Consider the following 288,358-nt stretch of genomic DNA (forward strand, 5'->3'; position numbering starts at 1 on the left):
CATGAATTATGAATAAAGGGAGGTGTGTGGTATACTAGTGCACTGCAATGAGACAACAGTAACAACAACCAATACTAATTACCTAAAACTGTATCAATAGAGGTCAACATAAGTTCATCATCAATAGACACGTGTCTTTGCAGTTCGTCATGCTAATACTCGTCACGAATCTAAAAAAAAAACTGTGAATAGATTAAATAAAAATCGTAAAACAAAAATCAACGCCAAACTCTACAATAACAAAATCACTATGATATGCATGTAAGACAACGTCTGACCAGGTTTTTGACTAGATACTGGTACATGAATATGTAGCGAGGTTAAACAAGTGTGTTTAGATCTCAATCATGACCAAGCATCCCTTTTTATCTTGATCATTGGACTAGGGTACATAACCAACATGCGAGTACTCTTAGCATTGATCGTCAAATAAAGGGGGGTTCCAACCCCCGGAAACACCCCCTGGTTCTGCCACTGCTTAGATCTCCTAATTTTTTTATATACAATACAAGTCTTAAATAACGGTATAATAAAGAAAAAGCTAGACTGAATTAATTTCCCCTTAATGGCATGAATTTGATTTTTTCTTCGTCTAACCTATATGAAATATGACGGCATATGCAAACCAATGTGCTGATATCAGCAAAAGTCTAAAAAAGTAATAAATGCATTGATATCATGGTATCCCAGAGTGAAATTCCAAAGACTTAAAAAATGTAAACATATTTACGCATACATTTATTTCAAACGGGCTTTTCTTTCTATTCGTTAAAATCAAGATTATCAAATGTTTCCAAATAATTCGTGATCACATCCCATGGATGATTTACTTCATTAAGTTCAGATCAGCCTACCAAGTATGCTATTTTTAATTTAATATAAATATAAAGTAAAAGTGATCACACAAAATTAACTTCAAATGCATCCTGAACTTCTAATTAACTTTCAACATCAGACATTAAATTGATATAGGTCGGATATCTTCGGCCATCTTGGATTGTAAAATAGATAAAACAATCGGTCTAGATTCTTAATAAAATACACAAGTTTTGAGAGAGTAATGTAATTAAATTGTATTACTTCACACACAAATGAAGAAAATTATGTATGTGTTTTACTTTACTACTACGACTGCTTTAAAACAAAATATGGAACAGTTTTGTATGATTCAATTCTTTTTGATTTTGCCATATAAGGGAGGTAACTCAGATAACCTTACTTTTATAAAAAAAATTTGGATGCAGGGAATTTACCTATTTTGTTTTTTAGCAATAAAACTTAATCAGTGACCCCATTTTTTTTATTTTTATTTGATAAATAAACAGTATAAGATTATTTTCTAATATTTTATCCTTTAATTCTATCGTTTAGTTGTCTTTCTTTCGCACAAAATCGGTTTCTCAATGTATAATCTATACAAAATCTGACAAATTTGCATAACCTTGAAAAAAAGCTACGTGACCCATACTTATTATATTTAAAAAAAACAATATGATAAAAACAACATTTTGTCAAAATTTTAACAAATTCTATCTATTTAAAGTTAGACCTCTGTTCTACCATTACCAATATCTTAAGCATTTACATAAGGGCTAGTGATACAATGTATTTATGATATGAATATGTCTCGATTTACCTTTGATGTGTAAGGTTAAATGATAGGAAAGATATATATGTAGGTGAGGTGAATGTCTCCGAATCATATCATGTTCACAAAACGACAGAGAATACTTCAATATAAGCCCCTAGTTCTGTTAGAGTTACAACTGTTGACTTAGTAGGTATTGTAATGTATCTTTTACCATTTCTTTGTCAGATCAAATTATATTAATAGGCAATTTGCTATTTTAATTTTAATATTTTAATCCTGGTACCTATAATAAGTTTAATTAAAATTTCAATTTTTTTTTATTATTTTCTTTTCATTTGTTGATATGACATTTGGAACTTTACCGTGAACAACTATAGTTCGTTCTGTTTTAACTGTATCATCTTCTATGCGATATTTCACATACATAAGTATCTATACATACGTAGAGGCCGCATGAAATGAAATTTTCCGACAGGAAAGGATATAATCTGTATAAAAATAAGAAGATGACAACTAAACACCAGAGTTCAAATGACGAAGATAGAATCAATCATATATTAGGTCACCGTACGGCCTTCAACAATGAGAAAACCCCATTCCGTATGGTAAGCTAAAAAAAGATCCAAAGGACAAATGTGAAACAATTCAAACGAGAAAACTAACGGCCTAATATATGCAATACAATTTACGAAAAACAAATACGACAGACATGAACGACAACCACTGAATTACAGGCTCCTAACTTGGCACAGGCACATAAAGAATGTGGTTGGGATTAAAAATGTGTGTGAGCGCTCTACCCTTCCCTAACCTGGGACAGTGGTGTAACAACACAACATAAGACCAAACTATAAAAATCAGTTGCAAATGGCTTAACCAATAAATCGGCTTGAAGCACAAATAAACCAACTATCATAAATACAATAGACACAAAGCACCAAATAAGATTAGTCGTACTTACTGAAAGCTAGTCCAAAGCCACTTACAACGAATCATGTTTCAGACTACAGTATCAATCAGTACACATGCAACGGATTTAGTGGAAGGACGTCATAAAAAGTGTGATAAACACATGACCTTGTTCAAAGCAAAAATATAAGTAAACGGTATCAACATGATGTTGATTCATGAGTTCTCATGGCTGTAAATATAAAGCAATCTATATATAGTTATGTTTTAATTCATAAAAACAAAATCAATGTTAGTACAAAACAAGATTACAAGATTTTACTACTATGTTAATTTGATAACCTTTAAGAATAAGTTTATTCCAAGGACCATGTCTTCATGGATCGTATCTAAATTTACGGAATTCCTGACTGAATAATTTATCAGTTCTGCATGAATTACGTTCATTGAAATACAAAACGCAACTACAGAGACTGGCATCGCGAACCAGTTGTGAAATATACACACCGTAAGAAGGGATCAAAGGAACATCACCGTCTAAAAAAAGGGAGACGAAAAAACATCTCTTTTGTCGTAAATTCTTGTACATGTATATAGTTTCCCATGTGAAACTGAAATATCTAGAAAAAGACAATTTTGATGTTTATATTAGATTTATTCAAAGTAAGTTACCTTGGGTACATTTCCACACTAAAAAAATCATGATTATTTAGAGTAAAAGTATCATGAAGGTTTTTAACGGTATGTGTTTTTAAATTTATCAATTACGGTGGATAGGGGTCTTAATTAAAATCCATAGAATTTTTTAATAATTTGTCAAAATGTAGTTTTTATCAAGCTTTTTTCAAAAATATAATAAAAAGTATGGGTCACCGGACTTTTTTTCACGCTACAGGTTGTGCAAAATTGTCAGATTTTGTGTAAATTATGCATGGAAAATCCAATTTTGTGTGATAAAAAATAAACTACACCATAGAATTTGAAGATAAAATGTGAGAAGAGAACTCTTATAACATGCTTTCAGATAAGAAAAAGAAAGAAATAGGGTCACCAGACTTGTTTTCTTGCTACATATTAGAATAAGTAAATTCAGGGCACTTTCTATTATAAAAATTAATTTATCTGAGTTATCTCCCCTACTATTTGAGTTATCTCCCCTTATTTGGCAAAGTTGAGGAAAAAAATGAATCAAAACAAAAATATTGTTTTTTTTTAGAAAATACAGCCGTAAATATGATAAAACACATCATTTTCTATATTAACATGAAAAATGAAAAGTCTTACACATGAATTACATACTACTCTCAAAATTTGCACATTTCATTAAAGATCTAGTCATCTAGACCAATTGTTATCTGCTACTTCAAAATCCAAGATGGAGGAAGACACCAATATAGCCAGTCAATGTCGTTAAAAACTCCCATCATCATCAGCCACCGACCGTGCGAGGGCTGTATAGCCAGTCAAGGTCGTTAAAAACTCCCATATCAGCCACCTTAAATGCAATTTTAGGCGGATCTTTACTGAGTTTTGCCATAAACTGTGATTCTTAACAATACAGACACAAGTCTTCTATTTAAGGTGGGTAACCGAAAGAAGTTTTCTGTTTTTTTATTGATTGTTCTTTACAGTATAGATATTTTATTTCGCAGTTATTGAACATATTTTTTCTCACTTTTGCTAACATAAACCCTAACAATGTTTACTACATTGTAACAGTAAGCAATTTTGAAACTTTATTGTGTATCTGTAGTGTTGTTTATAAATTTGATTAATGTTTGAACACATATTTTATATCCATTAGACTTAGACGGTGTGTATACTTTTTTTCAATTAAATACAAAAAATACTTATGTCTATGGTTAGAAGATGTCTCCGTCTATCCTGAAGTTAAATGTTGTCATATGACATGACACAATGACATACATTGCAATAACAAAAAACACCAATTTAACCGCACTACAGTTTTGTCATATTAACAATGTAAACGTTTATATTGAACACTTCACTGTGTAACTCATTTTTCTAAATGTTGATCGATTGAATATATAAAGTTGTAAGCTCCAGATCTAAAATATGATACTGAGCAATAGAGTATAAAGAGTTCTAATATGGAATCAAATTCATTTTTAAAAAGCAACTCTTTGTTCACTTGTATTTTGAATAAACAAGCACATAAAAAGAAAATCCTTTTTCCTGAGATAGAACATTTCAACACAAATCAAATATCTCTGTTTTTTGAAATGATGTCACATTATGATTTTATTGGTGTTAAACCATATAATTTGGAATATTTAAATAGGGGGAGTTGGAAGATACCAGTTGGACATTCAAAACTCTTATGTCGAAGAGAAAGTGACAACGTCATGAAAAAAACGAAAAGTCAAACAACAAGCTACAAAAAACTACATAGAGAACTAAAGACGAGCAACACGAACTCCACCGATATCTGGGGTAAGCTGACTTTCTGCTGACTACTACACTTACGAGTCTGAGCGTTGTGTAAATACAAGCGGATTCTTGTTTATATCTGCATGGGGAAGATCTCGGTTAATTCTGCAATGCATGATTTGTCTTAAAAATTTCTCCTAGATTGAGATCAAATCATGCACAAAAGGAGGAGGTGTGATAAACATATTGAATATTTGAACAATGGCCGTTTGAGGTGATGTGTATCAATATAAAGACATTGTGTTTATACACATCGAATGTTATAACAATGGCCGTTTGAGGTGATGTGTATCAATATGAAGACATTGTGTTTATACACATGTATCAGTCTGAAGACAATTGTTTTATACACATTGAATGTTAGAACAATGGCCGTTTGAAGAGATGTGTATCAATATAAAGACATTGTGTTTATACACATCGAATGTTATAACAATGGTCGTTTGAAGAATTGTGTATCAATATGAAGACATTGTGTTTATACACATGTATCAGTCTGAAGACAATTGTTTTATACACATCGAATGTTATAACAATGGTCGTTTGAAGAATTGTGTATCAATATGAAGACATTGTGTTTATACACATGTATCAGTCTGAAGACATTGTGTTCATACACATGTAGCAGTCTGAAGACATTGTGTTTATACACATTGAATGTTAGAACAATGGCCGTTTAAAGAGATGTGTACCAGTATGAAGAGAGGGGCGTAAAGGGGGGTATCTGCACGGAAGAACGCAACGAACAATTAAAAATTTCTTGCACGTTGATCTGTTTACCAATTTCACGAAACACAGTGAATAACGAACCTTTTTCACGGCTGCACGTGAAATAAAAATGGCAAAACACGTTGCACGAAAATAACCCTTTACCACCCTCTGAAGACATTGTGTTTATACACATTGAATGTTAGAACAATGGAAAGAGATGTGTAAATAACACATAACTGAGAAGGTGACAGAGCAGATTGTTACCCCGAGGAAACATTGTCAATCGAGGAGAAGCCAAGGTTGACAATGTCTTTTCAAGGGGTATCAATCTGCTCTATCACCCTCTCAGATATGTGTTATTTAATTGATTATGCTGAATGTTCTTTTATAACTGTCTATTTCATTCCAAATTCAAAGTTATAAACTACTAGTATGACGTCTTGTACATAACAACCATCCGTTTTTGATAAAGCGCACATGTGATCAAGCGTCTCCGTGAAGGATGTTAGATTATTTGCCATGGGATAGAGTAAATTATCTCCCTCGTATCAACCTATCAAAATCTTGCTTTTTGACATGAAATATAATAATGTTTTATACACATTGAATGTTAGAATAATGGTCGTTTGAAGAGATGTGTATCTGTATCTAGACATTGTTTTATACACATTGAATGCTAGAAAATGGACGTTTGAAGATATTGGTATCAGTATGAAGACATTGTGTTTATACACATAGAATGTTAGAACAATAGCCGTTTGAAGAGATGTGTATTTGTATGAAGAAATTGTGTTTATACACATTGAATGTTAGAACAATGACCGTTTATAGATATTTGTTTCAGTATGAAGATATTGTGTTTATACACATTGAATGTTAGAACAATGACCGTTTATAGGTATTTGTTTCAGTATGAAGACATTGTGTTTATACACATTGAATGTTAGAACAATGACCGTTTATAGATTTTTGTTTCAGTATGAAGACGTAGTGTTTATACACATTGAATGTTCGAACAATGACCGTTTATAGATATTTGTTTCAGTATGAAGACATTGTGTTTATACACATTGAATGTTAGAACAATGACACTTTAAAGATATTTGTTTCAGTTTGAAGATATTGTGTTTATACACATTGAATGTAACAACGATGACCGTTTAAAAATAAATATTTGTTTCAGTATGAAGACATTGTGTTTATGCACATTGCATGCGCGTAGCTACGTTTACGTCAAAACGCCCGGGCGTGCACATAAATTTTGAAGAAAAAATATTTGAACCCAAATTAATTATAAGAGAACTGATTAAAAGTACACGAGCATTGTTTTTTTTTTCTTCAATGACTTGTAATTGGAGATAAAAGACAAAGTGACGAAATACACTTTTTAATCAAATGGTATCATATTATTTATAAGGTACTTTTAGGTCATATACATGTAGCACTGTAACTGTTTCGGTTCTTATACATCCTCGGCTTTAAAATATTCGGCTTTGAGCGTTCCTGGTGAAGGTAAATCCAGAAAAGCGCTTCAAACTCATGAAATTAATAACGTGTTGTTTTCATATTTTATATTATATATTTTTTCATTTTCTGTCAAAGTCTCAATCTACTGTGAATTCTACTCAGTTTACTATTATTTAAAGCAATTCATTTTCTGGTCAGATTCGATGTGGCTTGCATTTTTATGTTACAGTTCAATATTTATTTTTACGTTACACCTGCCATTAACAAAATTTGAGTGTAAAAAGGTGAGTAAACTAGATAAGGTCAAAAGAATTAATAGAACGACAACATTGAAATGGAGACTTGCTTTTTGACTATCTCTATATAAAGTTTTGATTTTTTGTCGATTGATTGTTTACCCCACATCTCCTTTTAAACCAATCTAATTAAAATATATATCTCTGATTTCGTTATACTCATAAGATACGAGCATGCGAGTAAATATAGATATAAATTTTAATTAGATTGCTTTTAAACATATATTTAAGCAACTGTTTTGGGCATTTTTTCTCTTAAATACATTCACATTATATTCCAAATCAATACAATGAATAGATTTAACACTATGAAAAGGCAAACAACAGTATACAAAACACAACATAGAAAAATAAGATTTAACAACACGGACCCCACCAAAGACTGGGGGTGATCTCAGGTGCTCCGGAATGGTAAGCAAACTCTACTCCACGTATGCAAACCCAGTGATAAGTCTAACTCGGTAGATCACATTAGAGGAAAAGAGGACGGGATTGTGGTAATATCAACAATTGGAATATATCCGTCGTCATTAACCTACTCGTTATGTCGAACGTAAAATTTTCGAAGGGATGATTTCAACTTCACCACTTGGAACTCTTGGTTCAGTAGCTTCCTTATAAGCATCAACTATCTATCAAGGAAATGATGATAGGAAATGCAAGCTCTGGAATATCTTATCAACTGGCATGTATATACTCCATATGCAGGTCCTCTAATGTGATCTACCGAGTTAGACTTATCACTGGGTTTGCATACGTGGAGTAGAGTTTGCTTACCATTCCGGAGCACCTGAGATCACCCCCAGTCTTTGGTGGGGTCCGTGTTGTTAAATCTTATTTTTCTATGTTGTGTTTTGTATGTAGACATAGTGTTTATACACATTGAATGTAAGAACAATGACTGTTTATAGATATTGGTTTTAGTATGAAGACATAGTGTTTATACACATTAAATGTTAGAACAATGACCGTTTATAGATATTTATTTCAGTATGAAGACATTGTGTTAATACACATTATATGTTAGAACAATGACCGTTTATAGATATTTGTTTTAGTATGAAGATATTGTGTTTATACACATTGATTGTTATAACAATGATCGTTTAAAGATATTTGCTTCAGTATGAAGACATTGTGTTTATACACATTGAATGTTAGAACAATGACACTTGAAAGATATTTGTTTTAGTATGAAGACATTGTGTTTATACACATTGAATGTTAGAACAATGGCCGTTTAAAGATATTTGTTTTAGTATGAAGATATTGTGTTTATACACATTGAATGTTAGAACAATGACCGTTTAAAGATATTTGTTTTAGTATGAAGATATTGTGTTTATACACATTGAATGTTAGAACAATGACCGTTTATAGATATTTGTTTTAGTATGAAGATATTGTGTTTATACACATTGATTGTTAGAACAATGATTGTGTATAGGTATTTGTTTCATAATGAAGACATTGTGTTTATACAAATTGAATTAGAACAATGACCGTTTAAAGCTTTTTGTTTCAATATGAAGACATAGCGTTTATACACATTGAATGTTAGAACAATAACCGTTTAAAGATATTTGGTTCAGTATAAAGAAGTAGTGTTTATACACATTGAATGTTAGAACAATGACCGTTTATAGGTATTTGTTTTAGTATGAAGACATTGTGTTTATACACATTGAATGTTTGAACAATGGCCGTTTAAAAATATTTGGTTCAGTATAAAGACATAGTGTTTATACGCATTGAATGTTAGAACAATGACCGTTTATAGATATTTGTTTTAGTATGAAGATATTGTGTTTATACACATTGAACGTTTGAACAATGGACGTTTGAAGATATTTGTATCAATATGAAGACATTGTTTTGTACACATTGAATGTAAGAACAATGGTTATTCTCTATTGTTGGAATTTATCAAAAGTTATGTTACGTTGGAGATTCTAATAAGTAATTGTAGTGACCCAACATAACAAAAGATAATAAAAAGAAAAGCAAAGAAGGTGTAAAATTATAAATAGAGCAGTGTAAAAGTTTGAAGTGATATGCTAGAGCATATTGTTTATGTAATTATACATTACATTTGAAGTGACATGCTAGAGCATATTGTTTGTGTTATTATGCATTACATTTGAAGTGATATGCTAGAGCATATTGTTTATGTTATTATACATTACATTTGGAGTGATATGCTAGAGCATATTGTTTATGTAATTATACATTACATTTGAAGTGATATGCTAGAGCATATTGTTTATGTTATTATACATTACATTTGGAGTGATATGCTAGAGCATATTGTTTATGTAATTATACATTACATTTGAAGTGATATGCCAGAGCATATTGTTTATGTTATTTTACATTACATTTGAAGTGATATGCCAGAGCATATTGTTTATGTTATTATACATTACAAAAGTTACCTTAAATATATAGGACAGTACAACAGATCCACAAAACACCCGATTCTACCGAAAAAAAATGACGTCTAAAGAAAAACAAATTAAAGTCAAATAGCACATGGCCCATGTAGCCTAAGTAGATATTCGACTTATATAGACTAGCATATAACCATCATATATGCATGTATTTGCTATTGGACTTTAAGCAAAGAAAAAAATCCATAAATCAGATTCATTGACCAATGTTTGCACGTGAGTGATGGCTAGAACTAAAGGGCTGCAATGTAACTTTATCTTTTATTTAAATATGTGGTCTCAATTGGGAAAGGCTTAAAGTAGTGCTATAACTGCGTATATAAATTGATATTTAAAATATAGATTGCGCTTAATGATTTATGAAACCAGCCCATGGTGACTAATAACGTCTTCAAATACAGCAGATATCACACAACAATCTGATACAATTTAGTTGACGCCTTAACAATTAAACTGATTCAATATTGAAAAAAAAATGAATGATAGATTGTATCGACACGATGACTGTCTGTCAATTACGTTATTTTTTTTTCGAATCTTTTTCAATTATTCAAAAAAAAAGAATTTTACTTTGTTTTTGTTTTGTATTTCTCTTTTATTTCCCTCAATGTTTTATATTGCATGACAGAAGTGTTGTGTTAGTAAAAAGTAATTAAGATGTCATCCACGAAATAGTGCACAGAGCTAATGCGCCCGGTTGTTATTTACTATCCTTTCAGGAATGGCACGTTAGTCAAACATCCTTGTATTTATACATCCTTGGCTTTCAAATGTTTTGATGTATCATGTGACTGAGCGTTCCTGGTGAAGGTACATTCAGTAAAGCGCTTTGGACGCACAAGATATTATTCTATCATGTGAAAAAGATTTATAACAATGTGACTACAGAAATATAAACATTGAGCAGTATAAAGCCCACGAAAACCCGGGCTGAACACGGGTGTTCCGGAAAGTAAGCAGTTCAGTTAATTACAGAGTCACTTGAGACTCGGTCTGATTAGTCAGACGGGACACGTCACAATGGTATAAATCTGTTAAGGTATTCTCATTGGTGAATATTAGCTTATTCCGGAAGAACATAGGCTGAAGTAAAGGCTTTCTTACCGTCTGATTGGTTATTTATTGTGCTGCATCTATTATATGTAAGCGTATCCGTAAGTGAGGTCGGAAAAGAATCATGAAAGTATGTCGTCCTGAAATGACAGTAAATTGTTCATTCAAGTTGATTGTAAAGTGTTGAATGATCAATCAGTATTTAACGAAGCAAGGTCATATCAAAAAGTGATTCAAATTTATTGAGTTTTGTTCTGTCTTTATTTATTAATAATGTTTGCAGCACTGAGATATTAATATTATTCTAACTTTCGTATTCATAACTAATTTGTGTTTTAAATCAGTTTCTGAGTTACAAATACAGCTAACCACTCATGCGTATCGTTATACAGAAAATCCTATTACGCACTTATCTATAAAAAGCCGAAATATCTATTTTGTTTTAATGTGTATAAAATGCACATATCGTTATTTAAGTAACAAACGCTATATCAAGTATACCACACAGTCGCTGTCGTGATTGTGCAGAGCCATTTACAAATGTTACGTTCATAAAAACATGTACATATATGAAGAATTAAGTATGCTTGTCTGAATTCCGAAGTAAACACAAATTAAAGATAGGCAGGAACATATATATACTGTTAACGGAAATAAGCACCTATTAACTGATCTTCTCAAAAGCATGAACAAAATTCTGAAAACAGGTTATTCAAATAGACTTATTTTCTATTAATTATAATGTTCTTTTATCCGGGGTCAATAGCTAGCTAGGACAGTATAGAAGAGGGGTTGATTAATGTATAGACATGCGTCGAGTTACTTGTCATGCTACCGTCCAGCACGGTACAATAAAATTCTGATGACAAAAAAAATAACCCTCCCTTCCCGAAAAAAAATACCTGCATTTATCGTATCAAGCTTTTTTTTCTCCTTTGGAAATTGACATTAGAATTCTACTTCTAGTTGACCTTAGAATTCAGTATATATATATATACTACTAAGGTCGACTCCCAAAGAGCAACATAATAAGAATTGATATAAACAATACTGGTAAATTTTTCGAATAGGGAGGGATATATTAAACACAAATGCGTCGGTAACATGAGGTCCGGTGGCTTGTTTTTCTCAATCCCGTAAGGTGTTTTGAAAGCACGAATAAATATATAAACATGTATAAAAAAAATTAAAGCTTTGCCAGGGTTATTTGTGCAAATAAAAGGTGTATTATGAAAAAGACAGCAACCAAATTAACAAAGACTTCCAAAAATATGCAATCAACGCAAAATCCCTTCAATAGCGAAATCACAATACACAAATTTAGGAGTCTTTAAGGCAATGAACAGGAACAAACTCCGTTTGCTAACATCGTAGAAAACAATAATCACAGCTTCATGTACATGTTTGTATTATAATGTTTTGACAACAAATGGTATATAGTTAAACTTTGATCGATGTATTTGCCAAGGTCAAGAAAATTAGACAGTCGTATATGTATAACAAAAAATAAGATGTGGTTTGATAACCAATGAGATAGATATCAACCAGAGACACAATGACGTAGATGTTATAAATATACGTCAACCTACGACATTCAACAATGAGAAAAACTCATACTGCATTGCAATCTATATAAGGATCCGACATGACAAATGCAAAAAATGTCAAACAACAAAACCAACGGCATGTCAGTGATTTATGTACTAACAATTAAAAAAGCAAATATAATACACTACAACAAACGACAACCAATGAATGAAATATATGCTTATGATTTTGCCACAGCCACACTTCCTACATGGCGGGGTTAATATAAAAATAAGAAGATGTGGTATGATTGCCAATGAGATAACTTTCTACAAGAGACCAAATGACTCAGAAATTTAGAACTATAGGTCACTGTACGGCCAATTTCGCATAGTAAGCTACAAAAGACACCGAAATGACAAATGTGAAACAATTCAAACGAGAACACTAATTTTATGTACAAAATAATGAACGGAAAACAAATATTTTACAGAGCAACAAACAACAACAACTGAATTACCTGCTCCTGACTTGGGACAGGCACATACAGAATGTGGCACATACATAACCATGTTTGCGGTTGCCCAATCTGGGACTATGGTATCAAAGCGGAACACACATCAATAAAAGCGCTGTCCCTTTGCTTTTTTTTATGTTTTTCATGACTGTGCATGAACTGACTTTGTGTCATTGATGAATATCCCTTATCATTTCTTTTCTATTATGTAAGAACTTATTTTAAAAATCAGTTCAAAAGGGGTTGACTCATCAGATTGATACAGAGCTAAAAAAAAAATAAGAAGAAAACCTACATAATCGACATTAAACCGATTCACTCTATAAACATTATTCGCAGGCACTACGTACCCTTACCAACTAATGGAACCTGCTCAAGTAGGATATAGGGACAATACGTTCCGGTATAATACAGATTTAGTGGTGTCACAGAATAGAAGCTCCGTCAAAATATTAGTTCCAAATGGAAAATAATATTCTGGAATATTATTTCCACTGGAATAAATATTACAGTATATGTTCCTAACGGAATGAATGGTATAGAATATTTGTTCCAACAGGAACATATATTATGACATTGTTTAAAACAAAGATTCCAGTGGAACTTCTGTTAGGCGGAACAAATATACGTTGACCCTCGACTCTAAACCGTGTTTGGTTGATTTATCTCACGGGACAATTAATGAAAGATATTTTTTCACACTTTTCTTTATCAAACACACACAAATAAACAAAGAGTAAATAACTGACATGTCTTTCAAAAAACAAATAGTCATAAAAAAGTTTACCGAAATCAGTACAGGCAAAAACGCAAGTGAAATAGAAATTAGGCTTTTTCCACGGGTAAAAATTGCCACGCACAAAAAGAAAATTTTAACTCTTAAAAAAACATATTGGCCTTTCCAATGTTCTACCTTTTTTCACCCCAATACAATTTATATGCAGAGTAATATTTTGAATTGATGATACTACAAATTTAAAATCATTTTACAACATAATAAGCTAAAAAAAACGGCAAGCTTTTTAGAAAAGCTATTACTTGTGTAAAACTCCGATCATAAGTCGCATTCGGAATGATCATAAACGAGTACAAGATAACGGAATTGTGCCTGCAAGTGATGGGACATATCAGTGGTCATTTGTGACTTTCAACAACGGTCAACAGGATCCTGAGGGTGTTTGTCGTTTCGAAGAGGTAGCTAATACTTTACTATTTATGCCCTTTAGTTTATAAACTTTTTTGTAGGCAGTAACCTATATACAATTTTGATTTTGCTGAATAAATCGCGTTAACAGTCAATAAATATCACATGAGCACACTGTCAATAAATACCACATAAGCACACTGTCAATAAACACCACATTAGCACACTGTCAATAAATACCACATTAGCACACTGTCAATAAATACCACATTAGCACACTGTCAATAAACACCACATTAGCACACTGTCAATAAATACCACATTAGCACACTGTCGATAAACACAATGTTGTATTTTGCATATAAGTGTCTGACCATGGAAGTATTATGTTAATTTTACTTCAATTGTCTGACTCAAAAATTTGATAATAAAGTATTGTTTATTAAACATATGAAAACAACAATTGATCGTTTATACTATGTCTGACTGTACGAAACAATGGATATACTACAGATACATACACTGTTTCATTTACAGTAATTGATAAATAAAAGATTTTTGTACGATCCTGTGGAATATGTTTTTTCTTCCATTTACGTGTTTTTATCCTCGCAACAATGACAATGCTGTTCAGACAATGAAAAGGTCAAATCAATATAATAATGTCTCTGTTTGTCGCGATTTAGTTTTGTTCAGTGAATGGATGTAGTTCAAGGGTACTTATACTTTCAAATAATACAAAAAACATACTATAAATTTTAAAAAAGGCCATTACATATTGTAAATGAAATAGTATAACTTTCGTAAATCATAGATAAAACAAGAAACAGATCAATAAACAGCACAACATTAATTAAGATAGAAACTTATGACGCCTAGCCACATTCTTTGAGCTTGATATCATTCATAAAATTGATATTTTTTACATGTAAATTACTAATTAGTTTTTTCGTACTATTCTGTAACTGTAAATATAACTTTTTTATTACGAATTATCAATCATATAAATACGGACGTGATACCAGAATCCATGGCAAGAATTTTAAGCAATATGGTATACACATCCTTTAATGTTCAGCTGGCAAAACACTAAAACACTATGCGGTATACCGGGGTAGTACATAAATAAAAATAAGAAGATGTGGTATGATTGCCAATGAGACAATTCTCCACAAGAGACCAAATGACACAGAAATTAACAACTATAGGTCACCGTACGGCCTTCAACAATGAGTAAACCCATACCGAATAGTCAGAAAAGGCCCAGAAAAGACAAATGTAAAACAATTCAAACGAGAAAACTAACGGCCTGATTTATGTACAAAATAATGAACGAAAACAAATATGATATACAGCAACAAACGACAACCACTGAATTACAGGCTCCTGACTTGGTACAGGCACATACAGAATGAGGCGGGTTTAAACTAGTTTGAAAGCGCGTCAACCCTCATGCATCTAAGACTAAAATATCAATCAGTACACATGCAACATCCAATGGGTTTAGTGTAAAGACGTCGTTAACAGTCAGAGAAAAACATGACCTTGTTTAATGCCAAGATACAGGCATCGACAGATTGTAGAGCCATGAATGTGCATATGTATATAACAATAATATTAAGTTTGATCTTAATTTACTGATAACAAAATCAATATTAATACCAATACAAACAATATTCAAAGATCTAATTATAGTGTTGAATTGGTAACCTTTTAGTACATGTATATTGAGATATTGCAGTAACTTTCAATGACCTGGGCATTAATTCTTTTATCTAATTTTTGTTGGGATTTTTTTTATCTTTTCTTTTCGTTTTCTTTCTCTCCCTTTTTTGTTCCCAAGCAGCCCAAAAACAGTATTACCAAAAATACCGAACTCCAAGGTAAATTCAAAAATGGGAAGCTCATAAAACCTGACATAATCAAACGTTAGACTATATCAACAAACGGAACAAATGGTAAACAACTGTCACATTCCTGACTTGGTAAAGACATCACATTCCTGACTTGGAAAAGACATCACATTCCTGACTTGGTAAAGACATTGTTCGAAGTAAATGGTGGGTTAAATCTGGCTAGCTAAGCTACCAACTTGTATGACAGTCGTAGGAATATTTCTCATTTTCATTTTATACAAACTAGTCTCTGCGTTATATTTGTTCATCAAATTGAAAAGTAATACCACAAAATTACATGTAACGGTTACATATTGTTTTAACATGTTTAAATTGATCCAACAGTATGTAATAAATCTTGCCATTTTATTTTAGGCACTGGATTTAAATCGGATTACACTTTAAATATATATAAGGGCTATTGGTCTTCCCAATAAATGCGATTTCATTTATGTTTATCGGGATTTTGAAAATTATATGCGATACACAGTAGTTAATAAAATAATATGCAAATCATTAAAAGTATCTCATTTACAATTGAGTAAAATAAAACCACTTAATTATTTTATATAAATTTAAAAATCAGATACCACGCATTATACAAATGTATCCAATTCCAAAAAATCAAGAAAACTAAAATTAAGATATATTATACAAAAACAGATGTCGTATGCTTGGCAAATTTTATCCCAAATTGACTAGATGCTTTCTCCTTAAAATGATATTTAAACCTTCTAAAGACTTTTTTACACATCTTAAATGTGAAAAAAGCTTGAACAATTGTTTTTGAAACACAATTTCAAAATTTCTTGAAACTTAGGTACTTTTAACAGCCTTTGGTGCAGTTAAACGTAGATAGTAAATATTACCTGATGCTATGAGTTATGTTATATGCCTTTATAAAATGTACCTTCTCGTTGGTGCCACTATATATATTTTTTTCTATTAATCTGCCCAAAGTCATTTTAAAAGATATTTTAAAACCTTGATGTGTCGGTTACTTCAAGGAAGAGTTCGCTGATATGATATGAGGTATGATTGGTTCGCTCTATGAGCAAGCTTTCGTTTGAAATATTTACAACTGCTGAACTCATTTAGTAGTCAAAGCGTAGTTTTTGTCATTTTTAAAGGTTAAATGGATCTTAATATTAATATAATACCAAACAGAAAACAAAAAACTTGTGGAAAAGATGGTATAACACAAGCATTTTTGCGCATTTTTGCGCCTGTCCCAAGTCAGGAGCCTCTGGCCTTTGTTATTCTTGTATCATTTTTAATTTTAGTTTCTTGTGTATAATTTGGAGTTTAAAATGACGTCCATTATCACTGAACTAGTATACATATTTGTTTAGGGGCCAGCTGAAGGACGCCTCCGGGTGCGGGAGTTTCTCGCTGCATTGAAGACCCATTGGTGGCCTTCGGCTGTTGTCTGATCTATGGTCGGGTTGTTGTCTCTTTGACACATTCCCCATTTCCATTCTCAATTTTAGTAATATATATATACGAAAGTCAATTTGGAATATGCGTCAATATGACAGCAACCAACAAAAACAATAAACAATATATTATAATCATCAGAAGAATTCAACTATTATCATAGACAATTGTAATTTTCTATTCAGTCTCATCAAATTACTGCATTACTGGGCTTGCTTTAGAAATATACCGATCTACTACGCTGCTGTTTAGTAAAACAATTTGAAAGTATCTGTATATAGAAATGATGAGATGTGGTATGATTTCCAATGACACAACTATGCATAGACCAAATGACAAACAATGAACAATTACAGGTCATCGTACGGCCTTCAATAATGAACAAAACCATTAATCTATAAAAGGTTTTACAACATGTGAAACAATTCGAAACATGTATATCTTCTATGCTATTTAAAGCAGTAGTCCAGTTTAGGTCAGTAGAAAGTATGCATGATCCTTCTCTTTATGTAGAATTATTTAGAAACCATAAGTACCAAGCAGTTGTGAGATAAGTGCAAGCATAATAACGATATATCTTTATAAAAGTTATCACTATCGTATGTACTACCTCTAAATCTTGTCAAGGATGCATCTGACGGCATTTGTTTACATAATTACATTGCGCATTCTGTTGGGATTGAACCATTTCAAGGTCTATTGATTTTACAAATAGTTGTTTGTGTGACTTGAATAGCGTCATGATGTCTTAGAGTGCTATATACACAATAAATGTAACAAAAAAAGTGAAATAGTTATCACAGACTACACTGTATATCTCAGGAATGTCTATTTATTTACATTGTAACCTCAATTTTGAAACAACTAGTCCGGATGTAGTTATAAAGAGGCATAATGTTATTGCACATTTTGTGAGCTTTTTATTCTGGCTCAAGTTTTATGTTTCAGCTCCCTCAGGAAAAGTTGACCTTAGATGGATTTCGCTATAATTATTTATTTGACTGTATATATAGCTATTCAATTGTTTCGGTTCTTACATATCCTTGGCTTTCAAAAATTAGGCTAAAAATGTTCCTGGTGAAAGTATATCCAACAAGAGCTCTTCGGACGCATAAAATGTATAAAATTTATAAAATATTGTTTTCAATTTTTTAGCAAGTCTATTTTTTTCAAGACTTAATCAGCTGATCGGAAATACTCATGTTGTTTCCATACCAAAACACCTTTCATGTTAATTTGACAACTTCTAATTTTAGAATCCATTTGTTTTGTCACCTCTTTTGTCGTTTCCTTGCAATTTAAAGACAATAATATCACATGGTTATATTCTAAAAATAAGCAAGACATAAACGGTACTGCACTAGATGTGTGTTTCGACTCCTTGTTGATATGTTCAAGGCCAAATATTTGTAGTCAGTTTGTTTTATAAAATACGAAGACACCATATGATTAATGACACTTGGTTTTTTGGTAAATTACAAAAATGTTAGATATAAAGTTCTTTTACATATATTTGTGAAGATTTGATTAAAATAACAAGAACAGCTGCATTGCATCAATATGTATTTTGTTGTTTATCTATTCTGAATTTAACACAATTAGCATAGCATTCAAAACAAACGAACTTTTGCCTAACGAATGATAAAGATGTTTCTAAACAAAAAGTTCTATCATTTCAATAAAATCTGCTTCTCTGTTGGTCTCCAGTCAAATTTAAGGATTTACTAACAACTTGTGTCGAAATATATTTTTTCAACCGAATTTTAATTGCCTTCAGACCTATGGAAAAGTTTAACAACGCAAACTATTCCACAGTTTGTATAAAATTAAATCGAAATACAAAAGTATTAAACATATATATCTAGATCTGATAGAGCGAGATCTCAGATATAAGACAAACGATTACTTTTACAAATTCCAATGCTAAACAGATGCCTGTAACCAGTAACCGTGTTCAAATTGTCATATATGAGTATCAAAATTATGATATAAAACTGACGTGCAGTATTAGCCATTATCTATGTTATCCACCAAGCAAGCTATCGATACAGAATGACAACTGGCTTGTAGCTAGTGTTAACCATTACCTATGTTATCCACCAGACAAGTTATCAATACAGAATGACATCCGACGAGTAGTATTAACCATTACATTAATATTATGTTATCCACCGGACATTTTATTGATGCAGAATGACAACTTGCTTGTATTATTACCCATTACATATGTTATCTACCAGGCAAGTTATCGATACAGAATGACAACTAACGTGTAGTTTAACCCATTACCTATGTTATCCTACAGACATGTTATCGATATAGCATGACAACTGACGTGTAGTATTGACCATTACCTATGTTATACACCAGACAAGTTATTGATACAGAATGACAACTTACAAGAAGTATTACCCATTACCTATATAATCCACCAGACAAGTTATTGATTCAGGATGACAACTTACGTGTAGTATCAACCATTACCTAGCTGTTATCAACCAGACAAGTTATTGATACAGGATGACAAGTGACGTGTAGTATTACCCATTACCTAGCTGTTATCCATCAGACAAGTTATTGATACTGGATGACAACTGATGTGTAGTATTACCCATTACCTATGTTATCCTACAGGCAGGTTATTGATACAGAATGACAACTGACGTGTATGTTATCCTACAGGCAAGTTATTGATACAGAATGATAACTGAAGTGTAGTATAACCCATTACCAATGTTACCCTACAAGCAAGTTATTGTTACAGAATGACATCTGACGTGTAGTACAACCCGATACCTATGTTATCCTCCAGGCAAGTTATTGATACAGATTGACAAGTGATGTGTAGTATTACCCATTACCTATGTTATCCCCCAGAGAAGTTATTGATACAGAATGACAACTGACGTGTAGTATTAACCATTACCTATCTTATCATACAGGCAAGTTATTGATACAGGATGACAACTGACGTGTAGTATTTCCCATTACCTAGCTGTTATCCACCAGACAAGTTATTGATACAGGATGACAACTGACGTGTAGTATTAACCATTACCTAGCTGTTATCCACCAGACAAATTATTGATACAGGATGACAACTGACGTGTAGTATTACCCATTACCTAGCTGTTATTAATACAGAATGACAACTGACGTTTAGTATTACCCATTACCTAGCTGTTATCCACCAGACAAGTTATTGATACAGGAAGACAACTGACGTGTAGTATAACCTATGTTATCCTACAGGCAAGTTATTGATACAGGATGACAACTGACGTGTAGTATTACCCATTACCTATATAATCATACAGACAAGTTATTGATACAGAATGACAACTGACAAGTAGTATGTATTAACTATTACTTATGTTATCTATCAGGCAAGTTATGATGCAGAATGACAACTGACAAGTAGTATTAACTATTACCTTTGTTATCTACCAGGCAAGTTATTCATACAGAATGACAACTGACGTGTAGTATAACCGATTACATTTGTTATCCTACAGGAAAGTTATTGATACAGGATGACAACTGACGTGTAGTATTGGCCATTACCTAGCTGTTATCCACCAGACAAGTTATTAATACAGGATGACAACTGACGTGTAGTATTAACCATTTCCTAGCTGTTATCCACCAGACAAGTTATTAATACAGGATGACAACTGACGTGTAGTATTAACCATTTCCTAGCTGTTATCCACCAGACAAGTTATTGATACAGGATGACAACTGACGTGTAGTATTACCCATTACCTAGCTGTTATCCACCAGGCAAGTTATTGATACAGAATGACAACTGACGTGTAGTATTACCCATTACCTAGCTGTTATCCACCAGACAAGTTATTGATACAGGATGACAACTGACGTGTAGTATAACCTATTACCCATGTTATCCTACAGGCAAGTTATTGATACAGAATGACAACTGACGTGTAGTACAACCAAATACCTATGTTATCCTACAGGCAAGTTATTGATACAGAATGACAACTGACAAGTTGTATAACCCATTTCATTTGTTATCCTACAGGCAAGTTATTTATACAGATTGACAAGTGATGTGTAGTATTACCCATTACCTATGTTATCCCCCAGACAAGTCTTTGATACAGAATGACAACTGAAGTGTAGTATTAACCATTACCTATGTTATCCTACAGGCAAGTAATTGATAGAGAATTACAACTGACGTGTAGTATTACCCATTACCCATGCTATCCCCTAGACAAGTTGTCGATACAGAATGATAACTGACAAATAGTATTAACTATTACCTATGTTATCTACCAGGCAATTTATGATGCAGAATGACAACTGATTTGTAGTATTAACCATTACCTATGTTATCCTTCAGGCAAGATATTGATACAGGATGACAACTGGCGTGTAGTATTACCAATTACCTATGTTATTCATCAGGCAAGTTATTGATGCAGAATGACAACTGACAAATAGTATTACCCATTACTCATGTTATTCCCCAGACAAGTTGTCGCTACAAAATGACAACTGGCGTGTAGTATTAACTATTACCCATGTTAACTACCAGGCAAGTTATGATGCAGAATGACAACTGACAAGTAGTATTAACTATTGCCTATGTTATCTACCAGGCAAGTTATAATGCAGAATGACAACTGACAAGTAGTGTTAACTATTACCTATGTTATCTACCAGGCAAGTTATGATGCAGAATGACAACCCACGTGAAGTATTAACTATTACCTATGTTATCTACCAGGCAAGTTATTCATACAGAATGACAACTGACGTGTAGTATTAACCATGACCTATGTTATTCACCATGCAAGTTATGATGCAGAATGACAACTGACGTGTAGTATTAACCATTATCTTTGTTATCCTACAGGCAAGTTATGATGCAGAATGACAACTGACGTATAGTATTAAACATTACCTATGTTATCCTACAGGGAAGTTTTGATACAGAATGACAACTGACGTGTAGTATTAACCATTACCCATGTTATCCCCAGACAAGTTGTCGATACAGAATGACAACTGACGTGTAGTATTAACTATTACCTATGTTATCTACCAGGCAAGTTATGATGCAGAATGACAACTGACAAGTAGTATTAACTATTGCCTATGTTATCTACCAGGCAAGTTATGATGCAGAATGACAACTGACAAGTAGTATTAACTATTACCTATGTTTTCTACCAGGCAAGTTATGATGCAGAATGACAACCCACGTGTAGTATTACCAATTACCTATGTTATCCATCAGGCAAGTTATTGATACAGGATGACAACTGACGTGTAGTATTACCCATTACCTAGCTGTTATCAACCAGGCAAGTTATTGATACAGAATGACAACTGACGTTTAGTATTACCCATTACCTAGCTGTTATCCACCAGACAAGTTATTGATACAGGAAGACAACTGACGTGTAGTATAACCTATTACCTATGTTATCCTACAGGCAAGTTATTGATACAGGATGACAACTGACGTGTAGTATTACCCATTACCTATATAATCATACAGACAAGTTATTGATACAGAATGACAACTGACAAGTAGTATGTATTAACTATCACTTATGTTATCTATCAGGCAAGTTATGATGCAGAATGACAACTGACAAGTAGTATTAACTATTACCTATGTTATCTACCAGGCAAAATATGATGCAGAATGACAACTAACGTGTAGTATTGACTATTACCTTTGTTATCTACCAGGCAAGTTATTCATACAGAATGACAACTGACGTGTAGAATAACCGATTACATTTGTTATCCTACAGGAAAGTTATTGATACAGGATGACAACTGACGTGTAGTATTGGCCATTACCTAGCTGTTATCCACCAGACAAGTTATTAATACAGGATGACAACTGACGTGTAGTATTAACCATTTCCTAGCTGTTATCCACCAGACAAGTTATTGATACAGGATGACAACTGACGTGTAGTATTACCCATTACCTAGCTGTTATCCACCAGGCAAGTTATTGATACAGAATGACAACTGACGTGTAGTATTACCCATTACCTAGTATCCACCAGACAAGTTATTGATACAGGATGACAACTGACGTGTAGTATAACCTATTACCCATGTTATCCTACAGGCAAGTTATTGATACAGAATGACAACTGACGTGTAGTACAACCAAATACCTATGTTATCCTACAGGCAAGTTATTGATACAGAATGACAACTGATAAGTTGTATAACCCATTTCATTTGTTATCCTACAGGCAAGTTATTTATACAGATTGACAAGTGATGTGTAGTATTACCCATTACCTATGTTGTCCCTCAGACAAGTCTTTGATACAGAATGACAACTGACGTGTAGTATTAGCCATTACCTATGTTATCCTACAGGCAAGTTATTGATACAGAATTACAACTGACGTGTAGTATTACCCATTACCCATGCTATCCCCTAGACAAGTTGTCGATACAGAATGACAACTGACAAATAGTATTAACTATTACCTATGTTATCTACCAGGCAAGTTATGATGCAGAATGACAACTGATGTGTAGTATTAACCATTACCTATGTTATCCTACAGGCAAGTTATTGATACAGGATGACAACTGGCGTGTAGTATTACCAATTACCTAGGTTATCCATCAGGCAAGTTATTGATGCAGAATGACAACTGACAAATAGTATTACCCATTACTCATGTTATCCCCCAGACAAGTTGTCGCTACAAAATGACAACTAGCGTGTAGTATTAACTATTACCTATGTTATCTACCAGGCAAGTTATGATGCAGAATGACAACTGACAAGTAGTATTAACTGTTACCTATGTTTTCTACTAGGCAAGTTATGATGCAGAATGACAACCCACGTGTAGTATTACCAATTACCTATGTTATCCATCAGGCAAGTTATTGATACAGAATGACAACTGACAAATAGTATTACCCATTACATTTGCTATCCTACAGGCAAGTTATTGATGCAGATTGACAAGTGATGTGTAGTATTACCAATTACCTATGTTATCCATCAGGCAAGTTATTGATACAGAATGACAACTGACAAATAGTATTACCCATTACATTTGCTATCCTACAGGCAAGTTATTGATGCAGATTGACAACTGACGTGTAGTATAACCGATTACATTTGTTATCCTACAGGAAAGTTATTGATACAGGATGACAACTGACGTGTAGTATTGGCCATTACCTAGCTGTTATCCACCAGACAAGTTATTAATACAGGATGACAACTGACGTGTAGTATTAACCATTTCCTAGCTGTTATCCACCAGACAAGTTATTGATACAGGATGACAACTGACGTGTAGTATTACCCATTACCTAGCTGTTATCCACCAGGCAAGTTATTGATACAGAATGACAACTGACGTGTAGTATTACCCATTACCTAGCTGTTATCCACCAGACAAGTTATTGATACAGGATGACAACTGACGTGTAGTATAACCTATTACCCATGTTATCCTACAGGCAAGTTATTGATACAGAATGACAACTGACGTGTAGTACAACCAAATACCTATGTTATCCTACAGGCAAGTTATTGATACAGAATGACAACTGATAAGTTGTATAACCCATTTCATTTGTTATCCTACAGGCAAGTTATTTATACAGATTGACAAGTGATGTGTAGTATTACCCATTACCTATGTTGTCCCCCAGACAAGTCTTTGATACAGAATGACAACTGACGTGTAGTATTAGCCATTACCTATGTTATCCTACAGGCAAGTTATTGATACAGAATTACAACTGACGTGTAGTATTACCCATTACCCATGCTATCCCCTAGACAAGTTGTCGATACAGAATGACAACTGACAAATAGTATTAACTATTACCTATGTTATCTACCAGGCAAGTTATGATGCAGAATGACAACTGATGTGTAGTATTAACCATTACCTATGTTATCCTACAGGCAAGTTATTGATACAGGATGACAACTGGCGTGTAGTATTACCAATTACCTATGTTATCCATCAGGCAAGTTATTGATGCAGAATGACTACTGACAAATAGTATTACCCATTACTCATGTTATCCCCCAGACAAGTTGTCGCTACAAAATGACAACTGGCGTGTAGTATTAACTATTACCTATGTTATCTACCAGGCAAGTTATGATGCAGAATGATAACTGACAAGTAGTATTAACTATTGCCTATGTTATCTACCAGGCAAGTTATGATGCAGAATGACAACTGACAAGTAGTATTAACTATTACCTATGTTATCTACCAGGCAAGTTATGATGCAGAATGACAACCCACGTGAAGTATTAACCATTACCTATGTTATCTACCAGGCAAGTTATTCATACAGAATGATAACTGACGTGTAGTATTAACCATTATCTTTGTTATCCTACAGGCAAGTTATGATGCAGAATGACAACTGACGTATAGTATTAACCATTACCTATGTTATATTACAGGGAAGTTTTGATACAGAATGACAACTGACAAGTAGTATTAACTATTGCCTATGTTATCTACCAGGCAAGTTATGATGCAGAATGACAACTGACAAGTAGTATTAACTATTACCTATGTTTTCTACCAGGCAAGTTATGATGCAGAATGACAACCCACGTGTAGTATTACCAATAACCTATGTTATCCATCAGGCAAGTTATTGATACAGAATGACAACTGACAAATAGTATTACCCATTACATTTGCTATCCTACAGGCAAGTTATTGATGCAGATTGACAAGTGATGTGTAGTATTAACCATTACCTATGTTATCCTGCCGGCAAGTTATTGATACAGAATTACAACTGACGTGTAGTATTACCCATTACCCATGCTATCCCCAAGACAAGTTGTCGATACAGAATGACAACTGGCGTGTAGTATTAACTATTACCTATGTTATCTACCAGGCAAGTTATGATGCAGAATGACAACTGACAAGTAGTATTAACTATTGCCTATGTTATCTACCAGGCAAGTTATGATGCAGAATGACAACTGACAAGTAGTATTAACTATTACCTATGTTTTCTACCAGGCAAGTTATGATGCAGAATGACAACTGACAAGTAGTATTAACTATTACCTATGTTTTCTACCAGGCAAGTTATGATGCAGAATGACAACCCACGTGTAGTATTACCAATTACCTATGTTTTCTACCAGGCAAGTTATTGATACAGAATGACAACTGACAAATAGTATTACCCATTACATTTGCTATCCTACCGGCAAGTTATTGATACAGAATTACAACTGACATGTAGTATTACCCATTACCCATGCTATCCCCAAGACAAGTTGTCGATACAGAATGACAACTGGCGTGTAGTATTAACTATTACTTATGTTATCTACCAGGCAAGTTATGATGCAGAATGACAACTGATGTGTAGTATTAACCGTTACCTATGTTATTCTACAGGCAAGTTATTGATACAGGATGACAACTGGCGTGTAGTATTACCAATTACCTATGTTATCCATCAGGCAAGTTATTGATGCATAATGACAACTGACAAATAGTATTACCCATTATCCATGTTATCCCCCAGACAAGTTGTTGCTACAAAATGACAACTGGCGTGTAGTATTAACTATTACCTATGTTATCTACCATGCAAGTTATGATGCAGAATGACAACCCACGTGAAGTATTAACTATTACCTATGTTATCTACCAGGCAAGTTATTCATACAGAATGACAACTGACGTGTAGTATTAACCATTACCTATGTTATTCACCATGCAAGTTATGATGCAGAATGACAACTGACGTGTAGTATTAACCATTATCTTTGTTATCCTACAGGCAAGTTATGATGCAGAATGACAACTGACGTGTAGTATTAACCATTACCTATGTTATCCTACAGGGAAGTTTTGATACAGAATGACAACTGACGTGTAGTATTAACCATTACCCATGTTATCCGCAGATAAGTTGTCAATACAGAATGACAACTGGCGTGTAGTATTGACTATTACCTATGTTATCTACCAGGCAAGTTATGATGCAGAATGACAACTGACAAGTAGTATTAACTATTGCCTATGTTATCTACCAGGCAAGTTATGATGCAGAATGACAACTGACAAGTAGTATTAACTATTACCTATGTTATCTACCAGGCAAGTTATTCATACAGAATGACAACTGACGTGTAGTATTAACCATTACCTATGTTATCCTACAGGCAAGTTATGATGCAGAATGACAACTGACGTGTAGTATTAACCATTACCTATATATATATATAATCACACAGACAAGTTATTGATGCAAAATGACATACTATAACGAAGAGACAATAAGATCTAGCAATGGAATTAAGAGGTTGAGAATTGTTATATATGGGAAATGAATATATAAGTCGTCTATAGGATATCGCAGAAATCGTATAATGCAGTTTTCCTTGCATTGCTTTACATATTCTTTTGTCGTCTTCCGTCTACGTATATTTACCTGGTCTTTAGACATTGAAGATGCTATTTTCAATGCATTGTATCATTTTTAAATGTTATCCAAATAGTTTTTCCATAAAATATTGGCTATAGCTCTTGATTTATCGATTATATACATATATTAAGGAAGAAAAACAGAAAATATCGCCCTTGTTTTGAAGATGACATGGCTGCAAGCAAAAGCTATATGCAAACAAACTCCTCCGTGTTAATTTCTGATTATGTGTTTTTTATTGTTTTGAGACTTTAATTATGAATGACGATGCATTGTCAGTCAGAAAGAATGTCTATGACCTTGGGTTTCATAACAACAAGTCAAAGTAAATGATCCGTGTTATATAGCAACATTGATTGCTTCTGCATGTTGCTAATTTGAATGTGTAATTACGATTTCCTCTTCTCGTGTTAATGACTAACAGAAGATGAGGGAAAAGAGTGTGTGTGGGGGGGGGGGGGGGGTAAACATTACTGTGAGATCATTCTAACGACACAAAAAAAACAAGATGAAAACTAGATGGTCTAACAGTTGATTAGTTTCTATACACCATATCACGTTATAAATAGTCTTTAATCTAGATATATATATATATAAATATATATATATAGAAAGTCTAAATAAATTAAGCGGATCAGTATCTGCCATCGTTTTCAAATTCTCTAAATGACAAAATATATTATGATACATAACCACTGTCGAGACCCCTTATTTGGAACAGGAACACTGACATATATCGAGTTGAGAAAGATTCAGGTAAATCGGATATATCATTGTTTGCTTGGTTCGGTGTTTATGTTAAATATATGAAATATGTATACATCTAAACATGTCACCACTTTATGCCAGACGTTCTCCCTCAGGGTTTACACCACAAACTACATAAACTTAGTCTGAAATTTAGCCCAACAAAGTTTGAAATGCAAATTCATGGTAGCTAAGTTTTATTTTTACCTCAGTGGTATATAAACTTATGCTGCGATGACATCATGGCAACACCGTCTGAACTGCGTCCAAAAATCGAACACACACATACCAGTCGACCTACTAGGCTATATAAAAAAATAAAGCTGACGAAAAAAGTTATAGCATTATATTGCATAATTGGTGAAGTGGTCTAAGGCGTTGAACAAAGCACAGGCGGTATTGCCACGATGCCAACGCACCATTTTTTCAAATCCCGCCGAGGGAAGATAAAATGATTGGCTACATATTGTATCAACACATATACAAGAGTGCATGTTGTGGTATAGGCATACATTTTACATAGCACCAGCGAACCTAGTAAATAGTTACTAGTAATGCAAAAAGGGAAAATATTCCAAAAGGAAAAATCAAAAGCATTTAGTCGAAAGAAGGAAAACAACACCATGGCCAAATGCAAAAAGACGAAAAGACAAATAAAAGCTCACAAAACACTACTACACAGAAAAGCAGCGAGTGATCAACATTATCAAAACAAACAACCGGGATGTCATCAGGTGATTCAGATAGGTATATATGAGCCGTTCCTGCTCCACTAGTGATACATGAATTGTTGCTTGTTGCAAGTAAACATCCGGTGCTGAGTCGCACTCTTTAAGAAGGTAATGAAGTTTTCATGCAAGTGTCAGTTCACTCACTGAGGCACTCTTCTCAATCCGCAGGTGTAGCGTCTCCATTACTGGAATACATTTCGTAGAACCAAAGGGATTTAAGTTGGTAATATAATAGTTTACTAAATGACAATGTACATAGAGATTAAAGTGTTTGTCCTGAAGATATATGAAATGTCAGTCATAGTTTCAAATCGATTTTGTTGTACAAAAATTTTCAATGTTATAATATTGTCTATTTGTATAAACCCGTTGTTTAGTTTTAATCTTTCATTTTCATCCACTTTGGTATCTTTTGTGTTTTTTATTTGTTTTTGTGTTTTGTATCGATCTAATGAATTCCGGGTTTACATAAACCAGGCCGTTAGTTTTCTCGTTTGAATTTATTTACATTTGTTATTTCGGGGCCACTTTGTACCTTTCTATGTGGTTTGGGTTTTTCTCATTGTTGAATACCGTACTGTGACCTATAGTTGTAACCTTTTACGTCATTTGACATCTAGTGGAGAGTTGCCTTATTGGCAATCATTCCACATCTTCTTATTTTTATATGAAACTTAATTAAGTTCATCAGAAATTTACATAACATTCTTGTAAGACTCAAGCACTACTATATATGGAAAAATATTTTGCAATCAATCTCGTAAATGACCTGTTGATATAAATTATTATACAGTTTCATTAAATGATTGACATTAAATATTAGTGAGGGAGCTAGATTGACGTTCTAATTTACATGAAATATGTTCATATTTATAATGTACGGTTGCCAATCTTCTTACATACATACATTTCTGGTGAAGATCTTGACCTACATGTTACTATAATATGAATTATACACACACGAAGTCCATTTTCTGAGGCTAGTTACGTTTACGGAAAAAAATATTCTACTATTAGATATGTAATTAAAATGATGGCACTTGCTCTAAAAAGTGTATTTTACTAGCGGACAAAAACTTGTGCATTCTAAATGTTTAAAAAATTAACAAAACTAAAGTTTCAGATTATTATGTGTCAAAATCTTGTTGATATAATACTTTTGAAGATATTCGATTAAACTCAATTCAGCAGAACCGTTTTTGTCATCATCGTTGGGGACATGCTCATTTTTAACCATTCATTAGTCTCTAATTAACGAGGAAAACATTTCTGTTTTAATGAGAGACACGTTTTACCACAGACACAGAACAAATGAACCTTCAAAGTATGCGTATCTTATAGAGATGATAGATATAAAATCTAGTGTTGTACGTAAATTTGCTAACGGGCACTTCAAACATAACCAAACAAACCTATGTCTTTGTGGTTAGGTGTTCTTTAATTTTTGTTATTATGTTGATTCATTTTAATAACGTGATATAATCCAGACATCAAAATCTCACCTCAAGTCAAAAGAAAGCGCTTCCTGTTGTAAATTAGACTGAAAATGATATCGAAAAATTCAATAACTTTTTTTCCATACATTGCAATTATTGTTAGAAACAATCCAAAATGCTGCTGTACTGTTGTGTCAGCGGTAGTATGGATTTACAGTGCCACATAATGACATGCCAGTGTGTGATCATGGTTAATGACGAAGTTTCAAAACAGACATTGAACACCTTCTTACTTTTTGAAAACATTTCCTCAGTTCTATTATCTTTTTTTGCAAAGATTCAGAAATGATATAAACCTGAATATCTTAAAGGACTAGGTGGATAATCTAAACTGCCACCAAAACACAGTCCTGATATCAGAAAGGGAAGGTTTGTGGGACGTCAAAGTTAACCTAAAATACTATAAAATTCCGATTAACTATTACCATATAAGTTAAATAAAAACATATGTCAAACTTGAATTGCTTTTCGCATGTCTGTTGATGTCCCTGTCACTGTGGCGTACAAATTGTGTACTTTATTACGAAAAATTTCAATTGTAAGACCTGCAACCTCTGTTAGAAGAGAAGTTTTGACCCTTTCAAATGTCAAAGTCTCCTCATTAAAGTACAACGAAATAGGTTAATCTAATCATGGAGATGTTTCACGACTTTTCTGGTCTTTGTATTCATAGTATCGCACAGTAACCTATACTGCATCATCTATTCTGTTTTGAATTATACAGAAGTAAACTTTTTTTTTATTTTGAATAGTTTCATATGTCATCCGTGGATTTTAAAAGCTTACTATACGGAATGAACACATGTTCTGTTCATTGATGAAGACCGTACGGTGAACATTTAGTTGTTTACTAGTATATCTACGCTGATTGTTGTCTCATTTACATTCGACTACGTATCTTTATTTTATTTAGGTAATAAGTATTTAAGACGAAAATTATATAGACAATATTCGTACATTGTAGAAAAATATAAAACTTGTTTGTACGAGCTTTAGAAATGGAGAGAAAAGCGAGGCTTGCCGGGCCTTTCTCCTGTTTCGCAGCGAGTATTGATACATTCGGCCATCTAAGGAACCCTAGGAAAATTGTTTCAAAAGTTTTTCAACGTGCACACAGCGTGGTATAAATGAGAAAAATAGCCACTACCGAGTTCCTGAATTCTGGTCAACCTTTAACGGATATATTGTAAATGTCAGTATAGAGATATGAGGTTACAGTTTGTTGAAGCAAACTGGCCTCATAATGTTTCGTTATTCTTCAGAAACACCCTTTTTGCTTTCACAGCTGTTTGATGTATTTGTTCTACTAGTACATGATTACTTAATTTGGTGTCCAAACTACTGGGTAAAGATGAATTAATAAACAGTCATAGAACATTCCGAAACTGTGCTGTTTTACTTATGGTTTTACTGTCACTACTGGATAACTATCAGTTCCCAAAACTGTCCATCCCGTCCAGTAGTCCTTCGATGATAAATTGTTTGTAATATTTCAGTTCATGAAATCATACAATTATTACAATTCCAAAATTTTCGCTGTTTAAAATTTGTTTAGTTCTTTTTAGCATATCTGTTTGCGCAGTACAACTACCCTTTCGAAGGTAAATTCAGAAACGCGAGTTGTGTTGGCAGAGATCAGGTATAGAGGTTACCGTAATTGTGTCGTTATACTAAAGAATTCAACATCTTGAAAATTAACATCTACACAATAGGAATCATTCACGACTTTTCACGCGTGGCGGCGCTGCGGTTCCATAAGTGGTTACTTGAACGCTTCAATCACGTAAAACGCTTGCATCTGTATTTACAACGTAAACAATGGCATCCGATGATTAATCACCTGGTCTGTTCCAGAACTAACGTTACGTGGAGCTGTCACAAGAGACAGAAATATAAATCTTATAGAAAGGTAAACGATGTATTTAAAAAATATTGAGATTTCTTCTATTATAAGCGGAAACGCCGCTACAATACATGGCCAAAAAGATTTCGTCACCTACATTTTTGGGCTATATATTTCATATAAAAACACGTTTATTAGAGGCATTTATGGTTGTATTTTTACAAGTAATGTGTTGAAAAACGCTGAATTGTATATAAAGAGTATTTGTTTGTTTTGTCATAGCTCTGTCATTATTTTCTCCTGATGTGAACACATAATATACTATTTTTTACAATTTAATTTGGTTGAAATATAAATATATAGCAAGATTGTTTATAATAGCAGAAGTCCATTACTAGACTAGTAATGGACTTCTGATAATAGACAATAATATTTATGTTTATCTCAGAAGAAAATGAAAATAAACAAATAATTATTCTGCTGTTGGTACCAATTAAAGTTGCATAAAATCAAATCAGAAATGTCCCCTAAATAATCTTTTGATATGCAATTTTATATGAAATATTTAGTGTGAAATACCAAGTGACAAATACATGTACCCCAAGTTAGAAAAAAAACCCACTGAACATATAAATAGTCATGAATGTATAATTAAACTTTCTAGGATACATTTAAATGATTTTGTATACTAATAATTAAAAATAGGGGTTCTATACAGATGTTATCTGTTGGCCATGAAATGTGATACCAGAGACATTGTATTATATGTCTCTGGTGATACAGATCATGCAGACTGGGCAAGGGAAAATTAAATTTAACTTGTTATATACTGGGACTATTATACTAATAGTATAATAGTCCCAGTTATATATAAACAATTTATTACTTTTGATAATGGGACAATTACACAAGGAAAGTATTAAATCCTCCAATACCACTTTTAAACAAGACATGATTCTACAGTTTTAAGCTTTAAATCTTTTAATGTGTCTCAGCTTCATCAACTTAAAAAAAAAAGACACTGTAAAAAAAATATAAAGGCCCTCCTCTGCAAACTTTTTACATATAACATGATGGGGCCATTTTTGGAAATTTTAAAAGATATGTACATCTATAATGAAGTTTTATTTGCAATTCAAGTTCAAACAAGGAATTATTTAGATATGGAATAATTTCAAATTCTGCAAAATTGATTAGAAAATAATTATGAAAACTAACCCAACTTAATATTTTTTAAACTTAGAAATGTGGTCCCTATAGTTGTACGTCCTTTTTTGAATCCTATCTGTTCTTGGCAGATAATCTTATAAGATTCTAAATAGTTTTCTAAACTATTATACTCTAGAAAAAAATGTTCCTAAACTAGTAAAAAGGGTTATACCTCTGTTGTTTGAAGGGCTATTAAAACATCTTCCTTTGAATATGGGTTCAATAAATTTTCTCTCCAATAAGAAATTCTTGCTAGAGAGAAAATTTTATTAATTTTTAAGAAAAAAGTAGTGTTTCATAATTTTATAGACATATCACGCCCAAGATTCAGCATACAAGAATTTTTCAAAATTTCATTAGTTATACCATTAAATCCACTTGATATCTTGTTTTTCAAATATTTCATGGCAAGCAGAAACCTCCTTTGTAATCCTAACATTTTAATCTATGTAATAGTACTTTAAAAAATATTTACCTACATGTTTTAAAAAAATTCAAACCATTCCTTAGCTTGTTTAATTAAACTTTGGCTGGAACATGCATTAAATATTTGTCACTGGACATTAAGATTCCAACAATCAATCAATATATTTGAACTTGAATCATTGACTTCTTTCCTTTTTGTCTTGCCTTGACAGAGTCCAAAAACAAGACATAGCATAAATTAGGTATGCTGTATTCAGCGTCATCAACAATGTATTAGTTAGTCAAGTAATATAAAATAGTGAAATATTGCAGACATTTTCTACTGGTAGATATTTGTAACCATGAAAGACAATATATTCATTATACAGTTTTCATGATTAATCGCACAGGCACTTGTCTCAGAAAAAAATTCCTATATACCTTAATATAACACGTGTTATATTAAGGTATATAGGAAAATTTTTTCTGAGACAAGTGCCTGTGATTAATGGCTAGCCCTTCAGTCCAAGCCAGATACATTTTTTGTAAGTATCGATAATTGTTAATGTGTCAATCCTAGTCAGGAGCCTCTAATTTAGTAGTTATAGTTGGTTAATTTCTGATATATATACATATATTATTATATTTGTTTTTTTATTGTCTTATTTTATAATTTAAAATCAAGCCATTAGTTTTCTTGTTTGAATTTTCTTTCATTTATGAATGTTGTGACCTTTGTAGCTGACTAGTACAATGTGATTTTTTCTTGACTATTTTATTTAATATTTTGACTTTTTTTTTATCTTTTGTAGAATCAATTAGAAGAGCCAAAATTTATAAGCTTAGATTCAAAACATTCTGGAGGAGCAGATTGTGTGAAGGTATTTATCCTTTTATAGCCTCAATCTATATCACAAAAATGTATTAATGTTAAAATATACAATTACCATTAAGAGAGTTGATATTTTGTAAGACCAAGTAAAGGTTACAGGTCCTAATCTCAGTTGGGAAAATGGTACTGTACAGTTTTATTTTAGTACTGGTGAACTCTACCGTTACAGACTCGTATGATTATAATACACCTGAAACTCCACAGATGTACGTGTATATCTAATAGCTATAAATATTCCTTCCGAATCCAGCCACACTAATTAGATGTCGCCTTTCAATATAAATTTTTATGAAACCAGACTGGATTAAAATAAAATTTTCTTGTGTAATTTGATGAAATTTAAATTATCTCCACTAGTTTACTCACTAAACAACAGGACTAATTTGTTAACATTTTCTTTACAGAAGCCAGCAGAAGTCAAGAGAAATAAAAAGAATGGAACAAAAGAAAAATTGAAAAAGAACAGTGAAATGACAAAATTAAATAAAATTTTTGCATTTCTTATTGTTGTTATCTTGTGTATTGTTGACCAAGACAGCAAAGAAAACCATCGAAAAGCTGTTCAGAGAGAAAATGACAGATGCTACACATGATAAAACAAAAGATAAAAAAAACACTTCTAAGAAAAAATTGTTCAATGCTGGACCATTGATGAAATGCATGAGGATATTTATAATCTGAAAAAATTAATACCTCTATGTAAGTGAAACAAATTATGCGGTATGGGCTTTTCTCATTGTTGAAGGCTGTACGGTGACCTATAGTTGTAATTATTTCTGTGTCATTTGGTCTCTTGTGGAGAGTTGTCTCATTGGCAATCATACCACATCTTCTTTTTCATATGTGTTCAGTGCAAAATACAAAACATGGACTATTCAATAAAATTGATATCTAAGACAGGAAATATTGGGGTTTGTCAAAGAGACATCAACCCGACAAAAACAGCCAAAATATATGTAGATTAAGCCGGCATCAACAGCATGCAGACAAATGTAAAAGGAGATGTGGGGTAAAGATCAGTATGACGGCAGTTGTTTTTTCAATGTGGATCCAGGATTTTGAATCTAGATAAAGTGACCCCCCACCCACTCCACTCTGAAGTAACTGTATTAAAACAAAGTCAATGTAGGACTTTCTTTGAGATATTATTGTGTCTTGGAGACAAAATTGATGCCCCGGTAGATGCAAAGTGTTATTTTAAAATTTTACCTTAACATTTAACCGCTTATACCCCAAAAATGACAAAGTTCAACTATCTCCCAAAAGAGCAAATATTAATAAAAATCAAAACCCTGACTACATGCACATCTTCAATATATGTACAAACAGACATCAAAATGAAAACTTCCTAGGATTCTAACTGTAGGAGGAGTTGTGCTGAATAACTATATACCCATAATGGGACGGACGGACAGACAGACAGAAGAACAGACAGGGGTACAATAATATGCCCCCCAAGGCAACTTTCAGTTGTGGGGGCATAAAAAGGGGTCATCAGGCCCCAAACTAGACAAAGTTTTGAGAGTAATAATAAAATCTGAATTAACCATAAATGTAGCTCCATAAGGGCCATAAAGGGGGGACCCAGGCACCCCACTCCTAAATCTGTCTCTGATATTAAACATTGTTTATATGTTTCTGAATATTTTATAAAAAGACTTGAAAGATTATGTTAGAAAACATTTTTATAATGATATTTCGTATAACATTTAAATGATTTTTTTTAATGATTTTTTGAGAATATGAAGATTTTTAAAACATTTATTTAAAAATTATTTTTTGAACTTTTTCAAAACATTTTATCCTGCAGAAATGAATTTTTATATGTTTTTAAAATGTTTCAGGAATATTTGATTAACAAACACATTCAAATCATTTATAAGACATTTTACAAACATTGTCGTCAAAATTCAGTAACATTGTAATGATGTTTTAAAAGTATCATGAAAATGTTTTGAAAATATTTTTAACGCCATACATTTTTGCATGATTTTGATATTTTTCTACAATATTTTTTCAACATTTTTCTATTTTTTTTGGTGCTAACTGGTGAAACAGCACCACATTAGAACAAATAATAAAATCAATTGCATGTAAATCCATTTCATCTTTTATGCATATTTATTTACAATGTATTTTTATGAAATTAGAAAGAACACAGCAAACATAGATAATTCTGGAACCAAGTTGAATTAGAAGTTTCCACGTGGAATTACATGTTTCAGATTTTTTATTCCCCTGCCATAGCGGAGGAGGGGCATTAAGTTTTACCCTTGTGTAACTTTTAGACAATACAAGGACTCTTTTAATGTGAATTCGGTTGGACAACACTTTTCTATCACAAACTACTTTCGTATGATCTAGTTGGAATTTCCCTTTCAGAAAAGTTTGTGTGCTAATATAAGGAACTGTCTTGGCTAGTAAATAAATCCTGTTCCATAATTCCACTATTTGCCATTTGTTGTCACCTTTGTCAAATTTTTTTTTAACATCTGGTTCTGACAGAGGTATTGATCCTCGCACTTGCAGCCACTTGGATTTTAACCATGAATTCATTTCAAACATAAAGATGTATCCCATCCATCACTTCATGGTTGGGTAAAAAGTCTGTTATCCATGATGGCTTCTGAAATATTAAAACAGGAAACCACAAAGCATCATGTTATTTAATAAATTGCAGGTTCAGAAATTTTTCTTATCATTCATAAAGGACAAGCGTTTAATGCGAGGAAGTTTTTTTCTCACAAAAATACTCTTGATTTCCAACTTTGAAGAATTTAAAAAAATTGTTCTGACAGTTTTTGCCATAAGTTTAATGTAAAGTCCTTAGAACATTCAGACTTTATTGCGACAAACAAATAAAAAAATTATGCTCATGTGTACCATGGTTTTTTTTAGAATGCAATATAGGGATTGTCATATTTCCCAATACATGTATACATGTAGTTCTCTTCCTTTCATGCATTGTTTTGTCAGGGAAATATATTTCACATGCTATAATTAAGTGCACAACATAATTATTATTTCTTAATTACAATGCAAACAAAGGTAAAAGGGTGAAAAAATGTGAAGACTAGGAAAAAACTTACAAAGTGTGATCCCCCTATTTTAATAAATAATAACCTGTCAAATTATTGGGCTGTTTAATCGAGAAAAAAAATAAAACAAAGAGGTTTAATAATGTACTAAATATAAGAAAAATATAAATACATAATAACCTAATCCTGTTGTTATATAATCTCCTGGCATGACATGGTTATCAGCTGGTTATGGCAAACTTGGTCGAATTTTCCGCCGGGTTTCCCTAGATATTTTTGATGGGTGGATCAACTCTCTTGATGCCTTCTCTCCATTTCAAAAGAAGTTCATGGTCTTTTGGGAATCTGTGGTCCCCCTTCAGAGTAATTGCAGCCGGGGACACAACAATTTTGAAGCTTAGTTTGGTGAAATTAGCGAGTGTCGATTGTGGTTACTAATGTAAACATGTGCAACGTAATGCGATTCAAGCGTCAAAGTGATTAAAACGTTTCCGACAACCACTTATGGAACACCAGCGACGTCTACAGGAAGAAATATTACGAATGATCCCTATTGTCATTTATTACTGACGTCCTGAAGAAGTACACAAAGTTGATATATACTTTACATAGATTACATTGACTCAGATATTTCGTTTGAAAAAGTAATGACAAAGTATTTTCATGTTTTTGTGATATAAAAGAAGGCGCTGGATTGATATGCATCTGATGTGATTGTATCCTGCGAATATATTATAAACTATCTATAAAAACATATATTTTTCATGACTTTATAATATAGATATATGATCACATATGCCTTATAGATTTTGATTTCAGAAAACCAAATTAAGAAATAACTTCATGACTAGAATATGTAGATCAAACAAAAACAAAATCCCTATAGCTCTTAGTTTTATTAAAATGCATATAAACGATTTTGTTTTTCCTTCGTTAATTTGTAGCAAGGTTGGTTATCTAGACCTGTATAACTATTTCAAATGTTTATTTTGGCTTGGTCCGTAAACCCAGGACGATTTAGAGCTTTAAATATTGTAAAAACCTCTGTCGTTGGAGAATTTGTATTGATAATTAGATATTTTTCGGTCAATTTTGTCGCTGGGTTGCTGTCTCCTTGACGCAAAGCTCACATTTTCTTTCATTATGTCTGTTGTAGAGAACCGTGAACGTGTTTTACTGTGTGAGAAGGAATCTGATTTCCGGAAAAAAGAAAAAAAATCTCCTTCTTTTATTTCATTTGATAACCAAATTGTTGCTTAATCAAAATACTGGAAACATCATGATGTTCATGCATTTCTTTTTAAATGAACATTAGACGCTGTCTTTATTGGATCGTCAAGGGCCTAAGATTCTTACAGTTGTTTCATCTGACACTATTGCCGGTACCTTAGTGTTCCTTGATTTACACAATAGAAACCGGATGTTACTGAAATCATTATGTCATCTAAAACCAGGGGGAACTTTTTCCAATGATATTCAATGTGAACAATTATCCCGGTGTTTCTTAAACATTTTTAACAATATTTTCACATGTCAAAATGAAAAAAAAAATGAATGTTGAATCGGTATATTCCCCTTCTAAATACTTCCGAACAATCTTTTCCTGATGAGTAACTTATCGAACGACCAGTTTCTTTTTCTTTGGTTCAGATATAAACAAACTAAAACAAAAGTAATGATCAAACCCTGATAAAATTAATAGTCGGTAAAATGTCACGTGATAGAATTTATGTTAAACCTCCTCCAATAGTTCTACTTTCTTATTTACCTTTTCTATAAATGTCAACGTGGTTATTGACATTAAGTTGAAGGTTATTGTGGTCCCGACTTGTAAAATATAGTTGAAAGATGTTATGTTTAATATTTCAAAGAAACTATAAAAAGCAAAAAAAGTTAGGAAAAAATTAATTCACTCGTCTATATGTCATGATGATTTAAAGATGTTCCTGAACATATTTCATATCAACACTAAAACGCACGTAAACAAAGAGGGATTTACTAAATAGTTTGACGTTTGTCGGGAAACAATTTCACCGTCTAGGATCAGCTGGCCTAAAGACTACATAAAGATACGTAACACTATAAAAAATATGTGGTAGGATCGCTAGTGAGACAACATTTCTACTGTTCACCAGAATGATGTAGATGTAATACTACCGGTCACCGTACGGCCTTCAGCAATGAGCAAAACCCATACCCTATAGTCTATAATAGGCACCGGGTTGACTGAATGTGAAATAATTCAAACGAAAAAACCAACGACCTGATGTACAAAACGATAAGCGGAAAACAAATATAAAAGACAGAAACCAACAACTATTGAATTACAGGTTACTGACTTGGGACAGGCACATACAGAGTGTGGCGGGTTTAAACATGCACAGGAGAGCTCAATCCCCCACTTTTTCGCTTGGATCAGTGATGTAACAGCGAAACATAACAAACTATAAAAGTCAGCTGAAAAGGCTTGACTCATCAGATCCACACAAAGCACAAAAAAACCTAACAAAAAGGACTATAGTATAAACACAAAGTACTGGTCTAAGAGAACCTGCCTTAGCAGCAAAATACCGACTTCACCCGCGTATGGAGTATAAATTTCTCAACTCGTACGATATTCAAGTGCTTGCTTGCAGCTGCTACGCAGACTTTGTAAAACGTCAACAGTGTCTAAGCTAAAAACTAATGAGCCAGGGTTAAAGATTGCAATTCATTCACAACCTGTAAGGACACTTGGATATTTGATATTCAAAGTTTGCTGTATGAAAACTGTCCATATATAGAGACATAAAAGATGAAGAACTTCATTTTGAATTATCAAATATAAAAGAGAGACCAAAAGTATATACTGCAGGTAATCAAATTTATTACTGATTAAGAATGTCCACAATATACATGATATAGTACATACATCTCGAAACAGTCTGCATCAAAAAGAAAACGAAAAATTTAGAAAAAAGGACAAATTGCATAATTTACAAGCCTGTTAAATGAAAGAAAAAACAAACGATCATTTCACCCACAATTTGTAATTAACCATTAATGACTGTCACATTAAAGTCAAATTATGCAAATTCATGTTAAATTAGTGGTAATAAATCGATCAGACAAAGAAATATGTGTAAGAAATAAATTTGTCGTCAAAATATAGAAATTTTAAATCTATAATTAGAAATGTTTTCAATATTTCATAAATACCTTTCACATTACGAAAATACATGACATTTAAATTTCTGGGACTCTGACAAAGCAAAATGTGTCGACTATATAAGCGTTGCCACTGTTCTCATTTTCATTTGAAGCCGTAGTCTTACTGAGAACAACAATTTTGGACATCTATTGTTTTGCAGTTTAACTTCAGCTAAGGTATGCAATATATCTTAATACTTTGTACGATGCAACTATACTGTATTATTTTGCTCTGTGTTTTCTTGTCATTGCTCTTAATTTTATCATTTCTATCTCATATTTTTTTTTATTGAATATGCTGTTTTTTGTCTTTCTGTCTTTCCTTCTACTCTCTTCTTCTGTCGTTAGTAGGTTTAAGTTTTCGGGATAGAAACCGGGCTAATAAATAATATGGTCATTTTGGTGTTTGTGCATTCAAATCTATTTTGATGTTTAAAGGAGAAGGTCCGGTAGTGGCTAGTTTTGACCTAAAATTCGAAGTACACCCGATGAAAGATAAATGACATTTTTTAAACTCTTATGTGTCTACTTCAGTCGATTCAATTAGTTAATGTAAAAGATTTGAACTGCTTTGGCCTTTAAAGACGCTCAAATTCAAACTAACATATGAAAATTCTATCAAATATGCCATAAAACGTCACTTTTTAGATGGTTTTTGTCTAAAATATAAGTGACCGCATTCGTGTTCGGTTTTAACCTTTATATAGATAATGAGATGTGGTATGAGTGCCAATGAGACAACTCTCCATCCAAGTCAAAATTTATAAAAGTAAACCATTATAGGTCACAGTACGGTCTTCAACACGAAGCCTTGGCTCACACCGAACAGTAAGCTATAAAGGGCCCCAAACAATTACTAGTGTAAAACCATTCAAACGGGAAAACCAACGGTCTAATCTATAGAAAAAACGAAAAACGAGAAACACTTATGAACCACATCAACAAACGACAACTACTGAACATCAGATTCCTGACTTAGGACAGGTGCAAACAAATGCAGCGGGTTTAAATGTTATGTATTATCATCAAATACAACATAATAAATATTTCCATTTTAGACAAAAACCGTCTTAAAATTAGTACAAATGCTAAAATTGTGAAGATTTCATTAATTTTGCATGAATTTATGATGCTATTACCTGATGCATGTATATTGTATTGTCAAAAACATACCATATTTAAGGAAAAAAGTATTCTACTTTCCAATAAATAGATAAAAGTGTACATTTCAACAAATTTGTAAAAATGCTATATTTTGGGGCCAAAAAGGGGTCTAACCGGTCCTACTACTCCTTTCTAGTCGAGTATGCACGATGAAGATTGTTCTAGAATCATTTAGTATTGTGCGTATAATATATTATTACATGTTTTGTTCATTGATACAATATTTCTTTCGATTTCAGACTAGACTAAACTCAGCCCAAGAATGACCATCTATAATTATTCCGTACGGAGTGCAATGTATTGGATACCTGTTTATATTGTCATGATTGTTACAAAGATTACCAGTCATCCTGTCGGTAAGTTTAACGTTTCCATTATAAAGTAGAAAAACAAAGGATATGGGGTATCCATCCATGACACAAAATCAGTACATGCACAGCAAAGAACACACAAAAAAGCAACAGCACTTTTATAGATGTTCTTTATCTCAAAGTCACAGTGAGGCCTTCAACGCGGAGCATTAAAAACACTCTCACCTCACTGCAAGTTTAAGACGTCCCCTAGCACCGGCTTGAGCGGAATTCTTTGCAAAAATAATTTGGATAGACTTTGTAAGCTGTAACGGATGTGAGCAACTGTAGGTCAACGTACTTATTTAACAATGAGCGCACCAATATTGTTTAGTCAGCTATAAAAGCCTTGACATGACAAAATGTGTAACAATTCAAAGGAAGGTTTGAGATTTTTCATAACCAACAGATATTACTATGAAAAACATAAACATTCATGAAGATGATATAAGATTATTTCTCCGAGATCTATCATTCAACAGCATCCCCGTCACTATATCAAATTAACAAGAAAAGAGTATCAGAATAGTTTTATTTTTTCTCCAGGTCTTAACACACACCAACAGTTCCAAAGTCGGAGTCATCATTATGAACACAGTTTTGTAGGTGTGGCAAACATTGACACAAAAACAGTCAGTCCAAAGATTGCAATTGCCAAACGTAACCCTGCATTGATGAGGATCCTTAAACGACAAAAAACTCCAACAAGAGAGAGCTATATTTTACTGAGAACTTCGTTTAAGCCATCATCATCTTTCATGTCTTTCCAAAAGCACTTTTCTGGTATGAATGATATTTTCCGTACGTTTAACCTTAAACCATCGCCTTTAATTCTATCAAAAAATCTTCCGAATCATCACCAAACCAAAGCATTCATCCGCCGCCTAAACGTTTCTTTTGTGAAAAAAGGCACACATCATATACCTACAGACAAAAACAATAAGAAAGGTGCTGATCGGTATCAAATTAAGGACGTACATTGGTACGGTCCAAAAGTACAGGAATCCGTTACAATGTCTCAACAAACACAAAAACAAACGTTAAACAAGTTTGGTCTTCCTGTAACGACGAATAGGAAAAGAATTGATAAAAAATACTACGCTGATGAAAAGAAAAGTTCTCCTGTTGACAAACAATATTACTCAGAAGTAAAAAGTGCTCCTGTTAATAAACAATACCACACCAGCGTAAATAGTTCCCCTACAGATTTTGACAGAGTGACAGTAAATGGAAGGCAACTACAACAAGTGAATAGTTTAGGAAAAAATATCGGACTCAATCAGCAAACAACTAATCAAAATGTATATCAACACACAGAAAAGACAGGACAAGAAACAGAGCGTCGCACAAAACCTCGTGACAAAAATTATCATGTACATCATTTAAAGCAAGAGATGGATGGCAATGCACGATTGACCAGTACAAAACAGGAACAGTTTGCAATTCAAGGCATAGCTGCTAATAGTTACGGAAACTCGGGAATATGGAAAAATCGAGGTACGAGTGGATTTGTAGATCGTTTTACTGCCAAGAAAAATAATGACGGTTATGGTCCCTCGAGGATGCAACAATCCAACAAGGTCATACACCACACTAGTAACAACGACGTGAAACATAGTGGAAAAATACCAAATTATACACAGCAGAAAGAATCTAATAGCAAAATAAGTTATCCTTTAATTTCCGGGAAGAAAACGGCAGATACTGGATATGCAGAACCGATAATCAGTAAAAGTACAAACATGGCGAATAAACAAGTAAAGGTACATAATAAAATAAACTCATTAGACCATAGCAACAATGTAAACGGTCAGCTGAAAAATAACAATAATTATGGCGACAACAGTAGATATATACAACACGGAAGGGATAATGATGTAAGCTTTGCCCGAAGGAGACAGTCAAATCAAAACAGTGACATTACAGAACGCATACAACATCAGACAATGAGACGAAGTAGAATTGAGAATGGCATGGAGAGCAAACAAATGCAGCAATCAAAACAAAACGATGGCGTTGCTGAATATGCACAACAAGCGATCCAAAGTAATGACCAAGGGTACAATGTAGCAGGCAGTGGCATAGCACAACAAGCGATCCAAAGTAATGACCAAGGGTACAATGTAGCAGGCAGTGGCATAGCACAACAAGCGATCCAAAGTAATGACCAAGGGTACAATGTAGCAGGCAATGGCTTAGCACAAGAAGCAATCCAACATAATGGTCAAGTTTATGATGCAGCAGGCAGTGGAGTACGGGAATCACAACTGGCTGAAAGTAGAAATTTTAATCATCGGTCAAACCAGAATGTTGCACGAAATAAAATGGAGAAAAGTGCTAACAATCAGTACACAAAAGACTCTAATATTAAGACGGAATATATTCAGGAAAAATCTCAGTCCGGTGGACATTCCTATGGTGAAATAAATAAACAACAATTAAAACAAACTGGTGAAAGATCAGATCACATGCTACAAACGACCCAAACTGGTGATAATCTTTATGGTCAAATTAAATTACCACCAACAACAGATATAGATGGTAATGGAGGATACATTCATCAAACTGGGGCAAGTAACTATGACAGCAAAAAGGATGGCTTACAGCTATCAAAACAATCAATGCATACTGGCATCAATAACTATGGTCGCTCAAATGATGCCGTACAGAAGTCTAAAACAGATGGTAATGCAGGATATTTACATCAAACAAGTCAGACTGGAGGTGCAAAAACTAATTATGGTCTCACAAATTCTGAGTTTCTTCAGGCAATAACTGGCGGTGGTGATTCATGGTACGCTTCACGAACTACACAAACTGGTGAAAATCAATATGGTCCGGAAAATGCAAGAATAAGCAAACCGACAGAGACAGCTAAGCATATCGATACCGAAAACATTAAACATCAATCAGGTACCAATACTGAAAAGACTGTCGACAGTAATTTCGGTTTTTCTCAAGGTAGTGATAGTTACGACAGTAAACAACAAAGAGTACAAATACAAAACAGTTATGGCAGGTTCATGGATAATGACAATATAAATGGACAAACTCAACTACAGTCAGTTGAAAATCTTGGTCAATCCAGTCAGTTACAGGAAAATATGGGCCAAACCAGTCAGTTACCAGTAAATCTGGGTCAAACCAGTCAGTTACAAGTGAATCTGGGTCAAACCAGTCAGGTACAGGAACATGGTAGATATAAGGAACATCGAGTAATGCAAGCCAGTAATATACACGCACCTCTCTCATCAAAGCAAACAGGAAATGGTTACATCACACCAAAAGTTTCTCAAATCCCTAATGATAACGTTACCAACAATTTCAAACAGCGTATTCAACCTCCAATAATAGTTCTAAGCAAAGGTGATTCTAGTTTCAATCAAATCAATGAAAATCCACACAACGGTGCTCAGATGCCTGGAGCTGTGCTGAAAGATATCGTTGAATCACATGAAGTTAAAAGAATATATGGAAACACAATAGAAAAAGTTAACCCGAAAAATGTTTATGGTACAAAGCGAACAAATGTAGAGACAACAGGAGCATATAGAAAAACCGAAAATGTCTACCATTCAGGACACAAATACGGTTTTAACACAGAAAGTACAAGAGCGAAAGAAGTATACGACAAAAAGATAGAAAAGTTGAACCCGACAGGGACGTATAAGGCAAAAATAGAAAAACCACAACCGTCAGAAGTATATAGTCTGAATAAAGATAATGTAAAGCCTACAGTCATTGAGAATATTGTGATGAAACTGAGCAGTCCGTCCACTTACACAACAGAAGAAACAAATAACAATAGAATAGTAAGTACCGGTTCACTTTACCAAGGACAGGTTTACTCTGCTCCTACTAAGGCGTCTCGGTATTGATTCTTAAATCAGGTCTTTTGACATGTTTATCGTCATAGTTCTGTACTAATCCATATCAAACAAGACAGTTTTCAAAGCCCAAAGTCTGTGATATTTGTTTTGTTAATAATTATGTTGATAATTTTTATCCGTTTAATACATATTGTATATATGCTCATTCCCATGCCATGTCATATTTGTTATCATAATGTTATTTGTTATATATTGGTTTCATTGTATTTGATTAGTGTTAAGCAATTTGCTGTTAATTAAACCTATTCTAATTCAAATCGATTTATTTTCCTTTCGCCTGAAAATTTAGCAATGCTGTACCAAAACAGACACTTAAAATATAACTGTCGATCTAAAGGCATACTAATAAAAAGGCGTTGACATCCAAAATACATTATAAGCAATGGACTTTTTAGGCAAATGGTAGAGGCTAATGTCTGTATTGTTAAAAACTATCTGTTGACCTATAGATGTCTTCAGTGGTTTATGTTTAGTACGGTTGCAGTCTCACTGGCGGTAGTAGGAATAAAAGGAAAACAATAATGATATAATACACAAAGTAGCCACTAACGAAATATATTACATAAAACAGCCACTAACGAAATATACTACATAAAACAGCCACTAACGAAATATATTGCATAAAACAGCCACTCACGAAACATATTACCGAAACATATTACATAAAACAGCCATTTATGAAATATATTACACAAAGCAGTCACTAACGAAACATACTTCATAAAACAGCCACTGAGGTTACTGACTTAGAAATGTAACATAGATAAGTGGAGGGGTTAAACTAGTTATTTTCAATCTCACTTCTCTCTCAATGAATCTCGGTCGCTAACAAAAGGCTTACAAAAAACATACTGGATACCTTCTAGGTGTCCTTTGTTTTTTTGTCCTTGAGTAGCTATCGCATTGGCGTATACCTCATGTCCTTTTATACTTGTACATACAATAGTAAACTAAGAATAGTACATAGAAATATTTTGGCTCTTATATATAAGTATGGTAGATAAAAAAAGAAGTTCAAACAAAAATATAAAAAGTCTATAGCATACCTTATTAAAGAACGCTTACTGAAAGCAAGCTTTTGGTGCTACATGTACATACAACATAAAAGATTTTATAAAGTAATAGAACAGGAAACACAACCGTGTGCAATGCTCAGAGCATTCAATCAGTACATGATTTGAATGTAGATAAAACAAAAGAAACATGTATTGCTTCAAACTATAAATTAGCTGTTCAGGCAAAAAAAACCAAATGATTAATAATATCAGGCTGACAATTCGGCCGGACAAATGTTTCGTCCACATATGACTCATCAGTTACGCTTGTATCAAAATAGTTGGAAAATGGAATCAATCAAAAATGAATTATCTTTGAAAAACGAAAAGATGTGGCAAATCTGGCTGAAACTGTCTATTCTAAAAAATTGTAAGATACACTGATTGAACAAAAACAGTATAATTATAAAACTAGTTTTGAAATAAATACATCAAGCTAAAGAAAAAAATTAAAAAAACATTTCATAAACTTGCTACAATGTAACTTTATTAATTCCATTACCATAGAAAGTTGAATGCAAAAAACTTCTTTTGATAAAATGCCTGCAAATTATAAATCTCTATATCTGTGATGAAATTAAGGTAACGTTTTGCCCATTTATATATATAAAAAAAGGATATCGCTGCTAAAAATGTTTTTTTTTTTTATTTTTTTGGTTTTTGAAGTAATGACAATATCAAGTTAATTAAATTCGAGAAATGTGCAAAGACGCGCACATCGAACATACTGAAAATTGAGAAGAAGCCAACCTGAAAATAAATTTAACATTCGACAGGAATAATTTATCCACTTATCATAATTTTTGTGTATGAAGATTACAATGATAAGTCTAAAGGACCGGTCAAAATTTCTTGATGCATGGGACCGGTGCAAAAAGAAAATTGTCTGAAATAATTCTCTTGATCCCATGGTTACTGGCAGAATAAAAATATGCTTGTCCCATGCACTTTACCTAGTAAAAAAGTGTGTGTCCCATGTTAAAGCACAAAAAACATGATCAAAGTTGTGGCTACATTTCATGCTACAATGTATTTGGATAGCTGAAAAATAATGCTACTATGTGTGAACTGTATCTATATTGCTGTTATAAAGTAAACAAAACAATACATAAGCATATTTTATTGCCAAAACAGGAGCCAAAACAGATGACAATATGTTATTGACTATAATAAATGATACATGCAATATTAAACAATTAACATGTATGAAGTGTATGGTAGAATACATTTTTTCAAAAAAATTGCAGCTTAATTTAGAATCTGACTATTCTAAATTAACAGTGGGTAGGTAAATTCTGCTTTATGGTAGGACAGAATTATATTTGACAATCATGCTTTTTTGTGCAGAAACACTATCCATGAATTCGTTTTTTTTTACATTTGTTAAACAGTTATACATGTAAAATATCTAATCAAATTTTTACATATTTTTTAAATTTTATATCAAAGTATTTTTTCATGTTTATTCTGTTCCAAAGTTGTTTTTTTTTGGTGCCTTCACTGTTCTTTAAGGGACTGGTCAATATTTATTGGGGGGTTGGGACCGGTGCAATTCATATTTCTCCCTTACAAAAAGCTATGTCCTACCCTCTGAATATACCAAAAAAGTTTCTGTCCTATATGAAATATCTACTAAATAAGTATATGTCCTATCTAATCTATAAATAAATCAAACAGACTATAGTTGTTAAATTCTGTGTCATTTGGTCTCTTGTGGAGAGTTGTCTCATTGGCAATCATACCACTTCTTCTTTTTTATATTTAACTTCATATTTATCAGATTAACATGGATCACATATAGTAGTCTTTGAATTTGTCTGGAATTTTAAATGATCTCCTCCTTATTAAATTCTTGTTTTAACAAAACAAAGGTGTCATTTTTAAAATTTTATAACTTTTTCAAATCAGCTTGGATTTTCATCAAACTTTTCAGCTATCTTTATTATATATTTATCTTACAAATTACCAGGTTGTTTTGTGTTTTAGTGTATTGTGTCAAATTAAAGGACTTAGTTAATAAGTAAAAAAAGGCTAAAATTTTCAGTTTTCACAAAATTCAGATAGAAACCTATAATTTAAATATTTAAATTTGACAGCAATAAACCAAATTACCAAATAACCTGTTTTTTTGTAAGATAAAAATATAATGAAGATAGCTGTAGATTTGGATGAAAATTCAAGTTGCTTTGAAATAGTTATAAAATAATTCAAAGTTAACTATCCAAATTTAGTCTGAACTGCAAATTCTAGCTTTTTTGAACTAGATTAATTTAATCCTTACATTTGACAGCAATACCCCAAACTACATAACGACCTGGGGTTCAGTAAGATCAGTATATAACTGAAAAAGCTGTATAGTTTGATGAAAATCCAAATTGATTTGAAAAAGTTATAAAACAAATTAAAGTGTACTATCTGAATTGAGTCCAAACTGCAAATTCTAGATTTTTTTTACCTAGATTAATTTAATCCTTAAATTTGACAGCAATACCCCAAACTACATAACGACCTGGGATTCAGTAAGATCAGTATATAACTGAGATAGCTGTATAGTTTGATGAGAATCTAAGTTGATTTGAAAAAGTCATAAAAAACATTAATGTGTACTATCTTAATTTAGTCCAAAATGCAAATTCTATCTATTTTTACCTAGATTAATTTAATCCTTAAATTTGACAGCAATACACCAAACTACATAACGACCTGGGATTCAGTAAGATCAATATATAACTAAGATAGCTGTATAGTTTGATGAAAATCCAAGTTGATTTGAAAAAGTTATAAAAATAATTAAAGATGACTATCTGAATTTCATCAAATTTTTTTTTACCTATTAATTTAATTCTTTAATTTCACAGCAATGAACCAAACTACCAAAAAAACTGAAATTTTGATAGATCTATATTTAATTTAGTTAGATGGGCTGATTTACACCATATGTTACTTGTTTGTTCCTCAATTAATGTTGTATATTTTGTTGTAATTAAATTTGTATAGACTATTTTCTACATTCATACATATGCCATAACAATATTGCTGTCCTATCAGTGCTGAAAACTACAAAAGTAGAAGTCCTATCAAAAATTAAGTTAAAAAAATGTGTGTCCTACTGTGTTTTGCACCGGTCCCAACCCCTCAATAAATATTGACCGGTCCCTAAATCTTGAAAATTAATTTGGTATGTTATAACTGTTAAATTCACATTGCTAGATGTTCATGATGTTATTTTTGTTTGTTATAGATTTATCAAATAATTTTTTTTTCATATACAGACATTGTTTCAAAAAGTTCATGTCCCATGCTTGCCAATAATGAAAAAACATTGAGTCCCATTCCTGTAAACACTGCAAAAAGTGCTTGTCCCATTACAGTTTGCACCGGTCCCATGCATCAAGAAATTTTGACCGGTCCCTAATAACAAAGTTTTTAACAGGACATCAGTCACTGTTAATGGTTAATTTAATAGGAATCACTTGATGTAGATAAATTTCATTTGTATATTTAGGCAAGAAAATCTGGATAGTTATATCGTCTTACTATCTGAAAGAATTGTTAAAAGAGCATCTATTAACAGTTGATGCTCAGTCTTTAGTTTTCCGTGTAGTGATGTGTATACAGCTGATGCTAAGTCTTTAGTTTACCGTGTAGTGATTTGTATACAGTTGATGCTCAGTCTTTAGTTTACTGTGTAGTGATTTGCATACAGTTGATGCTCAGTCTTTAGTTTCCCGTGTAGCGATTTGTATATAGTTGATGCTCAGTCTTTAGTTTATCGTGTAGTGATTTGTATACCGTTGATGTTCAGTCTTTAGTTTACCGTGTAGTGACTTGTATACCGTTGATGCTCAGTCTTTAGTTTACCGTGTAGTGATTTGTATACAGTTAATGCTCAGTCTTTTGTTTACCGTGTAGTGATTTGTATACAGTTAATGCTCAGTCTTTAGTTAACCGTGTAGTGATTTGTATACCGTTGATGCTCAGTCTTTAGTTTACCGTGTAGTGATTTGTATACAGTTGATGCTAAGTCTTTAGTTTACCGTGTAGTGATTTGTATACCGTTGTTTGTCTTGTCGTCTCTTTTCTTTTTTTGCCATGGCGTTGTTATTTTCCATTTATAAGTTTGAATAATCTTTGCTATCTTTTGCCTTTCTTTTAAGTAGAGTTTCGCGAGGTCTTCAAAAAGTTGTATAATCAAATGTGTTCCATAGTTGTTATGGAATAAATCTGAAAAAGAGGGTACAATTACTTCCATTAGAATACCTATCATTTGAAGGTAAACTTGTTGTATGATGAAAAAAGGTAGTCTTTGATCATTTCTTAACATGTCCATAGAGTGTATTTGTATGCCCCACCTAGGGGCATTATGTTTTTCGGTCTGTGCGTTCGTTCGTTCGTTCGTTCGTCCGTTCGTCCGTCCGTCCGTCCGTCTGTCCCGCTTCAGGTTAAAGTTTTTGGTCATTGTAGTTTTTGATGAAGTTGAAGTCCAATCAACTTGAAACTTAGTACACATGTTCCCTATGATATGATCTTTCTCATTTTAATGCCAAATTAGAGTTTTGACCCCCCAATTTCACGGTCCACTGAACATAGAAAATGATAGTGCGAGTGGGCAGGTTAAAGTTTTTGGTCAAGGTAGTTTTTGATGAAGTTGAAGTCTAATCAACTTGAAACTTAGTACACATGTTCCCTATGATATGATATTTCTAATTTTAATGCCAAATTAGAGTTTTGACCCCAATTTCCACTGAACATAGAAAATGATAGTGCGAGTGGGGAATTCGTGTACTATGGACACATTCTTGTTAAAGTATTGTTACTGGAATAAGGAATTGTAACGACTACAATTGATACAGTTACATATATAACCACTTTGATACGATGACCATATTGTAAAAAGAAAAGTCTTGTTGATCAGATTGTATGGAAGTGTAGTATACAGAGTAGAGATATCATAACTGTCAACAGAGACGAAATCAGCTTTCAAAGAACATAGCTTATCCTAGATTATTAAAGACTTTTAACTACTAGTATTCAGAAATATTTGATATCGTTCATTTACACTTAACTGCGGCCAAGCTTAGCGAAAGGCCGTGCGACATAATCAGTCAAACAAACTTTATTAGATCAACTCGTTAAGGAACGAGTGTTGTCATTGGTCAATTCAAACCTTCGACCTCAAATAAACTCAGTTAAGCCCCGCCCAAGCACACCTGCTAAAAAAACAAAACACGCGTACTATTTATAAACGATCGAAAGTTGAATGATCACGTACATGATTGTGTACTTGATTATCTCAAGGCGTTCTTAATTATATACATGTGCATGTGAAATTTATTTATATCATAATTGTGTGCAAAAGTTCTAATAAGGTCCTTTTGTTTTAAATTTCATTTTTTTAACAAAGACTCTTAACAGTTTTCACGGCGAAATATATTGAATCCAACTGTATCCTCTCAAGTAGTTCTGGACTAACCCCGTGCACCTTTTCTATCTGTTAAGTTACATCATCATGTGTTTGCAATGAGACCAAATTAGGAAATATGAATGAAATGACTCGAGACCGTAATTAACTACACACATAATTAACCAAATTACACATAATATACTTTACGGTAAATAGGTTTTGTGTTCAATATTCATATTCTATAGTAAGTATATCACAGCCTCCTCCTCGACCCTTAAACTAATCTCGCTTATACTAAACCTTTTTGTATTAATATGACTTTGAAACTACATAGAAATATGAAAATTAAATAACAAATGACAACTTAAATTTACATATCATTTCATGGCTTTTAAAAACAGGGAAGTTTTGGGATTTTATGGATTTGACTTTGGATAGTGTGTTTTTTTCTTCATATTCAGTTTACTCTGGGACATAATATATTTTGTAATATAAAGCCAACTTTGTCATAGTTTTGTAAAAGTTTGGAAAACAAAAAAGTAGAGATACAAAGAGTGGTAAATTAGATACTTATTTCAAACTTAAAACTTGTTTTTCGAAAGAAATGTATCTATCTTTAAACAATTTTCAATTGGGAAGTGCCATATGTAAAATCAGAATCAGTGCACATGATCTCAAAATAGAAAGAGACAGGTATAAAACTTTATATATAGAAAGAGACCAAAGGCTTTGTAAGAAATGTACTCTAAATCTGGTTGAAGATGAACAACATTTTATTACTAGTTGTCCAGCATACAGTAATGATAGGGAGATATTTTTCAAGGAGATAAACTGTATCTGTCCCAATTTTATATATCTTTCAAATGAGGCAAAATTTGTTTGGTTATTTACTAATAAAAATTTGTCTATACTTAAATATTTAGGGAGCTATATTATTACATGTCTAGATGTTAGACGAAATGTTAATTAATGTATGTAATATCAATGATAATTGTAATGATTTTATAGTTCTGATCCTGCCTGGAATTAAATGTATGTGATTTTATAGAATGAAGATAATAACATCTGTCTGAACTTTTTAATGTTTCATTTTAATATATAAAAATGTTTTTCTGTTACAAATCATGATGTATTGTTTTATGTGTACATGTTATGCTGCCCATCAAAGGCCCTTGATTGGAATAATAAATATTCTTATTCTTCTTATTCTATTCTATTTTAGTATAATATATTTTAGTATAATAGTCCCAGGTTAACTTGATTTTGAAAATAAATCCCGAATTCTAAGTAAATTCGGAGCAGGTAACCATGCTTTCTTTAGAGAAAAATGGAGATAGCAAAACACTGGCCACAATGAAAGGAAATGTACTTTACACATGTTTGTAACTCCGGCGATGTAGGTGATGAAAATATTTACATAGATTTACATAGAAAACCAAGTATTATGTCAAAGAACTCGCTGATTGATAATTAAAAACAATCAAATACTCTGCCGCTGGCTAGCCTACTTGTAGGTGAAACAGAAAGCCGAGCGCGTCAGTCTTTCTTGCCAGTACAAAGCCTCTACCAGTCTAAGACCTCTACAGTGCCTCCCAGCACACGGTAACTAGGATTTAGTATCCTAGGCTAAACTGCAGAGGATCTTGGAGTAGCGAGGACCCCAGAGATGCAGTGTGTAGGCCCACCGGTGTGTGGATATGCCCTAACATTCATCAACCTTGTCCCAGCTATGGGTAAATATGATTGTACAAGGAGAAAGCCCAACCCGGGAGGCCTTGGACATTAACTGGAATTCATGGATCCAAAAAAAAGACCATTAAGATTGGCGCGAGGAATGTGAGAACTATCTTCCAGGTCTCAAAAACTGCGCAAGTCATAAGAGAGATGGAAAGGTACAAACTAGGAATATTAGGTATCAGTAAATGCAGGTGGACAGAATCAGGAAAAATTATCACACAGGGTCATACCATCATATACTCCGGCAGAAATGACAACCAACATACAGAAGGAGTGGCAATCATTATGAATAAGGAATGTACAAAGAGCTTGATAGAATGGGAACCTATAAACGAGCGATTGATCAGAGCTCGCTTTAATTCCGGCTATGCCAAGACAACAAATATTCAGTGCTACTCGCCTACAAACGATGCGGAAGAAGAAATTAAAGATGCTTATTATGAAGCTCTTCAGGCTTAGATTAGCAAAACACCACAACATGATTTTCTTCTTATTATAGGAGACCAAAATGCTAAGGTTGGGAAAGTAAATACAGAACATGAAAGAGCTATGGGAAAAGAAGGTCATGGCGTAATGAATGAGAATGGAGAGAGACAGGCAAATATGTGTTCAACTAATGGATTAGTAATTGGAGGAACCCTATTTAAGCATAAAGATATACACAAAATTACCTGGAATTCTCCAAACAACAGGGACAAAAATAAGATTGACCACATTATCATAAATGGCAAATGGAGACGATCATTACTCGATACCCGAGCATTTAGAGGAGCAGATATGAAGAGCGACCATCATTTAGTTATAGTTAAACTCCAACTGAAGCTGAAAAAGGTACCAGACAATAACAAACCTGGGAGAAAGATCACCAATGTCAACCGTCTGAAAGAACCTGAAATCAAACAAAAGTTTGTCATTGAACTCAGGAACAGATTTAGGGTATTAGATGATCTTGATCAAACTGAAGACAGTTCCATTGAAAAGAAATGGGAAAACATCAAAGAGGTGTATCAAAAGACAAGTGAAAAGATCATTGGCTTCCGTAAGAGCAACAATAAACAATGGTTAACATCAGATACATGGAAAGCAATCAATGAAAGAGCAAAACTCAAAGAAAAGGTACTCAGCACTAGATCATCAAGGTTAAAAGAACAAACACAGAAAGAATATGCAGAGAAAGATGATGGGGTAAAGAAAAGAGCTAGAAAAGATAAAAGGAACCATCTGGAAGAACGGGATGAAGAAGCAGAGAAAGCTGCTGCAAGAGGTGATATAAGTACAGTCTATAAGATCACAAAAGAACTATGTGGACAATCCAAACAACCACCTCCAGTTAAAGACCAAAAAGGAAACATCATTACAGCTGAAAGGGAACAGGCTGCACCTTGGGTAGAACACTTCAAGGCTGTTTTGAATAGACCAGAGCCAATAAACGAATTTCAGGGAGCACCCCAACTTGAAGATCTAGATATAAGCACTGACTCACCATCTAAAGAAGAAATAACAAAGGCAATTAAGTTATAGAGAAAGTCCAAGTAACTGTCCATTCCTGGGAAATAATGGAGCGGAGGCCCGGAGGGCCGACGCCCATTATTTCCCAGGAATGGACAGTTATTTGGACTTTCGCTAACTTAAAATACACCTTAAATATTAAGAACGAATTTTAGATCATAAAATTTAAAGAATTTTATTTCATTTTGTAATGGTTTTCTTTTCATTTTCCCTATGGTGTACACAATAATCCACAGGCAAAATTTAAGATCAAGCTGACCATCAACTCACTTAACAAGTATTTATGAACAGTAGAATAATTACTATAAAAAGATCTTGAATAAAGTTCATCCAGATTTGTGTTTTAAGTCATTGGATACGCACGTCTTTCTTGCGGTGGGATTGAAAGGATATTTATTTGTGTCTTTAAGTGTTATTTCGGGAGAGAGAAAAAACTAATATTTATGCATATTATTATATGTTAATGGATTATGTGTTTTTCGTTTGATAAATCTTTGATGTAGAATCGTCTGAGAAAAATGACATGGTACAACTAGAATAAATTTCCAGGTATGTAACACTCTAGTATATGTTATTAAACTAATAAGGGTGTAGTCGATTTGAAGTCGTATCTGAAACAAAATATGATTCTATATTTCAAACCATTCTATTAGATCAAATTATAATCAGAAAGATTGCCTTTTGTATGTCTTTAAATTAAGTGGAAAACTACTTTTTGATTTCGTTTAAACATTTTAAGATTAACGCTGTCATTTGCACTACGAATATAACTGTTATATTTGCTACTGGTCATATAACAACAGTGAAGGAATTAGATTGTGTTACGCGTTTCTGTTGAAAATTGAATAAAAAATCCCGCCCAATAGTTAACACAAGCCTTATTCAAATGTTATCCATACCCTTCAAATTCTGTTCAATAGTACCATATTCAAATTATAACAACGAAAAATCAAATAATATACCGAATACGCCATTTTGAGCATTTTAGTTTCTTGAACTATTTATTTTATTTAACCACAATACTATTGTCGAAACTATCTGAGTAATATTTCTTTTTTAATGTACATATTAAAATGGAACAAAATCAAAATACAACACTTTAAATTTCAAGCAAATAATATCTTACACGGTAAAATTAAAAGCAAATCTGTAAGTGAAATATATTTTCTCTAATTTTCCTTATTGTATAATGTTACTGTGTTCAATATTACGAAAGAATTCAACTGAGTTAACACATTTGATATTTTGTAGATGCACAGAAGAGGACCGGCACTCAATGGAAAATATTCGTTTTTACCCGCTTGGATACTATCCGTGACAGAAATTTAGCCAAGATGTGCATCGGAAAACAAATTGTGGATAATGTTGTGGAATATTAGTGAAAACGATATCATATATTATACGATGGAATTACGACTCGCAAATAAAAGCTGTTTATCAATAATGAGATATTTGGTGTTCATTGTATTACTACGAGGTCATCCCAATTAAAAAAAAAATCTCCATTTAATATCAGCCGTTTAGTAAGTTTTCATCTTCATTCAATATCACGCTACGTCCTTTCGAACTATTTACATGGGTGAACACTTTTTAAGAAAGTGCCAATGGAAATAGCCAAAGGGCAAAACGTCCGGATGAATGAAGATGGACAATAGAAAATAACTCTCCATTCCTGAAAAATAATGGAGAGTTTGAACAAAAGATTTACGTCACAGGTGTATTTTAAATCCATGAAATCAGGAAAGGCAGCAGGCATAGATGGACTTCAAGCTGAACTACTGAAAGCATATATCAACACAGCAACAGTCATACTACATGGTCTCTTCAAAGACATATGGGAAGAAAATAAAACCCCTTAACGAAGAAAGGTGATCTTGGGAATTGTGACTGGAGAGGGATAACATTACTCTCAATCCCAAGTAAAGTGTTTTGCAGAATACTGTTAAACAGGATAGACTGGATGACAGGTTGAGACAGGAACAAGCTGGGTTTAGAAAAGGGAAAGGATGCACTGATCAGATCTTTGCTCTTAAGAACATCATTGAGCAGTGTATAAATTGGAATTAAGACACCTCTATATATCAACTTTATCGATTTCAAGAAAGCATTCGACAGTTTACACAGAGAGACTCTTTGGACAATCCTCATATCATATGGAGTACCACACAAGATTGTAACACTGATATGATCTAAATGTTATAAAATTTAACAAAATATATCAATAATCTGCACATCATGAGCACTTACAGTCAATTCCATTCCATAATAGAAAAACAAAGGATATGGGGTAAGAATATTTCTTAACTGAATGAAATTAACATTTTTTTTTTAATCATCAGGTAGACCATTCAGAAGCTGTATATTTAAAAGAGTTCTTACCATAGGTTGGTGTTCGAACCCTAGGTATATCTACAATATTAGAATATCTAAAATTATATTTACAATCTTGCAATACAATTAAGTCATGTAAACATGGTGGTGACAATTCATATAAGATTTATAAACATCCAATAGCTATGTTACGCAAACGTCTAATTTTCAGTGATGGAACCTTTGCTCGTACAAGTAATTCATTATACGTACTAACATAGTCTTCATATATAAATCGTACAGCACTTTCCTGATATTTTTCTAATTTAGCGGTATTATTTTTGTTACGAAATTGCCATGCCAAAGGACAAAAAAAAAGAAATTAGATAAAACAAATATCTGACAAATGGTCAATTTATTTTATTTTGTAAGATAGCTACCAATGCACTTTAAAACATGAAGATCCGAGGATTGAACCTTTGGGAACACCGGTCTGGATGTCACCCCAAATGCCGAGTACTCCGTACGATCTGTAAGATAATTTTGCAGTGATTTCACTGACTTTGAAGAAAGACCATAGGCGGATAATTTACTTAAAAGAATGTCGTGTGGAAGACAGTCAAAAGCTTTCGAAAGATCCATAAGTGTTGCTGCCACATACATATTTTATCCAAAGCTGTTTTCCAATCTTCAAGGAGTACCAGCAGACTTGTCTTACTTCATGACCTTTTATAAATGCACATAAAAAAGCACGAATTACATTTTCCAAAAAAATCAATTTACTGGTCAGACATAATCATTTCATATACTTTTGAACTTGTTGGTAAAATGCTCACAGGTCGGTTGTCCTTTTTATCAAATGGATCGTTCTTTTTGTGTAGTGGTACGACCTGAGCTTCTTTAAGTCTGTTTTGAAATTCACTTGATTCTTTATCAAGTGGATCGTTCTTTTTGTGTAGTGGTACGACCTGAGCTTCTTTAAGTCTGTTTGGAAATTCACTTGATTCTTTATTAAGTGGATCGTTCTTTTTGTGTAGTGGTACGACCTGAGCTTTTTTTAAGTCTGTTTGGAAATTCACTTGATTCTATTGTATTATTTATAAGTGATGTTATATGTTACATTGTGTTATTGTTACGTTAATGCACTCCAATGTATGCTGGGACTAGTAATATCTGGGTACATATATATGTTCCTGGTAATAATGTATTAAAAAAAAAACTTGGAAACTTTTAATTGAATTTTACAATATATGCATACAGTTCTTAATTTTTATTTACAATGGCAGTTTCTGCACATCCAGTATGTTGTTTTAGGGGAATGTTTCAATCCGACGCATTTTTGTGAAACCACTCTAGGCAGCCATCACAAAGTTGAAACGAGAGATGCAGTCATGTGCACGTCGGTTTTGCAGAGTTTACAACTCCACTCTGCAACATCCATTTTTGAAGTTATAGAAACTTTCAATGTCTGCCATTCTTCAGGTGAAAAATGTTTCTTAACATCGAACCATTAAACTATATTTTTTAATAAGAATGATAATAATTAATAATATTATTATTACTATTATTATCAAGTACATATCGAAAAATTAAGCAACAAAACTATAGAAGGTTAAAGAAGGTTAATAAATCTAACGTAACAATAACACAATGTAAACGTAGACACGAATATTATTGTTACATTCGTAATTAATCAGTTCCTTACCCAACCCTGCATTCCGGCAATTAGTCTCCAATGTAACAATAACTTTTTTTTTATTATTGTTACATTTCAATGTAACCGTAGCCAGTGCCTATACAGTTTTGCCCGCTAACCCCTACTTTTCTTTTCATATTTTATTAGATCTTATTACATATAGTTTAATAAGCCATATTTGAAAATCTTATAAAATCCTTCTTATTTTTTCATAGTTTTTAAAAGAAAAAAGCGGCCAATATTAAGTATGAAAATTCTAGATCGAGAGACTCATTTCGCGTCAAATTTTCAATAGCTTATATATCTCGAAAACAAGCACACGGACCCATAATTTTTTCTGCACTTTTAGTTCCTTTATTAATATTCTTTTAATTTATAACAGTATTTTAAAAAGCTTGTTATTTTGAAACAGAGTATCAAACATCCTTAACAAAACTTTAATGTCACTGCAAACTCGAAACAACTATTAGAAAAAGAGCAATATGGTAGAAAAACATTCATTTGACTTTCAATGATTTAGCCTTCGCTTGCAAGGGGCGGACCCAGGATTTTTATAATTCCATATAACTGAAGAAAATCGTCGAGCGTAGCGAGTCGAGGATTTTTTTGAACGATTTTATGCTAAAAAATAATAATAATTTCAAATCATGGCAAAAGAGGGGGATCGTAGCCTGAATCCGCCACTGTTTGCAGCAGCAAATAGGTTGAATGTATACTTCGAACATCAGTATAAGTTATTGATATTTTACAATGTTATCCCGGCAATATATATACATATACAAACAAATGGAAATATGATAAATAAAAGCTACTCGCACGAAAATGATTTCATGAATTTAGCAACACCTGTATCATCTACACGCATTGTTTTCCGCTCTCCGCGGGAAACAAATCCACAATTTGACTATTTAACTATTGAAGTACTTGATTTATTGTTTAAATTGAAAGATTTAGTCATAAACTAGATACAAAAATATGAAAACTTCACTCAAACTAATGCATAAGTGTAAAGCAATTTATGATTGCAACTGCAGTTCTAAAAATAGAAAAAGGAAGTAAGTATTTAAAAGCGAAACCGAAAACTGGATTTCCCCTAGAAAATTTCCAGACAACGCAAGAACTTTTTTAGTTTTGGTTTGATCTTTTGGCACTTTACCTCGATGCATTGTAAGATTTCAGTATGTAAATGAAATTTGTATGTCCATTATTATAAACACATTTATGATCGTATAATTATTTACGTTGGACGTCCATGACGTCTGTAAAGTGTGATATAATTAAACTTATTAAATATTGATAATCTAAATACAATCTCCTCATCTGATAATGAGTAGCAGTTCCTTTATAATATTTATGGATGACAACTTGATATTCTGGCCTAATATAAAATTATATTAATTATAGAAAATAAATAACTGCCCATGATATTGATAGGATGAAAATGAATATTCTGCTCAACAAAATGCAGGACAATGCAGAAATTAGTGGTGTACAAGAGTAAAAATGTTTCCTCCATACCATTACCCTGACATTTCCAAGTTATCTCAGCTGGATTACACAGTAAAACACAATCTGATCAAAATACAGGTTCTGTGTTGACATTTTGATTGCAAACATTGTAAGAAAAGTGTGGATACAGGGTCTGTATTTTAATTAGATTGAGTAGTATTGAAAATTTTACAAAGTGGAATGACCATTATTATTCAAATGTTACTTTTTTTCAAATCAAAAGATGAATGATCAGTGCTTGCTAAAATGATGTCTAATGTTTACATCATTTTACATGCCAGATTTTTTTAATGAAGGATCATCAATATTTGTACTATTCATTAACGCATTTATGAATTAACTTCAATCAGAGAGGGATAGTTATAAAAATTCTAATCAGGATTTACTGCTAAACTAAACAGCTATGCTGGCCAAAGCAGATTGTATAAAATATTTTTAAAGTTTTTTTTTATTAATATAGATTACCAATTGTACTGCATGTACTGTGTAAATTCATCATGTTCATTGGTCATATGTAATTTTTAAATTATTTTTTATTCTTAGAACTTTTTTTTAAAGTATATTAATTATCATGATAAAATGACTAGCAAATTTTAAGTTTTGTGTGTTGACCCAATTCACAAATTTTGCATGTATAAATGCTGAAAACCTTTTTTTCAGGGATGGGGGGCTTCATCTTCAGGAACCCCCTTCCTAGGGACCTTAAGGGGCCCCCTGCTGCAATTTGCGCTGAAAGTTCCTTTAATACTTAGCCATGTTAGCTATGCCCCTGATTGCATTGTGAGAAATGTCTTGGATAAGTGCAAAAATACAGTACACACTTGGACATAGTCAAATAAATCATCAGCATCCTCTATGTCTGACATTGGATGTCAGGCTTTTAATGAGGGTTATAAACCATGGACTGCTAGGGAAGTTAAATATTCGTACCTGTTTATCATTATGTAAGCAATGATCAACTATATTTAAAGAAGTTATGACACTTTTAAATATTGATTATATGGAATATTGCATTTTAAGCACTCTCACACCAACATTTTACATCAAAGATTTATATCAGCATTGTCTAAAAAGAGTTTAAAAAATAGGGCGCTGATCAATAATTTTTACAGAAGTTATGTCCCTTTGAAATATATGGAACATTGCATTGTAAGCAGTCTCACATCTTCATTTCTTGTCTGATGTAAGATGTATTTAAAGGTTCATAATAGGAAGGTCTTGGAACATTGCCAACAATAACTTTTACAGGACTTATTTCCCTTGGAGATAAAAATTATATTGGAAAATAACATTATTAGCAATCTCATGTTTACTTTTCTACAAATGTAGTAGGATATTTATGGAAAAGTTTTTAAAAGAATGAGTTATTGCCCGTGGACGGATTGAAATATATGAAACTGTGGGAAAAATTTCTTTTGTTAGGTATAGATCAATCAAGTAGAAGTTCTAAAGCATAGTTAAACCAGGAAAAACACATATGGGACAACCTTTGGTGTTCAATAATTGTAAACAATCACATGATGTTGAATGTATTTGGTTATACATGTGTACCTCCTTATATTATTTCTGTGATGTGTAGTCTGTAACTAGTTGAGTATGTGGCTACGTTAACTGATTCATTTACAACCATTATGACCATAGTTTGTGTGGAATGGAAACTATTTTATATAAAACAGTACCTGTAGGTTTTTTAAAACAACTGTTTTCATAATCTGTATATATGTATAATTAATTAACTGCTAGAAATGAATATATGGCCTCCATTTTTGTAGAAAAAGAGTTTAAGATAAATGACGTTTGATTATGGGAGATCAGCCATCAAAAGAGGGACATCAAGGTAAAGTACAGGCTTCTATTAGTACATGTACATACAGTACTGTAAGATTTAGAATATGAAACATTATAAAAGAAATAAATTAGTAGTAGTAGTTTGTATTTTCAGCTTTTTTTACATGTTAAATCAAATTATTGCGACTGCAAAAATTTTATGAAGGAAAATGACAACAATTATTGCAAAGTTGATAATGTCCCATTTTTGCTTTAATAGAAACATCACAATAATTATCCTATAATTTGATTATGATACTAGTAATAGAATTATTGACACGATGGGTTTTAAGATAAATTTATTATTTATGATATTGGTAGGTTTAGTTAAATCAGAAGAGCATCCTGAAGAGAATGTACCTCATCCACACAAACATAATTATCACAGAGGAAATGTGTATGGAAATTCTATACCTAATGGCAATGTGTTTGACTCTGGTGGTGAATCAGATGCACAAAGTAGTTCATCTAGTTCTGGAGCAAGACCTAAGTATACTGGCTTTATGTCACCAAGGGATTCAATTACTGATAACCATATAGGTTCACAGTCAAAAAACATGTCACGGTTTTCTGAATCAGTACCAGACCTGGCTGGAATAAGTGCTAAAAATGACTTGAGTAGGATAAGGGATGTCAGAGAAGGGTATACGAGTAGAGATGACAATTTTACAGCCAAGAGAAATAGTTTTAGGTCAAACGAGGACTTCATTGGACATAGAAGTGATATTAACCAAAACAGACACATGGGTGTTATGGAATCAAATGTTCCTTTAAGAAAACCACAACATTCACAATCTCTTAGGAAACAAAACATTACCACACCAAAATCATCACAAAGGGGACATACACCAGTGTTTCCTCATACAAATGTTGATGCCAGTAAGGCAGGATTATTTGGATCACAGCAAGTTTTTTCAAACTCTGCCTCTGTTAGAAACCATAAAAGACAGTATATGGTAGAACAGAAACCTGATGGGGAACAGTATAGAGACCGTCAGAAACCAAAAGTGAATTCTTCAAGTGTTAGCGTGAATAATATAAGTGTTCAAGATGCTTGGAGTCAGGTAATGTAATTAATATTAATATACATATATACATAGCAAACAGGGAAACAGCGATATATGTGGTTATAATATGCCAAAAAGTTGACAGGAGATTTCCTAGTGATTTAGATAAATAATGCTTCAATTTCAATTTAGCATTGCATTTAATGATTTTGTTTCTAAAATGGCATTTTAGAAATTTTCCAAGTTCAAAGGGGCAAGCTGAAGTTGATAAAAAATGTTGAAACCAGATAAAGTGCTGATTGTAACATGTATAAACAACATTGTTCCATTTGAATTGACTTAACAAAGGAGTACATGTTTATAATACTTCGATGTCACTTACTTCAGTTGTTTTTGCTTGCTGCTATTAATAATGTTCAACAAGATCTGCAGCTTATGTTTTCAAACCATTAGATAAAAGTTGGTCCTATCAAATTTTTGTAATGTTTTAGTCAGCAAACTGCAATTGCAACCCTCCCCTCCTTTGCTTTATATCCAAATACATGGATATACATTGTAGTATGTCAGGACTTCTGGTGTGTCAGAGTTATTGCTAGGTAAACTGTACCCAGAAGTTTAATTGTATGTGTTGTTGTGTGATGAACAGGATTTTACATATCATTCAATATTAATATGATAAAGAAGATGTAGAATAATACATAAACAGGGTTAACAGACATTGCACCAGCACAACACTCGCTCATATCAACCACTAACATAAATACCAGCACAACACTCGCTCACATCAACCACTAACATAAATACCAGCACAACACTCGCTCACATCAACCACTAACATAAATACCAGCACAACACTCGCTCACATCAACCACTAACATAAATACCAGCACAACACTCGCTCACATCAACCACTAACATAAATACCAGCACAACACTCTCTCACATCAACCACTAACATAAATACCAGCACAACACTTGCTCACATCAACCACTCACATAAATACCAGCACAACACTCGCTCACATCAACCACTAACGTAAATACCAGCACAACACTTGCTCACATCAACCACTAACATAAATACCAGCACAACACTTGCTCACATCAACCACTAACGTAAATACCAGCACAACACTTGCTCACATCAACCACTAACATAAATACCAACACAACACTTGCTCACATCAACCACTAACATAAATACCAGCACAACACTTGCTCACATCAACCACTAACGTAAATACCAGCACAACACTCGCTCACATCAACCACTAACATAAATACCAGCACAACACTTGCTCACATCAACCACTAACGTAAATACCAGCACAACACTTGCTTACATCAACCACTAACGTAAATACCAGCACAACACTCGCTCACATCAACCACTAACATAAATACCAGCACAACACTCGCTCACATCAACCACTAACATAAATACCAGCACAACACTCGCTCACATCAACCACTAACATAAATACCAGCACAACACTCGCTCACATCAATACCTGACTCCTCCAAGAAAACAAACAGTATATATATCAGTGTGACAGCAACCCAGCGATACCATACAATAAGTCATCTTTAAGGAGGTAAATGTGTATTCTCCAATAAAAGTATGCACATTGTTTATTTTCAGTTTGATTAATATTTAGGAATGTAATGTTATGTTTTTTTTATTATATCCAGCAATTCTTTATTTTTCATCACCAAAATAATCTATAATGTCATGAATGTATAACCTTTTTATAGTTTCAGCAGATGCAACAATCACTAGAACAGTTACAACATAGTAGTAATGAAATTCTACAGGATCTGGACAATGAAGAAAGGTATCAATAATAGATTTATGATAACTAAAAGGAAACATAGGTATATGTCAATAAGACAGCAACCTCACAACATAAAAAACGAAAAGACATCTAAAGGACAATAATCAGTCTTCAAAAATAGACAGAACTGTGTCTATACTACTGTAATTTAAAAAAAAAAATTAAACAATGGACAAAAATGAGAGAGTGATTAATATTCATGTACGAAATGCTTCATACAAATTATGCTCTCAAAATTAAATTTTTTTTATTACTTTACTTGATTTATTTATTAATTTTCTTAACCATTTTATTATGTTCCAGCCGCTTGGTGACAGGGGCATTAAGGGTTACCCTTGTCTGTCTGTCAGTCTGACAGATCATGTTCAAATTTGGGTGGCGTCACTTTTACAGTTCTCCCTTTATAAAAAAGAAAAATTGCTCAATTGACGTATTTTTACAAGCTGGGCTATGGACACATTCTTTTTATATTTTCAATTATTTATTTCTATCTTCTTTTTCTTTTTATAACAAAACTTTTTATAAAAACCTAAAAAAGTGTCAAAATATTAGTCACAGTTTTCACAATAATCATGATAATTAAAACATTCTAATGATTTCAGTATTTACAGTATATGTCAAACTCTAAAATTGTCCCGAGTCTACTAAAGTTGAGAAATTTTTTTGCGGTATTATCAAAAGACAACCACTGACAAAATTGTGGAATTTAGACAGACATATGAACAGGGTTAAGGGCATACCAAACAGTTTTGATCCCACTGTGAATTTTTGACAAAATCTTGCATACAAGCTATTTTTCACCTAATTAATTGAAATATGTAATAAAAAAATATGCCTTCATGTGCTACCTTAAGAGATAAATGGGTTTCGAAATTTTAGATGTCTACTCAAATTTCAATTTCTTGGAAATTTCTATCCTTTGGAGAGACATACCTAACTTTTTTGTTTCAAAAGTAAAACAAGCAGATTTTTGTAAAAGCATTTGGAATATATTCTTTACATAAGTATGCTCTAAATTTGTGTACTTTTTATGCCCCATTTATGGGCATTATGTTTTTCGGTCTGTGCGTCCTTTCGTTTGTTCGTCTGTTCGTTTGTCTGTCCGTCTGTCTGTCCCGCTTCAGGTTAAAGTTTTTGGTTAAAATTTTTGGTTAAAGTTTTTGGTCAAGGTAGTTTTTGATGAAGTTGAAGTCCAATCAACTTGAAACTTAATACACATGTTCCCTATGATATGATCTTTCTAATTTTAATGCCAAATTGGAGTTTTGACCCCAATTTCACGGTCCACTGAACATAGAAAATGATAGTGCGAGTGTGGCATCCGTGTACTATGGACACATTCTTGTTTTACTGTATATTTATCCAATTTTTAAAAAATTCATAAATTTAAAAATTGGTACAAATAATCTTCATATTTATTGAAGCCAAATATCATTTTTAGCTCACCTGGCCTAAAAGGCCAAGTGAGCTTTTCTCATAACTTGGCGTCTGTTGTCGTCGTCCGTCATCATTGACGTTAACTTTTACAAAAATCTTCTCTGCAACTACAAGGCCAAAATAAGTAAAACTTAACCACAATCATCATTGGGGTATCTAGTTTGAAAAATGTGTCCGATGACCTTGCCTGCCAACCAAGATGGCCAACATGGCTTAAAATAGAACATAGGGGCAAAATGCAAGTTTTGTCTATTATTTTGAAAACTGTTATAAATAGAGAAAATCAGACATGAGCATAAATATTCAGAATGTTGAGCTCTACCAATTGTCTATATACTCCAAAACTGTCAGATGACTTCTAATAAGAGTTATTTCCCTTAAATGACAAATTTTACCTTTTTTTAGCTCACCCTTCCAAAGGAATGTGAGCTTTTGCCATCACTTGGCGTCCTTCGTCGTCCGTCCGGTGTAAACTATTTCAAACATCTTCTCCTCTGAAACTGCTGAACCAATTCCAACCAAACTTAAGCTGAATGATTCTTAGGGTATCTAGAATAAAGTTTGTGTTTTATTTTCTGTTTCGTCAAAAAACATGGCCGCCATAGCTAAAAATAGAACATAGGGGTAAAATGCAGTTTTTGGCTTATATCTCAAAAACTAAAGCATTTAGAGCAAATCTGATGTGGGGGTAAATATGTTTATTAGGTCAAGTTCTATCAGCCCTGAAATTTTCAGATGAATCTAACAACCCATTGTTGGGTTGCTGCCACTAAATTGGTAATTTTAAGGAAATTTGGCAGTTTTTGGTTATTATCTTGAATATTATTATAGATAAAGATAAACTGTAAACAGCAAAAATGTTCAGCAAAGTATGATCTACAAATAATTTTTTAAGACCAAAATTGTCAATTGACCCCATAAGGAATAATTGCCCTTTAAGGACAATTTTACACAATTTGTTTATCATGTTTTCTAACTTTAAAAAATCTTCTCCTCTGAAACTACTGAACCAAATTAAACCAATTTAAGCTGAATGATTCTTAGGTTATCTAGAATAAAGTTTGTGTTTTATTTTCTGTTTCCTCAGAAAACATGGCCACCATGGCTAAAAATAGAACATAGGGTAAAGTGCAGTTTTTGACTTATATCTCAAAAACTAAAGCATTTAGAGCAAATCAGACAAGAAGTTAAAGTATTCATTAGGTCAAGGTCTACCTGCCCTGAAATTATCAGCCAAATCGTGTATATGATTTTTAGGTTATTGCCACCGAATTGATGATTTTAAGGAAATTTTGCAGTTTTCGGTTATTATCTTGAATATTATTAAATCAAAAATTATCAAACTTGGGCTGAATAAGTTTCAGAGTATCTAGTATAATTTGGTATCTTATTTCCTTGTACGTCAAGAAACATAGCCACTATGGCTAAAATGGAACATAGGGGTAAAATACATTTTTTTGCTTTTGAAGAAAATATGACAGATACAAAGAACATTTAAATGGCATTTTTAAGCCACTCATTAATATATATTGAAAAGCAAAAATAATCATTGATGAAAGATTTAAGCAAAAAATTACAGGTGAGCGATTCAGGCTCTTGAGAGCCTCTTGTTTTTATTTTTGCCTATTATCTTGAAAATATTATAGATAGAGAGAAATTTTAATTGCAAAAATGATCAGCAAGATAAGTTCTACAAATTAGTTTACATGGTCAAAATCGTCAGTCGACTCCTTATTAGAGTTATTGCCATTTGATGACGATTTTTACCAATTTTTTGCGTTTTTGCCTTATATCTTAAAAATTATAATAGATAGATAGAAACTTAAATAAGCAAAAATGATCAGAAAGACAAGATCTACAATTAAGACAATATGGAGGAAATCATCAGACAACTCCTTAATGTAGTTATTGCCCTTTAATGACAATTTTTACCATTTTTTTAGCGTTTTGCCTTATATGATAAAAATTATGATAGATATATAGACACTTTAAATCACAAAAGTTATTAGCAAGATCTACTAACAAGTCAAATTTTGCCTATATAGTTAGTAGACTGTCACTTTTTATAGGAGTGATTGCCCTTAAATGAGGATTTTTTTTACCCTCTTTTGTGTTTTGAGCAAAAACTAAAGAATATAGAGAGAAACTAAACAGATTAAATGATCAGCAATACAAGATCAACAAAACAGAGATTTTGTGATGAATTCTATTCTCGTCTAAAATGCTGGAGAGTGTCCTTTGTTGAATATGCACATAGACTAAGGTGAGCAACACAAGCTCTTTAGAGCCTCTAGTTTAAAAGAGGGGTCCATGTACTCGTCTTCAAGCATAATGGTTAAAATCAGAAAAAAAAGGCATCTTTTTCGACGTGTCACAGTTTGACATCACAAAAATAACATTTTACTTAAGCAATGTCATTATCTCCCCCTGTATTTGTATCATATGCCCTTAAACCATTTTTTCAGTGTTTAACACTGTAGTTACTTCATATCATGTAAAACAATTATGCATATTCAAGTTTATTTTGTATGTTAACCATTCTTGTTTTTACATTTCAGAGAAAATGAAGAATGGATATCTGTTATTAACAAGAAAGCTACAGGTAATCTAAAACTGATTATTCTTGTCTTATATTACAAACCAAACAATGTTTAAATACTTAACTGTACAGATCTTTTTCACTGCTTGTAGGAAAAATTCTGAATGCTTAGATTTGTCTTATAAAACTAAGGAGATTTGTATGATTGCCAATGAGACAACTATCCTTCAGAGACAAATATCATAAAATCCATACAGCATAGTAAGCTACAAAAAGACCTGACAAAAGGTGAAACTATTCAACTAAAAAAAACTAACTGCCTGCCGTAGCAGAGGGGACATTAAGTTTTACCCTTGTCCTTCTGTATGTCTGTACGTCCCAAAATTGGTTTCCGTTCTCTAACTTGAGTTTGCCTCAACAAAATGTTATGAAACTTATACACAATTCTTATTACCACTAAACACAGATCGAGTTTGAATTTTGGTGGCGTCACTTTTACCATTCTAGAGTTATGCCCTTTACAAATGGAAAAATTGCTGAATTTTTCCTTTCCGTTTTCTAACTTTAGTTTGCCTCAACCAAATGTTATGCAACTAATACACAATGCTTATTGCCACTAAACACAGATCAAATTTGAATTTTGGTTGTGTCACTTTTACTGTTCTAGAGTTGTGCCCCTTTACATTTTTCGTTTCCATTCTTTAACGTTAGTTCGTCTCAACCAAATGTTATGAAACTTATACACAATGCTTATTACAACAAAACACAGATCAAGTTTGAATTTTGGTAGCGTCACATTTACCTTTCTTGAGTTATGCCCCTTTACAAAAGGAAAAATTGCTGAAATTTTCGTTTCCGTTCTCAAACTTTAGATGGCCTCTAACAAATGTTATGAAACTTATGTGCAATGCTGATTACCACAAAACACAGATCAAGTCTGAATTTTGTTGGCGTCACTTTAACTGTTCTAGAGCTATGCCCCTTTTACAACTGGAAAAATTGCCAAATCCTCGTTTTTATATATTCTCTAACTTAAGTTTACCTCTACCAAATGTTATGAAACTTATACACAATGCTTATAACCATATAACTCAGATCAAGTACAAATTTAGGTAGTGTCACTTTTACCGTTCTTGAGTTATATCCCTTTATAAGGTTATATGCAAAGGGGGGCATCATCTGTGTCCCATGGACACATTCCCCATTTATTTCTGTATATATCTCAAATAGTTTTTGTCCAAATTAAGATAGTTTGGTTCAGATTCAAGACTAGAGTTCAGAATCATTAGTTAAGTACTATTTAGTCTTGTGTAAGTTTTATTCGTCATTTTATTAGAGCTAGTGCAGTCCATACTATTTGTGAATTTATGTACTGTTATAATGTTTTAATTATAATTTTGGTCCTGCTGTGGATTCATTATTATTTTTGTTGGATACCAATTTTCGTGGGTACAGGGGTACCAGGAATATAAATGTTCAACAAATTACAAGTTTTCTATAGGAATGTAGGCAGACATTTTAAACATGTTAAAACCACAAAATTAAATATCCACTAAAATGCAAGTTTCCTCAATCCAAGAAAATTGTTATCCATTAACATAAATGAATCCACTGTATCAGAAAATAAATAGAATTAATTCAATATGATAAAATCACAATTCTTAAGTTCTTTGTGTCTGTTAGGTGTCATCTCAGATTATTGAAAGTTTCAGACAGTGCTGGCACCATCTCATCTTTGTTCTTTCTTTTTATATCTTGAAAATTTGTTGGTTTAGAGTTGGTCCTAAAGTAATAGTAGATTTATGATTACACATATAGTAAACTGGACTTTCTGCCAACAAATTTTCAGGTATGAAGTCTGAAGTTTTAAAGACAAATTTTCAGCCTCGTAAGTATTTTTCTGAATAAGATAAAAAGATGTTTTTATTTTTGTTCTATTTTTAGGTATTGAAAATCGTTTACTGAGAATAGAAGAGAAGTCAAAGGATGATGAATTAACACTTCAACAGCTAGCAGATCTTGTGGAAACTATTGGTGGAAAATTTGATGATATAGAAGATATTCTTAAAACACTGTCCATTCATAATGATTGTGATGATGTGAACAATGTTGAACAGTTAAATGATGGAGAAGAACCAGAGATTGTTTTAGTACAGTGTGTGTCTGAAGAGGTATCCCCACTGACAGTGTCTGAACCAATGCCTGGAGGGTGTAAGGAGGCACCAGACAATGTTGAGGAGGTATCGCCACTGACAGTGTCTGAACCAATGCCTGGAGGGAGTAAGGAGGCACCAGACAATGTTGAGGAGGTATTACAGGACATTAATATTGACTATTCCTCTTTGCCAAATATATCCAAAGATAATAAAGGGTATAAACAAAGATGTACGGGAAGGAGTGATGATAATAGAAGACAGATAAGGAAAGATAGAAAAAGTAAAAATAAAAATGTAATGAAAACTTGTGAAAGTGAACAGTCTGTACAACCTAGTCCAGGACCTTCCTCTTTAAATGTTGCTGTAAGAAATAAAGAAACAAAAGAAGCATCTAGACCATGTGATCAAACAACTTCACCAGCGAGACAAGCAAAAAAACAACAGCCAACTACATCACATCAAACTACTTCACCAGGTAGACCTCCAGTTGTTAAAGAAAGGTATACAATATTTTGCATTGCTTATTTTTTTACATATTTTATGTCAGGTACAAAAATATTCCAGTGATCTTCAGAGGTGAACAAAATGAGGCATATAGATGATATAGATGCAGACAGGGAAGTTGAGGCAAGAGGGAAAACACAGAACCTTTGTACTATGTTTATATCAGTTATATAATAGTCATAATACCTGGCTTTTGCATCCTAATTGCAGTTTAAATACACATAGAATATGGACACATGGAAGCTGTTTTTTATTTTGAATAATTTGTAGGTAAATACATTTTGAATTAAGATTTGTGGTATCCAAATAAATAATTTGTCTTTAGCAGTATGTTTGCTTCAATTCATTTCTTCACTAGGTAAATGTTCAATTATCTATGAACAGTCAGGGGACTTACTGAAATAAGTGATTTAAAAATCACTTATTTAAGTAGCAAATTTGAAATTTTGTCTCAAATTGTGATTTTGTAGTTTTACCAAAATTTTAAACATATAGGTTTAGATTATATCTTATTATTAGTAAAATTGGAAAAAATTAACCTTTTTCTTCTTTTAAGTAGCAAGGTTTATGCCTTTGATGCAATCAATTAGCTGTAAATTCTATATTTGTTGAAAAAATGCTATAATAAAGGCTTTACATAATGAACTGATACTTTCTTAACAGATTTTTCCCAGCAGTGGGAGTAATTTTCCTGTAAAATTCAAGGTTTCATCTTACAGATTATGTAATAAAATTTTACTGTTCGCGATAAAAATTTCACTGTTCGGAGGTAATTAAAATAATAATACTTAAAGAAGTGATTTTTGGAAGAAAATAGAGGTATGATACTTAAACAAGTGATTTTTCATGTCATTATCATAGATTCAGTACAAGGTCATCACCTGACACGACCGGTCATCATATCAACACAGATGTTGGTTCTGATAATTTAAGCAACATAATTAGTCCCTGGATCATCATGATCATTAGTATAGTATATTTAAAGCTACAATAAAATTAAATCACTTAGTCCAGTGATTAATTTGTACTACTTAAATAGGTGATTATTAAAGAAAGACAACTCTTACTTTCAACATTTGTGGAGACAATATTACTTGAATCAGTGATTAAAAAATCACTCATTTAAGTAAGTCCCCTGACTGATGAATAAAAAGAGAAAGGCAGTTCTATATGTAAAGTTCTGAATCATGAACCTGAATCTGTCAGTATTTCTCTACTGATAGTGTTAAAGTAATATAGACTCTGCTTTTTACAAATTAGATCTATAAAAATAAGACGATGTGGTATGCTTGCCATTGAAACAACTCTCCACCAGAGACCAAATGATGTAGAAGTTAGCACGACTCTGTTTATACTCAATTAAAGTAATAGTAGAAACTACAGAAAACGTCTGATGTTAACAGTAGTCTGCCAAATCAAAAATACTTCATTATGACCAAAACCATTTTTACCTTGTGACAATTGGATAACACTTGATATCAACTCAATTTAGTTCATTTTAATATAAGGCGAGTTTATTATTATTATTGAAATTAAATAACTCGAGTTAATAGCAAGTGATATCCAATTTGCACAAGGTGTTAAACCTCTTTTTCCTATGGTAAAAATTCTCCAATTCTCACTCATTATGCAACCTATAATTATCACAGTCGCATTTAAGTTACTATCTGGAAATATATATAAGAAAATTTAAATAGGAAGGTCTGCTTTTCATTTTCAGTAAAACCAGTTTAGCATCCAGTTATAGTCTTCCTGATGATAGAGATGATTATAGAAACCTAGCTGTTCTGGCAAGTGGTAAGACAAAGAATAAAATAGTCAAATATTTATTATATAAACCTGGATAAGTTGACAAGTGGTAAGGCAAAGAATAAAATAGTCAAATATTTATTATATAAACCTGGATAAGTTGACAAGTGGTAAGGCAAAGAATAAAATAGTCAAATATTTATTATATAAACCTGGATAAGTTGACAAGTGGTAAGGCAAAGAATAAAATAGTCAAATATTTATTATATAAACCTGGATAAGTTGACAAGTGGTAAGGCAAAGAATAAAATAGTCAAATATTTATTATATAAACCTGGATAAGTTGACAAGTGGTAAGGCAAAGAATAAACAGCCAATTATTCTTTATGCTAGAACACTGGCTGGCTGTTTTGGCAACTGATAAAGTTATTAAAGGAAATGCTTTACTATGATCTTATGACCTTGTTCAGTAATTTACAATTCCTTATTTGGACATTTTACATTATTTTAGGTGTTTAAATATCTTTTTATTCTCTTCTAAAACTTTGTGGTTCCAATCATTACAGAAAAGATAATTCTGTAGTCCATTAGTATTATTATACAATATTTAAAAAGTGTGTTTACTCCAAGCACTTATCACTATGTTTTTTTTTGTCACTTTAAAATCTCAATCCAACTTTGGTAATTTCATTGCTTATACACCCCAAAAAGGAAAGTATCATCATACCCTTATTTATTTGAATAATCCTTTTTTATGACATTGTTAAAACAAAAGCAATGTTGTAAATATGTGAACAATATTACCCACAATTATTTGGATTTTAAAAATTGATTTAGTTATTGCAGATTTTTTTTTTGTCATTAAATTTTTTTATTTGATTTAAAGGAGAAAGAGTTTTACCTTCAATTCAGCAGGAGACCATTCCAAATGCTGATAAGTTTTGGATGGGATTAATGGAAAGAGAAAGAGAAGCTGGTATTGTATTATTACTTTTAATTACAAGAGGTTTAGATCTGTATTGGTCATTGTAGGTAAAGAAAGAAAAATTGTTTTTAAGTAAACAATTTGATAGAGGGGGGGGGGGGTTCATAGTTCATTTAGATTTGTAATAGTTATTTCTTGCACATTTCAAGAAATTCTAAAACTCCAAACAGTTTTCAAATAGGAATTCAAATGCAAACTACCATACTTACTGTTTGAAATGGATAAAACGGGAAAAAGCTGACAAAAAATCTTTGGACTCTTTTTTTAAATCAGTAATGAACATAGTTGATATACGTATTCAACATTTTAAAGAACATTTTACTCTTAACAATAACCACAATAAACCTATTTCTCGTATCAAACATAAACTAAAAGAACTAGCCAAGGAATTTGTTTTTGTCCCGGCCGATAAAGCTGCTAATAATATTATTATTGTTTGACGTAAATTTTACATTGAGGTTCTGAAAAAAGAAATCACCAATTCACCAACATTCCAACTGACTCCATTTTCAGAAAACGACATCTGTAACAAACATAAACTTTTAGCTACCGCTTTACAAGCAGAACCAAATACAATGAAAGTCCCAACTATGTATTGGCTTCCGAAGCTACACAAAACACCTTACAAATATAGATTCATTTCGTCTTCAAGCCATTGTTCCACTACTAAATTGTCTATTCTTCTTACCAGTACACTTGGTACAATCAAAAACCTGATAATAAATTGTTCAAATAAGGCCTTCGAAAATAGTGGAATTAATTACTTTTGGAGTGTCAAGAACTCGTTGGAAGTACTTGATAAATTGCATGCATATATTGGTGATTTTGAATCTGTTCAAAGTTTTGATTTTTCTACCCTATATACCACATTGCCTCACATTCTCATTAAGAAAAAATTCACACACCTAATTATATGGGCATTTAAAAAGTCAGAATGTGAATATATATGTTCAAACTCTTTTAGGTCATTTTTTAGTAGCAATAAACAAAAAAACTATGTCAATTGGACATGCTTTGATACTATATATGCCCTTGAATTTTTACTAGATAACATTTTTGTTTGCTTTGGAGATTCCGTATATCGTCAGGTTATCGGAATTCCAATGGGGACTAACTGTGCACCACTTATTGCGGACCTTTTTTTGTATTGCTATGAGTTACAATTTATGACAAAAATCAGTAAAGACCCATCGAAACAACATCTGATACACAAATTTAATAATACTTTTAGATATTTGGATGATATTTTGGCTCTCAATAATGACGACTTCAGTATGTATACTAAAGAAATTTATCCTGTTGAACTTACTTTAAATAAAGCTAATACTAACAATGACCACTGCCCTTTCCTCGATCTTGATATTTATATCATTAACGGAAAGCTTAATACTAAAATATATGATAAAAGAGATGATTTTTCATTTCCTATCGTTAATTATCCATTTTTAGATGGTGACGTTCCCTTGTCACCATCTTACGGTGTTTATATATCTCAACTTGTACGATTCGCTCGTGTATGTAACAATGTTTTAGATTTTAACGAGAGAAATGTATGTATTACTGAAAAATTATTACACCAGGGTTTTCGATATCACAAACTAGTCAAAACATTTACTAAATTTTATCATCGGTATAAGGACATCATTCGTAAATATAGCTCAACATGCAGACTTCTTATACGTTCAGGTATTTCACATCCAATTTTTTATGGAAATATTCTTTATAAAGCACATAAATGTCAGTATTCACCTCTGAAACTAACAAAACCTTTAAATAGACTTATTAAGAAGGGATATAGTTACGATACTGTTGTCAGGTCATTAAAGATTGCATATTTTGGCGTTGATATTGATTCACTTATAGGGTCTTTGCATCTGCACTAAACACATTTATTTAAAAACCAGTTGTTGGCATGACACGGGTTATGTTCTTCTCATATATGTTATGATGGTATGATACTAAACCCCTAACGGGAAGGATTGTGCCTGATATTCATATGATGAAGACATAATCTTTCAATCAGTTTAATTGAAGTCTGGAGCTGGCATGTCAGTTAACTGCTAGTAGTCTGTTGTTATTTATGTATTATTGTCATTTTGTTTATTTTCTTTGGTTACATCTTCTGACATCAGACTCGGACTTCTCTTGAACTGAATTTTAATGTGCGTATTGTTATGCGTTTACTTTTCTACATTGGCTAGAGGTATAGGGGGAGGGTTGAGATCTCATAAACATGTTTAACCCCGCCGCATTTTTGCGCCTGTCCCAAGTCAGGAGCCTCTAGCCTTTGTTAGTCTTGTATTATTTTTAATTTTAGTTTCTTGTGTACAATTTGGAGTTTAGTATGGCGTTCATTATCACTGAACTAGTATATATATTTGTTTAGGGGCCAGCTGAAGGACGCCTCCGGGTGCGGGAATTTCTCGCTGCATTGAAGACCTGTTGGTGGCCTTCTGCTGTTGTCTGTTCTGTGGTCGGGTTGTTGTCTCTTTGACACATTCCCCATTTCCATTCTCAATTTTAATTTTACAGATCAAAATAAAAACTTTGGGGTGCTTCTGGGGAAGAAATTAACCTTCAGGTTGGTCTTTATCTGGGATATAAAGAAAAAAGACATTGAATTGTATTGACAGATCACATAAGATTAACTCAAGTGCATCATTTGCTCTACCCAGGGTTGGAAATATAAAGTAAGCAGCAAACTCACTTCTGAAGTGAAAATCAGACTATGGCTGTTCATATCAACAGGGTCAGTGCTTCTAGAATATCTTACTTTAAATGGCAAAAATTACATACTGGGTATTTGCACAGCTAAAGTAAAACTTCATTTGTTATCAAATTGATAACATATCAATTGATCTTCTAAATAGTCATTTAACTACTAGATAAACAAACCATTTTTACTTGAAATTTGCATGTATACGTATCCATGCTAGTGTTTATTTCAAGTTATATCTGCAAGGAAGATTTGAGTGAATCAGAAAACATATTTTCTTTAATATAGTATTTTTCATATAAAATTTATGAATCACTAGTCATAACTGTTTGGAAATAGATCATCAAACATTTGTATTTTGTTTGTATGAATTAAAGAAGATGGGTTGTATATGTGTTAATGGAACAGCAATTACCTATCCTAACTATTTAAGTGAATCCTGAATCCACAAATTTAAAATAAGATAAAAATTTCTATTACACATCTTACCAAAAAAATTACACCTAACTTTGATTTATTAATATAACTAGATTGTCATGACTCCCTAATGACTTTTGTTTTATTTGTGTAAATGGCCACAGATGTCCTTATTTTGTGGAAGACCAAATGCGTTGTTAAAGTTAGTTGACGTTCTCTTATATTATGTTATCTGAAGTTTATGTCTATTTATTGTAGCTGAGAAAAGTTCATTACCAAAAGGTGATGGAGAAGACACCTATCTTATTTTAGACACGTCAGCCAGTATGGAAGGGCAGCCATTTTCAGACTTGATGAAGATAGCTAGAAATTTCCTCAATGGTAATATTAATAATGTTTTTGATATAAGTATTATATGTAATAATGTTTGCAGTTGGGATTCCAAAAAATCTATGAGCCAGCCAGACATTTTTTTCAATCCCATTTTTTATTCCTTTAGACAGGTTCCCCCATAACAAAAGATGGACATAACCATATGATAAAGCTATTAAACTATTAAAGGAAGATAAACTTCATAGACTTTATACTTTTTCAGTTTTTATATAAATTCCATTTTTGACATAAAACAATTACATTGATAGTGCATGGTTCGATTGGCATATATCTGCAGACTTAACAAAGTGTATTAGTCAGTCGAGGACCAGCTTAGTTATTTGACAAACACGTTTTCCAATACCAGATATTTACTAGACGATGATAGAATGCTGAACGGAGACGGTTGTGCAAAATCCGTGTATTTTTATCTAGCATTATTAAGGTTAAGCAGTTCTTTCCACGTTATTTCTTAGGGAAAATACTTGAGATAAACGTAAGATAATGGTATAAATGACATTTTTATTGTTTTGGATGAATTCGGACGCACAATTAAATAATAGATATCACACTTGTGCACATGTGCACACTTCTATTATTTTAATCAATGTGGTTCTGTCTGTTAAACTTTTTTACCACCTTTGTAAATTATGGTCTTATTGTTTTAAATACGTTTTTCTGATAGTTTAAATCTGTTTTGCTAAAAAGTAGTTAGATTTCAACCAGGAATGGTTTTAATTTTAATAAAATAATAACTTCCAAAAAGATCGATTGATGTCCGGTACAAATAGTTTACCTGACACAGGTGATTACTGGTAAATCTCACCTGTTAGACACTAAATTAACCTTCATTGTAATGAGAGGGAATTATAGTAGGGCTTGTTTATAGAGTTCTGTCACTTTTATGACTGGAAAAGTGTGGCTGTTTAAGGTACAAGTTCAAGTCAAAATTGTTGATTTTTCTGAATTACATGAAAGTTGAAATGGCAAACCCACGTAGGATGTCCGTTTCATGCTTGGCCCAGTCATGATGTTGGACAATGTCCGGCAAATATGACCGTTTTGGAAGCCTTGGTTTGCAGCTCAATTACACATTAATATACTAGGCTAAATGAAATATAACGTGACCAAGCGAGACAATTTTTCTATTGATCTTCTTTTTCTCAGAGAAGTATGTCTAACTCATCTACCCAATACTCTATTGATAGACCTTATTATATTGATATATGTGGGAATAACTTCAAGGTCACCATTACTTTGATTTGGAGTACCAACAGAGATGTTTTTGTAGTAACAAGATAATTACATTGTTGTATTATGTCTTTAATGTTGATCCTGTCACATGTTTTTTTCTATATATCAAGGTTTTTTAATAAACCTAATTCTACCTTGTAAACTTACAAACCAATTTGTGAGTTTTAGAGACTAATATGAACTTTTCAAATTCAAAGACATAAAAGATTTAGTTATTTCTAAACTATGTTTTGATTTCAGGACTATGTGAAAATGCTCAGTTTACACAAGAGAATGTTTGTATTGTGGAAGTTGGCATAGCTACCAGAGTTCTGGTCCATAAAACTAATAGTAGAGATAAATTACTGTCATCTCTAGGTAAGAAGCCACCAGTCGTACAAAGTTCTGTTAATTGAAACTTCCAAAAAAGCACACTCAAATTATATAAGCTTCACAAATCAATACAACAGAACAAACACCACATGCACATAACTATCAACATGTCCATATCTAGTTAATAGTGTTTTGATATGAGAAAACCAGTTTCATCATGTAGGATGTGACACTCCAAAAATCAAGGCTGTGGCAGTCAAAATTTACACTTCCAACAGACTACACACAGACCTCCCATGAAGAGTCGAAGAATGCTTGTTTAACATGCAGTCAGCCAAGTTCTCTCCTGATTTAAGTGATCATTGCTACCAAGTTTTCAGATACATGCTTGGTAGCAAACCATTATTGCATTACTGATATGACATAAATTTTACCATTCCCAAGAAATTAATTTGTTTTAAAAAGTTTTTTCCTCAATATTTGTTGTTTCTCACAATGTTTGTTCTAGGCGTATAACAGTCAAATGGGTATAACTTAAATAAGTTATTAGAGAAAATAACATACATGTTGTTATTACAGATAATTTCAAGAGTTGTCTACTCTTTGTTTCTATAATTTTCTTCATCTGTAGTAACATATGTTTGTTATTTGTTAGATAGTCATGAATATTTTTATTTTTGGTGGGCACTTGGGAATTCTTTAAACTTTGCGCAGTAACTTAATACATAGCCTTGATAACTAATTTTCAAATTATATCAATACATTTTTAATCAACCATGGTAAATCAATGAGACAAGGATTTCAAGCCATTAATCTAAGCTGTAATAACAAGGCTTAGTTATTACAGGCATGTAACTTATTACATGTATTATATGAGAATCTTGGTAATTACTTGGAAGCTTGCGCAGAACCTCATTACATGCTCTGATCATTATTTCTTACAATAAATTAAAATACATTGTGATTAAGCATGATATATGTCTGAGCAAAGGCTTTGAAGTTATGTAGAGAAGCTGTAATAACACCCTTTAGTTATTACAGGGATATTTTTTCTGTCATAACATAGGTGTACTATGCATGATTTCCAAACTATGAACTATTATATCTTACTAAAGTTTAATACACATAAAGACAATAACAATCTCAATAGAACTTGTATAAATTTTAACAAAACAGAGGATGTATATTGCCACTTTGAAACATGTAATATACATATGTTATCACAGTTTCTTTATATTTTAGCCCACAATAACATCATGTATGTTATTTTTTTCTAATAACTTATTTAAGTTATACCCTTGACTGTATAATGGACTCAAATCAAAGGACAATAATTGAAAAATTTCTTCCCAAAAGAATCTAATTCAGAAAAGTTATCTTAAGCTTCTAAGGAGAAAAAAGAATAACTAGTTTTGATTCTGTAAATTACAAAATTTTATTACAGCATTTATTATTGCGATTTTTGAAGAAAGGACAAAAATGTGAGATTAATTATTGCAATTTCAGGAAAATCTGCATACAGATGTATGGATCAGATATCAGAATGCGACTTCTTATTTTTGCGATACTCAACCAGTTGCATTATTCGCATTAATTAAAACCTCACAATAATCTCTGAATTTACAGTAATAGTTTTGTACCATGATATGGAATGGCCAATTTTTATTAGCTTATAATAAGTTATTATTTTTCAATATGTTAAATATTTTGTTTCAGGTCAGCTAAGACAAGGAGGAATGTCACCTGTAACAGGAGCTCTACTTGTAGTGGAAGGAATCATAGCAAGAAGTAAGTTTGTGTCTAGAAGGGGTCATGGAACATGTGTGTTTAAAACAAATTTAACTCCTTTTGATTGAATCTTAATGGAACATGTAAGTCAAATGTTACAATGTATATGTCTGTTTTGTAATTCTTTTACCTTTTGGTAAATAGTAAACAAAGTGAACAAAATTGAAATATTGTGTTTATTAATCTTTCTAAAGAGTTATTTATTAATTCAGTCATATTTGATTTAAAGAGTTGCATGATTTCACTAATAACTTTCAAAGTAACAATTTTTTTTTTACATTCTTACAAAAATCTTTAACAACACCTGTACGAAATGTGATGCCTGTAAATGACATGGAAACCAGGCATAGAAATCATACTTTATCCTGGCGTCATTGCAGTGTTTAAGAAATGCATGTCCAGGCGGAAACCAAGCGCAGCTGAGGCGGAAACCAGGCGTAAAATTAGGCGTAATATTTAAATTACGCCTGGTCGACAGAAATTTAGGCGTACTATGCAAATAAGTACGTCTGGTCAATAAATAAACCAGGCGTTTTATCCTTACATAATACTACACTTAATTTAAATCAGTGTATTACCCTAGCTGTGTACTTTGTGTATTTGATACAAACTTGTACTGTTGCTAAAATTTCTCATTGTTTGACATAAACTTGAAATATTAACCATTGAAGAAGGTATATAAATAAATACATATTAGACAGACACTGGCTCAAATAAGTTTAAATAAGAGTTATGACAATTAATTTTTCTTGAAATAAAACTAGTATTTTGACTTAGTTGTTTTGAAAATTAATGTCATTTGAACTAAAAAATCAATGATATTACTGCAATTTAACTTGTGAAAGATTTAAATATTATTATCCAAGGATGAGGGTTTCCTGAATTTGAAATTTAATGTTAAAAAAATAAAAACTTAATAACTTAGTTACTCACATAATTATTATTTACCAGAAGACTTTCCTTTGATTTCACAATTTTCATTCATCAATTCGATTCCATAATTCCAATTTCAAATTCTTCCAAAAAGCACAAAAAAGCATAAACTTCCTCTGAATATATCAAGCTGCCATATGTCCAACTCTTGCAAGCTAATACCAGAGAGCCAAATTTTGAAAAAATTTCCAATGATCCTTTAAACAAAGCATTATGGGTATTATGATTTACGCCCTTCCAACAGTTTTACACCCGTAGGAAAATTTACGCTTTGCTTATATCAATTTACGCCAGGTTTACCACTTTTTTTTACATGCGTAAGTGCTACAAATTTACGTTTACTGCTCCATTACGCCTGGATCTGGACATGTAACTACCACTTACGCCTGGTTTACGCCAAATTTCAAGTCGTAATACGCCTTATAATTTCATATGGGCGTGACCTATTTACTGTTCTTAAGTTAAAACAGAATAAACAAACAATAGGGTCATTTCATCACATAATCTGAAAATCTTGTCTCATTTAGAATATGAAGCATGTATAAACAAACAATAGGGTCATTTCATCACATAATCTGAAAATCTTGTCTCATTTAGAATATGAAGCATGTATAAACAAACAATAGGGTCATTTCATCACATAATCTGAAAATCTTGTCTCATTTAGAATATGAAGCATGTATGAACAAACAAAAACTACAAAGCAATTTTATAATGCAAAGACATATAAGTTTCACTCCTAGAATATCTATCATGCTAGAATTCAACTGTAACTTCAGAAGATCATGTTAATTTCAATGTCATTTCCACTTTAAAACAGATAGGTAGGAAAAGTTAAAAAAAAAAAAGAGTCTACTATATGTTTTTTTTATAATTGTTTTGACAGACTCTACTCCAAAAAAAGTAGTTGTGATATCAGATGGAAAGATGACACCTATACATATTAAATCTGGAAAAGATTTACCTGATCTACATAATGAACAGGTATGAGACCTTTATATATTAAGTAACGGTTAACAGATATGATGCCTAAATATGTAAGGGAAAGGTTTACTTAACCTCAAAAACCATAAAGTATTAAAAAGCATTTTAATAGATTATGACATCCATTCTTACATGGTACAACCATACTAAAGCTGATAGACACAAATCATTGACAAAACAAGATGCTACAGAATATTAATTTGGTCAAACATGTTGGCTAAAAACAACACCATATAGATAAGATATTAAAGAAAAGTTGTGTTAAAATATTCAGTGTACATTGAATAATACAGTCAAAACATGATATGTGGGGTATATGTAAATGAGACGGCAACACAATGAAACAGTAACGCCAAAAGAAATGTACAGGTCATCATGCTGTCTTCAACAATAATAAAGTGTCTATTCAATATACATGTACATCTAAATCTCTAAAAATTGTATAGAAAAGTTGTTCATTAATTTAGCATAGACTAGTGATCTGCCATGAACACCACATCCATTAAAGTATAAAAACATAAAGATGTAACTAGACAACCAGTGATCTGCCATGAACACCACATCCATTAAAGAATAAAAACATAAAGATGTAACTAGACAACCATTGGTCTGCCATGAACACCACATCCATTAAAGAATGAAAACAAAGATGTAACTAGACAACCATTGGTCTGCCATGAACACCACATCCATTAAAGAATAAAAACATAAAGATGTAACAGACAACCAGTGATCTGCCATGAACACCACATCCATTAAAGAATAAAAACATAAAGATGTAACTAGACAACCTGTGATCTGCCATGAACACCACATCCATTAAAGAATAAAAACATAAAGATGTAACTAGACAACCATTGGTCTGCCATGAACACCACATCCATTAAAGAATAAAAACATAAAGATGTAACTAGACAACCTGTGATCTGCCATGAACACCACATCCATTAAAGAATAAAAAACATAAAGATGTAACTAGGCAACATTTGGTCTGCCATGAACACCACATTCATTAAAGAATAAAAACATAAAGATGTAACTAGACGAATAAAAACATAAATATGTAACTAGACAACCATTGGTCTGCCATGAACACCACATCCATTAAAGAATGAAAACAAAGATGTAACTAGACTACCATTGGTCTGCCATGAACACCACATCCATTAAAGAATAAAAACATAAAGATTTAACTAGTCTACCATCGATCTGCCATGAACACGACATCCACTAAAGAATAAAAACATAAAGATGTAACTAGACAACCAGTGGTCTGCCATGAACCCCACATCCATTAAAGAATAAAAACATAAAGATGTAACTAGACAACCATTGGTCTGCCATGAACACCACATCCATTAAAGAATGAAAACAAAGATGTAACTAGACTACCATTGGTCTGCCATGAACACCACATCCATTAAAGAATAAAAACATAAAGATGTAACTAGACTATTATTGGTCTGCCATGAACACCACATCCATTAAAGAATAAAAACATAAAGATGTAACTAGACAACCATTGGTCTGCCATGAACACCATATTCATTAAAGAATAAAAACATAAAGATGTAACTAGACTATTATTGGTCTGCCATGAACACCACATCCATTAAAGAATAAAAACATAAAGATGTAACTCGACGAATAAAAACATAAAGATGTAACTAGACTACCATCGATCTGCCATGAATACCACATCCATTTAAGAATAAAAACATAAAGATGTAACTAGACTACCATCGATCTGCCATAAACACCACATCCATTAAAGAATAGAAACATAAAGATTTAACTAGTCTACCATCGATCTGCCATGAACACCACATCCACTAAAGAATAAAAACATAAAGATGTAACTAGACTACCATCAATCTGCCATGAACACCACATCCATTAAAGAATAAAAACATAAAGATGTAACTAGACAACCATTGGTCTGCCATGAACACCACATCCATTAAAGAATAAAAAAATAAAGATGTAACTAGACAACCATTGGTCTGCCATGAACACCACATCCATTAAAGAATGAAACAAAGATGTAACTAGACTACCATTGGTCTGCCATGAACACCACATCCATTAAAGAATAAAAACATAAAGATGTAACTAGACAACCATTGGTCTGCCATGAACACCACATCCATTAAAGAATAAAAACATAAAGATGTAACTAGACAACCATTGGTCTGCCATGAACACCACATCCATTAAAGAATAAAAACATAAAGATGTAACTAGACTACCAGTGATCTGCCATGAACACCACATCCATTAAAGAATAAAAACATAAGGATGTAACTAGACTACCAGTGATCTACCATGAACACCACATCCATTAAAGAATAAAAACATAAAGATGTAACTAGACTACCAGTGATCTGCCATGAACACCACATCCATTAAAGAATAAAAACATAAAGATGTAACTAGACAATCATTGGCAATGTTCCTGGATTGGTACTAGGTCATGAAAGTAGCAGGGTGAACACTTAACCCTCCCCCTTTTTAACATAGATCAGTTGAATTTAAAGATACTTTATAGAATAGACATAAAGTGTCAGTTCAGAGAAAGAACTTACCAATGTAGTATAAGTATTATAAATAACTGAAATACAGGTTGCCTTTTTAGAGAATTTACAACTTATACAATCACAAAACTTAAACATCTATTGCAAGATATATTTAAATCAATTTTTATATGTTAGTTTGATCATACTTCTTTTCAGCTTAAAATCCAGCTTAAAATCTTAGGCCACAACATGCGTGCCTTGAATGTTAGAATATTCTTTGTTCCTGTAGGACCTTATGATTCTGTAAGTTGATCATTACTGTTTTAAATATCCATAGACAGAAAGTTATTGCCTGATTATAAAAATGGTGTCCTTTTTATGATTTAAAATCAGACTTGAGTGACTTTTGATAAGTTTTAGGCTTAGGTCAAATTTTGGGACACATATAGTATGAAAATATTGATGATATTTCTATATAGTACAAGCTATTTGAATGATATTCATTTCATAATATAGTGATTTGGGATAATTTTGACTTTACCAATGATTTTTCTTAAGTACAGTCCTCTTTGATTAATACAATGATATTCAGCAACATTTAGGTTACTGTGATTAACATTTATCTCTTAGTTTTTACAACCCCGCTCAACAGAGTTAGCAGTATATTGGAATCGTTATGTCTGTCTGTTTGTTTTTCCGTCCCACTTATGGTTTCCAGAAGATAAATAGAGAACAGCTTTTTGATATAAATTGAAACTTTTATGGAATGTTTTGGACCACTCAGACAGGTTAAGTTCGATTTTCATTATTTTCACTTTCACCTGTTCGAGAGTTACAGTACTTCATTGTTGGAAAAAGTTCCAATTTTTTGGTTCCAGATGATAAATAGAGAACTGCAATTTTCAGTGGAATTATCCTAAACACAGGTTAAGTTCCATTTTCGTCATTTTCACTTCTACTGTTCAAGAGTTTTGATACTTGATTGTTAAAAAAAATTCAAATTCTTTTGGTGTCCACCAAACAAAATCATTGATCTCTCCGTTGCTGAGGATGGGGGTATCTGTGATCACTTAAATAAGTTAAGGTGGGCATCCATAACCTATAAGACACACCATCTATTCTATATGCTTTAATGATAAATGTGTTGTTATGAATCAAACTTCAAAACATGACCATCTGCAATATACCTAGCAGGAACTATGTTAGATTTACAATGTTGTAGACTTCTTTCATGGTAAACAAACATTTAAAATGTGCTTGCTTCTACAGGAAGCTAGCTTGGTAGGAAGAAAGGTTGTTGAAAGAATATTTATAATCTGAAAAGTATAAGGAAAATCATTTGATTCTTAAAAATACTAAAAAAAAAACATCCATAGATTGGATTTCTAATATTACTCTGAGTCAGTCAGATTTGAACAATACATTGTCAAAAAGTACAATCAGTCCCAGCCAGCCATCACCTCAACAGTTTTTATAGAATAAAATTTATGAGAACTAGACAATAAAATTTCATGGCCTAGCTATTTATACATTTAGTTTATGAGATTTTGTAGAGTTTAATGGAAGGTCTGATAAAAGACACCAGAGGGGATGAAGTACTACCAGCCAACATTAGTAGACTGTACAATTGGACAAGAAATACTGTATGTACTTTTCATTGTAGAGATGTAAGATAAGTAAAAACATGCAATAAATCTCCCTCTCCTTTCCCAATCAACTACCTAAAACCAAAATTTCCTGATCCTTTAGTTCAGAGCTTCCATGTTGGACAATCTAGGCTTTATTTGATCCTTTAGTTCAGAGCTTCCATGTTGGACAATTTGATCCTTTAGTTCAGAGCTTCCATGTTGGACAATCTAGGCTTTATTTGATCCTTTAGTTCAGAGCTTCCATGTTGGACAATCTAGGCCTTATTTGATCCTTTACTTCAGAGCTTCCATGTTGGACAATCTAGGCCTTATTTGATCCTTTAGTTCAGAGCTTCCATGTTGGACAATCTAGGCCTTATTTGATCCTTTAGTTCAGAGCTTCCATGTTGGACAATCTAGGCCTTATTTGATCCTTTAGTTCAGAGCTTCCATGTCGGACAATCTAGGCCTTATTTGATCCTTTAGTTCAGAGCTTCCATGTTGGACAATCTAGGCCTTATTTGATCCTTTAGTTCAGAGCTTCCATGTTGGACAATCTAGGCCTTATTTGATCCTTTAGTTCAGAGCTTCCATGTTGGACAATCTAGGCTTTATTTGAGTGTTCCTACCATCATTGAATAAAAAAAAACCTGGTTTACAAAACAACAATAAATAAAATAAGACCTGGTTTACAAAACAACAATAAATAAAAAAAGACCTGGTTTACAAAACAACGATAAATAAAAAAAGACCTGGTTTACAAAACAACGATAAATAAAATAAGACCTGGTTTACAAAACAACAATAAATAAAAAAAGACCTGGTTTACAAAACAACAATAAATAAAAAAAGACCTGGTTTAGACCTGGTTTACAAAACAACAATAAATAAAAAAAGACCTGGTTTACAAAACAAAAATAAATAAAAAAAGACATGGTTTACAAAACAACAATAAATAAAAATCGACCTGGTTTACAAAACAAAAATAAATAAAAAAAGACCTGGTTTAGACCTGGTTTACAAAACAACAATAAATAAAAAAAGGCCTGGTTTACAAAACAAAAATAAATAAAAAAAGACCTGGTTTACAAAACAAAAATAAATAAAAAAAGAGCTGGTTTACAAAACAACAATAAATAAAGACCTGGTTTACAAAACAACAATAAATAAAATATGCAATACATGTACAGTATATTTAAGATAAAAACTGTTACATTGATGTTTACTCTTTGTTGGGACCAATATATCTACTTTATCTATTGGTCCAAGTTGTTTGTGAATAATCTAAAGTGCTTTTACGCCTATACATTGTAGCTGTGCTGAAAACTTGTGCAACCCAACTTCAATAGGTAGTTCCTTGTGAATATACATTGCGGATTCTGTTTTTTAAAAGCTTTTTACAAAAGTACTAATTACTTCATAGTCAGGGTTTAATATGACACTTGATCATGAATCTTTTTGCCTTTACACATTGCTGCTCAATTAAACCTTGTGTCATCTTAACAATGCAAGTATTAGTTAAAGTGACGATTAACTAAGTTAAGTAAGTGGTTGTGGATTCAACAGCTTTTGAAAATAAAAAGCACTGTCAAAATATAACTTACAGGGTATGAACATTTCTGAGTGATTTAGACAATGGGATTCTGGGTACATATATATTTACATAAAATAAGAGGACTTTCTAACAGAAGATAACTGTTTTAGTCATTGTTTCATCAATTTTAGTTACAAATAACTTAAAGATAGGATTTGACTTGGCTGTCTTGTTGTATTTAATATTTGGTCAAAATGTTTGACTATTAATGAATTTGTCAGAAAATGTGTTAACCCCTGCTTAAAAAGAAATTTAATAAGAAATAATGTGTATATATTTTCAGCTTTTAGCGATAAAACTTGCAGTTGATTGTAGAAAACAACATCCTGGAGTTTCATTAGATAACGAACAATTCAGAGATGTACTTGAGCGTGCAGGCTCTGAATGTCAGATTGGGCCAGATGTAAGTTCAACTTTTTTTCTTTTTTTTTATTATTGTGACTAAAATTAGAATAAAATCTGAAGTAGGTTTTCACTTTATTTGGAATCAAATTAGACCATTGTCATTTTAGTTCTAACTATGTTTGTGGTGAGGTGAGTTTACCTTCATTGTCTATCATGGTTATATCAATTCATAGAAAATTCGGGTAGTGTTTGTATTGCACTTTTATCATTTGTTCAATATTTTACATTAGAACCTGTGTATCTATACCACATTGCACACAACTAATAATTTGGTGTAAAATATAGCTTGCTGAAGGAAAAATGTTTTGCCTATTGAATTAAGCCAATATACTAAAATTTGTCAGCAGCCTTGCTAAATTGGCAAACTGAATAAATTTCAGCATTTATGCTCATAAAACATTTTGCTATGGAATGCCATGACAATGATATTGTAACGATTTCTGTTGGTAGGGAATATCATAAAATGACAGTCACAGTATTTAGATAAGAAAAGTTTGTATGATACAGAAAGTGCCTTACAACAGCAAATTAACATTCTGATGGACTTTTTTGTCATTTAATTTCATTTGGTCAATTTATTGTGTGAAATGACATTCTGCCTGCAATAAGAAAAGTTGTTAGGAAAAAATGGTAGGAGGGGGAGGGGGGTAATACCAAGGGGATTATCAAAAACAGTTAGTCAAAGAAAAAAGACAACACCATGGCCAAAAAAGAAAAAAATGTAAGACAGAAACATAAATTAAGCAACATGTACACTAACAAAAAACTCAGTTGCTTTGGAAGGATAAGAAGTTCCTGCTGAACTTGTAGTATCCTTTCTGTTTCTCTAATAACAAGTAAAACATCTGTGATAACTCCTAGTTGGTGATGTCAGGGTCTAGTGGTCTCAGTTTCACAAGAAATATTACGACTTAAGTTAATCTTTAGTCATGAACAATTCAGTATACTTACGATCAACATTAGGGATCATAGATATATTCTTACGAGGAAGCTCCGAGCACGGAGCTTTTTAAGTAGGCTCTATTCAGCAGTTTATGTGACAATAATTATCATGATCAATTAAGATGTCAATCAAATCTATAGCACTTCTATAAAAAGGAAAGTAAAGCATTATAGAGGAAGCTCAATTAACACCTGTGTAAACATCCGGTCTATTCAAATACAACTAGCATGATTTTACAAAACTATAAAATAGATAAGAAATTCTTCAATAGTACTGTGTAATGCCTGGAAAGAAATATCAAAGCCTCCACAAAAAGTAAATGTTTTTAAGATTCAGTGGACTAAAAACTTTATAACAAAAATTTATACTTTGTACTGGAATCCCTTTTGTCTATGCAATACAACTTCTTTTCTCAAAATTTTTTATATATGATATCAACAGGAAAATATTGCGAAGATGTTTTATTGATACTGTTTATGTTTAAAAAATTATACACAGATTAAATGGAATTAATAAGAAATTATCAGCTTTATAATTAAGCTCCAATATAATTTCTAATTAATTATTTTATACACTTTCCTTTTCTTTTTCATAGCTATGAAATAATTTAGAAAAGTGCATTAAAATAATTCAATAGCCTAGACCAATTACCATTACCATGATTCATACTATACTATTAAATGTACAAAGAATAGGAGCATCATTTTATAAGCTCATTGCTCTTAGCTCCTAATTTTATTTTAAATTCTAGTTCTTCAATACACATTGATTTGTATAAAAAATGTCAACTTATTTTTTAAACTATCTCTTTTAAGCTTAATCAAAATGCAGAAAGTCATAATTACATTTGATACCCTGAATGGTAATTGAAAGTTTCCATTTCATATTATCCTCCTTTTTCTATTTATAAATGTGAACAGAAGAGCGAATCATTTTCAAAGAGAGAAGTCATATGTAATCAATCTATTCTGCTGTCTGCTTAAAATTTAGAATTTTGATTTATTACCCTAATGCTTTAAGTCAATTGAATACCTGTTTAAAACATACCGTTATTTTATACTATATATTAAAACTACAGTTAAAAATTCATGTAATAATCAGTTTCAAGTTAGGAATAAGGCAATTTAGAAGTTTTAGTGTTTGAAGAGAACAGGCAATTTTCTTGAATAATTTGCAGACTTGACTTATATATGCTTAGGTCCCTCACTTACAAATATTTAAAGATGTATAGTAATAGTTCAGTTGGTATGTTTAAAAGAATTTTTAAAGGCAGTGCTTTAATGCCTTTCTAGTTGCCGGGTTAATCCTTCCTTCCGCGATATCCAACTTATCTACGTGGGGGGTCATTAGACTCCAAGTAGATCCGGAAATGTTGAATTCTCTCCTCTTCTTATTGCGATATAAAATGTTTTTTGTTTCATTTCATTTACATTGGGAAATAGAGAAACGATCATTGTGTTTTGTTAGTTTTAAAAACTTTTGATATATTAGTATTTTGCATTATAAGCAGTCAACCGATTGACAAACTAGAATTATTTGAAATCCGTGTGGAAAGAGCTCGGGTTAATTTCGAGTATTATCTGCAATCTAGATGTTTATAAATCATTTCAGTCGTTGATATAATAATTAAAGGTCGACTGAACATGAATTATATTATACAATTTAAAGCGCATTTCTGTTTATGCACGTGAACCCGTCTAACGTTATTTTCGCAGTTATATAAAGTAGCAAATTATCGTTCCTGAATAGGTGGCGCCGTGGTAGCGGATCCTGTTCCTCTTCTTCCGGTTTCTGCACTGTGCAATTATTTCAGTTATATTTTTAATTAACGATGCCAAGTACTTGTTGTTGTGTACCTGGATGTCATTTAAGAGGAGGACATGCATTTCCAAATGACTTAAAAAGAAGGAAAAGTTGGATCAACGCCATGGCCCATACGCAGATTGGACGAGAACACGATGATATCGTGGAGTCCATCTCAATCAGCTGTTGTTTGCAAGGCACGTTTTACTGAAAAAGACTACGTGCAGGAAACTAATCATGGTAAAACTCTATTTTCTTTGTGAAATATATAGTTATATATGTAATCTCCATGCGAATAAACCAAAGTCTGTTTACAACCGCAATTATCGTTTTAGAATAAAAGGGGGTGGGTAATTCAAGACGTCATAATTTTTTGGATTACGATTCAATGTGATCTGTTTGAGATTTTTTGGTGATTGCTACAATTATAATGATTTCTTACAAGAGGTATATCATACTGAGAATTATTTTAGCAGTAATTATGCTAATGTAGTAATGACAGGAATGCATAAGCTATGCCTCATAGACTTTCTTGAAAAATATCAATGACAATGTTAACAGGAACAAAACAATGACATGCTCTCATCTATATTATAGTTATTTAGGTACAAACAATGTACTTTGTTGCATAAGTCTCTCATTGTTTGTCCTTTGGATTTACATAACATACATTGAATCAGGCAAACATAGTTTTATCCAGATTGTAATGAATAAATCTAGTTAATATTTCGCCAGGTAGTACAAAGTATACATTGCTAATGGAAGTTCATTTAATTATAAAAAAACTAATGTTTTATAACCTTTTTCAGGGCGCAAACCCACCATACAGAGACTTAAGTCTACTGCAATTCCCAGCCTATTTTCCTGGACCAAGCAAGAGACTGAATCGTCCGCAAAAAGAAAAATCAGGACAGTTTCCTGTGAAAACAAAAGAACTAAACTTGATGAATATTGTAGTAGAAATCTAGAGGAAAGTTTTGATTGTAAAGTTGGTTTTCCTGAAGAAGTCATTCATACTGCAGAAAGGATTTATGACTGTCCACCACCAACTGCCGAGCTAATGTTGAGCTTCACAGATTACGCAAACACCATCAATGCCTATGTTTTCCGCAGAGAATTTTGAAATGAAGACACGTGACACAGCCATGCATTTTTATACCGGTTTAGAGTTGTATACTAAATTTTTATTTGTTTTGACCACACTTGGTCCAGCAGCACATTGTTTGAGATACATATATTTTCAAATTGATAGGGTGTCAGTTGAAAATCAGTTTTTTTATGACTTTGATGAAATTGAGGCATCATACAACCAACTTTAAACTGTCTAGATTCTAGATTGAATCTAGTGTTAAGAATATTGTGTATACATGGATTGTTTTTATGTCTAAACAGTGGTGTGAGGCTAACACTTGGCCATCTAGTGGTTTAGTCAGGTATTTTTCACCATCCAACTTCAAATTAAAGTTTCCTACGACTTGGATTATTATTGACAGCACAGAATATCCCGTGATAAAACCTAAAGCTCCTAGAGCTCAGGCAACCTTTTCATCAAATAAAAACAGAAACACTGAAAATTCTTGAATGTTCGACACCTGGTGGTTTAGTCAACTATGTCTCTATGTCACATAGAGCGAATTATTGGACTTGGCAAAACATACAAAATTCTAATAAATCCTATGAATGGAACTGAAACAAAACTTTCATCTGAAATAACATTTAGTTGTTTTATGTTGTGTAATTTTAGAACTTGTATTGTGCCAAAGGATGCATAAATAAAAGTGACGCAATGAATTTTGTTCTGATATATATATTTACAATTACATGCACATGTAAATTGTAATGCATATAAAAATAAGGAGATGTGGTATGATATTCAGTGAGTTTATCAAACTAAAGTGCATAAGAAATGGGTTTAAGCAGTTACAGGTGTTACTGTCACCGTACAATCTCCAACAATGAGAAAAACTCGTACCCTGTAAAAAATTTCAGAGATCTTACAACTAAGTTTTGTTTTCTCACCTTGACTTTGGTGAATTTTTTATATCTGTTGATGTAAATATAAAAAAGAAGATGTGGTATGATTGCCAATGAGACAACTCTCCACACATGCACAAGAGACCAAATGACTCAGAAATTAACAGCTATAGGTCACAGTATGGCCTTCAACAATGAGCAAAGCCCATACTGCACAGTCAGCTATAAAAGGCCCAGAAATGACAATGTCAAACAATTCAAACAAGAAAACTAACGGCCTATTTTATGTAAAAAAATGAACAAATATAACAAATATGCAACACATAAACAAACGACAACCACTGAATTACACTTTTATAGGCTCCTGACTTGGGACAGGCACATACATATACATACAGAATGTGGCGGGCTTAAACATGTTAGCGGGATCCCAACCCTCCCCCTAACCTGGGACAGTGGTGTAACAGTACAATATAAGAAAGAACTATAAAAATCAGTTGAAAGAGGCTAAACTCATCAGATGGATAAATACAAATACAAGTGGACGTGGTCGGGTAGTTGTACATCCAAACAACAAAAAGACACTAAGTACAAATCTGAGAGTACTCGCAGTTACTGACAGCTAGTTCAAAGCCACTAACAACTGATAAAAAAATCTTGCATCTAAGACTAAATTATCAATCCGTAAGCTCCCTTTAGAATTTTATAAATTTTAGATTTTACATTTCTGAGTTATGGGGTTTTATTCATTAAAAAAGGGGGATTTTCCAGTTTTTGGACAACAACTCAAAAATGCTTTAAGCAGTTCACATGAAACTTTGGTGAATTATTTATAGCTATTGATGTAATCTCCCTATTGATTTTCATAAATTTCAAATATGACATTGAGAAGAAATTGAACTTTATTTGTTTATAGTCTGGCAACAGATTTATTAAGTATTGCACAACAGCACAGTGTATTTCACAACAGCAAGAAATCTTTAATTGAATATAAATTCAATTCATATAACTGATTTCAAGTTCATTGACTACATTTATTCAGAAACTATAATATGTCAAATGTTTAATTACAATCCAAATTCAGACCTGTATCAAGCTTGAATATTGTGTCCATTTTTGCCCCAGCTGTTCAGGGTAGTACCTCTGCGGGTGTATCCAGCTGCACTCAACGAATCAGTTTATTTCTTAATTAAGAACTCCTTTTCATACGACCGCAAAAAAATTTTTGTGGTCGTATATTGGTATGACGTTGGCGTCGTCGTCGTCGTCCGAAGACACATTAGTTTTCGCACTCTAACTTTAGTTTAAGTGAATGGATCTCAATGAAATTTTAAAATAAGGTTCAATATATATATACCACAAAAGTCTATGGATCTCTCTGACATTGTATCACAAGGTTCCATATCACAAAGGGAATGCTGGGATTGAATTTGGGGGTAATTGGCTCCAAATTTTAGGAATTAGGGGCCAAAAAGGGGCAAAAAACAAGCATTTTTCTAGTTTCATGGCAATAACTTGTGTGTAAGTGTATGGATCTTTATGAAATTGTACAACAAGGTTCCATATCACAAAGGGAAAGCTGGAATTGAGTTTGGGGGTAATTGCCCAAAAAGTTTAGGAATAAGGGGCCAAAAATAAGCATTTTTCTAGTTTCCAGACAATAACTTGTGTTCAAGTGTATGGATCTCTCTGAAATTGTACTGCAAGGTACCATACCACAAAGGGAATGCTGGGATTGATTTTGGGGGTAATTGCCTCCAAATTTTAGGAATTAGGGGCCAAAAAGGGGCAAAAAACAAGCATTTTTCTAGTTTCATGACAATAACTTGTGTGTAAGTCTATGGATCTGTCTGACATTGTATCACATGGTTCCATATCACAAAGGGAATGCTGGGATTGATTTTGGGGGTAATTGCCTCCAAATTTTAGGAATTAGGGGCCAAAAAGGGGAAAAAAACAAGCATTTTTCTAGTTTCATGGCAATAACTTGTGTGTAAGTGTATGGATCTTTATGAAATTGTACTACAAGGTTCCATATCACAAAGGGAAAGCTGGGTTTGAGTTTGGGGGTATTTGCCCTAAACGTTTAGGAATTTGGGACCAAAAAGGGGCCAAAAAACAAGCATTTTTCTAGTTTCCAGACAATAACATGTGTTCAAGTGTATGGATCTCTCTGAAATTGTACTGCAAGGTACCATACCACAAAGGGAAGGCTGGGATTGAGTTTTGGGGTGATGAATCATAAGGGGGTTCAAAAAATTTGGGGGGGGGGATTCTTTTTCCTTTTTTTTCTTTAAAATTTTCCATTTTAAATTGGTTATTTCTGATTTATATATAAAAGCAAATAATAATGATATGGTTTGAATAGGTAAATTAAATTTTTTTAAGTATCTTAGACCACTTTCATTCTGTGTCAGAAACCTATGCTGTGTCAAATATTTAATTACAATCCAAATTCAGTGCTGAATCAAGCTTGAATGTTGTGTTCATACTTGCCCCAACTGTTCAGGGTTCGACCTCTGCGGTCGTATCAAGCTGCGCCCCAGCGGAGTATTTTATTTCATTCATAAATTACTTTATGCTTGGAAATATAATTTTGCTTGGAGTTGAAAGAGTTGACATGTTGCAATGTACATTTACTCTACATAGTTCTATGGTACCAAATCAAAAGTTTATATAAAGAAAGAAGTCAAAGGTTTCCCATCATAGTTTAGTTACATACATTTTTTTTGTACCTGAGGTCGTTGAATATAGATCATTATATAAATAAGGAGATGTGTTATGATTGCCAATGAAAAAACTAAGGATTTTCTTATCCAAGGAATAGATTTCCTTAGCCAAATTTGGCACAACTTTTTGGAATTTTGGGTCCTCAATGCTCTTCAACTTTGTACTTGTTTGGCTTTGTTACTATTTTGATCTGAACATCACTGATGAGTCTTATGTAGACGAAACACACGTCTGGCGTATTAAATTATAATCCTGGTACCTTTGATAACTAATTTGACTATAAACATAGATAAAAAAGGTACAAACTGGACATAATGCACTAGTTCATAAACAAGTGAGAACTATCGCCTTCATATAGTGCTCAGAATATGACATTCATAAAACTTATTCAATATCATTAGAGAACTCTAAATCTTAAATACTGAAAGCCACCTCTGATAAGTACACTGTACTATGCAAGATAATGATATAACTGGACTTAAAATACACACAACCTGTAATTAACTGCCTTTACAGCGCTTTCGTGCTTTGATTGATTCAGCATACTACTGTCATGACTGTAGGAACATGACAATAGGGAGTCACGACTATACCACTTTAGTTTAGGGGTTAAATCATAATGTATCTACCATATATCTATTAAATAATCTAATATCTTCAGTTTCTATCTTTTTTTTTTGATAACTGTTTCCCTCTATTAAAATTAGTTTTAATTATTATTGTTGAAGATGTTTTTAAACTGAAAGCATACAGCATTTTAATATTAACAAAATATTTCATATGGAGCATAAAAGAGGATGCTCTAAAATAATTATCCCTACTGAAACTGTAAAATGGGTTATTCCCTCAAACTATAATGTATCATACTGTGATATAAACCTTTCATAATAATGTTTTGCCTCTACACAGATTTTACACAGAATTATTTGACAGGATGCAGACAGACTTTTATCAATATCTACTTTTAATAAAATTGTGTGATCATATTTCTAATACTTGTATAAATTGAATATTAAACAACACAAAACAAGCAAAAAATAATTGTTTCAACTCCAAACAACTGCCACAATGTCCTATACTAATGAACATGATTATGCCTAAAATTCTAACTAACTTTGTTTTATGTTGGTTTTTTGTCGATCCTGCGACTTTTGGTCGCAGAAAGCTCGATATAGAGATAGTGATCCGGCGGCGGCTACGGCGGCGGCGGCGGCGTTAGCTAACTTCTTAAAAGCTTTATATTTCAGAAGGTGGAAGACCTGGATGCTTCATACTTTGTATATGGATGCCTCATGTTACGAAGTTTCCGTCAGTCACATGTCCAATGTCCTTGACCTCATTTTTATGGTTCAGTGACTACTTGAAAAAAAGTTAACATTTTTTGTAATGTTAAATTCTCTCTTATTATAAGTAGTAGGATAACTATATTTGGTATGTGCGTACCTTGCAAGGTCCTCATGCCCGTCAGACAGTTTTCACTTGACCTCGACCTCATTTCATGGATCAGTGAACAAGGTTAAGTTTTGGTGGTCAAGTCCATATCTCAGATACTATAAGCAATAGGTCTAGTATATTCGGTGTATGGAAGGACTGTAAGGTGTACATGTCCAACTGGCAGGTGTCATCTGACCTTGACCTCATTTTCATGGTTCAGTGGTTATAGTTAAGTTTTTGTGTTTTGGTCTGTTTTTCTTATACTGTATGCAATAGGTCTACTATATTTGGTGTATGGAATGATTGTAAGGTGTACATGTCTAGCTGGCAGGTGTCATCTGACCTTGACCTTGTTTTCATGGTTCAGTGGTCAAAGTTAAGTTTTTGAGTTTTGGTCTTTTTTTCTAATACTATATGCCATAGGTCAACTATATTTGGTGTATGGAAATATTTTATGATCTATATGTCAGTCACGCAGGTTTTATATGACCTTGACCTCATTTTCACGGTTCATTGATCAGTGTTAAGTTTTTGTGTTTTGGTCTATTTTTCTTAAACTATAAGCAATAGGTCAACTATATTTGTTATATGGAAGAATTGTTAACTGTACATGTCTGCCTGGCACGGTTCATCTGACCTTGACCTCATTTTCATGGTTCTTTGGTCAATGTTTAGTTTTCTTGGTTAATGTTAAGTTTATGTGACAGTTGTAATAAAGCTTTATATTTAGGACTATCAACATAATATCAATGATTAGTAAAGAAGGCGAGACATTTCAGTGTGTGCACTCTTGTTTTATAATTATACTCATGAAGCTAAAAAAAAAATTAACTAATTTGAATCTTATAGAAAAAAAATTAGAATATATATTTATATCATCATTTAGGATCTGTTTTATATTGATAGTATCTACTGATAAAGGCCTACATTAAACGACTTTTTACATACAGGTGTTAACTGAGCTTCTTCTACATTGCTTTACTTTCCTTTTGATAGAAGTTGTTTAGATATATTAAAAAGTCATTCAAGAAATAGAAATAGAGAATTGCTGAACTAAAATTCATTTATTGTGAAAATTCTTTCAAGGTGTAGTACCACCAAAACATAGTACATCCAGTTTCATGCAAAAAAGGGTTGAATTTTTTTTTAATATTCCCTTTAATTTAATTTCATTGCAGAAAAGTTTTTTTGGGTCGTTAACACGTATCTTGGGTGTTTCAAAGCAATGAAAAAATTTATTTGGTGTTTCTATAAAATATTTTGGAAATTTAAGGGGACATGGCTACTTAAGCTTGTAAACAGGGAAAAAAGGGGGGAGAGGAATTTGATTGGTTAACTTCTGCTGATGTTTACTATCGTATATGCTCGTATATGCAATGAAAAGTTATGTTGTATTTTCATTGTAGTACTGGAAAGGATAAAAATTTACTCATGCCAAGTATTTCTTTATTTAAAACGTCAGATAAATTCTGCACAATTTTTTGAAAAATGCCAATTAAACAAGGACTAATTAGGGAAAATCAATTTATGTTAAATTTTCACTGTAGTACTGGACAGGATAAAACTTTACTCATGCCAAGTATTTCTTTATTTAAAACAAAGAAATAATCTGCACAATTTAAAAAAAAATGTCAATTAAACAGAGACTTAATAGGGGAAAAACAATGGTGGTATTAACCCCCTCAATCCAGCCTTCCAATAATGAATTACAACTTTTCCTAAAGTAGCCATAATTTTCTATAAAAGAACTAAGTTTGCTATTTTATAAAAAAATATATCCATTGTTCAGTTAGGGGCATTACTTAAACAAGTAATTTTCAAAATTACCTATACAAGTTATGTTGAAAACAAGGCTATTTTAAATATTACTTCTATATCATGTATAACTTTTGTTAATATTATTTTTATAGGTGTCCATTCATACAGGTTTTACTAGCTTTAACAAATTTTCACAGACATCTGGTTATTTTTCCCATGAAATATAAAACTAATCCTCCTGAAACACTAATTGCCTTTCTGATGCCACGCTTCTGGGTCAAAGATTGGTCTCTTGGGACTATCAAAATATCATTTTCCTTGAAAATCTTAATGGTAGACAGATATAAATAGATGACACCTTGTGATTTAATTAAGACTTGAAGTTATTTATAATTTGTAACCGTAAACAATTACATATGTTCTATGTTCCTTAAATAATTGGAAGTACTAAGTTTTTCAAAGATGTATAAAACATAACTTATAAAAGTAATATAAAAACTACATTTAGTCCATGCTTCTCCTGACATTTGAAATAATTATTGAGTTATTAAATAATTTTTAAAAACAAACAATACCTATATATATATATAAGTAACTAAAAAAAAATAACTTGTTAAAAAAGTTATTAAAAAAGGATGATAATAAATTTAATAAGAAAATATTTTAATGACTTTTACTTTTTGTGGAGACTTGACATTTCTTTCCAAGCACAGTACTATTGAAGAATTTCTTATCTATTTTATAGTTTTGTAAAATCATGCAAGTTGTATTTGAATAGACCGGATGTTTACACAGGTGTTAATTGAGCTTCCTCTATAATGCTTTACTTTCCTTTTTATAGAAGTGCTATAGATTTGATTGACATCTTAATGGATCATGATAATTATAGTCACATAAACTGCTGAATAGAGCCTACTTAAAAAGCTCCGAGCATGCTTGGAGCATGCTCGGAGCTTCCTCATAAGAATAAATCTATGATCCCTTAGTTGTGTGCATTTTTGTGAAACTGATCACTGGAAAAGAGAATTAGATTTTTACTATGACAATGTGAACATACATGTATCTGTGGTCATATGTGACACAAATATTCCATTAGTCTCAACTAATGTCATATTGAAATCATTTAATTCAGCAAACTGTGAAAGTACCTTTATTTGTGGGTATCAATTTTTGTTGCTTCAGCAAAAGTTACATGTTTGTGGATTCTAATTTTCTGAAAAAATGGAGTGAAGAATTTGCATCCATCCATAAAGAAGATTGTTGAACATAATTGACTTCACAGTATTTGCACCATGAACAATGTCATCTTATGTATGATTTATTCATAGTTTTTACATTTAATATAAACTCATATTGATACTCTTATTTCATTTATTTCGAATTATTTCATTTTCATTCTTTTTTTTTATAAAATGGAACTCATTAATCAGAAAATTTCAGGACATACACTTAGAGGTTTTGGACAATGGAGTAGGAAGGGTTTGCATTAAGAGTAGAAGATCTGTAGGTGCTGTTAATAATTTGCAGGTGAAATGCATGCTTTATTTGTTTCTAATAGCTACAGACTGAGGTCATATTAAGCATGGGTAAAATTGCATACTGCTGAATTTAAAATTGATGCTTCGACCAGTTATTTATATACCAATTGATTTAAAGCAATACTTCAGTATAAACTAAGTGAATGGCAGAAAAAAACCATTGCTGTTTTCATTTTTTTATTGTCATGGTTAATTAATAATCTACAGTTGCAAAGCTTTATTCTGATCTCCTTGCATGGTATCTGTTTAATGGTCATTGTTAATTACAAGGTAAACTGTTCACAATAAGTTTTTTGTTTGTTTGAATAGTATCTATGCTTTCAATGTTCTGAAGTCAAAATGCTGGACTGTCTATCATTAAAGTTTGTATTGTCTATAATGTACAGATGAAATGTTGCTAAATTACTGCTTCTATTTTATGTATTCACTACAGTCCAATCTATGTAGAATGAGATGAATGTAAACTTTCTTCATAATCTTTTAATAACAATTAAATTTACAAACAAACATATTTAAAAAAAAATCATATTCAATATAAATAATAACCTTCCATGAATTGAAAATGTTTTTGTGCTTTAATTTCTCTCAAAATATTGAAATCACTTGCTGCTATAATTTCCCTTTTTTCCCCTTAATTTCTCAGCAAAAATGCTCTTTAAAGCATTGTTTGTATGAAAATAAATATTTTCCTCCAAAAAATAAAATTAACTTATAAATCTGTCAGTTTTGCAATTCTTGCATGTTAAGGTCCGTAGACAAGATTTGAATAAATTTAAAAGAGACAAATAAAGTTCTGTCAACATTATAAAACGTTATCAGGCCCATCATCATCATTCATCATCAGGTGTTGGGAAACTATTTATTTCATCTCCTTTGAAACCAATTGTCCAACTTTTAGCAGGAATGATGTATGGAATGTCTTATACAAATGATCATCATTTGGTTCTGATCAGACCAATAACAGAGACGATCTTAGATGCCAATCGAATATTAATCAAAAATATTTTCCTCCTGAAATTGCATGGTGAAATATTTCAAATTTTTTGGATTGGATAGAAAAAAGCTAAATTGTTAGAAATTGTCTTCTCTTGAGTAAAGGGAGTGATTTGACAGGTTAACTATTCTGGTTTCTAGTAGCCTCTTGTTTAATGTATATGGCTTTATGTATGGCATAAATATGTTTGGTTTTATTACTAGGAAATTGATGACATGATGAAAGTTGCTGTAGAAGCTGAGCAGACTGGATGCTCCTATATAGAATGTGATGCTAACATGCCACCAATAGGAACACGTGTGCGGAGAGGTCCTGACTGGAGATGGGACAATCAAGATCTAGAAATGCCAGGAACTGTTGTATCACATACTAATACTGGTAAGTTTTATACTGTTCTCTTTAGTTTTATTGTTCAACGTTTGTAAGTAAATATAACCAAGCATAACACAATTGAACACCAAGTTAATGCCATGTACACATTTTCTTCTGTGTTTTCTATATAAAGATAAGAAGGTGTGGTATAATTGCCAATGAGACAACTCTCCACCAGAGACCATATGACGTAGAAGTTAACTATAGCTTAACTAAAGGTCACCATACAGCAATGAGCAAAACCCATACCACATATTAAGCTATAAAAGGCCTGAAATGACAAATGTAAAACAATTCAAACAAGAAATCTAACTAGTATACATGTAATAGAAAAAACAAAGGATATGGGGTATCTATCCATGACACAAAATCAGTACATGCACAGCAAAAAAACACAAAAAGCAAAGGAACAGCGCTTTAATTGCTGTTCTTCATCTCAAAGTCACAGTGAGGACTTCAACATGGAGCAAAAAAAAAAACTCTCACCTCACTGCAAGTTTAAGACGGTCCCTATCACCCTCTTGAGTGGAATTCTTTGCAAAAATAAATTTGAATAGACTTTGTAAGTTGTAACACCACCTGAACGGGTCCGGTCAAAAAAGATGTGTTTACTACATTTACATTAATACAGTCAAAAAGGAAATTTTTGATGTCTACTGAAGTGAGTGTGGGTCCATTTAGTCAGTAGTACAAAACATTTACTACAAGTCCTACACGTTTACTTTTAATATGTGCTTGAAAATAAACAAGTTTGCATTAACTTTTTTAGTAAATTAAAGATAAAATGCTCCTTACAAAATCACTTGATTTTGTTTAAAATTCTTATTTTAAAAACTACAATTCTTTAAAAACTGTATTTTCATCCAAGCCTCCTGAGATTTTGATTTAAAGTCTTCTACTCAATACAATGTATCACTGTCAACATTTTATAATTGTTGAAAATAAAAAATAACTTAATTATCCCTTTACAAAATTGTTTTTATAATATACTTCAAAACTGTATTTAAAAAAATATGTTGTATATGTATTCTACATTCTATATGGGAGAGTTTAACCTGGTGTCGTGAATATGGGCCAAGAGACTTTAGAACGCAATGTAATGTAATAGTTTTGCGGACTTTCTCGCACACTACTGTAATGTAACATAACGCTGTTGTTACGTATCTACTGATCTATAGCATCATAAAGCATCTCAACTAGCAGGACGTTATTTTCTTTATACAATTCTAATAAGTAAATAACCCTCAAGATACCTGGCAATGCATACTTCAAGAAATAAAACAGATGACAAATGATAGATCAGAATAATTCATTGTCAGATATAATGTTAGTCTGTCAAAGAAACACACTGACTGTTCAAAACATTGTAGGCAGGCACTTATCCCCTGTCTTGAAACTTGGAAAAATATTTATAAGATATCTTCTAAAGTATATTAGATATTTTATAAAGTTTATTAGATATCTTATAAATATTTTTTATATAATATATCTTATATACTTTATAAGATATCTCATATATTTTATAAGATATCTAATATAGTTTATAAGATATATCATATAGTTTATAAGATATCTCATAATTTATAAGATATCTTATAAAGAAAATTATATGAGATATCTTATAAATTATATGCGATAGCTTATAATTTATATGATATATTTTATAAACTATATAAGATATCTTATAAACTATATAAGAAATCTTATAAACTATATAAGATATCTTATAAACTATATGAGATATCTTATAAACTATATAAGATATCTTATAAACTATATGAAATATCTTATATAGTTTATTAGATATGTTGAAGTTAGAATAATTAGTAAAACGGCTTGCCATACATTGTATCCAGGATACCATGACAATCTGCATTAATGTGTGCTTAGTCGAATAAAATGTGCTTTTACTTTTAATCAAAATACCTCTTATTTTTCAAATTAATGCAGAGGTGAACTCCAAAGTAAAAGAGCATTTAATTTTTTTTGTCCACTGCATCTTTGAGGTATGGTATTTACATTAAGTGCACATGAATTAATGCTGTGATATTTTTTGTGTTCGTTTATATGTTATGCTTGGTCTGTCCTAACTGTATGTTAGATTTTGTAATATAAGATATATGTGTCATTCTAGAATAAACATGTGTTGTAAATATATGTGTCATTCTAGAATATATATATGTGTTGTAGATATATGTGTCATTCTAGAATATATATGTGTTGTAGATATATGTGTCATTCTAGAATGTATATGTGTTGTAGATATATGTGTCATTCTAGAATATATATGAGTTGAATGAAGTTTGGTAATATTGAGTGTTTATATTTTTGTAGGACATATTTGGGTAGAGTGGGACTTTGGTAATATCAACAGATATCGTTATGGAGTAGAAGGATGTTACGATGTTGTAACATCAGAGGATCCTCGACTTCTTGAAGATCAGATTATAGCCGTTGGTTGTGTTGTCAGAAGAAGTAAGTACAATGATTCTATATATGTACATTTGCATTGTCTTTTTTTAGTCCCCTACCGACAAAGTCGAAGGGGACTTTAGGTTTGCACTCCGTACGTCTGTCTGTCTGTCAGTCCGGCAAATCAGTTTTCCACACTTTTTTTCTTTGTACTTGAAGATATTGATTTGATATTTGGTGTATTGTTTTATCATGACAAGTTACAGATCAAGTTTGAATTTTGTTCCGGTTTGATGTTTTTGTGCAGAGTTTTGGTCCTTGGACTTAGAAAATTCACTCAAATAATCAGTTTTCTGCACTTTTTTTTCGTCATGCTTGAAGATATTTATTTGATCATTGGTATATAGTTTTATCATGACAAGTTACAGATCAATTTCGAATTTTGTTCCGGTCTTAGAAAATTCACTTAAATAATAAGTTTTCCACACTTTTTTTCGTCATGCTTGAAGATATTGACTTGATATTTGTTATATAGTTTACACCATGACAAGTTATAGATCAAGTTAGCATTTTGTTCCAGTACAATGAATTTTTAACCGGTAGGGGACTATGTATTGCCATGCAATATTCTCAGAATGCTTGTTTTTGTCATAGTGAATTCCTTTCTGTTTGTCCAGCAAATATTTTTGTCACACTTTTCTCATTTACACTGAACAGAATGACTTCATATTTAGTCAGCAGCTTGACAATGATGAATTATAACAGGTTAGCACTTATTGGAGATGTCAGACACCTTCTTCAAGTTTGCCATTACTTTTTCAATTTGTTGAATGGACTTCAACTTTTCACAAATGTTTCCTTCACACTTAAATGAACTTTCGATTTTCAAATGAAATGTAAACGGGAAGTGACAAGTAGATTATAAATTCAGAATGAATCCGGATTCATCAACGGATTGGTTCGTGTTTTTAAAAAGGCAGGAAATTATCATTTTTTTATTTCAATTTGCTTAGTAAGAACTATATTTGTCTCTCTCATTTATTTTGGCACTAAATTTATTTCGTATTTTACGCTTTTTATAGTGTCTGTAAATTTATAGTAATACTTTCACGCATGCTTAGTATATCCTAAAGGAATCACCTGTTTGACTCGTTGATGATGATGGAAGTTTTTAACGTGAAAATATTTTTGAACGTTTTGAATAAAGTTCTATCTTTTTAATTGAAATTGAACGTTTTATATCAAAGATGACGAAAATACGATCATTTGACAAAACTACGACAAACGACTGCAAAATATGATCGTTTTAGAAATATTGAAATTTAAAAGCGAACTGTCCGGAGGAAAACAATTTTGTTCAAATGACGAAACTACAACAAACCAACTGCAAATTGTGGTCGTTTGCCTTGATAAATATTGAAATTAAAACGCAGACTGACTGATTTTACTGGGGAAAATAATTAACCGGATTAGTGACCCAACCGATGACGATAAGCGGATTAGCTGTAATCACAACTTTAATTTATAACACCTGTTGTAAATGTTAATTAGCTGAGGGTCATAAACTTGTCAGAAACATGTAGACAGGTAGAATTATAGTATTTTCATGCGAAAATATTTTTGCACTTTCCAAGTTTAAGTGACGAAATTGATTTGAAATTTGAAATACTTTTGTCATTTTGAAAACAGTTTCGTAAATGACGAAAGTGACGAGGGCTAGCAAAATCACTGAATATGCTGTAATATTTGTCACGAGACCGTTACCAAACAATATTAATAGCTTATCTAAAGTGATGAATTATGTTGAAAAAACTGTAACTTTTACATATTTCATCTTTCAGGTGATGGATGGAAAGATGGTCATACAGAAGATGGTGGGTCTGGGAAGACAGGGTCTGTCTTTATTGTTCATGATGATGGTACAGTTCAGGTCAGTATGCTGACCAGTCTCTTTAATCTATGATAATTAATGTTATTTACCTACAGGATCAAAAGTTCATCTTCTGGTAATTGCCTTGGAAGACTCTTGGTAGTGTGCTTGCCTGGAGTTCAGTAGGTCATTTGTTTGATCCCAGCTGTATTGTACCAGAATTGAAAGTTGATATTATACCTCACTCAAGGAGTGTGGGAGTGGTGTGGGTTCTTTGAAAACTAATTATTGATATCATTTTGGAGGATATTTTACAATTACATTCTTAGTAGTGGCCTGATAAATATTCACTTTAAACTAACTGATTTTTATATGACCGCAAACAAATTTTGAGGTCGTATATTGGTATGACGTTGGCGTCGTTGTCGTCGTCCTCGTCTGAAGACACATTAGTTTTCGCACTCTAACTTTAGTTTAAGTGAATGGATCTCTATGAAATTTTACCATAAGGTTCAATACCACAAAAGGAAGGTGGGGATTGATTTTGGGGGTTATAGTACCAACAGTTAAGGAATTAGGGGCCAAAAAGGGGCCAAAAATAAGCATTTTGTAACTTCCAGACATAACTTGTGTGTTAGTGTATGGATCTCTCTGACATTGTACCACAAGGTTTCATATCACAAAGGGAATGCTGGGAATGATTTTGGGGGTAATTGCCTCCAAATTTTAGGAATTAGGGGCCAAAAAGGGGCAAAAACAAGCATTTTTCTAGTTTCATGACAATAACTTGTGTTCAAGTGTATGGATCTTTATGAAATTGTACTACAAGGTTCCATGTCACAAAGGGAAAGCTGGAATTGAGTTTGGGGGTAATTGCCCAAAACGTTTAGGAATAAGGGGCCAAAAAGGGGCCAAAAATAAGCATTTTTCTAGTTTCCAGACAATAACTTGTGTTCAAGTGTATGGATCTCTCTGAAATTGTAATGCAAGGTACCATACCACAAAGGGAAGGCTGGGATTGATTTTGGGGGTAATTCCCTCAAAATTTTAGGTATAAGGGGCCATAAAAGGGCAAAAAACAAGCATTTTTCTAGTTTCAGGACAATAACTTGTGTATAAGTGTATGGATCTTTATGAAATTGTACTGCAAGGTTCCATATCACAAAGGGAAAGCTGGGTTTGAGTTTGGGGGTAATAAACTAAACGTTTAGGAATTTGGGGCCAAAAAACAAGCATTTTTTCTAGTTTCCAGACAATAACTTGTGTTCAAGTGTATGGATCTCTCTGAAATTGTTCTGCAAGGTACCATACCACAAAGGGAAGGCTGGGATTGAGTCTGGGGGTGATGAATCATAAGGGGGTTCAAAAAATTTGGGGGGGGGATTTTTTTTTCCTTTTTTTTCTTTAAAATTTTCCATTTTAAACTGGTTATTTCTGATTTATATATAAAAGCAAATAATAATGATATTGTTTGAATAGGTAAATTAAAATTTTTTAAGTTCTTAGACCACATTCATTCTGTGTCAGAAACCTATGCTGTGTCAAATATTTAATTTCAATCCAAATTCAGTGCTGTATCAAGCTTGAATGTTGTGTCCATACTTGCCCCAGCTGTTCAGGGTTCGACCTCTGTGGTCGTATCAAGCTTCGCCCCAGCGGAGCATTTTATTTTCTTTGTGTAGAGAAAAGTTTATGTATCTTTATAGGTGAGATGGTCCAATGGGAAAATGGGAAGATATCAGTGTGGATTTGATGGCCTTTCTGAAGTTGAAATTTGGTAAATATCAGGTTTCCTTTTTCTCCTTTTTTCTTTAATATGCTTTCAAATTGATTTATCATATTGCTTCCTCGCATATTGTATAGATATTAGATAACTGAGTTTCACTCTGTAAAGATTTTTTCTGTATCAGAATTCCACTAAAGCGCATAGTGGATGTATTGTGTCTTTGCAATTACACAAAAAAGGATATTACTTATTATTGTTAAAGTAATAGATCTAAAGGGTTTACAAATATTTCAATCATTATTTACTTACGCCACTGTGTATGACTTTGGTAGTTTTCTTTATTTTAAGTGATCCTTTTCACCAAAGACAGTTAGACAGCTTGCCAATAGCAGCTGGTGGTGAACCTGCCCCTAATGTTCTCCCCAAGGAGGAGGAGGAGCTGGAGGAAGATCCAATGGTAGCAGAAATGAACAGAAAGAATGCACTGAGATCTCAGGAAGTCTCTAGTCAACAAGCTCAGAACTCAGATAATATACAGAGAGATAAACAAACATCAGGCTCAAAACTTACAGAACAAGCATCTAGCAAACAGCCAATCACCAAAGATCAATCGTCTGACGACAATATGAAAGTTCACACAGGTATAAATATATAAAACAAAAATAGGCAGAAGATGAACTTTTTAGTCAATGTGGATTAGTTCATGTGAACCAAATATTGTGGATTGAGGAACAATTGTATTTCAGGGTTTTATTAAAATGTCTGCATATCTACAAGCCTATAGAAAATTTCCTATAACTGCAAAATCCAGGAAAATTGGTATACCATGAATAATAACTAAGCCACAATTAGTTCACTAGGAAAAAATTGTTACATTTATATTTATACTGATGGAGGAGGTAACATGATCAGAGCAATTATTTGGCAGCTGAATCAGGAAAATTCTTAAATTCTTTCAAATTATGTTTGTTTAACCCTAACTATGCCAAAAGCCTATAGGGGAAATTCGCCTAATTGCGGACACTTTTTCAAATCCGGAAGTTTGGATACCGTCAAGGCCAATTGCGGACATACTGGTGTTTGCATTTGACAGGAGAGGATAGAGGGGTATCAAATGGACTATTTCCCGCGTTTTCAGGTCTCCTCTCTTGATTTGTAGATTGCAAACTCTTAAAACCCGCGGAAATACCGAGAAGGGTAAATGCGGACAGGGGGAGTTAAAATACGGACACCTTGTCATCAAATTGCGGACACTTATTTTTAAACATTTCTTGCTATTCAAAACGCAGATATTATGCATATATAACATTAGCTCGCATGAATACCCCTCAGGAATACCCTTTCAGTGCATCTTAAAGCATGTTTGAGAATGGTTTTCTCGCATTAACTGGTAATACATGTGGAAAGGTGAGAAAAAATAAGATTAAAAAAGTTCATTAAATATCCTATACCACACCAATTATTAAATGATATAAGATGGTACTGACAACTTCCATCGGGATATTGTCTTCCAAGATGCATGCGTGCATATATACGAAATATAGTTGTGATAACTTTCAATTTAAAATCGTATGGCATTCATTGTAATGTGTTTTAATGTCCTAATCACTTAAAAATCCGTAGCCCTCACTCAAGAGCATAAGATGCCTTGAGGCGAGATTTTTTTATTTGCATTTTCCGATACTTATAAGATAATTTTATTAAGGCCCCGCCGAATGGCGGACGCCCTATAGTGATCAGTCTGTCCGTCCGTCCATCCGTAACAAATTGTGTCCGCTCTATATCTAGAGAACCGTTATGATTTCAAAGTTTATATTGACATGTATATTAACCAACACCAGAGGGTGTGTCATAATTTATGTACAACTTCCTAGGTCAAAGGTCAAGGTCAAAAACTTTGGTTTTAGTTGACAACCCCATGTCCTATGGTAAAAATCGTTTCCGCTCTATATCTTGAGAACCGTTATGCTTTCAAAGTTTATACTTGACATGTATATAAACCAACACCAGAGGGTGTGTCATAATTTATGTACAACTTCCTAGGTCAAAGGTCAAGGTCAAAAACTTTGGTTTCAGCTGACAACCCCATGTCCAATGATAAAGATACACATTTTTTACCACACATTATTCACAGCGTTGCCCACAGAGATGGCTCCCATCTCAATGATATCTAGTTTATCCTCGGGTTTCTATGTACTCTTTGACAAACATGATTTTTTGCGGCCCATCCAACACCATGAACATCTGAAAACAGTTTATGGAATGGGTAAAAAGGGTTAATTTTTAAGAATTGTTAAATCAAAAATGGGAAAACGCAAGGTGTGAGGGAACATGCAAATTTTGTAAATTGGAATGTTAAAAAAAAAATAAGAATATGGAAAAATAGACACCAAAAATTTTAGGGAGTTATGGAAAAGTCAGTATTATGTTTAGTTTTATATGCATTGTCTATCATTTGTTGTTTCTAATGTATTGGTCTTTTGTTGGGCAATGTATGACAAATATATGTTGAAGAACCTAGCCCGTAATTATAAATTATGTAATTCATTGACCGCTCCCGACATGTGTAACTTCAAAGCATAGTTTAGCGGCGATCGATGTCTTTCAAAATTACTGCACTTTTCTTGTATCCCTGGTGCTTTCGACTTGAGAACCGTCGTACACAAGCATCGCACAAGTTGGCACTCCGAGGCGGGTAGGGAGCAAAGATGTGAACTTTGGTTTATTTTTATCAATAGTACCGCTTAAGTCGACGCTAGGGGCCGTCTTGACCTTGTAGGATATGAATGATTCGTTCATTGTTGAAGACCCTACTTCAACTGTCAAGATGAAGAACAGGAATAAAAGCCCTGTTCATTGATAACTTTTTATTTTTTTCTATGTATTGTGTGCTATTTTGTCCCATGTACATTTACTCCATATCCTTTATTTTCTCTTATGAATACTGACCCATGTCACTCCTCAATGAAGGGTCTTGCTGGCTTAAGTCCAATATCTCGAAAATAAAAAGTAAAAAAAAATGAAAGGGAGCTTCCCCTAATGTTACTAAGTGTTGTGCTAAAATTTCTTTAAAAATCTGTCGGAGTAAATTTGAGTTATCCTACGACATAGAAAGTGTAGACGGACGGATGAAAAGACGGGCAGAGTGATTACTATAATAGGGCACCCGCCAAAAGTCGACAGGCCATAATAAAGACGTAGTGCTGGAGATTGTGGTCACGCATGATGATACGCTATTGGCGTTCGTTGCATTTCGTTACATATATACTTTTTTCTATATAATGCCTGTTCTCTGACCAATAATGGCATCGGATTTGATCCGACTGGCGAAAGGATACCAGCGTGTGTAGAACATGCATACCTAGTTCTGTGCCTTAGATGAAATGTCTAAAACACAACAGGTTAACGATAGGTGCAAAGGATGATTAATTACTAACATTAATTCGTCCATGCAGGTAAAAAAAAAAACAAACGTGAGGCATACGTTGTTCACATGAGAAAATTACCGAACCAAATATGGAAGATGCAGGTGATACAGTTTCACCCGAGGAGGAGGATGAGGACGAGGAAGAGCTTATCAAAACTTTTTAGATATTAAATAGGTTACATTTGAATTGCTATATGAATACAAAGCTTTTAGTTTATGATTATTTCATAACTAAAGAAAATAAGTTTTTGATTACCAAAGCAAATATTTAATGATTATGTGATTATGCTGGCAAAAATTTGGTGATTATGCGATTACTGGTATCTCCCCATGAGGGGCCTTGTTTGTTTTTCGATTTGCCACAGACGGATGGACAAACAGACAGACAGACGACTGGATGCACAAAGTCGTTACTGTTGGACGCTCACAAAAGTCTAAAGAGGTCTTTAAAACCAATGTATTAGTTACATTATTTCTATCATGTTTTGAAAAAAAAGTTTTATGAAAACATTTCTTTCAAAAGAATATTCGTGATATCAATAATTTTATCTGTCTCTTCCGCAGTACGAATGTCCCACTCTTTACCTCTTATATTTGATTTTCTAGCAATAAACACAATGCTGCTGAATTCATTTCCCTTATCACTTTTCGCATAGTAGTGTTGATACATATTCATGTTTTGATAAACGTATTAATTTCATAAATAAATAGCCAATAACATCATTATCAAATAGCCACTCGTCTACGAGACATTGTTGCAATTTCATTCGGGTGATTGTTTTCTGTACATTTTATTTCATTCCATTTGCTTTCGCAAAATGTCCTAAACATGTAGACATTCTGTAAAGAAAGAGAAATAGATTGGCTTGCCATCCCGGGGATGACATTTACAGTTTTTGACCTATTGAAGATGTGTGCAAGTTGCCAACTGGAGTGGAAATCAGACTTGTAAACGCATTATGTTCGTAATATGCAAAATGAAAGCAAATCAAATAAACCCAACTCAAAACTTTATTGATATAAATGTATCGGATTGAAACTAATAATGCTAGATTATAAGAGAGTTTTGTTTATTTCCGTCATCATGGAATTGATATATGCCCCACTGCACGTGTTAGTTGTTCAAAATATCTTGTGTCCGCATTTCGGCTATCATATTATTTTCGGTGGCGAAAATGCGGACACTTGCTTATTCCTGTTTTGTAATCAAAATTTAGACAAATCAGTAAAAATAATTAAAAGAAATGTTTCCTTGCATAAAATACGCAATGCCTATCGCTTTTCAACACATAAATTGCCATTCTTACATGAGCAACTGTGTATTGAATGTGACACGCTGACTTTGGACCTTTTTCAAAATTTTCCGGTTTTCAAACTTGTTGACATAAGCTATTTATAGCATGCAATTTCAATCACATGACATAAAAGTAAATCGTAAGCAATAGACATAATAACTTTATCGCAACAAAATAGAGATTCAATAGTAAACAAAACACCTTATTTATTATATCTATTTTATTTCAATTTTTCATAATTTTATTGAAAAGTGAGATATTCGTTTTCCGTCCGCATATCGGCGCTGTCCGCAATTAGGCGATTTTCCCCTATATCAGCTTTTCATGTTTAATAAGTGCTGAGAGCTGACTTATCTACTTCATTTTTTTTCTGTTTTGTCGTTAATCACATCACAAAGGCAATGACTCCTCAAAGTTGTAATCATGATGGCCTACAATGCCCTGTTGTTCTCCTCAAAGCTCCTAGGGTGTAATCATGATGGCCTGCAATGCCCTGTTGTTCTCCTCAAAGTTCCTAGGATGTAATCATGATGGCCTGCAATGCCCTGTTGTTCTGGGTTGTCCTAGGATGTAATCATGATGGCCTGCAATGCCCTGTTGTTCTGGGTTGTCCTAGGGTGTAATCATGATGGCCTGCAATGCCCTGTTGTTCTGGGTTGTCCTAGAATGTAATCATGATGGCCTGCAATGCCCTGTTAATCTGGTATGTCCTAGAATGTAATCATGATGGCCTGCAATGCCCTGTACTCTCGGTTGTCCTAGGGTGTAATCATGATGGCCTACAATGCCCTGTTGTTCTGGGTTGTCCTAGGGTGTAATCATGATGGCCTGCAATGCCCTGTTGTTCTGGGTTGTCCTAGGGTGTAATCATGATGGCCTGCAATGCCCTGTTGTTCTGGGTTGTCCTAGGGTGTAATCATGATGGCCTGCAATGCCCTGTTGTTGTTGGTTGTCTTAGGGTGTAATCATGATGGCCTACAATGCCCTGTTGTTCTTGGTTGTCCTAGGATGTAATCATGATGGCCTGCAATGCCCTGTTGTTCTGGGTTGTCCTAGGGTGTAATCATGATGGCCTGCAATGCCCTGTGGTTCTCGGTGGTCCTAGGATGTAATCATGAGTTATGGAGTTTTATTCATTAAAAAAAGGGGGGTTTTCCAGTTTTCGGACAATAACTCAAAAATGCTTTCAGCAGTTCTCATGAAACTTTGAGAATTGTTTCTATCTATAGATGTTAGCTCCCTTTCAATTTTTATAAATTTAAGATTATACACTTCGAGTTATGGGATTTTATTCATAAAAAAGGGGTGATTTTCTAGTTTTTGGACAATACCTTTAAAGTGCTTTGAGCAGTTTTCATTAAACTTTGGTTACTGGTTTATATCAATTAAGATAACCTCCCTTTAGTTTTTCACAAATTTCTGATATGACATTGAGAAGTTATTGAAATTTATTCGTAAAAAATGCGAAGGGCGTATCATGCGCTCATGGCGCAGCTGTTTATTTTTCTTACTAGCTGCTGCACATCTATATAAATTATGTTGTATGAAACAATTATTTCACCTAATGAAAAAATATTCAAGAGGTTCAACTGACAGAAGTTAAACAAACTAACAGCTGTATAAAGGGAACAACTTAATATACATTTTGTGATCCTAGTTGAAATTATTATTATAAAGCTATGATGCTCCAATATGCGAAATAGTTTTTTGTGTACTATTTAGGTTGACAACTTGCAGTTTTTTTAAATTTGAATTAGTTGGATTGTGGTTTATTCTATATGATTAAGGTTTTTATCACATACTTAAGTCTAAGTCATTTGAATTTTATGGAAGCAGGACATTACAACAACAAAAAAAGAAGAAAAATAAGAAGGAAGAAGGGGGCTAAATAACAACAACAGACACACATAACGGCCAAATCAAAAATGAATAAAAAAACAAAATATTGGACAAGATAGACTCAAATGTCAGTTTTCTACTATAATAAAATGCATTTTAATTTTAAGCCAGAAATCATTTTTTCAAGAATATTTAAGTTTACAAGAATTGTTTTAAGTATTTCTTTTACAAGTTTGAAATGTAAAAATTGTATACAATTTAGAGCAATTACCAGTAAGAAGTAGTGACACTAGAACAGACAGACCAAGGGATAACATAAAATCTTCACAAAGTGAAAGATCAAGGCCAAAATTAAGATTAGATATTCCAAAGTCTGGAAGCTCTGATAGTATTGATAATACAGGGATAGATGAAATACCAGGTAATATAGGATATTGTACCATGATTTTGATTTAACCAGTTTTATGAGACTTATGGGAAATTTTATCTTTTTTTGGACTATCATACCACAATGTCAGACAGCTTTTGAACTCAACTCCTCTGAGATCAGTTGACAAAAAGCTCTCCTACTTATCAGGATTATTTACCACCATATGTAATTGACCATATTATACAATCATTTTGATTTAACCATTAGTATAGGAGTTTTGGAACTTTTGACCTTTTTTTGGACTATCCTACCTCAATGACAACTTGTGAATACAACTCCTCAGAGACTGTTTGATAGAAAGTTATTATGCTTGATCTGATGATTTTAGCCCTTATCAACTGATTTTTATTGTTTGTTCTTATGTTATGCTGTTACACCACTGTCCTAGTTTAGGGGGAGGGTTTGGTAACTGCAAACATGTTTAACCCTCCAACATTGTGTATCATGTGCCTGTTCCAAGTCAGGAGCCTATGATTTGTTGGTTGTTGTTTGTTGCTATATATCATGTTTATTTTTAGGTTTTGTCGAGCCTGTGTCTTTTGTCGCAGAAAGCTCGACATAGGGATAGTGATCCGGCGGCGGAGGCGGCATTAGCTAACTTCTTAAATGCTTTATTTTTTAGAAGGTGGGAGATCCGGATACTTCATACTTTGTATATGGATGACTCATGTTACGAAGTTTCCGTCAGTCACATGTCCAATGTCCTTGACCTCATTTTCATGGTTCAGTGACTACGTAAAAAAAAAGTTAAGATTTTTTGTAATGTTAAATTCTCTCTTATTATAAGTAATAGGTTAACTATATTTGGTATGTGCATACCTTGCAAGGTCCTCATGCCCGTCAGTCAGTTTTCACTTGACCTCGACCTCACTTCATGGATCAGTGAACAAGGTTAAGTTTTGGTGGTCAAGTCCATATCTCAGATACTATAAGCAATAGGTCTAGTATATTCGGTGTATGGAAGGACTGTAAGGTGTACATGTCCAACTGGCAGGTGTCATCTGACCTTGACCTCATTTTCATGGTTCAGTGGTTATAGTTAAGTTTTTGTGTTTTGGTCTGTTTTTCTTATACTGTATGCAATAGGTCTACTATATTTGGTGTATGGAATGATTGTAAGGTGTACATGTCTAGCTGGCAGGTGTCATCTGACCTTGACCTCATTTTCTTGGTTCAGTGGTCAAAGTTAAGTTTTTGAGTTTTGGTCTTTTTTTCTTATACTATATGCAATAGTTCAACTATATTTGGTGTATGGAAATATTTTATGATCTATATGTCAGTCACACAGGTTTTATTTGACCTTGACCTCATTTTCAAGGTTCATTGCTCAGTGTTAATTTTTTGTGTTTTGGTCTGTTTTTCTTAAACTATAAGCAATAGGTCAACTATTTTTGTTGTATGGAAGAATTGTTAGCTGTACATGCCTGCCTAGCATGGTTCATCTGACCTTGACCTCATTTTCATGGTTCATTGGTCAATGTTTAGTTTACTTGGTTAATGTTAAGTTTATGTGACAGCTGTAATAAAGCTTTATATTTAGGACTATCAACATAATATCAATGATTAGTAAAGAAGGAGAGACATTTCAGCGTGTGCACTCTTCTTTCATCAGGCCTTTAGTTTTCTTGTTTGAATTGTTCTACATTTGTCATTTATTGGTCTTTTATAGCTTGGCATTTTGTATGGGTGTTGCTCATTGTTGAAGGCAGTGCAGTGACCTATAGTTGCTGACTTCTATGTCATATGGTCTCTGTTTGAGAGTAGTTTCATTGGCAATCATACCACAACTTCTTGTTTTTTCTATTGGTGGGAGTGTTTGCCATCATATGTAGTTGACCATATTATACTGTCATTTTGATTTGACCATTTTTATTGGAGTTCTGGGACTTCCACTATTTCTATTATCCCGCCACAATGACAACTTGTGAAGCATTTCCTCTGAGAACCTTTGACAGAAAGTTCTCATACTTTGTCAGATTGTTTGTGATAATGTTTAATTCACAACAGTGTACTATCATTATGATTCCACCATTTTTTCGACTGTTGTTATACAATGACACCATTTTTTACCTATTGAATAACAAGAACAAATACAAAAGCTCTAAATACACTTTATAATGTAATCTATGTTCCTGTTCTACAGGTCTATACTGTACACACAATTTTATTCCTAATTTATACTGTGGTCAGGGACATTAAGCTATGGCCTAGCAATCTTGTTCTATTTGTTTGAATGTCTAAGAGAAACAGATGTTCCCCCCTTTATGAACTATTTAAATGGAATAGATGCAAAGAAAAATAGCCATTTCACTGGATTTGCAAATCCTCTGTTGATTTTATTACTTCTGAAGATACAGTACAATCTTATGAAATAAATTTGTTTTTAAAGCTGTTGTTGATACTAGGAAAATAATTTGTTTTTAAGACAACGACAACAAGTTTTTTTTTAATGACCTTGACTACCCATGAGGGTCTTGCACGGTCGGCCCTGGCCTACGCCTTTTTGGGCATTTGAATAATTTATTTTTACCTTATGGTAATTGTACTGTTTTTTAGAGGCTTTTGATACTTTGAAAATAATTTTTATAACTTTAAGTTATGCATTATTGATTTTTATTTAATTCTCAAGAAATAAGTATAGCGTCGCCTGGTGAAGGCCTTTGGCAGTACAAAGATGGGTATGGTGGATGGAAAGCTTATAGTAAAGAACAAAGTGATAAACTAGAAAAAGGATATTGTCATAACCCAAAAGGAGTCTCACTTATTACTGTTGGGAAGTCACAGTGAGTACCGTACAATTAAATTGTTTTTATTCTAAACTTTCTTCTAAATGCAGATACAAATGATACTGCCTAGCAAATTTTCAAATCTACAGATGTGACTTGACAACTGTCATATATCTGCTGCTTTTCCTTTATTCCTTGTCTGTGATTATAAATCCTAGTGTGATGCCACATTTACCAAACAACACCTTAAATCCTATTGGTCTTAGTATGACACACATTTACCAAACACACCTTAAATCCTATTGGTCTTAGTGTGATGCCATATTTACCAAGCACACCTTTATCCTATTAGTCATAGTGTGATACCACATTTACCAAACACACCTTAAATTCTATAGGTCTTAGTGTGATGCCACATTTACCAAACACACCTTAACTCCAATAAGTCTTAGTGTGATACCACATTTACCAAACACACCTTAAATCCTATTGGTCTTAGTGTGATGCCATATTTACCAAACACACCTGAAATCCTATAAATCTTAGTGTGATACCACATTTACCAAACATGCCTAAAATTCTATCGGTCTTAGTGTGATACCACATTTACCAAACACACCTTAAATTCTATAGGTCTTAGTGTGATGCCACATTTACCAAACACACCTTAACTCCTATTAGTCTTAGTGTGATACCACATTTACCAAACACACCTTAAATCCTGTAAGTCTTAGTGTGATGCCACATTTACCAAACACACCTTAAATCCTATGAATCTTAATGTGATGCCACGTTTACCAAACACACCTTAAATTCTATAGATCTTAGTGTGATGCCACATTTACCAAACACACCTTACATTCTATAGGTTTTAGTGTGATGCCACATTTACCAAACACACCTTAAATCCTATTAGTCTTAGTGTGATACCACATTTACCAAACACACCTTAAATCCTATAGGTCTTAGTGTGATGCCACATTTACCAAACACACCTTAAATCCTATAGGTCTTAATGTGATGCCACATTTACCAAACGCACCTTAGATTCTTTAGGTCTTAGTGTGATGCCACATTTACCAAACACACCTTAAATTCTATAGGTTTTAGTGTGATGCCACATTTACCAAACACACCTTAAATCATATTAGTCTTAGTGTGATACCACATTTACCAAACACACCTTAAATCCTATAGGTCTTAGTGTGATGCCACATTTACCAAACACACTTTAAATCCTGTAAGTCTTAGTGTGATACCACATTTACCAAACACACCTTAAATCCTACTAGTCTTAGATTGATACCACATTTACTAAACACATCTTAAATTCTATAAATCTAACTGTGATGCCACATTTACCAAACACACTTTAAAACCTATAAGTCTGGAAAACAAACAATCCTCGGAAATGTTGTTAACTGTAATATATCTTTTAAAGGAATAATTTCTACCAACTTTATATTTTTGTCAACAAAAAAAAATCACTGAATGTAACTGCTAAATTAAAATACTAAATTATGACATTCTCGAACGTTATATTATTGGAAGGGATAGCTTTGGCAAAAATAAAAACTAACATTTTAGATTATTAATACCATTATAAGTATTTCTAGAAATCGAAATAGTTAAATCTGGTATTTTTGTCCCCTATTCCTCAAAGGCAATAATAAATGCACACAATAGCTTCTTTTTTGTATGTAATTTCTGATAAAAAAAAATAAACAAAAAAGTCACAATTTTTGCCTCCTAATCTTCTTTTTGTCAATATTCAAACCATTCAGAAGCGTGCGAAAAGTATAGATATGTCTAGTGTTTATGTTTGACATCAAGAGTATCCCTATGATGTCAAATTGTTTTGATGCATAAGACGATGTAACAGTTCACAGACTTTTTCATTTATGGAATTATAAGCCAAAATAATTACTAAAATGGAATTTTATACAAATATATCATGCTTACAAGGAGTATTTGCCAAAAATACCGGTTGATAGGTACAAATTTCCAGAGCCGTTAGGCGAGGGAAATTTGATTACCTCGAAACCGGTATTTTTGGCAAATACCCCTTGTAAGCATGATATAATTGTTTAATTCCACCGAATGTTCTTTGTATCCATCTTGACCTCAGAAAGTTTATTGTAATCAGGTATCATATGGAGTTTCTACTTGAATGTATAATTTTTGTATATACTGCAGCTGTGCTATTTGCGCAGTCAAATTGCATTGGTCGTAAGATGATTTCTGATCATTTTTTATGTACAGTCACTGACCGTATATATATATATCCCTGTTTATGATAAGCTAGTTCTTGGCTGACTACTACACTTTGTTCATCAGTTTGAGTGAAGCGTAATACAAGCGGATTCCAGTTTATGTTTATGACCGGTTGACAATGTGTTTCCGTTGAGTTTTATTTATGACGTCATTAAAAGTACAGGTTCGCGGAATTTTGACGTCATAAGCTCCAAATTCAATAACGATGTTTTTATCCTAAATATTTCACTTGGAACCGTATATTAAGAATGACCATAAATTTGTCCTATTAGATTAGAAATATTTCATTGGGTTATTTTCAGACATGGTATTCTCCATCTGCCATGGTATTTGCTAGCAAATACCCCGGCAGAGAAAAGAAAATCTCAATACATAGAAATTGGTGAAAAATACCATGTCTCTCATCCAATCAAAATACAGCATTATTACATAAGGTGGAATTTATTTTAATATGTGGCATTAGAATAGAGATTACTGTTTTATATTTTAAGCTTAGCCTTCTTAAAACTTGATTTTACTGTCACAAATATCCATTTACATAGCTCCGCTCTGTCCATTTGCATTTGCATTGTAAAATCTACGTCTTACGAAGGCCAAGCTTAAAGTACAATACAGTTATCACCTAATTACTCTCTTGGCACATATACTCTTTCCATTGAGAAGAAGTTCAAGTAGATTTATAGCAGTATAAATTTTGAATATTAAGGTACACTGAAATTAGTAATTGTTATATTGAATATATTAATCAGTATAATACATCTCTTCCAGGTACAGGATAATGTTTTCTAAATTCAAACAAGTCAATTTAAAGACAAAGGAAATGATAGATGTTAAAAGAAGTGTTTGTAAGTATTCTGTTAAAGAGATGATATAAAAAAATAAGGAGATGTGGTATGATTGCCAATGAGACAAGTATCCACCAAAGTTCGAATGAAGTGGATGAAAACAATTATAGGCAACTGTACGGCCTTCAATAATGAGAAAAATCCATACCATTTCTAAAATCACAAAATAACAGACAGTGCTTGTTTTCAAGAAAAATAAGGCTCAAAATTGGGAATTGTGCTTATTTCTTAGAAATATTTTGTCTACTTTCGAAAAAATGGTATTTTGTTTTAAAAATGATGAAAACGTTTTTTTTTTTACAAATGTGCATTTAGAAAAAATGAAATTACACAGCAGCAATATTATTTGTTTCAGAATTTTCATACCAAAATATGGTCAATTTATCCACTTTTGCATGGTTTGTGCATTGTAATTTTTACAATACTTTTAAACAAGTTTTCTTTCATTGTACATTTTAAATGAATTTAAAAAAGGAATAAAGAGCTGTAATAGAAAAGAAAGGATATGGGGTATCCACCCATGACACAAAATCACTACATGCTCAGCAAAAAACACACAAAAAGCGAAGGAGCAACACTTTTATTGCTATTCTTCATCTCAAAGTCACAGTGAGGCCTTCAACACAGAGCAAAAACTCTCATCTCACTGCAAGTTTAAGACTACCCCTAGCACATATTTTAAAGCAACTTCAAATATTTTTCTTCATAAAGTGTTTACCAGTTGTTGCCTAATATTTTGTAGGAATTTCAAGTTTAACTTTCAGAAAAGATAACAATGTATTCTGGTGTATTTAGAGGTCAGTGAAAAAAAGGCAGTGGCAAAATACCAAAAATAATCATCTATGTCTTTCCAAAGCAAGAAAACATTTTATTCTTTACTGTGGCTTGACTGTAAGTGTTGCTCATCACCTATTGCAACTTATTCAAAATTCTGACCAAATTACAATTTGTTTTATAAAACCAAACTGTTCAACTGGTCAAGTTGTGAAAGTGCAAGGTGATAAAAAAAAGCATACTTACAATCCTATAAGACTTTAATTCTACTTCAATGATATTTTTTAACAATTTTATACAAATTATATTGTAATTATCATGCTTAAGGTGATAGGTAGTAATTTTGAATTGCTATTATAAAAATGTCCAAACTAAGCTTTCATACAATTTTTCTTTTGAAAAGTCTTCTATATTCATAAGAATCAGGCATCATTTGAATTAAAACATCTTATATTCAGTAAAATATGTGTGAAATTACAATACCTTGTTAGGAAGTTTCCATGGGAGATAATCAATTTATCCTTTGAAAAGTCTTCTATATTCAAAAGAATAATGATTTTAGGTTATCTCCCATGGAAACTTATTGCAAGTTTGAGATGGCCCCTAGCACCGGTTTAAGAAGAATTCTTTGTAAAATAATTGGAAAAGACTTTGTCAGATGTAGCACCACCAAATCAAAAAAGAACATACTGGAAAGTATTGCATATTTAAAACCAAAATAAAAAGTTTCAATGCAAAGGTGGTAACTCAATTTCAAAATGAAAGAAAAAGATACATGGCAAAAGTCATTCTAAATGTTCATTACCTCTTAAAACAAAAGACATTATTTTCAGTGTGTTAAGTCTTATATGTTATGATGGTTTTGATGAATAGTTAGAAAATAACATTATTCACACATTTGGAAAGGCAGATTAAATTCACATTTTGAAAAAACTGTCAGAATTTTGTTCAACAAACTTGCTTTAATGAATGAGAGAACTTGGAGGCAATAAATCATTCTTTTATCATAGAACTTGGAACTTTTAGAAAAATATGAAATTGTGTGTTTTTTGCAAGAAGGTTAAATTTGAAAGAAAAAAAAAAGTAAAAGAAACTGCTTTACAATCTGTATGAAAATACTTAGATAGGAAATAACTCTTAACAATCTGAAAATATCAAATTTAAGAAAATATCTTAAAAGAAGGGGATAATACTCTTACAGTCTGTATTAAAATACTTGAAAAGATGTGGAAAAAAGTCTAACAATGTCCATGTAAATACCTACAAAGAAGGGAAATAACTCTTATAATCTGTATGATAATGCATGCAAAGAAGGGGAAATAACTCTTACAATCTGTATGATAATACATGCAAAGAAGGGGAAGTAACCCTTACAATCTACAGAAAATACATTCAAAGATGGGGAATAAACTCTTATGATCTATTAAACTCTTATGATCTATTTGAAAATGCCTGCAAAGACAGAAAATAACATTCACAATCTGAAGAAGATACAAAGATGGGAAAATAATTCTTACAATACATTATGATTGAATAATAATATATGATTTATGCAACATGAAAATTTTGAAAACATATTTCATTAATGCCAAAAATGATAAATAACAGTCATTTAGAATAGGAACATGTAAAATGAAATATTTGTATGTTAACATAAATTTGTTCTACTATATCTTAAATATTACCTTTATTTTTAAAGTAGTTTGTTATTATTACAGCTGCATCATGATGAAATAAGAAGATGTAGGAATATAACCAATGGAACAAAGATTGACTACATATAAATTGAAGGCTTTGTCAAATGTAATATTTGAGCAATAAACACTGAGATATTTTCATGTAGTGATAAGTGAAGATACAGAAATTAACCAATCTTTTACAATATTTTAATTTATATCAACACTATCCATTTTCATGATTCATAAGATTGAGAAAATGTACTGTTAGATTTGGTTGTAAAATTTATTATACTTATGCAGGAATCCCCATGGATGAAGATTTAACAATGGAGGAACTTTCACCATGACAATGGCGGGTGAAAGTTCCTCCATTGTTAAATCTTCATCCATGGAGATTCCTGCATAAGTATAATAAATTTTACATTCGACTATGGTGGCAAATAATTTAACGATGGCAGAAATCATTTGAGAATGGCGGTGCGCCATCATAAAACAGGTCATGGAGATCCCTGCTTATGGTTATATTATGTCTAAATGTGACCAAGTCTAAACAAAAAAGGACTATTTGGGACATTAATGTATAGGACTATTTGGGACATTAATGTATAGGACAAGGATGATTGTTTTAACTTTTTAATTATTTGTTATTGTTTTTTTTAAAAGGGGGCAACCGCACTGTCTAGGTATTAAAATGTTGTGATAGTCATAATCTGCATACATGCTAACGTCTCATGAGGGGTTTTAAGGGGACCTGATGCATCTGTTTTACATGTAAAAAGTGTTTTTAATCTAATATACTATGGTTTTCAATGAGTATATATATATGTGATAAAATGCTTTTTGAACTCACTAGAAAGCCTGTTTTGAGGTAAACAGTTAAATTAATGGAGGTTTTCAATAGTTGGTTTATAACTTCTCATAGGGAAAATTCCCCATAAATCAGGAAATTTGGCAGGTTTGCATGATCTGGCATCTAGTGTCTGTAGTCTACCATTGTCTTCTTCTAAGATATTCTCTGAAATTTGAGCCAATTAGCATCATTCTTGGGGTTATCTTTAAAAGTTATGACTCCGCCATTTCTTTAAATATAAATTATATAAAAAATGAATAAAACATTTTGAGTTTGAGTTGAATAATACAATAATTATCCTCTTTAACTTTGGAGGTCGACGAACAATCAGTCTTCAAACATGGCTACCAATAATATCAATAGCGAAGAATTTTTCTAATATCACTATTTCTTCAAAAGTCTGGGCTGAAACCACTGGACCTTTTGAACCATACTTGAAAAAAAATAATGTAAAGAAAATGAAGGGTTATTATACAAATATATCATGCTTAAAAGGGGTATTTGCCAAAAATACCGGTTGAGAGGTACAAATTTCTAGAGCCTTTAGGCGAGGGAAATTTGATTACCTCGAAACCGGTATTTTTGGCAAATACCCCTTGTAAGCATGATATAATTGTTTAATTTCACCGAATGTTCTTTGTATCCATCTTGACCTCAGAAAGTTTATTGTAATCAGGTATCATATGGAGTTTCTACTTGAACGTATAATTTTTTGTATATACTGCAGCTGTGCTATTTGCGCAGTCAAATTGCATTGGCCGTAAAATCATTTCTGATCATTTTTTATGTACAGTCACTGACTGTATATATATATATATATATATCCCTGTTTATGATAAGCTGGTTCTTGACTGACTACTACACTTTGTTCATCAGTTTGAGTGAAGTGTAATACAAGCGGATTCCAGTTTATGTTTATGACCGTTTGACAATGTGTTTCCGTTGAGTTTTATTAATGACGTCATTAAAAGTACAGGTTCGCGGAATTTTGACGTCATTCGCTCCAAATTCAATAACGATGTTTTTTATCCTAAATATTTCACTTGAAACCGTATATTAAGAATGACCATAAATTTGTCCTATTTGATTAGAAATAATTCATTGGATTATTTTTAGACATGGTATTCCCCATCTGTCATGGTATTTGCTAGCAAATACCCTGGCACATGAAATACCCTAATGACAAATACCCCGGCAGAGAAAAGAAAATCTCAATACATAGAAATTGGTGAAAAATACCATGTCTCTCATCCAATCAAAATACAGCATTATTACATAAGGTGGAATTATGTGTAATAATTTATGATACAAAATTCATACACAAACTCTAGCATTTGCTCACACCTTCTTAAACTTCAAGACAGCACTGATTTGAGCAGAAGTTTTTGTAAAATGTTGATAACACTACATTTTTGTTTTGAAACACAAATAGGGTATCTGGATGCATCATCCCCATATATTTCTATATTCACAGTTTGATGAAGACCCCAATGTCATTAAACATAGCTATAATACTGTTAATTCATTTATTTTTGTTTGTATCAATTTATTAAAAAAGCTATTGCTTTTCCAAGGATACCGGATTTTATGGTTTCATCATTTGCTTCTTGAAAGTAACTAAATATTTGTTTCATTTGTTTTCATTTGTTTTCATCAAGTATGTTCATTCATGATCCCCCCTTTTCACATAGGTATCCTATAGATACTTATAAATCTACAATATTTTGTCAAAAAAACTGTACAGTTTGGTATAAAGTAAAACCAATCAAGAAGGATATTCTGAAAAATCAGCTAACTTATTTCTTTTGAACTTGTAAAGGTTGAATCTGTTAAATGGGATTGGACAATATTCATTTTTCATTTCAATTGAGAGTGGCCATTGTTGATAATAGACATATATTAAGGTGAGCGATAGGGGACTCGTTAGACCTTTTAGTTGAGTTTCTGTTGAATAAATGTATAAGCTTAAGCATCACTGAATGTAACCATGTATCATATTGTGATTTCCTGTCCAGTTCATTGTATAGGTATATATACCTACCTAATGAACTTATTGGTTTGGATGGCTTAGATCGTTTTCGTACACAATGTTCTTATGACTTAATATGAAAGCAGTGGCAAAAAGGTGTAGATAACTCTGTGTTTTAATTATATTTATTACTTGTGATGTTACCTTGTTTTGTTGGAGAAACAAAAACTGAGGAGTAGAAATGTTACGAGTAGAATCACATTTTATAAGTTATATTCAATGCATAAGTTAAAATTCAAATAGATAACCATATAAAAGCACACATTTTAAGCATAATATTGAGGAAGAACGTTTTTCTTTGATTCAACATGATGATGAATTAAGGTATAGAAATAAATATAATGTCACCAAAGAGAAGAAAATACAGACAATTACTAGAATGACAATAATGGCAACTGTTTATGTTTGTTTTTAAATAAAAATTGTTACAAAGTAAATTTTGTTAGATTTACACAACTGAAAATATGGGAAGAAAAGTCTCCACTGTGTCTATTAAATCTGTCTTTAGAACTGTTTCAAACAAATATACCCTTTTACATGGATTTCTTGTCAAGTAAATGTAAATTACTTTTCAAGATTGATTTCACTACGATCATCAGGATCATATACCTCTTCACGTGTTTCAGCACTTATATACATTTTTGGGTTAAAGGTGTTTGGTTGTGAGTGTTCCTGATGAAATTAAATACAGAAAAGCGCTTCGGACGTATACAATTTATAAAGTGTTATTTCCAGTTTCATTCAGGATTCCTATTTCCTGGACATTTTTCTGAGTTTTTTTGGAGACGGTGAATTTGTTACGTTTTTTTATCTTGTAGAAGACTACTGACTGAAAAAAAACAAATCATTGAGGGAAATGACTGAAAAAAAACCCAAATCATTGAGGGAAATGACTGAAAAAATAAATCATTGAGGGAAATGACTGAAAGAATAAATCATTGAGGGAAATGACTGAAAGAGTAAATCATTGAGGGAAATGACTGAAAAAATAAATCATTGAGGGAAATGACTGAAAAAACAAATCATTGAGGTAAATGACTGAAAAAAAAAAACAAATCATTGAGGGAAATGACTTAAAGAATAAATCATTGAGGGAAATGACTGAAAAAATAAATCATTGAGGGAAATGACTGAAAGAATAAATTATTGAGGGAAATGACTGAAAAAACAAATCATTGAGGGAAATGACTGAAAAAACAAATCATTGAGGGAAATGACTGAAAAAATAAAGATTTTGCTGCATGTTTTTCTTCTCGTTTAAAGCTTCTGATTTAAATGATATTTCATTTGAGTACAAAAGCAAGTCGGCAAGCAGGGGTGCAGAGTTATAACTAAATAATTTTAATCCAACAAACTTGAGAATCACGTTTATCTCAATAATATTATTTAAGTATAACACCGATTTTAGTGTGAACAATACATTTTCATTGGCATTCCCCTAACTGTCATGACCGAGATTAAACATCGGAGGAAATTGTTACCTAAATTCAATTTGTAAGATATTCTTTAGTCATGTTCCTATTCTTTCCCTGTTCTTGAACATGTTTTTCCATTTATAATCATTTTTCTGTGCTATGTGTTTAGTACATTATGCTATTCCTAAAGTTCTGGCTAAAAAGACATGTCTCGGAATGTTTTGTTTAATCAAATTAAGCAGAAATTCAATATTGTTGTGCATGGCCATTCGCTAGAAGTTTGGAGGGAAAAAATATGTCCTGCATAATCAGTGGATAAAAATTTTAAGAATCAGAGTAATATATTTTAATGAATGTAACCATAAAATTGAAAGATAAATTTATAAAATGTCAACATAATACAGGAATAAAAGCTTACTTAATAGTATTTTAGGACGATTGCTACTGTCAATCGTTCGTTCTACTTACTACTCTCTGATTTAAGGTAGCACAATACAAAAGCAACTAAATTTTATCAAAATTACATTTTCGGCTGTTTTTGTTACTTCTTAATATTCAAAAACCACAGAAGAAAAAAATATTTACATATCTTGCAGTGTTAATGAGTTTTGATGATAATTAGTTTTATAAACAAATGCACGTGTCTGACTGATACAAGATAAGAACATGTGGGCAGTACTATGTGGTTAATCAATACAATCATTTGATAGCTTTACAACCACTGACCAGCAATTAAAATAACAGTTATGAAAAAGAGGTGGATTAGGGATTTATGGAAAAATGAAAGATAATGAATTCCAAATAAAAATACATTTCTGTATTGGAGATGTCAGGAGAAAAATCAAAACAACTATTCGGAGCTAAAGAGGGAATCAAAATATAAATGTACAGATATTAAACAAATATAATTGTACAACGATAAATGTTGCTGATGTTTAGACTAGAATTTCTTGAGGAGAATGTTTAAATATGAATTCTTTTAAAAAGAAAATACAAATTAAATACTTCATTATCAAACTGCAAAAATGAAAAAAAATCTACTTTGTGTAAAACACCATATTGTCATTGTATACAATTATAATTCTACAAATCCCCCATAAGGATCCTCTAGACTGACCAACTGATCATTTTGTGAACACATGCATAACTTACTTTTTGTAACAATGCAAAAAACAAAATATATCATTTTATGTACTAAAAGAATAAAATCCATATTGAAAAAAGTAAATGCAATGTGTAATTAAACTTCTGAGATCATTAATAGTAAAGGTTTATCATGGTGGGCGGAGTTTTGACCATATCAGTAGCAACTGACTTACAATAATGATATAAAATCTCCCGCCAGATCTGATTGTTGATGCATAGGGTGTGCATTTTCTTTATATATTTAGAATTGCTGAATTGGAATGCTTTCTTACTGGTCAAAACCTAATTGATTTATGATTAAAGGCCAATCCTGAAGTATTCTCATGATACATGTGTGAATTATATTGAAGTTAAAGGGGTACAAGTAGGAAAATCCTTATTTATTCAATTGTGACACATTCATTTTTAGTCATGAAAATGTAGTGTTAAATGAAATTAGCTCCTAGATGGGTGCCTCTATATGCTTGATTTTCACACATGTTGTTACTTGACCAGTTATCTTCAAAAGGGTGTCTCAGATTTCCAAAAACATCAATAGAACAAATGTTATACCCATATCTCTTATGAATTGAGGTTGCAAACTTCATTGAAGGTTTATGAGAGAATGAAATACAATAGGAAAAATCTGAGACACCCTTTTAGAGGTCAAACTGTGTTGCACAAGAATCTATAAAATATTTTGGGATGGTATGAATAACAAAGAAGCTAATTTCATTCAAGTGTGGACATCACAATATAGCAACTAATTACATAATAATTAATTATGTAATAATCATGTCATAATGAAATAATCACAATTTGAAAGATTAATCTTTCTTCTTTCTTTTGGTACCTCATTTATAAAATTTAAAGCTGGATAAAAGAAATTACAACAGTTTAAAGTCTTCTGATTGGGGGTGAAAAATCTTTGTATTGTGCTACCTTAAGAACTTCGAAAAGCAGTACTGCTATTCCTCTTCTTATCTGTACCAATATTAACGTGCTAGGACTTCTCGTAGTTTTTCCCAAAACACTGTGTTGCCATATTCATCATTCGGATACTCAATGTAAGACTGATCCTGTACAAGTTCTAGAATGTGAAGTGGTAGCTGCCCAGGTCTAATTTGTTCCAAGAAAATCATGAATAAAGTATTCTCTTTTTCTCTGGAATAAATACTTTCCATTCTTGCCATGTTGTATTCGAACATGCACCAGTACGATTCTAGAAAATGACATGACATAACTATGATAACTTTACGACTAACATGAATAGATGACGTAATATTAGCCGCAATATCGTTTCCTGGGATAAAGTCTCTTTTATGGATGCACACGTGTAGTCCTCCTTCATCTTCAAGTTTATGTAGAAGATTATTGTGGACAAAATTTGAGTCATTTTCTGCGTAGGAAATGAATGCATCGTATTCATATTCACGACTATCGGTATGAATTGGTGTTTTTATTGTTCCTTGATATTTACTTTTGATTATATAGTATAGATAGCGTATTTTCCACCTGTGTCTATATATCAAACCGCTAAGAATTATAGAACCAAAGAAGGCGATGGTTATAACAGATCCTATAATTACAACTGTGTATGATGAACACTCCTTTTTAAGCTTATCATATATAAGTTGAGCTTCAACCAGATTAATTATGGTTTTGTTTTTAAGATAGCAGCTTGTTAAATGTAAATTGTCAAGAAATGGATGATATATTGAAACCCATTGAACGAAATCGACATTGTCACAAGTGCATCGAAAACTATTCTCGCTTATATCAACTTTAAGACTCTTATTTTGTTTGAATTTTTCTTGCAGCTGATCCCGAAAACATTTAGGCAGAGATGACAGTCTATTTTTTGAAATATCAAGGTACATCAAGTTGTCCATATGACTTAAATCAAATGTGATATTATCTAACATGTTATTACTAATAGTCAACTTGCGTAGCAATCTCTGTTGTTTGAAAAACATCGATGGAAGCAGTTGGATTCTATTAAACGACAAGTCAATTTCTTCAAGTTTGTTAACATCTCGTAGAATTTCGCCATTGATATCTTTTGGCAAAACAAAGCCAAGTAAATTATTTTGAATGTAAAGGTATTTTAGATTTCGAAGTCCCAAGAAAAAAATCTTTGATATGTTGGAACAGAAATTGTTCGACATATTTGCATACTCAAGGTTGATTAACGACTTCAGAGGTCCAGTCCAAGAGTGAAGTATGTTTGAGCTAGCGTCAATATGTTTCAACTTATTGCTTGAAACAAAAACAAGAGGAATTTCATATCGTAAATTACAACCTCTATAAATAAACTTAGTCGCATTCGGCGGAACCGCTATAGGTAATACATCTGAAAAAATGTTATGTTCTTCCGACGGCGGATGAATGTAAAATTCTGATAAACTTTGATGCCTCTCTCTTGATTTGAAACATCTTTCTTCAACAAAATCACATATTTCTTGTTTTTCGGTGGGATTATGTGCTGAAAACAAATTTGATAAATTTGCAAAATGTATCGGAATCTTTAAGATTTCTTCATTATAGCCCGCGAAAGAAAATTCATTGTCTCCCGCAAAAATATTTCGCATCGTGTTTGGGAAATACAATAGCGCTCCAGGTTCAGCAAACTGTATTCTATTACCTTCAATATATAAAGTTTCTAGGGTTGTATTTTTGAGATTATGAAAATGTTTAATTGTTATTGCTGTATTCAGTTCGAAAGCTTGATGTACTTTGTTGATATTCAAAGTTTTGATTGATGTAAACGGAAGATCAAACGTAATATTTTCGAAACCTGCAAACTTTAAACATCGATTCAACGACACATCCAGATCGTATAAATTGGTTAATTTACGAAACGTTCCTTTATGAATATAATTAATAGAACATGCCGACACATTTATTGTTTCAATTTTTGGTAACAGTCGAAACACTTGTGATGTTAAAGTTTTCACATTACATGCACCAGACAAACCAGATACATCCAAGTTTCTCAGATTCGGCATTCTCCAAAAATTTCTAGTCATGTTGTTCAGTTGTCGGAAGTCTACTTTTGCCGTAACAAGTGAAATTCCCGATAAGTTCAAATCCAATGAGTCATAAGGGTTCCTTTTAAAGTTTAGTTCAAGCAAACTCTTTAAGACAGTCAAAGAATAATCATCTACAGCTATTATGTTGTTGTTGTTTAGAAAAAGTCTTTTAAGACTCACTAGTCCAGAAAAAGATTTTCGACGTAATTTAGAAATAAGGTTGTGTGATAAATCTAACGATTCAAGTAGACCGTTGTTATGGAAAACGTCGTCAGGTAATTCCCGGATCACATTTCCACTGAAGTTTATTTCACGTAACTTCATTGGTAATGGATGAGATTCCTACTAGAACAATCAACTTTTTGTGTCCATTGTGTACAATTGCATGGCGGATCTAATTCACATTTCTTGCAAGAAACGATCACAACCATAAAAACAAGAACAAGCCATAGTAGTGTTAAGTTATTCATCACGCCCGAAGTTGCTGTAAAATAAGAGTAAAATTAACGCAGCTAATGATGATGACGAGGAGGAGGACAACGACGAGGACGATGATGATGATGATGATGACGATGACGACGACGGCGATTATGACGATGATGATGATGATGACGAGGACGACGACGACGATGATGATGATGATGATGAAGATGACGACGATGATGATGATGATGGTGACGACGATGATGACTACGACGACAACAAGGACGATGATGATGATGATGATGATAATGATGATGACGACGACGACGATGATGATGATGATGATGACGACGACTTTTAAGAGCATGAAGTTTGAATAAAAGTACTGAAAATTATAAATTGTTATATAAAATCTCATAAAGAGATGACAGATTAAAATAAGCGACTTAAGTACAAATGTGCGTCAATCATTTCAATATATTAGTATCTTACGATAAAGTCGTTTATAGAGTCTGTTAATTTATATATGAAATTAGATTTTCTTAGGTATGTATTAAAAATGTGTTTTGTTGAATAACAATAAAAATTACACTGAAAAATTTGTAATATGCAGGAAGTTTCATGTGACTGCACGTGCTTAATAACACACTTGAATGGAAGGTCTGTTAACATACGAGTTATTTAATATGTATCAATTGATGAAAAGTATTACTACAGTGTACTATTCATTTTCTATATGGCAGTACTGGTTTAAGTTTATTTTTCCTTGTTTTTGAAAGCGGTAGTTGTGATACGTTTTTAATTGACATTTGAAGTATCAACTATCACAGAAAAGGTACACGTGTGTTTGATATATAACTTAGTATAACCTAAATAACCTACATTACATTTGTCTCTAAATTTTATGACAAAAAAGCGATGATTGTACTTACAATTAAATAACATTACCGATTCTGATAATACATTGCTGTTTTTTTAAGAAAAGTACAACAATAAATAATAGTGTTGATGAAATAAAGATGAATTCCCTATAATCGAAACCTCTGTTAGTTCATTTATATATGATTCCACTATTACAATATTCCTTTAGAACTGTTCGCAAACCTCACACGTTTAATTGAAGTTCTGATGATTTTTTGAATTTATCACACTGTAGTGGAATTGGTTTTTGCAGTCTATTTATTTTGATAAATTTGCCGGTAAACTTAATATTGGCCAATTTTTATAGATAACTTCATTTTTATAGACCGTGGTCATGTTCGAATGAGAAACGTTGTCACTTACCATTTAGTTTAACTTTGTCTTACATATTTTTGGATGCTAATTGAATTATTAAGTTGACAGTTCCGATTTTTCACTTTGAAGTTCTAAAATGTTTTTATGTCATCCATATTGGCACATATTCCAAATGATGTCCGAAACCACGATTTTCATTGTTTTCATCCCGCTTTGTAATGAAGCGAAACAAAAGCCAGTTTCTAATTCCAATCAAACGTAGGGAGCACGTGCTGGACGTCACAACTAAAATTACAACCTCAATTGTAACTTGAACAATGCTTGAGATCTGAATTGACATTTCTGTTTATGCTGCTTGCTTGGGATAACGTAAACTCATACTAAAAGTAATTGTTTGTGTAATTGTACACTTCTTAATCCTGTAGCGGTTGGGTTTCTATCGCTTTTTTGTCTCATCATATCATAATGGTTAACATTTTGAACGTGTTTTATTCATCCGCTTTGAAGTACTAAATTTCTGCGTTTTCCGTTTCAATTGAATCGAATCATTTCTGCATGTCATGCTCTATATAAAATGAGGAGATGTGGTATGATTGCTATACAGAGTCAAAATAATGTGGATGTAGACAACTATAGGTCACCGTATGGCCTTCCCTACAATGAGCAAAACCCATACCGTATAGTCAGGTATAAAATGCCTTAACATGACAAAATGTGCAACTATTCAACCGAAAAAAACCAATGGCCTGAGATATGACAAAAAAGTTATTGAAACACAGATAAAACAGGCAGTAACCAACGACAACTACAGTATTACCGGCTCCTGGCTTTGGACAGGCACATAACAAATGAAGCAGGATTAAACGTGTTATGTGAGCTCATCATTCTTCCATTATCTAGATAATGATGTGAAAACGGTAAAAATCAGTTAGAAATGGCTTCACTTACCAGATCGACGAGAAGCACAAAAACAACATATGTTGATCTTAACATGGATACGAACATGGATACAAACATGGATACGAACTAAATATTTCAACCTATATACAGATATTGAAAAATAACATTACCGATTCTGATAATACATTGCTGTTTTTTTAAGAAAAGTACAACAATAAATAATAGTGTTGATGAAATAAAGATGAATTCCCTATAATCGAAACCTCTGTTAGTTCATTTATATATGATTCCACTATTACAATATTCCTTTAGAACTGTTCGCAAACCTCACACGTTTAATTGAAGTTCTGATGATTTTTTGAATTTATCACACTGTAGTGGAATTGGTTTTTGCAGTCTATTTATTTTGATAAATTTGCCGGTAAACTTAATATTGGCCAATTTTTATAGATAACTTCATTTTTATAGACCGTGGTCATGTTCGAATGAGAAACGTTGTCACTTACCATTTAGTTTAACTTTGTCTTACATATTTTTGGATGCTAATTGAATTATTAAGTTGACAGTTCCGATTTTTCACTTTGAAGTTCTAAAATGTTTTTATGTCATCCATATTGGCACATATTCCAAATGATGTCCGAAACCACGATTTTCATTGGTTACATTCGGGTTAAAGAAATACAATATGACTAATTAATTTCATTGGTCAACGGTGGTATAAAAGCGGCTGATTCGAAGTGAAATTTGTCTTTTGGCCAATGACTTGATTAAGGTCTACTTCTCTCTCCTCAATTTATTAAAGAGCTGAGTTTTTGTCAACCTTTAGAACTGTTGATTAAATATTGTCCGTCATACAAGTATTCTAAATTGAGCCTAGAAAATGATTTAAATTAAAAATGTAGGGTTTTATTTTAGAAATTTCAGCCGTCGCTTTTGTATTCACCGCAGTGTGTTCTCCTTATTTTACTTGTGTTTAGATAACTTTTACGATGTAAATCTACAAATAGATAAGTCACATACGACCACGTGTTCGCGGTGCACTCGGATTTTCCGTTGATACGGTGATCGAAATTTCCACACTAATATTTAGACAGCTACATTCCCTATTTGTTTAAATTCAATATAAAGAAATAAAGAAGTTTATTTTTACATAATTTGTTCTGTTCGGTGCTCTATCTGTTTGCAAAATATTGATACATTGAAGTTGGGTTACGTTTATTGAAAAGCTCTTTATAATTTTTCTTTTGAAGTTTTGTATACACGAGGGGAACGGTGACGCTTAGACAACGACCCTCCGTTTACAACACAAACACGAAAATTAACCATGCATCGTCATTAAATACTTTAGGTGAAAATACAAAAACAATGTTCACCTCAGTAAACATCCTGAAAAAAAATTGCAATGATAGTTTTCCGAATTGATTTTGAGTTGTAAAAAGCCGTTATAGTGTATGTTGTTACATTTGTTTAATTTGTTTATAAGTCGTTTATCTTTCTGTTTACTTGAGTATTGTTTTTCATTATTGTAAAATGGATATTCGGCTATGAAAATACAAAACACAAACCTCTTATAATTTGTTTTATTCCCACATTAAAATAATTTGAACTGTATTATTATTGTTCAATATTACTTAATTTATGACAATGACAAATCAATCAAACAAAATTCAAGACAATCAGACGGACGGACTAAACTACGATAACAAAACATCAGTTTATGACTTTTTTTTCCCGCTTTGTAATGAAGCGAAACAAAAGCCAGTTTCTAATTCCAATCAAACGTAGGGAGCACGTGCTGGACGTCACAACTAAAATTACAACCTCAATTGTAACTTGAACAATGCTTGAGATCTGAATTGACATTTCTGTTTATGCTGCTTGCTTGGGATAACGTAAACTCATACTAAAAGTAATTGTTTGTGTAATTGTACACTTCTTAATCCTGTAGCGGTTGGGTTTCTATCGCTTTTTTGTCTCATCATATCATAATGGTTAACATTTTGAACGTGTTTTATTCATCCGCTTTGAAGTACTAAATTTCTGCGTTTTCCGTTTCAATTGAATCGAATCATTTCTGCATGTCATGCTCTATATAAAATGAGGAGATGTGGTATGATTGCTATACAGAGTCAAAATAATGTGGATGTAGACAACTATAGGTCACCGTATGGCCTTCCCTACAATGAGCAAAACCCATACCGTATAGTCAGGTATAAAATGCCTTAACATGACAAAATGTGCAACTATTCAACCGAAAAAAACCAATGGCCTGAGATATGACAAAAAAGTTATTGAAACACAGATAAAACAGGCAGTAACCAACGACAACTACAGTATTACCGGCTCCTGGCTTTGGACAGGCACATAACAAATGAAGCAGGATTAAACGTGTTATGTGAGCTCATCATTCTTCCATTATCTAGATAATGATGTGAAAACGGTAAAAATCAGTTAGAAATGGCTTCACTTACCAGATCGACGAGAAGCACAAAAACAACATATGTTGATCTTAACATGGATACGAACATGGATACAAACATGGATACGAACTAAATATTTCAACCTATATACAGATATTGAAAAATATAATACCTATTCATGTTAAAATGTGCAGAATTCTGTAAAACTCACACAGTGCTAATTTCATGGTAACACATTTATTCCTAATGTCTAATATAGTACTATTACCATAGTAACATGGTTTCCCCCCTTTTGCTTTATATTTCTTTTTTTATTTATTTCAGTTATTGAAAAGCGATTATTAGTTTGCATAGCATAATGGAAAAACATACCTCACGTTGTCGTTCTTTGTTTAACTTTCAACGATTTGAATTTCCCCTTGGTATTTTCCGTCTCTTTTTTATAATTTCGAACTTCTACTTCACGATCTGCTCCAATACCTATTATTAAAATAAATAATTTTGGAAATCTAAAAGGGAAACTACCTTTGAGCTGTTCAAAAGTTTAAAGTAATTTAAGTACTGATTTAATATCTTCCGTCAACAGGTCAAAGAATTTCATACATCATTATATGCATTCGTACAGGAAGGTTTCGAATGGTTGTTGATAACCTGTACTTATTATTTTCATGAAGTTAATGATGTTCCCTTTTCTGTGTACTCTAGATATTGCATAACCTGTTAGATTTTATAAGATTTATTTACTATTGAATTAGATGTTGATTATTTTTTTCATTATTATTATTTTTGGATTTGTGATTTATAATTAAGCAGGTAAAAAATGTAGAAAGGTAGGTATACTTTTCATGTTAAAAATTCATATGCATCTGTTAAAAGGAATGTATTCATTATTAATACATTAATAAAACATTTATTTGTACGAAATACCAAAAACTGAGCAGGAGGCAAACAATCAAATTTGTTGATTCATCTTTGTCTGCTTATTGTCCACAGGCAAATATTTCATGTATTTATATAAAACTGTAGAAACAAACTGCCGGATTTTCAGGTAAAACTCGTGCTTCAAAAGGAAACAGCATTAGTTTAGATTCTGGATATTGTTCTTGCATTAACATATAAACTCTTATAGGGCTTGAACATTTTTAAAAAGCGTTCTTAAACAATTTTATTTTGCAAGCAAGCAAACAAGCACTCATATTCACGAGTATCGGTATCGGTATGGATTGGTGTTTTTATTGTTCCTTGATATTTACTTTTGATTATATAGTATCAATAGCGTATTTTCCACCAGTGTCTATATATCAAAACGCTAAGAATTATAGAACCAAAGAAGGCGATGGTTATAACAGTTCCTATAATAACAACTGTGTATGGTGAACACTCCTTTTTAAGCTTATCATATATAAGTTGAGCTTCAACCAGATTAATTATGGTTTTGTTTTAAGACAGCAGCTTGTTAAATGTAAATTGTCAAGATATTGATGATATATTGAAACCCATTGAACGAAATCGACATTGTCACAAGTGTATCGAAAATTATTCTCGCTTATATCAACTTTATTATTCTTATTCTGTTTGAATTTCTATTACAGCTGATCCCGAAAACTTTTAGGCAAGGATAACAGTCTGTTTTTTTTGAAATATCAAGGTACATCAAGTGATCCATATGACTTAAATGAAATGTGATATTATCTAAATAAAGGCAACAGTAGTATCTAACATGTTATTACTAAGAGTCAACTTGCGTAGCAACTCTGCTGTTTGTTAAACATCGATGGAAGCAGTTGGATTCTATTAAACGACAAGTCAATTTCTTCAAGTTTTTTAACATCTCGTAGAATTTCGCCATTGATATCTTTTGGCAAAACAAAACCAAGTAAGTTATTTTGAATGTAAAGGTATCTTAGTTTTCGAAGTCCCAGGAAAAAAATCTTTGATATGTTGGAACAGAAATTGTTCGACATATTTGCATACTCAAGGTTGATAAACGACTTCAGAGGTCCAGTCCAAGAGTGGAGTATGTTTGAGCTAGCGTCAATATGTTTCAACTTATTGCTTGAAACAAAAACAAGAGGAATTTCATATCGTAAATTACAACCTCTGTAAATAAACTTAGTCATATTCGGCGGAACCGCTATAGGTAATACAGCTGACAAAGTGTTAAGTTCTTCTGACGGCGGATGAATGTAAAATTCTGATAATCTTTGATGCATTTCTCTTGATCTTTCTTAAACAAAATCACATTTTTCTTGTTTTTCGGTGGGATTATGTGCTGAAAACAAATTTGATAAATTTGCAAAATGTATCGGAATCTTTAAGGTTTCGTCACTGTAGCCCCTGAAAGAAAATTCATTGTCTCCTGCAAAAATATTTCGCATCTTGTTTTGGAAATACAATAGCGCTCCAGGTTCAGCAAGCTGTATTTTATTATCTTCAATATATAAAGTTTCTAGGGTTGTATTAGTTAGATTATGAAAATGTTGAATTGTTATTGCTGTATTCAGTTCGAAAGCTTGATGTACTTTGTTGATATTCAAAGTTTTGATTGACGTAAACGGAATATCAAACGCAATATTCCCGAAACCTTCAAACTTTAAACATCGATTCAACGACACATCCAGACCGTATAAATTGCCTAATTTACGAAATGTTCCTTTATAAATATAATTAATAGAACATGCCGACACATTTATTGTTTCAATTTTTGGTAACAGTCGAAACACTTGTGATGTTAAAGTTTTCACATTACATGCACCAGACAAACCAGATACATCCAAGTTTCTCAGATTCGGCATTCTCCAAAAATTGCTAGTCATAATGTTCAGTTGTCGGAAGTCTACTTTTGCCGTAACAAGTGAAACTCTCTATAAGTTCAAATCCAATGAGTCATAAGGGTTTCTTTTAAAGTTAAGTTCAACTCTTCAAGACAGTCAAAGAATAATCATCTACAGCTATTATGTTGTTGTTGTTTAGAAGAAGTCTTTTAAGACTCACTAGTCCAGAAAAGGATCTCTGACGTAATTTAGAAATAAGGTTGTGTGATAAATCTAACGATATAAGTAGACCGTTGTTATGGAAAACGTCTTCAGGTAATTCCCGGATCACAATTCCACTGAAGTTTATTTCACGTAACTTCTTTGGTAATGGATGAATTTCTGTTAGATTCCTACTAAAACAATCAACTTTTTGTGTCCATTGTTTACAATTGCATGGCGGATCTAATTCACATTTCTTGCAAGAAACGATCACAACCATAAAAATAAGAACAAGCCATAGTAGTGTTAAGTTATTCATCACGCCCGAGATTGCTGTAAAATAAGAATAAAATAAACGCACCTGATGATGATGACGACGAAGATAATAATGAGGAGGAGGGCAACGACGAGGACGATGAAGATGATGACGATGATGATGATGATGACGACGGTGATGATAATGATGACGATAATGACTATGATGATGACGACGACGATGATGATGATGATGATGACAATGACGACTATGATGACTGATGATGATGACTACGACGACGGTGAAGATGATGATGATGATGATGACGACGACGACGACGAATTATGATGATGACGATGGTTTTAAGAGCATGAGAAGTTTGAATGAAAGTACTGAAATTTATAAATTGTTATACAAAATCTCATAAAGAGATGACAGATTAAAATTTGCGACTTTAGTACAAATGTGCGTCAATCATGTCAATATATTAGTATCTTGCGATAAAGTCGTTTATAGAGTCTGTAAATTTAGATATGAAATTAGATTTTCTTAGGTATGTAATAAAAATGTGTTTTATTGAATAATATTAAAAACTACACTGAAAGATTTGTAATATGCAGGAAGTTTCATGTGACTGCACGTGCTTTATAACACACTTGAATGGAAGGTCTGTAAACATACGAGTTATTTAATATGTATCCATTGATTAAGAGTATTACTACAGTGTACTATTCATTCCATATATGGCAGTACTGGTTTACGTTTATTTTTCTTGATTTTTGAAAGCGGTAGTTGTAATACCTTTTTAATTGATATTTGAAGTATCAACTATCACAGAAAAGGTACACGTGTGTTTGATATATAACTTAGTATAACCTAATTAACCTACATTACATTTGTCTCTAAATTTTATGACAAAAAGGCGATGATTGTACCTCAATTTAAATAACATTACCGATTCTGATAATACATTGCTTTTTTTTTTAAGAAAAGTACAATAATAAATGATAGTTTTGATGAAATAAAAATGAATTCCCTATAATCAAACTTCTGTTAGTTCATTTATATATGATTCCACTATTACAATATTCCTTTCGAACTGTTTGAAAACCTCACACGTTTAATTGAAGTTCTGATGATTTTTTGAATTTATCACACTGTAGTGGAATTGGTTTTTGCAGTCTATTTATTTTGATAAATTTGCCGGTAAACTTAATTTTAGCCAACTTTTATAGATAACTTCATTTTTATAGACCGTGGTCATGTTCGAATGAGAAACGTTGTCACTTACCATTTAGTTTAACTTTGTCTTACATATTTTTGGATGCTAATTGAATTATTAAGTTGACAGTTCCGATTTTTCACTTTGAAGTTCTAAAATGTTTTTATGTCATCCATATTGGCACATATTCCAAATGATGTCCGAAACCACGATTTTCATTGGTTACATTCGGGTTAAAGAAATACAATTGGACTAATTAATTTAATTGGATAACGGTGGTATAAAAGCGGCTGGTTCGAAGTGAAATTTGTCTCTTGACCAATGACTCGAGTAAGGTCTACTTCTCTCACCTCTCTTTATTTAAGAGCTGAGTTTTTGTCAACCTTTAGAACTGTTGATTTAATATTGTCCGTCATACAAGTATTCTAAATTGAGCCTAGAAAATGATTTAAATTAAAAATACAGGGTTTTATTTTAGAAATTTCAGCCGTGACTTTTGTATTCACCGCAGTGTGTTCTTCTTATTTTACTTGTAAATTAGATAACTTTTACGATGTAAATCTACAAATAGATAAGTCACATACGACCACGTGTTCGCGGTGCACTCGACTTTTCCGTTGATACGGTGATCGATATTTCCACACTAATATTTAGACAGCTACATTCCCGATTTGTTCAAATTCAATATAAAGAAATAAATAAGTTTATTTTTACATAATTTGTTCTGTTCGGTGCTCTTTCTGTTTGCAAAATATTGATACATTGAAGTTGGGTTACGTTTATTGAAAAGCTCTTTATAATATTTCTTTTTACTTTTTGATATATATTATTGATTTTGGATCTCGTTTACACTTGTTAATTGTTATTTGTTGATTTATGTTATTAGTATATAAAGTATCTGAACTTAAATAAATCTTAAGTCTTCTCTGTTATAACACAGTCTCCCAGAGGTTCGAACTTGAAACCTGAATTGCTAGTACAAAACATTCCGGTATATTTTTCTGTCATCGAAATTCAGTAAAGGCATCCATCGTCTATCGTATTTGGGTTAAAGGATTAAAATAATTGCACTTACACTGGCTGAGGTCAAGGTCTGTTGATGATTTTGTTGGCAATTCACGGTACCTAAGTATACACGAGGGGAACGGTGACGCTTAGAGAACGACCCTCCGTTTACAACACAAACAAGAAAATTAACCATGCATCGTCATTAAATACTTTAGGTGAAAATACAAAAACAATGTTCACCTCAGTAAACATTCTGAAAAAAAATTGCAATGATAGTTTTCCGAATTGATTTTGAGTTGTAAAAAGCCGTTATAGTGTATGTTGTTACATTTGTTTAATTTGTTTATTAGTCGTTTATCTTTCTGTTTACTTGAGTATTGTTTTTCATTATTGTAAAATTGATATTCGGCTATGAAAATACAAAACACAAACCTCTTATAATTTGTTTTGATCCCACATTAAAATAATTTGAACTGTATTATTATTGTTCAATATTACTTAATTTATGACAATGACAAATCATTCAAACAAAATTCAAGACAATCAGACGGACTGACTAAACTACGATAACAAAACATCAGTTTATGACTTTCTTTTCCCGCTTTGTAATGAAGCGAAACAAAAGCCAGTTTCTAATTCCAATCAAACGTAGGGAGCACGTGCTGGACGTCACAACTAAAATTTCAACCTCAATTGTAACTTGAACAATGCTTGAGATCTAAATTGACATTTCTGTTTATGCTGCTTGCTTGGGATAACGTAAACTCATACTAAAAGTAATTGTTCGTGTAATTGTACACTTCTTAATCCTGTAGCGGTTGGGTTTCTAGCGCTTTTTTGTCTCATCATATCATAATGGTTAACATTTTGAACGTGTTTTATTCATCCGCTTTGAAGTACTAAATTTCTGCGTTTTCCGTTTCAATTGAATCGAATCATTTCTGCATGTGATGCTCTATATAAAATGAGGAGATGTGGTATGATTGCTATAAAATAACATTCAAACAGGGTCAAAATAATGTGGATGTAGACAACTATAGGTCACCGTATGGCCTTCCCTACAATGAGCAAAACCAATACCGTATAGTCAGGTATAAAAGGCCTTAACATGACAAAATGTGCAACTATTCAACCGAACAAAACCAATGGCCTGAGATATGACAAAAAAATTAATGAAACACAGATAAAACACGCAGTAACCAACGACAACTACAGTATTACCGGCTCCTGGCTTTGGACAGGCACATAACAAATGAAGCAGGATTAAACGTGTTATGTGAGCTCTTCATTCTTCCATTATCTAGATAATGATGTGAAAACGGTAAAAATCAGTTAGAAATGGCTTCACTTACCAGATCGACGAGAAGCACAAAAACAACATATGTTGATCTTAACATGGATACGAACATGGATACAAACATGGATACAAACATGGATTCGAACTAAATGTTTCAACCTATATACAGATATTGAAAAATATAATACTTATTCATGTTAAAATGTGCAGAATTCTGTAAAACTCACACAGTGCTAATTTCATGGTAACACATTTATTCTTAATGTCTAATATAGTACTATTACCATGGTAACACGGTTTCCACCCTTTCGCCTTATATTTCTTTTTTTATTGATTTCAGTTATTGAAAAGCGATTATTAGTTTGCATAGCATAATGGAAAAAACCTACCTCACGTTGTCGTTCTTTATTTAACTTTCAACCTTTTGAATTTCCCCTTGGTATCTTCCGTCTCTTTTTTATAATTTCAAACTTCTACTTCACGATCTGCTCCAATACCTATAATTGAAAAAAAAATTTCGAAATCTAAAAGGGAAACTACCTTTGAGCTGTTCAAAAGTTTAACGTAATTTAAGTACTGATTTAATATCTTCCGTCAACAGGTCAAAGAATTTCATACATCATTATATGCATTCGTACAGGAAGGTTTGGAAGGGTTGTTGATAACCTGTACTTATTATTTTCTTCATGAAGTTAATGATGTTCCCTTTTCTGTGTACTCTAAATATTGCATAACCTGTTAGATTTTATAAGATTTCTTTACTATTGAATTAGATGTTGATTATTTTTTTCATTATTATTATTTTTGGATTTGTGATTTAAAATTAAGCAGGTAAAAAATGTAGAAAGGTAGGTATACTTTTCATGTTAAAAATTCATATGCATCTGTTAAAAGGAATGTATCCATTATTAATACATTAATAAAACATTTATTTGTATGAAATACTAAAAACTGAGCAGGAGGCAAACAATCAAATTTGTTGATTCATTTTTGTCTGCTTATTGTCCACAGGCAAATATTTCATGTATTTACATAAAACTGTAGAAACAAACTGCCGGATTTTCAGGTAAAACTCGTGCTTCAAAAGGAAACAGCATTAGTTTAGATTGTGCATATTGTTCTTGCATTAACATATAAACTCTTATAGGGCTTGAACATTTAAGCGTTCTTAAACAATTTTATTTTGCAAGCAAGCAAACAAGCACTCATATTCACGAGTATCGGTATCGGTATGGATTGGTGTTTTTATTGTTCCTTGATATTTACTTTTGATTATATAGTATCAATAGCTTATTTTCCACCAGTGTCTATATATCAAACCGCTAAGAATTATAGAACCAAAGAAGGCGATGGTTATAACAGTTCCTATAATAACAACTGTGTATGGTGAACACTCCGTTTTAAGCTTATCATATATAAGTTGAGCTTCAACCAGATTAATTATGGTTTTGTTTTAAGACAGCAGCTTGTTAAATGTAAATTGTCAAGATATTGATGATATATTGAAACCCATTGAACGAAATCGACATTGTCACAAGTGTATCGAAAATTATTCTCGCTTATATCAACTTTATTATTCTTATTCTGTTTGAATTTCTCTTACAGCTGATCCCGAAAACTTTTAGGCAAGGATAACAGTCTGTTTTTTTGAAATATCAAGGTACATCAAGTGATCCAATGACTTAAATGAAATGTGATATTATCTAAATAAAGGCAACAGTAGTATCTAACATGTTATTACTAATAGTCAACTTGCGTAGCAACTCTGCTGTTTGTTAAACATCCATGGAAGCAGTTGGATTCTATTAAACGACAAGTCAATTTCTTCAAGTTTTTTTAACATCTCGTAGAATTTCGCCATTGATATCTTTTGGCAAAACAAAGCCAAGTAAATTATTTTGAATGTAAAGGTATCTTAGATTTCGAAGTCCCAGGAAAAAAATCTTTGATATGTTGGAACAGAAATTGTTCGACATATTTGCATACTCAAGGTTGATAAACGACTTCAGAGGTCCAGTCCAAGAGTGAAGTATGTTTGAGCTAGCGTCAATATGTTTCAACTTATTGCTTGAAACAAAAACAAGAGGAATTTCATATCGTAAATTACAACCTCTGTAAATAAACTTAGTCATATTCTGCGGAACCGCTATAACTTATACAGCTGACAAAGTGTTAAGTTATTCTGACGGCGGATGAATGTAAAATTCTGATAATCTTTGATGCATTTCTCTTGATCTTTCTTAAACAAAATCACATTTTTCTTGTTTTTCGGTGGGATTATGTGCTGAAAACAAATTTGATAAATTTGCAAAATGTATCGGAATCTTTAAGGTTTCGTCACTGTAGCCCCTGAAAGAAAATTCATTGTCTCCTGCAAAAATATTTCGCATCGTGTTTTGGAAATACAATAGCGCTCCAGGTTCAGCAAGCTGTATTTTATTATCTTCAATATATAAAGTTTCTAGGGTTGTATTAGTTAGATTATGAAAATGTTGAATTGTTATTGCTGTATTCAGTTCGAAAGCTTGATGTACTTTGGTGATATTCAAAGTTTTGATTGATGTAAACGGAAGATCAAACGTAATATTTCCGAAACCTGCAAACTTTAAACATCGATTCAACGACACATCCAGACCGTATAAATTGCTTAATTTACGAAATGTTCCTTTATAAATATAATTAATAGAACATGCCGACACATTTATTGTTTCAATTTTTGGTAACAGTCGAAACACTTGTGATGTTAAAGTTTTCACATTACATGCACCAGACAAACCAGATACATCCAAGTTTCTCAGATTCGGCATTCTCCAAAAATTTCTAGTCATGTTGTTCAGTTGTCGGAAGTCTACTTTTGCCGTAACAAGTGAAATTCCCTATAAGTTCAAATCCAATGAGTCATAAGGGTTCCGTTTAAAGTTAAGTTCAAGCAAACTCTTCAAGACAGTCAAAGAATAATCATCTACAGCTATTATGTTGTTGTTGTTTAGAAGTAGTCTTTTAAGAATCACTAGTCCAGAAAAGGATCTCTGACGTAATTTAGAAATAAGGTTGTGTGATAAATCTAACGATATAAGTAGACCGTTGTTATGGAAAACGTCTTCAGGTATTTCCCGGATCACATTTCCACTGAAGTTTATTTCACGTAACTTCTTTGGTAAGGGAGGAATTTCTGTTAGATTCCTACTAGAACAATCAACTTTTTGTGTCCATTGTGTACAATTGCATGGCGGATCTAATTCACATTTCTTGCAAGAAACGATCACAACCATAAAAATAAGAACAAGCCATACTAGTGTTAAGTTATTCATCACGTCCGAGGTTCCTGTAAAATAAGAATAAAATAAACGCACCTGATGATGATGACGACGAAGATGATAATGAGGAGGAGGGCAACGACGGGGACGATGATGATCATGTCGATGATGATGATGATGATGATGATGATGATGATGATGATGATGATGATGATGACGACGGTGATGATAATGATGACGATGATGATTATGATGATGATGACGACGATGATGATGATGACGACGATGATGATGATGAAGACAATGACGACTATGATGACTGATGATGATGACTACGACGACGGTGAAGATGATGATGATGATGACGACGACGACGACGAATTATGATGATGACGATGATTTTAAGAGCATGAGAAGTTTGAATGAAAGTACTTAAATTTATAAATTGTTATATAAAATCTCATAAAGAGATGACAGATTAAAATTTGCGACTTTAGTACAAATGTGCGTCAATCATGTCAATATATTAGTATCTTGCGATAAAGTCGTTTATAGAGTCTGTAAATTTAGATATGAAATTAGATTTTCTTAGGTATGTAATAAAAATGTGTTTTGTTGAATAACAATAAAAACTACACTGAAAGGTTTGTAATATGCAGGAAGTTTCATGTGACTGCACGTGCTTTATAACACACTTGGATGGAAGGTCTGTAAACATACGAGTTATTTAATATGTATCCATTGATTAAGAGAATTACTACAGTGTACTATTCATTCCATATATGGCAGTACTGGTTTACGTTTGTTTTTAAATAAAAATGAATTCCCTATAATCGAAACTTCTGTTAGTTCATTTATATATGATTCCACTATTAAAATATTTCTTTAGAACTGTTTGCAAACCTCACACGTTTAATTAAGGTTCTGATGATTTTTTGAATTTTTCACAATGTGGTCATTTTCGAATGAGAAACGTTGTCACTTTACTGTGACTTGACTATAGGTGTTACTGATTAACTTTACCTATTGTCCAACCAGTTTATGAAATTGACAATACAACTGGGACATTTAAATTGACCAGTTGTCAGATTTAAATTTCATTAAACCTGTAAGAATATACCTTGTTATATGATGATGACGAGGACGACGACGGTGATGATAATGACGACGATGATGACTATGATGATTACGACAAAAGAGATGATTTCAGCTTCCCAATTGTGAACTTTCCATTTCTATGTAGCAACATTCCAGCAGCGCCTGCAAACGGAGTATATATCTCCCAATTGATACGATATTCCCGGACTTGTATTTCCTATCATGATTTCCTTGATAGAAGATTGCTGCTCACAAGGAAGCTATTAAACCAAGAGTTCCAAATGGTGAAGTTGAAATCATCCCTTCGCAAATTTTACGGACGCCATCACGAGTTGGTTGACCGTTATGGAATAACCGTTTCACAGATGATATCGGATATGTTCCTTATGTCGTAACTACAATACCCTTCCCTTTTCACGAATGTGACCTACCGAATTAGATTATTTACCGGATTTGTAATAACATAAGCAACACAACGGGTGCCACATGTGGAGCAGGATCTGCTTACCCTTCCGGAGCACCTGGGATCACCCCCAGATTTGGTGGGGTTCGTGTTGCTTAGTCTAGTTTTCTATGTTGTGTCATCTGTACTATTATTTGTCTGTTTGTCTTTTTATTTTTGGCCATGGCGTTGTCAGTTTGTTTTCGATCTATGAGTTTGACTGTCCCTCTGGTATCTTTCGTCCCTCTTTTGTTGGATTTACCTATGAAAATGCATAAAGTGACTTCACCTGTTCAATGGTTTTTTTTGGACAAACTTTTAACTGACTATTGTTGATTTATAGATGAAAAGTTTTAGGAAAATGTTATTTGATATTATAATTAAGTTTGTATCTTAATTAAAAACTATGATATAAGAAAAGAATTTGGGATGGGTTAACATTTTTGTACTTTAGACAACAATCTTAATTATGCATGTATGCTAGGAATATCACAGTACAACAGATTATTTCTTCAGTACTATAATATTCAAATATTTATTTAGTAAATAATTTATGAAACTGTTTCTCCATTTCAAAGCAAAAAAAACACAAAAATTAAGGGAAAACTTTTTATTTGTTTAATATTTTTAATTCTTCATACATCAAATCAAGAGTCATAACCTTCCTTGATCAACGGATATATAAACAGTGTTGGAAAATTCTTTCAGATAAAGATTGATTGACGCTATTTAAAACAGAGTCAGCTATTGCAAGTTCCTTATGATATTCATAAAAATGATTTTCTATTTTAATTCAATCTTTGATTAGTTTAAAACAGTACTCGCAAGTATTTAATTCTGGATGGTATGGTGGCTGATAAATCAAAGTTACACCATAATTTGCAAATAAATACTCAAGATTGTTTTGAATCAGTCTAGCGTGATGCAACCTACAGTTATCCATAATAACAATATCCCCAGGACTTAATATAGGTGCACCATATAACCCATGGTTAAAAACGTCACAAAAAAGTTTACTAGATGCAAACTGTTAGATGGACCTTCAACTAGATTGAAATAGTCTATTCCAGTTCGGCTGTGTAATAAATTAAGTGTCAAAGTAGCATCAGATGCAAAACGTTGTATTTCTATTGCCTCATGTCCATACAATGAATATCCATATCTCCTGTTACTAGAGTTTTTCAAAAATGAACTTTCATAAAAAAGTTGAAGGAATTTTTTGTAGAAATAATATTTATGTAATCATCAAAACTGGTTTCTACATTCAGTATTTGTGATTCCTTTGCAACAGGTCGAATTTTCTGGCGAGTTAATAAAAGGTCATTTTTTAAGGCTCTGCATATTGAAGATTTAGTTGGATAAGTTTCTAATGTACAAACTCCAGTATCTAATAACTTATTATGGATTTCTCTAATTTGTATCGAGGGAGGGTTTTCCTCAAAAAATGCAATACACTCTATCACATCATTAGTCGTAATTGGTCTGGAATATTCTGTAGGTCTTTTAATTGGTTCATCATTATAAAAGTACTTTTTTTCCAGTTTTCCTAGCTATTTCAGATATTCTTTTACCACTTTCCTTTAAATGATGTATTTGAAATTTATCTGTTTCATCAAGTTTAATTCCTTTTTTATAGAATCTATTTGATTGTGGAACCATTATCCTTTGTTCCAATAAATGAACTGTATTGAATGGCCTATGATTTTACCTGTCTTTTTTTGTTCTTATAAAAAGAATTGGCTATGTGACAAATACAACTGATACCTTGCTTTTCACCGGAAGTCCAGAATGGATTATTCTACTATAGTTTGTGGAAAAAAAAGTTATACATCATTTATTTTTTGTTTATCTTTTTGAGGTATATTATCTTGGAAATATTCAAAATTTTAGTAATAAAAAATTATTAAAGTCAATTTTAGTGAATTTAAAACTAATGGACACAAAAATCCTGCAACTGAAATATATGACAAGCTACAATTTCTGACCCCTCTTCTCTAATAAAATAGATATTCCCAGTGACCAACAAACCATGTGTTTTAGGTGACCATCTTTATTACAAATTTATTTTTCAAAGTGTAAGGATGGATATATCTGTGTCTGTGAGTGAATTTTTACAACAATTAGGACCTGAATTCACGATAGCAGTTCACTACGTGCCATGAACATTGAAGTTGATTTTGACTACATTTTTATAAGTAATCCACTACCACTAGGACATAAAAGAAAGTTGCAATATGCACTGAAAGACTAAGAGTCAGTTACTTGTACAGAAAAAAATGAAATCTCTATTGCACCCCCTGAAAATTCTTGTAGTGAAAAAAATAACATAAACAAAATTAAAGAAAAATTGCAAACAAATTTGCAAATGAAAGAAAAAAGAAAAAGCTGATTTTGTCCACAAAAGAAGGCAGATGGACTTAATAATCAATGACCCAGACCCAATAGGGCCATTAAAATCCACAAGATGTGGCAACTGTCACATGAGGGGCCACAAAGCTGATGGAAATAGGGGAAACAATCCCTGCACACTCCCAGCATGCAATTCCTGGAAAGACTGCGGTCAAAAAGACAAGCACGCAGAATATAAAGTGCAATGTAAACAAATTGATAAAGACATAAAAAATGCAGACAAAGAGATCGATGAGATGTCAAGGGAAATTGACCGCTTAACTTCGTTTCAGGAAAAGGCCAACTCCTCGTTTATTTGTGTAATAAAGGAGAGGCTCAGACAAACAAACAAAACAAAGTACATTAATAGCAATGTGTGGATGAGGAATCTCATTTATTTGAAAGACTTTTTTAATAATGAAATTCCTAATCATCCCAAAAGCCTTGATGAAGAGGAATTTTCACAAATTTTGAATAATCGAGCCAAAAAGATTCTTGCAAGATATCAAATAAAAAAAAATCTCAATGTATGAAGACATATCTGATGAAGAACCTCTCAAAAAAATTCAAAATGTAGTAACATCCCAATCTGAAACCCCTTTGATAACCTCACAAGCTACCAAAGCACAACTAATGGATTATTCACATCTGTTCATGCAGAATCCATATCAGAATCCATATGGGATGTATTCAGCAGGCTATTATGGTTATAACCCATATATGTTGTATCCACAAGGTCTTCAGCAGAATGTGGAGATTAAACCCCCACTTCCACTTGGACCTCCACCAGACTCTGATTAATAAACACAGCACTAAGAATTTAAAAAGTGCTTCAAATGGATTTGAAATAAAGTGAGATTAACTTTTGTTTTCAAAGATATTCCTGGAATGGAATATATGTTTTAATGAAATTGAAAATGGTGATTATTTGGGATTTACTGATTTACTCAAAGTGATAATTAATGGAATTATGAAAGTTGGTATTACTGATTCCAAAGTTAGAAGTAATGTAATATATTTTAAAGGTGATATTACTGATTCGAAAATTATAATGAAATGGAATATATTTTCAAAGGTGGTATTACTGAATCAAAATTTATAATGAAATGGAATATATTTTCAAAGGTGGTATTACTGATTCAAAAGTTGTTATGAAATGGAATATATTTTCAAAGGAGGTATTACTGATTCAAAATTTATAATGAAATGGAATATATTTTCAAAGTTGCAATATCTGATTGGAAAGTTATAATGAAACGGAATGTAAGTCAATTATATAAGGAGAAAGTATTAGTTTATTTAAAAAAAACAAGTGTTTTGTGTGTATTTCAATCTGTATAAAAACGCTCTATTCATTGATTTAGATAGGATCTACAATTTACAATGAGAAAAAACTTATATTGGAGAGAATTTTAAAATGTGTCAATTTATTTTTAATCTAGTGACTTTGAAAGGAATTAACAACCAAAATACTGTGTCATATTTTCAAACTTGCAATTTGGATAGGATTTTAAAACAACAGAATATTATTTCTGTGTGTATTTCAACATGTGCTAGTAATCTCAACCCAAGACTTTTAGATTTATGAATTTGAAAATAAATAAAATTTTGAATCATTATGAATAAAATTTGTTGTCTTCATAATACACTTTCATACAAAGAAAAACAAGACAGTTTCCTTTTTTCTCTCTTTTGATGTTATTTAAGTATATTTTTGCCAGATAACATTGAGATCATCAAGAACTGAATTTGAGTTATCTCCCATTATAGATGAAAGAAAACTAAATACAGAAAAACTTCATTTTTTTACAGTGTTGCTTAGTCTTTAGTTTTCTATGTTGTGTCATCTGTACTATTATTTGTCTGTTTGTCTTTTTATTTTTGGCCATGGCGTTGTCAGTTTGTTTTCGATCTATGAGTTTGACTTTCCCTCTGGTGTCTTTCGTCCCACTTTTAATGTCATGCAGAACATTTTTTTAACACTTTAAAATTAGTATGGATATTATGCCAAGATTTAAACCATCAAATTAGAATTTTTGGTGATCTCAATTTAGAATTCTCTGAAACTGACATTATCAAGATGCTTGATTTCTTGATTGACAACATATTTGTTACGTTTGGAGGACGTGTTTTTCAACAGACTGTCGGAATTCCAATGGGAACCAATTGTGCCCCTCTTCTTGCCGACTTGTTTCTTTATTATTATGAGGCTGACTTCATACAGGAACTTCTTAGGAAGAGAGATAAGAAGTTAGCAATATCCTTTAACTCTACGTTCCGCTATAAAGATGATGTTCTCTCACTAAATAATGCAAAATTTGGTAACTATGTTGAACGAATCTATCCCATCGAACTAGAGATAAAGGATACTACAGATACAGTTAAGGCTGCCTCATATCTTGACTTACATCTAGAAATTGACAATGAGGGTCGGTTGAAAACAAAACTTTACGACAAAAGAGATGATTTCAGCTTCCCAATTGTGAACTTTAAATTTCTATGTAACAACATTCCAGCAGCGCCTGCATACGGAGTATATATCTCCCAATTGATACGATATTCAAGGGCTTGTGTTTCCTATCATGATTTCCTTGATAGAGGATTGCTGCTCACAAGGCAGCTATTAAACCAAGAGTTCCAAATGGTGAAGTTGAAATCATCCCTTCGTAAATTTTACAGATGCCATCACGAGTTGGTTGACCGTTATGGAATAACGGTTTCACAGATGATATCGGATATGTTCCTTATGTCGTAACCACAATACCCTTCCCTTTTCACGAATGTGACTTACCGAATTAGACTAATTACCGGATTTGTAATAACATAAGCAACACGACGGGTGCCACATGTGGAGCAGGATCTGCTTACCCTTCCGGAGCACCTGAGATCACCCCCAGTTTTTGGTGGGGTTCGTGTTGCTTAGTCTTTAGTTTTCTATGTTGTGTCATCTGTACTATTATTTGTCTGTTTGTCTTTTTATTTTTGGCCATGGCGTTGTCAGTTTGTTTTCGATCTATGAGTTTGACTGTCCCTCTGGTGTCTTTCGTCCCTCTTTTAATGTCATGCAGAACAATTTTTCAACATTTTAAAATTAGTATGGATATTATGCCAAGATTTAAACCATCAAATTAGAATTTTTGGTGATCTCAATTTAGTCTTTTCTTTACAAAAAAAATACTTATATAACATTCAAACAAGTTATGTCCTTGAATTGTACATTTCATCACAAGGTTGATCTTGTTGATTTGTTGGAGTCTGTTTGTTCTCATTAAAATGGTATGATGGTATGTTGTTTTTACGGGTTATTTTAGACATGATCAGAAAAATTTGTAAACACCAATGAGACATCAACCACATATTACTTAAACTGGTAATAGTTTTACCAAATATATTTAGAATTGGATGTGGTCATCGTGGTATTATTGGTCATCTTTCTGATTGATAGCCTGGACAATTAAATATTTGCACAGTAGCGCTCTATTTTCACTCATTTCATATACAAAACACATATGCGTACACAAATCAGGGAATGCAGTGTGTTGATTTTTAATTGGTTACTTAAAGATTCATCATAAACTTTTGCCAAAAATTGCTGTGTTTTAATCTACATTTTAGAAAAATTCCCTTCGTTTACGCATATATTTCAGATGGTCACATATACAGCTATTAATCTCATTTGCTAGTCATGGAGAAAAAAAATATATAGCAAATTTCCATATTTTAAGCAAAATGATTTGTCTATGTTATACACATTGATTAATCTAGTTGTTATAGTCCTTTGATGTAAAATTCTACAAAAACATGTACTGTTAAATTTACAGTTTGAGTTACTGTAAATTGACTTCAGCATTGATACAGAATTGATAAAAACAAGCACATTATCTTAGCCATTTAAAGTTAATTTACCCTCATTTTCATCAACATTGAAATTTTTACCCTGTGAATGAAACAAATCTGTTAAAGAAATTTCGTATATATTTTCTTTTCCAAGACTAGAAAATGCGATACATGTATGTGGTCAAGGAACACAGTTTTGTCCCTTGATTTTCCTTGTCCAATATAGTCCCTAGTGTGGACAGTGTGTTACTTTATTGCCAATTTTTTTTATACCCCTTTCAAATTTATTTTTTCATGTTTTATGCCTCAAATAGCAAGTAGGGGGATAAGATTAAACTGTAAAAAAATTTGATCCATGAATTTTAAAGTAAAGTAGTGATTTGGTCCAGCTGCAAAAGGTGAAATATTAGCATTTCGGAAGCTGTCAACAGATTTCAAAACCCCTTGACATAAAATTGTCCATATCTTGAGTTAGAGCCAATGGAATTTCCTATAATTTTGATATAATTTGTCCCAAAAGTAGTTCAACACATTGTAAAAATATTATTGAAAAAGCGCAGGTGGTAGTTTTTTTTATATCCATTTATTGTTTAAAAGATATGCACTACGAAATAACTGTGTTCTCAGAACAAGTAACTGTATATGTGATCCTCTAAAATCATGCTACCAAGGCTCTCAAGAATTCTTTAGGAATCAAATTTTCATCTTCTCTTCCCTTTATGAATGACATTAATCGATAGATTATTTGCAAGACAAAACTTTACAGCCGTTATATTCAAAGCAGATATAAGAAACTCGCTCATACTAGTGCTTACTGATATGTGTCATAAATTGATGGACCTAACCCGTTCAAGGTGTACTTAAAAACAGGTTATGGGATATAGGCCTTTCATAACAAGAGTGTACACACCGAAATGTATTGCCTGTTTTAGTGACCATTGATTTCACGCTGATAGTCCTAAATATAACGTTTTACTACAAGTATCACATAAACATAACATGATCAAGGAAAATGAGGTCCAGATCAGATGAAGCAAGCCAGAAATACATGAACACCTAAAAATCTTTCCATACACCAAATATAGTAGACCTAGGCTTATAGTAAACAAGAAACAGACAGAACTGAAATCTTTATATTGAGAAAAAAACCAAGTGAAAATAAGATCAAGGTCAGATGATAACTGCCAGCCAGTCATATACACCTCACAATCACTCCATATACAAAATATACTTGACCTATTACTCGAAGTTTTAAGAAAAACTGACCAAAACACAAAAGTTTAACATTGAGCAATGAACAACAAAAATGATGTCAAGGTCAAATAAAATCTGACAGACTGACATGTACAAAGTAGAATATTTTCACACATCAAATAAAGTTAAACAGACCAAAACACAAAAAAATAAAATTTGACCACTGAACCATAAAAATAAGATCAAGGTCAGATGGCACGTTAACCACTTAGACATGTACACCTTACATTCAACCCATACATCAAATATAGTAAGCCTATTGCTAATATGTGGACTTGACCATAAAAATAAGCATTGTTCATTGATCCATAAAACAAAGTACAGGTCAAGTGAAAACTATCTGACAGTCATGAGGACCTTGCAAGGTATACCAAATATACAGAAGTTATCATATTACTCATAATAAGAGAGGAATGAAAAACATTAAAAATCTTAATGTTTTTTCCCCCAAGTAGTCACTGAACCATGAAATGATATCAAGGACGATTGACATGACAGACAAAAACTTCATAACAGAAGGCATCTATATACAAAGTTTGATAATCCAGGTCTTGTACCTTCTGAAATATTTAGCTGTTAAAAAAATTGTTAACGCCACTGATGCTGTACCTGATCATTATCCCTATGGTGATCTTTCTGCGTCAAAAGTCGCTAGCTCAACAAAAAAAGCAAAGCCAAGACACTGTTCTCTTTACATCAGAAAATTCAGAAAGGTTTGACGTGTTCCTATTAATTGCCAATTATCATTACTGTAATTGATGTAAATGTGGAGAAATTAATGCCACCACTTTTTGCAATTTTGACAAATTTTGTAAGAACACTGCAAACCTTTCTTAATTGTTTCGGTGTAAATGCCATAAGAATAAACAAAGCCAAGAAGTACATGTTACAGTTTTTTTTCTATCAGTATTCATGTGAATAGTGTTGGTGAAACGTAATTCTTGTGATTTTTTTGTTGCTCTGTCTGATTTATATCAATGCAACTAGTATCTGACAAAGTAATTTCAATTTATTTCCAATATTCAAATTTTGCTTTGAGGTTGGGGGTTGAAACCATAACACATGCCTTGTTGATTGTGTGGAATTACTAAAAATTATTTACAGTGAACTATATTGAGAAAAAAAAATTGATGTAACTTTGGTATACTGGACAACCATAATGAACATTCACCTCCTTCTAGACAAGGCAACAATTGGAATATTACCTTTTACAGTAAATATATTTATAAAGACTGGGGCAATCAGCAATAACCCATGAAAGACACTTTATTTTAGCTGTCAAATTACTGTAACTAACTGGTAAATTGTTGTTCCATATCAAAGAATTAGTTCATATTGCCAACCATTTCAATAGTATTTGGATGTGAAAGGGAAACAATAATATCCTCTTTTCAATTAGTATTCCTATACAAAATTAAATAATGTAATGTCTCTTAATAAATTAAGTATGCAAAACACTTTTACTTCAAAATTGTGTCGAAAAGTGTGCATATTTTCTTTTGTAAAATATTACATACAAGATTATAATATTTCACACAAATATTGAAATTATAGTATGAAACACAGGATTCAAATTTAAAAAAAAAATCAGCAGTTTTCATCAAATATAGAAATAGGTTTGGTTTGACATAATTAAGTTTGCATCTTGTGGCCAACTACTCAAAATTCAGTCACATACATTGTACTAGTTTAAACTGAATACATGCAATGTGTTTGTTACAAAGATAAAAATTTTAGCTTTGCTTATAATTGTGTAAGTTTTGAAGCAACTATCTCAGTAAGGCCACAACAGCAAAAATTAAACAGGTGAAGTAAAGGGACAGAATCAAGGTAAAATATTAATGCATGAGTGATCATCTATTCATCAACTCTAACAATACCAACTGGTCAATTTAAATGTCCCAGTTGTATTGTCAATTTCATAAACTGGTTGGACAATAGGTAAAGTTAAACAGTAACGCCTATAGTCAAGTCACAGTAATACCATTTAGTTTAACTTTGTCTTATATATTTGTGGATGCTTATTGAATTATGAAGTTGACAGTTCCGATTTTTCACTTTGAAGTTCTAAAATGTTTTTATGTCATCCATATTGGCACATATTACAAATGATGTCCAAAACCGCTATTTTCATTGGTTACATTCGGGTTAAAGAAATACAATATGACTAATTAATTTCATTGGTCAACGGTGGTATAAAAGCGACTGATTCGAAGTGAAATTTGTCTTTTGGCCAATGACTTGAGTAAGGTCTACTTCTCTCTCCTCAATTTACTAAAGAGCTGAGTTTTTGTCAACCTTTAGAACTGTTGATTAAATATTGTCCGTCATACAAGTATTCTAAATTGAGCCTAGAAAATGATTTAAATTAAAAACCTGTAAATTAAACATTTTTTACGATGTAAATATACAAATAGATAAGTCACATACGACCACGTGTTCGCGATGAACTCGACTTTTCCTTTGAGACAGTGTTCAATATTTCCACACTAATATTTAGACAGCTATATTCCCTATTTGTTTAAATTCAATATAAAGAAATAAATAAGTTTGTTTTTACACTTTTTGTTCTGTTCGGTGCTCTATTTTTGTTTGCAAAATACTGATACATTGAAGTTGGGTTACGTTTATTGAAAAGCTTTTTATAATTTTTCTTTTGAATTTTTGATATATATTATTGATTTTGGATCTCGTTCACACTTGTTAATTGTTATATGTTGATTTAAGTTATTAGTATATAAAGTATCTGAACTTAAATAAAATCTTGAGTCTTCTCTGCCATAACACAGTCTCCCAGAGGATCGAACTTGAAACCTGAATTGCTAGTACAAAACATTGCGGTATATGTCTGTCATCGAAATTCAGTAAAGGCATCCAGCGTCTATCGTATTTGGGTCAAAGGATTAAAATAATTGCACTTACAGTGGTTGAGGTCAAGGTCTGTTTGTGTTTGATTTTGTTGGCAATTCACGGTACCTAAGTATACACGAGGGGAACGATGACGCATAGACACCCGACCCTCCTGTTACAACACAAACACGAAAATTAACCATGCATCGTCATTAAATACTTTAAGTGAAAATACAAAAACACACCTCAGTAAACATCCTGAAAAAAAAATTGCATTGATAGATTTCCGAACAAATTAATCCTGTAGCGGTTGGGTTTCTAGCGCGTACTTGTCTCATCATATCATTATGGTTGACCTTTTGAACGTGTTTTATTTATCCGCTTCGAAGTACTCAATTTCTGAGTTTTCCGTTTCGATTGAATCGAATCATTTTTGCATGTCATGCTCTATATAAAATGAGGAGATGTGGCATGATTGCTATAAAATAGCATTCAAACAGAGTCCAAATAATGTGGATGTAGACAACTATAGGTCACCGTATGACCTTTCCTACAATGAGCAAAACCCATACCGTATAGTCAGGTATAAAAAGCCTTAACATGACAAAATGTGCAACTATTCAAACGAAAAAACCAAAAGCCTGAGTTAATACAAAATAATTAATGAAACACAGATATAACAGGCAGTAACCAACGACAACTACAGTATTACCGGCTCCTGGCTTTGGACAGGCACATAAAAAATGAAGCAGGATTAAACGTGTTTAAATGTGAGCTCTTCACCCTTCCATTATCTAGATAATGATGTAAAAAACGGTAAAAATCATTTAGAAATGGCTTTACACACCAGATCGGCGAGAAGCACAAAAACAGCATATGTTGATCTTAACATGGATACGAACTAAATTTTTCAACCTATATAGAGATATCGAAAAATATAATACCTATTAATGTTAAAATGATCAGAATTTTATAAAACTCACACAGTGCTATTTTCATGGTAACACATTTATTCCTCATGTCTAATTCAGTACTATTACCATGGTAACACGTGTTTCCCCTTTTCGCATTATATTTCTTTTTTTTATTGATTTCAGTTATTGAAAAGCGATTATTAGTTTGCATAGCATAATGGGAAAAACATACCTCACGTTGTCGTTCTTTGTTTAACTTTCAACGTTTTGAATTTCCCCTTGGTATTTTCCGTCTCTTTTTTATAATTTCGAACTTCTACTTCACGATCTGCTCCAATACCTATTACTGAAAAAATAATTTTGGAAATCTAAAAAGGAAATAACCTTTGAGCTGTTCAAAAGTTTAAAGTAATTTCAGTATTGATTTATTATCTTCCGTCAAAGAATTTCATACATCATTACATGCATTCGTACATAAGGGTTTGGAAGGGTTGTTGATAACCTGTACTTATTATTTTCTTCATGAAGTTAATGATGTTCCCTTTTCTGTGTACTTTAAATATTGCATAACCTGTTAATTTTATAAGATTTATTTACTATTGAATTAGATGTTGATTAATTTTTTCATTATTATTATTTTTGGATTTGTGATTTAAAATTAAGCAGGTAAATAATGTAGAAAGGTAGGTATCATTTTCTTGTTAAAAATTCAAATGCATCTGTTAAAAGGAATGTTTCCATTATTAATACAATAATAAAACATATATTTGTACGAAATACCAAAAACTGAGCAGGAGGCAAACAATCAAATTTGTTGATTCATCTTTGTCTGCTTATTGTCCACAGGCAAATATTTCATGTATTTATATAACACTGTAGAAACAAACTGCCGGATTTGCAGGAAAACGCGTGCTTCAAAAGGAAACAGCATTAGCTTAGATTATGCATTTTGTTCTTGTATTAACATATAAACTCTTATAGGGCTTAAACATTTAAGCGTTCATAAACAATTGTATTTTGCAAGCATTTTTGGAAATAAAATTCTCCCAACCATAAAATTATCCAGAATCCTTGACGTCACACTTATTTGTTATTGACATAACGGAAATGATTTTCGATTACTTATAAATCAAACATAAAACTACTGACCAAAGTTTTCAAATGTTCGCTGATTGTTTGTTTTTTTCTATTGACAGTAATGAAAATCCCGAGAAATATGAACGCGAGTCATTCCGGGTTAACCTTCCGAATGCGGGAGATTGCATACTCCCCCGCGGCAGACCGTCAAGAGGGAGATTTCCGGAACTTCGTCGTTTTCGCGGGAAACAGAAGGGTTGGCAGGTATGATTAATTCAACACATATGAATTCTCAAATACGTTTTAATGAAGTGCCAATCTTACTCTTTAACTAAATTAGCCATCAAATGTTAATTATCTCTCTTAGCGTATATACTTTTACAAGGAGAAGAAGGTCAAGTAAATTTATAGCAGTATACATTTTAAATGTTCAGATACATTGAAATCAATATTTGTTTTATATAAATTCATCAATCTGTATAATACATTTCTTCGAGGTACAGGATAATGTTTTCTAAATTCACACAAGTCAATTTAAAGACAAATGATATGATAGATGTTAGAATAAGTGTTTGAAAGTATTCAGTTGAAGAGATGATATACAAATAAGAAGATGTAGTATGATTGCAAATGAGAAAATTATTCACCAAAGTTCAAATGAAGTGGATGCAAGCAATTATAGGCACACACTTAAACAATGAGAATAAACCCATACCGTATAGTCGTTTATAAAAGGCCCCGTTGTAAAAGTTGTCCTTAACCGGAGTTGATACTGTTCAACAGTGTTCTGTTTTTGATTTTTTGATTTATTGTAGGTAAGTGAAGTTAAAATCTTTCAAAATCACAAAATAACAGACACTAGTAGTACTTGTTTTCAAGAAAAATCGGTTCAAAATTGGGATTTGTGCTTATTTCTTAGAAATATTCGGTCTACTTCAGAAAATTTGAAAAAATGGGATTTTGGCAAAAAATGGGGATTTTTTTTATAAAATTGTATTAAGGAAAAATGAAATTACACAGCATTATTATTATTTCATATCAAAACTTTCATGCCAAAATGTGGTCAATTTATCTATTTAAGTAAACTATTTGACAATGTGATGTTTTGTAATTAAGTCTCCCAAACAAAGTTTGAAGACTTATGGTTTTTGCTCAGTTATTATTATTATTATTATTATTATTATTATTATTCCTCTTCCTCTTCTTCTTCCGACGTTTTTTTAAATGAACTTGTCCGCACCCGTTCTCCAAAACCGCTAGTCGGATTAACTTAAGGTTTCACAATATGTTAGACTAACATGTCTAGTGGTGAAATCAGGGTTTCGTTTGTGCATTGGGATCTAAAAAAAGGGTACTTTGAGGGGACAAAAGAAGGGAGGGGTTTACTATAGAACCCTATGAGATTTTATTTTTCTTTTTTATTTTCAAATGATTATAACTTGAAAACAGTTAGTGATAGACACAATCTTTATAATTGAAAATGTTTTACATGATAAAGCACATTAAAATGAATTAAAGGGTTAGTCCACAGGGGTCACCCCACCCCGTGCCTTTTGACAAAGTTCTAATATCTTGTTTGTGGTCAAGATCCCCACCCCTAAACCATATATATTCTGGTTTGTCATGATACAGCACATCAAATGAAATCAAGGATAAGTCCTCAGAGGTCACCGCCAATATCCAACAAAGTAAGACATCACGTGACTTTAGTGACGTATAGCGAGCCGCCATTTTGAATTATTTTGTCCCATTTAAATTGCAAAGGTGCTTCAATAAAGTTCAATTTTCTCATTAATCTGACCCTTTTTCTAATTTTTGCAAATCAATCCTTGATATTTAAACATATTTCTACCAAACAATGTTGGTCCTGACAGTTTAATTTTTTATTAAATTACGTCCCTGGAGAATCGTAAAAAAATGCACTTTTCTTGTCATTTCCCCGTTGACTCAATGTTAAATCTACCGATACCCATGTCTACTTGTGCATCAAATTAAGAAATTCCGTAAATAAAAGTCAAACTTTGCAAATCGATTGAGTATATTTAAACATATATCTGACGAAATATTCTACTTAAAACAGTTAAATTTTAGAGCAATTTACGTCCCCCATCGATTTAAAAAAGTGATTTTTCGGGATTTTTCAAAATGGCGGATGTGTTTGGAAATGTCGCATTAATTTTAATCATCGTGTATTTTTATGCAGAATCTGTGCTGTTTCTGTCATTTTCTTAATGATATTTCGATATGATTAATTTCAAAATTTCTTGATGAAAAATTAATTATTTCAAGTTTGAAGTGTAAAAAATAACACGGGAACATTTATTTTGACAGATATCCAAGATAAACTGTTCCCAGAAAATAATTAATACCGAAATTTATAATAAAATTATTTTGGCCCCTTTTTAAAGGATTTTTCCCTGTTTTATGTATAACTTATCTTTATTTAGAAATATATATATATATATATTCCTTTTAGAAAAAAAATGTTTTCGTCACAAGAGAAATCAAAAATTGAAAACAACACGTTTAATAATTTCATGCGTCCGAAGCGCGTTTCTGGATTTACCTTCATCAGGAACGCTCAAAGCCAAACATTTGAAATCCGAGGGATGTATAAGTACCGAAACAGTTGAAGAGCTATATAACAAAAATACCTAAAACAAATAGCCAAATCCATCTAAGGTCAACTTTGCCTGAGGGAGTTGAAACCTTAGTTTCTTTATAATTTCAAAATTTATAAACGGGCAATTTTAGAAAAGTTTGTTATAAATCATGTGAGTACCGAAGTACTGACTACTGAGCTGATGATACCCTCGGGAACTGATAGTCCACCAGCAGAGGTATCGACCCAGTGATGTAAAAAATTGAAAACAACACGTTTAATAATTTCATGCGTCCGAAGCGCTAATGCCCAACAATTATTATAGATAAATATTATGTACCTTTAAAAACTAATGTCCCTTGACGAACAGGTGAACTTTGACTTAGGTTATAATGTTACATAACAGTATATTGTCAGGTAGTGTAAAAGAATCGTGTCAAACCAAAAGTTACCAGGTGACATTAACATCCTGTGTATACATGTATTTCACAGAGTTTAGATTTTGTGATATACAAAAGTTTTCATAAACGTACAAATAAATATTTTCTCTTCCCTGTGTACACAACAGAAGAAATATATATCATAAAGAACCTTATGAAAATATGAATATTATGAAAAATTCTTTGATAAGTTGATTTTTGCTTTAAAAAATTATCAAATATTAATGTTTCACGAAGATTTTTATAAATAAATATTCTGATTCAAATTTTATACTAAATAGGTTTTTTTTTTATTTCATTCCACTCATTTGGAAAGGCATATTAAATTTACAACTTTAAATAACTGTCAGGATCGTGTTAAATGAATCAAAGCACTTGATGGCATTAAATCATTTTTATTATTGTAGAACTTTGCCATTTGAGAAAAATATGAGATTGTTTTTTCTAATTTTTGCAAGAAAGTTACCTTTTTAAAAAATGAAGTAAAATAAACTGCTTTACAATCTGTAGGAAAATACTAATAAAAGATAGGAAATTACCCTAACAATCGGAAAATATCAAAATTTAGGAAAATATTTTATATATAGAAATAAGAAGATGTGGTATGATTGCCGATGGAACAACTATCCACAAAAGACCAAATGACATAGAAGTTAACATCTATAGGTCACCATATGGCCTTTAACAAAGCGCAAAACCCATACCACATGGTTAGCTATAAAATGCCCCGAAATGACATATATAAAACAATTTAACCAGAAATCTAACTGCCTGAATTATGTACAAAACATTGAACTAAAAAATACGATATACAACAACAAACGACAAACACTGAATTACAGGTTCTTCGTCTGTATTAAAATATTTGAAAAAACGCTTACAATGTTTATGTAAATACCTACAAACATGAGAAATGACTCTTACAATCTGTATGATAATACATGCAAAGTGGGGCAAATAACCCTTACAATCTGTATGATAATACATGCATAGTGGGGGAAATAAACACTTACAATCTGTATGATAATGCAAGCAAAGTGGGGGAAATAACCCTTACAATCTGTATGATAATACATGCAAAGTGGGGGAAATAACCCTTACAATCTCTATGATAATACATGCAAAGTGGGGGAAATAACCCTCACAATCTGTATGATAATACATGCAAAGTGGTGGAAATGACCCTTACAATCTGTATGATAATACATGCAAAGTGGGGGAAATAACCCTTACAATCTGAATGATTACACATGCAAAGTGGGGGAAATTACCCTTACAATCTGTATGATAATACATGCAAAGTGGGGGCAATAACTCTTACAATCTGTATGATAATACATGCAAAGTGGGGGAAATAACCCTTACAATCTGTATGATAATACATGCAAAGTGGGGAAAATAACTCTTACAATCTGTATGATAATACATGCAAAGTGGGGGAAACAACTCTTACAATCTGTATGATAATACATGCAAAGAAGGGGAAATAACCCTTACAATCTGTATAATAATACATGCAAAGAAGGGGAAATAAATCTTACAATCTGTATGATAATACATGCAAAGAAGGGGAAATAACCCTTACAATCTGCATGATAATACATGCAAAGAAGGGGAAATAACCCTTACAATCTGCATGATAATACATGCAAAGTGGGGGAAATAACCCTTACAATCTGTATGATAATACATGCAAAGTGGTGGAAATAGACTCTTACAATCTGTATTATAATACATGCAAAGTGGGGGAAATTACCCTTACAATCTGTATAATAATACATGCAAAGTGGGGGAAATGAACTTTACAATCTGTATGATAAAACATGCAAAGTAGGAGAAATAACCCTTACAATCTGAGTGATAATACATGCAAAGTGGGGGAAATAACCCTTACAATCTGTATGATAATACATGCAAAGTGGGGGAAATATACTTTACAATCTGTATGATAATACATGCAAAGTGGGGGAAATTACTCTTACAATCTGTATGATAATACATGCAAAGATGGGGAAATAACCCTTACAATCTGTATGATAATACATGCAAAGAAGGGGAAATAACCCTTACAATCTGCATGATAATACATGCAAAGGAGGGGAAATAACCCTTACAATCTGCATGATAATACATGCAAAGTGGGGGAAATAACCCTTACAATCTGTATGATAATACATGCAAAGTGGTGGAAATAAACTCTTACAATCTGTATTATAATACATGCAAAGTGGGGGAAATTACCCTTACAATCTGTATAATAATACATGCAAAGTGGGGGAAATGAACTTTACAATCTGTATGATAATACATGCAAAGTGGGGGAAATAACCCTTACAATCTGAGTGATAATACATGCAAAGTGAGGGAAATAACCCTTACAATCTGTATGATAATACGTGCAAAGTGGGGGGAATATACCTTACAATCTGTATGATAATGCATGCAAAGAAGGGGAAATAACCCGTACAATCTATAGGAAAATATATTCAAAGATGGTTGAATAACTCTTATGAATAATTTGAAAATGCCTACGACATAAAATAAAATTCATGATCTGCAAAAATAAGAAGATGTGGTATGATTGCCGATGGAACAACTATCCACCAAAGACCAAATGACATAGAAGTTAACATCTATAGGTCACCATATGGCCTTCAACAAAGCGCAAAACCCATACCACATGGTTAGCTATAAAATGCCCCGAAATGACATATATAAAACAATTTAACCAGAAATCTAACTGCCTGAATTATGTACAAAACATTGAACTAAAAAAATACGATATACAACAACAAACGACAAACACTGAATTACAGGTTCTTCGTCTGTATTAAAATATTTGAAAAAACTCTTACAATGTGTATGTAAATACCTACAAACATGAGAAATGACTCTTACAATCTGTATGATAATACATGCAAAGTGGGGCAAATAACCCTTACAATCTGTATGATAATACATGCAAAGTTGGGGAAATAAACTCTTACAATGTGTATGTAAATACCTACAAACATGAGAAATGACTCTTACAATCTGTATGATAATACATGCAAAGTGGGGAAAATAACTCTTACAATCTGTATACTAATACATGCAAAGTGGGGGAAATAACCCTCACAATCTGTATGATAATACATGCAAAGTGGTGGAAATAAACTCTTACAATCTGTATGATAATACATGCAAAGTGGGGGAAATTACCCTTACAATCTGTATGATAATACATGCAAAGTGGGGGCAATAACCCTTACAATCTGTATGATAATACATGCAAAGTAGGGGAAATAACCCTTACAATCTGTATGATAATACATGCAAAGAAGGGGAAATAAACTCTTACAATCTGTATGATAATACATGCAAAGTTGGGCAAATAACCCTTACATTCTGTATGATAATACATGCAAAGTTGGGAAAATAAACTCTTACAATGTGTATGTAAATACCTACAAACATGAGAAATGACTCTTACAATCTGTATGATAATACATGCAAAGTGGGGGAAATAACCCTTACAATCTGTATGATAATACATGCAAAGTGGGGGAAATAACCCTTACAATCTGTATGATAATACATGCAAAGTGGGGGAAATAACCCTTACAATCTGTATGATAATACATGCAAAGTGGGGGAAATAACCCTTACAACCTGTATGATAATACATGCAAAGAAGGGGAAATGAACTTAACAATCTGTATGATAATACATGCAAAGTGGGGGAAATAACCCTTACAATCTGTATGATAATACATGCAAAGAAGGGGAAATAACCCTTACAATCTGTATTATAATACATGCAAAGAAGGGGAAATGAACTTTACAATCTGTATGATAATACATGCAAAGTGGGGGAAATAACCCTTACAATCTGTATGATAATACATGCAAAGTGGGAGAAATTACCCTTACAATCTGTATTATAATACATGCAAAGAAGGGGAAATGAACTTTACAATCTGTATGATAATACATGCAAAGTGGGGGAAATAACCCTTACAATCTGTATGAAAATACATGCAAAGTGGGGGAAATAACCCTTACAATCTGTATGAAAATACATGCAAAGTGGGAGAAATTACCCTTACAATCTGTATTATAATACATGCAAAGAAGGGGAAATGAACTTTACAATCTGTATGATAATACATGCAAAGTGGGGGAAATTAACCTTACAATCTGTATTTTAATAACAAGGCCGACATGGCTAAACATAGAACATCGACGTAAAATGCAAAGTTTGTCTATTACCCTGAAAACCGCTATTAATAGAGAAAATCTGACCGGGATAGAAATGTTCAAAATAATGAGATCTACCTTTTCTGCCTTTCCATCAAAACTGTCAGACGACTTCCAATAGGAGTTATTGTCCTTATATGTTTTTTTTCAATAAAGAGTGGCCATTGTTGATAAAAGACCTATATTTAGGTAAGCGACACGGGACTCGTTATACCTTTTAGTTGAGTTTCTGTTGAAAAAATGTATAAGCTTAAGCATCACTGAATGTTAGCATATATCATCCTACCCAGTTCATTCTAACGTTATATAGAAGTAATACCACCATTGTTTCCCCAGTTAGTCTATGTTACATTGGGACTTTTAAAAAAATTGTGCAAAATTTATCTTTGTTTCAAATATAGAAATACTTAGCATGAGTAAAGTTTTATCCTGTCCTGTACTACAGTTAAAATGTCACATAACATTTCATTGCATATAAGAAAATAACCGTCACCGAAAGTTACCAATTAAATTTTCACCCCTCTTTTTCCTGTTTAAAAGCTTTAGTCACCATGTCACCTCAAGTTTCCATAATATTTAATAGATACACCATATGAAAAAAATAATGGTGCTTCTAGAAACTCAAGGTATACGTTTATGGCTCATTTTTTTTTTCTGCAATGAAATGCAGAGTTAATTTCCTACAACTTTCAAATTCAAGGGAATATTTTTTTCGACCCTTTTTCGTATGAAACCGGATTGACGTACTATGATTTGGTGGTATTACAACTATATACCTGTCATACAAGATGACCACTAAAGTAACCAATTGGTCTAGATGGCTGAGCTAGTTTGCTTAAACAATTTTCTTAGGACTTAGTTTGAAAGCAGTGGTAAGAAGGCGTGATAACTGTTAGAATGAATGTGACATCTATTATTGAAAAACAAACAAGAATCATGAAAGTTATTGTTTCATTCATGTACGTATATGTAATGCGTTTTTGATTCTGGTTGATAGGATATTTTTTAAGTATCTAGTAATATTTCTATGAATGTATGCTAATAGATAACTGAAGAAAACATATATAACCAATGTAATGATTTCTATCCTTTTGTTAAGTTCCAATGATACCATCTAATGAAGTCTTTGACAAATATGTATTTCAATGGAGACAATATGATTGATTATTCATAGAGCAATTGCACTAATAGAGGTATACTCATAACTCAGAAACTTCTCCAGCAATGCCATGATTATGAGAAGTTCACTGATGAACCTCATTAATATGCTAATCATCACAGTTTTCAACTCCTAGTAACTTTACCATACATTATACATAGTTGTTTTTAAAAGTTGTTTATGCCTGGTATTGATCTGATGGGCTTCAATTTTCAACTGATTTTCTTATGTTGTGCTGTTACACCATTGTCACAGGTTAGGGTAGGGTTGTGCGCTCGAAAACATGTTTAATCCGTAACATTCTGTATATGCCTGTCCCTAGTCAAGAGCCTGTAATTAAGTGGTTGTCGTTTGTTGTTGTATATCATAATTGCTTTTCGTTTTTTATTTTGTACCTAAATCAGGCCGTTGATTTTCTTGCTAATTAAAGCGGAGATGAGGCAGGCATAAAAATATTGTAAGCTGTAATTAGATGCATTTTTAAGGCTTACTACTACGGTTAATGTTAATGTTATTAGTACCACTGAGTCGATACCTCTGCTGGTGGACTGTTAGTTCCCGAGGGTATCACAAGCCCTGGAGCCAGTACTTCAGTACTGGCATGAAATATGGATATTGTGTTATTAAAATTGCCTGTTACAAAATGTTGGATATAATTTTGAATTAAGGAATGTATCTTTCTCATGCAAAACCTTGATTCCTTGTCATTCTTTTGCTATACTTTTTGTCCTTTTTGGTTATAAGATTTTCGTTTTTTTAATAAGTTTAGGATTTTATATATTTCTGCCTCGAACTTCACATAAGAGATTATTATTGTCAAAATGCACATTTGGGGCAGACAAATTGGCACTGGTAATGTTATTATCTATATGGAGATTATTTGGCCCTGCCTTTCCAATCATATGGAAGAAAGTCTCCACTTTGTCCATTCTGAGACTATTGTAATAAGACTTTCAACAAATATATCCTTTTGTCATTTGATTAGGGACTTTCCGTTTTGAATTTTCCTCGGAGTTCAGTATTTTTGTGATTTTACTTTTTAGCATAGAATCCCGGACTTTATGTAATATTAAGTCCCATGTGAAATTTGTTGCTATTTTTTTTTCTTATAGAGGACTACTGACTGAAAAACAAATTATTGAGGGAAATGAGTCGGAAAAATAAAGATTTTGCTGAATGTTGTTCGTCTCGCTTAAAGCTTCTTATATAAATTAAATTTCATTTAAGTACAAAAACAGGTCGACAAGCAGGGGTGCACAGTTAAAACTTAACAATATTAACCAAACAAACTTGAGAATCACGTTTGTCTTAATAATATTATTAAGCCTATAACACCGATTTGAGTGTGAACAATAATTTCTGGTATTCCCTCAGCTGTCATAACCGGGATTAAACATCAGAGGAAATTGTTACCTTAATTAAACTTGTTAGATATTCTTCTCTTATGTTCATGTTATCTCCAAGTTCTTGAACATGTTTTTCCATCTAACTATCATTCTTCTCTGTTATGTGTTTAACACATTATGCTAGTCCTAAATTTTGCTAAAATAACACGTCCTTAATCAAATTGAGCATAAATTCAATATTGTTGTGCATGGCCATTCGTTTAAAGTCTGGAGGAAAAATATATGTCCTGCATATTCAGTAGATATAAATATTAAAAATCAGATTAATATATTTTAATAAATGTAATCATAAAAATGAAAGACAGATATATAGAATGTCAACATATGATAGATATGTCTAATACGTTATTACATATAATGTATGTTGTTTAACAGATTATGATACTTAGGGAATAAAAGTTTACTTTATTGTATATGAAGACTATTGCTAACGTCTACTATTCATTCTACTAACTCCGCTCTGATTTTAGAACTTCGAAAAGCAGTACTGCTATTCCTCTTCTTATCTGTACCGATATTAACGTGCTAGGACTTCTCTTAGCTTTTCCCAAAACACTGTGTTGCCATATTCATCATTCGGATACTCAATGTAAGACTGATCTTGTACAAGTTCTAGAATGTGAAGTGGTAGCTGCCCAGGTCGGATTTGTTCCAGGAAAATCATAAATAAAATATTTTCTTTATCTCTAGAATAAATACTTTCCATTCTTGCCATGTTGTATTCGAACATGCACCAGTACGATTCTAAAAAGTGACATGACATAACAATGATTACTTTACGACTAACATGAATAGATGAAGTAATATTAGCCGCAATATCGTTTCCTGGGATAAAGTCTCTTTTATGGATGCATAGTTTTAGTCCTCCTTCTCTTTCAAGTTGATGTAAAAGATTATTGTGTACAAAATTTGAGTCATATTCTTCGTAGGAAATGAATGCATCGTATTTATATTCGCGAGTATCGGTGTTAATTGGTGTTTTTATTGTGCCTTGATATTTACTTTTGATTATATAGTACAGATAGCGTATTTTCCACCTGTGTCTATATATTAAACCCCAAAGAACTATTGACCCAAAGAAGGCGACGAGTACTACCATTCCTATGATCAGAGCAGTATATGATGAACACTCTTTTTTAAGCATATCATATATATGTTGAGCTTCTTTCAGGTTAAGTGTGGTTCTATCTTTAAGATAGCAGCTTGTTAAATGTAAATTGTCAAGATATGGATGATATATTGAAACCCATTGAACGAAATCGACATTGTCACAAGTGCATCGAAAATTATTCTCGCTTATATCAACTTTAAGATTTTCATTCTTTTTGAATTTCGCTTTAAGCTGATCCCGAAAACTTATAGAAAGAGATGACAGTCTGTTTTTTGAAATATCAAGGTACATCAAGTGATCCATATGACTTAAATCAAATGTGATATTATCTAACATGTTATTACTAATAGTCAACTTGCGTAGCAATCTCTGCTGTTTGAAAAACAACCATGGAAGCAGTTGGATTCTATTTAACGACAAGTCAATTTCTTCAAGTTTTTTAACGTCTCTTAGTATTTCGCCATCCTCATCTTTTGGCAAAACAAAGCCAAGCAAGTTATTTTGAATGTAAAGGTATTTTAGATTTAGAAGTCCTATGAAAAAATTCTTAGATATGTTGGAACAGAAATTATTTGACATATTTACGTATTCAAGGTTATTTAACGACTGCAGAGGTCCAGTCCAAGAGAAAAATATGTTTGAGCTAGCATCAATATGTTTCAGTTTATTGTTTGTAATGAAAACAAGGGGAATTTCATATCGCAGATTACAACCTTTGCAAATAAACGTAGTCAAATTCGGGGGAACCGATACAGGTATAAAAGCTGGATAAGTCTTATTTTCCTCCAACTGTGGATGCAGGTAAAGTTCTGATAATCTTTTATTGCCGTCTTTTGATCTTATACATCTGTTTTCAACAAAGTCACACGTTTCTGGTACTTCGGTTGGATTATGTACTGCAAACAAATTTGATATATTTGCAAACAGTATCGGAACCTTTGTGATATCGTCAATAAAACCACTATAGGAAAATTCATTTTCAGCCGCAAACAAATTTTGCATCGTTTTTGGTAAATGCAAAAGCGCTCCTGGCTCAACTAGTTGGATTCTATTACCATCAATGTGTAAAGTTTCTAGTGTTGTATTTTTAAGGTTCTGAAAATTTGTAATAGTGATTTCTGTATTTAGTTCGAAATTTTGATGCACTCTGTTAATATTCAATGTTTTAATTGATGTAAATGGCAGATCGTAGGTAATATTTTCGATACCCGAAAACTTTAAACATCGATTTAACGACACATCAAGGTTAGTCAAATTGCTTAACTTACGAAAGGTTCCTTTATAAATGTAATTGATAGAACATTTCGACATATTAATTGTTTCAATTTTTGGTAACAGTCGAAAGACTTGTGCTGTTAAAGTTTTCACATTACATGCACCAGACACACCAGATACATCCAAGTTTCTGAGATTCGGCATTCTCCAAAAATTTCTAGTCATGTTGTTTGGTTGTCGGAAGTCTAATTTGGCCGTAACAAGTGAAATTCCCGTTAAGTTCAAATCCAATGAGTCATAAGGGTTCCTTTTAAAGTTAAGTTCCAGCAAACTCTTTAAGACAGTCAAAGCATACTCATGTACAGCTATTATGTTGTTGTTGTTTAGAAGTAGTCTTTTAAGACTCACTAGTCCAGAAAAGGATCTCTGACGTAATTTAGAAATTAGATTGTGGGATAAGTCTAACGATTCAAGTTGATCGTTGTTTTGGAAAACATAGTCAGGAATTTCCGTGATCAAATTTCCACTGAAGTTTATTTCACTTAAATTCTTTGATAAAGGAGGTATTTCTGTTAGATTTTTACTAGAACAATCGATTATTCCTGTCCTTTGCGTACATTTACATGGCGGATCTAATGGACATTTCTTGCCAGAAACAATCGCAATTGTAAAACTAAGAACAAGCCATACTACTGTTAATTGTTTCATCCTGTCCACAGTGTCTGTAAAATAATAGTAAAATTTAAAAAAATAATTACTAGTTGCTGCTGATGATGATAATCTTTAGAAAGCATAAGAAGTATGAATAGAGGCGAGTACGGAAGAGTTTAAATTGTTATATAAATACTGATAAAAGATGATAAAATTGAGAATGGAAACGGCGAATGTGTCAAATCAGAACAACCCGACCAATGAGCAGAAAACATCCCAAGGCCACCAATGGGTCTTCAACACAGCGAGAAAATCCCGCACCCAGAGGCGGGCTTCAGCTGGCCCCTAAACAAAAATGTGTACTTATTCATCGAAAATGGAAGTAAGTATAGACTTATAATTTTGTACGCCAGACAGTTTTTTATTCTACACGAAACTCATCATTGGCACTTAATTAAAACAGTTAGACATACGAAGTCAAAGACCATTGACAACCAAAAGGCCGTTTATGTCTTGGGGAAGAAAACCCTTAGTTTATCATATAATTCATCATTTTAATAATTGTAAATTTATAGAAAATGACCCTACCGTTTATTCTGCATGTCAACACATGAGCATGTCCCACCGGAATATCGTTATTATAAAAACTCATCAAATATACCAAGCTCATAATAAGTACGCTAGACTCATCAAATGCTCTTGTATCAAAAATTTGTAAGGCCAAATCGAACACGACGATATAGAGCATTAAAAACTAAGCCAAAAAAGTATGCCAAATTCGGCAAAACAAAAAATAAAAGAAAAATACCGAACTCCAAGGAAAATTCTAAAAGGAGGAGTCCATAAAACAGACAAAATTAAACGCTATCAACCAACAGAACAAGTGAAAAACAACTGCCATATCCCATGACTTGTACAGGCATTTTCCGAAGAAAATGGGGGCTTCAACCTGGTTTTATAGCTTGTTAAATCTCAAACTTGTATGACAAATGTTTATAGTTCCTATATATCGACAACATTGTGTGAGCAACCCAAAACAGACACAATAGGTTAATGTGACCATTATTGGGATTAAGCAGCCAAAACTGTGAAAACATATATCAAAGACAAACAACACAAAAAGTAAAATCACAAAAATACTGAACTCCGAGGAAAATTCAATCCGAAAGTCCCTAATCACATGGCAAAATCAAATGACAAAACACATCAAACGAATGGACAACAACTGTCATATTCCTGACTCAAGCATTCAAATAAACATACACATTAATATCACATAGACGCCAACAGAAAGGTGTAGAAGGCAGTACCTCAGACAATGATGTAAACAAAATATTTTCGTTGATAGTACAAACCGTATATAGTATACACTCTTTCGATGAAGTAAAAATAAAGTCAATATAAATAAAAAGAACACTATAAAAACCGTTTGTGTCCGGATCGCTTTCTATACATAGTCGACCTATGCTTCATGTACAAACCTCAGTGGTCCAGAACAAAAAATATATACATCATTCCTTTTATGTTGGTGCTTATTAGATGAAACACATTGCACCCTATATTACGAAAATAGCAACTTAATGAATATATTAATTTTGTCAATAAATTCCCATTGCAGCCATTATGAGTTACATGCCCTTTGTTATATCTTTCATCTCGCGTTTGGAAAGAGGATATATTGATTTATTGGTGTTTAACGCCACTTCTAGTACTATTGTGCTGTTTCGTGGCGGTCATTTATTATTGGTGCAGGAAGCTGGAGTTCACGGAGAGAAGAACCGACCTTCGGTAAGAAAACTGAAAATTCTGGTTACTAGTAATTAAGATTGGAGTCGATTGCACCTGCCACGTACGGAATTCGAACTCACAACCTCAGTGTTGACAGGCTAGTGATGCAGTTGTTTGACTACTTAGACCACTCGGTCACTGATGCCCCCGTTTCGAAAGAAGCATAACGTATCCATTAAAATAAAAATGTTGGGAAAAACACAAAGCATAAGGTTAGCTATATATTCATTTTTCTATCCAAAGTAAAAACAATTCACATAAAAAGTAAAAGAAAAAGGCATCTGCGGCCACCTATTAGTTATTGATATGTATAATTATTTTGTCAATAAATTCCCGTTAAGCCAACATTTCCATGTTTTTGGCTGATGATTAACCATGCACTTTAATTCTTACTGGTTATATCTTTGAATTTGTAAACATTTATGTAATGCTTGCCGTTTTCTCCATTCGATCTAATTATAGGTCCTCTGATTCTTGGGGCAGAGGGTTGTGTATTTTGTCATTTCCGATTAAATTTTAGTAAATAAAAGACCTACTCCAGGTTTATAAGTTTGGGTTCTAATGAGTAGACAAAAAAATCTTTTTTGAAATAAGGTCTTCTTAGGTATGTTAGATAATTGTATAATGTTGAATAACAATGAAAATATACTGAAAGATTTGTAATATACAGGAAAAGTTTCATATGACTGCACAAGCTTGATAACAAACTTGAATAGAAGGTCGGTAAAAATACAAGATATATGATTTGTTCCCATTGATAAAGGTATGACTACAGTTTATTTTCTTAATTCCATATATGACAGTGCTTACTATTTTTGTTTCCGAAAGCGGTAGTTGTAACACGTTTTTAGTGGATATTTGAAGTATTAAGTATCATGGAATATGTACAAGTGTGTTTGAAGTATTACTTAGAATACATTGAATTAACTAATTTACATTTTTCTTTGGCAACTTTGACAAAATAGCGACCATCGATTTTTAAGAAAAATTCAATAACGAAAGCCAGTGTTTATGAGAGAAAAAAAAAATGAATTCCATATACATATATTTAAAATTTTGTTTAGTTCACAGTGAGGTAAAATCAAGCCATGCATAGTTCATAAACCCTTTCGCTACAGGGTACTAATACAAAAGTAACTGTTCATGTAAGTAAAATTCATGAAAAAAATTGGCGAGGGTAGTTGTCCGTACTGATTTCGGGTTGTTTAAACCTGTTTTACTGTATATGGAAAATGTTGTTTTGTTTTGATTATTTATTGTTGTTCTTTCTGTTTGTTCTATTTTTTGGTATTTTTTTTTGTATTTTTTTTTTTTATAATTGTGAAATTATGAAAAACAAAATTACAACTCTTATAATACATTTTGAACCCCCATTGAAATATATTCTTGTCTCTATTGATTTGATCTGTATAATAATTGTTCAGTATTACTTATGACAATGACAACAAAAAATCAAATGAAAATATAAGACAATCAGGCAGATGGATAACACTACGATTACAAAAAATGAATAAATATGACATTGTTTTCTCTTTGTTCTGAACCAATTTCTGATTCCAATCAAACACATGCGTGACGTCACAATTAAAATATGGCCAAATTTTCAACCTCAGCGACCGCGCATATAAAACTTAATAATACTTCTGTTCGTGTTACTCTCTATGAAATTAAAACAAAAATCATTCTAAAAGTAAGTCAACATGTATTTGTAGACTCTTTATTAGTGAATTAGTTAATTGAAATAATTCATTCATGTCATGCTTTATGCTCATTTTAACATCTATGCTAATTTTAGTTATAAACCTATATATATATATGTTGTTCGACCTGCTAGTCAAATGCGTTTTGTTGAAATATTTTTTTCACTTTTTTGGTCTTTTTGAAAATGTTTTTTGTGCTGTATTTAGACCCCTCTACCAAGTAATTTGTTTTGCATGCACACGTATAAAATTTGCGGTTTTTATCCAACGCAATCATAGGTTTGAACGTTGTTTTCAATTTAGACTTGTTTATATTTTTTCGTTTGGGCTTGTATTATATTCGCCGTCGGTTTTATATGATCCGTTCATCCTATTTCGACTCTTTAAGATTCAAGAGTCTATCCTAAATTGGGATAAATTATATGGCCTTCCAAATACCGTTTCGATTCCTAACATCACTGAAGAGACATTATTTGTCGAATCCGGATATGATGTACTAATTTTTGCACCTTTGGTTTGCGGTATACCATCTTTTCCGCAAGTTTACTGTTTTCTGTTTGATATTAAATTAATATTTAAGATTCATTTTGTTACATCTGATGAGCATTGTATTTGGCAATCGCCAATGGCAGTCAGCAGGGTTTGAGAACATCCGTTGTTCGACCTGCTAGTCAAATGTGTTTTGTTAAAATATACTTTGTCACTTTTTTGGTCTTTTGGAAAATGTTGTTTGTGCTGTATTTAGACCCCTTTACCAAGAAATTTGTTTTGCATGCAGACGTATAAAAATTGCGGTTTTTATCCAACACAATCATAGGTTTGAACGTTGTTTTCAATTTAGACTTGTATATATATATATATATATATATATATATAATTCGTCTAAATAACAAAAAATGTTATTTAGACGAATTATATATACAGAATGTGTTTTCAGCTTTGTATCACCATCACTGGTGATCTGATGGATAAAATCTGTCGTAGAGTTGTCACTGGTTCAGACGTACTAATCATATATATATATATATAAATATATTACGGATTACAAATGTGTCGAGTTTTGTGATTGAGAACAACACAGAGATGTCAGTATATATTCAGGAAACTGCCGGGGAATATACGACGTTTTTTTTACCCCAATTGGAACGTTAACAACGTCATCATAATGAACGTTACTTTGTGACGTAGTCTAAAGCTATAAAGAACACTTAACGAACATCAGAGTCTCACAGAGGGAAATAATGAAGTGTATCCGTCAGTTATATGTTTTTAATTTAAAATCATGGGATTTACAGATCAAATACTTAATTAAGCGTTATTACAAATTATTGCATACACGATAGAATTATTTTCGCCGCAAATTACAAAATTCTTTGCGTATGCATGATGAATGTTTAACAAATATCTTGTACTGGAAAAAACATTAAGGCAGGGGTAATCCGTAATATATGTATAATTCAGGTTTCAGAAAGGGTATATAATGTGACACTCCCGGCTTAGAGTTTATCTCTCTTGGCCTTCGGCTCAGGGAATATAAACTCTAAGCCGGGAATGTCACATTATATACCCTGTCTGAGACCTGAATAACATATAATATATAGAAAATTCTACTATGATGTTCATCAAACGTTTTGAGTACACACCCGTTATAAAATACTAATATATTGTATCAGCTGACCAGTCTACTATCTATCTCTCAAAAGTTTTTTTTATGTTATACTTCTGAACTATTTTTAATGGTAACATAATTATTCCTTTTGTCTAATATAGAATGATTACCATGAAAACACGTTAATTCCTTTTGTCTTATTTGTCATTCCTTTTTATTTGAATTTCAATTATGAAATAGCGAATATAAGTTAAGATTGCATAATGAAAAAAAATCATACCTCATAAACTTCCTTCTACTTAATTATCTGCTCCAAATACCTATATTACTTAAACAGTTAAATAGAAATGTGAAAGGGAAATTACCTTTGTATTGTTCAAAATAATTAAAGTTCTTTTTAATGTATTATCTCCCCTTAAAGCATGTTTGTACTCGACATGCGGGTTTTTTGGAAGGATTGTTAATAATCTGCACTTTATATTTGTGTCCCCTTTTCTGTCTATTCAAATATTGCATACCCTGATAGCTTTCAGTAGTATTATTTACTATAAATCATTTTTATTTATTGAGTAATTGATTTATTTTTGGGTATTTATTTGAAAATATACAGGAAAACAACATAGAAAGGTTGGTACAATTTCAGGGTTAAAATGAATATGCATCTTTTAAAAGGAATTTTTCGGTTATATCAAATTCAATATTGCAATAATAAACATGTATTTGTTTAAAATACCAAAAACATTTTTTTTATTCACTAAGCAGTAAGAAATCAATTAGATTTTGGATTGATCTTCGTTTTCTCATTGTCAAGTACCGAAGGCTCCATGCACGTCTATATTATTTGAGGAACGATTTTTCCGGAAGTTAGGGAAATCGGGTGACTCAAACTCAAAGACATATATTACTTGTTGTACAGGTTGTTCTCGTTGTTCACGTATTAGCATAGAAACTGTCATTAGCATAAACATTTAGAGCGTTAATTTAAAAATGCGCTTGGTACGCTCTTTAAAAAATTTAGTAATCCCAACCATAGAATATTTCAGAATCCTCAACGTCACAAACGATCAAACTATGGGCGTATTAGAGTTGTGTTTTGTCGTGGTTTATTCTGCTACTCTCCTATTTCATTTACATTCCGTCTAATCAAGAATTATTAATATCTTATATTATCAGTGTTGTCTCCTTTTGTATCGACTCAGTTTTTACAACTTGTATAGACTGTAGAGAACATTCAATGTTCCTGATATGGTTTATGAATGGTCTTTGATAAACGATAACGAACGTTGTTCAAATCAAGAGAATATTTTATAAACTAAAATTAAGAAGAATGACTGGGCTATATTGATAAATATCGTTTTAAAATAAAATGAAAACAACAACTTATAAATTGCATGCGTCCAAAGAACTTTTCTTGATTTACCACTCATCAGGAATAATTTTAACGGTACCAATTTTACTGCAACAGATGCGCATATCAATAATAACTGTCTCCCAGGTGATGTTCGAAGCCAAAATATTTGAAAACCCAAAACGTATTCAAAACTGAAGATTTTAAAGCCAAGAATGTATAAAAACCGAAACAGTGGAAGATCTATATGACCAAATGAACCCAAAAATAGCCACATCAATCTAAGGTCAACGTTGCCGGAGGAATTTGAATCCTTAGCTTCTTTATAAATTCTATATTTATAAAATTTTAGAAAGTTTTGTTATAAATCATAACAGTACCGAAGCTCTGACTACTGAGCTGATGATAACATTGGGGACTGATAGTCCACCAGCAGTGCTGTTAAATTGAAAACAACACTTTTTTGAAGTTCATTCGTCCGAAACGCTTTTCTGGATTATCCTTCATAAGGAATGCTCAAAGCCGAATATTTGAAAGCCAAGGGCGAGAATTCATCATAGCTTACTTTACTTTCTGTTATGTATCGTGTCGCTCTCCCTATATGATACATCGGATGTATCGTTCACATTCGGATCCATCCACACGTTGTGTTGTTTTTATATTATACAGTCCGCGCTACAGAATGGCCGTCCCTCTTTAGATAGGTTATACTTACTTATAAGATACGTTAATGGGTTGCCTTTGTTAACTCCGAGTACCATTAAGTAGGAACTTGTGTCTTTTTAACATTTTGTTATTAGTAGTTGTTATTGTATGTAGTACAAATCTGATGAGACTTCCCAGTCACAATTTGTTCTTATTTTGTACTGCTTTGCCAATGTTCCTTGTTAGGGAATTGTATCATCGCAGACATGTTTAACCTTACATTATTTGTTTATGTGTCTTACCTAACAGCTCTGTTTTAGTATAAGTAAGTATGCTTTTTTATCATTTGGTCGTGGTTGTGCCTTAAATAGCACACTGTAAGATATGGTTTATGCGCATTGTTGACAGCTATAGGATGACCTACCTTTCACATCCTTGTCCTTTGTCTTTGGTGAATAGTAATTTATAGATGTAAGAGAATGATAATTCTTTTCTTCATTGAAAAATATTGGCAACTACTCGTCGAATCAAATTGCTTGATTTTCCCTTCTAAGTTTCATAATTCATACTTTTCCGTGTACTAATTATATATTAAGTAAATATGTATGACTTTCGTTGTATCGATATCATTATATTATGAACAATAAGTGCAACCTTCTATTTTGGAATAACATTTTGTGTCACAAATTTAAACAGTGCATGTAATTCGTTTTCACAATGATATTGATCATATCCTTCTATCAATATGATTGTTTTTAAAAAAATAGTTTTCGAAACCAAGATACTATCATTTATTTTTTTTAAATATTGTTCTTAATACCTTGTTCACAGTACAACACAATAAAATAGTACTGTGCTCATCCATGCAGTTACCTTGTACACACAAAAGTATGTAATATAAACCTTTGTTACGGAAAATGCAAGCTTTTTGATTTGACGAGAAGTTGAAAATACTCTCAGAAGAAATATGGAATATAATGTCATACAAATGATGATGACGATCATTTTGTTAACGTTCTTGAGGAACCTGATCCTTTTCATCATGAATTGAAGCACTGTGATAATGTCTGGCGTATTGATTGACTGGAGTTTGGTTCTTGCTGCCCCAGTACAACAGGCCTATATCGCGGCGAATGTTTGAAGAAAATACACCACCTATGTCTATATTTTGATATGTTTACATAGCTTTTGTTTTATTTTGAAACAAGACATGAATTCTTATTATTGATATATTAATACTTGATTTTAATGCCTATTCGCTTTACTTAAGAGTTATTGTGATTTGGTTTTTTTAATAATGTTGAACGCACATTGCTACTCACATAGCAATGCCTGATTTTGGTCAATTCATTTGGTCATTTTCACATTAAAAAAGTAGATATATTTTTATCTCAATACAAATATTTATTAACCCTTAAGGGTCCAGCAATAATAAATAAAATATATACATACAAGAATACAACAAATGAACAATCAACTTGATACAAAAGTGTCAGTTTAAATTTACTACAGTAATTATGCATCTATGATACTAGCAAATTTATATTACCTAAATTTAGTAGATGAACTCCTTTTTACGCCTTGAATCAAGTCGTCAGCAAAAATCAGTAGACAAATAATAATATTACTCGAATTGTGGATGTGTTCTAAGTCGGATAGTAAATGGAAATGCATATAGTATGAAATTATCAACGATAGGTTATACAAATCTAGTGACTTAAGGATTTTGTGATAAAATATGTTTCAGACATTAGATGAGACAGCACAGTACGATGAAATATTTTGGTGACGAATGATCTTATTGTATGCAAAAGAGAGGCGAAACATACTAAAGGGATATTCAAATGTATAGTTCGAATCTATAATATTGAAAATTTGCATTTCATCGATTTTTTATTCAACATATAATATGCCCCTCTGTACATCAGATACTACTTGTATAATATAAGTCTTATATTTTTTACTAACACCCGAAGTATTAGCTCCATAAGTTAACATTGAACATCTTACTAGATAATGACATCCTAAATCAAATAAGGATGTTCCAATTTAGTGAATCTCAACTCAAAGTATTTTAATTGATCATATAAGTCTAAGCCGTCCCGTCCCATCTTCAAGAGTTTAAGGGTCTGATTACTCTTCCGGAGCACCTGAGATCAACCCCAGTTTTGGTGGGGTTTGAGTTGCTCAGTCTTTAGCTTTCTATGTTGTGCTTTGTGTACTATTGTTTGTCTGTTGGTGGTTTTTTTTAGCCATGGCGTTGTCAGTTTATTTTCGAGTTATGAGTTTGAATGTCCCTCTGGTGTCTTTCGCCTCTTTTACTTTTGATTAAAATACGTTCCTATAATAAGTTTCATTTCATGCGGTCGAGACATAGAGTTTGGAAATTCGCATATATAAAACGTAATGAAAACGCAAACCAAAAGGACCTAAAACCATTCAAGGACATTTTTCCTTAATCTTGTAAATAGCGATAAATCAAGTACTGTGAAGTAAAATATTTTTTAGCAGTAGCTCTGCTTACAGAAAATACAGATCGGTTAATAATAGTTTAACTCCTTATAGTATAGTTCAAAACGTAACGTCATACACGTAAATCACCAGCAATGGTCAACCTATTACCCATATGACGTCAGTGGGAAGCAAAAACTAGTGTGCGTTCAATATCATAGCAGCTAGCATAGCCGTTATGTCTTAGATATCTATCTATGTTGAACGACATGCTACGTAGACCTTCGTAGCTCGCTCGCTTTCAAAAATGCGTCGATGTTAAATCATTCTGCTGAATGTAGATACTCCTTTTTCTGCTAGTAAATTGTGCCAATCTTTGTACAAATATTTATTGTACGCTTGCAATAACATACATAAATATCTTTATTATATGTTTTCATTTATTTAGATATATACGACGTCATTTTGGATTATCTTACGTCATAATGGATTCTCTAGCCAGAATGAATTGTTTGTGCTATTTTAAGCTATGTAGTGACTTGGTTAGCTATACGTTCAGTTGTTTTAATCAGCAAAGCCCTACGTAGAAGCTACGATATTGATCGCGCCTCTGGTCAGCTGTTGAGATAGTGGTTTTATATAGATTCAAAAGTATAAGAATAAATCATTTACAATAATCTTCAGTCAAGATCTAGATTGAACTATCTTTAAAAAAAGTGTCAATTAATTCTGCTATACTGAGCGTACAAAAGAAATATCCAAATGATTTCAAAACATCATTTCCGGAAATACTATGCTCAACAACTCGAAAAGAAACTCGGGGATAAATTGCATGTGTATCATAAAGTTGTTTAAAATCGTCTGCTTAATGTATACTCTTGTAACCCTATGTGGTGAGTAGGGTTAAAGTAATATGGTTATATCCCACGGTCTTCTTTCGACGACGCTCGACAATAAAGCCCTTTTTGTTCTTTCTTTCTTTTTAACTTTTCGAATGTTCGTATCCTTAGAAGGTCAAACACTTTTATTTACATTGTATTGCATAACGAATCAATTTTCATTTTCTGCATCACTACCATAGAACTTTTTTTCGCAAAATACTGTGTTGCCATATTCATCATTCGGATACTCAATGTAAGACTGATCTTGTACAAGCTCTAGAATTTGTAATGGTAGTTGCCCAGGTCGAATTTGTTTCAGAAAAATCATCAATAAAATATTTTCTTTATCTCTGGAATAAATACTTATCATTCTTGCCATATTGTATTCGAACATACACCAGTACGATTCTAGAAAATGACATGACATAACAATGATTACTTTACGACTAACATGAATAGATGAAGTAATATTAGCCGCAATATCGTTTCCTGGAATAAAGTCTCTTTTATGGATGCATACATGTAGTCCTCCATCTCTTTCAAGTTTATGTAGAAGATTATTGTGGACAAAATTTGAGTCATTTTTTTCGTAGGAAATGAATGCATCGTATTTATATCGCGAGTATCGGTATGGATTGGTGTTTTTATTGTTCCTTGATATTTACTTTTGATTAAATAGTATAGATAGCGTATTTTCCACCTGTGTCTATATATTAAACCCCAAAAAATTATTGAACTTGAAGGCGATGAGAATAACAATTCCTATGATCAGAGCAGTATATGATGAACATCCTATTTTAGTACATCGTATATACATTGTGCTTCTTCCATGTAAACTACGGTTCTATTTTTAAGATAGCAGTTTGTTAAATGTAAATTGAGAAGATATGTATGATATATTGAAACCCCATTGAACGAAGTTTACGTTGTCACAAGCGCATCGAAAATTATTTTCACTGATGTCAACTTTTAGTTTCCCATTCTGATTGAATTTTTCTTTTAGCTGATCACGGAAACTTTTAGGTAGAGATGACAGTCTGTTTTTTTTTTAAATATCACAGTATGTCAAGTTATCCATATGACTTATATCAAATGTGATATTATCTAACATATTGTTACTTATATTCAAATTGCGTAGCAATTTCTGCTGTTTGAAAAACATCCATGGAAGCCGTAGGATTCTATTACACGCTAAAATTATAACTTGAAGCTTCTCAACAGATCGTAGTATTGCGCCATCAGTATCTTTTGGCAAAACAAATCCAAGTAGATTATCTTGAACGTAAAGATATTTTAAATTTTGAGCTCTTAGGAAAACAATTATTTGATACGTTTGCACAATTGTTCGACATATCTAAGTACTAAAGGAAGTTTAACGACACCAGTGGTCCATTCCAAGAGTGAAACATATGAAAGCTAGCGTCAATAGATTTAATTTATTTCATGAAATAAGAACAAGAGGAATTTCATATCGCAAATTACAACCACTGTAAATAAATTTTCTCATATTCGGAGGGACCAATATTTAAGGTGGAATAGTGTTCTTTTCTTCTGCAGGCGAATGCAAGTATCGTTCGTAAAATCGTTTTTGTCCGTCGCCTGATCGAATACACCTTTCTTAAACAAATTCACATATTCCTGGTTTTTCGATAGGATTATGTGCGGTAAACAAGTTTTTATAAATTAACAAAGTGTATCGGGGTTTTTAGGACATCCTTGATATAGCCTCCGTAAGAAAATTAATTGTATGCCGCGAAAACGTTTCGAATCGTATTTGGTAAATACAAAAGCGCTTAAGGTTCAATTAGTTGGATTCTATTTCCTTCAATGTATAAAGTTTCTATGGTTGTATTTTTGAGATTCACAAAATGTTTAATTGTTATTTCCGTATTTTGTTCGAAATTTTGGTGAACTTTGTTTATGACCAATGTTTTAATTGATGTAAATGGCAGATCGTTGGTAATATTTTCTACGCCCGAAAACTTCAAACATCGGTTTAACGACACATCAAGATTAGTAAAATTGCTTAATTTACGAAATGTCCCTTTATGAATATAATTAATAGAGCACGTCGACACATTCATTGTTGCAAGTTTTGGCAAAAGTTTGAACACATCTGCTGTTAACGTTTTAACATTACAAATACCAGTGAAACCAGATACATCCATATTCCTGAGTGTCGGCATGCTCCAAAAATGTCTAGTCATATTGTTCGGTTGCCGAAAGTCTAATTTGGCTGTTATAACGTAATTCCCGTTAAATTCAAACCCAATGAGTCATAAGGGTTCATTTTATGGATTGGTGTTTTTATTGTTCCTTGATATTTACTCTTCAATGCAGTCAAAGCATAATCATGTACATTTGATATATAATTATTATTTAGAAGAAGTATTTTAACACTCAATTGTCCAGAAAATGATCTTCGATGCAAATTAGAAATAAGGTTGTGTGATAAGCCTAACCGTTCAAGTATACCGTTGTTAACATCATCTGTACTAGTTTTATCGTATTTCCATTGAAGTTTATTTCAGTTAAATTCTTTGGTAATGCAGGAATTTCTGTCATATTCCTATTAGAACAATCCAATTTTTGTTTCAAGTGTGTACATTTACATAGTGGGTCTACAAGGCAAAATTTGCCAGACACCACAATCGCGTAACTATGAACAAGCCATATTACTGTTAAGTTTTTCATCAGTCCGGAACATTCTGTAAAATAATAATAATGGTTGCATAAAATTAAAATGAGCTGTACATATCAGTAGATACTGGAGCTTATGAGCAAACATATGGAAAACTTTATTTTCTCTCATATGGATTTCAGTCTTTCTTAATAAAAAGCCTACGCAGGAGTAAGACAGCAAAGGATTTTTTCTCGAAGGCGCTACTAACTACGTGATAGCATAATGAGTAAGCTAGTAAATACACCGCCTGAAATAACTATTGATTGTGCTAGACAATTTATCTCTTATGAGCATGCATGAAGAAAGTAAATCCATAAAATCGCTTTGGACGCATGAATTTTATAAAGTGCTGTTTTCATTTTTTATGTTGCGAAAATCATTTATATCCGCAAAGGCGCCTAACTTGCAGCAAAAAGTAATCCAGTACACGTATGTCTGTGATGTATGTTTACACAGTTCTGGGTGCTGGATTGTAATTATAGTCACGTTTACCAATTAATAGATATAAGAAGATGTGGTATGAGTGCCAATGAGACAACTCTAAGTCTGTTTGGATTGCTCATCCAATTTTGTCAATATAATGGAACTATAAAGAGCTGTCGTACACGTGGGCGGTTTAGCTAGCAATTTAATCAGGTTTAATCCACCAATTTCTTAATAAAATGCCTGTACGATTATGACAGTTGGTTTCCATTCGTTTCGTTGGTTGATATAATCGAGCGTTTGATTTTGTCAGATTTTATTGACTTTCCGCCTCCCTGCTTAATTGAATTTACCATGGAGATCGGTATTTTTGTTAATATTTTTTTATTAATATAATTTAACAGAGACCATCATAGGAGCGAATGACAAAGATTGTAACATTGTTATTTGATTTTGGTTGACTAGTTTTACTGGTAGTTTTGTTTCTTAACAAATAAAATCAAAAACATATAAAGAATATAATGATAAGATGGTTTAAAGACGAAGTCAAAACATGCAAAGCTAAGGTGATCCTAGGTGTATTTTGGCTATTTATTTTGTCCCCTTTGGTCATACGGTTCCTCTATCAATCAACTAATAATACTTTATGACTTCCAATGTTTTGTGGTTTGGGTGTTCCTTAAGAAGTTAAATTGTTTATTGTATAAACTAATTAAAGATACCTATTTATTCATATTTGTTACGTTTGGAGGACATGTTTTTCACCAAACAATCGTCATTCCCATGAGAACCAACTGTGTCCCTCTTCTTGCTGACTTTTTTCATATGAGGCTGAATTCATACAGGAACTTATTAGGAAGAAAGAAAAAAGTTAGCAGTATCTTTTAACTTTACTTTCCGTTATATAGATGATGTTCTCTCACTAAATAATTCAAAATTTGGTGACTATGTTGAACGCATCTATCCCATCGAACTTAAGATAAAGGATACAACAGTTACAGTTAAGTCTGACACATATCATGACTTGCATCTAGATATTGACAATGAGGGTCGGTTGAAAGAAAACAAAACTTTACACGACAAAAGATATGATTTCAGCTTCCCAATTGTGAACTTTCCATTTTTATGTAGAAACATTCCAGCAGCGCCTGCCTGCATACGGAGTATATATTCCCCATGTGGTATGATACTCCAGGGCTTAAATTTCCTATCATAATTTCCTTGATAGAGAGTTGCTGCTAACAAGGAAGCTATTAAACCAAGAGTTCTAAGTGGTGAAGTTGAAATCATCCTTTCGTAAATTTTATGGACGCCATCACGAGTTGGTTGACCATTATGGAATATCCGTTTCACAGATGATAGCAGATATGTTCATAATGTCGTTACTACAATCCCGTCCCCTTTTCCCGAATGTGACCTACCGAATTAGACCTATTACCGAGTTTGTACTAACATGAGCAACTCGACGGGTGCCACATGCGAAGCAGGTTCTGCTTACCCTTTCGGAGCACCTGAGATCATCCCCAGTTTTTGGTGGGGTTCGTGTTGCTCAGTCATTAGTTTTCTATGTTATGTTTTGTTAACTATTGTTTGTCTGTTGGTAATTTCTTTCTTTTTTAGCCATGGCGTTGTCAGTTTATTTTCGACTTATGACGTTGAATGTCCCTTCTGTATCATTCGCCTTTCTTTTAGTAAGCCAGAATCCTGTTCTTTGATTATAGGATTAAAAGACTTTTATTTGTTTGTGAGTGACTAGGTCCAGTTTATACAAAAAAAATCCTTTAAAAAGGCATTTAATCTTATAATTCTTTAAAATTGGAGGTAAGGAATTTAACTTCTCCGCTGATAACCTCTATCACACGTAAATAGTATATATTTGTGTCATTGAATTGGCCTGGCGCATTAATATATTTTTTGGTTAATGCCAAACAAAATGTACACCATGAAGTTTGCTATCTGATAAAAAATAAACTACAAAAATATCTTATTATCATTCAATTGCATGTTTTGTGTTTATTATTTAATTTAACGATGAACACGAAGTGAAAAATCTTTTTTTTAACGTCGAGCCAGTTTGTGTTATTATCGCTGCCATCTTATTTACATTGGTTACAGAAAGTAGTTACGTCAACGTCGTCTATTGAAAAATGAACAACGTCAAGAGCCACTACGGAAGCCCTCTCGACCAATCATATAAACATATTCTATAAATATGCTAATCATATAAGAATTATTGATATTAATTCAACAGATTGTCGGAATTTCTTTGTTAAACAAATGGGCTAATATTTTCTGCCGATTTTTTTCTATTCTTATAAGACAGAGGATTCTCAACATAGCATTTTCCTCACTTAACGTTCCGTTAAAAAGATGTTGTCCTTTATATTAATGATGCAGTTATTTAAAATTCTTATGAATCTATCATATTAAGGTTGAAATCAATCATAAAAAAGATACAATTGAGACGAAGTATATATTAATTATGTTGTTACCCCTCTATAATCACGGGTTATCCGATTGAGAACGTCTGTTGTAAAGTTTTCATATGCTTTGACGTGCATTGTATATGATAAAATTAAAATTTGATGTGACGGCATTGCAGGTAAGATTATCATCCTTTAAGACAAACAAAACATAGCTGATCTGAAAGGCACACCATCTACTAGCCACTATACATCATGTACTGTGTTACGACAAACAAAACATAGCTGATCTGAAAGATACACCATCTACTGGCCACTATATATCATGTACTGTGTTATGAAAAAACAAAACATAGCTGATCTGAAAGGTACACCATCTACTGGCCACTATACATCATGTACTGTGTTACGAAAAAACAAAACATAGCTGATCTGAAAGATACACCATCTACTAGCCACTATACATCATGTACTGTGTTACGAAAAAACAAAACATAGCTGATCTGAAAGATACACCATCTACTAGCCACTATACATCATGTACTGTGTTACGAAAAAACAAAACAAAGCTCATCTGAAAGATACACCATCTACTAGCCACTATACATCATGTACTGTGTTACGAAAAAACAAAACTTAGCTGATCTGAAAGGTTCACCATCTACTAGCCACTATACATCATGTACTGTGTTACGACAAACAAAACATATGTGATCTAAAAGACACACCATCTACCAGTCACAATACATCATGTACTGTGTTACTAAAAACCAAAACACAGCTGATCTGAAAGATACACCATCTACAAGCCACTATACATCATGTACTGTGTTACCTATGGATTTTACTCACCCTCTATCGGTCCGTAGGGGGTCAGTGGTGAACAGTATAACGAATTTATCGCACACGGGACTTTTCCTGCTAAGCTATGTATAAAAATAAGCAATGAAATACATAAAAACATAAATCGATGACGTCACCATTAATAGTAAAAGAGGGACGAAAGATACCAGAGGGACAGTCAAACTCATAGATCGAAAACAAACATACAACGCCATGGCCAAAAATAAAAAGACAAACAGACAAATAATAGTACAGATGACACAACATAGAAAACTAAAGACTAAGCAAAACGAACCCCACCAAAAACGGGGGGGTGATCTCAGGTGCTCCGGAAGGGTAAGCAGATCCTGCTCCACATGTGGCACCCGTCGTGTTGCTTATGTTATTACAAATCCGGTAAATAGTCTAATTCAGTAAGTCACATTCGTGAAAAGGGAACAGTATTGTAGTTACGACATAAGGAACATATCCGATATCATCTGTGAAATGGTTATTCCATAACGGTCAACCAACTCGTGATGGCGTCCGTAAAATTTACGAAGGGATGATTTCAACTTCACCATTTGGAACTCTTGGCTTAATAGCTTCCTTGTGAGCAGCAATCCTCTATCAAGGAAATCATGATAGGAAACACAAGCCCGGGAATATCGTATCAATTGGGAGATATATACTCCGTATGCAGGCGCTGCTGGAATAGTAAATGTGACGTTTTGAACCCTATATTAAATCTTTACTGACCTTATACGGATCCATAGGGGGTCACCACGTGACGGCGTTAAACCAATCATAACGTAAAAATTAATCCGAGGTGCGATAAAAGGACGTTTTGACATCATATAATGAGGTAAACCGAACCACATCATATAATGTTACAGGCACATAATATAATGTCACGTCCACATCATATAAAGATGTTTGCACATAATATAATGACACAACCACATCATATAAAGATGTTTGCACATAATATAATGACACAACCACATCATATAATGATGTTTGCACATAATATAAGGGAAAATGCACATTAAATAAGGATATTTGCACACCATATAACGTTATTAGCAAATCATGAAAGTATATTTGCACATCATATAAGGATCTTTGCACATCATATAAGTATATTTGCACATCATATAATGATGTGTGCACATCATATAATGATATTTGCACATTATATAAGGATATTTGCACATTATATAACGGTGTTTGCACATCTTATAAGGGTAAATGAACATCATATAATGAAAATGGGCTTACAAGACAGTTTTGGGGTTCCATACTATTTGGTCGATTATGTATGCCCATGTATCAAAAGTATTTCAATATTCAGTTTTTATACTCTTAATTAAAGATCAAAAACAGAAGCAGAAGTCTCCATGTACCGCACACTACTTTAACAGATTTAATCGACACAACGACAAGGATTTGTTTCTCGTACATATTTACCTGGTCAGGTTAACGCTTTTAAGTTCCATTACTTTTTCGAAACAATTTATGTATTCTTTTATGTACAATTATAAAAAAAAGTATTCAGTTTAAAACCCTTTAATTCGTTGAAAAGTGTAAAATCGCAAAAACTTCTAAATATAAAAACACATGTAATAAATTTAAGAAAAGCGCCGGCCGATACCACATCGTGTTCAATTTCACAAAATGACAGAAAAATGACAACACAATCTTTCATTCATAAAAAATAACAATAGGTATACATCATGTTTGTAAACTGTTACAGACTGGGGCCATCACATAAATCTTTAGAGTCATAGAAAGGAAGATACGTTCGAGTTTTTATACCGAGTCGGCGACAGACGTGGATGTATACAATATGAATACCTCTGATTTCTTTCGTTTATACTTTAATTTACAGTTATCCATGTACACGTAATAAGTAAGAATCTATTATATTCTGAACATTTTTTTTATATTTGTTTAAGTGAAGATATGCTTATTAAATGCACATTTTACTATAACACATGTAGATGTGATAACGTTACCATGTCGCCGCTGCTCTCCCATTAGATGTTTATTTGATAACAATTTCTCAATTTTTTGAACACTTTGTTTGTGATTCAATATGAGATCATTTAGTTAGCGTACAATTGTGTGAATCAATCATTTCTTACATGAACTGAATTGACTCAACCTTTAGATTCTAAATATTGATTTGCGTTTCTGTTTGTTTTTGGTATCGTTATTGTTATGATATATTTCGAAAAAAGGTAAAAGAATATTTTCTTGTTGTATAAATAGAATTTGTAGTATGAAAGACTTTTTTATACACAAAGACAAAGTCAAAGATTTTATTGATATAAAATCCAAAATCGGGATTGTCAGCAACACACAAACAAAGAACAAACATTCATTGTTTCAATCAATTATATGCACATAAAATGTAAGTATATATGTTTAAAGGGGCATTAGCTGTCAAATTTATGTTCACCGATTTGACTCAAATTCTTATACATTGTATTTGACTTATAACATACTAAAACGCATATCCAAATTATAAAAAGTCTAAAATAAACTATTAACGATGCATACAACTCGATAGTATGTATCAGCATTTCGTGTGTATTTTAGTCTAGACGCCATCTATTTAACCATCGGGGTGACCTCCGAAGACTGCGGACGGTCATAAACCCGATATAAACATAAACAAAGGTATAAATAGATTGCGAACTCGTGCAATTGGATTTTTCTAGGTCTGTTTGATTTCATATTATAGGTTAAAAAAAATATGTTAATAATCGTTTTTACTTGTATAAGAATGAGTTTTTCTAGATCGAATCAGTCAACCAAATGATTTACCAATGTTTCACTTCCAATGTTTACATTCTTTTTCATTTGAAAATGAACACGCCTAGTTCATGCGTAACTCATCTCTAGCTATAGGGACCAATTAAATTTCACATGAATACGGATTCAATGAGGTCGATTATTCACTTGCAAGTGAATAATTCATTAGCGATGGTTCTTTGCTTAATTTGACAAAACTGAACCAAACTGGCGAATTCACTTTCATTAATGATTTAACAAAAAAGAATCATATTTTATTTTTTTTATATCTCGTAGCTAATGCCCCTTTAAATCTATCAATACAAAACATAACAAAATATAAAAAGATATATAGATATATATAGTTCCCCCCCTTTCTATCTATTTGACTGAGGAGGTACAGTTTTACATAACAGTAATACAATTTATTTAATATATAACGTAAACTAAGTTAGTGAATGTCTGAACTTGTACAGCATATTAATACCTTTTATTCAACAATTACTGTTACAATATGAGATTGTCTGAAAGATTATTGAAAGATGGTAAAATATCTGAAATATTCTAAAAAATTATTCCTCAACTCTTTTAGTTTGGTACATTTTATGGTGAAGTGTAATTCATGTTCAACTGCAAATTTACATATGGGCATAATCTGTTTTCTAAATCAATCTTTCTATGTCTGTCTTTTTCAATCATAAGTATACTATTACTTATCCTGGTTCTTACAAAGTTTGAAATATCATCTCTGTCTATATCTAGTTTTAAAAAGATCTCCATATCGAATGTGTTCTTCAAATCCTTGTAGGTTCTTAATTTGTTTTCTCTTTCAACAATAACATTTTTATAATGGTATGGTCCCAACATTTTGTGACATTATTTTTCATTTTTTTATGTATAGTAAAATTTAAACTATTTTTTTCTAAATGAATTTTGACACATCTTACTGATGTTGTTTCTATACTTCACATGTCAACATTGTGTTGATTTATCATTAGGGCTTGCAGGATTTTAGAATTAGTTATTTTTATTTAAGCGATCGATCATTACAGCCAGCAAAATTTTCTTCTTGAAATAGATTATCAGCGTATCTCAAAATTTTACCCTTTGTACGTACTTTTATTATTGGTAAAGTCTTTCATTCATATGTAAGCAGATATTTATGAAAATGCAGAAAAGTATCAAGATGGTTACGGTGATAAATATTTTACACAGTCGGCAATATATTTCAGTATAGTTTTTTTTAATAGTTTAATATTGTTTTGTTTTTTATGTCTCCAATGGCTACAATTCATCGCGTGGAAGAAAATAGATTAAGTCTTATCTTATCATTTCTAATAATCTTTTTGATAAATAAATACAACCAGTTTTAACTTATTTCTCAAATATATCCTATATGGATAGATATTTAACAAGATACAAAGCTAAGATAAGAGCCGATCGAAATACAATTTAAAAACGTTAAATCAAATTTCGTGTATTGATTAAACTCCATTTGAAAAGGTTCGCAGTAAATTTTTGCTTGGCATCAGAAAAACAGCTTCAAACATAGCAGTCCGAGCAGAACTAGAAAGAATCCCCCATGAACATCTGAATTTTTTCACAGTCTCTATCTTACCTATCAAGACTGAATTCTGAAAATATAAATCCTTTACTTGAAGAAGTATTTATATGGTCAAAACTGCATGACTCGCATGTTACTTATTCTTGGTATACATATTCTTGGTATACATATATTTTTGACATTTTGACCTATTATGTCTGTTTGTTTTGTTCACAGATCGTTGTCAATATAATGAAATTTTATACAAGTGAGAGGTTTAGCTAGCTATAAAACCAGGTTTAATCCACCATTTTCTACATAAGAAAATGCCTGTACCAAGTCAGGAATATGACAGTTGTTATCCATTCGTTTGATGTGTTTGAGCTTTTGATTTTGCCATTTGCTTAGGGACTTTCCGTTTAGAATTTTCCTCGGAGTTCGGTATTTTTGTTATTTTACTTTTCACCCAACCCCGACCTTCAAGATAAAGTTAATAATTATAGGGACTTGAATGAAGTAAACTCTTTTAAGCCCTTGATTGTAAACGAATTTAAAGAAAAAGATAAAAATATCTTTCAAAAGAGAATAAATAGCTATGATGAAAATAGTAAGCTGTTACTTTATAAAAAAAAAAACTTAGATTGGATAGAGAATTTTAATAAACGACCAATGACTTTTATTGAAAAGAAATCTTCATAAAATTGAGATTAAGTTACCATAATTAGAAAATGCAAAAAGGTCACTATTATGAAATTCCTAGAAAGGATCGTACCACTTGCTGGAGGATGAAAAACACTTCCTCATTGAATGTAAAATTAACAAAAATCTAATGGTTAATCTATTTGAAAATTGTTTACCAACTCACAATTTTTATGTCTCTCAACCAAGAAAAAAAAGTAAAAGAAATACTAAATCCCTTTATGATTGAACATGTTGAAAAATATTGTCTCCTTTATAAAATAATCATTACAACTGAGGGTAGAATTTTTATAAAAAACATTATTTGTGTTCATTTATTATAGAATTGCTATTTCTTTGCTATACTATGTTTATATGACAATAAAGATATTTATTTTTAATTTATAAATACATTATTAAATGAGGTCAAATTTGTATATTAAAATAACTCTTTTTTTTATTGTTTTTAAAAGTCTACTAAAAAAATTGAAACCTATTTATTCTATATTTTTATAATAATCTTACAAGAAAATAATCAGATAGATTATAAATGTGCTTTATATTGTAGCTTCTTTTTGCCTTTTCAATTTCAGGGAATAAATCTAAATAACAAATCGTGAGTGCAACGGTTACCTGCATCGGTTGCTTTAATTGGACGAAATCGATGCGGAACCGGGTTCCGTAATTGTATCTTTTATTTATTTTATCGTTATACAATATTCATTAAGCGCATTATCAAATAAAAATTACTCTAAACGCTTCACAAAATAAAAAAAAAAAATTATAAGCTCAATTAACAAACTAAAATACGGTACAAAAGATAAAAGAAAAAAAGGGGGAAATAAAATTTTAAAGCATTCCATAAAAAAATTACTGTTAAAACTGTGATAAAAAAAAGAAAGAAAAAAAGTAACCTTAACTTACCAGGTCTTCTCAAAAAAGTGATTTTAATAACGTTTTGTGATCTTTCATTACTTCGTGTGAATAGCAACCTGTTCAAAAGACTTTAAACGCAGATAGACAATAAAATCAAATGTATCTGCCCTATATGACTGACTGGAATGTAAGATATTTCAACAAGGTTTTATCCCTTTTTTCGTTACTGATGATGTACTTCCTACAATGCAAAAAATGAACACATTTTGTAAACAACTTCAACTATAATTAGCGAGTACCATGGATAATATTTAGTTATTGAAAATTTATATTGTTCATCATATTATATTTCCTTGTTTTGTCCCATTTTTAAAAATTAATTGCCGGCATAAATAGATTGAGTTTGTACGAGCGCAACACTATAACCAAGTGCTTTTCTATACATAGTACAAAGACAGAACTATCACCATCATCATCAATTTTAAGTGCAGGATTATTGCACAGGTTTTGGCTCTTTGTCTGACATATTTCATACAACATTCGGTTTTTAAAATATGATTTTTTTATCAGTTGTTATTGGACTTGAACTAGCTTTCAGTAACTGTGTCTACTCTAAGATCGGTACTTTGTGTATTAAGTCTATTTGTTCGTTGCTTTCTTTTTGCTTTTTATTTTCTGTGCTGATTGTCGATCTGATGAGCCGAGGCTTTTTCATCTGATGCTTTTAGTTTTTTGTTATGTTGTACTGTTGAACCGATGCCCCATTTTATGACAGGGTAAGACGTCTTTAAACATATTTAACCCCTCCATATTCTGCTTTGTTTTTCGTAAATTGTATTGTTATAAATTAACCGTTAGTTTTCTCGTTTTACATTTTTTTTAATGTCGGGCCTTTTAATACCTGACTTTCCGGTATGGGGTTTCCCAATTGTCGATGACATTTAATTGCTTATATCTTCGTCACATAAACTCTGGTGGATAGGTGTCTCATTGGCAATCATACCAGTTCTTATTTTATAACAGTCAAGGATGTTTACCAAAATGCTGCTTTATTCCCTTTAATGCTCTCAAACTTTTATATATTCTTTGGGCTTCGAGGATACTTAATTAAGATTATTCCAGGTACACGTCATGGTATCTTGGCAAGGACACCGGCATTCTATGTTTTCATGTCGATAACTTAATTGGTGTCATTATAAACGCACCAAAGAATATCAAGTTAACAATATTAACATAATTCAAATTGAGAAAAAGAAGCCTTAGTATTCTAGTGAACTTACTAAATTCAAAAGGGATTTTCATTTAGTACGGCAGATTCGTCTATAGAAGACCAACAAGTGATTCTTAAATCAAAACAGCTCCAAATAACCGAATTGACAAGTCCCAGGATAGGGGTAGAGTTGAGCGCTCACAAATATGTTTAACCCGCCATATTCTTTATGTGCCTGTCACAAGTCAGGAGCCTGTAGTTCAGTGGTTGTCGTTGGTTTATTGTCTGCCATATTTGTTTTCGTAAATTTTGATGTAAATTAGGCCGCTAGTTTTCTCAATTGAATTGTTTCATATTTATCATGTCGGGGACTTTTATAGCCGACTATACGGTATGGGTTTTCTCATTGTTGAAGGCCGCACGATTGTCTATAATTGCTAACGTCCACTTCATTTGAATTTTGGTGGATAGTTGTCTCATTGGCAATCATACCACATCTCCTAACTTTTATATTGAGATCAAAATTGACAATTCTGTTTGTGCTGTTTGCTTGAAAATTACGTAAACTCATACTAAAAGTAATTCTTCGTGTAATTGTACACTTCTTAGTCAGGTAGCGGTTTGTTTTCTAGCGCGTATTTGCTTCATCATATCATAATGGTTGACCTTTTGAACGTGTCTTATTTTTCCACTTCGAAGTACTAAATTTCTGCGTTTTCCGTTTTGATTAAATCGAAATCATTTTGTCAAATCATGCTCTATATAAAATGAGGATATGTGGTATGATTGCTATAAAATAACATTCAAAAGAGTCCAAAGAATGCGAATGTAGACAACTATAGGTCACTGTATGGCCTTCTCTGCAATGAGCAAAACCCATACTGTATACTGTGGATTCATTATTATTCGTTGGATACCAATTTTCGTGGGTTTCGTGGGTACAGGTGAACCACGAATTCAAATGTTCAACGAATTACAAATGTTAATTTGGCTTTGTATGCAGAGATTGGCAAAACCACGAAATCAAATATCCACGAAAATGCGAGTGTTACTCAATCCACGAAAATTGATACCCACGAAAATAAATGAATCCACAGTAGTATAAAAGGCCTGACATGACAAAATGTGCCACTATTCAAACGAAAAAAATTAATGGCCTGAGTTATGACAAAATAATTAATGAAATACAGATATAACAGACAGCAACCAACGACAACTACAGAATTACCGGCTTCTGGCATTGAACAGGCACATACAAAATTAAGCGGGATTTAACGTGTTATGTGAGCGCTTCACCCTTCCATTATCTAGATATTGATGTAAAGAAACGGTAAAAATCAGTTAGAAATGGCTTTACTTACCAGATCGGCGAGAGGCACAAAAACAACATATGTTCATCTGAACATTGATACAAAATAAATTTTTCAACCTATCTACAGATATTGAAAAATATAATACCTTGTCATGTTCTAATTCTAATGTCTAAAATAGTACTATTACCATGGTAACACTTTTTTTCCATTTCGCCTTATATTCTATTTCTTAAATTTATTTCATTTATTGAAAAGCGATTATTAGTTTGCATAGCATAATAGGGAAAACCTACCTCACGTTGTCGTTCTTAGTTCGACTTTCAACGTTTTGAATGTCCCCTTGGTATTTTCCACCTCTTTTTTAATACCTATTATTGAAAAAAATAATTTTTCGAAATCTAAAAGGAAAATAACCTTTGAGCTGTTCAAAAGTTTAATTCACTTTCAGTATTGATTTATTATCTACCGTCAAAGAATTTCTTCCATCATTACATGCATTCGTACATGAGGGTCTGGGAGGGTTGTTGATAACCTGTACTTATTATTTTCTTCATGAAGTAAATGATGCTCCCTATTCTGTGTATTTTAAATATTGCATAACCTGTAAGATTTTATAAGATTTATTAACTATTGATTGAAATGTTTATTTAATTTTTTCATTTATTATTATTTTTGTATTTGTAATTTAAAATTATGCAGGTAAACAATGTAGAAAGGTAGGTATATTTTTCATGTTACAAATGAATATGCATCTGTTTCCATAATTAATACAATAATAAAACCTGTATTTGTTTGAAATACCAAAAACTTAGCAGTAGGCAAACAATCAAATTTGTTGCTTCACCTTTGTCTGCTTATTGTCCAGTGGCAAATATTTCGTTATGTGTTCGGTTTTAAATGTATAAATTTCAAGATTGTTATAGTTAAATCAGAATAGATTGATATGATTCATTTTATATCATAATCATACTGATGAAGGATATCTGTTATCCGAAATATTTATAGATAATTACATTTATGTTTCCTTTTTTTAATATTGGTGTTGTTTTGTACACTTTTTAGGCGTTTATATATATATATATATATATATATATTGACACTGACGAAGGCTATTTGTTAAGCCGAAATATTTGTCAACACGATTTTATAACATCATCTTCGTATATTACCATCTTATATTAGTACCGTTGTGCAAATCTTCAGACTTATATAATTGTTTCCTTATCTGCGCAGCATCGTCTATTCTAGACGATCCGGTACATATTAAATTTGCTGGTTGGTCCTTTTTATAGACTTCTATATATATATTTATATATATATATATTCTATATTTATATATTTATATATATATATATATATATATATATATATATAACACTGTAGAAACAAACTGCCGGATTTTGAGGAGAACGCGTGCTTCAAACTGAAACAGCTATAGTTTAAATTGTGCAAATTGTTCTTGTAGTAACATATAAACTCTTATAGGGCATGAACATTAAAGCATTTATAAACAAATATGTTTTGCAAGCATTTTTTGGAAATAAAATTCTCCCGACCATAGAATTATCCAGAATCCTTGATGTCACACTTTTTAAAACTAGGTACTTGCCGTTGTTTATTCTGCAAAATAAACCCATTCAGACCTTACTAAGAAAAAATAAAGAATAACTCGACTGTATCTAAAAATTAAAATAACAAAAATACCGAACTCGTAGGGAAATTCAAAACGGTAAGTCCTTTATAAAATGGCAAAATTAAAAGATCAAACACATCTAACGAATGGAAAACAACTGTCATATTCCTGACTTGGTACAGGCATTTCCTTATGTAGAAAATGGTATATTGAACCTGGTTTTATAGCTATCTAAACCTCTCACTTGTATGACAGTCGCAAAGAATTCCATTATAACAATCTGTGAGCAAAACAAACAGACATAATAGGTAAAAACGTCAAAAATTGGGGTACAGCAGTCAACATTGTAATATAATCTTAATCACTATAAAAACAAATAACTGTTTCAACAAAGAAACACAAAATGGCATATAGACAAAGTACGTAAGCAAAACTGAAAGACAAAAACTCAAAATTGCATATCTATTTAAATCTCCTTAATTTTTCTAGTTTATAACAGAATTAACAGTGCAGAAATTTTGACTGCCATTGAGGTTCAATTGCATCGAGGGTATATAGTCGGTTGTAAGAGCTCCTTTGAGCTCATGTTACTTTGTTTGATACATATATATATATATATATATAAAGTCTAAAGATTACGTAACGGTACTACTATAAGATAGTAAGATGATTTTATAAAAATCTTGTTGGAGTTGACATAGCAGAAATGATTTTTATACTTATAAATCGAACAAAAAACTACTGATCATGGTTTTCAAATGTTCGCCAATTGTTTGTTTATTTCTAATGAAAAATCCCGAGAAATACGAACGAGGGTCATTCCGGGTTAAAATCATCGAATGCGGGAGAGTCTATACGTCCCTGCGGGATCGGACCATCTAGCGGGAGATTTCCGGAATTTCGTCGTTTGCGCGGGAGCCTCCCGCTCAAAACAGAAAGATTGGCAGGTATGATCAGTTCAACAAATATGAATTCTCAAATACATTTTAGAATATAGCAAAGTGCTCTCGACCAATGAAATTGTAGGATTTGGTGTCTCTTAATTGTGAAGAATGAATGTAAATCATGTTCTTAGTAAGGGATTATCCTATTATTTGGGTCTATTTACAGTTCAAAACAAAGAGTTTCTATAAATGAGTTACAACTGCTCCGAAGCACATCTATCAGATTGAAAGGATTTATCACACAGTGATTGAAACTGACTAAAAGTTGAATTGTGAAACAAACAAAAAAATCAAAATAAGTTAAAATTTACTGGTGCAGTAAAATTGGTACCTTTAATTTTATTATGAAAATATTAATAACTTCCAATTACTAAAAAATTGAATAATATCAAAGCAATGCAAAAAAGAAAAAAAAAGTTTTAAATAAAAAATAACCTAAATCTTTAGTTTTTACCAATTTCCGATTACTGGACCAGCGGTTGTGAAGAATAGTTATTTCCGATATTCCGATAAAATAAAAATAAAAAACCCAGGAATTTTATTTAAATTTTGATTATGTTAAATACTTTTAAAGGCATTTTATTTGAACATTCCCCTGACTGAATGAAAAAGTATTTGATTTAAAAAGCCGGACCAAAATATTGCCTGTGAAATAAAATTAGTTGTAACTCAAAAGTATTTATATATTGATTTAAACTGTAAATAAACAAAGGATAATTCCTCACTAAAATATTTTATGATTTACAGTCATACTCACAATCAGGAAACATATACAATTCCTACTTTTTCTTTGTACTGTTGTGTGGCCTAATGTCTAACACTCATTTTTTTTAAATTTCCCAAATTATAAGAAAGTTCTTACATCACTAAAACTAATCCATAAATGAAATGCCAAAAAAGGAAGTCATGCATCAATTATAAACATTGCAATGACAATGAAACTAATTCTTGAATACAACCAATCAAGAGATCATTTGAGCCTTGAGCACTTTACAATATTCTAAGTTTGTTAGAGAATGATAATCCCTTACTTCATGATAAGTACTCGCTAACGCTCGTACTTAATCATGAAGAAAGGGATTATCATTCTCTTACATATACTTAATGAAGTGCCAATCTTACTCTATAACTTAATTGGCCATCAATTGTTAATTACCTCTCTTGGTGCATATACGTTTACAAGGGGAAGAAGGTCAAGAAAATTTATAGCAGTATACATTTTAAATATTCAGATATATTGAAATTCATATTTGTTATATTTAAATTCATTTATCAGTACAATACATTTCTTCTAGGTACATCATAATGTTTTCTAAATTCAGACATGTCAATTTAAAGACAAAAGAAATGATAGATGTTAGAAGAAGTGTTTGAAAGTATTCAGTTGAAGAGATGATATAACAATAAGGAGATGTGGTATGATTGCCAATGAGAAAATTATCCACAAAAGTTAAAATGAAGTGGATGCAAGCAATTATAGGCAACAGCACGGACTTCAACAATGAGAAAAAAAACCATACCGTATAGTCGATTGTGAAATGGCCCCGTTGTAAAAGTTGTCCTTAACAGGAGTTGATACTGTTCAGCAGTGTTCTTTTTTTGATTTTGTGATTTACTGTAGGTAATTGAAGTTAAAATCTTTCAAAATCACAAAATAAAAGATAATTATTGTTTCAAGAAAAAATCGGCTTAAAATTGGGAATTGTACTTATGTCTTAGAAATATTCGGTCTTCTTCAGAAATTTGAGTTTTTTTATGAATAAGTGTTAAGGAAAAAGAAATTTACACAGCATTATTTTAATTTCATATGAAAACTTTCATGTCACAATGTCGTCACTTTATCTACTTTAGTAAGCACATTGACATTGTTGATGTTTTGTAATTTTTACAATATTTTTAAACAAATTTTCTTTCATAAATAGAAAAGAAAGGTTATTGGGTATTAATTCATGACACAAAATCGATATATGTACAGCAAAAACACACAATCAGCAAAAAAACATTGCTTTTACTGTTGTGAATTATCAAACAAACAAAAAAACATATTTTAAAGCAACTTTAAATATTTTTCTTCATTAAGTTGGTCCCAGTTGCTGCCTAATATTTTGTGGGGATTTCATGTTTTATCTTCAGAAGATAATGTCACCTTTTTGTATTTAGAGTTCAGTAAAATAAAAAGGCACCAACTCAAACAAAACACCAAAACTAATCCTCAGTGTCTTTCCAAAACAAGAAAACAATTATACTTTGAATTATTCCTTTATTATGGAAAAAAAATATTCTACGTGTTAGATTCTTTTGTCATGTGATTAGATGTTGTAGTTATAATATTATCATGAACAAACTTTTAATATGCAGACATTGAATGTTTATTTCCACATTTACAGCTATCTCCCCTGAAACTCTATCAACTCCCTCTAGGTCAACAGGTAACTCAATTTCAAAATGAAAGAAAATGACACATGTCAAAAGTCATTCTAATTGATCATGCACTCTTAAACCAAAAGACATTATTTTTAGTGTGTTAAGTCTAATATGTTTTGATGAATAGTTAGAAAATAACATTATACACTCATTTGGAACTGCATATTGAATTCACAACTTTGAATAACGGTCATGATCGTGTTCAACACAGGGGCGTAGCAGACAGTACGGCAGACACGGTTTTCGCCGTACCTATGGTTTTAAAAACACGCAATTGCCGTACCAGTAATGTTTATGATACCCTTTTAGAACGGACACTTTGCCGTACCAATATTTAAGTGTCTGCTACGCCACTGCAACAAACTTTCTTAAATGTATGAAAGCATTTGATCGCATTAAATTATTTCTATTATTGTAAAACTTTGACATTTGAGAATATTATGAGATTGTTTTTTTCTAGTTTTTCCAAGAAGGTTAACTTTTAAGAAATGAAATAAAATAAACTGCTGTACAATCTGTATGAAAATACTTATAAAGATCGGAAATAACCCTAACAATCGGAAATTATCAAAATCTAAGAAAATATCTTCTATATAGAAATAAGAAGATGTGGTATGATTGCCAATGAGACAACTATCCACCAATGACCAAATGACATAGAGGTTAACATCTATATATCACTATATGGGCTTCAGTAATGCACAAGACTCATACCGCATGGTAAGCTTTAAAATGTCCCGAAATGACAAATGTAAAACATTTTAACCAGAAATCTAACGGTATAAATTATGTACAAAACATTGAACGAAAAACAAATACGATATACAGCAACAAACGACAACCACTGAATTACAGGCTCCTAATCTGTATTAATATATTTAAAAAAAACATCTTACAATCTGTATGTAAATACCTACACACATCGGATATAAGTCTTACAATCTGTATGAAAATGCACACAAAGAGGGGGGAAATAACCTTACAGTCTATATGAAGATACATTCAAAGATGGGTGAATAACTCTTATGATCGATTTGGAAATGACTACGACATAAAATAAAATTCATGATCTACGAAAAATACATATATGGGGCGATATTTCTTACAATACATTCTGATTGAAATGATATAATATCTAAGCTATTTTTAAAATGCGAAACTGTTTAAAAACATAATATGAAATTTATAAAGAATAAAATAAGTAATAAGTAAATTAATCAGGAAGGATATTCTGAAAAATCAGCTAATTTATTTATTTTGAACTTAAAGCGATTTAATTTGTTGCATTGGATTGCACAATATCCCATTTTTTAGATCACCTGGCCAAAAGTTGTTGTCGTCGTCCGTCGTCGTAAACTTTTACAAAAGTCTTCTACTCTAAAACTACATAGCCAAATTTAACCAAACTTGGCCACAATCATTATTAGGATATATAGCTTCAGAAATGTGTTCGATGACCCCGCCTGTCAAACAACATGGCCGACATGGCTAAATATAGAACATAGAAGTAAAATGCAAATTTTGTCTATTATCTTGAAAACCGCTATTAATTTGACCGGGACAGAAATGTTCAAAATGATGAGATCTACCTTTTCTCCCTTTCCATCAAAACTGTCAGACGACTTCTAAAAGAAGTGTTTGCCCTTAAGTGTTTTTTTTTAATAAAGAGTGGCCATTGTTGATAAAAGAACTATATTTAGGTGAGCGATAAGGGACTCGTTATACCTTTTAGTTAAGTTTCTGTTCTATAAACGTATAAGCTTAAGCATCACTGAATGTTAGCATATATAAAACAAAATGTTCAGAATTGATCTTTTGTTTCATATAAAAAAAAATACTTGGCATGAGTAAAGTTTTATGATGTCCAGTACTACAGTAAAAAGTTCACATAACATTTCATTGCATATAAGATAATAACCATCACCGGAAGTCAAATTTTCACCCTCCTTTTTCCTGTTTACAATCTTTAGTAACCATGTCACCTCAAATTTCCAAAATATTTAATAGAAACACCAAATTAAAAGAGAATGGTGCTTCTAGACAACCAAGGTATACGTTTATGGCTTACAATTGTTTTTTCTGCAATGAAATGCAGGGTAAATTTCCTACAATTTTCAAATTCAAGGGATTACTTTTTTCAATCCTTTTTCGTATGAAACCGGATGTGACGTACTATGATTTGTTGGTATTACACCTATAAACCTGTCATACAAGATGACCACTTAAGGGACCAATTGGTCTATATGGCTGAGCTCGTTTGCGTAAACAATTTTCTTAGGACTTAGTTTGAAACCAGTGGCAAGAAGGTGTAAATAACTTTAAATATGAATGTGACATCTATCATTGAAAATAAACAAGAATCATAAAAGTTATTGTTTCATTCATGTATATATATATTACATTTATTACATCGGTGATCCGTTTATTTGGCAATCGCAAATGGCAGTCTGCAGGGTTTAAGAATATTTGTTGTTCGACCTGTTAGTCAAATGCGTTTTGTTAAAATATACTTTTTCACTTTTTTTGGTCTCACCGTTTCGATCCCTAACATCACTGAAGAGACATTAATTGTCGAAATCCGGATATGGCGTACAAATTTTTGCACCTCATGTTTGTGGTATACCATCTTTTCCACAAGTTTATTGTTTTCTCTTTTGTATTAAATTGACATTAAGATCCAATTTGTTAGATCTGGTGATCAATTTATTTGGCAATCGCCAATGGCAGTCAGCAGGGTTTAAGAACATCAGTTGGTCGACCTGTTATTCAAATGCGTTTTGTTAAAATAGACTTTTTCACTTTTTTTGGTCTTTTGGAAATTGTTGTTTGTGCTGTATTTAGACCCCTCTAACAAGAAATTTGTTTTACATGCACACGTATAAAAATTGCGGTTTTTATCCAACGCAATCATAGGTTTGAACGTTGTTTTCAATTTAGACTTTTATATATATATATATATATATATATATATTTATACAATGCGTTTTTTATTCTTATCTGGTTGATAGTTCATTTTTTAATTAGTATCTAGATATTTTTTCTTTAAATAAATTTGAGAATGGAAATGGGGAATGTGTCAAAGAGACAACCACCCAACCAAAGCAGAAAACAGCCGAAGGCCACCAAAGGGTCTTAAATGTATGCTAATAGATAACTGAAGAAAACATATATGACAAATGTAATGATTTCTGTTCTTTTGTCAATTTACAATGATACCATCTAATCAAGTCTTTGACAAATATGTAAATTGTTGGATACATTATGATAGGTTATTCATAGATCAGTTGTAATTATAGAGGTATACTCTTAACTCAGAAACTTCTCCAGCATTGCTATGAGGATGAGAAGTTCACTGACCAACCTCATAAATATGCTAATCATCACAGTTTTCAACTCCAAGTAACTCTGCCATAGATTATACATAGATATAAGAAGATGTGGTATGAGTGCCAATGAGACAACTCTACATCCAAGTAACAATTTGCAAAAAGTAAACCATTATAGATCAAAGTACGACCTTCAACACGGAGCCTTGGCTCACACCGAACAGCAAGCTAAAAAGGGATCTGATCTAATGGGATTTTTCAACTGATTTTCATATTTTTTCTTATGTTGTGCTGTTATACCATTGTCACAGGTTAGGGGAGGGTCGTGCGCTCGGATGCATGTTCAACCCGTCACATTCTGTATATGCTTGTCCCTGGTCAGGAACCTGTAATTAAGTGGTTGTCGTTTGTTGTTGTATACCATATTTGCCTTTCGTTTTTTATTTTGTACATAAATCTGGCCGTTGATTTTCGCGTTTGAATAATTTTACATTTTGTCATGTCGGGACCTTTTATAGCTTGCTTTGACGTATATGATTTGCTCACTGTTGATTGCCGCACTGTAAACTATAGCTACTAACATCTACGTCATTTGGTCTCTAAGTAAACGTTGTCTCATTAACAAACATACAGCATCTCCTTTTTATATTCTAAGTCTTGATTATTTCACTCCTATTTTGGCTCCGTTTTGTCTCGCCTGCAACAATGTCTCGAACGTTGACGCAAGAATTATGTGTGCTAATTACACCGGAGATGTGGCAGGCATCAACAATTGTAAGTTGTAATTAGATGCATGTTCGAGGCGAACTACTACGGTTAATATTAACGTTATTACTACCACTGGGTTGATACCTCTGCTGGTGGAATGTTAGTCCCCGCGGGTATCACAAGCGCGGGAGCCAGTACTTTACTAACATGAAAAAACGGATATTGTGTTTTTAAAATTGGCTGTTACAAAATATTGGAAATAATTTTAAATTAAGGAATGTATCTTCCTCATGGAAAGCCTTGATTTCTTGTCCGGCTTTGGCTATACTTTTTGTCCTTTTTGGTTTATAATATTTATTTTTTTAAGTTTTTAAGTATTTAAGTTTTGGATTTCATATATTTTGGCCTCGGACTTCACATAAGAGACATTCATTGTCGAAATGCGCATCTGGTGCAGAAAAAAAAATTGGCACTGCTAATGTTATTATTTACATGGAGATTATTTGGCCCTGCCTTTTCAATCATATGGAAGAAAAGACTCCACTCTGTCCATTCTGAGACTATTGTGATAATACTCTCAACCACTATATCCTTTAGCATGGAATCCTGGACTTTATGTAATAGTAAGTCCCAGATGGAATTTGTTGCGTTTTTTATTTCTTGTAGAGGACTACTGACTAAAATAACAAATTATTGAGGGAAATGACTGGAAAAATAAAGATTTTGCTGAATGTTGTTCTTCTCGCTTAAAGCTTATATAAATGATATTTGAGTACGAAAGCAATTCGGCAAGCAGGGGTGCACAGTTAAAGCTTAATAAAATTAATCCAACAAACTGGAGTATTACGTTTATCTAAATAATATTATTTAACGTATAATTAAATCCAACAGTAGTATACCGCTGTTCAAAAGTCATAAATCGATTAAGAGAAAACAAATTCGGTTTACAAACTAAAACCGAGGGAAACACATCAACTATAAGAGGAAAACAACGGAACAACAGAAACACTCAGCTGCAATAAAAACAAACGCCAACATACATAGAAACGGACTATTTGATAACAACTGCCATATTCTTGACTTGGTACAGGACATTTTAAGAAAAAATGGTGGGTTGAACCTGGTTTTATGGCTAAACAAACCTCCCGCTTATATGGCAATGTTAAAAAATACTGCTAAAATGACAACACTACGTGACATGAATACAGTACAAACAAACACAAGAACACTCAGCACAGAGAAATACATAAATAAATAATATAATAGTACATTACAACATGTAAACCGCAGAATAACAACGGACATCTCCCATAAATTAACGACAGCACAGGACACCACAAACAGCGCGTCACAAGGATGGATCAACGCCACAAAAAGTGACGTATTTTTATAACGTATATATTAATCTTGTAATTCATACAATTATATATAACGAGATCCAAAAATTCCCAATTATTTTCACAATACTGGTACAAATAATTATCATGATTATGACGGTCTTGAAAGGCTATTTTAAATTATGCTGTGACGACGTCATAATTATTTTGACTAACACAATACTTTATCCATGGAAAATGGAAATTAACTCGACTATACAAATAAGACATATGTGAAATGTACCGAAAATACAGAATTCAAACCACAAACGATAAGACATAACACAATATACAACCGAACTTACAAAAGAAACATCATAAATACAGAGACTCGTCGTATAGCAATGCGAATTCACACTCGGCAAAACAGTCATATTCGGGAATAGGTCACGTTCGGTACTTAGCAGACAGACGACGTAGATGGTAAGCCACAAAATAACACCGATTTGAGTGTGAACAATATTTTTTTCTGGCATTCCCTCATCTATCATAACCGGGATTAAACATCGGAGGAAAATGTTACCTTAATCAAATTTGTAAGATATTCTTTTGTCATGTTTCTATTCTTTATCTGTTCTTGAATATTCTTTTCCATTTATAATCATTCTTCTCTGTTATGTGTTTAGTACATTATGCTAGTCCTAAAGTTCCGGCTAAAATGACACGTCTCTGAATGGTTTTTTGTTCAAATTAAGCAGAAATTCAATATTGTTGTACATGACCATTCGCTTGAAGTCTGGAGGAAAAAAATATGTCCTGCATATACAGTGGATATATATTTTAAAAATCAGATTAATATATTTTAATAAATGTAATCATAAAAATGGAAGATAAATTCATTAAATGTCAACATAATACATAGGTCTAGTACGTTATTACATATAACGTGTGTTGTTTAACAGAAAATGATACTTAAGGAATAAAAGTTTACTTTATTGTATTTGAAGACTATTGCTAACGTCAATTATCATTTCTATTAATTCCGTTCTGATTTTAGAACTTCGAAAAGCAGTACTGCTATTTTTCTTCTTATCTCTACCAATATTAACGTGCTAGGACTTCTCTTAGTTTTTTCCCAAAACACTGTGTTGCCATATTCATCATTCGGATACTCAATGTAAGACTGATCTTGTACAAGTTCTACAATGTGTAGTGGTAGCTGCCCAGGTCGGATTTGTTCCAAGAAAATCATGAATAAAATATTTTCTTTATCTCTGGAATAAATACTTTCCATTCTTCCGATGTTGTATTCGAACATGCACCAGTACGATTCTAGAAAGTGACATGACATAACAATGATTACTTTAAGACTAACATGCATAGATGACGTAATATTAGCCGCAATATCGTTTCCTGGAATAAAGTCTCTTTTATGGATGCACACATGTAGTCCTCCTTCTTCTTCAAGTTTATGTAGAAGATTATAGTGGACAAAATTTGAGTCATTTTCTTCGGAGGAAATGAATGCATCGTATTTATATTCGCGAGTATCGGTGTTGATAGGTGTTTCTATTGTGCCTTGATATTTACTTTTGATTATATAGTATAGATAACGTATTTTCCACCAGTGTCTATATATTAAACCCCAAAGAACTATTGAACCAAAGAAGGCGACGAGTATAACAATTCCTATGATCAGAGCAGTATATGATGAACATTCCTTTTTAAGCATATCATATATAAGTTGATTAATTATGGTTTTGCTTTTAAGATAGCAGCTTGTTAAATGTAAATTGTCAAGATATGGATGATATATTGAAACCCATTGAATAAAATCGACATTGTCACAAGTGCATTGAAAATTGTTCTCGCTTATATCAACTTTAAGATTCTTATCCTGTTTGAATTTTTCTTTTAGCTGATCCCGAAAACTTATAGAAAAGGATGACAGTCTGTTTTTTAAAATATCAAGGTACATCAAGTGATCCATATGACTTAAATCAAATGTGATATTATCTAACATGTTATTACTTATAGTCAACTTGCGTAGCAATCTCTGGTGTTTGAAAAACACCAATGGAAGCAGTTGGATTCCATTTAATGACAAGTCAATTTCTTCAAGTTTTTTAACGTCTCGTAGTATTTCGCCATCTTCATCTTTTGGCAACACAAAGCCAAGAAAGTTTTTTGAATGTAAGATTTTGAAGTCCTAAGAAAATATTCTTAGATATGTTGGAACAGAAATTATTCGAAATATTTACGTATTCAAGGTTGTTTAACGACTCCAGAGGTCCAGTCCAAGAGAAAAATATGTTTTAGCTAGTGTCAATATGTTTTAGCTTATTGCTTGTAATGAAAACAATGGGAATTTCATATCGTAGATTACAACCTCTGAAAATAAACGTAGTCAAATTCGGTGGAGCCGATACAGGTATAAAAGCTGAATAAGTCTTATTTTCCTCCACCTGTGGGTGCATGTAAAGTTCTGATAATCTTTGATGCCCGTCTTTTGATCTTATACATCTGTCTTCAACAAAATCACATGTTTCTGGTTTTTCGGTGAGATTATGTACTGCAAACAAATTTGATAAATTGGCAAACTGTATCGAATACTTTATGATATCTTCAGTAAAGCCACTATAGGGAAATTCATTTTCTGCCGCAAACAAATTTCGCATCGTTTTTGGTAAATGCAATAGCGTTCCTGGCTCAACAAGTTGGATTCTATTACCATCAATGTGTAAAGTTTCTAGTGTTGTATTTTTAAGATTCGGAAAATTTGTAATAGTGATTTCTGTATTAAGTTCAAAATTTTGGCGCACTTTGTTAATATTAAATGTTTTAATTGATGTATATGGAAGATCGTATGTAATATTTGCGATACCCGAAAACTTTAAACATCGATTTAACGACACATCATGTTTAGTCAAATTGCTTAATTTACGAAATGTTCCTTTATAAATATAATTGATAGAACATTTCAATTTTTGGTAACAGTCGGAATAAAGGCAACAGTTGTATACCGGTGTTCAAAAGTCATAAATCGATTGAGAGAAAACAAATCCGGGCTACAAACTAAAACTGAGGGAAACACATCAACTATAAAAGGAAAACAAAGGAACAACAGAACCACTGAAGTGCAACAAAAACAAACGCCAACATACATAGAAACGAACTATTTGATAACAACTGCCATATTCCTTGGTACAGGACATTTTAAGAATAAATGGTGGGTTGAACCTGGTTTTACGGCAGGCCAAACCTCCCGCTTATATGGAAATGTTAAAAAATATCGCTAAAATGACAACACTACGTAACAGAAATACAACACAAAAACACTCAAGAACACTCATCACAGAGAAACGAACAAATAATTAATATAATAGTCGATACAACATGTAAACCGCAGAATAACAAAGAACATCTTCCATTAACGACCGACAGCACATGACATCACAAACAGTGACGTATTTTTGTAACGAATATATAATCTTGAAATTCATACAATTGTATTCACAATACTAGTCCAAACAATTATCATGATAATAACGGTATTGAAATGCTATTTTATAATCATTTGGACTACAAACGATAAGACATAACACATTATCCAACCGAAACCACAACAGAAACATCATAAATAATTACATGAATGTTGGATGTATAAAATACCGAGACACGTCGTATAGCAATGCAAATTCACACTCTGCCAAACAGTCATATTCGGGAATAGGTCACGTTCGGTACTTAGCAGACAGACGACATAGATGTTAAACCACAATCTAAGACGTTATAAAAATGTCATTAGATAGTTTAGACACAGACACATCGTATAGATCAACCAATCGTGCTGTTAAAGTTTTCACATTACATGCACCAGACAAACCAGATACATCTAAATTTCTCAGATTCGGCATTCCCCAAAAAAATTTCTAGTCATATTGTTCAGGTGTCGAAAGTTTAATTTGGCCGTAACCAGTGAATCCCGTTAAGTTAAAATCCAATGAGTCATAAGGGTTCCTTTTAAAGTTTAGTTCAAGCAAACTCCTTAAGACAGTCAAAGCATACTTATGTACAGCTATTATGTTGTTGTTGTTTAGAAGTAGTCTTTTATGACTCACTAGCCCAGAAAAGGATCTCTGACGGAACTTAGAAATTATATTGTGGGATAAGTCTAACGATTCAAGTTAATCGTTGTTTTGGAAAACATCGTCAGGAATTTCCGTGATCAAATTTCTACTGAAGTTTATTTCACTTAAATTCTTCGTTAATGGAGGTATTTCTGTTAGATTTTTACTAGAACAATCGATAATTCCTGTTCTTTGCGTACATTTACATGGCGGATCTAATTGACATTTCTTGCCAGAAACAATCACAATTGTAAAACTAAGAACAAGCCATACTGCTGTTAATTGTTTCATCCTGTCCACAGTGTCTGTAAAATAATAGTAAAATTATAAAAAATAATTACTAATTGCTGCTGATGATGATGATCTTTAGAGAGCATAAGAAGTATGAATGGAAGCGAGTAAGGACGAGTTTCAATTGTTATATAAATACTCAGAAAAGATACTAGACTTATAATTTTGTATGCCAGACGGTTGTTTTTTCTACACGAAACTCATCATTGGCACCCAATTAAAACAGTAAAACATAAGAAGTCAAAGACCATTGACAACTAAAATTCAAAAATTGTTTAAAAGAAACTAAAGCCATTTATGTCTTGGGGAAGACAAACCTAAGTTTATCATATAATTCATCATTTTAATAATAGTAAATTTATAGAAATTGACGTACCTTTAATTTTCCATGTCAACACATGAACATGTACCTTCGGGAATTCTTGGTTGTAAAAACAGATGCTCTTGTATCAAAAATTTGTAAGGCCATTCGAACACGACGATATTGAGCATTGAAAACAAAAGAAGCCAAAAACGTATGCCAAATTCGGCTAAAAAATAAAACAAAAATACCGAACTCCAAGGGAAAATCAAGAGGAAGTCCATAAAAACATACAAAATTTAAGGCTGTCAACAAACGGAACAGGCGAAAACAACTGCCATATCCTATAACTTGTACAGGCACTTTCCGAAGAAAAATGGTGGGTTAAACCTGGTTTTATAGCTTGCTAAATCTCACACTTGTATGACAGATGTTTATATTTCCTATATATTGACAAAATTGGATGAGCAATCCAAATATGACAATATTTGGGATCCAGCAGCCAAAATGTGTAAACATACATCAAAGACAAACAACACTACTGACTAAAACATTCAAATAAACATACAAATGATATCACATAGACGCAAAAAAAAAAAGGTGTAGAGTAACTCAGACAATGACGTCAACTAAAAAAATATTTTTTCTTTGATAGTACATACCGTATATAGGATACACTTTCTCGATAAAGTAGTCATTAATTAAATATAAATACAAAAAAGAAACAACACTATAAAAACCCTTTGTGTCCGAATCGCTTTCTATAGAAAGGCGACCTATGCTTCATGTAAAAACCAATGTTACTAGAGTGGCGGTCGATTGGCGAGTTCTGGATGTTCAATAAAACAAGTCGAAAATTCGTCTTGAACACGTCAAAGTGTGGCGATAAAATAGGTAGTGACGACAAAATTCAAAACGGCGGGAAAGGGAATTGAAAAGTAAAGATATATCATTCTTTAGCTTCATTGAAATAAATCTCTCAGGTCATAATCCAATCAAAATATATCAAAGTATTTGATCATATACAGGGTTATTTAAAGGGAAATAATCAATACAATTGTATTGTTCGTCAGACTTACACTATGATGATTATGACGACTTAGAAGCCTGAAATGTTTATCATGACATTTATAATGCCAAGTTTTCTTCTCACAAACGTCAACAGATGAAATCTACACAAAGTGAAGCCAGTTGGTGCAAAGTGTTGCGTCTCGAAATTGTGTGTATTACAATGAAATTTGAGGGCAAATCGCTCTACCTCCACCACACGAAACGTAAAATTGGTGTGCAGTATAAAATTAAGATAAACATCATAGCAAAATCTTTCTTTTTGTCTTTCTTACCATCAATAAATGCCAATGTAGCATTAGTAGCTACCCTAACCTCCATTTTGTCTATGAAACATCCGGTTCCGTCCGTTCCATTGACATCTGGAATTGACACAAGATGGATCCAATCCAAAACACTCCAACCAAGCGGTCCCTATATTACGAAAATGACAACTTTGGACACCGATAAGTTTATAATAGATATACTTATTTTGTCAATAAATTCCCATTACATCCAACATGAGTTTTAATGTCCCTTTGGTATCTTTCACCTCTCCTTTGGAAAGAATGATTGATTTATTGGTGTTTAACGCCACTGTCAGCACTGTTGTGCTGTTTCGTAGCGGTTAGTTGTTATTGGTGCAAGAAGCCTAAGTGCACGGAGAGAAGAACCGACCTTCGGTTGGAAAACTGACTATCCTTGTTACTAGTAATTAAGATTGGAGTCGAGCGCACCTGCCTCACAATCTCAGTGTTGACAGGCTAGTGATGCAGTAGTTCGACTACTTAGACCACTCGGTCACCGAGGCCCCCGCTTCGAAAGAAGCATAACGTATCCATTAAATAATAATGTTGGAAAAAACCCAAACCATAAGGTTAGCTATACATCTCTTTTTCTATCCGAAGTAAAAAAAATCCCATAAAAAGAAAAAGGAAAAGGCAAATACGGCCACCTATTGGTTATTGATATACATACTTATTTTGTCAATAAATTCCCGCTGAAGCCAACATTTCCATGTTTTTGGCTGATTATTAAACATACAAAGCTTTTGTTACAAATGATCAAAACAATGCACTTTATTTTACTGGTTATATCTTTGAATTTGTAAATAATGATTTTTTATGCTTAATGTTTTTTTCATTCGATCTAATTATGGATTCCCTGATTCTGGGGTCAGAGGTTTGTCTAATTTGTCAAATCCGATTAAATTTCAGTAAATAAAAGACCTACTCCAGGTTTATAAGTTTGGGTTATGATGAGTAGACAAAAGAGATCTTTTTTTGTGAAATAAGGTCGTCTTATGTATGTTAGATAATTCTACAATGTTAAATAACAATGAAAACTATACCGAAAGATTCGTAATATACAGGAAAAGTTTCATATGACTGCACAAGCTTAATACCAGACTTGATAGAAGGTCTGTAAAAATACGAGATATATAAATTGTTCCATTGGTAAAAGGTATGACTACAGTTTATTTCTTTATTCCATATATGGCAGTGGTTTACTATTTTTGTTTTCGAAAGCGGTAGTTGTAACAAGTTTTTAGTGGATATTTTAAGTATCACGGAATATGTACAAGTGTTTGAAATATTACTTAGGATACATAAAATTAACTAATTAATTAATTAATTAATTAATTTACATTATTCGTTTGGCAACAAAGCGACCATTGTTTTTTTTTAAGAAAAGTTCAATAATGAAAGCCAGTGTGTATGAGAGAAAAAATTGAACTCCATATACACATATTTGAAATTTTTTTAAGTTCACAGTGTGGTAAAATTAAGCCATGCATAGTCCATAAACTCTTTAGCTATAGGGTACAAATACAAAAACAACTGTTCACGCCAGTCTAATTCCTGAAGAAAAATGGCGAGGGTAGTTGTCCGTACTGATCTCGGGTCGTATAAACCCGTTTTACTCTATATGGAAACTTTTGATTTGTTTTGATTATTTGTCGTTGTTCTTTCTGTTTGTTTTCTTCTTTTTGGTATTTTTTTTTTCACAATTGTGAAATTATGAAATACAAAATTACAACTCTTATCATACATTTTGAACCCACATTGAAATAGTCTCTATAGACTCTACTTATTTGATCTGTATTATAATTGTTCAGTATTACTTATGAAAATGACAAATAAATCAAATGAAAATACAAGACAATCAGGCAAATGGATAATACTTCGATTGCAAAAAATTAATTGATATTGTTTTGAAGCATTTTCTGATTCAAATCAAACCCGTGCGTGACGTCTCAATTAAATTATGGCCAAATTTGCAACCTCAACGACCGCAGATATCAAATTTGATACTACTGTTGGTGTTACTTGCTAGGAAATTTTAAAAAAAATCATTCTAAAAATATATCAATATGTTTTTATACACTCTTTATTAGTGAAGCGGTTGATTTTGTAGAACATTTTTGCTTTACAATATCAACATGACTTGCTTTTGAACGCGGCTTATAGGTCCGCTTCGAAATACAAAAAATTGTTCTGAGTTTTCCTATTTAATAAAATTGAAATAATTTATTCAAGTCATGCTTTATGCTCATTTTAACATCCATACTAATTTTATTTATAAACCTATATATGTATATGTATAGATAGAAAATTCTAATATGACGTTCTTCAAACGTTTTGAGTAAACACTCGTGGTAAAATACGAATGTATTGTATCAGCTGACCAGTCTACTATTTATCTCTCAAACGTGTTTTTTATACTTCTGAACTATTTCTAATGGTACAATAATTATTTCTTTTTGTCTAGTATAGAATTATTACCATAATAACACTTTTATTCTTTTGTCTTATTTGTCATTCTTATTTATTTGTATTTCAATTATGAAATCGCCAATAAAATAATGAAAATACATACCTCATAAATTTACTTACTTCTTCTTAATGATCTGCTCCAAATACCTATTATTACTAAAACAATTAGATAGAAATGTGTAAGGAAAATTACCTTTGTATCGTTCAAAATATTTAAAGTTCTTTCATTATTTATTATCTCCCCTTAAAGCATGTTTGTACATGTACTCGACATGCGGGTTTTGGGAAGGGTTGTTAATAATCTGCACTTTATATTTGTGTCTCAATTTTTGTCTTTTAAAACATTGCCGACCCTGTTAGCCTTTCAGCAGTTTAATTTACAATAAATTATTGTTATTTATTGAGTAATTGATTTATTTTTGGATATTTATTTGAAAGTTTACGGGAAAACAATACAGAAAGGTTAGTATAATTTCAGGTTTAAAATAAAATTGCATCTGTTAAAAGGAATGTTTCAGGTATATTAATATTGCAATAATAAACATGTATTTTTATAAAATACCAAAACATTTTTTATTCACTAAGCAGTAAAAAAGCATTTAAATTTGTGAACGATCTTTGTCTTCTCGTTGTCAATTAGCGATGGCTTAATGCACGTCTGTAATACTTAAGGAACGATTTTTCCGGTTGTTAGGGAAAACGGGTGGCTAAAACTGAAAGACATATAGCATTTTTCGTGCAGGTTGTTCTCGTTGGTCTCGCATAGAAACTGTTACAAACATAAATATTTAGAGCGTTTTTCTACAAATGCATTTGGTACGCTCTTTTAAGAAATCAAGTAATCCCAACCTTAGAATATTTCAGTATCCTTAACGTCACAAACGATCAAACTAGGGGCGTATCCAGTTTTGTTTTACCGCGGTTTATTCTGCTACTCTCCTACTTCATTTGTATTCCATCTATCAAGAATTATTGATACCTTATATTATTAGTGTTGTCTCCTTTTGCATCTTCTCAGTTTGTACAACTTTTATAGACTGGAGGGAACATTCAATGTCCATGATATGGTTTTTGAATGGTCTTAGATAATCACAAACGAACGTTTTTCAAATCAAGAGAATATTTTATAAACTAAAATTAAGTAGAAAAAAGAATGACTTGGCTGTATTGAGAAATATCGATTTAAGATAAAATGAAAACAACACTTTAAATTGCATGCGTCCAAAGCGCTGTTCTGGATTTATCATTCATCAAGAATAACTTTAACGATGCCAATTTTATTACACCAGATGCGCATATTAATAATAAACGTCTCATCAGTGATGCTCGAAGCCAAAATATTTGAAAATCCAAAGCGTATTCAAAGCCGAAGATTTTAAAGCAAAAAATATATATAAACCGACACAGTTGAAGAACTATATGACCAAATGAACCCCAAAAATATCCAAATCAATCTAAGGTCAACGTTGCCGGAGGAATTTAAAAACTTACCTTCCTTATAATTTCTATAGAATTTTAGACAGGTTTGTTATAAATCATAACAGTACCAAAGTACTGACTACTATGCTGATGATACCATCGGGGACTGATAGTCCACCAGCAACAGTATCGACCAAGTGCTGTAAAATTTAAAACGAAACTTTATAATGTTCATGTGGGCAAAGCGCTTTTCTGGATTAAACTTCATCAAGAACGCTCAAACCCAAATATTCGAAAGCCAAGGATGTGTAAGAACAGTTGAAGAGCGTCATGACCAAAAGGACCTAAACAAAATAGCCGAATCAATCTTAGGTCAACTTTGCCTGAGGGAGTTGACACCTTATAAGAACAAGGAGATGTTCTATGATTGTCAATGAGACAACTATCCCTATAAGTTAAAATGAAGTGGATGTAAGTAATTTAAGACAACAATACGGTTTTCAACAATGAGAAAAACCCATACTGCATAGTCGGCTATAAAAGGCCCCGATATGAAAAATATGAAACAATTCAATTGAGAAAACAAACGGCCTAATTTATAACAAAACAATATATAAACAACAAATATGACAGACATGAACCAACGATAACCATTGACCTACAGGCTCCAGACTTGGAACAGGCACATAAAGAATGTGGCGGGGTTAAACATGTTTAAGAGCGCTCAACTCTCCCCTAACCTGGGACAGTGGTGTAACAACACAACATAAGAACAACCTATGAAAATCAGTAGAAAAAGGCTGAACTCATCAGATTGATACAAAGCAGAAAACATCAAACAAAAACACAGACAGGATATTTTCAAGTGTCCTTTATACCCACGCTCGTGTGTTTACATTTTTAGTGTATAACATAAATTGTACAATTTCAATAGGTTGATTCTGTAAAGTTAATCTATGTCGCTCAAGATCGGGAATTCCTCGTAGCTGACGTTACTTTTTGTTATGTATCGTGTCACTCTCCCTATATGATACATCGGATTTATCGTTCACATTCGGATCCATTCACACGTGGTGGTGTTTTTATATTATACAGTCCGCACATCAAAATGGACGTCCCTTTTTAGATGGGTTATATTTACTGAGAAGTCCATGGGTTGCCTTTATTTAGTGCTAGTACCATTAAGTTGGAACTTGTTTTTTTTTATCTTTTTGTTATCATTAGTTGTTTTTGTATGTAGTGCAACTCTCATGAGACTAGCCTTTCCTATTTTACCATTTTGTAATGCTTTTGTCGCTGTGCCTAGTTAGAGAGTTGCATAACTGTAAGGTATTGTTTTTGCGCACTGTTGAAAGCTATACGGTGATCTGCATTTCACATCCTTGTTTTTGATGAATTTTTTTCTTCATTGAAAAATATTGGCAACTACTCGTCGAATCAAATTGCTTGATTTTCCTTTCTTATTTGCATAATTCATACTTTTCCGTATAATTATTATTTAAGTAAATATGTATGGCTCTTCGTTGTATCATTACCATTATATTATAAACAATATGTGCAAGCTTTGTTGGAAAACCATTTTGTGTCACAAATTTAAACAGTTCTTGTAATTAGTTTTCACAATCCTTCTATTAAAAGGATTGGTTTTAAAAAATAGTTTTCAAAAACAAGAAACTATCATTTAAATTTTTGAAAACACCTTGATCACAGTACAACACAATTAAATAATACTGTGCTCATCCATGCAGTTACCTTGTACACACAAAAAAAAGTATGTAATATAAAACTTTGTTACAAAAATTCAAGCTATTTGATTTGACGAAGAGTTGTAAATACAGTCAAGAGAAACAAAGAATATGATGTCACACAAATTATGATGGCGATCATTTTGTTAACGTTCTTGAGGAACCTGAACCTTTTCTTCATGAATTGAAGCCTTGTGATAGTCTGGCGAATTGAGTGGTTGGGGTTTGCTTCTTGCTGCCTCAGTACAACAAGGCTATATCGCGGCGAATGTCTGAAGGAAATACACCACATTTGTCTATACTTTAATATATTTACATAGCATTTGTTTCATTTAAAATTAAAAAACCGTTTCCCAACATAATTCTTACAATTGATTTTTAATGCCTATGTGCTAGATTATCTATGGACCACAAATATATATACATTGTGTATTTTGATAAATTAACATACTTTTTAGTTTTATTGTGAGATATATTTTTTTTAAATAATGTAGAACGCAAAATGCCACTCAACTAGCAATGCCTGCCTTTGGTCAATTCATTTTGTCATTTTAACTTCAAGAAAAAGATAAATTTGTATCTCAATACAGACCTTTATTAACCCATAAGGGTCGAGCAATAACAAATAAAATACATACATACAAGAATACAACAAATAAACAATTAACTTGATACACAAGTGTCAGTTTAGATTGACTACGGTAAATATACATCCCTATACCAGCAGGTATTTTTTTCATTCAGAAGTCTAGTTCCTAATTCGTCGTGTTTGCCGCTACGTTTATAAACTAAATATCTGGAAAATCATTGTCACAAACTGAACAAATATCGCAGCTATGACACTAGCAAATTTACATGACATAAAGTTAGTAGATGAACTCCTCTAAACGCCTTGAAACAAGTCGTCAGCAAAAATCAAATATCAATAGAGAAATTATAAGATTACTCGAGTTGTGAATGTGTTCTGAATTAGATAGTGAATGGAAATGCATATACTATGAAATTAATGAATATAGGTTATACTAGTGATATGTTTAGGGAATTGTAATGACATATATTTAAGACATTAGATTACACAGCACAGTAAGATGAAATATTTTGATGACGAATGATCCTAGTGTATGCAAAAAAGAGGCGAAAGATACCAAAGTGATATTCAAATGTACGTATAGTTCAAAATCAATAAAATTAAAAATTTGCGTTTCATCGATATTTTATGCAACCTATAATATGCCCCTCTGTACATCAAACCAAAAAGGATCTGAAACTATTGAAGGCCATTTTTTCCTAAATCTTGGAAATATCAATAAATCAAACATCAGTGAAGTAAAAATATTATTTAGCAGTTGCTCTGCTTACAGAAAATATAAATCCGCTCACAATACTTTAACACCTTATAGTATATTTCAAAACGTAACATCATAAACGTAAATCACCGGGAATGGTCAATCTATTGCCCATATGATGTCAGTGCAAGTAAAAACTGTTTGTGTTCAATATCATATCAGCTAGCATAGCCGCCATGCCCTAGATATATATCAATGTTGAGCGACACGCTACACTGATCTTCATATATAGCTCGCTTTCAAAAATGCGTCGATTGTAAAATTGTTCTGCTGAATGGAATACTCTTTTTTTCTGCTAGAACATTGTGTAAATCTTTGTACAAATATTGTACGCTTGCAATAACATATATAAATATCTTTATTATATGTTTTAATTTTTTTTTAAATATGTATGACGTCATTTTAAATTCTCTTACGTCATAATGGATTCTCTAGCTAGCATGAATATTTTGTGCCATCCTGATCTATGTAGCAACTAGGCTAGCTATACGCTCAGCAGTGAAAAACTGCGAAACCCAACGTAGCAGCTACGATATTGAGCGCGCCTCTGGTTAGCTGTTGAGATAGTGGTTCTATATAGATTCCAAAATATAAGAATACATTATTTACAATCAACGTCAGTCGTTATAGATTGAACTATCTATAACAAAGTGTCATAATACATTCTACGATACTGAGCGTGCAAAAGAAATGTTCAAAAAGTAAAATAACAAAAATACCAAACTCCAAGGAAAATTCAAAATGGAAAGTCCTTTATCAAATGGCAAAATCAAAAGCTTAAACAATTCAAACGAAAACAACTATCATATGCCTGACTTGGTACAGGCATTTTCTGATTGTGGATTAAACCTGGTTTTATACTAGCTAAACCTCTCATTTGTATGACAGTCGCATACTTCTAGACTTGTTTGCATATCTTAATAATATGGCTTTCTAATCTTTTTTCTTCAATCAAACGTACTTTCCTTCCGTACTTCAGTGCAGATGTGTTAGGGATAACCAACAAGAGAACAGATGAATTTGACGCATACTTATTCATATTTACTAATTGATAAGACTCATCACCTCGTTTGTACTTTCATGAGCAACACGACGGATACAAGGACGGAACAAATCAACAATAACAACAAAAGGTAGGTCATGCTAGCAGGGGTCGTCCGGATTGAATGGGCCGATAGAAAATTTGGAATGACACTTGAAAATGAAGATACATTGGATAGGGACAAAACATTAACCTTACGTACTGATCCTTTATTGAGTTGTTGCAAGGATTCTCCACGTGAAGAGTTCGGATGTAAGTTCGCCATTCTAAATATACAGGGCTGCGAATTAATACATCCCGCACAACCAAAATGACGCCCCATTTTGGCAAGGGATTTACTGCTGATCGCCGTCGAAAAACGATCAAGAGATATAACCATATTGCTTTACCCTACTTAACCCATGGGGTTACAAGAGTAGACATTAAGCAGAAGATTTTTACCAAATTAATCATGGACGTTCAATTTATCTCCGAGTTTTTTTCGAGTTGTTGAGCACAGTATTTTCGGAAATGATGTTTTGAAATCATCAAAGGAAAGTAGATTTGATTAAAGAGAGAAAGAAATTAGGAAGCATGTAAACAAGTCCAGAACTATGCACATAGAAGTTGATAATTCAAATTTTCACTGGATTTTCTTTCTTTTCTTTCTTTCTTGTTAACTATTTCAATGTTCGTATCCTTAGAAAGTCAAACAATCCATTTTCATTCTGTATCAGTACGACAGAACCTTTTTCATTTTTTCCCAAAATACTGTGTTGCCATATTCATCATTAGGATACTCAATGTAAGACTGATCTTGTACAAGTTCTAGAATGTGTAGAGGTAGCTGCCCAGGTCGAATTTGTTCCAGGAAAATCATAAATAAAATATTTTCTTTATCTCTAGAATAGATACTTTCCATTCTTGCCATGTTGTATTCGAACATGCACCAGTACGATTCTAGAAAGTGACATGACATAACAAGTATTACTTTACGACTAACATGAATAGATGAAGTAATATTAGCCGCAATATCGTTTCCTGGAATAAAGTCCCTTTTATGGATGCATAGTTTTAGTCCTCCTTCTCTTTCAAGTTTATGTAGAAGATTATTGTGGACAAACTTTGAGTCATTTTCTTCGTAGGAAATGAAGGCATCGTATTCATATTCATGAGTATCGGTATGGATTGGCGTTTTTATATTTCCTTGGTATTTATTTTTGAATATATAGTATAAATAGCGTATTTTCCACCTGTGTCTATATATCAAACCCCAGAAAATTATTGAACTAAAAAATGCCATGAGTATAACAATTCCTATGATCAGAGCAGTATATGATGAACATTCCATTTTAAGTACATCGTATATAAATTGTGCTTCACCCATGTTAACTATCGTTCTATTTTTAAGATAGCAGCTTGTTAAATGTAAATTGACAAGATGTGTATGATATATTGAAACCCATTGAACGAAGTCAAGGTTGTCGCAATCGCATCGAAAATTATTTTCACTGATGTCAACTTTTAGTTTCCCATTCTGATTCAATTTATCTTTCAGCTGATCACGGAAACTATTAGGTAGAGATGACAGTCTGTTGTTTGATATATCACAGTATATCAAGTGATCCATATGACTTATATCAAATGTGATATCATCTAACATGTTGTTACTTATATTCAACTTGCGTAGCAATCTCTGCTGTTTGAAAAACATCCATGGAAGCAGTTGGATTCTATTAAACGATAAGTTAATAACTTCAAGCTTCTCAACAGTTCGTAGTATTGCGCCATAAGTATCTTTTGGCAAGACAAATCCAAGTAGATTATTTTGAACGTAAAGATATTTCAAATTTCGAGCTCTCATGAAAAAGTTATTTGATACGTTTGTACAAAAATTGTTCGACATATCTAAGTACTCAATGTAGTTGAACGACACCACTGGTCCATTCCAAGAGTGAAATATATTAAAGCTAGCGTCAATATATTTCACTTTATTGCTTGAAATAAGAAGAAGAGGAATTTCAAATCGTAAACTACAACCTCTGTAAATAACCTTTGTCATATTTGGAGGGACCGATATATAAGGTGGAATTGTGTTCTGTTCTTGTGCAAACGAATGCAAGTATCGTTTATGCCCGTCGCGTGATCGAATACACTGTTCTTCAACAAAATCACATATTTCTGGTTTTTCGATAGGATATTGTGGTCTAAACATATTTGATGCATTCACAAAGTATATAGAGGTATTGAGAACATCTTTAATATATCCTCCCAAAGAAAATTGATTGTACGCCGCGAAAACGTTTCGCATCGTTTTTGGTAAATACAAAAGCGCTCCAGGTTCAACAAGTTGGATTCTATTGCCTTCAATGAATAAAGTTTCTAGGGTTGTATTTTTGAGATTCTGAAAATGTTTAATTGTTATTTCCGTATTTAGTTCGAAAGCTTGATGAATTTTGTTTATGTTCAATGTTTTAATTGATGTATAAGGCAGATCGTTGGTAATATTTTCTAGGCCCGAAAACTTCAAACATCGGTTTAACGACACATCCAGATAGATTAGATTGCTTAATTTGCGAAATGTCCCTTTATAAATATAATTAATAGAGCATGCCGAAATATTTATTGTTTCAAGTTGTGGTAAAAGTTTGAACACTTCTGCTGTTAGCGTTTTAACATTACAAATACCAGTCAAACCAGATACATCCATATTCTTGAGTTTCGGCATGCTCCAAAAACTTCTAGTCAAATTGTTCGGTTGTCGAAAGTCTAATTTGGCTGTTATAAGCGAAATTCCCGTGAAGTTCAAACCAAATGAGTCATACGGGTTCATTTTAAAGTTAAGTTCAAGCAAGCTCTTCAATATATTCAAAGCATTATCATGTACATCTGATATATGATTGTTATTTAGAAGTAGTCTTTTAAGACTCAATAGTCCCGAAAATGATCGTCGACGTAATTTAGAAATAAGGTTGTGTGATAAGTCTAACAATTCAAGTCGATTGTTGTTATGGAAAACGTCATCCGATACTTTTTTGATCATATTTCCACTGAGGTTTATTTCAGTTAAATTTTTTGGTAATGCAGGAATTTCTGTTATATTTCTGTTAGAACAATCCAATTTTTGTGACAAGTGTGTACATTTACGTAGTGGGTCTACTGGGCATAATTTGCTAGAAACCACAATCGTACAACTTTGAACAAGCCATATAAGTGTTAAGTTTTTCATCAGTCCGGAACTCTCTGTAAAATAATAATAATGGTAATATAAAATGAAATGAGCAATACATATCAGTAGATACTGGAGCATATGACCAAACATATTAATTTTCTCTCATATGGTTTTCAGTTTCTTTTGATTAAAAGCCTATGCGCACGAGTAAGACAACAAAGGAATTTTTGACGACGGCGCTGCTAATAACGTGACGGCATAATGAGTAAGCTAGGAATCACATAAAATGATGGAATAAATAAAAATAATCTATAAACGACTTTCTTAAACACTTGTTACTGATGTTCTTTATATACCTTCACATGCCAAAATTGTGTTGATTTATCATTAAGGCTTGTAGGATTTTAGAATAAGTTATTTTTATTTAAAATCATATGAAACTTTAATTTTAAAACACAAGTTGAATATGTTTTATAACCTCTCGTTAGAACTTCGCCCTCCGCACAACGCAAGTGCGAGGAAAAACCCGTGATGCAAGAATGTACATAAACGTGCACTGGAACGTACATGTGTAAATAGTAATAGCTGGTTCTTTAAAAAAAACCAAATACACCACATCATTTAACAACTGTTACGGAAAAGTTTAATTAACAAATTGGAATGCATGGGACATAAATAAAAAAAAAATATCATGGCTCTTATCAATTCACCGATTTTTCACGTGCTCATCTTGCTCTGTATTGATTGTTTATCAATGCCACGATCTGGTAAACCTCGGCAACAAACCCGAAAGTTGATTAGCTTGCGATCAACAATCACTGAATGAAATATTATTTGTCCATAATACGTTATAAATTTGTAAAATATTTTTTTTTAAACTTAGTTTAGTATATATGCCTGCATTGGTTCAATAATTTCGATAATGTTATAATTACAAGAAACTCGTTTCAGGAATAAATTACCTTAGCTGAATCTGGCAAATATTTTTGGAATATTGGGTCCTCAATGCTCTTCTACTTCGTACTTTATTTGGCCTTTTAAATATTTTTGTTTAAGAGTCATTGATGAGTCCTTTGTAGACGAAATGCGCGTTTGGCGTGAAAAATTTAAATCCTGGTATCTATGATGATATAAATAAGAAGATATCGTATGAGTGCCAATGAGACAACTATCCATCCAAGTCACAATGTGTAAAAAGTAAACAATTGAGTTTATTCATATGACTTTAAGCGATCGATCATTACAACAAAAACATTTTTTGAAATAGATTATTGGCTTATCTTATAATTTGACCCTTTGTTCGTACTTTTATTGTTGGCAAAGTCTTTCATTCATATGTACAACGATTTTTATGAAAATGCAGAAAAGTATCAAGATGGTAACGATGATAAATATTTTTAAAATTTAATCTACGTAAAAAAGTGACAATTGATCTGTATTAAAGAATGCGAAGAATTGATACTGATTATTAAAGAAATGTTGATTACCTATACGGAAATATGTTAACGCAAATTTATATCAGTAACGTATGAAGTAGATTTTTACATGTATTTCTAATTTTTGACTGACCTACACAGTCGGTAATATAGTTCAATATACCTTTTTTTATAATAGTTTAATATTGTTTTGTATTATATGTCTTCACTGGCTACAATTCATCGCGTGGAAGAAAATAGTTTTAGCCTTATCTTATCATTTCTAATAATCTTTTTGATAAATTAGTACAACCAGTTTTAACTTATTACTCAAAGATATCCTCTATGGATAGATATTTAACACGATACAGAGCTAAGATCAGAGCCGATCGAAATAAAAAAAAAGTTTAATCAAATTTTGTTTATTGATAAAACTCCATTGAAAAGGTTCGCATTATTTTTTTGGCTTTGCAACAGAAAAACAGCTTCATACATAGCAGTCCGAGCAGAACTAGGCAGAATCCCCCTTGAACATCTTATTTTTTCACAGTCTCTATCTTACTTAGCAAGACTGAATTCTGAAAAATATAAATCCTTTACTTAAAGAAGTGTTTATATTGTCAAAACTGCTTGACTCGCATGGTACTTATTATTGATATACATATGCCAAGAATATTTCACCAAACCCAGACCTTTTAGATAAAGTTTTTAACTGTAGGGACTTGAATGAAGTAAACTCTTTTAAGCCCTTGATTAAAAATGAATTTACAGAATAATATAAAAATATCTTATAAAATAGAATATATAGCTATGATGAAAATAGTAACCTGTCACTTTATAAAACAAAATTGAACTTAGCTTGTATAGATAATTTTATTCAGCTTCCAATGACTTTTCTTTAAAAAAAACCTTCATTTAGTTCAGATTTAGTGACCATAATTTAGAAATAGAAAAAGCTCGCTATCGTAAAATTCCAAGAACGGATAGACTTTTTAAACTGTACCACTTGCTGGAGGATGAAAAACACTTCCTCATTGAATGTAAAATTAACAAAAATCTACTTGATAATCTATTTGAAAATTGTTTACCAACTCATAATTTTATGTCTCTCACCGAAGAACAAAAATAAAAGAAATGCTAACCCCCTCTATTATTGAACATGTTGAACATATTGCCTCCTTTATAAAACAGTCATAAGAACTGAGGGTAAAAGTCTTATATTTTTTTCCTTGTGTTCAAAGAAATGCTATTTATTTGCTATATTACGTTATATGACAATAAAGATATTTAATTTTCTATTTATCAATACATTATTAAATGAGGTCAAATTTGTATATCAACATAGCTCTTTTTTTTCATTGTTTGTAAAAGTCTACTATAAAATTTGAAACCCATTTATTCTATATCAATAATCTTAAAAGAAAAAATCAGATAGATTATAAATGTGCTTTATATTGTAGCTTCTTTTTGTCTGTTCAATTTCAGGTAAAATGAATCTAAATAACAAACCGTTAGTGCAACGGTTACCTGCAACGGTTGCTTTAAGTGTCAGACCACCAATTCACCCACTCCAATTTAGAACACATGTAAAAGTCGCCCTTTCTTGACCAAAAATAGTGCTTTTGGTGTCATTGTTTACTTAAACTTACCAACAAATTTACAAAAATGAAACTTTTGATGAAATAGAAATATATTTAGACCATTTTGAGCCAAAATTTACTTGTCCGTGAGTTTGCATTAAAAATTGAGGACTAATGCGCTCCATAGTATACTTATTTAAGATTTCCAGAAAACCAGGGGTTATTTTAAGAAGTAGTCGCCTTCCGAACAGTCGTTTTTCACTACAAGACTTTAAACATTGATTAAAAATTGGCACGTAGAAAGGTGATACATGTACAATTTAGGATATAGCTGGTTTTTATAGAGTTAAATTTAAGGTAAATTATTAAGAAAGCTGTGAAAATTAAAAAAAAATGATTGATAAGATAAGGAATTGGTGGTCTGACACTTTAATGGGACGAACCGGGTTTCGTTATTGTATCTTTTACTTACTTTATCATTATACAATATTCATAAAGCGCATTATCAAATAAAAATTACTCTAAGCGCATTATCAAATAAAAATTACTCTAAGCGCTTTATCCAATAAAACATTTTGATAAACATAGTGAATTAACAGACTAAAATATGGTACAAAAGATAAAATAAAAAGGGGCAAAATGACATTTAATAAAATCATATAAATGAAATATCGTTAAAACTGAAATTAAAAATAGAAAGAAAGTATCATTTACCTACCAGGTCTTCTCCAAAGTGATTTTGATAACTGTTTGTGGACATTCATTACTTCGTGTGAAAGCTAACTGTTCTTTAAACGCAGATGACAATAAAGACAGATGTATCTTCCTTATATGACAGACTGGAATGTAAGATATTTCAACCAGGAATATTCGCCTTTTTTAACATACATAAACAATTTGATCTTTTTCTTCGTCACTGATACTGTACTTCCTACAATGCAAAAATTAACACATTTTGTTAATAACTTCAACAACGGAATATATTTAGTTATCGAAAAATTTTAATTGTTCATCATATTATATTTCCTTGTTTTTTCTCATTATCTTAAATAATATCCGGTATAAACAGACTGAGATTGTTCGAACGCAACACTACAACCAAGTGCATTTCAATACATAGTACAAAACTATCACAATCATCTTCAATTTCAAGTGTTTGTCTAGCCTTGAAGTGCTGGATTATTGCACAGGTTATGGCTCATTGTCCGACATATTTCCTACATCATTTGGTTTTTAAAACCGTAAAGTCAGCAAATAAAAGGCCAGACATTGAAAATGTGAAACATTCAAACGAGAAAACTAACGGCCTTATTTATAACAATATAATTTACGGCAGAATATGCTGGGGTTGAACATGTTTAAGGGCGCCTTACCCTCTCTTTACATGGGTCAGTGGTTTAACAGCACAATATAAGAAAAAATAAAACATTAGATGAAAAAGGTTCGACTCATCAGAATAACAAAACGCACAAAAAATAAGAAGCAAAAAATAAAAGCAACGAACAAAAAGACTAAACAAACAAAGTGCCGATCTTAGAGTACTCACAATTACTAAATGCTACTTCTAAGCCAATAACATCTAATAAAAAAAATCATGTTTTAAAACCCGAATATTGTAGGAAATATGTCAGACAAAGAGCCAAAACCTGTGCAATAATCCAGCACTTCAAGGTTAGACAAACACTTGAAATTGAAAAATGATAGTGACAATTTTGTACAATGTATTAAAATGCACTTGGTTGTAGTGTTGCGTTCGAACAATCTCAATCTGTTTATTCCGTTAAACAGAACATTACCGTCCAAAACAGTTACTGACCTTAGTTTCAGTACATTTACAGAATTCCTAAAAATGTAATTCACACACAAAAATGTAACAGTTAAATCATATCAGTATCGAAGACCTGGTAACTAGACATATAGTATCATCAGGAATTGTAAGTACACCAGAAGTAATACCGCCCCGACTGATGCACTATGTACTGTTTGGTAAAGATATTTGCCAAAATATTTGAAAATCAAAAAATCTAATTCAAACATTGAAGAGCTGGTGTAACCGAGAAGGACCGAACAAGAAATCTGAGCTATGGCTCTACAATCTGTTGTTACCTGTATCTTGGCATTGCACAAGGTCATGTTTTTCTCTGACTTTTAATGGCGTCTTTACACTAAATCCATTGGATGTTGATGTGTTACTAGTGTGTTTTGTATATAGTACAAATCTAATGAGACTAGCCCTTCCCAATTACACTTTGTTCTATTTTTGTACTGCTTTGTCACTGTTCCTTGTTAGGGAGTTCTATTATCGCAGACATGTTTAACCTTACAATATTCTGTATGTGTCTTACCTAACAGCTCTGTTTTAGTATAAGTCATTATGGTTTTTGTTTTTTTCATTTCTTCATGGTTGTGTATTAAATAGCATACTGTATGGTATGGTTTTTGTGCACTGTTGAAAGCTATACGGTGACCTGCATTTCACATCCTTGGCATTTGTCTTTGGTGAATAGTAATCTTATAGATGTAAGAGAATGATATTCTCTTTATTCATTGAAAAATATTGGCAACTACTCGTCGAATCAAATTTCTTGATTTTCCCTTCTAAGTTGCATAATCCATACTTTCCTGTGTACTAACTATATAAGTAAAATAATGATGAACAATAAGTGCAACCTTCTTTTTTGGAATACATGTTGTGTCACAAATTTAAACTGTGCATGTAATTAGTTTTCACAATGATATTTACCATATCATTCTATTAAAATGATTGGTTTAAAAAAAATAGTTTTCAAAACCGAGATACTATCATTGAAATTGTTTTTAAATATTAATACTGGTTCTCTGTAACAGTTTAAACTCTTATATAGGGAGTGTGGCACGCATGGTCATGGATTTTCTTCAAACTTCACGCACTTACTAGTCTTGATGAAACAAACAGAAAATGGAAAAATTTTGGTTGCTAAGCACATCGGTTGCCATAGCAACCGATGACCGGTTTTACCTCTTCTGAATATCTATGATTTTAAGCTAAAAAAGGCTATTTTCAACATAATTTTTCATAATAAATAATTAAGAGAATGAATATTGTTTTATGATTTCATTAAATATATTCATTTTATAAATTTAATTTAATAACTGATATTTTCATATTCCATTTCAATCATAATCACATATACCCCCCTTTTTATGTGGTTTGCATTAGGTAAAAAATACCCTTTTGAGGTCATTTTTTAATGCTCACCATAATTGTTTGCGGACACCTGAGTTAAAGTCAACCATGAATTCATAAATATCATAGTCTTATCTTATCAATGATGCGAAAAAGTAATGGGGAAGTATGTCTCAATATTTTGTTACCATGGATACAAAATGCTTAGTTTTCATTTTTTTAGAAATTTTTTTTTTTGAAAATTTTGAAAAAAAAATGTTTTAAAACCTAATTCTGCAGTCAGAAAAAAAAAAATATACAATATGTAGAAATTATTGTAATCATCAAAATTTTAAACATATTCATATATAACAGTATTATAGTTTTAACTCTGTTGCTATGGAAACAATTTCATTTTGATACACAAGTTTAAAACAATTTTGAAAAAAGTTTCAGTTAGTTTCTTAAATGTGCACAAAAGTAGGAAAACTAAAACACTTATTAAGTTTCACTGTATACACACATGTGTATATATAAATGATTTTGCTAGTATAGTATTTCGATAATGGTGTTACCACTTGAAGGAGACAAACACAATTTCTCTATTCTGGATAAAAGTGCTGATTATAAAGAAATTTCAGTCTGTTTTCATGATCATGAAAAATATACAAGAAAAACAATTACTCAATCTAGAAAAAAATAAATAAAATCATTTAAAAAATTACATATTCAATTGTACAATATTTGACATTGAATGTGTTATCATGGAAACAAGTAGTTCATTTGCAAAAATACGGATAAGTACTAATTTTTACAAATGCGTTTTAATGAACTTCGATACATATAACAATGAATGTATACAGTTTTGCTTACATAAGCAGGTTTTCTTGTATTTGAGAAATATTAAAAATATTCCAGGCATCATTAGTGATAGTGTTGCTATAGAAACAACAAATTACATGTATATGCATAAACTTGGAAAACGCTTGAAAATAGACTAAATCTCTCATACAAAAACTCTCTTCTGTAAGTTTTCAATTTAATGCAGTGTCAAAGAATGATGGCTTTTACAAGTCAGTCCTTCAACTAGTATTCAAATGCTGTAGTGAAGATTAAAGATCAAAGTGCCACTTGGTGTTGACAGTTTTGAATTTTATCTACTAGCTCCTAACTATTTATACATAAGATTAAGATGATACAATCAGAACATTGACAGTTCAAGAAAGGCCAAGCTTAAAATTGTTTGTGTGAGGCACAGAAATAAATACTTATCACAAATGAAAATAATCAATATAGGTGTGGTGAAGTTGAAAAAGTAGACAATTTCAAAAAGGTCCGGCAATATGGGTAGGCTGGGATGAAGGTGGACAATTTGAAATATAACTGGAAACCGGGATCTATTGGACAAGGACAGAAATTTCAATAGGTCAACTTGGGTGCCCCTAAAAGAGTTAACACAAAGGTTCTTTAGCAAACAAAGGGCGTAACCAACAAGGGCGGGTACTGTTGGCCGTTGACCCGATGGTCCCTGCTATCCATCCGACACATTTCTTGTTTGCCTATCTGGCCGGGGAGGAATTTTCGAGATTTTCCAAAAAGATTTGTTTCCCTACGAGGACCCGCGGAAAATCTGTCAGATGGTGGCTGCGGGTCTTAAAACGAGCAGTGGGGGGAAATATACCATCTGGACAATTTTCATATAAGGGGACCCACTGAATGCCTCAAGTGATGGCCCGCTACATTTATGCTTCAGTGATTCCATATGAAATCAACCAAATATTTCAAATAAATAAGGAGGGACGGGCCCTCAGGGCCCCTGGATCCGCCTGTGGTAGCACTATCTTAACATTAGTATTAGGCATTGGATTATTGAAATTTGAGAAAATAACGATTATCTTTATGGATTTTTAGCAGCAAATTAAAAAATATTACCATAAATTATGATTACTCTTTACCGTGAAAGGGTAACTTTAAAAGAATTATATACATGTACATATAACTTGATTTTCACTGAACATGCTGAAAGCCCATTACAGAAAGATGTTTCTCAAAATTAGAATATTGTCTTTCTTTTAACAAAAAAAAATTAGATTTTACTTTTAAACAGGACTCAATGTTTAAAACATATATTACATGTGACTTTTTGTCCTGGACTTTTTGTCTGTGACTTTCTGTCCCATATTCTGACCGTTATCATGGCCAGGAAAAATTACTTTATACCTATTTATATGCAAAAGGCTTTGCATCAAATTTATAGAAACACTTAGATTGAACCATTAATTTCATCAAATTAATTTCATCAAATAAGAAAATATAAAATGCTTTTCAAACATATTAGCAAACGATAAATGTGTTGACTTTCAAGAACATTTGGCATACCTCAAGTTAAGTCGTTGAATATGTTTACTTATATTTTATTAAAATATTTTAAACTACCAAGATATCGTACCTCAATTAGTCCGCGAAATGTTTATTTTTTTTATGAAAATATTTAAAACTACCAAGATATCCTACACACGGCTCGGGCATGCCTTAAGATGTACGTGGAAATAATTATTTACTGTTATGAAAATATTAAAAAACAATTATATTTGATTTATCAACTTACATGTATTTTTGGCCTACTTCACACCTTTTGTGTGTTACTCTATATTTGTGATCAAACGTGTCAAATTTTATAACCGGTAATATACAACATAATTTACAACACAGTAAAATACAATATACTACTCAATACCATAAAAAGTTTAAATAACCTGGTGCCCGTCACAGTACCCTAAACTGTTTTTCCCAGTTTTTTATATTATTTGATAAAGACTTTACCATTCAATCTTAATGGGTTTTTTTATATAAATTTTAAGCAAATCCTATAAGATATAAATAAGTATTAGGTAGTACAACGGTCAGGACACAGTCAACGTTGGTCAGGTCAAGTTTTTTTTTCCCCAAAAACATATATTTTCCCCCCTTTTTTAATGATATAAAATAACACAGAAATTTTCATCGGTTAGGTCATTGCTGTTGTTGGTCAGGTCATTGTCAACGTTAGAAGGGTCACTTTTGCGGAATTTTTCGGAATTTCAGTTTAATATTTTTTTCTATATTTTTTCATATAGTTATATATTAAATGATCATATTTTATTATATTTCAAATTTAACATAAATCCTTTAAGAAATAAAAAAGAAATGAGCATTTTCATTTGGTCCTGTCATTGTCAGCGTTGGTCAGGTCACGTTTCATGAAGATTTAAAAGTTTTCTATATTTTTTCTTATATTTATGTATTAAATGGACTAAATTTATAGCAATTCAAATTTGACAAAATTTTTAAGAAATAAAAAGTTATTGGCATTTTCGTTTTGGTCCAGTCATTAGAATAACCCGTCAAAGGGAGATAATTCGTATTGTGAGGAATATTGCACAATGACCATTTTTTAGAAATTAATTTCAGATGTTTCTAGGTAGATTCCCCATAACTTTTTTTGATTTTTGATAAAAACAAGGCTGAAATTAATTGTTTTTGTGTTTCTTTTTAATAGATGTAGCCGCATAATTTCACAACACTACACCAAATATTGTATTTTTCTCAAAATTCCCAACTTTCTCCACTGTTACCATGGTAACCAACCAATATATATATCGGTTGGCATTATTTTTCTGACTAGGCTAATAGGATATACATATCAGCCAATTTTCAGAAAGATCGGTGACTATGTGTGCCGAAAAAGTTTAAGTGGTTACAGAGAATGAGTATTAATCTTAATACCTTGATCACAGTACAACACAATAGATAGTATTGTGCTCAACCATGCAGTTACTTTGTACACAAACAGGTATGTACTATAAGACTTTGTTACGGAAAATTCAAGCTATTTGATTTGACGAGGACTTGTTAATACACTCAAGAGAAACAAAGAATATAATGTCACACAAATCATTTTGTTAACGTTCTTGGGGAACCTGATCCTTTTCATCGTGAATTGAAGCTCTGTGATAATGTATGGCGTATTGATTGATTGGAGTTTGCTTTTCGCTGCCTCAGTACAACAAGTCCATATCGAACGCGATACGCGATAAAAACAAGTCGTCAGCAGAAATCAAATATCAATAGACACATTATAAAATTGCTCGAGTTGTGAATGTGTTCTGAATTGGATAGTGAACGGAAATGCAAACACTATGAAATTAATAAATATAGCTTATACAAGTCTAGTGACATGTTTACGGATTTTGTAATAAAATATGTTTAAAACATTAGATGTCTTAGCACAGTACGATGAAATATTTTGGTGACGAATGATCTTATTGTGTTCAAAAGAGAGACATTGAACATCTGACTAGATTATGTCATACTAAATCAAATAAGGATGTTCCAATTCAGATAATCTCAGCTCAAAGTATTTTACTTGCTGATATACGACTAAGCCGTCCCGTCCCGTCTTCAAAATTTTTATTTTTGATTAAAGTACATTCTTATAATAACTTTCATTTCGTACAGTCGAGACCTAGAGTTTGGATATTCATATATATAAAACGTAATAAAAACTAAAAGGATCTGAAACTATTGAAGGCCATTTTTGCCTTTATCTTGAAAATACCAATAAATCAAGCGTCAGTGTAGTAAAATATTATTTACCAATTTCTCTGCTTACAGAAAAAGATCCGCTCACAATACTTTATTACCTTATAGTATATTTCAAAACGTAACGTCATAAATGTAAATCACCAGGAATGGTCAACCTATTGCCCATATGACGTCAGTGGTCAGAAAAACCTGGTTTGTGTTCAATATCATAGCAGCTAGCATAGCCGCTATGCCCTAGATATCTCTCTTTGTTGAGCGACATGCTACGTAGAACTTGGTAGCTAGCTAGCTTTAAAAAATGCGTAGATTGTAAAATTATTCTGCTGAAGGGAAATACTCTTTTTTCTGCTAGAACATTGTGTAAATCTTTGTACAAATGTTTTCATTTATCTAGATATGTATTACGTACTTTTGGATTCTCTTACGGTATAATGGATTCTCTAACTAGCATGAATATTTTGTGCCATCTTAACCTATGTAGCGAGTAGGCTAACTATACGTTCAGTAGTGAAAAACTGCGTAGACCTACGTAGCAGCTACGATATTGAACGCGCCCCTCGTCAGCTGTTGAGATAGTGGTTCTATATAGATTCCAAAATATAAGAATAAATCATTTACAATCATCGTCAGTCATGATCTAAATTGAACTATCTATAACAAAGTGTCATAATACATTCTGCGATACTGAGCGTGCAAACGAAATGTTCAAAAAGTAAAATAACAAAAATACCAAACTCCAAGCAAATTCAAAACGGAAAGTCCTTTATCAAATGGCAAAATCAAAAGCTCAAACACATCAAACGAACGGAAAACAACTATCATTTTCCTGGCTTGGTACATGCATTTCCTGATGTAGAAAATGGTGGATTAAACCTGGTTTTATTGCTGACTAAATATCTCACTTGTACGACAGCTGCATATTTCTAGACTTGTTTACATATCTTAATATGATGGCTTCCTATTTTTTCATCACTCTTAAATCAAACGTACTTTCCTTCCGTACTTCAGTGCAGATCTGTTAGAGATAACCAACAACAAGAGAACAGATGAATTTGACATATACTTATTCATATTTACTAATTGATAAGACTCATCACTTCGTTTGTACTTTCATGATCAACACGACGGGTGCCAGGACGGAAACAAATTAACAATAACAACAAAAGGTAGGTCATGCTAGCAGGGGTCGTCCGGATTGAATGGGCCGATAGAAAATTTGGAATGACACTTGAAAATGAAGATACATTGGATAGGGACAAAACATAAACCTTACGTACTGATCCTTTATTGAGTTGTTGCAAAGGTTCTCAACGTGGAGAGTTCGGATGTAAGTTCGTCATTCTAAACAGACAAGGCTGCGAATTAATACATCCCGCACAGCCAAAATGACGCCCCATTTTGGCAAGGGATTTACTGCTGATCGCCGTCGAAAAAAGATGAAGAGATATAACCATATTGCTTTACCCTACTCATCCCATGGGGTTACAAGAGTAGACATTAAGCAGAAGATTATTACCAAATTAATCATAGACGTGCAATTTATCTCCGAGTTTTTTCGAGTTGTTGAGCACAGTATTTTCGGAAATGATGTTTTGAAATCATCAAAGGAAAGTAGATTTGATTAAAGAGAGAAAGAAATTAGGAAGCCCTCATATTAAGATATGTAAACAAGTCCAGAACTATGCATATAGAAGTTGATAATTCAAATTTTCACTAGATTTTCTTTCTTTTCTTTCTTTCTTGTTAACTTTTTCAATGTTCGTATCCTTAGAAAGTCAAACAATCCATTTTCATTCTGTATCAGTACGACAGAACCTTTTTCATTTTTTCCCAAAATACTGTGTTGCCATATTCATCATTAGGATACTCAATGTAAGACTGATCTTGTACAAGTTCTAGAATGTGTAGAGGTAGCTGCCCAGGTCGAATTTGTTCCAGGAAAATCATAAATAAAATATTTTCTTTATCTCTAGAATAGATACTTTCCATTCTTGCCATGTTATATTCGAACATGCACCAGTAGGATTCTAGAAAGTGATATGACATAACAATTATTACTTTATGACTAACATGAATAGATGAAGTAATATTAGCCGCAATATCGTTTCCTGGAATAAAGTCCCTTTTATGGATGCATAGTTTTAGTCCTCCTTCTCTTTCAAGTTTATGTAGAAGATTATTGTGGACAAAATTTGAGTCATTTTCTTCGTAGGAAATAAATGCATCGTATTCATATTCACGAGTATCGATATGGATTGGCGTTTTTATTGTTCCTTGATATTTACTTTTGAATATATAGTATAAATAGCGTATTTTCCACCTGTGTCTATATATCAAACCACAGAAAATTATTGAACTAAAGAATGCCATGAGTATAACAATTCCTATGATCAGAGCAGTATATGATGAGCATTCCTTTTTAAGTACATCGTATATAAATTGTGCTTCCCCCATGTTAACTATCGTTCTATTTTTAAGATAGCAGCTTGTTAAATGTAAATTGACAAGATGTGTATGATATATTGAAACCCATTGAACGAAGTCAAGGTTGTCGCAAGCGCATCGAAAATTATTTTCACTGATGTCAACTTTTAGTTTCCCATTCTGATTGAATTTTTCAGCTGATCACGGAAACTCTTAGGTAGAGATGACAGTATGTTGTTTGATATATCACAGTATATCAAGTGATCCATATGACTTATATCAAATGTGATATTATCTAACATGTTGTTACTTATATTCAACTTGCGTAGCAATCTCTGCTGTTTGAAAAACATCCATGGAAGCAGTTGGATTCTATTAAACGCTAAGTTAATAGCCTCAAGCTTCTCAACAGTCCGTAGTATTCTGCCATCAGTATCTTTTGGCAATACAAATCCAAGTAGATTATTTTGAACGTAAAGATATTTCAAATTTCGAGCTCTCAGAAAAAAATTATTTGATATGTTTGTACAAAAATTGTTCGACATATCTAAGTACTCAAGGTTGTTAAACGACACCACTGTTCCATTCCAAGAGTGAAATATATTAAAGCTAGCATCAATATATTTCACTTTATTGCTTGAAATAAGAACAAGGGGAATTTTATATCGTAAATTACAACCTTTGTAAATGAACTTTGTCATATTCGGAGGGACCGATATATAAGGTGGAATAGTGTTTTGTTCTTTCACAGGCGAATGCAGGTATCGTTCGTAAAATCGTTTATGACCGTCGCCTGATCGAATACACCTTTCTGCAACAAAATCACATATTTCTGGTTTTATGGTAGGATTATGTGGTGTAAACAAATTTGATAAATTTACAAAGTGTATCGGGGTCTTGACGACATCTTTAATGTAGCCTCCGAAAGAAAATTGATTGTCTGCAGCGAAAACGTTCTGCATAGTTTTTGGTAAATACAAAAGCGCTCCAGGTTCAATTAGTTGGATTCTATTTCCTTCAATGTATAAAGTTTCTAGGGTTGTATTTTTGAGATTCTGAAAATGTTTAATTGTTATTTCCGTATTTAGTTCGAAATCTTGGTGAACTTTGTTTATGTTCAATATCTTAATTGATGTATAAGGCAAATCGTTGGTAATATTTTCTACGCCCGAAAACTTCAAACATCGATTTAACGACACATCCAGATAGATTAAATTGCTTAATGTGCGAAATGTCCCTATATAAATATAATTAATAGAGCACGCTGAAACATTTATTGTTTCAAGTTTTGGTAAAAGTTTGAACACGTCCGCAGATAACGTTTTGACATTACAAATACCAGTTAAACCAGATACATCCATATTCCTGAGTTTCGGCATGCTCCAAAAATTTCTAGTCATATTGTATGGTTGGCGAAAGTCTAATTTGGCTGTTATAAGCGAAATTCCCGTGAAGTTCAAACCTAATGAGTCATAAGGGTTCATTTTAAAGTTAAGTTCAAGCAAGCTCATTAATTCAGTCAAAGCATAACCATGTACATCTGATATATCATTGTTATTTAGAAGAAGTCTTTTAACACTCACTAGTCCAGAAAATGATCTTCGATGTAAATTAGAAATAAGGTTGTGTGATAAGTCTAACAATTCAAGTAGACCGTTGTTAAAGAAAACGTCATCCGGTACTTTTTTTATCGTATTTCCACTGAAGTTTATTTCAGTTAAATTTTTTGGTAATGCAGGTATTTCTGTTATATTCCTATTAGAACAATCCAATTCTTGCTTCAAGTGTGTACATTTACATAGTGGGTCAACTAGGCATAATTTGCCAGAAACCACAATCGCACAACTTTGAACAAGCCATATTACTGTTAGGTTTTTCATCAGTCCGGAACTCTCTGTAAAATAATAATAATTGTTGTATAGAATGGAACGAGCAGTACATATCAGTAGATACTGGGGCCTATGAGCAAACATATGGAAAACATAATTTTCTCTTGTATGGATTTCAGTCTTTCTTGATAAAAAGCAAACGCAGGAGTAAGAAAGGAAAGGCATTTTTGTTGACGGCGCTGCTAACTACATGATGGCATAATGAGTAAGCTACATGTAACAATTACACCGCTTGGAATAATTGATTATTGTGCTAGACAATTTATCATTTATTAGCGTTCCTGATGAAAGTAAATCCATAAAAGCGCATGAAATTTATAAAGTGTTGTTCTTATTTTGTATGTTGTTAAAATCATTTATATCCACAAAGGCGCCTTACTGCTTTGAATTAAGTCTTACCAGATGGTATTCTTACAGAAAAATAGTCATCCAGTACGCGTATGTCTGTGATGTATGTTTACACAGTTTTAGCTGGTGGATCCTTATTATTGCAACATTTAACAATTATGTCTATATTTGGGTTGCACACCCAACGTTGTCAATATAACGGAACTTTAAACAACTGTCGTACACGTGGGAAGTTAAGCTAGATATAACATCAGGTTTTAACCCACCATTTTCTTTTTAAAAAATGCCTGTACCAAGCCACGAATATGACAGTTCTTTTCCATTCGTTCCGTTGGTTGTTATAATCGAGCGTTTGATTTTATAGACTCCCCCCCCCTCTTATTTGAATTTACCTTGGTGGTTTTCTTGTTAATATTTTTTATTGATATAAAAGATACCCTCATTGGAGCGATTGCCAAAGATTGTAGCATTTTAATTTGGTGTTGGTTGCTTAGCTTAACTGCTAGTCTTGTTTCTTAGAAAATAAAATCCAATACAGACAAAGAATATAATGATAATATGGTTTCAAGACGAATACAAAACATGTAAAGCTAAGAGGATCTTATGTGCATTTTGGCTATTAATTTTGTCCCCTTTGGTCATATGGTTCCTCTATCATTGAACTAATCCGCGGCTTCCAATATTTTGGGCTTGAGTTTTCCTAAAGAAAGTAAATTGTTTATTGTTTAAACTCATCAAAGATACCTATCTAGTAAACCAGACGTATGTTCTTTGTTGAGATTGGTTCAACTGATTGTCGGCATTCCTTTGTTAAACAAATGGACTAATCTTTTTGCCGAAGTTTTTCTATTCTATAAAACAAGGGATTCTCAACATAGCATTTTCCTTACTTTACCCGTACGTTCCGTTAAATATACTAGTCAACAAAAGTAACGATACACAAGTTTGAACTCCAATTTATCATAAAATAAAATAAATAGGAAAACTGTTAAATTATCCAATGAAAAACATTCATTTGCAAAGCCAATGCATATGATTACAAGAACTTGACCAAATTGGAAAGTGAGAAAATACCGTGTTATTGAATACAGGGGTCGAATTTATTTTGCGGAAAATGATGACAAAATTCGGCACTTAATTTCAAAGATGAGAATTAAGTATTCAAATATCTGCAAAGGCATTCAAAATTTTAAGCAGACCATGTTTAAGTTTAAAGTTTTAAGTTCTAATATCGATTTTTGAATTTTTGGGTGAAAATACGATTTTTGAAATAACAAAAATTGCAAAAAAAAAATACATCGCGTATTTGCCTTAAATCAATGGTTTTGATAAAAAAAAATAACACTCTGTAAATATTAGACCAATTGGGCAATTATTTACCTTGGTACAGTGTATCCAATTTCTTTTTATATGGAAAATACATTGCCTTGTATCGTTTCTTTTGTTGACTAGTATAGATGCTGCCCTTTATATTAATATTTTAGTTAATTGACAATTCTTATGAACCTATCATATTAAGGTTGAAATAAAGTATACCAATGGTACAATTGAGTCGAAGTATATATCAATTAAGGTGTTAGCCCTGTATAACCACGGATTATCCGATGGAGAACGTCTGTTGTAAAGTTATCACATGTTTAGACTTATTTAATAAAATCAAAATTTTGATGTGACGGCATAGAAAGTAAGGTTATCATCCTTTACGACAAACAAAACATAGTTGATCGGAAAGGTACATCATCTACCTACCACTATACAGCATGTACTGTGTTACAACCCTAGATATATGCATCGAGCAAATGTATTATTACTCGACTAACGAAAGCTATTGTGTATAGCCTAGTTGGTCGATTGTTTATGCCCCATGTATCAAATGTGTTTCAATATTCATTTTTTTTTTTTATTTTCACAGTTAAAAAAAAAGCAGAAGTAGTATCCATGTACGGCACACCACTTAAACAGATATAATCGACACAACGACAAGGATTTGTTTCTCGTACATAATTACCTAGTTAGGTTAAAAACATCTAAATGTAAAAACATATATAATAAGTTTAAGAAAAGCGCCGACCGATACCACATCGTGTTCAATTCAACAAAATGACTGAAAAATGATGACACAATCTTACGATTCATAAAAAATAACAATAGGTATAAATCATGTTTGTATACTCTTACAGACTGTGACCATTATCTAATTTTTTAAAGAACTGTCAAGGAAAGAAAGATACATTTAAATTATCATACCGAGTCGGCCACGGACAGACGTGGATATACAATATGAATATCTCTGATTTCATTCTTTAATACTTTAATTTAAAGTTATCCGTGTACACGGTAAAGTAAGAACTTTTATATTTTAAACATTTCTATATGTTTTAAGTGACGATATGCTTACTAAAGGCCCATGTTACAATATCATACCTAGTAGATATAATTACGTTACCATGTCGCCGCTACTACGTATCAAGGCCCATGCACGTTACAATAACATACCTAGTAGATATGATTACGTTAAGTATACGTTACCATGTCGCCGCTGCTATGTATCAAGGCACATGTAACAATAACATAACTAGTAGATATGATTACGTTACCATGTCGCCGCTACTACGTATCAAGGCCTATGTTACAATAACATACCTAGTTGATATGATTACGTTACAATATCGCCGCTGCTACGTATCAAGGCCCATGTTAAAATAACATACCTAGTAGATATGATTACGTTACCATGTTGCCGCTGCTACGTATCAGGTATGCATAAAACATCTTAACTTAAGGGGGTAGACCAGGGGTATGGGAGACAACTCTTACAAATGTATTGGAAGTCATTTGTGCGTTTTAACCTGGCAGTAATTGAAACAGTGATCAAGCATTTATATTGTTTACATTTGGCTGTGAGAATGATGCAGGAAGATCTAGGCCATTTGGACAAGTTGGACACCACAAAGCATTGAATAAAGGAACTACATTTTTTAAAGCTTCAATACCCAAAAGCTGAAAAGGTAAAAAAATTACCATTCATACATAAAATCCTTAAAAAAAACACCTACATATGTACTGAGGAGTTTTTGGAACGACTATAGTGTCTTGTGACATCATTAAGATTAAAACTTGGAAGGTTTGGGAAAAATTTAATTGGGAAAAAAATGGATTGAAGTTTTAGTGGTAAATTACCACTAACCGTAATCTATTGGTAAATAGGCTATGCTAAACTGTATGTCTTTGATTTTTAAATATAAACGGCACTATTCTAGAAATATAATCTGTACATCTATCCTAGTACAAGGTCATGTTTACAGACTGTCAAAACATTGAATCTTAATAACGTCTGCTTACTGATGACAGGGGGATTTTGTAGTATGGGGAGAGAAACCAATAGATAATGTTGAGATGTCAATTCGTCCAAAGGGTACTCGTCCCATACTGAATATTACTGTTTTTCCTTATGAACTTGGCTACAATTATTATTGGGACAATACACTTAATAGATATGGGAAGATGTGGTATGAGTGCCAATGAGACAACTCTCCATCCAAGTTACAATTTATAAAAGTAAACCATTATAGGTCAAGGTACGGCCTTCAACACGGAGCATTGGCTCACACCGAACAGCAAGCTATAAAGGACCCCAAAAAATTACTAGTGTAAAACCATTCAAACGGAAAAACCAACGGTCTAATCTATATAAAAACGAGAAACGAGAAACACGTATGAACTACATAAACAGACGACAACTACTGTAATCAGATTCCTGACTTCGGACAGGTGCAAATATTTGCAGCGGGATTAAACGTTTTAATGGTACCAAACCTTCTCCCTTTTCTGAAACAATAGTATAACATTGCAACATAGAAAAACACACTAAAATATCAATTGAAGGCTTAACTCAATCAAAAAACGTAAATTAACACTTAAGCACATAAAAAGAATGCAAAGAAAGACTGTAGAAGGTTTTGTTGGGGGAAATGAATTTTGTCAAAAATTTTCCTTTTTTCTTGTGCCAGCAAGCCAACTTGTTTAAAGATTTTGAAAATTTCAAATGGTCAAATTCAATGAATGTTTGTGATTTTCAAGGTTTATAACCAATAATTGTTTAAAAGCCATTTTTTGAAGGAATTAAAGGACAAATTTTTTTCTGGCAAAGTTTAAAAATTAATGAGTTATCTGAGCTGGCCAGAATTTTCGCCTTATCAATAATTTTAAAATATTAATTTACATCCAGGCTACAAATATTACCATGATATTTCAGATTTACCTTAAAATATGTTCATACAACGTATTTAAAAAGAGAGGCGAAAGATACCAGAGGGACATTCAAACTCATAAGTCGAAAATAAACTGACAACGCCATGGTTAAAAAAGACCGACAGACAAACAGTAGTACACAAAACACAACATAGAAAACTAAAGACTGAGCAACACGAATCCCACCAAAACCTTGGGGTGATCTCAGGTGCTCCGGATGGGTAAGCAGATCCTGCTCCACATGTGGCACCCGTCGTGTTGCTCATGTTAGTACAAACCCGGTAATAAGTCAAATTTGGTAGGTCATATTCGGGAAAAGGGGGAACGGGATTGTAGTTACGACATTAGGAACATATCCGCTATCATCTATGAAACGGATATTCCATAACGGTCAACCAATTCGTGATGGCGTCCGTAAAAATTACGAAGGGATAATTTCAACTTCACCACTTGGAACTCTTGGTTTAATAGCTTCTCTGTGAGCAGCAACCCTCTATCAAAGAAATCATGATAGGAAATACAAGCCCTGGAATATCGTATCAACTGGTAGATATATACTCCATATGCAGGCTCTGCTGGAATGTTGCTACATAGAAATGGAAAGTTCACAATTGGGAAGCTGAAATCATCTATTTTGTCGTAAAGTTTTGTTTTCAACCGACCCTCATTGTCAATTTCTAGATGTAAGTCAAGATATGAGGCAGACTTAACCATATCTGTTGTATCCTTTATCTCAAATTCGATGGGATAGATGCGTTCAACATAGTCACAAAATTTTGCATTATTTAGTGAGAGAACAAACTTCTTTTCTTTCTTCCTAAGAAGTTCCTGTATGAAGTCAGCCTCATATGAATAAAGGAACAAGTCGGCAAGAAGAGGGGCACAGTCTGTTCCCATGAGAATGCCGATTGTTTGTTGAAAAACACGTCCTCCAAATATAACAAATATGTTGTCAATCAGGAAATCAAGCATCTTGATAATGTCAGTTTCAGAGATTTTTTTGTTGGAATCAGAGTAATTCTTTACAAAGTAGGATTTATCCCTCCCTAAGACAAGATACTTGTATCTACGTTGGCCATTCTTTTTTTATGAAACAAAGCAGGACCAACTCTTTCAATTTGTCTTTTAGTTTGGAATGGGGAATACTTGTGTAAAGTGTAGGAAAGTCAAAGTTTTAATACAGTTGTACTATTGTAAGATGAAAGAGTCTTAGATTGTATTGGAATGTTTTAGTATCCACATCTGATTCACGCCACCTCTAACACTCATGGGTATTCCTAATGAGAACATGTGCAAAAACACTCAATAATATATGCCTACTAGTGTTTTGGGCTGTTTTGATGGTACCCCAAAACTGGTCATATTCAATATACCCTAAACATAAAATGCAACGGTAAATTTCAACAGGACTTTGGCAGATGATGCATGGACCCCTACTTTTTCAATGGTGTCAATATAAGAAAAAATAAAAGAGAGGAAAATGTTGGGGTTACCAAGGCCTACCCCCACTTAAGTGCTCCTTAAACTTAGATTGCACTAAGAATTTCTTAAGTCGAATGCATAAAATTACTTAAGTCTTCACTTGACTAAAGAATACTTAAATCGAAACGTTACAGTTTCTCTAATTACCGTATGATATATGTTAGCTCATTGCATGTACTTATCCATGTAAAAGTGTGTTTTGATTATTAACATTGATTGAACAATACACACTTTTTATGTTGTACTGTTACACCACTGTCCCAGGTTAGGGGGAGGGTTGGTGCGCCTTCAAACTAGTTCAACCCCGCCACATTCTGTATGTGCCTATCCCAAGTCAGGAGCCTGTTATTCAGTGGTTGTCGTTTGTTGCTGTATATCATATTTGTTTTTCGTTCATTATTTTGTACATAAATCAGGCCGTTAGTTTTCTCGTTTGAATTGTTTTACATTTGTCATTTCGGGGCCTTTTATAGCTGACTATGCGGTATGGGTTTTACTCATTGTTGAAGGTCGTACGGTGATCTATAGTTGTTAATTTCTGTTCATTTGGTCTCTTGTGGAGAGTTATCTCATTGGCAATCATACCACAGCTTCTTTTCTTATTTTTAGTAAGAACTTGGGTTAAAGTTGCTGTGTAAAACAATAAAAAAATACGTAACCAACTAAAATGTTAAAACAAATGACTAATTGGCGTAATTGACCGTATTTCTATTCGCCAGTCACCCTTGGGGATAACTAGGTAATAACTAATATATAACAATATGATAAGTACAGAAAATTTCAAAAAAGTGGGACAAAGTATGCATGGCGTGATAAATGTAATATATCAAAATATTTCGAAATTATCCACTAGCATTTTTTATAGCAAACAAAACTTCAATCACACGAGGAGTCACTAAATGGATACTCAACATAAGCTTGCAACAAATCATTCAGCTTAATATGACATATGTTAGTAAAATCTTAGTTTTAAGAAATCATCGTATTTATCAAACAGATTTGTTCCAGCTCAAGACATCGACCATTCATCTTTCATGGACGTTGCTGGACGAAGGGGCATGTCTATATTCTAGAGACACCAATATATTTTTAACTCTAACAATACATGATAAAGATTTTTGTAAATCTTTTTCGATTGAAAATACACTTTTTATCACTTCCCTTTTACAATAATAACAAAAGGAGTAGGATCAATTTTCTATGAATATATATCATCAAAACAGGGGTGTTTTTCAAAAGTCCTTCAATCGTTACTTGAAAACATTATTAGATCGATGTTTACTGTAAGGTATTATCAACATCTAAGCGTATTTTTTCAAATATTTCACTTGAAAGTTATCAATGCCTAAAGATGACTCAAAACTGCATGCATTCTTGCTAGATTTTAAGGGCATCCGATACAGTTTCAAGGGAGTTAGCTATTGGCGCGACGTTAAAGCGTTCGAATTCCCGCAAAACGTCACTTTCGGCGGGACGTCATGCGTGTAATTTTCCGTTATAAAAAAAAGCCGCTTGAACGGTATTTATTATTAAAACGATGCTCCAACTTATGTTTCTTGCACACGTTAACTTCTACGCCTTTAAGGTTAGTGCTTTTGATTCTATCATTTTGATATATAAAATCATAAGAAATTAAACACTTATTACTGTTTCTGCTGTTCCTCGTCTTGAAGCTTCTGTTGGGTCTTGAACAATGAGGTCAACAAAATATCGTATAGTGAACAATCTTAAGACTAGTGAGCAATCTTAAGACGACTGATCCTTTTGGTGGTAACATAATGCATGCCAATTAACATTTATTCCTGATCGAATTTTGATTTGGATCCGATTTTCTGACAGCACACAAAAAATAGTTTTACGGCGCATTTTAGTAACAAGCAAAGTCTATATCAATTTGTGTCACATTTCATGTCGAAAGTTCAGATAGCGCAGAACTCCATAATTTTCCTCACGGAACATTTTACTCCATTAATTCATGCCAAATATGAGAGGACGCAATAATAATGGTATGCCGCAATTATTAGCGATAATACAACTTTAAAAATAATGTATAGTAATTTACTAACAAAACTACGCTATAATGAAATTAATCGAATTTTTTATAAAATAAAAGAACAGAAGGCAATTTTCCATATGATTAATATTTCCAAGAGCGTAACTCATTTAAAAATAATTCATCGGCACTGATTTTCGAACTCATCAAAGACATTGCTGATATAAACCTATGATATAAGTTTCGTGAAATTCTGGCAAGAATTGTACACATGAGAGCGCTAATATTGACATTTTCCATATAATCAATATTTCCAAGGGCATAACTCTTGTAAAAATAAATTGATTGGCACTGATTTTCGAAGTTGTCCAAGACATTGCTGATATGAACCTATGATATAAGTTTCATAAAAATCTGGCATGAATTGTACACACAAGAGCGCTAACGATACAAATTTCCATATAATTAATGTTTCTAAGGGACATAACGCTTTTAAAAGAATTGATCGGCACTAATTTTCGAACTCGTCCAAGACATTGCTGATATTAACCTATGATAAAAGTTTCATAAAAATCTGACAAGAACTGTACGCATAAGACCACTAACAAGACCGGACGGACAGATGGACGGACGCCCGGTATTTCTATGTCCCCCGCAACGCGTTGCGCAGGGGAAAAAACATGAAATACTGGTTATTACGAGGAGAATGTATGCCAATATAATAGTACAAAACCAAAAGAGGTAGGGCCAGTTTTCCATAAATTTATTACACACTGATAGCCTTTTTTAAAGGTCTTTAAATCTATTAAAAAATCATCACAGCTATACTTTGAGGTTTCTACAACAACAATATATGGTATTTTTGAACATTTATTAACCAGTGAGATTATAAATGCTAAAACATGACTTGTTTTTAATTGTTATGTCGGACGGTATATGTTGGATATTTGGGAGATGAAAAAAAGGACACAAAAACCAAAACCAAAGTTATGAGGGATGCATGTATAGGTAATGTCCCGTTTTTCAGATATAAATTGAATCAATTTTGCCAGATCAAAAATTATGAAATATTTCAAAATTATTGTAAAGTTTTCTTGAACTGTATTCATTCACCCGAATAACAGTTTGATTTTATGAATAAATGTGAAATTATAAAAGCTATTAAAATGTGAATAAAAGGATGTTTTGGGGTATTTCAATGAAACAGCAGCCCACCAACCAAAGCAAAAAACATCTAAAGGTCAGTATATGGTCTTCAACAATTCACGAGTGTGTACAGTTCCGACATGCCTAGCTCTAAATTGCCGCGAGTCTTTAAATTAAGCCGTAAAAAAATTCAACAGTCTGCAATAACTGTACCTGAGATGTTTCTCACTTGGAACATGAACAGAATAAAAGAGAGGGGTATTTATGATACACATTTTTTTTATTTCCAAAACAATATTATTATTTTAAGGTAGCTCTTTATAAGCAATATATATACACTTGAAAGATGTCTCCGATAACCTTTCAGTGATAATTGGTGGGAGACGTCGAAATTGTCAGCCAGCGACGTCGTGCATTTTCGCGCTAACGTTCAGGTTACCAAGGGGGACGCAAGTTTTAGGATAAATCGCGATTTCTCTTCGAATCCAGCACGGTAACATATATATTTTATTTGCTATTTGGAGAAAGTAAGACAAAATACAGTTAATCTAGAAAAATGAGAAAATGACATTATAAGAACCTCTCGATTTCCACATTTTCAGGTAAAAAAATATCTTACTTTGAGCATCTTAACCGTAATTTTAAGCATGGCTTGAATAATTAACTAGTCATTCTTGACGGGATTTTTTCCCCTTATTTTCACTTCTCACAGCTTCAGATTGAATCCAATCTTATCAATTTATGACGAAGAATATCTACTCCAAAATTTTTATAACTTTGCTCAACTTTTTTTACTAAAGTGCAAATATCCCCAATTTTCAGCCTCAATTTTCTCGAAAACAAGCACGGTGACCTATTTTTTATTTGGTGATTTCTTTTATAACTCTTCCAGGGCTACAACATATTTCAAAATTATAAAAATGACAATATATCGTGAAACTGTATCGGATGCCCTTAAGCAATAATAAAAGAAAAATGTAGAGAAAGACTTTCTTAACCAAAACCAAAATTCTATTTTCAATTTTCTTTCAGATACACGGTAATTTATTTAAGTTAAAGTCTTCCTTCTATGCAAAACTTGAATTTTTCGATATTTTCGTTGACAGCAATATAATATAATTGAATAAATAAGGAAATATGAAAAATAATTGAATATGGTTTAAGTATCATGAATATATGTTATATAGACTTCGAATTCCATAGAGTAGGTCTTGAAACTTTCTGATTTTGTCCCTGTTAGTGAAACAAATCCACAGGAAATTTGCCCTGAATCTTTAGAATAAAACTATATAATTGAAAATTGAGCCGATGTCCACAACTGAAACAGGATTTTGTATGCCCTAAAATAAATTCCTCCTTCATACTACTTTGTACTAACAGTTACAATTGATACCAGGCGGTGTATGTTAATAATATAACGTTAAATGTTATGTGTGTACGCACGCACGAACAGAGGAATCAAAAGAAAAACAAGTTTTAGCTTTCTTAAAAGCTTTTGAGTGCTTCGATGTATCATACTTTTAAATAAGATGTGGAACAATTCAATCGAAAAAGCTTATGGCCTAAGTTGTAACAAACCAATTTGCGAAAAAACAAATATGACAGACATAAACCAACGACAACCACTGAACTACAGTCTCTTGACTTGGGACAGACACACAGAGATGGTGGCGGGATTAAACATGTTTGAAGGCGCCAACCCTCCCCTAACCTAGGACAGCAGTGTAACAGTACAAAATAAGAACAAACTATAAAAATCAGTTGAAAAGGGCTCAACTCATCAGATCAATACAATGCAGAAAAACATCTAACAAAAACACAAACCGGACGTGGCAAGGAATTTATACATCCCACACAACAAAAAAGACACAAAATATAAACAGACCTGAGAGTACTCGCAGTTAATGACAGCTAGTACAAAGCCAATAACAACAAATAAAAAAAATCATGCATCTAAGACTAAAACATCAATCAGTACACATCCAACATCCAATGGATTTAGTGTAAAGACGTCATTAACAGTCAGAGAGAAACATGACCTTGTGCAATGCGAAGATACGGATATCGACAGATTGTAGAGCCATCGATGTGCATGTATATAAAATAATATTTAGTTTGATTTTATTTTACTGATAATAAAATCAATATTAATACCAATAAAAATAATATTCAAAGATCTAATTACAGTGTTGAATTGGTAACATTTAGAATAAGTTTATTTAAAGGATAGATAATTGTTCCCGGATCGTATCTAATTTTCAGGGCTCGGTAAACAACATCTCCATAAAATTTAGGATGCGCTATCCCCCGTTTGAAATAAGTTTTCTACAGGTACAACCAAACTTCTAAACCACATCTTTTTATCTATGGAAGAATTTAGTAAAGGTTTTTATTAATGTGTGGTAACGAAATCCCTGACTTAATAATTTACCAGTAATATATAGATTACGTTAATTGAAATCCAAAACGTCACAACAGACTCGGGCATAGCGAACGAGTTGTGATATATATACACCGTAAGATGGTGCGTTGCAACATCCCTGTCCAAAAAAGGAAAATTAACAATAGGGAACGAAAAATCGTCCCTTTTGTCGTAAATTTTAGTGTAGAGCTTCCCGTGTAAAACTGAAATATCTAAATCTTTGAATGGACAATTTTTACTCTTTATATTAGATTTTTTTAAAGTAAGTTCCTTTGGGTAAATTTCGACAGTATATTTAGAAAATTCTTGATTATTCAACGAAAAATATCATCAAGATAACGGTAAGTATTGTTGAATTACTACGTAACCAATACATGTACATAGTAAGGACCTTCGAATGCTCAGAAGAGACCTTAAGCTGTGATGTGGTTATGATATGAATGTTAACTATATGACTCTCTGTTGAGCGCACGGACTTGAATGTAGAAGAATTTAGAATTCTTTAGATCTTTCGTGTAGTATTTACGGCATACCACCACCACATTGTTGGCTGCTTTGTCGGCCGGTCCAAACACAAATTGCTTTGCGAGTACTTGAAGTATGTGATATTCGAATATCAACAACATTCATACATTTGTTTGAATAAGAATCAAGAGATATTTTTATCAGATTTTCTCCGTTTACACCAATTTTTACAATACGATGAAAGAGCGTCTTTAATGAACTTATGACACTGTTTCCAATCTATTTTAGATATATCATTTTAAACAGACAGCCGCACATCAAGACAAAAATACCCTTTAGATACAGCAAACATGGAAAACACTGATTCCATAACACTACTACACCAAAGTGAGAGAAAAAAAACATGAAAGTATCGACCCTAAGTATAGCTACACCTGGCATACATGATACAATGATAAACAAAAACATTCTACTGAAAATATCCTTGCATCACTACAATTATTGGAGATTATAATATTTGAAGTATCAAACACTTGTGCAAGCTATAGAGGTGACAATAACTTGAATAATGACTACAAGAACAAAATCTCAGAACTTAGTCAAAAACTTAATGACCTAAAAGTGAATCAAACACAATTAGAAACCAACCTTCATAGTCTTAGGTTATCATCCAATCAAATAAAGGAAGACATTCAATTTGGTAATTCATAGTCTTAGGTTATCATCCAATCAAATAAAGGAAGACATTGGTAATTCAACGACCCTTGACAAGAAACTAGCAGACTTTGAACAGTCTTTTAACTAAAATTAATTCTCAAAAAACAAAGATGATGATAATATTAGTACTCTAATGAACACACGCCTGGAAACGTTTGAATAAAGAAAGCCTTGGAGGCATCATATTCAAAATTAAGGACACAAAATGACACCCTTGAGGCCCAAAATAAAATTTTAGGCAAGAAAATCTTACGTTTTGAAAAAAAACTGCAGGAGAAATCTGAAATAGAATGAAGCAAAAATAAGCACACACAAACGATTTACAACACTAACCACACAAAATAAAGATTGCCAGAATATAGAAAAACAATCAGAGACGAAAAAACAAAAAAAAAAGAAGAGGAATCAACAATAACCCATGATACGTGTATGCCTAAAGAGAAACCATACATTCAAGATCTTGAAATAATCGTCGATTCTCATGGGAATGGTCTTTTGGCTTCAATACTTTACCCAAATATCACATCCAAAATCATGGTTCTTGGGCCAGGAAAGAAAAATATTAAAGGAGCAGGTGACACTATTTATGCAACAACTAGTAAAGACACAAGGCATGTTGTTTTAGGCGTTGGAAGGAATGACTTAAGTATTAAACCAACTACTACATGTATAGCCGATATGAACAATTTGATTCAAAGCACAAAAACCACCCATACTCGTTCCAAAATACATGTTTTACCAGCATTTGAACGAGTGGAACATATCGATTTCAACAAAAAAAAAGTGAAAGACTAAAGTATTAAATAAAGAGATATTGTGAACAACAAACAGATGTTAACGTCATTGTGAACAATGTCATACATGGTGTTGTCAAGACTGTTTTTCAAAATGATGGCATTCATTTCAACCAATCAGGCCAAAAGTGCCTTGCCAAGATTCTGAAAACACATTTAAACCCAGTATTTGAACTTAAACCTAATAATGAATACAGAATTTCAAATTCTACATATTATAATAGATACAATAGACCAAAATCGCTCATATGGTCGACAAAACTAAAGGAATAAACAAAGTCTGTGATAAAGTCAGCAATCTGACAAAATTAACAGTGGAAGAATCAATAGAAGCGAGGAAATGAACCTACTTCTCAGTAGGATAATCGAACTCTCGAGATAATCTTGTCATTAATATAATCTAAAGACTGTATTGTACAGTCCATTGAGTAGTGTACTTTAAATAAAAGATATCACTTACTAGAGTAATAAGTAGATATTCTAACTATTATATTTATCTTCACTTATTTTTGTCCAAAAAACACAATTATATGTTTTCATTTTTGATAAAAAAAATAAAAACATTTAGTTTTTATGTAATATACATTCTGTAAAAGTATATTGACATAGGTATAAGTGTTTTTGTAGCTATAAAAAAAACCATAAAATTATAACACGAATTTATTGCATTTTATTTTAAAATATTTTAGAAAAATAAGAACACAATTGATTCAGAAAACGTTAGATTTATTTCCCTTATCCCATGATAGAAATTTATTTTTGTGTTATTAGTTAGTAAAAAATATACAGATACACATTATTCCAAAGAAAGATCTCTTCTTGCAATTGAAAGTTAACATATTGGAGTTACTTCCCTTCCTCCATGTCCTATGTAAATAGATATAGATTTTTAACCACATGAATATTGCCTACTAGAATATTCATGGTTTAAATGTAGATAAATTTGAGGATGATATGTTTGTAAATATGATATAGTTTGTTTTGCTGAAAATATGCTGAGAGAGTCCCAAGGAATTCTTCAGGTTTTACATCTCCTTGCATAGTTATGCCTACTAATGCCAAAAAAGGGGAAGACCATCAGGTGGCATGCTTGTACATACAAAAGCCAAATATAAAAATAGAATTTCTGAAATAAAACAAAATAATTTGTCAATATGTTTGAAATAGATGGAAATTTCCTCAACTCGGAGAAAGACATTTTCTTATGTTTTGCTTACATTAAACCATATATCAATAAAGACGTTTCTGAATTGACATTCACAAAAGTGGAAAATTACATTTTTTCATTTCCAATAAAAAAAGGTGAAGTGATTGTTAGTGGTAACTTTAATTCATGAGCAGGAGGGTTAAATGATTATATTCAAAATGATACTGTTAACGACAACTTCACAGACTGCCCATGACCTGAAAATTATACACCCGATTTACCCCTAGAGAGAAATCAATTAGACCAAAAAACCAATTTACATTGGAAATTACCAATTGATATTTGTAAGTCCTCCCTTCTGAGAATAGTGAATTGAAGATTTATCGGAGACTCACTTAGCTACTTTACATTTTATAATAGTAATGGTAGATCATTGTGTAAATGCATTGAACATTCTAATTTATAAACACTCCCACAAGATAAAGGAGGAAGAGTTATGGTCCCTTCCTGGTACTTGTAAATGGATTAAGATTAACATATTGCAACTGCAAAAGAGAATACAACTTATAAACTTAAAAGTAAACTAAACAAACATTTTTTTTCAATACTTGATAAAAAAAAATAAATGATATAAATCCAAAAAACACCAAAGAATTCTAGGTAGAATTAGTAATTATAAAAAAAAAGAATAATAACTGCGAGTCTGGTATTTAAGCTCAAGAATTGGTAAATCATTATAAAAATTTACTTGCTGCAGGCGAAAATGAGAAAACTAAAATTATTCATAACAAAGATGACAAGCATAACTGTATTGATTCATCACTGAATGCTCCTATTAAATGTTAAGAAATATAATACTGTGTTAAAAAGTTTAAAAAGGGAAAATCTGCAGGTCCTGATCTGATAATCAATGAGTTTCTACAGGTGGGATCGAACACCTTAGCATTACTTTTATAAGATACTTAATTCAGAAAAAGTCCTAATAAATTGGAACATATCCCTTCTGACATCAATTTATAAATCTGGTGACCCATCTGATTGTTGAAATTATAGAGGTATAAGCATAACAAACTGTATTGGAAAAGTGTTTAAGGTAGATCGGGTGTCCTTTTCTGAGCATCCATTCTGGTCATGTTGCAAAAATCCTTTTTTTATTTAAAAATATTATACCAAGTATCATTCAATATACAACAGAAACATCTAAAACTTGAAATTCAAAGATTAAACTATCAAAAAATTAAGTACCATTAAGTGTATTTAAAATTTTCAGAAAAAAATCCTTTGAAATCAAGGGCAGATAATTATATTGAATTTGAGAGGACAATTTGTGTTTTTTAAACTTTTCAAGAAAATAAGACCAGATATCCCCTATTTTTATTTGATATTTAGGATGTATTTATGAAAAACAATTCTCTCATTATATTTTAACCAATTCTATCGTTTAAGGACTCCATAATAAAGAAAAATTAAGTTTCCCCTATATAACCCATATAAATTAACTGTTATTTCGTTAATTACAATGTATTTTAACGAAAAAACAGGGCCCGTGACCTCCAGTTTTTAAATTGAAAATTGAAAGTACATTGACCTAGAAGTCTTTCATAGTAGTTTAAGAAAGATCTATCGTCGAACATTTAGACACCCCAGCTACCTTAATTTAATTTTACAATGATGATTTAGCGATTTCCTAGAAACAAACAACTTACTATGTTATAATCAAGGTGGTTTAAGAAAAAATTGCAGAACTGTAGATCATGCTTTTATTTCAAAAACACTAATATACAAATATATGTTTAAATGTAAAAGAAACTATATGTGTGTTTTATTGATTTCCTACAAGGCTTTTGACAGTGTCTGGAGATCAGCTTTATTCTTGAAATTACAGCTAAAGGAATTAATTTTTATAACATACTGCATGACATATACTCTAATAATATACTCTTGTAAATATCAGAATATGTATAGTAAGCCTTTTATGCGCTCATCAGGGAGTCAAACAAGGCGACAGTTTAAGTCCTACTCTATTCAATATATTTGTGGTTGACATCGGAAAGTACTTTGACACCAAATCACCAAGTCCAGTCAATTAACATGACCAAAATTTAAACCATTTATCATATGCTGATGATCTATTATTAATATCTGAATCTGCCAGTGTTCTTCAGAACTGTCTTGTATCCTTGCAAAAATATAGTTCTGATTGGAAACTGGCTGTGAACTTTGAAAATAACAAAAATTATAGTTTTTTCGAATAAAAATAAATAAGAAAATTTCTATGTTTATCATAGCTCTAATGCAATCAAAATTGTGGATTGTTGTAAATACTTAGGAGTTGCTTTTCATAGTTCTGGAAAATTTGCACAAGCAGTGTCAAGTCTTGCAGATAAAGCTAAAAAAGCATATTTTGCCTTAAAGTCTAAACTAACCTGTCCGTAAAAACATGGCTTCAATTATACAACTCAATGGTAATTCCTATTTTAACTTATAGATCAGAAATATGGATTTCTGAATCTAAACGTTATTTTGAAGCCCTAGACAGAAGTAAATTTGATTTGAAAAAAACACAAAACTCAATCTTTAAAACATACTTGGGATTCATGAAAAGTCTTCCAACTTAGCAGTGAGATGTGAATTGGGTGCATTACCTGCTAGCATAAAGTGTTATCAACTTATGTATAAATACTATGTACGTCTCAATGAGATTGGTGAACAGTCTGGCGGCCCACATGAAATTCTCAGGGCTGCATTTGAAGTGGACAAAACTCTCACAAATAGAGAAAATTCATGGTCTAATAAACTATTTGAATTATCAAAATAAATAATATTGGAATATCATCAAATAAAATTTATACTCAATTCAAACAACAAGATTATTTGAACTTTAATGTCCCAAAACGTCTTAGAAAAAACTCACCAAATTATGATTAAGTGCACACTCATTAGACATAGAAACTGGTAGATATGCAAAACCATATAATACCCTCTAATGAGAGATTTTGCAAATTTTGCACAGGACATGTTGAACATGAGATTCATTTCTTGGTCAAATGTCCCCAATATACAATGTACCAAAACTAGATATAAATACAACATCAAGGAAAATAGATGCAAATAATTTGAATGAAAATTTTATCAAAATTATAAACCAAAATTATGAAAAAGAATTAAATCTGTTTGTATGCATATACAAGAAGCTTTTGATTTTATGGACCACCATACTGTTTCACCAGATACCAATCCTATATAGACACTAATGCATACATGTATTTAGGTATATACATTGTCATGTATAGTGACCGGCTTGAGTCGTGTTTTTTTCGAGTGATTTGATCGGGGTTTTTTTCGAGTGTGACCACGTTTTTTCGAGTGAATATGATCAGAAATGTAAACAAACAGACTTCCTTTCTGGTAAGACGTTAAAAATAGATGCTAGAATCTTATATCTAATATCATAGAAGGTAAAGTAGTATTTGTGATAAAAATATATTACCAACCCTACATTATTTTGTTTTAAAAGCGTTTAATTTAGCCTTACAATTCTTTATTCCAAAATATAGATTAAAGCCATTTTTATACACATACAATTGCAAATGTCAACGGAAATGCATACATGGAATCTATATTTACATAGATATACAGACACTTTACAAAAAAATTTGTTTTTGCATTGAAAAGGGACATTTTGGAGAGTAAATTCTTTTTTATATGTCCGTGTTTTTTCGAGAGCAGTCCGTGTCAGTGCATTTATGTTTAAGAAACAATGAAAAGGTTCAAATAAAATACTTTTTAAAGAACTAAACAATGCATTAAACTAGCTTGATAATGCTGTTTTATCACGTACATTTCATAAAAGGCATCGTTCATTTGTATTCAGATATCTTCATGTTAGTGTACCGATATGGATTTCATACAGTAAATATTTCGTGATGTAAACAATTTTTTTATGAGAGCTCATACATGTTTGATTGAGACGTACGTACACATAGTGTATAAATCGGGTAAATGTATGTCTTGGTGATAATATGTTTTATCGTTCTAGAAATGGAAATCAAGAACAATGTTCAAATGCTCCTACTGTGAAGAGGAGTCTGATCAACCGTATGCTGTACTTGGACCCATAGAAATAAAGCACCTTTATAGCTTCATTTCCATCAGCAATCAACAGAATTATATGTGTGAGGTGTACTCGTATTATATACACGTTGTTTATTAAATACATTGGAAAAGTCCTTGAGTTTATCATCAGCTCAGTAATCGATACTTCGGTACTGACATGATTTATAAAAAACCTTTCTAAAATTGTTTACCTCCAAGGGGGACTGTGGAATAGAAATATGGTCACTTAGGTCCTCTTCCGACCGGCAGTAAAACCCTTGCCAAAGTTGGGCGTCCGTTTGGCTGTGCGGGATGTTCAAGTACGCAGCTACGTTCAGTCAGAATGGGGCGTGTAGAGAGTGCCACGCTCACTGCATGTTAAGAACCCTTGCAACAGCTCTTTGGGGGCTCCGTAGGTGTCCTGTTGCAGGGCAAAATTTCTGTCCATATCCAACATACCCTAAGTTACAGTGGCAGCCTAAATTTCCCGACCTTCATTCCGAACGTCCTCTGTTAGAGGACCTACATATTTGATTTATTATTAATTGGTTCTCGTCTTAAACATGCATGAAATATTTGCCACTGGACTTTGAGCAACCAACAGTCAATCATTTAAAATTGTCCGTTTATAAATTTAAAAATTATAAAGAAACTTAGGTTTCAACTCCATCAGGCAAAGTTGACTTAGATGGATTCAGCTATTTTTAAGGCCCTTTTGGTCATATAGCTCTTCAAATGTTTCGGTTCTTGCACATCCTTGGCTTTCAAATATTCGGCTTTGGGCGTTCTGGATGAAAGTAAATCTAAAAGCAGTTCGGACGCATGAAATTTATAGTGTTGTTTTCATTTTTATTAGATATTTCATTCAATTCAAATGTTATTGTTTTTTTTTTTTTTAATTTTTGTCGGGGGAAGCCTCTTTTTAAGTAGAATATTTAAGTTTATATTGAATTTTTCTGATTTTTTAATGTTTTTCCTTAGTTTTCTTGCTCCTATGATTTTTCGTCACTGTTATATATATATATATATATATCAATCGTAAAATATTATTGGCAGTAAAAAAAAAGGTAGCATGAAATGAAATTGAAAAGATTATGAGTCCCTCTCCTCTGCGCTACAGACGGTTTTAAAAGGCCCCCAGTGATTTTTTATATATCGTAATACTGCAACGTTATGGTAATATGTTTTCAGAACAGAAAGTTATCATTAGATTAAAAAAGGGGGCGCAAATTACAAAGAATTACATAAATAAAATACCGTTAAAACTGTAATAATTTTTTTTAAGTATCTATGATAACTTACCAGGTCTTCTACAAAGTGATTTTGATAACTTTTTGTGATCATTCATTCCTTCGTGTGAATAGCAACCTGTTCAATAGACGCAGATTGACAATAAAAACAGACTTATCGGCCCTATATGGCAGACGGGAATGCAAGTTATTTCACCTCTATCAAAAATACATACACAATTTGATACAGATATACTTCACTGATGCTGTACTTCATACACTACAGAAATGAACAAATATCATAAATAACTTCAACGATAATTACCGGAGTACCATGCAAAATATTTAGTTATCGGAAATTTAAATTGTTCATCATATTATATTTCCTTGTTGTTTTCCATTATTTTATTGATTTCAAGTACAAAGAGATTTAGATTGTTCGAACGCAACACTCCAACCAAGTGCATTCCAATGTATAGTACAAGGACAGAACTGTCACCATCATCTTCAAATTTAAGTGTTTGTCCAACCTTGATCGAATTGCTGGAATATTGCTGATGGTACTTTGGCTCTTTGTCTGACACATTTCATACAAAATTAGGGTTTTAAAGCATGCTTTTATCATTAGTTGTTATTAGCTTTGAACTAGCTTTCAGTGATTGTGAGTACTCTAAGATCGGTACTTTGTGTATTAAGTCGCCTTTTTTGTGTACTTTGTGTCGATCTGATGAGTCGAGCCTTTTTCATCTGATTTGTTAAGTTCTTTTTTTATTTGTTGTGCTGTTAAACTACTGTACCAGGTAAAGGGAGGGTTAAGCGCCCTTAAACATGTTTAACCCTGACACATTCTGTATGGCCAGTCCCAAGTCCGGAGCCTGTATTTCAGTGGCTGTCGTTGGTTCATGTTTGTCATATTTATTTTTCGTAAATTGTATTGTTATAAATTAGGCCGTTAGTTTTCTCGTTTGAATGTTTCACAATTTTAATGTCGGGCCTTTCATAGCTGACTTTACGGTATGGAGTTTTCCCATTGTCGAAGGCCGTAAGATGGCATATAATTGCTTATATCTTCGTCATTTGAACTCTGGTTGATAGTTGTCTTATTTTATATCAGTCTAGGATGGTTGCTCAAATTGGTTGTTCTGCTTAATTTCCTTTAATGCTTTCAATCTTTATATGATCTTTGGTCCGAGAGGATACTTGATTAAGATTATTCCAGGTACACGTCACGGTATCTTGGCACTGAACAAGTTGGTGACATTATAAACGCACCCAAAAATATCAAGTTAATGATAATAAGAATCGATGGTTGCACAGTGTAAAATCAGATATATTGACTTCTTCACGTCATTCGCTGTTATCTAGACATTGTCAATAATGTTAACTTTGTGAATTTTAAGATAAAAACCATTGGGGTATACATACAATAAGGATATTTAACAATAGTACCTGAGGGAGCTAGAATACCTTATTCAAACGGGCTGTTCATGTGTGTCATATTTGTTTTTCGTAAATTGTTTTGTTATAAATTAGACCGTTAGTTTTCTCAATTGAATTATTTCATATTTTTCATGTCGGGACCTTTTATAGCCGACTATACGGTATGGGTTTTTCTCATTGTTGAAGGCCGTACGGTTGTCTATAATTGCTTACATCTACTTTATTTGAACTTTGGTGGATAGTTGTCTCATTGACAATCATACCACATCTCCTTATTTTTATATTGTTATTTAGTATGCCAGAATGGCGGTTCGATTTTCAAATCAAAACAGCTCTAAAATACCTAATTTACAAGTCTATCTTCCGAAGATCTTACGGATGAGATAATCTCATGTAAGAACTAAGCTAGATAGAGGATATTATAAACGTATGATACCTATTTCAGTAAGTTAGAAGGGACAGATTTATCGACTAAAAGTATCAAGCATGTTCTAATCACAATATAACTATAGGAATAGAGGTTTGAACCTTATTAACTCATGTTTTGGAGATTTTGATGTTGAGTAATATGTCATTTTTCTTAAAGAAAGCCTACAATTATTGTTTGTAATTGATAATATAGTCAATTTTGAATGCCTTGCTAAAACAAGAGTGCACACGCCGAAATGCCTCGCCTGATTTAATGATAATGATTGAAATTATGTTGAAAATTTGAACTACACGTATCGCATAAACATACATTATTAATGATACATGTAAATAGGGTTAGGATCAGAGAACACAGCCAAATGGTCAGGCACACATGGCAATAATTCCCTACTCCAAATATAGTTTAACTATAATATATCACTTGCAGTATCTGAGAAAAGGGACGAACTATGAAAACTAAACACTGACAATGAACCATGAACATGAGGTCAAGGTCAGTAAAATCCCACCAGACGGACATGTTCATCTTACTATCATTCTGTGTTGACATGAATTATCATTGATTAGTCATATTTATAAATTAACTATAACAAACCTTTGAATTTTCAAAATTCTAAGGATTTTGAACCCCACGAATAGTTAACCTTAGCTGTATTTGATAAAACCATTCGGAACGTTGGGTCCTCAATGCTCGTCAACTCCCTACCTTAATTGGCCTCTCTAAACTCTAAATTTTTTATGGTATCTATGATGAGTTTAATACATTAAATATAGTTACCCTATCCGTATGGTGTTTGAGAAAAGGAACTAACCACTTAAGTTACACATTGACACATGAACTATGAAAATGAGGTCATATTCAGATGAATCCTGCCAGACAGACATGCATTATACTTTGCAAAAATTCCATACACCAAAGAGTACTCGCAGCTACTGACAGCTAGTTAAAAGCCAATAACAATATATATTAAGTTATGTTTAAATTTTTCAAAATCAAAGTCAATTTTAGTACCGATAAAAACAATATCTTAAGATTTTACTTCAGTCTTAAATTGGTATCCTTTAAGAATAAGTCTATTCAAAGGATGAATGAGTTTACATGGATCGTATCTAGATTGACGGACTCTTATAAACAACATCATCGTAAAAATCGTTTTTAATCAGAATTCTACAGGTACAGTCAAACTTCATAACCAAACCTTTGCATCTTTGAAAGAATTGGGTAAAAAATTTGATAAATTTGCGGTATCGAAATCCTTTACTTAATAAATTAATATCAATACATAAATTACGTTCTTTGAAATCTAAAACGCAACTACAGACACGTGCACATCGAACATGTTGTGAAATATAGACATCGTAAAAAGGGGCCAAAAGAACATCACCGTAAAAAACAGTTACTGACTTTATTTTCAGTACATTTACATTTGACAGATCACCAGGGGCTGTAAGTCCACCAGATGTGGTACCCGCCTTGAATGATGCACTGTTTGGTAAAAATATTTGCCAAAATATTTGAAAATCAAAAAATCTAATTCAAACGTTGAAGAGCTGATGTAACCGAGAAGGACCGAAAGTATAGCCAAAGCCGAACAAGAAATCTGAGCTATGCACGAGGGATGTGACAATAGAGAATACATGTAGCTTTATTTCATCTGGATTCCCTGTTTAGGAATACATGTTAAGCATATAAAAATTTCTGACACCATTCTGATTCATATATTTTTTAATTAACAATCATGTATAATTACTTCAGAAGTAAACAATTTTCGACTATTTCCTATTTATATAGATTATTATGTTTTTATCAAGAAACATAAATAATTTGTCACATGATGTATCTGAATTTGATTGGTACTTCTGTATCTGTATACACTTGGGGGGGGGGGGGGGGGGGGGTTCCAGATGGTAAATGATAAATAAAATGAAATTCGGTATATTCGTACTTTGTTTGTACTAAATTCTACATATTTAAAACAAAATAGATATAAGTTTTTTTTTTTCAAATAATGAACGATATGTTAACTTTTACTTAATGTCATGTTCACTAAATTGAATCATACCTTATACTAACTCTAACCTGAACAATGTTGCTTTTTTGTGTGCATTGGATACATACTACCCGATAATGCCTATTCCATAAAGAATGCCCAATTCTGAATTTTTTCGTCAACTGTGTTATATGTCTGTGGTGTATGTTTACACAATTTTGGCTGCTGGATCCCAATTTGTCATATTAATCTATTATGTCTGTTTAGGTTGCTCACCCAATTTTGTCAATTTAACGGAACTTTAAACAACAGTCATACAAGGGGGGGGGGGTTAAGCTAGCTATAAAACCATGCTTAAGAAAATGCTTGTACCAAGTCAAGATTGTGGCAGTTCGTTCCCTTGATTGATAAAGTTAAAGTTTGATTTTGTCAGTTTTTATGGACTTCCTATTTTTGAGTTTACCTTAAAGTTCGGTATTTTTGTTACACTTTTTTTTCTGACTGGTTTCCTGTATAATATTGGAATGTAGTTTATTTTTCATAAATCATTTTTATCTCTAACGATTCATAAATGTAAGAAGATTGCTTAATATTTTATTATTTCAAACAAATCTATATATGTACAACAGAAACAAATTCGTGATAAACACAAAAATAAAAGATAGTTATAGTGACTCTAATATGCACACATATGGAGTTAATAGATGTTAAAAAACATCGGATATGACTTCAATGTGCACGTGTCGCGTTTCTGAAATAACTTTAAGCAGGTACAATCGTGACCAAAAGTGTGAAAAGCCAAAACTATATAACCTTTAGCAGGTACGGTCGTGACCAAAAGGGGGAAAGCCAAAACTATATAACCTTAAGCATATACAATCGTGACCAAAAGTGTCAAAAGCCAAATTAAACAACTTTAAGCAGGTATAATGACCAAAAGGTGGAAAAGCCACAAACCTTTTTTTTAAAGTCTACACAGAACAGACAAAATCGTCTAATTTAAAACTTCACTTTAGATTTAACACGCTTACAACTTAATTGATGTTCATATCTGTAAAAATGTTCTGCTTATGATAGCTGACTATCGGTTTGTTGTCAGTCATCTCTGGTTTAATAAATTGTTTATTAAACATGAGGAGTATGCCGAAATATGGGGAGTATTCCGAACTCAAATTTCTTGCCAAGAAAAAAAAATATTGACATTATAAGATTAAAAGGGAGTTAATTCTATACAATAAATATGAATCAATAAAACACATTGCCATCCAACAGTTCTCTTTTAACATTACAGTATCTAGGAACTCATTATGAATATTATACATTAAAAACAAACGAAAAATTAAATGAGGTACACGTATAAGGTGGTATTCACAAGCCTAAATCATTATTCATATGTCAAAGTATATATGTAGGACTCAAATCTATGGTGGGTTCCAAATCTATGGCAGATTCCTAATCTGTGGTAAATGTGACGTCATGCCATCCTAAATCTATGGCAGATTGTTTTACAATCCTAATCTATGGCAAGTTTTGTAATTTCCGAATCTATGGCGGGTTTTTTGTTGTTTTCAAATCTATGGCAAATTTTGTGCAAATGGAAAACAATGCAGTACAGATACGACCAATGACTTGTCTTAAACAAGTGAACATGTACGACGGGAGCATGTATATAAGTATTTGTGAAATAAACATTTCATAATGGTCAACCAAATCGTGTTGGCAACCAATCAAATTCGTAAATGATGAAATCATATACCTTAATACAGACTTCAAGATTGAAATGATGTGCACCGTAAAAATAAACATTTTTTAATCTGTGCATGTTACCTATTTAACACATTCATTAAACCAACTAGTAAGTCCCTTATAAACAAAAAAAGGGGATAGTTTTTTTTATAAAACAAAAATGATAAATAAAAATGAACAGTTTGAATTTTCAAATAATATTTACTTCATCGTTAATATCATTTTTATTTGATGACGATTTAAATCAAATTGGTATCCGGTAATTTTATCTTTCACTGTATAAACTTTGCCAGCTGTAGACAGTAAAATATTTACTATAACTCCTTTTCTAAAATATCCGGTACTGAAAAAAGCGGTGCCCTTGTTCATCGCGGGTTTCGGCCGGTACAGCACATTTTGTCCCTCTTCCGGATAATAGGTCATATCTTCCTTTAAACCATCCGCAAATTGTTGTCGTGGGAAATACCTTCATCTGGAATCGTGTTCAAATCTATGAGTTCCGCCAACGTTTGCGGCGGCGACGATGTAATATTGCGTTATTCTATTGTGACGTAATTTAAAGATCTGCCATAGATTTGGAGAAAACAAAAATATGCCATAGATTTGATTTGTTTGACATTTGTTACGTCACATTTGCCATAGATTAGGAATCTGCCATAGATTTGGAACCCGCCATAGATTTGAGTCCTACATATATGATAAGGCAAATGAGCGAAAATACACCGAATGACAAGTCAGGATTAAGAAATAAGAATGTTTTTAAAGTTCCACGCCAAAACGTATGAGAACTTGTAGTCATGTCCAAATGCCCGTGAACAAATGAAATCTATGGCGATATCAAAAGTTTCAGTAATGAGCTGAGAAGCTGAAACAATATAATTAAAGGATCACTGTTTTAAAGCCACCGTAGTACTTATCATGTGATAATGTCGATATTTTTTTCTCACATTGATTTCCTGGTGATACGATCAATCTTTCTTTCTCAAACCTTCCTGGAATACATTTTAGTTATATGACTATACATGATCTTCCAATTGGTGCTATAATTTTCTTATAATGCGTTTTGCCCCAAATCAACCCAAATCAACCAAGGGCAGTTCACTCATAAAATCGAAATTGGAATATCGTGTATGCGTGAGTTTGCCATAATTTACGCAAGCTCTATCATACTTTTCAAATATAACTTATCAAATCAGACTAGAGAACGCCATATTATAGATAATAGAATGTTGTTATGCAATGGAAAGTTGACAGTAGGATGACATAAGAAAATCTGAAATCATTGTCCCGACGTTGAGGTTCAGCATCGATTTAAAGAAACCGATCCTTCCTTCTTTGTGCAATACTGAAACAAGGTTGAAAGAAACATTATTTACTGAATTTGAAACAACGTTCAATTGTAGGCCTTTGGCATACTAAAGTATAAAGGCGTCTATGCCAAAACTTCCTTCAGTTTTTCCCAGAAAACTGTGTCTCCATATTCGTCGTAAGGGTATTCTATGTACGATTGTGACTGTACAAGTTCTAAAACAAGTAATGGCAAACTTCCCGAAGACATTTGTTGCAGGAAAACTAGGAATAAAATGTTTTCTTTGTTTCTAGAATAAATACTTTCGACTCTTGCCATGTTATATTCGAACATACACCAATATGAATCTAAATAGTTTTGTGACATTAGGACGACAATTTTACGACTGTCGTGAATAGCAGAAGTTATATTTTCTGCAATGTCATGTCCAGGGAGAAAATCTCTTTGATGAATGCATAATTTTAATCCTGCATCGTTCTCCAGTTTTCGAAGAAGTTGTCCATGGACAAATGATCGATCATTATTTTCGTATGAAACAAAAGCATCATATGTGTATATCTTCTTCTCGTTAGTCTTTCGCTTAGTTTCAAAATATCTTATTTTAACCATGTAGTACATATATCGAATTTTCCATCTGTGTCTGTACACTAACCCAAAAGTCAGTATGGAAACAAACAAAAAAACCAATGATATTAATCCTATAACTAAGGACGTGTAAGAGGCACATTCTTTTTGCAAAACTTCATATAAACGCTTTGGATTATTTAAGTTTTGCTTTTTATCGGTTGATAATCTGCACGTGTAGAAATGCAGGTTGTTAAAAAGAATCTTCGTGTTTCCCATCCATTGTATAAAATCTTTGGTATCACACGTACACTTTAGCGGATTCCCACTAATATCAATGCTTACATTTTTGTTATTCTTATATACAGTTTCTAACTGAGCCCTTGCTGTTTCATCCAAATACGAAAATCGGTTGTTAGATAGACCTAGAAAATATAGGTCCTTCATGTGGTCAATCTTGAATATAAGATAATCCAACAAATTACCATCTAAGTATAAACGTCGAACTAAAACTTGTGACTTAAAAAAGTGATATGGTAATGTCGGTATTCTATTTTCTGATAGGTTAATTTCTCTAAGTTGTGGAACATGTTGTAATATTTCACCGTTAACATCATCAGGCAGAACAAATCCTAAAAGATTATTTTGTAATCGCAGTATCTGTAAATTAGAAATACACTGAAAGAACACTTTTGATACATTAGAACTCATATTATCAGACAGATCCACATATGTCACATGATCTAGGGGACACAATGGACCTATCAAAGAGTAGAACATATTTTGATGACCATCCAGATACTCGATCGTGTTTGCCGACAAATTCATTGGTGGTATTTGGTATCGAATCAAACATTTTCTGTAGACAAATGATTTAAGCATGTGTGGAAAAGGAACAAAATTTGGTTGTAATGACGAAATGTGTTTTTCGACTTCCTCTTCCGGAAAATTACTTTCATTTCGGAGGTAGCATCGTTCCTCTTGGCTTATAGGAAGGTGAGATTTGAACAATTCGGAAATGTTTACATGTTCAACTGGTACAACCATGATTTCCGAAAGGTAATCGCCGAATGAAAATTCATTATCAGACATGGATATAGTTCGAATTGAACTCGGTAGAAAAAGTAATACCCCTTTCTGCACTTTTTGTATCCTATTACTATCAATGTGTATTTCTGTAAGATTTGTTTTCCTCAGGTGTCTAACATGTGAACGTTTGATCATCGTATTCATCTCAAATGTTTTATGAATTTTATTCAACTTTAAAATCTTGATAGAGGTGTATGGCAAATCTTTGGTTACATTTTCAGCCGCTGAAAATTTAAGGCAAGGATTATAGGACAAGTCCAATATTGAAAGATGCTTCATGAATCGAAAAGTTCCCTTATAGATCCGATTGATTTTACACGCGGAAAGATTGAGATCCTCTATGATAGGAATAAATTTAAACACATCCTCGGTCAATGTTCTAGCTTCACATCTACCCGACGTTCCTGACAAGTCAAGATGTGTTAAATGCAAAAGTCGAAATGAAAAACTGTCACTCCCATTTAGTATAAAGTCCATTCTTAATGTTTTGAGAAAATGAAGAGATTGCAGAGTTGAAACATTGATATTAGTTTGTTTCGCGTCTAAATATGTCAAAGACTGTAAATAGAAAAATGTGTAAGTTTCTACACTGTCTATTTCATTTTGGCTTACGATCAGCTTTGACAATTTACGCAGTCCATGAAAAGAGAACTTTGACAATGTTTTAATCTTGTTGTGTGACAGATTTAATTCCTTTAGATTGCCATTGTAACTAAAATGTCTGTTTTGTATTCTTTGTATAAGATTGTAGCTTAAATCGATGCTATGTATGTTATCTTTGAAGACTGGAATGGCATGTAACAGTGAATGGGAACATACTGCGTTGTAGTATGGTGTTGGTAATAATGAGAAACAAAGACATTTTGATGAAAAGTAACATTTCCTGCCTCTTGCAGCATCTGTATTGACATGGCTGACAGTTAGGTATACAAACATCAGATTGATCAAGAAAAACATTATTTAAATCTACAAAATATAATTCAAATACTCCAGTACAACATGTGATGAGTTGAATAAAAAGTATCAGAATACTATATATTTTAATGAAACAAACATATGGTACATTGGATTGTAAAATATTGACCTCTTATATATTAAAATATTGTGTTTCGTATATCAGATGGACCACAGTGGCCATGTGTAATGCAGACAGTCTTTAACATATTCATGTTCCATTATCATGACAAAAAACCACTTAAGTCGGTGTCTTATGTCATGCTCATGTCTGAAACTACTTTAGTCGGTGTTTTATGTCATAACTAAATGTGATTGGTCTCAGGTTAGAAACAACTTTAGTCGGTGTGTTATGTCATAACTAAATGATGTTGGTCTCATGTCAGAAACCACTTTAGTCTGTGTCTTATGTCATAACTAAATGTTATTGATCTCATGTTAAAAACGACTTTAGTCGGTGTCATTTGTCATAACTAAATGTTATTAGTCTCATGTTAGAAACATATTAGTCGGTGTCTTATGTCATATTTAAATGTTATCGGTGTCTTATGTCATAACTAAATGTTATTGGTTTCATGTTATAAACTACTTTAGTCGGTGTCTTATATCATAACAAAATGCTATTTGTTTCATGTGCGAAACCACTTTAATCGGTGTTTTATGCCATAACAAAATGTTATATGTCTCATGCTAGAAATAAATTCAGTCGGTGTATTGTTCCATAACTAAATGTTATTAGTCTCATGTTAGAACCCACTTTAGTCGGTATCTTATTAAATAACTTAATGTTATTGCGATAATTAATTTTAGATCTCTTACAGTATTAGTTTTTGTTTCATTTGATACAAATTTCTTAAGACTCGGTGATGATTTAGAACTTGACATTTTGTGTAAACTGTATTTTAACATCTAGCTGTCGTTTTGCATTTTGAATTTTGGGGTTTCTTGCTCGTCGAGCTATATCCGTATCTCCTTTACAATACGTATGTACCGATTGAAAAGCAGAAAAGTAATTGATATTGACAATTCACACCATACATTTTTGTATAAATGTTCTTATGTGATTGTTAGTTTATTTTCATATATCCATGAATATACTTGTACCCAGGGACTATGTCAATGACAGTATCCTTAGGACATTATTTAGAATGGTCTTAGGACGTGTCTAAGACATGTCTTATGATGTAAAACCAACTATCTTATGACAGTCATAACCATAATTGTCCTAGCACCATCCTAACACATTTATTTAATTTTATAAAAATATGTAGAGATGCAAAAAATGTTGCTAGTATTGATAGAATTTTTAAGCTTCAAAAAAGGCAGCACGAATTATTTTAAAGGAGTATAATAATATGACATCGTCAAAGATAATTTTTTGATAGCTGCGATGGATGTCATTTCAAATTATTTTGTATACAGAAAAGCAGTTTTAGTTCTCAGTGATATGTACATCAGGTTACATGTAGTTTTAGAACAACCACACAAGGTACTTTTTGTTCCAAAATCTAAAACTGAAAAATATAAAGTTTAACGACTTGTTGATATCTGGAACTATTTCATAGAACAATTGTCTACAAATTTAAAACAATGTAACACAATTGAATATTTTGAAAAAAAACATTCTTCGAATATCTTCGTTAACCTGCCTTAGGACTAAGACGTGTCATTAGACCGTCCTAAGATATGTCATAGTCCTAAGATAGCTTTGTTGACACGGCCACAGGAACACAAAATGTAAAACGATTTAAAATAAAAAAAAAAAAAAAAGATATGATAATTTTTAATAAAAATTAAAACGAAAAACAATATATGACAGACTGTTACTAACACCAACCATTGGGTTGTGAGTGTATCGGGATGAAACATTTCTGTGAGCGCCTAACCCTCCCCTAACATGCAACAATAGCGTTACAGCACAGCAGACAAACACACTGTAAATATCGGTTGGAAATGGTCTAATCTAATTTTTATGAAATCTGTTTCCAATATTCTGTATTTTTTGTAGTATAAATTATCATTAACAACATTAGATTCTTAGATGATGATAACTTAAGTCTGGATAAACAACAAAAGCATCATGCGTATATGAGTTTTCTGATGAAGTGGCAATGATATCAAACCGTTTGAAAATACATATCTATCTATTTTTTCGTTATTTTTTCTGTATGTTCATTTATTTCGTAAGTTAAAATAGCAACATTATTATTATTATCATTTTTTTTATTATCATTTAAAATTATCTAAAGCTATCTTTTTTAAGGAAATATTATGTAAAAAATAAGTTACCTTGTTTTCCGATCGACAATTTACGTAAAATTAAATCAGGTGAACGACCATGGGGGATTTTACACCAAAAGAAATCTTCATTTTGAAGATGCTCTTTCCTTGCCGGAAACCTTTGAGCACTTGCGATATTTATTTTCATTGAAAAGGTTTTCTAAAAGTCTGGATACGTTGTTAGTCGTGTCCTCATTCATTTAAAATTGATCTGGGTTTTTTCAAATCAAAATATTTGAAAATACAATTAAGGGGAATCTTCTTTGTTTACCACACTCTATTCTACTTTTAAAAGTAGACGATTGGGAATGAATTATAAAATGTCCTAATAAATTAACTCCAATTAACATCGTGTCTTAAACCTTGTCGTTGTTGTTTTCATTTGAAAAGACATTATATTTTAAAAGAATATCATAAGCCACAATTATTTCCTTTTACTGAATGAGACAATAACGGAAAAGCATTTTGAGAGTCGGTATAGCTAGAATGACAATTATTATTCAAACCACATCGCTTAAATTATTTCAATGAAATATTTTTATCTGCTGAATATATTAATAAAAATACTTTTAGGTAAAGATATTTGACAAAATATTTGGAAATCAAAAATCTAATTCGAACGTTTTATTATGAGCTGATGTAACCAAGAAGAACCGAAAGTATAGTCAAACCCGGACAAGAAATCTGAGCTATGCTCGAGGGATATGACCTATAGTTGTTAATTTCAATGTCATTTGGTCTCTAGTGGAGAGTTGTCTCATTGGCTATCATACCACATCTTCGTTTTTATATGTAGCTTTATTTCATCTGGGTTCCCCCGTTTCGGGATTCATGGTTAGTATGTAAAAATATCTGACGCCAATCTGATTCATCTGTATTTTTGTAATTATCAATGTATATTTACTACGGAAGGAAAGGACTATTTCCTATTTATAAAGATTATTATATCTTTATCAAGAAACATATTACTTGTAATAAATTGTCATATGACTTATCTAAAGTTGGTCGGAATACTGTTTACACTGGGGGTGGGGAGGGGGGGGGGGGGAGGTTCCAGATGGTAAAAGATACATAAACTGAAAATCGGTATATTCGGACTTTATTTCTACATGTTTAAAACAAAAAAGGTATTAGTTGTTTTTTTGAAATAATGAACGCGATATTTAACTTTTACTTAGTAACATGTCCACTAAATTGATTCATACCTTAAACTAACTTTGACCTGAACAATGTTACTATTTTGTGTGCTGCATTGGATACGTACTAACGATAAAGAATGCCCATTTCTGATTTTTATCGTCAACTGTTATATGTCTATGGTGTATATTTACACAGCTTCTGGATCCCAATTTGTCAATTTAACTTTTTATGTCTGTTTAGGTTGCTCAACAAATTTTGTCAATTTAACGGAACTTTAAATAACTGTCGTACAAGTGGGAGGTTAGGCTAGCTATAAAAACAAGGTGTAAACCACCATTTTCTTCAGAAAATGCCTGTCTCAAGTCAGGAATATGACAGTTGTTGTCGACAAGTTACATTGATTAATAAAGTTTAACGATTGATTTTGTCAGTTTTTATGGACTTCTCCCTTTGTCTACAACATTTTTTTAAAAAGTCAGTTTTTCAAATATTTGTCTGTCTATTATAGAAGAATTTGTAGCACTCTATGTGTTTTGATAGCTTTGTCGTTGGGTTGTTGTATCAATGACGAATACCTCACATCTTAATTTATTCATATCCGTAAAAATGTTCAGACTTTTTGTTTGTTGTCAGTCATAATTTATTTATTAAATATGAGGAATATTCCGACCTCCAATTTCTTGCCAAGAAAAACAGATTGACATTAAATAAGATTATATTTCTTATATTTATAAAATACAAAGCCATATATGAATACAATAAATAAAAAAACAACCCGAAAACTTAAATGAGGTATAAGGTGATATTCACAAGCCTTAATTATTATTCATACGTCAGGTATATAATATACAAGCAAAGGAGAGAAAATACACCGAATGACAAGTCAAGATTAAGAAAATAAGACGTTTGTTTTCTAAATTTAGTGCGTCCCTAGCGCCTTTCTGGATTTACCTTTATCAGAAATAAGCCATCCTAAAACGAGTCAAAACTTGTAGTCATGCCCAAATGCTCGTGGACATATGGAGTCCAGGGGCGTATCCAGGATTTTGGAAAGGGGGGGGGGGGCGAAGTATTAAAGTTTGCCGAGCGGAGCGAGGCGAAAATATTTTGGACCTTTTTTTCACTAAAAAACATAAAATAAGTGTAAAATGCATTTTAACTGAAAGTGTAGGGGTTGGACATTTCTGGTGCCGTATTCTCTCAAATGATTGGATGGATCCAAAGCTATGTACTAATTAATATATTTGATGTGGGATTTGTCAGAAAAAAATGGACATGGAAAATTCTCGTTTGTTGTATGGTTAGTTAGCATAACCTCACAGATTTCTTGTTGTAAACAATGAAATTAACAATACGACCGACACGAAGAAAGACAAACAAGCAATTTTCATCCAAATGTTTGGTTGAAATGTTTCACCCAACAAGGGAAGTGAGGGGTTCCAAATCAACCAGAGGCTACGAATGAGTCGGAAATGACAATGAAGTTGTGAATGACGGTCGACACATGGAGACATATAGGCCACACCCAGCAGGCAGGTTGCAGTCGGACCAGAAAAAGTATTCAGTATATAAGTTCGGCGAAACAGACATTCCGGTCAGATATGGGATTCACATGCAACCCCCCCCCCAAAAAAAAAAATTACGCCCGTTTTTTATTCATCATGTTCATTTAATGCTAAATAATTCTGTTGAAAATATTTTTTTCTAATAGCAAAGAAGTGGACAAGATTATTGTTTTCAATCCAGATAAGGCCAGAATTTTTGTTTAAGGCAAAAATCAGGGTCATAATTTTTTCTCTAAAATATCTCAGACTGCCCCTTCAGATCAAATGGTCCGTACCTTAGACTTTAAATGTATATCTAGAGCTTACTGACTGCGGATCACTATTCATCAATATTATTAATGGGCTGGGGCGTGTGGGGTTAAACATGTTTTCGTAGGTAAATAATATTGCTGTGGAACTTTTTTTTACATGAGAGTGTAATAGAGTATAACTTTCTGTTGGGTGGAATTGTGAAATAGAAGTCAATACGTTCTTGCTCAATACTTTGTCGCTTTGAAGGCGTCATGCTTGTCATCCTCAGCCTAAGCAATGTGTTACTGTAATTTGAATTTCAAAATGACTGAGTGACGTTTTTTTCGACGAACTGGTCAACTCCACTGTAGAGAATCACATGACTTTGACATAATCAATAATATATTACAGTAAAATACGAGCGAAAAATATCTTTATAAGTAAAGAATTGTTGCATAAAAATTAAATACACGGGAAATGGCAAAGTTCACAAAGTTTAGTCTGATTAATCATTTTAGAAAAAAAAAAAAAAAAAAAAAAGTGCAAGCAAAGGGGGGGGGGCGTACGCCCTCTACGCCCCCCTCTGGATCCGCCACTGGAGTCTGTGCCGGTATCAAAAGTGTCAGTTAAGAGATGACAAATTGAAACAATATGATTTAAAGGATCAATTATTTATACTGACCGTAGTACTTATCGTGTGGCAATGTCAATCTTTCTTTCTCACATAGGTTTCCTGGTGATAAGGTTAATATTTCTTTCTCACACATGTACAGCCTTCCTGGTGATAACTCCAATCTATGATTCTCAAACAGCCTTCCTGGTGGTAAGATCAACCTTTCTTTCCCACACAGCCTTCCTGGTGAAAAAATCAATCTACTTTTCTCACACAGCATTCCTGGTGATATGGTGAATCTTTGTTTCTTTCACAGCCTTCCTGGTGATGAGGTCAATATTTCTTTCTTACACAGCCGTCCTGGTGATAAGGTCATTCTTTCTTTCTTCGCAGCCTTCCTGGTGATAAGGCCAATCTTTCTTTCTCACACAGCCTTTCTAGTCAAATAGTCAATCTTGTTTTCACACACAGCCTTCCTGGTGATATAGCCAATCTTTTTTTCTCACATAGGTTTCCTGGAGATAAGATCTTTCCTTCTCACACAGCCTTCCTGGTGATAAGGTCAATCTTTCTATCTCACACAGCCTGTCTGGTAATAAGACCAATCATTTTTTCACGCACAGCCTTCCTGGTGGTACAGTTAATCCTTCTTTGTCACACAGCCTTCCTGTTAATAAGACCAATTATTCTTTCTAACACAGCTTACATGGTGATGAGGTCAATCTTTCTTTCTCACACAGTCGTCCTGGTGATAAGGTCAATCTTTCTTTCTCACACAGCCTTCTTGGGTATAAGATCAATCTTTCTTTCTAACACAGCCTTCCTAGTGATAAGGTCAATCTTTCTTTCTCACATAGCCTTCCTGGTGATAAGATCAATCTTTCTTTCTCACACAGCCTTCCTGGTGTTAAGGTCAATCTATCTTTCTCACACAGGCTTCCTGGTGATAAGGTCAATCTTTCTTTCTCACACAGTCTTCCTGGTGATAAGGTTAATCTTTCTTTTTCACACAGCCTTCCTGGTGGTACAATTTATCCCTCTTTCTCAAACAGCCTTCCAGGTAATAAGACCAATTATTCTTTCTTACGCAGCTTTCATGGTGATGAGGTCAATCTTTCTTTCTCACACAGTCTTCCTGGTGATAAGGTCAATCTTTCTTTCTCACATAAACTTCCTGGTAATAAGACCAACTATTCTTTTTCTCAAACAGTCGTCCTGGTGATAAAGTCAATCTTTCTTTCTCACACAGCCTTCTTGGGTATAAGATCAATCTTTCTTTCTCACACAGCCTTCCTAGTGATAAGATTAATCTTTCTTTCTCAAACAGGCTTCCTGATGATAAGGTCAATATTTCTTTCTCACACAGTCTTTTTGGTGATAAGGTCATCATTTCTTTCTCACACAGCCTTCTTGGTGATAAGATCAATCTTTCCTTCTCACACAGACTTCCTAGTGATAAGATCAATCTTTCTTTCTCACAGAGCCTTCCTGGTGATAAGGTCAATCTTTCTTTCTCACACAGTCTTCCCGGGGATACGGTCAATATTTCTTTCACACACATGTACAGCCTTCCTGGTGATAACTCCAATCTATCATTCTCAAACAGCCTTCCTGGTGGTAAGATCAACCTTTCTTTCCCACACAGCCTTCCTGGTGAAAAAAAAATCAATCTATTTTTCTCACACAGCATTCCTGGTGATATGGTGAATCTTTGTTTCTTTCACAGCCTTCCTGGTGATGAGGTCAATATTCTTTCTTACACAGCCGTCCTGGTGATAAGTTCATTCTTTCTTTCTAACACAGCCTTCTTGGTGATAAGGCCAATCTTTCTTTCTCACACAGCCTTTCTAGTCAAATAGTCAATCTTTCTTTCACACACAGCCTTCCTGGTGATATAGCCAACCTTTTTCTCTCACATAGGTTTCCAAGAGATAAGGTCAATCTTTCTTTCTCGCACAGTCTTCCTGGTGATAAGGTCAATCTTTCTTTCTCACACAGCCTTCCTAGTGATAAGGTCAATCTTTCTTTCTCACACAGTCTTCTTGGTGATAAGGTCAATCTATTTTTCTCACACAGCATGTCTAATGATATGGTCAATCTTTCTTTCTCACACAGCCTTTTTGGTCATAATTATAGTCAATCTTTCCTTCTCATACATCCTTCCTGGTGATAAGGCCAATCTTTTTTCTCACATAGGTTTCCTGGTGATAAGGTCAATCTTTCTTTCCCACACAGCCTTCCTGGTGATAAGGTCAATCTTTCTTTCTCACACAGTCTTTAGGGTGATAAGGTCAATCTTATTTTCTTACATAGTGTTCCTGGTGATAAGGTCAATCTTTCTTTCTCACATAACCTTCCTGGTAATAAGACCAACCATTCTTTTTCTCACACAGTCGTCCTGGTGATAAGGTCAATCTTTCTTTCTCACACAGCCTTCTTGGGTATAAGATCAATCTTTCTTTCTAACACAGCCTTCCTAGTGATAAGATCAATCTTTCTTTCTCACACAGCCTTCCTGGTGATAAGATCAATCTTTCTTTCTCACACAGCCTTCCAGGTGTTAAGGTCAATCTTTCTTTCTCACACAGGCTTCTTGGGTATAAGATCAATCTTTCTTTCTAACACAGCCGTCCCAGTGATAAGATCAATCTTTCTTTCTCACACAGCCTGTCTGGTAATAAGATCAATCTTTCTTTCTCACATAGCCTTCCTGGTGAAAAGGTCAATCTTTCTTTCTTTCACAGCCTTCCCGGTGATAAGGTCAATCTTTCTTTCTCACACAGCCTTCCTGTTGATAAGGTCAATCTTTCTTTCTCACAAGCCTTCCTGGTGATAAGGTCAATCTTTCTTTCTCACACAGCCTTCCTTGTAATAAGGTCAATCATTCTTTCTCACACAGCCTTCCTGGTAGTAAAGTCAATGTTTCTTTCTCACACAGCCTTCCTGGTGATAAGGTCAATCAGTATTTTTCGTAACCTTCCTGGAATACATTTTCGTTATAAGACTATACATTATCTTCCGATTGGTGCTTAAATTTTCTTATGACGTATGCCAAAAAAATGAACCCAAGTCAACTATGCCAGTTCACTCATAAAATTGAAATTGAAATCTCGTGTTTTCTTGTGAATACGTGATTTTGCCATAATTAACACAAGCTCTAGCAAACTTTTCAAATATACATTATAAATCAGACAAGTGAACGCCATATCATAGACAATAAAAAATTCCTTTAAAAAGTTAAAAAGAAAAACAAATCACATTAGAAAACCACTTTTCCATATTCTTAAATGTTAATTTAAAAACAATTCCTTCTCTTTTATGTATGAAGAACATTGTGACAAAGTGGAAAGCTTCCTCCCCCTCCTGTTTTCACTGAGCCAGTGTTAAGTATAAAAGTCATTGATACAGCTTTAGGTTCATCAAAACAACATTCAATTGTAGGCCTTTGGCATTATAGAAGTATAAAAAGTTCTAAAACAAGTAATGGCAAACTTCTCGGAGACATTTGTTGCAGGAAAACAAGCAATAAAACGTTTTCTTTGTTTCTAGGATAAATATTTTCGACTCTTGCCATGTTATATTCAAACATACACCAATAGGAATCTAAATAGTGTTGTGACATTATGACGACAATTTTACGACTGTCGTAGCAGAAGTTATATTTTCTGCAATGTCATGTCCCCAGAGAAAATCTCTTTGATGAATGCATAGATTTAATCCGGCATCATTCTCCAGTTTTCGAAGAAGTTGTCCATGGGCAAATAATCGATTATTATTTTCGTATGAAACAAAAGCATCATATGTGTATATCTTCTTCTCGTTAGTCATTCGCTTAGTTTCAAAATATCTTATTTTAACCATGTAGTACATATATCGAATTCTCCATCTGTGTTTGTACACTAACCCAAAAGTCAGTATGGAAACAAACAAAAAAAAAACAATGATATTAATCCTATAACTAAGGACGTGTAACAGGCACATTCTTTCTGCAAAATTTCATATAAACGATTTGGATTATTTAAGTTTTGCTTTTTATCGGTAGATAATCTGCACGTGTAGAAATGCAGGTTATTAGATAGAATCTTCGTGTTTCCCATCCAATGTATAAATTATTTGGTGTCACACGTACACTTGAGTGGATTCCCACTACATGTAATATCAATGCTGAAATTTTTGTTATTCTTAAAAACAGTTTCTAACTTATCCCTTGCTGTTTTATCCAAATACGAAAATCGGTTGTTAGAAAGACCTAGAAAATTAAGGTCCTTCATATGTTCAATCTTGAATATGAGATAATATAACAAATCACCTTCTAAGTATAAACGTCGAACTGAAACTTGTGACTTAAAAAATGATATGGTACTGTCGGTATTCTATTTTCTGAAAGATTAAGTTCTTTAAGTTTTGGAACATGTTGAAATACTTTACCGTTAACATCATCAGACAGAACAAATCCTAAAAGATTATTTTGTAATCGCAGTATCTGTGAATTAGGGGTACACTGGAAGAACACTTTTGATACATTAGAACACATATTATCAGACAGATCTAGATATGTCACATGATCTAGGGGACACAATAGACCTATCAAAGAGTAGAACATATTTTGATGACCATCCAGATACTCGATCGTTTTGCCGACAAATTCATTGGTTGTATTTCGTATCGAATCAAACATTTTCTATGGACAAATAGTTTACACCTGTATGGCAAAGGAACAAAATTTGCTCGTAATGAAAAACAAGAGTGCACACGCTTAAATGTCTCGCCTTCTTTACTAACCATTGAATTTATGTTGATAGTCCTAAATATAAAGCTTTACTACAAGTAATACATAAACTTAACATGATCCAAGAAAATGAGGTCCAGGTCAGATAAACCAAACGAGAAATACATGTACACCTTACAATCATTCAATAAACCAAACATAGTTGACCTATTGCTTATAGTTTCTAAGAAACAGTCTTAACCAAGAAAACTTAACATTGACCAATGAACAATGAAAATGAGGTCAAGGTCAGATGAACCTTGCCAGACAGACATGTGCACCTTACAATCAATTTAGGCATTAAATATAGCTGACCTATTGATTACAGTATCTAAGAAACAAACTTAACCATGAAAACTTAACATTGACCAATGAACCATGAAAATGAGGTCAAGGTCAGATGACACTTGCCAGACAGACATATACACCTAACAATCCTTCCATACAACAAATATAGTTGATCTATTGCTTATAGTTGAAGAAAAACAGACCAAAACACAAAAACTTAACACTGAGTAATGAATCGTGAAAATGAGGTCAAGGTCAAATAAAACCTACGAGACTGACATGTACATCATAAAATATTTCCATACACCAAATATAGTTGACCTATTGCATATAGTATTAGAAAAAAAGACTAAAACTCAAAAACTTAACTTTGACCACTGAACCATGAAAATGAGGTCAAGGTCAGATGACACCTACCAGTTGGACATATACACCTTACAATCATTCCATATACCAAATATAGTAGACCTACTGCTTATAGTATCTGATATATGGACTTGACTACGAAAACTTAACCTTGTTCACCAATCCATGAAATGAGGTCGAGGTCAAATGAAAATTGTCTGACAGGCATGAGGACCTTGCAAGGTACGCACATACTAAATATAGTTATCCTATTACTCATAATAAGAAAGAATTTAACATTACAAAAAAAGTTGACTTTTTTTTCAAGTAGTCACTGAACCATGAAAATGAGGTCAATGACAATGGACATATGACAGACGGAAACTTCGTAACATAAGGCATCTATATACCAAGTATGAAGCATCCAGGTCTTCTAGCTTCTAAAATATAAAGCTTTTAAGAAGTTAGCTAACGCCGCCGTCGCCGCCGCCGCCGGATCACTATCCCTATGTCGAGCTTTCTGCGACAAAAGTCGCAGGCTCGACAAAAATTTGTTTTTCAACTTTTTCTTCCTCACAATTACTTACATTTCGGTGGTCGCATTGTTCCTCGTGGATTGAAAGAATGTGAGATTTGAATAATTCGGAAATGTTTACATGTTCAACTGTTACAACTACGATATTTAAAGATAATCGCCACATGAAAATTCATTATCGGACATGGATATTGTACGAATTTAACGCGGTAGATAAAGTAGCGTCCTTTTCTACACTTTTTGTATTCTACTACTTTCTGAAATGTGAACGTCTGATTATCGTATTCATCTTAAATGTCAAAATCTTAATAGAGGTGTATAGCAAATCGTGGGTTATATTTTTAGCCGCTGAAAATTTAATGCAAGGATTATAAGATAAGTCCAATATTGAAATATTATTCATGAATCGAAATGTTTCCTTATATATCCAATTGATTTAGCATGCGGAAAGATTGAGATCCTCTATGTTAGGAATAAATTTGAACACATCTACGGTCAACGTTCTAGCGTCACATCTACCCGAAGTTGCTGACAAGTCAAGATGTTTTAAACGCAAAAGTCTAAATGACAAACTGTCACTCCCATTTAGTATAAAGTCCTTTCCTAATGATATCAGAAACGGAAGAGATTGTAGAGTTGAAAACATTTATGTTAGTTTGTTTTGCGTCTAAATATGTCAAAGACTGTAAATAGAAAAATTCGTAAGGGGTTCCGCGGAACCCTGTGTCTCGCCTACGAATGCTGCTGTCAGTGTAAAAGTGTAATGCTGACTTAACTTAAAAAGTGAGTCCATTTATCAGTAAAATATAGAACTTTTTCTTTAGATGCTATTTCTTGGTCTTGAAGATTAGCTTCTGTCCAAGTTTCATAAGAATCCATGAAGGTTTACAAACTTATCATGTCAAAAAAATTTAATCCCAGACTGTTTGTAAATGTAACTGTAAAAAACTAATTAGACCATCTACCGGTATATCAGAAAAATACTGAAAATGAAAATATATTTTCAAACCTTTGCATCAGACATTATCTCTTAATCATAAAAAAGCTTTTGCAAAAGTTTCTTAAAATTCTATGAAGGTTTGACAAAGTATTTGATAATAAACTTTAACCCCAGACTGTATCTACTTGTTAACTGTAAAACTAAGTCCATTTATCATCAAAATATGGAAAAATGAAAATAAATATTTTCAACATTTTGATCTGGATACTATATTTTGGTCTTTAACAAGCTTCTGTCCAAATTTCATAAAATTCCATAAACGTTTTGACAAAGATATAACTGACAGAAAAACTTTAACCTCAGACTGAATCTGAATGATAACTGTAAAAATAACTAAGTCCATTTATCAGTAAAATACGGAAAAATGAAAATAAATGTTTCCATTTGCTCTAGATACTGTATTTTGGTCATAAACAAGCTTCTGTCCAAATTTCATAAAATTCCATGAAAGTTTGACAAAGTTATTGATGTCTAAAAAAAATTTAGAACTGAACCTAAATGTTGACGCCGCCGACACCGGAATAGAAGATCGCTATGTCTCGCATACGCGAAATAAATTTCGCAGAACCGACAAATTGTGTTAGTTTCTACACTGTCTATTTCATTTTGGGTTTCATTCAGCTTTGACAATTTACGCAGTCCATGAAAAGAGAACTTTGACAACGTTTTAATCTTGTTGTGTGACAGATTTAATTCCTTTAGGTTGCCATTGTAACTAAAATGTCTGTTTTGTATTCTTTGTATACGATTGTAGCTTAAAAACATACTATGTATGTTATCACTGAAGACTGGAATGGCATGTAACAGTGAATAGGAACACACTGCGTTTTAATATGGTGTTGGTAAAAATGAGAAACAACGACATTTTGTTGAGAAATAAACTTTTTGCCTTTTTTGCTTACGAAATAAGTGACAGTAAAGAAAAATAATGAATAATAAATGAATATGCATTTTACAACGGCTTAATAACAAGAGCGACGTGCATGCATTTGTGAATGGCTTAATGACGACTAATTCTATTAATCGTCATTAAGCCATTCACAAATGCATGCACGTCGCTCTTGTTGTTTATCAAGTCCTTCATTTGATCATCATCATCATCATCATCATCATCATTTTATATTTTTAAAAATTTATAAATCATACTTTATACAACAAAAAATAAGATTTTTTTCGTCATGATTGAAAATGCACATTTATTTAATTTTCATTATTTTTCTTTACTGTCATTTATTTCGTAAACTTAAAGGGCAAAAACGTTATTATTATTATTGTTATTATCATTATTATTATCATTATTATTATTATTATTATTATTATTATTATTATTATTATTATTATATTATTATTATTATTATTATTATTATTATTATTATCATTATTATTGTTATTACTATTCTTATTCTTCTTCTTCTTATTATTATTATTATTATTATTATTATTATTATTATTATTATTATTATTATTATTATTATTATTATCATTATTATTATTATTATTATATTATTATTATTATTATTATTATTATTATTATTATTATTATTATTATCATTATTATTATTATTATTATTATTATTATTATCATTATTATTATTAATATTATTGTTGTTATCACTATAAATTGTCTAAAACTGTCCTATTTTTATAAATTTTGGTTTTAGTGAACATCATTCGTGCGATTAGGGGCATTGTCACTTCCTTTCCATGTTGAGCGAGCGGTTGAAAAAATATGATGCTATATTGCACGAATTATTCGGCAAATTAAATTCTTATAATAGATAATCAGCACTGCTGTCAGTAGGGAATTGTGATTAAGTACCTACGGCACAAACATTATTTCTAGTTTTTCCTGCATAATGACGATCACGAAGAAGCTTGATGAACTTTAATAGTGCAGGGATACAGGTGGTCTCCTCAATCTGGTTAATAACGTCATAAAGGCGCGCGCATAGTTGACGAACTTTTCCGGTGAAGGACATTACTAGAAAGTGGTTTATTAGAGAATATCAATTAAAAAATAATTTACCTTGTTCTCCGATCGAAAATTTACGTAAAATAATAGGAATTTGACGTTCCTGGGAGGATTTTGCAAAAACACATCTTCATTTTGAAGATGCTTTTTCCTTGCCGGAACC

At 32.4% G+C, this 288,358-nt stretch overlaps 7 protein-coding genes and 5 pseudogenes across 12 annotated transcripts; 3 read left to right on the top strand and 9 right to left on the bottom strand.

The window, feature by feature from the left end:
* Positions 1 to 55,638: 55,638 nt before the first annotated feature.
* LOC127733387 (uncharacterized) lies at positions 55,639 to 56,586 on the top strand. The gene has a single exon (XM_052242758.1). The coding sequence runs from the start codon at positions 55,639 to 55,641 to the stop codon at positions 56,584 to 56,586; it is 948 nt and encodes a 315-aa protein (XP_052098718.1).
* A 4,845-nt stretch (positions 56,587 to 61,431) lies between these two features.
* Positions 61,432 to 129,206, top strand: LOC127733989 (uncharacterized). Of its 6 annotated transcripts, none has more exons than XR_007997335.1 (26): positions 61,661 to 61,747; positions 63,862 to 63,926; positions 64,238 to 64,980; positions 66,679 to 66,758; positions 70,754 to 70,797; positions 72,679 to 73,390; positions 75,115 to 75,191; positions 76,030 to 76,119; positions 79,520 to 79,642; positions 81,128 to 81,244; positions 82,916 to 82,987; positions 84,807 to 84,904; positions 87,637 to 87,723; positions 88,974 to 89,063; positions 90,926 to 91,045; positions 103,130 to 103,216; positions 104,425 to 104,599; positions 106,928 to 107,068; positions 108,847 to 108,935; positions 110,582 to 110,652; positions 110,950 to 111,242; positions 117,425 to 117,583; positions 120,222 to 120,375; positions 123,361 to 123,437; positions 124,180 to 124,234; positions 125,930 to 129,206. XR_007997335.1 is itself a non-coding variant. In XM_052243483.1 (26 exons), the coding sequence occupies exons 2-26, from the start codon at positions 63,893 to 63,895 to the stop codon at positions 125,938 to 125,940; spliced, it is 3,675 nt and encodes a 1,224-aa protein (XP_052099443.1). In that variant the 5' UTR covers positions 61,661 to 61,747; positions 63,862 to 63,892; the 3' UTR covers positions 125,941 to 129,206. The 6 variants fall into 6 exon arrangements, 5 of the variants coding, with proteins under 5 accessions (XP_052099442.1, XP_052099441.1, XP_052099443.1 ...); XM_052243483.1 differs by lacking the exon at positions 124,180 to 124,234 and having other exon boundaries at positions 72,679 to 72,905; positions 72,975 to 73,390; XM_052243482.1 differs by lacking the exons at positions 61,661 to 61,747; positions 124,180 to 124,234 and adding an exon at positions 61,432 to 61,635.
* Positions 93,500 to 95,712, top strand: LOC127734004 (uncharacterized). The gene is made up of 2 exons (XM_052243548.1): positions 93,500 to 94,033; positions 94,603 to 95,712. The coding sequence occupies exons 1-2, from the start codon at positions 93,949 to 93,951 to the stop codon at positions 94,914 to 94,916; spliced, it is 399 nt and encodes a 132-aa protein (XP_052099508.1). The 5' UTR covers positions 93,500 to 93,948; the 3' UTR covers positions 94,917 to 95,712.
* On the bottom strand, positions 128,876 to 142,115 carry LOC127733388 (toll-like receptor 4; annotated as a pseudogene).
* A 353-nt stretch (positions 142,116 to 142,468) lies between these two features.
* On the bottom strand, positions 142,469 to 159,670 carry LOC127733389 (toll-like receptor 4; annotated as a pseudogene).
* Positions 159,671 to 173,305: 13,635 nt separating this feature from the next.
* Positions 173,306 to 176,075, bottom strand: LOC127733995 (toll-like receptor 4). The gene has a single exon (XM_052243489.1). It carries the CDS (start codon positions 176,073 to 176,075, stop codon positions 173,559 to 173,561), a length of 2,517 nt encoding a protein of 838 aa, XP_052099449.1. The 3' UTR covers positions 173,306 to 173,558.
* Positions 176,076 to 186,609: 10,534 nt separating this feature from the next.
* On the bottom strand, positions 186,610 to 201,419 carry LOC127733390 (toll-like receptor 4; annotated as a pseudogene).
* Positions 201,420 to 212,597: 11,178 nt separating this feature from the next.
* On the bottom strand, positions 212,598 to 217,672 carry LOC127733391 (toll-like receptor 4; annotated as a pseudogene).
* A 6,172-nt stretch (positions 217,673 to 223,844) lies between these two features.
* Positions 223,845 to 232,892, bottom strand: LOC127733994 (toll-like receptor 4). Its single transcript, XM_052243488.1, has 2 exons — positions 232,524 to 232,892; positions 223,845 to 228,881 (listed from the first exon to the last, which is right to left on the bottom strand). The coding sequence occupies exons 1-2, from the start codon at positions 232,567 to 232,569 to the stop codon at positions 226,372 to 226,374; spliced, it is 2,556 nt and encodes an 851-aa protein (XP_052099448.1). The 5' UTR covers positions 232,570 to 232,892; the 3' UTR covers positions 223,845 to 226,371.
* Positions 232,893 to 241,989: 9,097 nt separating this feature from the next.
* On the bottom strand, positions 241,990 to 264,205 carry LOC127734003 (toll-like receptor 4). Its single transcript, XM_052243547.1, has 2 exons — positions 264,010 to 264,205; positions 241,990 to 243,852 (listed from the first exon to the last, which is right to left on the bottom strand). Exons 1-2 carry the CDS (start codon positions 264,053 to 264,055, stop codon positions 242,126 to 242,128), a joined length of 1,773 nt encoding a protein of 590 aa, XP_052099507.1. The 5' UTR covers positions 264,056 to 264,205; the 3' UTR covers positions 241,990 to 242,125.
* Positions 264,206 to 270,233: 6,028 nt separating this feature from the next.
* On the bottom strand, positions 270,234 to 275,871 carry LOC127733996 (toll-like receptor 4). The gene is made up of 2 exons (XM_052243490.1): positions 275,748 to 275,871; positions 270,234 to 273,470 (listed from the first exon to the last, which is right to left on the bottom strand). The coding sequence occupies exon 2, from the start codon at positions 273,459 to 273,461 to the stop codon at positions 270,975 to 270,977; it is 2,487 nt and encodes an 828-aa protein (XP_052099450.1). The 5' UTR covers positions 273,462 to 273,470; positions 275,748 to 275,871; the 3' UTR covers positions 270,234 to 270,974.
* Positions 275,872 to 282,738: 6,867 nt separating this feature from the next.
* LOC127733393 (toll-like receptor 4) overlaps positions 282,739 to 288,358 on the bottom strand; it is a 6,609-nt pseudogene continuing 989 nt past the window's right edge.

Source organism: Mytilus californianus, unplaced genomic scaffold (assembly GCF_021869535.1).
Source record: "Mytilus californianus isolate M0D057914Y unplaced genomic scaffold, xbMytCali1.0.p SCAF_3, whole genome shotgun sequence".
NCBI classification, from domain to species: Eukaryota; Metazoa; Mollusca; class Bivalvia; order Mytilida; family Mytilidae; genus Mytilus; species Mytilus californianus.

Bases quoted from the DNA above. Each gene is read 5' to 3' on its own strand.
- LOC127733387 (XM_052242758.1), top strand. From the start codon at position 55,639: ATGAATGAGAATGGAGAGAGACAGGCAAATATGTGTTCAACTAATGGA.
- LOC127733989 (XM_052243482.1), top strand. From the start codon at position 63,893: ATGGGAGATCAGCCATCAAAAGAGGGACATCAAG. The intron at 82,988-84,806 runs GTAAGTTTGTGT...TTGTTTTGACAG, and splicing joins GGAAGGAATCATAGCAAGAA to ACTCTACTCCAAAAAAAGTA. The intron at 107,069-108,846 runs GTAAGTACAATG...TTCATCTTTCAG, and splicing joins TGGTTGTGTTGTCAGAAGAA to GTGATGGATGGAAAGATGGT.
- LOC127734004 (XM_052243548.1), top strand. From the start codon at position 93,949: ATGATATCGTGGAGTCCATCTCAATCAGCTGTTGTTTGCAAGGCACGT. The intron at 94,034-94,602 runs GTAAAACTCTAT...AACCTTTTTCAG, and splicing joins CGTGCAGGAAACTAATCATG to GGCGCAAACCCACCATACAG.
- LOC127733995 (XM_052243489.1), bottom strand. From the start codon at position 176,075: ATGAAACAATTAACAGTAGTATGGCTTGTTCTTAGTTTTACAATTGCG.
- LOC127733994 (XM_052243488.1), bottom strand. From the start codon at position 232,569: ATGAATGTCCACAAACAGTTATCAAAATCACTTTGGAGAAGACCTG. The intron at 228,882-232,523 runs GTAGGTAAATGA...ATTATTTTACAG, and splicing joins ATCACTTTGGAGAAGACCTG to AGAGTTCCGGACTGATGAAA.
- LOC127734003 (XM_052243547.1), bottom strand. From the start codon at position 264,055: ATGAATGATCACAAAAAGTTATCAAAATCACTTTGTAGAAGACCTG. The intron at 243,853-264,009 runs GTAAGTTATCAT...ATTATTTTACAG, and splicing joins ATCACTTTGTAGAAGACCTG to AGAGTTCCGGACTGATGAAA.
- LOC127733996 (XM_052243490.1), bottom strand. From the start codon at position 273,461: ATGTTTTTCTTGATCAATCTGATGTTTGTATACCTAACTGTCAGCCAT.